General features: G+C 53.7%; 6 protein-coding genes and 1 long non-coding RNA gene across 16 annotated transcripts; 6 read left to right on the top strand and 1 right to left on the bottom strand.

Annotated features, from left to right (window-relative positions):
• The first annotated feature begins 14,794 nt into the window (after window positions 1-14,794).
• Window positions 14,795-36,431, top strand: GRK2 (G protein-coupled receptor kinase 2). Its single transcript, XM_045012877.1, has 21 exons — window positions 14,795-15,713; window positions 21,570-21,646; window positions 23,262-23,335; window positions 23,512-23,613; window positions 24,039-24,113; window positions 24,734-24,795; window positions 25,159-25,210; window positions 26,910-27,001; window positions 27,806-27,905; window positions 28,497-28,575; window positions 28,942-29,072; window positions 30,720-30,814; window positions 31,116-31,223; window positions 31,337-31,403; window positions 31,866-31,966; window positions 32,360-32,426; window positions 32,538-32,633; window positions 33,270-33,432; window positions 33,815-33,951; window positions 34,042-34,155; window positions 34,518-36,431. The coding sequence occupies exons 1-21, from the start codon at window positions 15,601-15,603 to the stop codon at window positions 34,680-34,682; spliced, it is 2,070 nt and encodes a 689-aa protein (XP_044868812.1). The 5' UTR covers window positions 14,795-15,600; the 3' UTR covers window positions 34,683-36,431.
• A 3,433-nt stretch (window positions 36,432-39,864) lies between these two features.
• Window positions 39,865-53,773, top strand: ANKRD13D (ankyrin repeat domain 13D). The gene is made up of 15 exons (XM_045012876.1): window positions 39,865-40,060; window positions 42,538-42,673; window positions 43,083-43,207; window positions 44,402-44,447; window positions 44,826-44,969; window positions 45,369-45,558; window positions 47,671-47,737; window positions 48,085-48,166; window positions 49,251-49,312; window positions 49,549-49,679; window positions 50,069-50,226; window positions 51,123-51,287; window positions 51,511-51,674; window positions 52,107-52,186; window positions 52,591-53,773. The coding sequence occupies exons 1-15, from the start codon at window positions 39,971-39,973 to the stop codon at window positions 52,880-52,882; spliced, it is 1,932 nt and encodes a 643-aa protein (XP_044868811.1). The 5' UTR covers window positions 39,865-39,970; the 3' UTR covers window positions 52,883-53,773.
• Window positions 53,774-56,626: 2,853 nt separating this feature from the next.
• Window positions 56,627-91,111, top strand: SSH3 (slingshot protein phosphatase 3). Its single transcript, XM_045015513.1, has 14 exons — window positions 56,627-56,769; window positions 59,616-59,653; window positions 60,605-60,770; window positions 62,554-62,672; window positions 63,042-63,113; window positions 64,563-64,628; window positions 67,956-68,150; window positions 68,483-68,576; window positions 68,796-68,924; window positions 69,280-69,326; window positions 69,774-69,920; window positions 84,737-84,937; window positions 85,161-85,614; window positions 86,665-91,111. Exons 1-14 carry the CDS (start codon window positions 56,704-56,706, stop codon window positions 87,217-87,219), a joined length of 2,349 nt encoding a protein of 782 aa, XP_044871448.1. The 5' UTR covers window positions 56,627-56,703; the 3' UTR covers window positions 87,220-91,111.
• Window positions 91,112-120,374: 29,263 nt separating this feature from the next.
• Window positions 120,375-147,967, top strand: LOC123369955 (MLX-interacting protein-like). 5 transcript variants are annotated; one of them, XM_045016062.1, is made up of 17 exons: window positions 120,375-120,908; window positions 135,316-135,422; window positions 135,870-135,952; window positions 136,820-136,933; window positions 137,749-137,865; window positions 139,040-139,202; window positions 139,563-139,658; window positions 141,470-141,507; window positions 141,792-142,254; window positions 142,796-142,839; window positions 143,247-143,334; window positions 144,669-144,745; window positions 145,093-145,209; window positions 145,596-145,723; window positions 146,083-146,206; window positions 146,507-146,636; window positions 147,339-147,967. In XM_045016062.1, exons 1-17 carry the CDS (start codon window positions 120,592-120,594, stop codon window positions 147,458-147,460), a joined length of 2,328 nt encoding a protein of 775 aa, XP_044871997.1. In that variant the 5' UTR covers window positions 120,375-120,591; the 3' UTR covers window positions 147,461-147,967. The 5 variants fall into 5 exon arrangements, with proteins under 5 accessions (XP_044871997.1, XP_044871998.1, XP_044872000.1 ...); XM_045016063.1 differs by having other exon boundaries at window positions 120,376-120,908; window positions 136,844-136,933; XM_045016064.1 differs by lacking the exon at window positions 137,749-137,865 and adding an exon at window positions 137,679-137,720 and having other exon boundaries at window positions 120,377-120,908.
• A 2,167-nt stretch (window positions 147,968-150,134) lies between these two features.
• POLD4 (DNA polymerase delta 4, accessory subunit) lies at window positions 150,135-164,267 on the bottom strand. Of its 4 annotated transcripts, none has more exons than XM_045016072.1 (5): window positions 164,013-164,267; window positions 154,770-154,869; window positions 153,158-153,265; window positions 151,447-151,558; window positions 150,135-150,426 (listed from the first exon to the last, which is right to left on the bottom strand). In XM_045016072.1, exons 1-5 carry the CDS (start codon window positions 164,049-164,051, stop codon window positions 150,402-150,404), a joined length of 384 nt encoding a protein of 127 aa, XP_044872007.1. In that variant the 5' UTR covers window positions 164,052-164,267; the 3' UTR covers window positions 150,135-150,401. The 4 variants fall into 4 exon arrangements, with proteins under 4 accessions (XP_044872007.1, XP_044872009.1, XP_044872006.1 ...); XM_045016074.1 differs by lacking the exon at window positions 164,013-164,267 and adding an exon at window positions 158,205-158,520; XM_045016071.1 differs by lacking the exon at window positions 164,013-164,267 and adding an exon at window positions 155,238-155,390.
• LOC123369958 lies at window positions 154,218-176,508 on the top strand. Its single transcript, XR_006579216.1, has 4 exons — window positions 154,218-154,291; window positions 157,594-157,675; window positions 175,062-175,164; window positions 176,225-176,508. It is a non-coding gene; the product is annotated as an uncharacterized LOC123369958 (long non-coding RNA).
• Window positions 176,509-186,054: 9,546 nt separating this feature from the next.
• LOC123369956 (glycine-N-acyltransferase-like protein 3) lies at window positions 186,055-229,439 on the top strand. 3 transcript variants are annotated; one of them, XM_045016069.1, is made up of 7 exons: window positions 186,055-186,150; window positions 222,557-222,707; window positions 224,212-224,344; window positions 225,344-225,451; window positions 225,772-225,898; window positions 226,272-226,392; window positions 227,982-229,439. In XM_045016069.1, the coding sequence occupies exons 3-7, from the start codon at window positions 224,267-224,269 to the stop codon at window positions 228,436-228,438; spliced, it is 891 nt and encodes a 296-aa protein (XP_044872004.1). In that variant the 5' UTR covers window positions 186,055-186,150; window positions 222,557-222,707; window positions 224,212-224,266; the 3' UTR covers window positions 228,439-229,439. The 3 variants fall into 3 exon arrangements, with proteins under 3 accessions (XP_044872004.1, XP_044872005.1, XP_044872002.1); XM_045016070.1 differs by having other exon boundaries at window positions 186,061-186,150; window positions 222,673-222,707; XM_045016067.1 differs by lacking the exon at window positions 186,055-186,150 and adding an exon at window positions 216,762-217,223 and having other exon boundaries at window positions 222,673-222,707.
• Window positions 229,440-231,345: the final 1,906 nt, after the last annotated feature.

Below are 231,345 nucleotides of genomic sequence, written 5' to 3'. Positions count from 1 at the left end.
GGGGCTGGAGCATTCTCGTGGGGGCCCCTGCGGGACCCGGGACCTGGGGAAAATTGCTCCACTTGCCCACCTCCCGGCGGGCCCTGGGCCCAGCGATGGCAAGTGACAAAGGAATGCTTTTTAAAGTCAATGGTATTTAGAGTATGAGGTGTCTAAATCACCTTGGGAAAGGAGATAGGGTCCTCAGTCACTTGCCACTTCTGAAAACATTGCCTTTGGTCAGTGTCATCCATTAGGGCAGTATCCAGTGCCAATCCACGGGGTCATCTGCTCTCTCAGTAACTTGAACTCAGCGTCTTGTTCCTTATTCTTTTGCAGGGGAAGTTGTCGTCTGTGCCTCGATCATGGTGACTCTTCGTATTCCCCTGCCACTTGGTGTGGGCTCCAGATCACCTCCCTTAGAATCAAGTGTGCTAAATGCAAACTCTCATTGACTATCCGACTGCTGATTGCAACCTGGGAATAGAAGCTGGGGAGTAAAAGGCCTATTGGGATTTCTGAGAAGCTATCTGAATGACAGAAATGGAGCTGTCCTTCCTGGCCCTGTGCAAACCAGTGGGGAAATAAGATTCTCAGCATGTCAGGAGTATAGAGACATCTTGCTAGAAACACAGATAAGATGTGCATCAATTTGAAGAGAGGAGACAGCTGTAAACAATTCAGTGGGCACTAGTCACCTCTCCACTGAAAGTGGATCCACTTGATGAAACTGCCATCACTCAGACCTTTCCCTGCAGAGACATTTGCTCTATCAATGGGGGTAGCCCTTTTTCCACCCCATAGGTAAGGTATAGGTATAAGAAAATTGATCAGAGTGAAATTGACAGGGTTCCTGCATGGGTGCTGCTCTTTCAAAAAAAATGGCCAGGTGATGGCAGTGTAACCCTGGCAATGAGAAAAGGGGCTGGGTGCATAGATCCCTTTTGAGAACTGTCGCAACTCCACTCACTGGTGAATGGGGGAAACTTCTTCCACCTAGCTAACAGCAGATGAAGGAGTTAAACCCAGGGGCAGCCAGACAGGAACAGGCCACCCCTGCTGGGCTTCCGGCTTCTGCTAGTGGCCTGATTGCACACGGTGCAGCACAATTTCAGGCCATTGGAGATTCACCTATGGGGTTGCCAGTTTCCTCTTGGATGCCATCTCCCCACCCCTCCCACGTGGTCCCTTTGGAGGAGCGCGGGCTCTTCCCTGTCCCACGGCAGCTCTGCCACAGCCCCTCATGCTTCTGCTTTTCCCTGCTCAAAGTGACTGTCTCAGAAACCCAGGCCATGTTCCTCCTCCCTGCTCCCTGCCATGTCTTGCTGCCCGCACCCTTTCATGTGGCCTATGCTCTGCAGGAGCTGCTCCCCTGGTATTCTTCACTCATGCAACCTCCTCAGCTTCACATTCTGCCAGGCTCTTGCCCTGGTTCCTCCTTTTGATCCCTCCCACTGCAGAGCGGGGAAGGGCGGGGAGGGAAAGTTTTTCCTTTCACTTTCTCTGCCCTGTAAAGTCAAGGCTGCCTTTAATTTCTCCTCCACCTTCCCTAGTTTGCCCCACAACCCAGTTCCTGACATGTTCCTTTCTCCTGCCCCCATTCCTGGGGTCTCTGTCTGCCATAGGATTCTCCTATCACCTACCTTCTGGCTGAGATTTCCCCTAGTGACTCTTCTGGGTGCCCTTTTAAAGAAGCCTGATTTGTGGGTGTTCAGCTGAGGGGCTTGGAATTAATTCTGGTCCCTATAAAGTGTGTCAAGTAGATCACCCCAAGCCACCTTCAAACCTTTGGCTATCAACCCAACTCTAGCAATGGGGTCTTGGCAGGCCTAGCAGGAGATGTCACGACCTGCCGTTCTATCTACAGCATGCACTGCTCTTTCCTTTGCTCCTTGCTTTGCCTTTAATGGAGCTGAGCCATTTAAGCCCAGATCTTTGAAGGAATTTAGGCTGCTAACTTCTGCTGCAATGAACAGGAGTTAAGTTCCTAAATATCTTTAAGAAGCTGGGCCCTGGAGACCTCACCAACTTCTGGAGACCCTTTGAAATGTGCACTGACCTCAGAACAAAGAGCGAAGGACTCCAAAGGCAGATGAGGTCATTCAATGTGCTGCCCAGCTGTCCCCTGCCACTCAGGAGTCGTGCCTCAAAAAGTGGCGCAGGTGAGTTGGCCATATCAGACAGGTGATTATGAAGAGCGAAAGCCCCATCCTAGAAGTGACCTAAAGAACCAAAATCTCTGGATGCCAGACAGCAACATGTCTGGTACCAAGGGTTCCCAGCGGGACTGGACTGCCCAAATTCCCAGGTGACTGAGCAATGCTGCAGCTTAAAAAGCAACCTGGAGATGACTGCAACAACAATCATGATGGTGAAATTGCACTGGAGTCAAACCTAAGTTATTGGGGTCATTACAGGAGTAACTGGGTGACTGTCTCTGACCTGTGCTTTGCAGGGTGTCACACTGAAAGATCTAATGGTCCCTTCTGGCCTTGGAATCTGAGACTAGGAGAGGAAATGTTAGAAGGGTGACAGGATTCCTTGAAGGCACTGAGTCCTCTGCATAGAGGTAATCTGGACCTGGTGGAAGCCTTAAAACTGAACAGGCTTTTAGCGCCTTGGGAATCCCTCTCCCCTGAGAGTTAGAACTTGGTTTCAGGAGAAAATTGCAGACTTTTAACATATGGTGTCAATTTAAACCAGGGCTAATCCCTGCAAGGAGAGGCTTTCCCTTTGTCTTAACCAGGCTCCAATCAGCTTAGTTTAAGTCAATAAGGAACCAGTTTAAACTAATCTCCAATAAGCCACTCTTAGGGGGGGTCGACCTAAGATACCCAACTTCAGCTACAAGAGTAGCTGAAGTTGGCATATCTTAGGTCGATTTGCCCTGGCAGTGAGGACAGCAGCAAGTCAACAGCTGCCGCTCCCCCATCGACTCTGCTTCCGCCTCTCACCACGGTGGAGTTCTGGAGTCGACGGCAGAGTGATCAGGGATCAATTTTATCCCGTCTACACTAGACACGATAAATCGATCCCTGATAGATCGATCACTACCCGCCAGATTGGTGGGTAGCGTAGATGTATACTTACACTGAAAAGAACTGCTTTCCCCGAAAAGCTCCTGATGACATCCGGCACGGCCTGAGCATAGGCCTTCCTTCAGCTCCAGTGGCAGGCATAGCCCCTCCAGCTGACTCATGCCCAGTTTGTGTCTGGTTGGATACATAGTCTGTCCTTCTCAATGGAAACATCCTCATGTAGAGTTTTGTTTCCTCGGCACTGGATAAAACGCTACGATTGGGGGTGAGGTTGGCAAAAATAATTCCACATTGATGAGCCACGTCGTCACACGTATTTGTGTTTATCATTCTGATCTACACCATGCAAAGGCACAGGCACCTGCCAATGGGTCTTTGTGGGAATCTTTACTTTTCCTTTCCAAACAACACCATTCCTCCAGCCTGCCAAGAGTTGAAGCATACAAACGAGTTGTGTGCATGTGTGTGGGTTTGTGCAGCACCTAGCATAGTGGGATCCTGCTCCATTACTGGGTCTCCTAGGTGCTACCACAATGCAGATAACATGCTTAACTTTAAAGCAATGGTGTTCCAATGTCCTTAAAGTTAAGCATGTGCTTAAATGACTTGTTAGATTGGGGTCATAAGGGTTGAGGTGGTTTAATTCAGGGGAAAATCACCCACCGTTGCTTCTAAGGAAAGCCAGAGACCTCTGGCTGTGCTGGGCATACAACAAACACAGTTGCCCTTAGATGGAGGATTGGACTCCAGCCATCAGGCTTTGAGATCCTGCCCCAGGTCATCAGCCTGGTTCATGCATCGTCCTAGCAAATGCTCAGCACCCATCAGACTCTTGAGGGTGCAACCTTATTGCCTTTGAGGGAATTGCACCATCTCTAAAACAGATCATCTGCCCGGGGGTGTTATCCACCACCCCAAGGGCTGTGGACGGGTGCACGTTTGCCCACCAAGTTCTGGATCTTGCAGCAGACACACGATGCAGAGATGTGGTGTCTGGCATTATGCTGCACCACTCGAAGCCTTCTGCTGTACCCGGGGAGTGGGCCAGTTGGCCTATGTCCCTTCGGTGAAGGTTTGCATGGGGGCAGAGCTGATGATGTTCTGAAGAAGGTAGAAGAGGGTGGGGCCTGGGGTCTTGGCCCCATTGAAGTCCAAGGCAAAACTCCCATTGATTTCAGTAAGAGTTACCCAGGTCCACTGCCTGCTCTCCAGCCAGAGGAGAAGGAACCCATCCTGGCAATCTTCTTGGTTCCAGAAATAAAACCCTAATTCTGGCTCCTTTGCACCTTGAGCCAGCCCCCTCCAGCCTTGTTTGCTGCACCAACTGTAGAGGAGACAGGGAAGATGCTCTGGCCTCCTGGGTCTCCTGCTGGCCCATCCTTAGATCTGACAGGTTGTCCAGGACATGGCATCTCCTCTCCAGCACTGACCCTGAATCAGTCCCAGTCTGCAATCCCTGACCTTCCTCTCCCTTTTGGAAGCTTTCTGGTCTGTTTCCTTGACGGGTGGGGCCTCCACAGACCATCGAGTTCAGTCTGGAGACGTGATCCAGATGTGTCCCATGCCCTCTTGCCTGCCACTTCTTGGGGAACCCTCCCCTCACCCTGCTCAGAACAGAACTGGGTTCCTCATTCAGGGTCAGTGCTGGAGAGGAGATGCCAGCAGCATGGAGGGGAAAGCTGCTCCTGAGAGAGATGCCTTCCCCTCAGCAGGTGCCATTTGCACCTCCCCAGATTTTCAAGCCAGGCCAGACACCATCTTGCAGGGATCCTGTCCCCAGAGCAGTAACTTCCAGTGGAGCCAGAGTATGTCCTTGAGCAAACCCCTGAACTTGCAAGGTTCCACATTCTGATTCTGGATTCCTCACCTTAAAAGACACAGATTTTTGCTTGCACTCACTCACTCATCCAAAGCACCCTTCTTTCCGTCCGCCAGTGATCCCAGCCCATGGTGGCATCTCTGCAGTACCATGTGTGTTCCACAGGTGCCTAGTAGTGGTGACAGCATCCTACTGCTGCCAGGAAACGCATGGGTGCCATACATAGATAAACTTTTTCAGCGCCATCCTCCAGAAATGGGCTCCATCTGCACCAGCTCCCTCATCTGCCATTGCAAACCCCAGGACTTGTATGGGGGAGGTGAGGCTGTGTATGCAAAGGGCGAAGGAGGATCATGGTCTTCAGGAGGGTCCTTGTCTGGTAGCATTGGGAGGTCAGCAGGGGGTGGAGGGGAATAACTCTGCTGCCCCCATCTGCCGAAATGCCTTAGATTCAGCCTCAAAGGGACATTGGCCAATGCACCGGCATCACTTAGCAGCCTGACTTTGACCAGGACTTAAGCTTCTAGGTCACTTAAGCCAAGATCCTCAAAGGTGTTTAGACACCTAACTCCCATTGATGGGAAATCAGCCAGAGATGGGCACCTAAACACCTTTTGAGGCTCTGGGCCTTATGTGCTTTGGTCAGTGCTCCCCAGAGCCCTGTTCTGCTTTCACCCCAATGTCAGGACCTTCCTGGGGTTCCTGCTGTCTCTGGATCTCCAGCATTCAGCAGAAAGAACCAAGGTGGTTGGGGAACCTCTTAACACCCCAGCACTTACAGCTCGGAGGCAGGCGGGGGCCTTCAAAAAGTATCTGACGCTCATTGGGGCTGCAATCTCACATGTGTCTGTGCAGAAAGGCCACTGTCTGAAAGAAGAAACGCAGCATAATTGGTGGCAAAGGACCTCTTTCCCTGAAACACCTGGGGCCTGAACTCTAAAATTGGTCAGCATTTTCCACCCCCCACGACCACCACCATTAGCAGGGGTAGGATCATGGCCGGGGCTGTGCCTGGTGCCACCGTAACCGCTGCCTGGGCTTTGGCCACAAGCACAGTGGCCCATCTGTCTCCATATAGGCACCTGGCCTGCCACTCCACTGCACACCCTGCTGGCCGGGCAGTCCCCTGCCCTGGCCACCACTACATCAATTACCCATGCAGCCAAGGATCCCGGCAGCGAGAGTTCATCCAGGGGCAGGATGCCAGGCAGGGGGTGTGGGCTCAGAGTGTGAGTGGGGGGAGCCAGGTGTGAGCTGAAAGTGTAAAGCATGCGGGGGGTAGGTGGGGGAGGGCAGGCTGGGATGAACTGGGAGTGCAACATATGGGAGACCGGGTGCGGGGATGGGCTAGGTGGGTGGGGGCTAAAGGTGTGGGGTGGTTAGACTAGGGAAATGGAGTGGGGGGGTCAGGAAGGGGGCTTGGGTATTCACAGTGCAGGGGGATGGGATGGTGGTGTCGAGGGCTGAGTGGGAGTTGCATGGGGCTGGGCTGGGAGGTGCAGTGTGTGTGTGGGGTCTGGGCTAGGGATGCAGAGTGTGGGGGCTAGGCTGGACTGGGGGCACAGAATGCAGGGGCTGGGATGAAGGTGCGAGGGGAACTGGGATTGGGGCTGGGCAGGGGGTACTGAATGCAGCGGGGCTGGGCTGGGTGTGCAGGGTGCAGGGGCGGGGGCAGGCTAGGCCAGGAGACCCATGGGTGGGGGCTGGGCTCAGGGAGTGGGGGGATGAGATGCCCAGACCCCGCCATCCAGTGGGTAGTAGCCCATTGCCCCCATGTGAGGGGGATCAGCACCCCCAGCCCAGGTGGTTTTGTGGTGGGGGAGCCATGCTGCCTGTTAACCAGGACCCTGTGGTCTGGGAGCTACCCCTGCCAGTGCCTGGGTGTTCCCATCCTGTAGGGTCCATCTCTGGGCCCTGTGGCCCCCTGCAGCCCCAGGCTGGGGCCTGCCACATCGCCTCCAACCCAGTTGCATAGAGTTCCAGGGTGGAGGTGGCAGCAGGGGGAGGCGCTAGGTGTCTGCCAACAATGCCAAAGGGGGCAGCAGGCTGAAGATTTACCAAGAGTAGCAGATTGTTTTGAGCAGCCCGGGTGGCCTGGATCTATAGACTGTTGTGGAGGGGGAGAGCTGGAATTTGGGTGTCTGGACGGGAGCATGAGGGGACTGCCAGATTTAGATAGGTGGATTTTGGCTCCTGCCCCTCAATTCTTTCATTTCCCCAAGGCCATGCTCAGACAGAAGCTCAAGCTCAAGCAGGGTGGCAGGCTGTGCTGCAGTGCCCCCTGTGGCACACAACTGCCCCAGCGCATAAAATCCCTGAGGGCAATTGTTGGTAAAGTCACAGCTGTGGGCTGGCACAAGACCTCTCCTGGCATTTCTCATTTGCCTTCAAGATCTGTCTCCCTAGCCTAGTTCCCAGGCCTGTCCCACTTCACTGCCAGTGGCAACATCCTTTAAGGAAGATCATATCACCTGTTAGCCAGCCAGGCAGCTGCTAGAGTTCCTTTTCTTATGTCTAGCCAGCAGGTATCACCCAGGATCTGAGCTCACAGCGCTCTAGGAGTTTTTATCAACCCTTCTCCTATGGGCTTCGGATTCTCCATTCATGGAACCAACAGCCAGGGGCTGTTGATGAAAAGATCCTTTAAACAAAGCCATCACTTCTCCTCCCAGTCCCATTTACAATGAATAAAACTTGCAGCATCTGCAGACGTCCAGTTGAGCATTTCATCTCACCTGTGATATATGTTTCCTTTTTTATTTTTCTCTCAGCTGGGGCTGGAGCCTAGAAATCTGTCTTAGTCAACATTGATCCCACAATCTTGGTGCAGCAGTGGCTGGATTGAAACGCAGCAGGAGAAAGTCTGAGCTAGTTGTTTTAAGAGAACAATTTTCACTGGAAGCTTTTAGCAGCCATTTTCACTTTTACAAGCTTCTGCAAATTGTTTGACTGCTGGGGGGTGGGGCTAATGCAGAGTTGGTTGCAAACCTTTAAAATAGACCATCCTAATTAGTCCCATGTAGTTCAAACTTTTGCAATGAGCCTTTGGAGGGCGAGGGATAAAAGTGGTAGATTCTTCTTTTGCACTGCCGACAGCAGTAGATTTGAGGAGTTTTCATTGGTTCCTAATGCTCCATTTTGATTCAATGAGATTCAGCCTGCATGGCATCTTGCCTAGATGCCCCACTATGCTTAGGGCTCTGAGGGCTGCACCAAAGAGCTCTCTTACCAGCATTTTCACTGTAAGGTTTCTAACTTCATCTCTTCCAGCTGAAGGGCTAATGGCTTAAGAAACCTGCAGCACCCCAGGGCCGCCCAGAGGATTCAGGGGGACTGGGGCAAAGCAATTTCGGGGGCCCCTTCCATAAAAAAAAATTGCAATACTATATTCTCATGGGGGCCGCTGCGGGGCCCAGGGCAAATTTCCCCACTTGCTTTCCCCACAGGCGGCCCTGGGAAAAATAAACCTTCCGCATCTCAGCACAAACTTCTTTGCAAGGTATCACTGGTTCTCAGCATCAGCTAGTGCTAGAAGGCACTAAAGCTCATTAAAAGGGTTGGACAAATATTTTCCATCAAAACTTTTTTTGGATTGAAAACTAGGGGGTTTTAAAAAGCAGAAAAAAATCATGAACAATGTCTGCTTTCCTTCCAAATTTGTTGTTGTTTTTTTTCAATTGAAAAGCTGAAATTAGTCTGCCAAAACCTGAACATGATTTGGGGTTTCAGAAGTGTGTGGCCAAATATTTGCTGTTTGCTGTGTTTGATTGTTTAAAGAAACAATAAAAAAATTCTGCTTAAAAAAAATCCAAAACTTTTGAACCACCTCAGCTTGTGACCAAACGCCTGAGCCCATCCGATCAGAGATTTTTCCAGGTTTCTGATACTCTGCTGGCTTCCTTGACTCATATCTGTCTCCATAACTTTGGGTTCATTTAGGTTAGAACATAAGAACAGCCATACTGGGTCAAACCAAAGGTCCATCCAGCCCAGTAATCCTGTCTACCGACAATGGCCAGTGCCAAGTGTCCCAGAGGGAGTGAACCTAACAGGTAATGATCAAGTGATCTCTCTCCTGCCATCCATCTCCACCCTTTGACAAACAGAGGCTAGGGACACCATTCCTTACCCATCCTGGCTAACAGCCATTAATGGACTTAACCTCCATGAATTTAGCTGTTTCCTAGAGACTGGCTCCATGGGGTCCCTCACAAACTGAAGACGGTTACTGGGGGGTTGTCTTTAGTATAGCTTATGTACATACTCCACGAACTGAGCATTTGAGTTTGTTCCAGAATCTGGGATGAGCCTATGTTGTGAAAACTGAAATGCTCAAAATAGCACATGCATGTGAATGGACACAGGGTGCTAAAATTAAATTAACCCAGGGGTTCTCAAACTGGGGGTCACGAGGTTATTACTGGAAGTTGCAAGCTGTTAGCCTCCACCTCAAACCCTGCTTTGCCTCCAGCATTTATAATAGTGTTAAATATATAAAAAAGTGTTTTCAATTTATAAGGGGTGGGGGGGGTCGCACTCAGAGGTTTGCTATGTGAAAGGGGTCACCAGTACAAAAGTTTGAGAACCACTGAATTAACCCCTCTGAAGCCTCAGAGAATGCAGGGGAGAGGGGTGTCCCTTGGTAGGGTTGGGCAGGATATTGCTCTTCTCATGTGATCCTTCCCCCCAGTGGCTAATTTTAAATGAAGCTACCGTCCCCTGACATGAATCTCCCTATGGCACTGAAATTAAATATAGACTATAACTTGGCATTTGAGAAGTGAAAGGGATGGTAGCCCTAATGGAAAAGCTAACAGCTTGGCTCTTCTGCAAGCCTCAAACTGCTGAATGAGCTTTAGGGTAGGGAAGGCTGTGCCTCCCAAACAGCCTGGCCCTGCCCCCTATCTGACCCCCACCCACTTCCTGCCCCCCGACTGCTCGCCCCCCTCAGAATTCCCAACCCATCCTGCTCCTTGTCCCCTCACCGTCCCCCAGAGACCCCCCCAACCACCACCCCGGGACCCCACCCCTGTTCCCTGTGCCCTGACTGCCCTGACCTCTATCCACCCCCCCCACCCCGCTGAGTCCTGACAGACCCCCCGGAATGCCCACAATCCAACCTCCCCCATTCCCTGTCCCCTGACCACCACCCCCCACCTCTGCCCCCTCTCTGTGCCCTGACTGTCCCCGGGACTCCCTGCCCCTTAGCCAATCCCCCAGGCCCCGGCCTCGGACTCTTACCCCCGGCTTCCCCCGTCATCCGGAGCCTCAGCGCGTCGCTGACCAGCTGCAGAGTGTCTCCGGTGGGGCCCCTGAGCTCCGCCCTGCTCAGAGCCGCGTGGTGAGGGGGTGGGGCTGCGAGCTCCAGCAGGGGCCTGAGTTCCCTCCGCTCAGTCCGGAGCTCGCAGCCCCGGCCCCTGACTACGCGGCTCTGAGCGGGGAGGGGCTCAGGGCCCCCCTCCGGAGTCAGGCTGCAGCTGTTGAGGGACGCCCCTGGATGCGCTGAGGCTCCGGATGAGGGGCGGAGGCGGGGTTGGGCTGGGGCCGGGGAGGGAGCCTCAGCTGTTCTCTTGGGGGCCCCTCTGGAGCCCGGGGCCCAGGGCAAATTGCCCCACTTGCCCCCCCCCCCTCTGGGCGGCCCTGCAGCACCCTCCACATCTGATCTGGGAGTAGAATACACAGCTGGTGCTTGGAGGTGGCTCCTGGGAGACTGCAGAAGAGGCAGCAGAAATGAAGGTGCTTCTGTTCCTGAGGTGGCAGTCACGGGTGGCATAAACTCTCAGGACCCAGTTGATCATTGCTCCCATCCTTGTGGCATTGCAGACACCAGGGCAAATGCTACTGAAGGAGAGCAGGCAAAGCTGATCCAGCCTTTTAAAGCTTCAGTAAATATGCAGTCTATGGGGAAAATGCACCGATCCCGTCTTGGCCGCCAGTCTGATTCCAGCTCAGCCCACGGGTGATCAGGGTAGCTGCCCAACACATCCAAGCTTCCAGCACCAGCAGCAACTTGCCAAAGCCAAGAAGGAACCCTCTGTTTTTGCCAGGAGAGTGTGTGGCACCTGTACAAGTGGAGACTCAGTTTGAAAATAAAAGCCCTCACAGTCTGAGCTGGTCAAAAAATGTGGGTGTCACAGGCAGCTGGATTCCGCTGGGTAGCTGGATCAACTACTCCCACCAGTCATGAGCTGGTCCTGACTTTTACAAGGGCTGAGCCATGTGACACTCCAGGAGAGACAGAAAACACCATGGAAGAGGAAACTGAGGGAGGCAGCCCCACACTTGGCAGGCAGGGGGCACTACAAGGCAGGCACACACCCTGTTTTGGGTTTTGATTTTTATTTTTTTACTTTGGATAATTTTGACAAACTAAAAAATAAAAATCAATTAGGAAATACTGCCCCTGAGCCTTATGGGAGATATAGTTTGAGTGCCTTGTGCTCCATTTTTCTGAGCCAGACTGTGTGGTTGGACTACATCTCCCATGATGCACCACGGTCCTGCCTGCTTGGAGAGGGGACTGTGGTGCATCATTGGAGTCCTTAGCCATGGTTTGCCCAGGGATCCCTGCCCAGGGATCCCATACCATAGAGGAACATGAGGACATGAGAAAACCGAACTACACCTCCCATGAGGCATCACAGTGGCCTTTCAAAATCAAAATATTTCCTTTTTCAGGGACTGGGTTTTTGGATGAAAATGCTGCTTTCCACAGAAAATTTAGATGACATGTTTAACTAAAAGCTTCATTTACTGGAAAATTCAATTTGCCACTGAAAAACATTTTTGATGGAAAACTTTCAACCAGCGCCAGTGAAATCCTCCGATTTGACACAAACCTTTATGCTCAGCAGCGTGAGATTTTTGTTCAAGTTGCAAAATGGAGGATGACACAGCATTGCCAATTCTTGCAGTATCTGGTGTTTTCCCTACAACTCCAGCTCTGGGAGTCATGGGATTTACCTGACAACCCCAACTTTGTTCAAATGGAAGTTTCTGGAGTGGGGTGGAAACTCCCTGTGACTGGAGGTGCTAAGGGGTAGCAGGGAGAATGAGGGGGGCTACAGAGACTGGAGAGTAGGTTGTGGAGGGGCAGCTGGCTCCAGGCTGGGAAGGGGCATCCAGTAGTTCCTGCTGCAGTTCCCATGGCAATTCTTCGGCGGCTAGCACCCAGTGGGTCAATGTTCCCTGCCCCCCACTCAGTTACTAAAGCCTTGTCCTGTCCTGCACCCAGGCAACTGGTGCACATGTTTCCTGCACCTCCCCCAGGCCAGATGCCTCCACCTGATCTTATGCACTGGGGGGGGGGCAGCAGCTGCTCCAGCAGCCCCTCCTCCAGATCCCACTCTCATCTCTGCCCCCTTGTGAGTGTGTGGAACATAGATGGGTCCTGCTTTGCTCTCGCCCCAGTGAGATGTTGTGGGGGTGGAAACATAGATTTCCCCTGCCCAATATTTTCATCATGGGGGCACTAACCCTGACACACACACCCTGCACCCCTATCCCTGGTTCTGCCACCCCTGAAAGTTTCTGACCCAGCTGGCTGTGTAGAAAAGCTGGAAAATGTGACCCAAGTGCAGCCTAGCTAGCAGGCAAATTAGAACCCAGGTTTTGTTATTTTTAACGATCATGGTTTTACAAAGCCTGACTCATGAGTTTTGAACACTTGTGGTTAACATCATGGATGATGTTAAAACGCTTATCTTTACAAAGCAGAGCTACTAAGGGCTTGTCTACACCTAAAATGTTGCAACTGCATCACTGCAGTGCTTCAGTGACGATGCTACCTACATTGATGGGAGGGGTCCTCTGGTCAGCAGGGCCGGCTCCAGACCCCAGCGCGCCAAAGTGCGCGCGTGGGGCGGCATTTTAACAGGAGGGCGGCAGGCGGGTCCGGCGGACCTTCCGCAGTCATGCCTGCAGGAGGTCCAACGGAGCCGCGGGACGACCGGACCTCCTGCAGGCATGACTGCGGCGGGTGCGCTGGTCCCGCGGCTCGTGTGGACCTCCCGCAGGCATGCCCGCGGATGCTCCACCGGAGCCACGGGACCAGCGGCACGTCTGCGGGAGGTCCCGCTGAGGCGTGGGACCGGCGCCCGGCAGCGCGAGCGGCGCAGCGCGCCGCCCTGCTTGGGGCGGCGGAATTCGTAGAGCCGCCCCTGCTGGTCAGCATCGGTACTCCACACCCACCAGAGACGGGAGCTAGGTCACCAGGACAATTCTCCTGTCAACCTAGTGCTGTCTACACCAGGGGCTAGGTCAGTTTAACTGTGTCACGCAGGGGTGTGGATTTTGCACACCCCTGAGTGACATAGTTACACCGATCTAACTTCCTAATGCTGACCAGGCCCGATGTCAGAAAGGGACATGGTGATCACCTAGTCTGACCTCTTGCATAACATAGGCCAGAGAACTTTCTGGAAGTAATTCCTGTTTGAAAGCAAAGAAAAACATTCCATCTTGATTTAAAAAATGCTGGTGATGGACAATCCACCACAGCCCTCCGTACGTTTTTCCAATGGTTCATTACCCTCACTGTTAAACATTTACACCTTACTTTCCAGTCTGAATTTGTCTAGCTCCAACTCCTAGATAGTGTAGGCAAAGGCACCAGGGTCTCCTTGGACACTTTTTAGCCCAGTGTTTAGTACACCCTCTCCAGGATATGGGAGATACAGGTTCAATTCCTGCTTCTTCCCGATGTGGAGAAGGGCTCTGCACTTCGGTTGCCCACCTGGCAGCAGCATGCCCTAACCAGTGGGCTGTGCGCTAGTCTGACTGATGTCTTTGGAGAGACGTGTCACCATTCTGCCAAGTGATGGGATGCTTTTCATCATGCACCCTGTTTGTTCTTTGCAGCTTAGCCTGTGCAACTAGGCTGGTCAATTTCATTATTTCCCTAGTCAATTTCACTTCGGGCTGCTCCTGCTCTTAAACACATGCTGTCATGGAGAGGTGAAATCAAAGCCAGGAATTTTAATTAATTTTTTTGTTAAAGGACAAAACTTAGTATTAACAAACACAGTCCAAATCTTTTGTCTCACTTACCTGAGAGCCTCTGTTTGAACTGAGATCAGCTTATATAATTTTAATTCAATAGCCAGACACATTTTGTATGAAAGAAGAAAATGTATATGGTTTAAAAGCTTGATCTTTCCAAATAGAAGGTTGACCAGATGTGCCTTTATCCTTAGATTGTAGCAATTTGAGGGGTAGATTCCAGCTTTCCATTTCATATGTGTACAATGCCTAGAACTATTTACGTTTTATAGCATAGTGGTGGCAGCTGTATATATTACAGATTCATAGATTTTTAAAGCCAGAAAAGACCACTGAGATCATCTAGTTTCACGTCCTGCATAACCCAGGCCAGAGCACTCCCCCTACTGCTTCCTGCATCAATACCAGAACTGGTGCTTGAGCTAGATCTTTTGGAAAGACGCCCAATCTCGGTTTAAAGACCCCAAGCGATGGAGGAATCTACCGTGTCCCTGGGTGAGTTGCTCTGGCCTCTCAAACAGAGCAGTGATTCTGGGCACTGTACATTCACACAATGACTCTCACTCCCTGCCCCAATGTGCTTACAATCTCAGGGTATGAGCTGAGCTAACAAGGGCAGGTGCGCAAGAAAGGGGGCTCATGGGCTGACAGACTTGATTAGCGTAGTAAGCCGCCCAGCTGCTCCCTCCCCGATTTGTTTGTTGCAGGCATCACGGCCAAGGGGGACTCAAAGGAGAACAAAGTATATGGGCTTTGCAGGTTTTTATGGGGCACTCCTCCCCAAAAGGGACGGGTCCCTGTTCCTTTCTTGGGGGCCTTTAGATGCTACTGTAAGCTCCCTCCTACTATCCCGCAGGTGTGCAGGCCGATTGGCTGTCAGGTGCATGCAGGGGGCCAGAGAGGCACTTCGGTTGTTCATGGGTGACACCTGACACACAGGCATGCTGGGACCTTGCTCCTGCCAGCCTGCCCCCATTGCACGCACTGCGATCACCCGAGCCCAAAATGCAGTGTGGGTGGGCGAAGGGCTAACGCAAAACCTCCAGAGGGCAGCGTTCAATCTTTTGCCTCCCTTTGCTTCCCTTTTTCAGGGCACTGTTGCTTTAAGCTGCAGCCGGAGAGAGACCTAAGCTAGCCTGTGCTGTAGCCAGTGTGGCGACCAGGCAGGGCAGGAGGAAGCGTTGCGGAACCCGTCGATCCTGCCTCTCTTTCTTTTAATGACCTAGTGACCTGACATTTTATCGGATTGTTATTTTTGCGGTGGCTTTGGCACAGGTTTTTTTTCTTCCCCTCCAACGCTCGTGCCCCTCTCCTGGCACTCCCCTCGGCTGGCCCTGCCCGCTGCTTGCACCAGCAGATCCACACACAGACACACAACTCAAAACCCGAAGCAGTTGTCAAGGGGGTGGGAGACAAGCAAACCCTTAGCCGCATCCACTGCAAGGCAGGCCCGCCTCTCCTGCAAACACGCACCGCGCCTCAGAGAGGAAGGGGGAGCCGCTAGCAGAGGAGGTGAAGCCGATCAGAAATAAGGAAGAAGTGGAAGGGGCTGTCGCTGCAAGGCATCATGTGGATCTGTTGGTGAAAGGGGTGGGGGAACAACACCCCCCTCTTTTTTCCCACCCCAACCCCCCCCGGCATCTAGAGGGGCAGAGAGGGGGCTCGGTCGGCCGCTGAGGCCGGAGACTCAAAAAATTAATAATCTCTTAAGGTATTTAAAAAACAAGGGGGGGGGGAGGAGAAGAGAGAAGATTGCCTGGCAAGATGGCCGACTTGGAAGCGGTGCTAGCGGATGTGAGCTACTTGATGGCTATGGAGAAAAGCAAATCCACCCCTGCAGCCCGGGCCAGCAAGAAGATCCTGTTACCTGAGCCCAGGTGAGCTGGGGGCAGTGTGGGGCAGCCGGCTGGGCCTTGCTGGCCCTTTGGTTGGAAATGGACCCCCTCCCACACACACACACAGCTCCCTGCAAGGTGTCTTGACCTGAGCAGAGTGGGCGCCCCAGGTTGGGCATGGGGGCAGCGAAGCGGCATAGTTCTGTGAGTGTGTGTTGCGGGGAGCTGTGTGTTACTGGGGGAGACTGGCACTCTCTGCCCTGTCCAGGTTGTGTCTTCCTGATTGTTTCCCCCCTGTAGCCTGGATAGTTTTCCATTATTCTGTTTTCTTCCAGGCTCCTGTGTCTTGCTCTCCAACACCAGGGAGATGGGAGAGGAGGGTCTGAGTTGACCCTCCCCACCCCCTTTAAAATCCAGAGACCCTTCCCCACACCACCCCCTCCTCCTTTGTATCTGTCAGTTCCCAGCACCAGAGTTGTGATCTCCCTGTGCTTGGGAGGTTCTGAAGAACAGCCCCTGCATGCCCAACATGATCCTGGCGGATCAGATGCACTGTACCTGCCATGGGCTGATCTGCACAGCTGACTACATGTGGGCATGCATTAGACACAACGGTGCAGCAGGGCTGCACTAGCGCCTGTCTAATGGTTGTGAGACACACGCGGCAGGGTTCGAGATGCAATCTGTGCTAAGGATCATCTGTGCGCAGCACCCTACTTCCAACCCCATGCACAATATCCATGCTATTTAACGAGCTAGTGGCACTTAACAAGTGCTTGGGGATCAGGGTAGCCAGTGGCGCAACAGACATGTACGATAGCATGCGTGGCACCTTTTTTGGCCTTTGCCAATGCCGGGCATCAACCTGGCTTCAGGGAGAATGGGGCAGAGAAAGTCATCGAAATGCAGCTGGCTCTGAGGTGGGAGGGGAGAGCTGCAGAGTGAAGAGCCCAGGGCCGACCCCCTCTTCTATTGGGCTGATTTCCTGTTCTCATGGGCTGTAGATAGCACAGCCCCCTGCCCCAGCACAAAGCTGGACCCATGGAGGCCCCCATCCCCACCAGTCCCTACTCTTCAACCCCATCCCTTCCAGCAAAGACCCTGGCCTTGCTCTGCCCTGTTGGGGCTGCAGGGCGAGGGAGAGGGGAGCTCAGAGTCAGGGCTCCTCGCTGAGCACAGAGCAATGACAGTCAAGGCTCAGGCTGGGCGGGGGGTTGACTTAGCCAGAAGTGACACCTGGGAGCAGAGGGGAAGCCGGGGCAGCATGGGGCCTGGTCTATGTGGCGGGCAGGGGCCTGGTACTGCCTGGCAGCCACACAGGCCTAGGCTACTGGTGTGGAGCTGTGGATAGCTCAGTGGTTTGAGCATTGGCCTGCTAAACCCAGGGTTGTGAGTTCAATCCTTGAGGGGGCCACTTAGGGATCTGGGGCAAAAATTGGTCCTGCTAGTGAAGACAGGGGGCTGGACTTGATGACCTTCCAAGGTCCCTTCCAGTTCTAGGAGATTGGTATATCTCCAATTATTATTACCCTCATGAGCACATGTGTGAGAGCATCCATCCCCTGCCTGCTGAGCTCCCTCTGCTCCCATGGCCTGTGGGGAGCAGGCCCTAAGGCCAGCCAAGCTCCAGTCCCCTGTCTCCAGCTTCTCCAAAAGGGGCAAGTGCCCATGGGGATGGTAGGGAGACCCTTTTTAGCTAGGAGTCCCTAGAAGCACCAGAGGCTGCCTGGACTCCAGATTTCTCTGTGCTGGGCCCATGGAGGGGCCGCGGCTGGATGGGGCCCCCTGCCCTGCTCCCTAGTCTGACCCCAGACCCTTACTTAACTGCAGATTCCCCCACCCCAACTACGCTGCCCCACGTCACTGTGTGAGAGCAGGGTAGGCCTTGTGGGGACTGGGCCTGTGTCCCGGGGTGCAGTGGGGGGAGGGAGGGGCCAGGCCTGTGTGCTGGGGGGTGTGGGGAGCAGAGGCGTTTTCCATAGCTGTGATAAGATGTCTGGGATGGTAGCCTAGGGCCCCCCTGTTCTGGAGAGGAGTTACAGCTGGGCTTTACCCAGATGCCCCCTCTGGGGAGGGCTGTGGGCAGAGACTGCTGCTGAGTCTTGGCACTGCAGGGAGCTGGCTCCCTGCCCTGCCCTACCCCTACATGGGACGGCCGTCCCAGTGATGCGTAGTGCCCTTACTGGGGAATGGACCTGGGGAGGTGTTGGGGGCTGACCATCTTTGTGCACTGGGGAGCTTTAAGGGGTGGGGTGTGGAATGGATCTCTGGGGGAGATGTGGAGGGGGGGTGATGGCTCCTATGTGGAGGTGACTTTGGGTTTGTAAAGTGGATGGGGGGCTGGGTGGATTAGGGGCTAGGGGCCCCCTCCCTTTGATCCCCACAGCGCCCTCCTCTGTGTTTTCCCTGGGAGCCTCTGGTGGCTCACACCTGGGCCGGGCCAGCCCAGCCCAGCCCTCCTTCCCCTGCATCCCACCAGCCAGGCCTGTGGGAAAGTCACTGCCAGCTGCTGCCTCGGGCCTGGACCCTGAGGGGATGGCACAGGGGGCCAGGGACTAGCAGGGATGTGAGGGGCAGGGCCTGCTGAGGGGGAGGAGCATGATGGGGCCCCACCATGCCGAACCAGCTGTGACCCCATGGGGCCAGGAATTTGGTTGAGAGGGATGTGCTGCTTCAGGTCCAATCTGGCTGTGGGGTGGAGAAGGGGGTGCAGGGGCTTCTGTGTGACATCCCCCCCCACACATCTACACATGCCCGGTCACCCTACCCTGCTCCCCCCACCCCCTTTGGGTTTGAGCTCACACTGGCCACAGAGGTGCTGGGTGGGGCGGGGGGAGGGTCGAGCCTTCTGCCCCCCAGGCATTCCTCCCTCGCCATAGGGCCCAGCCAGAGGGGTTCCTCTTTTTTGCCCGCCCCTCCAGATTGATTTGGAGAGGCTAGAGACGAAAATCCTGGAGCCAGAGCCAATCAGGGAAACAGAACCCTGCACCGTGCTGGCATTGCTCACAGCAGCCATGGGCATGCAGCAGGGCACTGCCTGGTGCGTCTGGGTGGGGAGCCCAGGGCGAGGGTAGCAGAGGGCCGTAGGATGGGATTGAGGGACATTGATGGAGCTCAGGGAGGAGCCCAGAGCTGGGATGGAAGGGCAGCGGCAGAGCTATGGGGGAAGGCCAGGGCTGAGCTAGCCCAGGTTTCTGGGTTGGGATTGAGGGGAGATCTGCTGGGAGATTGGCAATAACTGTGAATGACAGATCAAGCCCAGAGCTCCTGCTGCAGGTGGGTATTGAAATGTCTTGACAGAGCCAGTCTTTTCAGTTCTGGCCCCAGTCTGATCCTTAATGTGGCTCCCAGGGACCCACCACCCTGTTGTGCCAAGGCTGAGGTCCTCCTCTATCATCGAGGGAACCTCTGCCCCCTGGCCCAGCCTTGGGGAAGGTTCCTCCCATCTTCCCATTGGCCTGCAGGACAGGGGAGAGTTTTCAGTTCCAGGTTTTGGTGAATTCTCCCAAGACCCTGAGACCTGGGAGGCTGGAAAGATGAGGGGCCGAGTCCCCCTGGATGTCCAGTAAGGGGGCGAGGCCAGGGGGCAGCAGTGCAGTTGATTGGGTCTGATCAGTGTTGGGGCCAGGTTTCCATTCTCTTTGGTGTCATCAAGAGCAGCCTCAGGGCTGCTCCCGTACCCCACAGGGCCTTGACACCAGCTCTGGCCACACCCTCAAAAACCCAGCAGAGATACACACCACCCCACCCCACCTGCCACCCCAGGCCAAAGGAGCCCTTGGCTGCCCCAGCACGAAAGACCTGGCCAGTGCAAGCACCTGGCCTTAGTTCTTTGGCCCATGGTCTGTTAAAAGGTCAGAGTGCTGCTGCCCTTGGCAGGGCCAGGGAAGGATGGCACCTTCACGGGCAGGGCTTCACGGGTCAGCAGGGACCTTCAGAAAGGCCTGTAGCCATACGGGCATGTCCAGAGCAGGGGCCCATCTAGCCCAGTATCCTGTCTCAAACAATGCTCACGTCTGGCTGCTTCTTGGGGAGGTGCAAGGAGCCTCCTAGTGGGCAGTTCTGGACCAGAGCTTTCACTTTTATCCCCCTTCCAGTAGCCATTAGGAGGCCCCAACTGCAGCCAGGGCCATGCTGTGCCAGGCGCTGCATGGATATTTGGTGAGAGAGCCCCTGCTCCAGAGAGCTCAGTCTGCATAGACCTGGCAGACCATGCCACAGTAGTCATCCCTGCTGTACCAATGGGGAATTCAGGCACCAAGAGACGACATGCCACAGAGCCAGGAATAGAATCCCAGCCCACTCTACTCTAACCACTAGACCCCACTCCCCTCCCAAAGCTTGGAGAGAATGAAGTAGTCCTGGCTCTGAGCCCCCCCAGCTCTAATGACTGGACCCCACACCCCTCCCAGAGAACCCAGGAGTCCTGCACAGCTCAAGTTCTTCTCTTTGCCCTGAGCACTGTCAGGCCCTATTTCTGCAGATCCCGGAGGAGGATGTTGCAAACCCCCACCCCTCCCTGTGGGTGGGAATGGAGGCAGCAGCCTCCCTCCATCTCCAAGACACCAGACTTGACTTTCCTTGTGGTCTGAGATGTTCCTTGTGCCACAAGGCCTGGTGTCTTCCTGCTCAGGTCTGCCGGGTGCCAGCTGCTGTCTTGCAATGGCGTTCATGCCACTTGGGGAGCTGCCCATGGATATGCTGGGCAGGTGGGATGTTCCCTAAGGTGAGATTTTGGCGGCCTGGTCAAGCATCATAGAAGCACCAGCTGGATCCTGGTGGGCTTTAAGACTTCAGGGCAGAGCTGCTGAGCCCCACAGGACTCCGACCACTCTGACCCAGCCATGGCAGAGGTCTCTGGCCCAAGCCCTGCAGGGACCAGCTGGATTGAAGGACATTACACAGCCTGCAGGTCTAGCTTGGCTGGGCTGGGCCTCATGTTGAACTCAAGGAACCTGGCCTGACTCAGTGGCCATGCTGCTAAAAGAGGGAGTGGCTCAGGTGTTAAGCTGGGAGGCAGGAGACCTTCTTTCAATTCCTTCCTCCTCCCTGTGTGATCTTGGGCACATCACTCAGCTGCTCTCTGCTTCAGTGTCCCCATCTGGAACATGAGGCTACCAGCACTTCCCTCCCTCTCAGGGACATTGGGACACTAAATCCATTAAAGATCACGAGGCTCTCACCTGGAGCAGTGATGGGGGCCAGATGAGCCCGAGACAGATGGAAAACGATGGAGTTATGCTGGAGACCCGGACCCAGTTCTGGCACTGCTCAAAAACAAACCATGATGCAGCTAGTTCACGTGTCAGCATCAAGAGGCAGTGGGGGCTAGTGGGTGGGGCTGGGTGACCTTGGGCCAGTCCCTTCCTGTTTCTGTGACTCAGTTTCTGTTCCTGGCCTTTGTCCTGTGTAGCTGAATTGGGAGATCCTAAGGGTAGAGGGCATTTCTTTCAAGAGTGTACTGTGCCTGGCACGATGGGGCTCTGATCTCAGCTGGGGCCTTTGGATGACTACTTAATGGATGTGCTAGTGAGTGACTGATGGTGCCATGTGGCTGTTGTTTAAACAAACAAACAAGGAAATTTTCACCCAAAAAACTTAGTGAAACTGTAGCTGGAGGCAGCTACTGAAGGGAGGGAAAAGTCTTAAAGGGAGCTGGAATTTAACAAACTAATAAATATTGGAACGTCAAAGAAGGTTCAGTTCAGGGGGAAAAGCATATATTAAGATCCCCAACATGGGAAAGCCTGAGGCTGCGGTGGGGAGATGCCTGTTCTGACACTCCCAGGCATGTAGATCCAGAATCCAAATGGGCTCAGGTGGTTTCTACTGGGGGAGGGAACAGGAGTGAGGAGTGGGTATCCAAATTAATCTCCTGTGTGCTCCGTGTCTTGCCAGCATCCGCAGCGTCATGCAGAAATACCTGGAGGACCGGGGCGAAGTGACCTTTGACAAGATCTTTTCTCAGAAGATCGGTGAGTGGAGGTGGGGTGGGGGTGAAGTGCTGCAGGGGATGCACAGACACACATACAGATACACCCATGCACATCCCCCTCTCCCCAGGTCCTTGGTGTAACTGTGTGTCTGGGAGGGTTAGGATTGAGGGACAACAGGAGAGCTGTCGGAGAGAGCCCAGCACTGGACTAATGAGGGCTGCGGGTTGGGATTGAAGGGCGCCACTAGAGCTGTGGAGGCTCTGTGCTCACACCTATCCCCAGGGCTGGCTGTGCTCCTTGCTCCACAGCTCCAGCTCGGGGGAAGGCAAGAGGCCAGCTGTGAACACGGGTGGAGAGTGCTGAAGCGCAAGAGGAAATTCTCCTTCCTCTTTGTGTGGCTTGGGCAGTTCCCATCCCCCAGGCCTAGGCCCAGATCCCTCTCCTGGGTCTCTGGCTGGGGCAGGGGGCATGGACTGGAAAAGGGGGGGCGGGCACTTGGTGAGATTTTCCAGTTGGGGAGGAGAATTCCAGGGTGAGGGTTGGAGGGAAGGGTCAGGTGGTGACCCCAATCAGGTGGTGAGCTGGGAGAAGGGTGGGTTTGGGATCGGGGGGTGGGTTTGTTGGGTGGGTAGAGCTGTGTGGCGGGGTGGGGGTTGGGGGTGTTATGTTTTGGCGGGGGCTGAGAGGAGGCTGGGGTTCCCCAGTGGGTTTGGGTTTGGAGTTGGTGTTGGGGGCTGGAGTGGGGTTGAATGGGGGTTTGGAATCCAGAGTCCTAGTCAGTTGGGGCTTCCTGGGAGTGGAGGGTACCTGGTGGGTTGGGATCTCTCGAGTGGTGGCGTTAGGACTGGGAGGGGGGAGGAGTCCCCGGTGGGCTGGGTTTGTGAGGGGGATTGGGTCTCTGGTGGGTGGGGATCCATGGGGGAAGGTCAGAAATGGGGATTGCCAGGGGGCTTGGAGATAGGGGCCAGGATCCACTAGTCAGGCAGAGGCTTCTAAGTGGCTGGAGGTCCCCAGTGGTTTTTTTCCCCAGGCCCCCTGGCTGGCGTGGTGGGACACTTCCCCTTTCTGCCATTGGTAGCTAACGGCCTCCAGCAGGAAGCCCCTGTCACTTCCTTCCCCGCCCACGCTGGTGTTTGTGGTTTCCGCGCCAATACGCCCCACGCTCCCCTGCCTCCTCCCCTGCGCTCCCCTGCCTGCTCCACACTGCCTGGCCTCTTGCCCAACTAACCCTGTGAACTGCAGCCTACCCAGCGGGGTGGGAGCTGGCAGCTGGCAGCACCTGGAGCCGTTTAACCGCAGGGCCCCAAGGGCTAGGATGGAGCCACCTGGAGAGCCTCGTGGCCCAGCCTGGCTCTGGGGAGAGGCCTGCTGCTACTGTCCCATTGTGGGGAATCAGCCCTCTCTGGTGGTGACCAGACTAGGGGTGCTGGGCAGAAAATAGCCCACTATTGCTACCACTGGTATAGACGGGAGCTGGATCTGAGGGAGTCAGGAGGGATTACGTGACTCAGGGGTGCAGGGAATGGGACATGGGGCCTTTGCCTTCTAGAGGGCGCTGGCTACTATCCAGCCCCAGGATAGGGGGCTGGCTGGCTCTGGAGGTTAGGGGCCGGGTTCAGGGCTCTGGGGCCCTGACTCTCTCCCTGTTTCCCAGGGTACCTGCTGTTCCGGGATTTCTGCCTGAATCAGGTGGAGGAGGCCAAGCCACTCGTGGAGTTCTATGAAGAGGTGAGGCCTTGGGGTTTCCCTATCTCCACCTAGTAGGGAGGGGAAGGGGTAAATTCCCACCCTGTGGGGTGTTAGGGTGGCTGCTGGAAGGCTCCCCTGCCCTCTGGGGTGTTGGGGGCTCCCAGCCATGACTTTGCAGCCTGCCCCACGGTGACACTGCGCCCCCTGCCTCCCAGATTAAGAAATATGAGAAGCTGGACTCGGAGGAGGATCGAGCCGCCAAGAGCCGCCAGATTTTTGACCAGTACATCATGAAGGAGCTGCTGTCCTGCTCCCATGTGAGTGCGCCACCCCAGGGGGGACCCAGAAACTGCCATAGACTTTGCCTGGGGGGGACACCCCAAAAACCACCACAGACCTTGCCTGAGGGGGAACGCAGACCCTGCCCAGGGGGACCCCAGAAATCTCCAGAAGGGACCCCCAAGACCTTCAGGAACTCTGCCTCACAGGTCATCCTGAAGCAGTCACAGACCCTGCCCTGGATGGGGACCCTATGTTGCTCCCCCAGCCTTCCCATCCTGGCCTGAGAGTTGGATTTCTCCTTGTTTATACAGTCCAGGGTCTCCCCTGGTGCCCCAGCCCTGCCCTGTGGGCTACCGTGGGGTGGGGGTGGGAGTAATCCAGCCCCCGGACCTGCCCTGACCACCCAAGAGGGGTTGTGAGGGCCACACAGGCTTTCATTTCTCCACTGCTTTCCCCACAGCCCTTCTCCAAGAGTGCCACAGAGCATGTGCAGAGCCGGCTCAGCAAGAAGCAGGTGCCACCAGACCTATTCCAGGTGTGTGTCCCCACCCCCCATCTCCCTACCAACCCCACAGGGACAGCCCCACAGGCCCCTGAGGTGCCAGGCCAGCCCCTCTAGCCCCAGGGTCCCTTTGGTGCCGAGCCAGCCCCACGGGCCCCTCTATCCCCAGATCCCCCCTGCGGTGCTGGAGCAGGCCCACAGGCCGCTCTGGCACTGGATTCCCCACTTCGGTGCCGAGTCAGCCCTATGGGCCCCTCTAGGGTAGCGCTGCACCAATCAGTCCCATGGGTCCACCTAGCTCAATATTTCCTCCCCAACTGCACCAGATCAAAGCAGTGAGCCCCTCTAGCCCGGTCTCCTGCCCCTTCCTGATGCTGTGTGGGAGGGGGTTGCTGTTGGGGATGGGTAAGGGGGGTGGGGCTGCCCTGGCGGCCGGAGGAGGGAGGGATACTAAGAAGCTCTGATGCAGGGGAGAGCAGGGGGGTTGACAGTCCCCAAGAGAAGGGTGGCCCATCCCATTTCCCTTGGGGGAGGAGGCCCCAGTACGGGTAGGACGGGGGAAAGGAATTTCTTGGCATGGCCCATCCCACTGGGGGTGGGTGGTGTTCCCTGCTGATTCCTCTCTTCCCCGCCTGACCCCCATGTCTCCCCAGCCGTACATTGAGGAGATCTGCCAGAACCTGCATGGGGCCATCTTCCAGAAATTCATCGAGAGGTGAGAGGAGCCACCTGCTGTGGGGGCTGGCTGGGGGCATCTCTGTTGGGGGCTGGAGGTTCTCTTTCTGCAGGGACCATGGCAGGCAGGGAATGGGAAGGTTTCTGCACAGGGCTGAGGGAGTCTGTCTGGTTGGGGGGATGAACAACCTCTCTCTGCAGGGGTCTCTCTGGGAGGAGGTATGGGGTGTCTTGCTGTAGGACTATGGGGGTGTCTCTGGGTGAGAGGGATGGGTGGTCTTGCTGCAGGGCTATGGTGGGGCGGTCTCTGCGTGGCTGGGGTGATGGGGTCTCTGCAGGCCCATGGGTGGGTCTCTCTGTGGGGGCCTCTGTAGTTTTTTCACCTCTTTCTGTTTTGTTGTAGCGACAAATTCACCCGCTTCTGCCAGTGGAAGAACGTGGAGCTGAACATCCATGTGAGTGTCTCCCAGGGCATAAGAACGGCCACACTGGGTCAGACCAGTGGTCTATCTAGCCCATTATTATGTCTGCAGACAGTGGCCAGTGCCAGGTACTTCAGAGAGAATGAACAGAACAGGGCAATTATCCAGTGAGCCATCCTCTGTCATCCAGTCCCAGCTTCTGGCAAACAGAGCTTCAGGGACACCCAGAGCAGGGGATCTTGGCTAATAACCACTGATGGATCTATATTATTGGCTGTCACAACATCCCCTGGCAGAGAGTTCCACAGGCTGTGCGTTGTGTGAAGCACTTCCTTATGTTTTTTTAAACCTGCTGCCTAGTAATTTCACTGGGTGACCACTGGTTCTTGTGTTATATGAAGGGGTAAATAACACTTCCTTATTTGCTTTCTCCACACCAGTCATGATTTAATAGGCCACCAGCATATCCCTCCTTAGTCGTATCTTTTCTAAGCTGAACAGTCCCAGTCATTTTAATTTCTCCTCATATGGAAGCTCTTCCAGACCTCTCATCATTTTTGTTGCCCTTCTTTGAACTTTTTCCAGTTCTAACTTACAATTTTTGGGTTGGGGTGACCAGAACTGCACTCAGTATTCAAAGTGTGGGCACACCATGTATTTATAGAGTGGCAGGTTCTATCTGGGGGAGCCTGGCCTGAGCAAGGGAGGGGGCTGTAGTCCATCTTGGGGGGCTTGGCCTGGGAGGGTTGGCGGTTTGTATTTGGAAGGTAGACTTGTCTGGAACTGCATCCCATTTCCATGTGCCCCTTGCCCGGCACAGCGACCCCCACTGCCCCTACCCCACTGCCCAGCTCCCTATGGAGCCCTCGGGTCCCAACCGAACCCCACTGCTATCGAATCATCCCACCCCCTGGGGCTATGCTCTTTGTGGGGGAGACTGGGGCGGGGCAGTAGCTGTGGGGCAGGGGCCTTAAACACATAGGAGAGGGAGGTGTCCCAGGGTGAAAGGATGAGTTTGGGGGGTGCCACCTTTAAGACTATCCCCAGTGCCCTCCTTTAACATCACCCCACCCTGGGATCTGTCCCACACCCTCCTATTCTCTGCCTGGCCCTGGGGGCAAGGGGTCTCCTCAGCCCTGCCACACTGCGAGCTGGGGTTCCCTGGCTCGTCTTGTGCGAGCCCCAAAATTCAGATGCAGGTTGAAATCCAAGGCGCCCCGCCCCCTCCTCTAGGGCTTAGGGGGAGCACGGCGTGGAGGGAAGGTTTCCCCTCAATTCTACAATGAAAGTGCTTGCATTGGTGGGAATGGCCAGGGAACAGGTGCTATTGTTCTGATGAATAGTTATCATTGTGCTGGGTGCTCTGCATACATGCACACACAGAGAAAAGCTGGGCCTGCCTCCCGCTCCTCCCCCCCACAAATATACAATCCAGACATAGGACGGATTATTCTCCCTGCTTTGTATCTGGGGAAACTGAGGCACAAATGGGTTGAGAGTGACTTGCTCCACATCACCCAGGGAGTCAGTGGCAGAAATGGGAACTGAATCCAGGAGTTCTAAGTCTGAGACCTTAACGCCAAGCCCAATCTCTTGCTCCTTGCCTAGGCATGGGATGCTCTGAGAGCCCATGCTGCACTGTGCGATGTGCCATGAGTTTGCGACAGTACAATACAATTAATGTCTGGATTCCTCCCCACCCTCACCCACTCTCCCCTTGCCGTGGGCCCAGCTGACCATGAACGACTTCAGCGTGCACCGGATCATCGGCCGCGGCGGCTTCGGAGAGGTGTACGGTTGCCGGAAAGCGGACACGGGCAAAATGTAATTAGCCAACACCGGGGGTGAGGTCCCCGGGGAGATGAACTGCGCAGGATATCTGCTGGGATTCCCCTAGGGGTGGGGTATTATAGCTGGGAGGTGGAGGGATATCTGCTAGGAATCGGGGGGGGGGGCGGGGCGGGAGTGATATTATACTTGGGAGGTGGAAGGATATCTGCTGGGATTGTCTAGGCATTGGGGTTGGGGATATTATAGCCAGGAGGCTGGGAATCTGGGGAGTGTGTGTGTATTATAGCCAGGAGAGACAGGGGTATCTGGTGGGGAGGGGTATTATAGTCAGGAGCTGAAGGGATATCGGTTGGGTTTCAGGGGGGGTAATATCTGCTGGGATGGGCGGGGCTGGAGCTGAGGGGGCTGGAGCTGTGAGAGCGAGGGAGAGTTGTGGTGCTTCCGGGGGCAACGGAGGATACCAGTGGTGCTGGTGTTGCCCTGGCCATGACAGGCGGAGGGATACCTTCAATGAGAAGGGGGGTACTGTGGAAGTAGGAGAGATGAAAGAATACTTGTCATTACTGAGGTTGTCATGACCATGGGAGACGCAGGGTTTTTTGTGGGGGCGGGATTGCCTGGCCACAGGAGGTGGAGGGATACCAGGGTGAAGGATGTGGGGATTTGCTGTGGGAGGTGGAGGGATATCAGGGGCAACAGGCATGGAGATTTGCCATGGGAGGCGGAAGGATACTGGGGTGAGGAAATTTGCTGTGGGAGGCAGGGGCGGAGGGATGAGGAGTGTGGAGATTTGCTTTGGGGATAGCAGCAGGGATTATTTTCTCTCTCTTGGGGCAGGTATGCCATGAAATGTCTGGACAAGAAGCGCATTAAGATGAAGCAGGGGGAGACGCTGGCCCTAAATGAGCGCATCATGCTGTCTCTCGTCAGCACCGGGGTGAGAACAGCTCTCCACATGCCAGGCACTGCAGCCATGGGGCCTGCCTGACCAGGCCAGCCTTGCCACAGGGCATACATGGGGTGGGGGGTGCGTCAGAACAGGACAAGCCTGATCTAAGGTAAAGGGGGGGCCTGGGTCTGGGGACAGCAGTGGAGGCGGTTAGCACAGGGGAGGGCAGGAGTGGAGAGTGTGCTCAGAGCAAGGGAGGTGCAGGTGAGTGGTCGGAAGCACATGGCGGGGGACAGAGAGTTTGAGGGGGCAACACGTAAGGGGTGGGAGCACACACAGAGAGGATTGAAGAGGGGTGGGGGCAGCACATGGGGTAATGTGGAGGTTGGTGGGGGGGCAGCATGCAGGGGAGCATGCAGTGGGGTGGGGACAGCATATGTGGGGCAGTGTGGAGGGAGGGGGAATCTATGGGAGGGCAGTGCAAGGGGGAATGTAGGGGGCAGCATGTAGAGAGAAGTGTGGAGGAGGGATGGAGCATGTGGGGGGGTGGATCATGTTGTGGGGGAGGGGAGCCTGTGGTGGTGCAGATTCTGGGGTTCCCTCTTTTGGTGGGTGACCCATCTCCCCCTTTCACACCAGGACTGCCCCTTCATCGTGTGTATGTCCTACGCCTTCCATACCCCTGACAAACTCAGCTTCATCCTGGACCTGATGAATGGTGAGAACCCTCTGCTATTCTTGGGGAACCCCCCAGCCCCCACACTGCCCCCCCTTACAATTAATAATACACCCGGTCTCAAGCTAGGCGCCACTCTCTGGTGCTGCACACGCTTAGTGAGATAGTGCATGCTCAAAGAGCTTGCTGATCACACAGGCAAAGAGCAGGAGGGGAACTGGGGCACGGAGCGGGGATGTGATTTGCCCAAGGAGCCTGTGGTAGGGCTGGGGATTGAACCCAGGAGTTATAGCTCGCAGCCTGGTGTTCTAGCCACTAGGCAACACTGCCACCCCTGCATGGCCCACACTGTCTTTCCTGTGGGGCAGGGCCTTGTGTTGACCAGGATGTTGGCTGTCTCTCATGCAGGGGGCGACTTGCATTACCACCTGTCTCAGCACGGGGTCTTTTCCGAGGCCGAGATGCGCTTCTACGCTGCCGAGATCATCCTGGGCCTGGAGCACATGCACAACCGCTTTGTGGTGTACCGGGACCTCAAGGTAGCCCCCCCCCTCCCACCACGGAGGGGTGTCTCCCACCCTCCCACACCAGGACCTCAAGGTAATCCCATCCCCTCCTGGAGCCCTGCCCCATCCCACCATGGGTGTCCCCTCTTCCCACACTGGGATCTCAAGGTAACCCCTCCTCCTCCCACCTTGGTTGTCCATCCTCCCACACCAGGACCTCAGTGTCACACTGACTGGAGTGGTTCACGATCTCAGGGCAGAGACCCATGGGGGTGGGGATGTTCTATAATTACGTTTCACCAACCTCGTAAACAACTGTGAACTCCTAAAGCACTATACCAGTCTTACCATAGAGTCACAGCCAGTCCCCTTGGGCATGCCAGTCTGTGTTGCCTCCATGCCAGCTGGACTTAGTGATGGTTCATTGCTATACACCAAAACTCACAAAATATTCAGGTTGCTTCTAGTCCCGAGAGATGAGACACTTCCCCCAAGTCAATCTGTACCTTAGATCTCACACCAAAGACAACACCTGTAGCCAGTCCTATAGTAAACGAACTAAGGATTTATTAACTAGGAAAAAGAAATGAGCGAGTTACTTACAGATTAAAGCAGGCAAACATGTATACATCAATGAGTTGCAGTCTATGGTTCCAAAAGCTGACAGAGATGTAGTAATCTGTGAGCTCTGAATGTCTTTTAAGGCTAACCCAGGTTGACCCTGGGGATCTCTGCTTCTGTTTCCTGGCTCCAGTCCTGTGAGAGGCCAAACAGCAAAGAGATAAAAAATGTTCATGTCTGCTGTCTTTATTTTCTTCTTCCAGAATTCAGGCTGATGGGATGAGCCTTTTGCACATAGCTTGTGCAGGGGCAAGTAGCAGTCTTTGTATTGTGATGTCCCAGAGTGAGCCATTTAGTTTTGATAGCCCTTCCTGATGGGCCTTTCATAGTGATTTAACATTTTGCACTACACAAAGTTTTGTTCTTGTCTGGTGAGTTACATAGTTCAGAGCAAAAATTTTATAGCTCTACAGCAAACACTTAAGTTTCACCTGACAACATGGGATACAGACATTATAAGCAGGATTAATACATGTAGCAACGTACAAGCATTTCATGAAGTCTAAATACATTTTTATAAGCCCGACACCTGTCTGACCCATACTGACACACAGATGAGCTGGACAGGTTTCCAGCGATGAATATGTCTGTGCTCGGCTGAGGCCTAAAGCCTTGGCAAGAGCCGGCACCTGATTTGCCAGCATCACACCCTCCTCCTCCCACCACTGGTACCTCCCATCCTCCCACACCTGGACCTTAAGGTAAACCCGCCCCGTCCCGGAGTCCCACCCCTTCCACCACGGGGGTTCCCCCATGCTAGGGCCTCAGGGTAACCTTGCCTGCTCCCTCCTGGGGTTCCCACCTGCTCAGCCCCCATGGGGGGTGGTGCTTGGAGATCTCAGGGTGAGAGCAGAGCCCCAATTCCAGGACCCCACCTCCATGGTTGGTGAAGTTAAGGGGAGAATGGCAGGAGTGAGGGACTGGCTTTGCCCAGCTCCCACCCGCTGGCTTCCCTTCCATTCGCAGAGCATTTCAGATGCTGCATTTCCCCTCCATCCCCAACCTGGGTCTCCCCGTCCCATCACCCCAGCTCATGGGGCTGCTCTCCTCTCTCTGCAGCCAGCAAACATCCTGCTGGACGAGTTCGGTCACGTCAGGATCTCGGACCTGGGACTGGCCTGTGATTTCTCCAAGAAGAAGCCTCATGCCAGTGTGTGAGTGTCCAGGAGCTCTCTTCACAGTCAGTGCCCCCTGCCCGCTCCCTACAGTGCCCCAAGCTGGGAGAGGCTGGGGCTGGAGTAGCTGGGAGCTCCCTTCACAGCCAGTGCTCCTGCCCTGCCCCCTGCAGCGCCCCCTGCTGGGAGAGGCTGGGTTTGTAGTGGTTCTGTGATGGCTCTTTGGCGCCTCCTGCAGGGAGAGAATGGCACTGCAGTTCCTGGGCTGGCCATGGCTCTGTTGTACTCTGACCCCCTTCTCTGTCTGTCTGTCTCTCTCTCCCCCCACATGCCCCCACAGTGGCACGCATGGGTACATGGCACCGGAGGTGCTGCAGAAGGGTGTGGCGTATGACAGCAGTGCTGACTGGTTCTCCCTGGGCTGCATGCTCTTCAAGCTGCTGAGGGGGTGAGTGAGTAAGCGATCTTGGGGGAAGGAGGGGGTGCATGTGGGACAGAGGCACCCGTGAGGCAGGGGTATGGCTGGGCAGCGTCTGACCACCCTCTTCCCTCCCATCGCAGGCACAGCCCTTTCCGGCAGCACAAGACCAAGGACAAGCATGAGATCGACCGCATGACCCTGACCATGGTGAGTGGGGGAGCTCTGACGGGGGGATAAGGTGCAGATAGGATCTCTGCCCTCCTCAGGGCTGCGTGGAGAGGGGCCCCGACCCATCTGCACAAGCCAGTGCCCTGTCGCTCCGGGCCAGGAACAGCCCTGCTCTTCAGCTCTGAGCCCATTGTACCTGCCACTCGTCCCTCTGGTCCTCAGCCAGGGCCCTGCCTAGCCCAACCATACACACCCCACTCCAGGGACCCGAGCCTGGCCCCGCCCTTCAGCCCCTGAGCAGAGTGGAGCTCCAGTGTGGCTGTGTGGATGAGACTGCCCCCTGCTGGCTGGGATTTTGTGTGTGTGTATGCGCCCATACATGCGCACAGCTGCCCCCTGCTGGCTGGTTTTGGAACCGCGGTGTCCCTCCAGCCTCAGGAAGGGTCTGTCCCCATAAGATTGGCCCCACCCTATAAGATAATACTCTCCCCTCCCCCACAGCCTGTAGAGTTGCCTGACTCCTTCTCACCTCAGCTGCGCTCCCTGCTGGAAGGGCTGCTTCAGAGAGACGTCAACCGGAGGCTGGGCTGCATGGGACATGGGTGAGTCCATGACTGGGGAGCAGGGGGGCTTTGCCACATCCTGGGGACCCAGCAAGCATGTGGCAGGAGCCAGCCCAGGAAGGATGGGTGCATTGGGCTACCGTCCCCCAACTGGAAGAGACCCATCCCTCAGCCTGAGTGGCGCTGTTTGCATAGGACCTACAGAAATACAGTCACTGTGTTATTAGAACAGGTAGCTCCAGAGCTCCCCCTGCTGGCATGGCAGCCCCATCTCTCCCTGCCTCTACCCCCATGCTCCAGTCCTTCCCCTGCTAGAATTGGACCCCTTGGCTCCAGCATAGGTTGCAGTATCCTTTGCCCCTCATGTGGGGGGCCAGAGGGACCCTCAGGCCAGCTCTGCTGACCCACCTCGCCCCTGGTCTTCCTCCCCAGGGCACAAGAGGTGAAGGAAGATCCCTTCTTCCAGAGCCTGGACTGGCAGATGGTTTTCCTGCAGAAGGTAAGTGGGATGGGTAGGGAGAGTGGCTGGGGAAGGAGAGGGACAAGGGCATATGGTGGGTGCTGCTCTCCTGTCCCCCCAGATTCTCTAATGCCTCTCCTGACCCCGCAGTACCCACCACCCCTGATCCCGCCACGTGGGGAGGTGAACGCAGCCGACGCCTTCGACATCGGATCTTTCGATGAAGAGGACACAAAAGGGATTAAGGTACCAGAGGGACCTCATGCGGATTATCACAGCTCCCCCGGCTGGAAAGGGCAGGGCCAGGCCATGCGGGCTCCCATCCCCTCTCCCAGCACGAGCCCAGACCTGCTGCGGCTGGGGGAGAGGCGCCTCTCCCCACACAGCCCAGATGCTGCTGCAGGAAGAGAGAGCTGAGGGGAGTCATCTCTCCCTGCTGTAGCCACCGCGCAACCTGCATCCCAAACCTCTCATCCCTGGCCCCACCCTAGAGCGTGGACCCCCAGCTGGAGCCTTTCTGCACCCCAACCCTCTGCCCCAGCCCTGGCCCCTCATCCCCAGCCCTCTCCTCCCCTCCCTCGCACCCCAATCCTCTGCCCCAGCCCCACCACATGAATTTTGTTATGTGCACCAATATTCATTCTGCACATGCGTGGGAAAAATTAGAGGGGGAACATTGCCTCCCACCTGGCCCTTTACTCTCTCTCTGAGCCCCAGTTACCTATTGTGGAGGGAGAGAAGGCCCCTTCACCTTCCCACCAACCACTCAGCCCTTCCCCCAGAGAGCTTGATGCCAGGAGAGGGTGTGGGGGATACCCAGCCACCCAGGTTTGGGGAGCCCCCAGCTTCCTGCCCACCTACCGTCTTTCTGTCTGTGCCCAGCTGTTGGACAGCGACCAAGAGCTGTACCGCAACTTTCCGCTCACCATCTCGGAGCGCTGGCAGCAGGAGGTGACGGAGACTGTCTTCGACGCTGTCAATGCGGAGACCGACAAGCTGGAGACCCGCAAGAAGGCCAAGAACAAGCAGCTGGGCCACGAGGAGGGTGAGTGGGGGAGCTCCCTCCCCACGGTGCCCCCTGCTGGGAGATGCCTACTATGGCCAGCTCCTGTTCCCCACAGTGCCCCTGCTGGGAGATCCATCCTCCACCAGGGCCTACCCTACTCCCTACAGTGTCCCCTGGCTGCTGGGAGCTTTCCCACATGGCCAGCCACACTCACTATCGCTCCCCACCTTCCCTACAGCCAACCCCCCCTCCCTATAGTGTGCCCCACTGAGGGAGGCTGAGGCTGGAGTGGCTGGAAGTGCCCCCACAGCCAGCATTCCTGCCCCGCTTCCCACAGCGCCCCCTGCAGGCACTTCCCTGTGTGTTGACGGCTGGCTGGTGCTGATATCTGACTCTCTCTCTCTCTCTCTCTCTGACACAGACTACGCCCTGGGCAAGGACTGCATCATGCACGGCTACATGTCCAAGATGGGCAACCCCTTCCTGACGCCATGGCAGCGGCGATACTTCTACCTGTTCCCCAACCGGCTGGAGTGGCGAGGGGAGGGCGAGTCCCCGGTAGGGTCCTGGGGAGGGGGGTTCTTGGTGGGGGCGGGCGGGGGATGCCATGATCTCTCTCTGACGCCCCTGGCACTCTGTCCCCTGCAGCAGTCCCTGCTCACCATGGAGGAGATCCAGTCCGTGGAGGACACGCAGATTAAGGAGCGCAAATGCATCCTCCTCAAGACCCGGGAGCACAGGCAGCTCATCCTGCAGTGTGATGTGAGTGTGCCCCCTCCCCTGCCACTGGCATCCTCTACTGGGCCAGGGCTACACCATGTCTCTGCTCCCCCGCTTCCCCCCCCCCCCCCCAATCCTGGTTGTCCACTCCCTGGGGCTGCTCCTTTCTTGTCCCCATGGTTGTTAATGCAGCCTGTCTGTGAGCCCAGACCCCTCTGTGGTGCTCCTGTGGCTGACCCTGCCCCCTGGCCGTGACCCCTGACCCCTCTGTGGTGCTCCTGTGGCTAACCCCGCCCCCCCCGAGCTGTGATCTCTGACCCCTATGTGGTGCTCCTGTGGCTGACCCCTGACCTCTCCATGGTGCTCCCGTGGCTAACCCCACCCCCCGCCCTGTCACCCGGCAGAGTGACCCTGAGCTGGTGCAGTGGAAGAAGGAGCTGCGCGATGCCTACCATGAGGCCCAGCAGCTGCTGCAGCGGGTGCCCAAGATGAAGAACAAGCCGCGCTCACCCATAGTGGAGCTCAGCAAGGTGCCACTGCTGCAGCGCTCCAGTGCCAACGGCCTCTGACCCCCGCGCCCCCCCTTCTCCCCCGGCTTTAATTTATTGGGTTGGGTTTTACTCGCACCCCCAGCGGAACCGTAACTGTTAATTTGCTGATCCTTGTGACTCCCGCCCCACCCCCTTCTGGAGGGGGAGGGGCATCTGGAGGGGTGGGGCAGACTCCCCCCTCCCCTGATTTGGGGATGGATCCTGCCTTCTGGATCCATTTCTCCCCTCCTTCCCATTTCAGCTCATGGGGCAGGGGCCACGTTGGCCCTGCCCCCAGCAAGATGGGGAATGCGAGGATCACAGGGAGGAACTTCCTCTTTGGCACTTAACTTCCTGCTTTCTCTCTCTATTATCAAATCGCTGCTGGTGGTGGAGAGCTCTGCCTGGGGTGGGAGGCAGCACATGGCCCAGATCCCTGGCACATTAGAGGGCTCTGCCAGCGGTGGGGTTATGGCCCAGGGCATGCCCTTTCCAGCCTGTAGAATGCAGTGAGCATTGGGGAATGGGGGACAGGCCTTGCCTCCAGTCCCTTCTCCATGGGTTCCCAGCTCTTACTGGAAGGGATTCCAGCCCCAGCAATGCTGTCCCATGGCTGAGGACCGTATGGTGCCATGCGAGAGCCTTGGGGCTCAGGATTGTCCAAGGGCTCAAAGGGTTGGGGGTTGGGTGTGGGAGGAGCTTCACTGCCTGGCAGGATCAGGCTGGAGGGCCACCGACTCCAAGAGGAAGAGTCCCATTAGGAATGAACAATGAATTATCTGATGGAGGCAAACACCCGCGTCTCCACCGCCCAGCAGCCTCTGCCCACGCCAACAGCCCCCAGCCCTGGGCTTCTGCCCCCACTGTGCCATTGCCCCTCAGTCCTGACCCCACAGCCCCACCCTCCCCGCTATTGCATTGCTGGGATGCCTGTCCCCAGAGTATTTATAATAAATTGTGCCAAATAGCAAGGTGCCAGTCCCTGACCTGGCAGACCTGGGCAACTCGCTTTACCCATGAGCAATGCCAAACCCAAACCCAAGTCTGTGCAGGTGGAAGTGCCACCATTGGGCCACATCTCTGCCCTCCCAGGGAGACAGGCACTTTGCTGGTCCCTAGCTTTGGGGCACCTGGGCCTTGTGCCAAAGGAGAAGGAAGAGTTGCCTGATGCCTGTGCTGTCAGGCTGGCTGGGCTGGGGGCCGAGCTTTGCACGCGGGGGTTGTTGCTCAGCTAGCCGGAGGGCCAGTGCCAACACCAAGTGCTGTGTGTCTGAGTGTTGGCCCTGCTGCCCCCTTCCATCCATAGCCCCCTGTATTATCACTCCAGCCAGACACCCCACTCCTCTCCCCTCCCCCATTCAGTGTTATAACCCAACCCCCCCCCCATTCCCCCCTGGGGCAGGAGGCTCTTGGGGTGACTTAACCCTGGGTTCCTTTCCACCCCCTCCATGGTGGGGTAGGAGACAGGGCAGGGTATGGGGGGAGCATTTGGCAAGGGGAGTGGGGAAAGGGTCTCCCTTCCCCTGTTCCCCTACATCTCCATGGTCTCCCAGCCCCAAACCGCATGCGAACCTGGCTGTGTGCTGCATGCGCCCCCCTCCCCAACCCCGTGTGATGAGTTCTGCCCATTCTGCCAATGGCTCTTTTTTTCCCCCTTGGGGGGCGATTTTCTTTGGGGGGGTGCCCCTCCCCCCTTGCAGTGTCTGTAAATATTGGTTTCTGGTCCGTCTCTTCTCGGGGTTATTAATTTTTTGGCCGATTTTTGAATGTGATTTTAACGAGTGGAGAGGAAAAAAAGATAACTGAGTTTTTATAATAAAAAAGTGAAAAAATGGGGCTCTGCCTGTGGCGGCTGGCCTGCGGGATGGGCTGGGATGGGGCAACTCGGAGCAGGGGACCCTACCCCTTCTGGCAGCCTCCTAGACAGGGGTCACTGGGAATTCTGCTCCATGGGAGTGGTACACAATGGAGGGCTCAGCTGGGAGATCCTGGGCCTTGGGGCAGGAAGGGTTGTGGAGGGCTCAGTTGGGGGATCCTGGGCCATGGGGTTGTATGTGGAGGAGGGTACATGCTAGGGGATTCAGGGCTGAGCCACAGCTCCCCCAGCCCTGCCCCCCAGATCTGCCAATGTATCCCTTCCCCCTATCAGTTTCGGTTCCTCTCTGCTGGGCCTTGTGGTTGTATCAAAGCCACCCCCCCAAGGCAGCTGTTTCTGGGCTACAGGAGCAACCCCCTGCCCACCCAATCTGGGCCCTGCTCCTGGTCTGAGAAAAGGGTCCCTGGTCCCAGAAAAGAGCCCTGTGTTTCTGCTGGGTAGGCTCAAAGCCAGTGGGTCCCAGGGGCAGCCCCTCTGTGCCCACCTCCCCCAGCAAACCAGAGCCAGCTCCACCCTGGTTTGCAAACCACCCAGGGGCTAGTGAGCTGGCAGCGAATTGTTGCAATGGCCCACGCCTGGCTGGAATGGGAACTGCAGGGCTGTGTGTCTCCCTGTTCTCCCCATGCTCCAGGCCTGTGTTTGCTTCAGAAACTGCTGGGCCCTTGTCCTGCCACCATTCCCTCCCCAGGGATTTGCTTCAAGGCAAACAATGGTTCCAAGATGCTGAATGGGGGAACGAGGCTCCACCTGAGAGGTGGATTTAACCAGCTGTAATAGAACAAGGCAACAGCCAGGCAGTGTTAGCCCCTTCTCCAGCTCAGGCAGCTGGCAGCACCTGCCCCAGGGCAAAGCAGACAGGCAGGGATGGCTCCAAATGCTCAGGGCGGGGGTGCAGTGGAGATGTGCTCCAATGCCATGGCCTGGCACTAGGAGGTGCTGTGCTGACAGGAGCAGGGTGGGGACTCAGTAGAGGACATTGTGTCTGTCCCCTTGCAGTCAGTGCTGACCCCAATGTACCTGTAGGGTGCTGTGCTGTGGGGGTGGGGGGTGGGGTCTTTCTCATGCCTAGCCAATCTGTGCCTTGTGCCCCTTGTGGTGGGTAAAGATCCCTGGCATGTTTGGGGAGAAGCAAGTTCATCATCCTGGCTTCCCGGCCAGCTTGACTGACTCCAGCCTGCCTCCCTGCATTCCTTCGTTGGCATTCCCCGTGATTCACCATCACTGCCTTTCCTAACCTCTCATTATCCCTGCAGAAGGTGGTGCCCTGTACCCTGCGGGGGAGCACCTCCCCAGATCCAGACGCCCTCGTGCCAAACCAGCTCTGCTTGCAAACAGGAAGCACAGATGGCAGCAGTGCTTGCATCACAGCAGCCAACCCAGCCTCCTTGAGATTCTCCAAGCTGGCCTGAAGCAGCCAGGGTGCCCAGGGTAGCCAAGACTTGGGCCTGCAGCAAACATAGGACCCTGAATGGGAAGATGCCTCAGCAAGCCCCCAGGCTAAGGTGGTGTATGGGTGGGAAGCAAACAGAGCAAAATGTGACCATTCCTGCTAGCCAGACTCTTGTGATGGGTGTTGCTCTGGTCTTTTAAACAGCCACTATGGCACACCCCAGAGGTGACTGTATCTCATTGTTTAGTAATGCTTATATATATATATATATGGCTGCTACATCCCATCTCAGTGCTTGATAATATTTACATCTGCTGCTGCATCTCACCCCAGAGGTAGCTGCATCTCAGTGTTGGGTATTATTTATATATGTGGCTGCATCTTAGTGCCTGGTTTTAGTTATATATACAGCCACTGCATCCCACCCCAGAGATGGATACATTGCAGAGCTTGGTGTTACTTATATAGAGAGCTGCTGCATCCCACCCCAGTGGTTGCAGCATCTCAGCACCAGGTGAGGGATCCCAGTGTAAACAGCTGCTGTGCCATGCCCCAGAAGAAGCTGCATCTTAGTGCTGCTGGATTAAGCAATTCCACCCTCATGCTATGTAGCTGGTTAAAGTACTTTTTGGTCAGCCAGGATGAACAGTGCTGCAAAAAGGGGATGAGCCAATTTGAGGCTGATTTCACTGGAAACTATATTCCACCTCTAGCCTCCTGCCCTCCCAAAATACCCTTTGGCCTAGGGGAAGATGCACTAGACTGGGATCCAGGAGCTCAAATCTTGCCTCTTCCACTAACCTGTGTTAACCAGTCCCATAACCCTAAGCAAATCCCTGCCCCAGGGAGGCAGGTCTTAGCTCTCCCCCCACCCGGGGTTCCTGTGAGTTTTCACAAGTGACCATGTAATTAGAGCCTGTAGCAAAATGTTCCCATGCAAAGGGGCAGCAGTAAGGCTCAAGGTATTTATTTGCATGGTAGTAGCACAGGAGCCCAGCAGTGGACCAGGATCCCTGTTGTGCTAGGTGCTGTACACATAGAACACAGTCCCTGCCTCAAAGAGCTGACAGTCACAGGGTACAGTGTCACAGCCAGGGGAGGTGGCAGACCTGTGCTAGCCCTAACCTAGCCGGGGGAGGGAAGAAAAGCCATGAGGATATGATGGCAGGGGCTAGCCACCCCAATACCAGCCTGTTCAGGAGCCTGACTACAGGCTGCAGCTGCCAAGAGTCCTGGCATGACCAAGCCTCCATGCATCTGAAGAAGTGGGTTTTTACCCATGAAAACTTGTGCCCAAATCAATCTGTTAGTCTTTAAGCTGCTTGTTTTTGTGGATACAGACTAACACAGCTACCCCTCTCATGAGTCCTGGCATTGCTAGTTGTGCCCACATGGCAATTGCACCTTCACTTTGGAATGTAGAGGCACACAGTGTGCTTCCACACGACAATAAGGCCCTATTATCACGGTCTTATCACAGGGGGGCAGAAGAGCTCAGGTGACCTGGGGGGCAGGCAGGGCTAAAATGCCACAAGGTGGACAGTTAAGATGCAGGGGAGACAGGTGGCCCATGGAGGGAAGCAGTTAAAATGCAGGAGGTGGGCAGAGCTACGGTGGCCTCAGGGGAAGGGAACAGGGCGCAGATGCCCCAAAGGAGGGCAGTTAAGATGCAGGGGGCTGGGCTAAAATGCCCCAAGGAGGGCAGTTAATATTTGGCTGGGCAGGGCTGAGAGGCCCCAAGGGGAAGTAGGGTGCAGCGGGGCGGGGCTGAGATGTCCTGTGGGCTAGTTAGGGTGCAGCGGGCAGGGCTGAGACGCCGCTGGGGGGCAGGCACGGGGCAGCGCCCCAGGCCGGTGCATGGCTCGGGCGGAGCTGGGGGGGCGCCAGGGCCCAGCGAGGCCGCCCGGCGCGCTCCGCCCAGCGCCGCGCCGCGCTCCGCCCCGCCTCACCGCCCCCGGCCGCTGCAGCGATTCCGGGCCAGGCCCCGCGCCCGCCGCCCGGAGCCGCCAGCGCCGCGCAGGGCAGCCGCAGCCTCGGCCGGGCCGAGGATATGGTGACGGGATGGCCCGGGCCGGAGACGCCTTCCCGCTGCACCTGCTGGCCTGGCACAACCGGCACCAGGCGCTGGAGAGCGAGCTGCGCACGGGGCAGGTGCGGGACCCGCCGCGATTTTCCCCACTTCGCCGAGCATCCCCGGGACCTCCCCCACCCCTGCGGGCTCCCGCGAGACCCTCTCCGCGACCCCCCACCCCACCTCGCCGGTCACCTCCGGCACCCTCCCTTGGACACCCCACCCCCCCGCGCTTACATCCCTGGCACCTTCCGGGACCCCAGCGGCACCCCGGACCCTCCCGGGGAACCCCCTACTCCGCTGAGCATCCAGACCCCCCGGTATCCCCCCCACCGGGCACCCCCAGAATCCCCCTTGCTATGCTAGTCCCCCAGCCTCCCCCTGGGATACTCCCCACCCCATTGGGTGCCTCTGGGGCCCCCCGCCCCCCGGGTTCGCCTGGCAGCCCCAGAACCCTCCCTGGGATTTACCGCACCCCACTGGGCACGCTTGGGACTCTGGGACCCTTCACCCCTCTGGGCACTCCTGGAACCCTTCAAGGCATCCCAGACCTTCCACCCTACTGGGCACCCCAGGACCTCCTGGGATACCCCCCCACAACATCCTACTTGTCTTTCCCAGGACCCCCCACACACCCTGCCAAACACCATGGAAATCCCCTAAACTCCCAGAACCCCCCATCCCATTGTGGCACCCCCAGAACCCCAAACCCCAGCTCTCGCTACCCTGCCAGCCACCCCTGGGCAACACACTGGGCACCCCCACCCTGCTGGGTGACTCCTTAACTCTCCAGCAAACCCCCCCCAAACCCTGGGACCCCTTAACATTCTCCACCCCACCAGGCACCAGCCATGCCTTAACCTCCTAACATTCTCCACCCCGCTAGGCACTCCCCACTCCACTGACCCCCATCCCAGCAGACACCCTGCCAATCTGCTGGGTACTGGTCACCTGGCAACCCCTAGACCCATGGGACCCCCCAGAATTGCCCACTCCACTGGGCATCCCTACTCTGCTGCAGCCACCCCGGGACCCCCTGGGGAACCCCACCCATCAGGCACTTCTGGGACCCCCTAACACCACCAGGCACCCCTCAGGACCTCAGCCCACCAGGCACACTTAGGACTCTACACTGTGGGGACCCTCCTAACCTCCACCCTGGGGCCGCACAGGGCACCCCACCCCCCATGGGTAGCCCCACCACAGGGACCCACCAACCCCTCCCAGGACCCCCACTCCACTGGGCACACCCCCCCCGGGACCTCCTCCACCCCATCAGGAACCCCTTCTATAGGTACCCCGTAACCCACCTGGGATATCCCACTCTGGCACACACACCCCCAACTCCTATTCCTACACCAGGTATTCCCCACTCCTGAACCTCAATCCAGCATCTCACTAACCCTGCATCACCACTCTCCAGGTGTCCCCTACCCCCACATCCCCCCACTGGATACCCCCTAAACCCAGGTACCCCCCAATCCCCATTCCTCTACCCCAGATCCCCATTCTCCATTTCAATACTCTGGTACCCCCACCCCACCCTGATACCCTCTCTACTCACCCCTCTGAGTAGCCTCCATCCCTTCACTTGGTACCCCACACCAGGACCCCTATCCTCCATCCTTTCCACTCTGGTACCCTCACTAGGTACCCTCTAACCCCCTCCTTCTGGTACCCCCCAGTACCTGCACCAGGTACCCTCCTAATCCCACTCCTCCATCCAGTATCCCCTACGCCCAGCATCACCCCACTATGTACCCTGACCCTGGTACCCCCATCCTCCATTCCTCCACCTGACACCTCTAGCCAGCACCCTCCCCACCAGGTCCCCCCCACCCCAGGTCCCCCTGGTTCCTCTTCCCCTCCACCTGCCCCCCCGCCCCACCTCACCCCAGCATCGCTCCAAATGGCACCAGGTGCTGGAGAGCAAACTGCACCCAGGCAGCCCCAGCCCTTATTTCCTAATCAGCTCCCACCTGCCCCGATCCCTCTCACCAGGTTCTCACCAGGTCCCCACGTTCCCCAGCCAGTACCAGGCACTGGAGTGGGATCTGCTCACAGGGCAGGTGTGGGATCAACCCCATTCCATAGCCCTCCCAGCCCCTTCTCTCTTCTCTCCAACCAGCACTAGGGTCTGGAGAGCGATCTCGGCATAAACCCACATCCCTGCCCTCAGCACCCCCCATGATCCCGTCTCTGCCCACAGCCCACTACAGCCAGTCAGGAGTTTGACAAGCTGGGAGGGGCCATAGGGGAAGGGGGCAGGACAAGGCACCCCCATGTCCCCTCACTGCCATGGGAGGGGCACCTTTGCATGAGTGAGGCTGAGGAGCTGGGCAGGAGAGTCCCCTTGGGGGGGAAGGGGGCAGGTAGAATGGGACCCAGGATGGCAGGCATAGAGGCCCAACAGCTTCCAGCCCCGGCAGAGAGGCCAGAGCCCAGGATGGGGAATGGGACCCAGGCCTCCAGGACGGCAGTGGTACAGCTGGGGCCCTAGTTTAGCCCACTGGGGCATGGGGGGTGTACAGCTGTTAACCCCGCAGTTCCCGTTCAGCACGATATCGAGTTGATCGACCCACGGGGCCGCACACCTCTGGAGCTGGCTGTGTCACTGGGCAACCTCGAGTCGGCCCGGGTGCTGCTGCGGCACAACGCCAACGTGGGCAGGGAGAATGCCAATGGCTGGACAGGTACTGGCGGGGGGAGTACACGGAGCTGGGGGAGGGCAGGTATGGGGGGTTGGGGGGCAGTTATGGGGAGTTGGGCAGCTCTGGTGCCAGCCCCTCTGCTGCACGGCTCCTCCCCTATGGCACGGAATTTCTCCCCCACTAGCTCCTGGAGGTCTCAGCCTCCCCTCTGCCATGCTCCAGGGGGCTGGTGTCCATGGACCCAGGATTCAGACCTGGACTTTGCTAGCAGAGGGCCCTGTGTTGTGCCATTGGGTACCTGGCTTTGCATGCCCAGGGCAATGGGTTGGTGCTGGCCTTGCCCGGGGTGTGTGCAGGGGAGGGTGCTGGCTTGGGTGCCAGTGTGCAGAGGGGACAGGCAGTGCCCTATCCCTGATGACTCCGTGTTGCTCCCTCTCTGCCCCTCCCCCAGTCCTGCAGGAGGCCGTCAGCACCGGGGACCCTGAGATGGTGCAACTGGTGCTCCAATACCGCGACTACCAGCGTGCCACCAACCGCCTGGCTGGCATCCCCGAGCTGCTCAACAAACTGCGCAAGGTTAGTGTGTGCGCGTGTGCCCCCAACCAGCCTTGCCCTCGGGTACAGACCCCCCCCTTTCCCCCCGGATCCCAGCCCCCTCGCATCCCCACCCTGGGATACAGACACACACACACACAGGACCCCAGCCCCATGGCACCTTCGCCCTGGGGTACAGACCCCTGGGACCTCAGCCCCCTGCCAGCCTTGCCCTGGGGTACAGAACCCCCCAGAACCCCAACTCCCCTGGCATCCCCTCCCTGGGGTGCAGACCCCCCTGGAACCCTAGCCCCCTGGCACTCTTGCTCTGGGGTACAGACCCCCCCAGGACCCACACCCTGGGGTACAGACCCCTTGGGACCCCAGCCCCCTGCCAGCTTTGCCCTGGGGTTCAGACCCACATCCCTGGGACCCCATCCCCCTGCCCCCCCCTGCCCTGGGGTACAGACACACACCCCTGTGACCCCAGCCCTCTGGCACCCCTGCCCTAGGATGCAGACACCCCCCAGCCCTCTGGTACCCCCGCCCTGTGGTTCAGCCCCCCCAGGGACCTGAGCCCCCTGCCAGCCTTGCCCTGGAGTACAAACCCGCCCCAGGACCACAGCCCCCTGGTACCCTTGCCCTGGGGTACAGACTCCCCCCTGGGGCCCCAGCCCCCTGGCATTCCTACCCTGAGTTACAGACACACCCCTGGGACCCCAGCCCTCTGGGATCCCACCCTGGGATACGGATGACCCCCCCAGCCCCCTGGCACCCCTGCCCTGCTGGCCCCTAGGTGCCTCCTGAGAGCTAAGCCCTGGGCGCTCACAGTGGGGGATACATTGGGATCCCCCAGGATCTTGGACAGGAGCACACTTAGGATCTCACCCAGCCCTGGGGATTTCCCAGCTTGAGATTTGTCCCCCAGGATCTCTGCAGGGATCCCCTCACTTCCCCCCGGGATCCTGTTCTTACCCGCTACCCCTAATCAGGGAGGGACCTCCCCTCCTCCCCAAGTCCGGATCTCTCTTTCCCTGCTCCTCCCCAATCTGATCACTTCAGGGAATTCCCTCCCTTCTGATCTCCCCCCCCCCAATCCCTCCAGGGAATCCCCCATGATCTCTCAGACCTCAATCTCTTCAGGGATTCCCCCCGTCCTGCAGACCCTGATCTCCCCCACCCCGATCTCTGCTGGGAATGCCTGATCTCATCCCTTTGCTGTCTCCTCTCTTCCAGGCCCCTGATTTCTACGTGGAGATGAAGTGGGAGTTCACCAGCTGGGGTGAGTCCGTCCCTGGGGGCTCCCGAAGGGGGGTTTGCAGGAGGACACCCCCAATCTCCTTCCCCAGTGCCAGAGACCAGGGATATCCGGCTATATGGAGGGGGGAGACTAGATCCCCCTGGTCATTGTCCCCACCCAGCCACTACCCTGCCCCTGATCTGCCAGCAGCTAGTGCCTCCCTTTCTCGGAGCTGGGCCCTGGCATGGGAGTTTGGGGGGATGGGAGCGCTGCCTGGCCATGTTAAGCCCAGCACCATAATGGAGCCCCCGCTGGCTGGGAGGAGGAACTGCAGGCATCTGGACACACCCTCCCCGGTGGGGTGCAGCTGCCCACACTGCCGTGCCCCTCCCCCGCTCACTCTCTGTCCCTCCCCCACAGTGCCCCTGGTCTCCAAGGTGTGCCCGAGCGATGTATACCGGGTGTGGAAGCGTGGCGAGAGCCTGCGGGTCGACACCACCCTGCTGGGCTTCGAGCACATGACCTGGCAGCGTGGGCGGCGCAGCTATATCTTCAAGGGGGAAGGTCAGAGATGCCCCCAGCCTCTCCGGGCCCCACCCCATTCCTCTGCCCCCGGGGGAATTGGGCTCTATTTCCTCTCAATGCCCTGTGCAGGATGCACCTCCCCGATCTGACTGAGTAGTAGAGCTGGGCCCCTTTCCACTCCCCAACACGAGGGACTCCCAGAGATGGGGCTGAGACCCCAGCTGGCCCAGCCCTGGGGAGGGGAATGGGGTCACTGCCAATGGGAGTTGGCGCTCCATTGGGATATGGCTGCTGGAAAAGGCCAGGGAAGCAGTCCGCCTACACATAGTCTCAGGGGATCCTGGAGGGAGGCTGAGTCGACATCACCATGGTACCTCCAACCTGGCCTGGGGTAGGGTGGGATTGTGGCACTGATGTGTCCCCTCTCCCCCTGGCCAGAGGAGGGTGCCGTGGTGATGGAGGTGGATCACGACAAGCAGGTGGTCTACACGGAGACGCTGTCGCTGGCCCTGCATGAGCCAGAGCTGATGCTGGCTGCCATGCAGCCCACCGAGGAGCACGTGGCTAGCCGGCTGACCTCGCCCATCGTCTCCACCCACCTCGACACCAAGAACATCGCCTTCGAGCGGTGAGCTGGGGTGGGAGGGGGAGGACGTGTGGGGGGCATTCATGCAGGCTGACCACGTGGGGGCAGGCCTCTGAGAGGGGCGGGTGTGAGACGCAGGGTGCACGAGGACAGACATGAGGGAGGCAGGGGAGTATGTGACTGGCGAGGGAGGGCAGGGAAGGAGGAGCATGCTGGCTGGTGAGTCTTGCCTACATGCTCAGGGTTTAATTGATTGCCATATTTGGGGTCGGGAAGGAATTTTCTCCAGGGAAGATTGGCAGAGGCCCTGGAGGTTTTTCGCCTTCCTCTGCAGCGTGGGGTACGTGTCACTTGCTGGAGAATTCTCTGCACCTTGAGGTCTTTAAACCATGATTTGAGGACTTCAATAACTCAGACATAGGTTAGGGGTTTGTTACAGGAGTGAATGGGTGAGATTCTGTGGCCTGCATTGTGCAGGAGGTTAGACTAGATGATCATAATGGTCCCTTCTGACCTTAAAGTCTATGAGTCTATGAGAAACGCACAAGTGGCGGGTGAGGTGGCTGTGCACGAGATGCCCTTGTGCTAGAGGCTGTGGACAGTGGGGAGGGGGGATGGGCACGACTGACATTTTTGTGGTCGCAACTGATGAGCGGGGTGGGGGATCCATGTGTGTGACGGGCCCTTGTACGACCGTGTGTGCTAGTGAGCGGGGCAGGGGATTCACATGTGTGATTGGCCCTTGTACGACCGTGTGTGCTAGTGAGCATGGAGTGGAGTGGTGGTCTGCGTGTGCAATGGGCCCTTAAATGACCATGCATACTAGTGAGATAGGCTGGGGATCCTCATACAACTGCACATGCTAGTGAGATGGACAGAGGAATCTGCATGTGCAACAGGGATTCATGTGACCACATGTGCTAGTGAGCGGGGTGGGTGATGTGTGTGTGACGGGCACAACCGTGTGCACTAGTGAGTTGGGAGGGTCAGGGGGCCACATGTGCGATGGGCCCTCGTATGGCTGCCTGTCTTAATGAGGGGGCAGGGGGTTTGTATATGCCATAGTCTTTCATATGATGGTGTGTGTGCTAGTGAGCGGGGCAGGGGATCTGCATGTGTGACGGACACAATTGTGTGTGCTAGTCAGTGGGGCGGGGGGGTCTTCATGTACGACGGGCCCTTGTATGACCGTGTGTGCTAGTGAGAGGGGCAGGAGGTCCATGTGTACGATGGGACTTCATATGACCACATGTGCTAGTGAGCAGGGTGGGTGATCTGCGTGTGTGATGGGCACAACCGTGTGCACTAATGAGTGGGGTGGGACCGGGGTCCATGTGTGTGATGGGCTCTCGTATGGCTGCGTGTCTTAATGAGGGGGCAGGGGGTTTGTATATGCAATAGTCCTTCATATGATGGTGTGTGTGCTAGTGAGCGGGACAGGGGGGTCCGCACGTATGACTGGCCCTCATATGCAATGGGTCCTCATATGGCTGCATGTGCGAATGAGAAGTGTAGGGGGTCCGTATATGCAACAGGCCTTCATGTGACCACATGTGTTAGTGAGTGGGGCCGGGGATCTTTGTGTGTGACAGGCACAACTGTGTGTGTTAGTGAGTGGGTCCATGGGTCCTCGTATGGCTGTGTGTCTTAATGAGTGGGCAGGGGATCCATATAGGCAATAAGTCTTCATATGATTGTGTGTGTGCTAGTGAGTGGGGCAGGGGATCTGCATGTGTGACGGGCCCTCGTACAACCGTGTGTACTAGTGAGCAGCGTGGGGGAGAGGCGCATGTGACAGGCCCTCATATGACCGCTCATGCTAGTGAGCAGGGTTGGGAGGTGACCAGGCCTTTCCTTGGGCATCTTGTTCTTCAGCTCCATGCCTGCCCTTGGGGTTGGTGAGCAGAGCCAGGGCTGGGGGGTGCACGTGCCTGCAGCTCTTGTGCAACAGCTCTATTCACAGCTGGGCACTGAAAGGAGGATCCAGGGAGGAACAGAGCTGGGCTTGAGTAGCTCTTGACTGGAGGGAGCCTGGGGGAGCCACAGCCAGGCATTGGGGCATATGGGGGAGGGGAGGGGAGGGGTCTGTCTAGGGTGGGCTGGGGCAGAAGTGGGGGAACGCAGTATCTGACCCGACCATTCCCATCTTGGCAGGAATAAGTCTGGGATCTGGGGCTGGCGCTCGGAGAAGATGGAAGTGATCAGTGGCTATGAAGCCAAGGTAATGCCCTGTTCCCCATCCTGGGGGTGCATGGGATGGGAACCTTAACTGGGAGGGAAAGACTGGGACGGGATGGGACCCAGACCTGTGGTATGGCAGTGTGAAGTCCTTGCCTGTAGGGGCATCACAGTTTCCCAAGGGAGGAGAGATCAGGAAGGGGAATGGGACCCAGGCATCTAGGAGCAGGAGGAGGTGCTCACCTCTATGGGCCTCGCGTGTACTAGAGATACCAAGCCAGCAAATGGGACCAGATGTCTGGGAAGGCAGCGCAAGGTGCTCACCCCTCGGGGGTGTAGCTCATGGGGGAGGGGGCTGGGAAAGCTGATTCACACCCCATGTCCTGGCAGGTTTACAGTGCCAGCAACGTGGAGCTCATCACTAAAACAAGAACCGAGCACCTATCGGACCAGGACAAGTCCCGCACCAAAGGTAACACGCTGGCCCTAGCCAACCAATCAGAACATGCAGTCTGCAATGGCCCATCCCTTCCCCTCTGACACATCCACCCTGGATATCCAATCACAGTGCCAGCCCCACACATATACACAGCATAGGGTTGCCAACTTGGTAATATTAAAAAACTGGACACTCCAGCAGGAGTGCCGGAACCTCCCCTGCCCCGCCTCTTCCCCTGAGGCCCCACCCCCATCCACTCCTCTCCCCCTCCCTTCCCTGTTGCCTGCTGCTTTTCCCCTCCCACCCTGCAACCCTCTCGGTCAGAAGGGACTTGCCTGCGGAGCCAGGGCTGGGAGCTGCAGCTGCCCGATGAAGGCAGGAGGCAGACCTGCCTGAGTAGGGGCTGGAGCAGATGATGACCGAGCTCCTCCCCACCTCCCACACCTGAAGTAACCGGACATTGGGTGTCCGGTCAGTAGATCTGACTGGACACTGTCAGGTCCCCTCATCGATCGGACTTTCCAGTCGAAAATCGGACACTTTGCCACCCTAGTACATCGCCCCTTCCCCTGCGACTGTCCATCCTGGCGCCAGGCCCGGCCCCAGCCCTCTCTTCAGACTGCCCCTCCCCCTCTGATATACCCACTCTGAGCATCCAATCACAGCACCCCAACCCTCCTGCTCTGACATGCCCACCCATAGTGCCCCCTACTTCCCCTTGTGACAGACCTGCCCCAGCCTTCCAATCACAGCACCCGCCTACAAGGGCCTGGCCCCACCCCCTGGCCTTTCAGTCACAGCACCACACCCATCCCTCCCCTCCAGTCACAACCCACTGACAACAGCCCGCCTCTCCACGTGTCCATCATGTCTCAAGCCCTGCCCCCCGAGCACTCGTTTAAGCTGCCCCCTGATGCTGAGCGTTCTGTATCCACACCCACATCAGACCTGATTGCTGGGGGTGGGGGAACTGGCCCTACCAGAGTAGGTTCCCCAGGGCACAGAATGAGAGTGGTAGCTGTTTCCTCGGGGGGAGGTGGTGGTGGTGGGGATTCATACACTCCAGTGGGTCTTTGAGTCTAACCTACTTCCCCTCCCCCCCCACTGCCCCCCACAGGCTCCAAGACGCCCTTCCAGTCCTTCCTGGGGATCGCCCAGCAGCATGCCTCCCACAACGGGGTGAGTGACGGGCTCTCCTCCTGCTCTGAGGACTCGAGACGCGCGCCTGGTGTGGTGGGGGTCAGGGCAGAAGTGTCAAGTTCCCAGCCATGATGGTAGAATCTGGAGATGGGGCTGTTTGAGGGTGAGGGGTGGGGGGAATACAGCAAGTGAGGGGGAATTCGGCACAAGGGGCACAGCCAGAGAGCATGTGAATGGGGGATCTGACTCCCCTTCCCCATGCCTGCCCCCTCCAGGCCCCTGTGCTGCAGTCCGCCACCCTCACCAACCCCACGGCCATCACCCCCGAGGAGTACTTCGACCCCAGCTTCAACCTGGAGGCCCGCAACATTGGCCGCCCTATTGAGATGTCCAACAAGGTGCAGAGGTGAGGTGGGGAGTGGGGGTGGGGGTCTGGGATGGCAGCAGAGAGGGAGAATGTGCTAGAGGAGCATGAAGAGTCGCTCTGCACTCTCAGCCAGCGATACTGCATGGCGTGGAAAATCCACCCTAATTCTAGCTCCCCTCTGCCAGAGAATGGGACCCAGGTGTCTGGGATGGCAGGGCAGTGTGTTCAACCTTAGAAGTTCCTGCAGCTCCCAGCCCCCAGAGTGAGGGAGAGACCAGGACAGGGAATGGGACCCAGGCGTCCGGGACAACAGTGTAGAGTGCTCGCCCCTAAAGGGCACCAGGCCTGGTCCCTTGCTTTGCATAGCCAGTGCCGTGCAGGAATTGGGGCTGGGGCAGCTGGCTGTGATGCTCTCCCGGCCATGACAGGTTCAAGGCCACGCTGTGGCTGTGCGAGGATCACCCCCTGTCGCTGGTGGAGCAGGTTACGCCCATCATTGACCTCATGGCCATCAGCAACGCCCACTTCGCCAAGCTGCGTGATTTCATCACCCTCAAGCTGCCACCCGGCTTCCCTGTCAAAATCGGTGAGTGGGGCAGATCTGAGGGGGGGCGGCCTGGCTGGATTTGGTGGGCAGGGGACGGGTGGAGGGGAAGGAATGGCTGGGATCTGGGGAGTCTGAGGGGCACAGAGGTGGCTGGAGATGTGGTGGGGGTTGGGGGAGTTGGGAGAAATGAGGGCCAGTTGTGGGGGTATGCAGGTTGGCAGGGGTCCCCCAAAGTGGGGTGGCAGGGACTGGGGGAAGGGGAGTTGGGAGGTGTGGCAAGGATCATGGAGAAGGGTGGCTGGGATGATGGGCAAGGAGTGGCAAGGATCATGACAGGGAGGGGTGGCTGAAGACCGTGGGGATCTGGGCTGGGGTGGTTGGGGGCCGGGGAGGATGGGGGAGCTGGGGGGAGTGGCGGTTATGGGGCAGGGGAGGGGCAGCAGGGATCATGAGGAGGAGGGAGTCTGGGGGCCAGCAAGGATGGGGGAGCTGGGTCTGAGGGGCGGAGGAGGTGTGGCTGGGATCATGAGGGGGAGAGGTGGCTGGGGGTTGTGAGGAGCTGGGCCGGGGTGGGTGGCAGGGATCATGAAGGGGGTGGAGGCTGGGGGCCAGGGAGGATGGAAGAACTGGAAAGGGGGGGTCTGAGGGGTGGGGAGGGGTGGCAGGGAGCATGAGGGGGAGGGGTGGCTGGGGAGGATGGGGGAGCTGGGGAGGGGCAGCAGGGATCATAAGGGGGATGGGTGGCTGGGGGCTGGGGGGAGCTGGGCTGGAGTGCCTGGGGGCCGGGCAGGATTGGGGAGCTCAGGAGGTGTGGCTTGGGGCCAGGGGGAGCTGGGCCAGGGTGGCTGATGCGTGAGGGGCATGCCTGGGGGCTGAACCATCCGTTGCTCCCAGTGTCTCATGCTCTCGTGTTCACACACACACACACACACCAGAGATCCCCCTCTTCCATGTGCTCAATGCACGAATCACCTTCAGCAACCTGTGTGGGTGCGATGAGTCGCTGAGCTCCGTGCGGGTCTGCGGCCCTGCCCCCAGCTCCTCCCCAGGGGATGCCAGAGAACCAGCTGCAGGGGCAGAGGCGCCCCCCAACCCGAAAGGTAGGGGAGCCTGCAAGGGGTGGGGGGGCTGTGCACACCAGGCATCCCACTGCAAAACCCACAGTGACCTCTATTGACCCCAATCTCCACAGGGTCGAGGGCCAAGGCAGTATGTGTGGGGGGTGGGTGTCTCTCTGGGAGGGGCAGACTCCTACAGGTGGAGCAGTGTGTCTGTGATCCCAGTGGGGTATGGGCCACTCTCACCCCGTCCCCCTCTCCCCAGTGTTCCCGTTCCCCTGCGAGGTGGACCCGGTAGTGTTCGAGGTGCCCCAGGGCTACGCTATGCTGGGTGCTGGCCGCAATGAGCCCATGCGGGACGAGGATGATGACCTGCTGCAGTTTGCCATCCAGCAGAGCCTGCTCGACGCTGGCACCGAGACCGACCAGGTGAGATCCAGGCAGGGCCTTTCTCCTCTCAGGGCACCAGCTCCGATCCGGCCCCAGGGTGGGGGGGACTGGTGGGCTCAGGGGGGCAGGGAATGGGACATGGGGCCTTTCCTCTCTTGGGGCACTGGCTCTGATCTGGCCCCAGGGTGAGGGGACTGGTGGGCTTGGGGGCATGGAATGGGACATGGAGCCTTTCCCCTCTCGGGGCACCAGCTCCGATCCAGCCCCAGGGTGCTGGGACTAGTGGGCTCAGGGGGGCAGGGAATGGGACATGGGGCCTTCCCCCTTTAGGGCATGCCAGCTCCCTACTTCCGTTCCTGTCCAGTTGAGGTGGGGAGCTATCTGGCTGGTTCAGGGGTGTGGGATTTGGGGTCTCTGATTCAGCAAGGGAGGGGAATATTCCCATGTGCTCATTGGTGCCCTGGACTGCAGGTCACTATCTGGGAGGCGCTAACCAACACGCGCCCAGGCTCCAACCCCCCTTCCTATGACGAGGAGTTGCAGCTGGAGCGGTGAGTTCTGGGGTGGGATGAGCTTTGTGCCAGGACCTCCATGGGCAGCAGACCCCTCCCTTCCTTCCTTGGCCTCTCACATAGCCATTCTCTGGGCTGGCAGGATGAGGCAGGGGCTGGTCAGTGGGGGCGGGCCTGTGAGGTGGTGAGAGGCAGGTGGTGGGGTGGGGCTGTGAGAGGCAGGTGCTGGTCGGTGAGGGGATGGGCCTGTGAGAGGAAGGTGCTGGTCAGTGGGGGGCAGGGCTGTGAGGGAGGGGCTGGTTGGTGGAGGTTGGGGCTGTGAGAGACAGGTGCTGATTGGTGAGGGGTGGGGCTGTGAAGAAGGGGCACAGCTGTGAGAGAGAGGCAGGTCTTGGGGGGCGGGACTGTGAGGGCAGTTGCTGACCCGCATCTCTCTCCCGCAGCGCCATCCAGGAGAGCATGTTCCTGCAGTCGGGGCAAGGCCTGGCTGCGACTGAGTCTGGTGACGGAGGCAACAGCGACAACAGCATCGTCCCTCCTGAGGACAGCCCGGCCCCCAGCACCAATGGTTCCTCCTCCTCGGCCCTGCCTCCCCCAGCCTACCCCAGCTTCGACGAGCAGCTGCGTCTGGCCATGGAGCTGTCGTCGCGGGAGCAGGAGGAGCAGGAGCGCCGGCGGCGTGAGGAGGATGAGGAGCTGCAGCGCATCCTCCAGCTCTCCCTGACGGAGAAGTAATGCCCAGCATACCAGCAGGGGGCCCTGAACCCAGCCTCCCCCAAGACTCCCAGGGGCTCCCCAGTGCCCTGGCTTTGCTGTTGTATTTTTAACCTTGAGGGGGGTACCCGTCCCATTCCCCACCCCCTGTCTTGCAGGGGGCAGGACTGGACTTGATGAGACACCCTCTGCCTTTCCCAGGGCTCTCAGTCCTGCTGCCTCTTGGGTCTTATTTAATTTAACTCTTCTGTTTTGTTTTTTTTTTAAATGGTTATTCTGTTCCCCCTGCCTGGTGGAGGAAAGTTTTGTAGGGCTAGGAGGAAAGAGAAGAATTGAGGGAACGGAGGAGAGGAGCAGCAACAGAGTGGCAGAGGCTAAGAAGAACTCTCTGTTGTAGAGAAAGCAGTTTCCAACTGGACTCTTAATTCATGTTGGTGGAAGTAGTGGGATTCTGAAACTGGGCATAACACACACACTCTCTCTCACTCTCACTCTGACTGTGTCCTGTCAGCCCACATGGGCAATAGGGGTGAGGGCAATGAAGGGGGTGGGGCTAGAGGTGATGAGGCAGGGCCGGAAACCTGATGACTAGGACGGGGATGCTACATTGGTGGGAGAGGTGGAATGTGACACTCAAACAGAAGCAGGGCCAATAATTTTCAGTCCTGTGTTTCGCCTCCTGAACCCCCTGTGCGTAGCTGCCATGTCCTCTCCTGCCTGATTAATTTATTTTATTTATATCTCTGCAGCTCTAGAATGGGGAGGGCGAAAGGTGGGTTTTGTTTTTTTAACTCAACTCCAAAGGTTGGAAAGGGAACAGCTGCGTGGAGCGGCTCCTCCTGGCACCCGCAGGGGCCAGGTGAGGGCCTCTGTGCAGCAGGAACCATGAAATAAAAAGGAGAAACCAACCAGCCCCCTGGCTCTCTGGCTCCCTTCATTGTGCATGTCACTCTTTGGCCTGGGCCTTTACTGGTGCATCAGCTGCCTGAGGGAGGGAATGGAGCCAGTATCCTGCTCAGAGCATCCCCTCTGCTCTGGGGTCCCTCTCTGGCCAGCTTCTCCCAATGCAGACAGAGTCGCCAAGGGGTCACAGAGTCCTGCTGGTACTGGGAGGCCTTGCCACTTATCAGGGGGGCTTGGTTGCATCTTGCTTCTTTACAGGACAGAAACACCTGGGTGTGCCAGGCGTGGCTATGTGCCCACTGCTGCTCTGGATGGGTTCTCGTGAGTGCTGCTAGAGGGCTCACATGCTATTTAAAGGAATATCACCCTATTCCTATCCACTACAGACTTGGACATACTCAACAGCCAGGCAAGACCCATCTACGCCTGTGCCCAGTGGGCAAGGGGGCCATGCCTGAGCCTGAGAGTCTAGAGCAGAGAAGGGGCCAAGTGGTTGCACTGGCTTTCATTAGCTCCATGAATCCCTGAGTTGCAATCCCCATGTCCACCCCCTAGCTTACCCCTTTCTTGCCACTCCCCTCGCATTAGTAATGTCTTAAAAAGAAGAATTTCTGCTCTAAATTGGGTGCTCATCAGTTGGAAAGAACCTGCCCATACGAGCTGATCACAGGATGACAGTGAGCCACCAAGGTTATATGGCCGTGCAAAAGGCAAATGGAATCCAAGGATGTGTCAGGTGAGGTATTTCCTGTACAGGTAGGGAAGGGTTCGTGCTGTTTGTACAAGGTACTGGTACTCATCTGGAATCGTGCGCAGTTCTGGGCACCTGTGTTCAAGAATTCAGAACTGGTGCAGAGAAAAGGGCTTCTAGGATGTATGACACGGGAGGTAACTGTCCCACTCTACTTAGCTCTGGTGAGTCCACAGCTAGAGTCCTGTGTCCAGTTCTGGGTGCATGCAGGGCTGGTGCAACCATTTAGGCGACCTAGGCGGTCGCCTAGGGTGCTAGGATTTGGGGGGCGCCATTTTCTTCGGCAGCGACTGCGGTGGCCGGATCTTCGGCTGCCTAGGTCGCCGCCGGCATTTAGGCGGAGGGAGCTGGGGCAGGGGAGCGTGGGGAAGGGTGCCTGCAGCAAGGGGGGGGGGGCGGTGGCACGCAGGGGAACTCCCTGCCCCAGCTCAACCCTGCCCCGCCTCCTCCCCGAGCACACTGTGGCTGCTTCACTTCTCCCACCTCCCAGGCTTGTGGCGCCTAAGCTGATTGGTGCTCATGCGCAGAGCAGGGGTGAGCTGGGGTGGGGGGGTGCTGTAGGGGGGGGCGCCTCAGGGTGGTGGTGGGGAGAGTGCAAGGTGGAAGTTTCGCCTAGGGCGTGAAACATCCTTGCACCGACCCTGGGTGCATGCTTTGGGAGGGATGTGGGCAAACTGGAGAAAGGCCAGCAGGGAGCAACAAAAATGATCAGAGATTTAAAAAAACTGACCTATGAGGAAAGGTTAAAAACAGGGCACGTTTAGTCTTGAGAAAAGATGGCTGAGGAGGGGACCTGATAAGGTCTTCATATATGTTAAGGGCTGTTATAATGAGACCATGGGTCAATTGTTTTGTGTGTCCACTGAAGGCAGGGTGAGAAGTAATGGGTTTAATATGAAGCAAGGGATATCTAGGTTAGATAGTAGGAAAAACTTTCTAACTCTAAGGGTAGTTCAGCTCTGGAACCAAGAGGTTGTGGAATCCCCATCATGGAGGTTTTTAGGAACAGGTGGGACAACCCCCTGCCTGGGAATGGTCTATGTTTACTTGGTCCTGCCCCAGCATGGGGGGGCTGGACCTGATGACCTCTCATGGCCCTTTCCAGCCCTACACTTTGATGGCTCTATGAACAGGGGCCTGTTAGACAAGAAAAGACTGGGAGAGTTTGGTTTGTTTAGCCCAGCAAAATGAAGCTGGAGCAGAGCTGTCTCTATCAGTACAACAGGGAGGGAGACAAGCGATTTAAAATAAAGGACAACATTGTCACAAGAACAAAGGGGGAGAAAGTGGCCAGGCATAAACAGGTTGGGAACTAGAAGGTTTCTACCCACCAGCGAAGTGAGGAGCTGACCCACCTCCCACTAGGAGTAGTGGGGCAAACAACTGGCCTGGTTTTAGAGTGGAGATTGGTAAATATATGACCAGGATTATATGCTGGGGTTACAGGGGAGAGCAGGAGACTGGATGTGATCACCTGGATGGTCCCTACTAGTTCTGTCCCCCCATGGCAAAGTTTATCATCTTCCCATCAATTTCCCCTCATTAGATCCCAAGAGTTGCTGCCAACATGGCCTTGAACTGGAGCAATCAAAGCACCCCCACAGCTGGGCGGCTGCTGCCTGGATGGGCACAGGGTGTTATGCTACTGGGACAAAGAGCTGCTGCCCCTGCCCATCCAGCTTCAAATTCCAAAGCACTGCGCTCCCAGGCAATGGGATTGGTGGGGCTCCTGGGACATGCAGGCCTGGACAGGAATAGCCGGTTCAGCGGCTACTAGGGATTGAGGTGTATTAACAGAGCGTGGGGCTGGGATAGCAGGGGGCTCTGGGGTAGGACAGAGGTGCACTGGCAGAGCTGTGGGGGGCAGCCCAGGACCGGGAGAGCAGGGCTCTGTGCGACAGGCGCACTGGCAGAGCTGTGGGGGCAGCCCAGGACTGGGAGATCAGCGGCTGCGGTGGGGATTGAGGGGCACCACCGTGGAGAGCGCTAGCAGGGGCTCAGCTCACCCTACGTCCCCTTCTTGGCAGCCAATGTCTCCCGTGGAAGCTCTGGGGCCGGGCTGCCCCTTTAAGGGCCGCCCTCAGGGGAGGCGCCTGGCGCTGCAGCCTCCCGGCTCTTCCTGGTCCAGGCGGCGGCGGCGGACGGCCGGGGGCGCCCGAAGTTTGTGGCAGGTGGGGCCGGGGGGCGCATGGCGCTGGTCACCGTCCGCAGGTCCCCAGTCGGTAGCGGCCACGGCTCCCCCACCGGCCGCAAGGTGAGTCCCTGCCCCGCCCCAGCCGGGACCCCTGCCCGGCCCCAGCTGGACTCCCCGAGCCGGGCTCCCCTTTCTCTGACCCACACCCGGGCCAGCCCCTGTCCCAGCTGGGCTCCCCCTCCTCCCTTCCCATCCTCTCCGTGCCTCGGCGCTAGTTATTGCGTCGGCTTTGGGGCTGTCTCTGCTCCCTGCCGAGCTCCATGGCTGGGGGGACGAAGCTTGTAGAGTGGTTAGTGCCCTGCAGCGCTGGCGGTGGGGGTGTGCCCAGCTGCTCCAGCCCCAGCCTCTCCCAGCAGGGGGCGCTGCAGGGAGCGGGGTGGGGGCTCTGGCTGTGGGGGAGCTCCCAGCTACTCCAGCCCCAGCCTCTCCCAGCAGGGGGCGCTGCAGGGAGCGGGGTGGGAGCACTGGCTGTGGGGGAGCTCCCAGCTATTCAAGCCCCAGCCTCTCCCAGCAGGGGGCGCTGCAGGGAGCAGGGTGGGAGCACTGGCTGTGGGGGAGCTCCCAGCTATTCAAGCCCCAGCCTCTCCCAGCAGGGGGCGCTGCAAGGAGCAGGGTGGGGGGCTGGCTGTGGGGGAGCTCCCAGCTATTCAAGCCCCAGCCTCTCCCAGCAGGGGGCGCTGCAGGGAGCGGGGTGGGAGCACTGGCTCTGGGGGTGTGCCCGGCTGCCCCAGCCCCAGCCTCTCCCAGCAGGGGGCGCTATGGTGAGCGGGGTGGGAGGCTGGCTCTGGGGGGAGCTCCCAGCTATTCCAGTCCCAGCCTCTCCCAGCAGGGGGTGCTGCAGTGCACATCAAGAGGGCTGCCATTACACATGGGTGCCCAGTGTCTGTGGCTGGCTCTAATTCCCCTTGCGCAGCCTGCGCTGCCCTGTGGTTTATCGGGCACCGGTACTGACTTGTCATTAAGTTTCACAAACGGACACTTCCTTAGGAGGCTGCTTCCCCTTCAGTTATCGTCTTGCAGTCTGCAAAGTCACGCTGAGTGCAGTGGGATATGGGGCCCCAGCGCCTGGGTTCACCCCCCAGTGTCCCTCCAGCAGGATCCACACCCCAGGCACTAGTGCTAGGATTCACCTTCCAGATCCCTCCCCCCAGCAGGATCCATGCCACGGGCATTAGCACTAGGAGTCACCATCCAGTGGGATACACACCCCAGGCACTAGCGCTAGGATTCATACTCCCAGCCCCCCCGGGTGACCAGACAGCAAATGTGAAAAATCTGGACAGGGGGTGGGGGGTAATAGGAGCCTATATAAGAAAAAGACCCAAAAATCGGGACTGTGCCTATAAAATCGGGATATCTGGTCACCCTACCCCCACCCCCACCCCAAAGCAGGATCCATGCCCAGGGGCACTAGCGCCAGGATTCACACTCCCAGTTTCCCCGTGTACAGCAGTCTCCTGGCTGCGTGGGCTTGTGAGCGTCGTATCTGGTTGCATGCGCTCTAATGGGAGCTGCCGCTCAGGAAGGGCCGGGATGCTGTTAATATTATTTTCCACACTAAAAAATGTCAGAGGAAATTGTCACTGGGCTGCGAGCCCCGTTCCGGCTCCCAGGAGGGAACAAAAAGGTCCTGATACCTAGCCTGAGGCCATGGATGGTGCCCAAAAGGGCTCATGGCCCAGTCGATGCTCTAAATAGGTGGGAGGCGTTGGGGTGACGCCTGCCCCAAATGCGGCCATTTCCCCATTGCAGCCTGACAGTGGGTGGCAAACCCCAGCCAACATCATGAAACTCCAGCTTCCTGTGCTAGCAACTGTGACCTCGAGCGAGTACCTTGCAGGCTGCAGGGATCCACAGTAGCTTCAGGCACCATTGGAGTAGAGGGCCTAGGGTGCAAGAGTCCCTGACCCTGCTACCAAGCCTGGCTCCTCTGTCACATCAGCCACACTCTCCTGCTGTCCCTTCAGCTCTCTGTGCGTGCTCCTGGGAGGGGCAGGAGTCAGGTGACCCCTGCAGGCTGCCAGAGCTGAGCAGGAATCCTCCTGCAGGATACTTCTTGGACACAAGGGGGCGCTTCACTGAGGGCAGGGTTCTCCTCTCTCCTCTGCTCTCCCCTGCTAAGGCTGCTATCTCTGTTTTGTCCGCAGTTCCTCCCCCCGGCTGACCCTTTCCCACCTACGTGCTCCCAGGAGCCCTTCCTCATTGGCTTTCCAGGCATCCCTGGTCCCCCTTGCTCTGTTGCTCTCATGGGGGGGCTTGAAACACCCCCCCCCCCGGGAGAAATGGCCAGTAAGGGTGGGTGAACCAGGCCACTGTTCCAGACTCCCAGCGCACGTGGGTGCCTGGCAATGCTGCTGTTCTGTTTACATCCTTAACAAAGTTTTCTTGCTGGGGAATTTCTCTGGTTGTTTAAAGGAAAGTATTCAAGAATGAGACATGGGGTCTGTGATCCTCCCCTGACTCCAGCTTCTTGGTTTTAGGTCTGGGTCACTAAGGGTGACACAATACAAGGCCACCATCTCTGAACTAAGAGCTCTGCTAGCAGAATGTGAGACCCCGTCAGCACCACTGGGCCCCTGGCAGCGTGATCAGTGGGCCAGCTCCTATTCAGACATCTGCAGGCACTAGTTGCTGCCCAGCACTGCCTCTCAGGAATTTCCCCAGAGCCCTGCAGTGCCAACTTGTTCCCGGAGCCCCTCACATCCCACAGGGCCAGAGGAGCTGCCCTATCCTCGTTCCTTGCTCTGGACCTGCCCTGCCTGTGCTGGAGCTTGGGGGATGGTACATCCTCATCTCTGGCCCCAGCTGGGTGCCATGGGGTCATGGCCTACATGCCCACCCCCTGCAGGGGAGCAAGTTCTGCGCCCAGCCTGGGGCTGATCTATCTATCTGTGGTTCTTTTGCAGGATGAAGAGGTTTCCAGGAGGAGCCAGCTGCAGCGACGGTGAGGTGCCACCCCCATAACCTCCGCCCCACCAGCCAAAGGGGAGCTGGTTCCCAACCCCAGACCCCCTCTACCTGCTACGTAGTCACTGGCGGGCGATGGGAGGCAGGCAAGGTGGTCCCACCAGGGAGGAGCAATGACCGTGCACACTGCTGTTTGGAAGGAGGAAGCGGTGCTGAGATTCCCATGCTGGGCCCTCCCTGTTGCATTTGAAGGTCCTGCCCTATAGCTGCTGGATAGGAGAAGGGACTCTGCCCCATATTGGCCCCCCAAGCAGGGCTGGCTCCAGACCCCAGCGCGCCAAGCGCGCGCTTGGGGCGGCATTTTGCCGGGAGGGCGGCAGGTGGCTATGGCGGACCTTCCGCAGTCATGCCTGCGGGAGGTCCACCGGAGCCACGGGACCAGCGGACCCTCCGCAGGCACGTCTGCAAGAGGTCCCCCGGAGCCGCGGGACCGGCGTGCTTGGGGCATTCGAATTCCTAGAGCCGCCCCTGCCCCCAAGCATCCAGGCTGCTGAGGGGGAGGGTGCTCCTATCAATCCCTCTCCACCCTGCTGACTTTTGAATCCTGCCCCCATGAATCACCCAAGCCTTTGCATCTGCTCAGAGCCCCAGGGTGAAACTAACCTGCCCCTGGAGAGTTTTACCTCTGCCCCCTGCGGGCATCTAATCACCTGCTCTGAAATTGTCCAGGGGCTTGTTAGTGGCAAAGCTCTGAGCAGCTGCTGAGGCGCAGGAGCCACCTGCCCACAGACTCAGGCAGATGCCTCACGTGTGGGAGGTTGCCTTCACAACCCTAAGGGTTAGCGACTCAGTTCTTTTTCTCAGTGGAAGCTGGCGTGCTCAAATTTGACAGAGTGGGTCCCTCCCCTCCCCCAGGGCCAGCTTCCCTTGTAGGTGCAGGATGTTCCTCTGTCTCATATCTATGTCCCCTCCCCCTCTCTACCCCCAGCCACAGCTTCGTCATGGTCAAAGGGGCTGCCCTACTCTTGCCGGAAGAGGAGAAGCTGGAGACGGTGCAAGAAGCCCCGCCCTCTCCGGACCAAATGCAAAGCCAGCAGGAGCAGCACCTGCAGCTGATGATGGGGCTACTGCGGCAAGAGGATGCCATCCGCCTGGTGAGACAGGGCAGAGCTGGCCCGAGGTAGCTCCCAGGAGAGAACAGACCAGGGGGCTGAAACAATGGGACGGGAGCGGAGATGAGTGATGCGGACAGTCGCCACATCAGATCATCAAACCACTGGGTTCATCCAGCTCAGGATCAACCCTTCCCTTCACCTCCCTCCCTGCCAGCCTGCCCCATATCAGCCTCATGGGTCCATCCAGTCCAGCATCCTCCTACCCAGATCAGCCCCATGGGTCCATCTAGTCCATCATCTCCCCCTCCCATCCCCACCCCAGATCAGCTCTATGGGACCATCTAGTCCAGCATCTCCCCACTATCACCCCCTACCCCAGATTAGCCCAATAGGCTGATCCAGCCCCCCAGGCTCCAGTGCTGCTGGAGCAGCTATCTCGGTGTACCCACAATGCATTGCTCCCACCTCACCTCATCCTGGCGCCTCCATTCACGGGGCCTAGGTCCCCAGCCAGTGCCCTGGGTGGGGTGGGTGAGCACAGCTTGGAATAGCCTAGCAGGTTTGATCTTGGTGCTCAAGGGGGAAGCAACAACAGGATATATACACTGTAGGTGAGGAGGGGAAGGGGCAGACTGCACCCCCCATGCCTGTGTCTCCCTGCACTCTTACTGCCCCTCTCCTGAGCCCTGTTACTCACTGCCCCATCCCTTCCCAGCTCCCAGCTGCCCCTCCCCATCCTGATTGCACCTGCCCAGTTCCTGCAGCGCCCCCTCCCCCCGATCCCACTCCCCACAGCCTTGCACGCACAGACACCCTCCCGGGCAGACTGGCTCAGGGTTGCAGTCCATCCATTGCATGAGCATTATTCATTGTTTGTGATCCCAGGCCTGGTCCCTCCCCCCATCCCTGGCACTGGCCCAGCCTGATTGGAGAATTGTTAACCACTCCAGCACGTGGGCTGCTCCACCCACTGGCAGGGTACAGGATGTCATGCCAGGTTGGAGAGGGCGGGGCTGGCCAGTGCAGGCTCCTCCCCCCCGGTGTCTCAGTGCCCCTTGCTGGAGAGGGTGGGGCTGGGCAGGGGCAGATGAGGTGCTGTCTGTGTGCAGCATGGAGGTTGTTGGGGGAGGGGATCCCTGCCCGTGGAATCTCATTTCTGAGCAGCCAGTTCCCCATTTATGGCTGCAGGGCTCTTGCTCTCGCCTCCTGGGCTGGCAGCCAGAGCCAGCTGCACAGTCCAGCCCAGGGGACTCTGCAGGGAGCTTCCCAGGGTTGCTCAGAGCTTCCCTTGCTTGCAAGGCTAAGTCATGCTGCCTGTGCCCCCAGGGGTCCCCCATCCCTGAGAGCTGTGTGTGGATCGCTGAGCCCCAGTCGCGCACTGACCACCCCAGAGCAGAACAGAGACCAAGGGTTCATCTCTTAACATCTCCCTGACAGAGCCCTGACACCGAGTTGGGAAACCACTGTCCAACCCCTCCCTCTCCAGCAGGGGATGCTGGGAAATTGGGGAGGAGCCTGCACTGCCCAGCCCTGCCCTCCCCAGCAGGGGGTGCTGGGAAATTGGGGAGCAGGAGGAGCCTGCACTGTCCACGCTGCCCTCCCCAGTGAGGGCGCTGGGAAATTGGGAAGGGGGAGAAGCACTGCCCAGCCCTGTCCTCCCCAGCAGGGGGCAATGGGACACCAAGGAGGGGGTGGAGCCTACATGGCCTAGCCCCGCCTTCCCCAGCAGAGGGCGCTGTGATACAGAGGCAGGGGCATATCAGGGGCACTGGGAAGTCACATGGAGAGGCAGGTCTCAGTTTGCCTCTGGCTTTGTTTCCAGGCCGTGCGGCTGGAGTCAGCCCGGCCTCACCGGATCCGGTACCTGCTGCTCGTGTCGACGGAGGAGCTGGAGGGCAAGAGCGAGACAGTGCTTCTGGGCGTGGACTTCCCTGAAGAGGGGTGAGGAGATTGGGGGGGGGGGCAGTGAGGAGCAGGGAGGGATGGGGGATGCAAGGGTTGTGTTGGCGAGTGAGGCAGGGGAGGGGGAGCACAGAGGAGGGGGGAATTAAGGTGGTGGGGAGCAGGACTGAGGAGTGGGGGGTTCATGCCCCACAATCCATGGGAGGAGCTACCTGAACCCTGAGTCTCAGCACCAGGGTGGCCAAACTCTTTGCTCTGCCCTTAGGCTGCCCCCCAGCATCAGAGCAGAACCCTGAAGTCTGTGGGGTCCTTGTTCCAAGTCTGGAACCTCTCCCACACCCCAGTGGGGACCCCTACACTCACCCCCCCCCCAATGCTGTGCGCTCTGACCTCTCTCTCTGCCCCTAGGTCGACCAGATGCACCCTGGGGATGGTGCTGCCCCTCTGGAGCGACACCCAGGTCTTCCTCGACGGGGATGGGTAAGAGACCTCAGTTGTCTGTGCTGCCCCCATGGGGAGATCTCCTGTGCGGGGATGGGATGGGGTGGGGGGGAGAGGGAAATTCTGCCTTGCGTCCAATCCGGACTGCCTTTCACCCCCCACATGCCACACACAGTGCCCCCAGCAACAGCCTGTCCTGCCCTCTGCTGGGCAGAGATGGTAGTACAGGCTCTAGATTCATTGCCTGAACTGCTGCCAGGCACACAGCTCCCCTCCTCTCTCCGAACAGAGTCATGGGGCTCCGAGAGACATGCCAGCTTCCACAGCAACACCACCAGCCATGTCCCCCAGCAAGGTGCTCAGGGTCCCATGTGTACTGCAGAGGCAGCTGCATCTTAACCAGCCATTGCCAGCCCAGTCAGTAATGAGAAATTTTACCAAAATGTTTCCTAATGTAGGAAACTTTAATGGACTATCCTTAGGTTTCAGAGTCAACATGACAAATTGATACACATTTGTACCTCTCCCAGCTGTTGCTCTGAGTGGCCTGCATACTCAGACAGATGTCTCTGTGGTGATCTGAGGAATAACAACAACATTTGGCTCCTATCTAGGGCTTTTCATCAGTAAATCTCAAAGCACTATACAAAGAAAGTCAGGATCATTAGCACCATTTTACAGATGAGGAAACTGAGGCACAGAGTGGGGAAGTGACTTGTCCAAGATCACCCAGCAGGCCAATAGCCAAGCCGGAAGTAGAAACCCAGGTGTTTTGAGTCCTAGGCTAGTGCTCTATCCACTAGCCTCACAGACCTCCTTGAACAGGAGGCATTTATTAAAGGAAAAAGCTACAGCCTTCTGTCCTCCAGCTTTGACTCCTTTGTTTACCAGGGTCCTCACACAATTTGGAGCTCTTTAGTGCACATTGCGACCTCTGGTGGCTGTATGAAGCACTGCAAGGCTCAGACATCAGTTTTTCTAATGGAAGCTGAGAGTCTGTGTTGGGAGGGGCTTCTTAAATGGGCAGGGCTTGGTTTGTGGCTGGAGGTTGGGAGAATACCAGGACACTCTCCTCCCCCTGCAAATGGCTCATGTGGATCAAGGATGCAGTGCTGCTGTATGGAGCAGAGAAAGCCCAGCTTGACTCTCAGATCCCAGATGCTGAAACCCACCCCACCTCTGCTCATGCATGTGATCTGACTTGCAGGGAGCTGTTGGGCTGGCACTAGGGTGACCAGATGTCCCGATTTTATAGGGACAGTCCCAATTTTTGGGTCTTTTTCTTATATAGGCTCCTATTATTCCCCACCCCCATCCCGATTTTTCACATTTGCTGTCTGGTCACCCTAGCTGGCACTGAGCATTCACAGAGCTTCTCAGTCCAGCTCTGTGTGTTAAGGGTGAATGTCTTCCTCCCCTCCTGCATCCAGCCCCTTCTCCCTGCCCAACCCCCCTGTGAAATCCCTGCCTTCCTCTCTGTGTCTCTAGGGGCTTCAGTGTGATGTCCTGGGGGCAGACACGCATCTTCAAACCTATCTCTGTGCAGACCATGTGGTGAGTGACCCGCATACTGCCTGTCAAGTGCAGCTGGTGGGAGCTGTGGGATTATGCGGGGGATGGACTATCACTATGGCTGGGACCCACTAGAACAAGGGTTTAGAGACAGAGTTGGAGAGATGAGATTTGGGCTGGACTGTGAGCTTTCCATTTGTTCCCCCCCATCGGACTTGGAAAGCAGGGGATATCTGTGGAGATAGCCCCAGGTAGGAGGTGTCATGGCTGCAGAAAATAGAGGGATACCTCTGGGGTTTCCTTTGAGGGAGCTGTCATGGCCGCTGGGGTGGAGGGATATCTACGGGGATTGCCCTGGGGGGGAGGTATGGTGGCCACGGGAGGAGGAGGGATATCTGAGGGGATTGCCCTGAGGTGGAGGTATGGTGGCCATGGGAGGAGGAGGGATATCTGAGGGGATTGCCCTGGGGTGGAGGTATGGTGGCCACGGGAGGAGGAGGGATATCTGAGGGGATTGCCCTGAGGTGGAGGTATGGTGGCCATGGGAGGAGGAGGGATATCTGAGGGAATTGCCCTGGGGTGGAGGTATGGTGGCCATGGGAGGAGGAGGGATATCTGAGGGAATTGCCCTGGGGTGGAGGTATGGTGGCCATGGGAGGAGGAGGGATATCTGAGGGAATTGCCCTGGGGTGGAGGTATGGTGGCCATGGGAGGAGGAGGGATATCTGAGGGAATTGCCCTGGGGTGGAGGAATGGTGGCCACGGGAGGAGGAGGGATATCTGAAGGGATTGCCCTGGGGTGGAGGTATGGTGGCTGTGACGGGTTGGATCACAGAACCCACCTGGGAGCTGCCACCTGATGTGCCCAGACTACTTCTACCCCTGCTTTCCCTGCCAGCTCAGGACTCCAGCACCCCTGTCTTGCTGAGCCAGACACTCCTGTCTGCTCTAACAAAGACCTAGGGTCTGAATCACTTGCCCCAAAGCTGCAGGTTTACCTGAAAGCAGCTAACAGAAGTGTTCCTGTCTTTAAACACTCAGATGCCCAACTCCCAATGGGGTCTAAACCCAAATAAATCCGTTTTACCCTGTATAAAGCTTATACAGGGTAAACTCATAAATTGTTCGCCCTCTATAACACTGATAGAGAGAGATGCTCAGTTGTTTGCTCCCCCAGGTATTAATACATACTCTGAGTTAACTAATAAGTAAAAAGTGATTTTATTAAATATAAAAAGTAGGATTTAAGTGGTTCCAAGTAGTAACAGACAGAACAAAGTAAGTCACCAAGCAAAATAAAATGAAATGTGCAAATCTGTGTCTAATCAAACTGAATACAGATAATCTCACCCTCAGAGATGCTTCAGTAAGTTTTTTTTTCAGACTGGACACCTTCCAGGCCTGGGCACAATTCTTTCCCCTGGTACAGCTCTTGTCCCAGCTCAGGTGGTAGCTAGGGGATTCTTCATGATGGCTCCTTCCCTTGTTCTGTTCCACCCATTTATATATCTTTTGCATAAGGCGGGAATCCTTTGTCCCTCTCTGGGTTCCCACCCCCTCCTTCTCAATGGAAAGACACCAGGTTAAAGATGGATTCCAGTTCAGGTGACACGATCACATGTCACTGCAAGACTTCATTACCCACTTGCCAGCACACACGTATACAGGAAGACTTACAGGTAAAACAGTCATCAGATACAAGAGTGGTACATTTATACAAATAGGATGATCACACTCAGTAGATTATAAGCTTTGTAATGATACCTTACAAGAGACCTTTTGCATGAAGCATATTCCAGTTGCATTATATTCACTCATTAGCATATTTTTACAAAACCATATAGACTGCAACGTCACAGTGGCCATGGGAGATGGAGGGATATTTGTGGGGATTGCCCTGAGGGGAGGTGCAGTGGCCATGGGAGGCAGTGGGACAGCTGTGGGGATCTCTCCTCCCTTCCTCCCCCCTCCCCCCGTGTGTATCCCTGCTCCAAAGCCCTGCAGTCTATGGAATAGGTTGTCAAGGCTGATTCCCCACTCTGGCACTTCAAGTACAGAAGGTGGGAGCCCGCAAGGATTCTAAAAAATAATACTGGCCACTCCAGGCTGGTATTAAACTCCCAAACAGTTAAACAGTTTCACTCTGACCTTGGATGAGTAGATGCTGTAACCACCCAACTGCAAAAAAACCCTTGGGACTCAGGAAGGCTCACTTGGGAATTCCTTCCTGTGGGATACCCTCAAGCTCTCTCTCACACCCACCCACCCCCCAGGGAAGAGCTGAGAAAGAAAACAAAGGAGATCAGCTGTTGCTACCAGCTAATTAAACAACACGCACAAACCTCTTAGGGACACAAAAACCCAGTCCTGTTCTTAAAAAAGGTCAATTTTATTAAACCCAAAAAGAAAGGAAATACATTTGGAATTTAGGCTTTTTGCTAAACCTTGAAAGAAACTGTTACAAAAATTAAGCATCAGGATAGCTGTCTTGAGGTTCAACTTAAAGGTTACAAGCAAACAAAAGCATCTGGGGTTAGCACAGAGGAGTCCACAAGCCAAGAAGAAATAAAAGAAATAACCCTAATCGCGTCTTCCTAGACATTCCCTGATTACTTACATATTTGGGGTTTCAGATAAGTAGGGTTGAGGCATAGGGGCTGACTTCTAATGGTGCCAGTGGGTGCTCGACCCCCCACCTGGCACCATTCCAACCCCTTCCCCAAAGTCCCTGCCCCTTCCCCAAATCCCCACCCCAGCCCCACCTCTTCCCTGCCTCCTCCCCTCTCCCTCCCAGAGCTTGCTCAGGGGAGGAGGCAAGGTGGGGCAGGGCAGGGAGCTTGGCTGCTGGTGTGTGCAGAACACCCACTAATTTTTCCCCGTGCCAGGTATGTGTTGAGATATGATTTTATCCTTTTTCATACCTGGTATTAAATCTGCGTACAGCAGTGCTGCTCTGTGTCTCTGCTCTTTCCCAGAGAACCACAACAGACAGACAAAGGGAAGATTTTTTCCAATTTTAAAAAGTTCTAGCCCTCCCATTGGCCCTTTTGGTCAGGTGCCCACTCCCTTCCTTTTACCTGTGGGCTTATTAACCCTTTACAGGTAAAGCAAGTAGAGAATAACTACTAACAGGGATTTTGTAGCTAACTGGTTGGCTGGGTGTCCACAAAAGGGAGCTCCCTCCACGCTCATTTATCACACAGGGGCTGTTACAGTAAAGTAGTTGTAGTGCAGATGCCCTGCTCCCAGGCACTAGCCAAGCAGCAGGGGAGCGGGTGGGGTCCCATATGGGAAGACACCTTCCCCCGCCAGTCCCTGTGGGCAGAGGTCTGTGCCTTATGCTTGTTGTCTCTCCAATCTGACGTCCAGGTCGGTGCTGCAGGTGCTGCACAAGGCATGCAATGAAGCCGTCCAAAACAACCACTTCCCTGGGGGCAGCGCGCTGGGCTGGGCTGAGTGGTACCAGCGTGCCATAGCCTCAGAGCAGAGCTGCATCAACGAGTGGCTGGCCATGTCTGACCTGGAGTCCGTGCGACCCGACTCCCCTGCCCTCTTCTCTGACCGGTCAGTACCAGGCCGGGATGGGGGGAGGGGGAGGATCGGCACAGTGTGGGGGGCCAGGGGGCTCCCCCACCAGCTTCATTCAGCAAGCCACACATGTACCTCTCCCCTTGGGGCAGCCCCCACCTCAGCAGCAAGTGGGGATCTGGATGGGGCAGGGCTCCATGTAAAAGCCTCAAATGCTAGATGCTGACTGGCTGAGCACCAGGTTTGAATCCTCCCTAGAGCCTACAAATTGGTTGGATCTAAGCCAAACCCTAACAGTGGGGCAGGGTCTGAGGGCAGAATCTGGGAGCCCTGTGGGCTTTGACACCCCACCTTTCTCTGTGCCCCAGGCCAACGGAGCGTGAACTTATGGAGCGGAAGATCCGGGCCAAACTGCGTGAGCTGATGGCCACGGCTGATCTGGAGAGCATCACCTCCAAGGAGGTGGGGTGCATGGGGAGGAGGCAGGTCGGGGTGGAAGATGGGAATGGGCATGCATTTGTGGGTAAAGGCGGCCTGGGAAGCGATTGGCTGGGGGGGGCGGGAGGGAAAAAGGGGCAGGATGTATGCATTAGGGGGAAGTGGGAGTAACCAGCCAACCTCGCCTCCTCCCCCCCGGGGCCAGAGTGGGATCTTCCCTCTGATGGTCTGTTCCCCTTGCAGATCCGTACAGAGCTGGAGCACCGCACTAGCTGCAGCCTGAAGGAGTACAAGGAGTTCATTGATAACGAGATGCTACTCATCATGGCTCAAATGGACCGTCCCTCCAAGATCTTTGACCACCTGTACCTAGTGAGGAGCTGCCAGGGGCTGGGGAAAGCTCTGTCCTGGCCTCTTCCAGCAGGGGCCACTGCAGGGAGTGGAGCAGAAGTGCAGGCTGTGGGGAGAGCTACTCCAGTTCTGGTCTCTTCCAGCAGGGGGTACTGTGGGAAGTGGGGCAGAAGCACTGGTTGTTGGGGGAGCTCCTAGCTACTCCAGTCCCATCCTCTCTCAGCAGGGGGCGCTCTTGCAGTTACTCAGGGCTGGACGTAACTCCCTGGGGGTAGGACTTTCCTTGAGACGGCGCTAAGGGAGCGGCTGCAGTCGCTGCCCTGGATTTCCCCATTCGTCCATTCACCCTGCTGTCCCCCTCTCTGCCTGTCTCTAGGGCTCCGAGTGGAACGCAGCCAACCTGGAGGAGCTGCAGCGCAACAGGTGTGTGCTCCGGCCCTGGGGGAGGGACAGGGGAAGATTCCCCACCTGGCCTGTGTTGACCCAGGGCAACTTTCCATCGCCCTGCAGTGGCCAGATGGTGTAGAGAGATTAGTGAGTCTGCTGCTGCTTCTAGGGCAGGGTCTGTCCCTGCAGCCATCCTGACCAGGGTGCATACTGAAACATGGGAGCCCAAGTGCTGGGGGATGGGCGTCTTGGAGCGACCCTGTCCCTGCCTACCTATTGTTCTCCAGGCTGCAAGGGGCTGCCTGAGCTGAGTTTGAATCCTGCCTTCTGCACTGCCTCACCACCCTGTTTGGTGCTCCTAGTGGGGGCAGGGCAGCTTGTCTCCAAGGCTACCTGCTGGGATGGGCATTGGAAGTAGGGTGTTTCGGGGTGTGGTAGTACTGGGGAGCCCCCAGCACCTCCCTGACTCCTCCTCTGTATCAGAATCAGCCACATCCTCAACGTGACCCGGGAAATAGACAATTTCTTCCCAGCGCATTTCACCTACCTGAATGTGCGGCTCTATGACGAAGAGGCCTCCCAGCTGCTGCCCTACTGGAAGGAGACATATCACTTCATCTCGGCTGTCCGGTAAGCGGGAGGCTTGGGGCGAAGGAATCACACATGTGCTGATAACCGAGCGAATCACCCCTCCTGTCCCCCATCAGCTCCACACACCCCAGCCTCTGTCACTGAAGCTAAATGAGATCCCGAGGTGGCAATTGGTCCTTTGTCCTCTCTGTGGCTGCACTGTGGGCTGCAGCCTCTAGGTGGCGACATAAGCTGCCTCTTGCAGAGTGTATTACAAAAGGAGTGAGTGTGGGGAAGACATGTCCAAAGACATGCATGGGAAGGATCACATGTAACCTGCGTCACTTGTGGGCACTGGAAAAGGGAGCGTGGAGGGCATCTCTGAGATAATCATCATAGCTTATCACTCCAAAACCACAGCCATGACCGGGGGGTGTCTTTTATCTCAAATAGTTTCTCAGGAGGACTGATGTTGATGGGGGCAGCACTGAGGTGTTTGCCTAGGCTCTCCACATTCACATCTGGGCCATTCCTCAGCTTCCACTTGATCGTATTGTCACCTGTCTCTGCCACCCCGGCTCTCACTTGATTTAGAGTACATCTGTGTGTAACAGAGCGGGAATTTTCTGTAGTATTTTTACGAGCCTATGCATGCCTCAGTTTCCCCTATACCTTGCATGGCAACCTGGTGGGGGGGAGAAGGACTAAGTTTGCTCTCAGGGAAGGCTGAGACATAGGGTGTGTGTGTGTGTGTGTGTTTTCGTTGGTATGGCCTAGCTGTCAGAGCGGACCGAATGAGTTGTTAAAAAGGACTGGCAGAACATCTGAGAAGACAATGGAAAGCGCACTCACCAGGACAAGGAGGGAAGCTGAGCAGAGCCCATCTCCAGAACAAAGGACTGGGAGGTGGGGGAGAGGTGTGGGTGGCTGCTGGAAGAAGCTTGGAGCTCTCACCTGGGAACTGACTAAGGAAAGAAGTCAGAGAGAGACAGCGAGCCTGAAAGTGAAGTTCGCGAGACGCCACAGCTTGGCTGGGATCTGGGCTGACCACAGTAGATCAGCTTTCAGCCTTCTTTTCTCTGTGCCAACCTCAGGCCTTCCTCGGCTGGGTTGCAGCTAACTAAGGGTATGTCTTCACTACCCGCCGTATCGGCGGGTAGCAATCAATTTCTCGGGGATTGATATATCGCGTCTCATCTAGACGCGATATATCGATCCCCAAACGCGCTCCTGTCGAATCCGGAACTCCACCAACCCGAACGGCGGTAGCGGAGTCGACATGGGGAGCCGCAGACATCGATCCCGCGCTGTGAGGATGGTAGGTAATTCGATATAAGATACTTCGACTTCAGCTACGTTATTCACGTAGCTGAAGTTGCGTATCTTAGATCGATTTTCCTCCGTAGTGTAGACCAGCCCTAAGAAACCTGACTGTTCTGCCCACGCTGTTTGGTGTCACTGCAAATGCTGGGTGAGGTGCATTAATCCCTGAAGAGGGGACAAGTCTCTACCAGGAGTCTCTCTCAGCTGGCCTCACTGAACAGAGCTCCCGGTGTAAACAAGAGGGCTGGAGCCCCAGAGGTACAGGCCCAGGAGGCCACGTGGCCTGCCCTGTGCAGGAAGAAGGAGACCACTTGGGCGCCTGGCACCACAAAGGGGGTTCCCCAAGAGACTGTTCAGATTTGGAGGTGTTGCACTGCCCCTGGGGAGCCACAATGCAGAGTTTTCATTCAAGGTCGTGCCTGGAGGGAGTGGCTCTGAAGGAATCAGGTTCTCCAAGTTCTCCTGCTTCTTTGTTACTCTGGAGCTTGCCACAGAGGTATTTGGGGTAAGGGATTTTCAGAGACAAAGCTCTTTTGGGACTTTAGCCTCCTGGATGGTGGAATGTGTCCATGCAGTGGGTATCTGGGATCCTGCACCTGTTTTGGTCTCTCCTTTCTACCTCACTGACAATGGCACAGTCCCTGCAAGGCAGTATAGCTACAGTTTAAAAGTGCCTGTGATGATCCTGCGGGATTGATTGAGTTCAGTAACAATTTTGTGTGCATAACTCATGCTGGACCATACAGGGCACAGTACTCTGGAGCTAGGGCAAGATGGGTTAGTTGGTGTGTTTTGGGGTCAGCTCCCCTTTTATGTAGCCCAGTTTTTGAAGTACGCAATTCCTGCAGTTCACTTTCTTTTTCAGCTTCTTGATGTGCTCTTTGAGTGCCAATGTTCTGTCTAATGTGACCCTTAGGTACACTGGATATTCATAGAGCTCAAGGATTATACCAGCCCACAATAGTTTTGCTTAGAAGGAGACCAAAGGTAAGTAGGGAAATGGGATACCAGGAGGAAGCACAAGCAGGAGAGCACAAGAGGTGAGGACTCCTGTCTCAGACCGAGAAAGCGGGACAATCAGCGAGTTATCTTAAGTGCCTCTACACAAATGCAAGAAGCCTGGGAAACAAGCAGAGAGAACGGGAAGTCCTGGCACAGTCAAGGAACTATGATGTGATTGGAATAAGAGATTTGGTGGGATAACTCACATGACTGGAGTACTGTCCTGGATGGATATAAACTGTTCAGGAAGGACAGGCAGGGCAGAAAAGGTGAGGGAGTTGCATTGTATGTAAGAGAGCAGTATGACTGCTCAGAGCTCCGGTATGAAACTGCAGAAAAACCTGAGAGTCTCTGCATTAAGTTTAGAAGTGTGAGCAACAAGGGTGATGTCATGGTGGGAGTCTGCTATAGACCACCAGACCAGGGGGATGAGGTGGACGAGGCTTTCTTCCGGCAACTAGCAGAAGTTACTAGATTGCAGGGCCTGGTTCTCATAGGAGACTTTAATCACCCTCATATCTGCTGGGAGAGCAATACAGCGGTGCACAGACAATCCAGGAAGTTTTTGGAAAGTGTAGGGGACAATTTCCTGGTCCAACTAGGGGCAGAGCTCTTCTTGACCTGCTGCTCACAAACAAAGAAGAGTTAGTAGAGGAAGCAAAAGTGGATGGGAACCTGGGAGGCAGTGACCATGAGATGGTCGAGTTCAGGATCCTGACACAAGGAAGAAAGGAGAGCAGCAGAATACAGACCCTGGACTTCAGAAAAGCAGACTTTGACTCCCTCGGGGAGCTGATGGGCAGGATCCCCTGGGAAAATAACATGAGGGGGAAAGGAGTCCAGGAGAGCTGGCTATATTTTAAAGAATCCTTATTGAGGTTGCAGGAAAAAACCATCCCGATGTGTAGGAAGAATAGTAAATATGACAGGCGACCAGCTTGGCTTAACAGTGAAATCCTTGCTGATCTTAAACACAAAAAAAAGCTTACAAGAAGTGGAAGATTGGACAAATGACCAGGGAGGAGTATAAAAATATTGCTCAGGCATGCAGGAGTGAAATTAGGAAGGCCAAATCACACTTGGAGTTGCAGCTAGCAAGAGATGTTAAGAGTAACAAGAAGGGTTTCTTCAGATATGTTAGTAACAAGAAGAAAGTCAAGGAAAGTGTGGGCCCCTTACTGAACGAGGGAGGCAACCTAGTGACAGAGGATGTGGAAAAAGCTAATGTACTCAATGATTTTTTTGCCTCTGTCTTCACAAACAAGGTCAGCTTCCAGTCTGCTGCACTGGCCAGTACAGTATGGGGAGAAGGTGACCAGCCCTCTGTGGAGAAAGAAGTGGTTCGGGACTATTTAGAAAAACTGGACGAGCACAAGTCCATGGGGCCGGATGCGCTGCATCTGAGGGTGCTCAAGGAGTTGGAGGATGTGATTGCAGAGCCATTGGCCATTATCTTTGAAAACTCGTGGCGAACGGGGGAGGTCCCGGATGACTGGAAAAAGGATACTGTAGTGCCCATTTTTAAAAAAGGGAAGGAGGAGGATCCAGGGAACTACAGGCCAGTCAGCCTCACCACAGTCCCTGGAAAGATCATGGAGCAGGTCCTCAAGGAATCAATTCTGAAGCACGTAGAGGAGAGGAAAGTGATCAGGAACAGTCAGCATGGATTCACCAAGGGCAAGTCATGCCTGACTAACCTAATTGCCTTCTATGAGGAGATAACTGGGTCTGTGGATGAGGGGAAAGCTGTGGATGAGGGGAAAGCAGTGGATGTGTTATTCCTTGACTTTAGCAAAGCTTTTGATACGGTCTCCCACAGTATTCTTGCCAGCAAGTTAAAGAAGTATGGGCTGGATGAATGGACTATAAGGTGGATAGAAAGCTGGCTAGATCGTCGGGCTCAACGGGTAGTGATCAACGGCTCCATGTCTAGTTGGCAGCCGGTTTCAAGCGGAGTGCCCCAAGGGTCAGTCCTGGGGCCGGTTTTGTTCAATATCTTCATTAATGATCTGGAGGATGGCGTGGACTGCACTCTCAGCAAGTTTGCAGATGACACTAAACTGCAAAGAGTGGTAGATATGCTGGAGGGTAGGGATAGAATACAGAGGGACCTAGATAAATTAGAGGACTGGGCCAAAAGAAACCTGATGAGGTTCAACAAGGACAAGTGCAGAGTCCTACACTTAGGACGGAAGAATCCCATTCACTGTTACAGACTAGGGACCAAATGGCTAGGAAGCAGTTCTTCTTCGAGTGATTGCTCCTATGCATTCCAGTTAGGTGTGCGCGCCGCGCGTGCACGGCTCTTCGGAAGACTTTTACCCTAGCAACACTCGGTGGGTCGGCTGGGCGCCCCCTGGAGTGGCGCCGCTATAGCACAGGCTATATACCCCTGCCGACCCATCCGCTCCTCAGTTCCTTCTTTCCGCCTGTGACGGCCGTTAGAACAGTGGAGCGCAGCTTAGCTGACCTCCACCTCCCTAGCTACTCGTAGTTTCTCTCGTTTAGTGTATAGTTTATAGTTGTAGTTAACTTTATTTGTTTGTAGTATAGGATTTATTTTCAGGGGTTCGGGGTTTATCCCATTCCCCTCACCCGGTGCCGGGTCCGATGCCCGGTCCACAGGGTTTTACACTGCTCGGCCGGCCACAAGCCATTGCCGACAAGAGATCCTCTCCTAAGTGCCTCGAGGATTCTCAACTGACAGATAAGTGCCGCATTCGCGGGGCCTTTGATCCTAGAACAAAGGGGAGCGGGACTTTCGTCTCAAACAGCTCCTGAGGGAGGCAGCTCTTGCTCCTCCGCTCTCGGCGCCGAGCGCTGGTTAGTCTTCAAGGAGCGCTCCCTCGGCACCGGTTCCCCGGTGCCGCCAAGGCCTCCCGGCACTGGCCCTCGCTGACTCCGATGTCCACTCGGCATGGTTCCCTCTCCTGGAGGATGAAGAGGCACAATATACTTGCTGCGTCCGAGCCGCCTGCTCCGCAGCCGAGCGCTATGCTCAGTCGGATCGCCTGGCACCGATGTCTGCCGCAGCACCGACAATATCCGCACCATTAACTCCGGCCAGGCAAGAGCCGTCGAGTCCAGTGCCGGAAAGCTCCCCGGTACGGACCGTGGTCGAGCTCGCTATGACGCTGCGTCCGAGCCGCCTGCTCCGCAGCCGAGCGCTATGCACAGTCGGATCGCCCGGCACCGAGGTCGGCCGCGGCACCGACAATATCTGCACCATTAACTCCGGCCAGGCAAGAGCCGTCGAGTCCGGTTCTGGAAAGCTCCCCGGCACGGACCGTGGTCGAGCTCACTTTGACGCTGTGTCTGAGCCGTCTGCTCCGCAGCCGAGCGCTATGCACAGTCGGATCGCCCGGCACCGAGGTCGGCCGCGGCACCGACAATATCCGCACCATTAACTCCGGCCAGGCAAGAGCCGTCGAGTCCGGTGCTGGAAAGCTCCCCGGTACGGACCGTGGTCGAGCTCGCTAAGACGCTGCGTCCGAGCTGCCTGCTCCGCAGCCGAGCGCTACGCTCAGTCGGTTCGCCGGCACCGATGTCTGCCGCGGCACCGACAATATCCGCGCCATTAACTCTGGCCAGGCAAGAGCCGTCGAGTCCGGTACTGGAGAGCTCCCCGGTACGGACCGTGGTCGAGCTCGTTATGAAGCTGCGTCCGAGCCGCCTGCTCCACAGCCGAGCGCTATGCTCAGTCGGATCGCCCGGCACCGATGTCTGCCGCGGCACCGACAGTATCCACACCGTTAACTCCGGCCAGGCAAGAGCTGTTGAGTCCGGTGCTGGAAAGCTCCCCGGTACGAACCGTGGTCGAGCTCGCTTTTCAGCGGCGTCCGAGCGGCCCGCTCCGCAGCCCGAGTGCTCTACTACGTCGGGCTGCCCGGCACCGGTGACTGCTACGGCACCGACAGTATCAGCACCGTAGACTACGGCCTCGCAAGAGCCGTCGAGTCCAACACCTGAATGCTCCCCGGCGCGAGCTGTGTTCGAGCTCACTATTCCCTCCACGCTGGGAACATTTCCACAGCGAGGGAGTTGATGGCAAGGGCAGAGCCTGCGCTGCTTAACCCCCGACATCGCCGGTGCGGGTTATATGGTCTTTTGGCGAGCCTGTCTTGCTCACGCCACCCTGCGTCGGCACTGCAGAGCGGCACCGTCCCCGATCGCGGTCCCGCAGACGTTCTCGGTCCCGTCACCGATCGAGGTCCCGACGCCGCTCGTGGTCTCGGCACCGTTCTCCATTGCGGTACCTTTAGTACTCGCGGCACCGGCCAGCGTCACGTTCGCTGGCCCGGTACATTCGGCACCGATCCCGCTCCCGGCACCGCCCCAGGCACCGAGACTCCCGTACCCACTCCTGAACGTCAAGCCTCGCGCTCTCGGTCGACCGCCCAGCACAGCTCCGGTGGCAGGTCTCGTTCTCGGTACCGGTATGTCTCCCGGTACCGATCCCCGGTGCCGAGTCGAGCGACGTCAGTTAGAGAAGGAGCCTCTACCAAAGGCTCTTCAGCTCCTTCAGGGCCACCCAGTCACGCATCAGTGTTGCCACGTGCGGACACTTCATATGCGCAGTACTCTCTTTTCCGATGTGCCCTCCAGAGTCTTCCAGGAGGCCTATCAGAGGTCCTTCTAGTCACCATGGGCATACTGCCACGCCAGAGGCATACCGGTGCTCCCATCTCGCTCCGTTCCGTCGGAGCTCTGGGTGCCAGAGGCGGCAATTAGCCGTCCCCCTGCGACCAGTACGGAGCAAGCCCCGGTTCAGCCACCGGGCTCCCAGATCCCACCGGATCAGGAGGTCGTCCAGGAGTGCGAGCCCACACAGGACCCGCTTGTCCCTGGCCTTTCTTCTTCCTCCTCCCCAGCTGAGGCGGGGGCAGGAACATACTCCTCGGGCCCTCCTCTGATCGGAACGCAAGTGCATGGTATCATCCAGGGGGTACGAGTACCTATAGGTACATCTACCCCCCCCCCCCCGCTCCCTTGTCGTCCAGTCCCGCAAGGGGATGGAACACCATGGCCAGCAGGCACCAGCTCCTAAATCCTAGGGGGCTAGGCGACTGGTCTTACGGGGCCGTACGATGTACTCGGCGGGGGCCCTGCCACTTTGTGTAGCAAACTAGCAAGCCCTGCTTAGCCGCTACTACGGGTGGCGGTGGGCGACTTTACAGAGTCGGTTATTCAGAACTCACGTCAAGAGTTCGATGCCCTCCTGGATCGAAGGAAGAAGCTGGATAGAGCTTCCCTCCAGGCCTAGTTGGATGCAGCTGACTTCGCTGCCACGACCCTGGCCTCGGGTGTGGCCACGAGGCGCATTTCCTGGCTCCGGTTATCGAGCCTTCCCTCGCAGCTGCTGTCCACTATACAGGACTTGCCCTGCACTGGCAAAGGCCTGTTCTCTGAGAAAGCTGGCCCTAGGCTGCAAAGCCTGAAGGGCAGCAGGGTCACTTTCCGCTCTCTATTAGCATGCACACGCCGGTGCTTAGCGCCGACCTTTCCATCCCCAGCCTCACCGCTCTTACCCTGCGCCTAGACAAAGACAAGACTTTGCCAGCAGGCGTCACTTATGCGGTCGTGGGCGTCAATCAGGCCCTCAAGGTTAAGGTCCTTCTAACCATCCTCGTCCCTCTTAGGGACCCCTCTCATGAGCGATTCCTCTTGCAACAGGTGCGGACGCTCCTCTTCATCGGAGCTATACAGGAGGTGCCTAGGGACGAAACCTAATCCCCTAGGCGAAGGGAGGTCTCAGACATATCCTAGACCTGCGGGTCCTCAACAAGTTCACGCTGCGGATAGGTTCCGCATGGTTCCCAGGGGGACCGTCATCCCACCCTTGGATCCCGGAGACTGTATGCCGCCCTCGATATGACGGGCGCGTATTTTCATGTCCCCATTTCTCTTCCACATTGGCTCGTTCGAGGGACCTCCGAGCCCAAGTACCAGTCCTGTGGGCATCGACACGGACCTATTCCGGTGTCTAGGCCTGATCATCAATGGTAAAATCCACTCTGGTTCCCACACAGGGAATAGAATTCATTGGAGCCACCCTGGACTCCAATCTCACCAGAGCCTGCTTACCTCAGCCTTGGTTTCATGCGGTGGTAACAATTGTACAAGGTCTACGGATCTTCCCGACAACTTTGGCTCGCCCAGGCCTAGGTTTCCTGAGTCACATGGCTGTCTGCGCGTTTGTTTCCAAACATGCCAGGCTTCGCCTCTGTCCACTCCAATCGTGGCTCATCTTGGTGTACCACCCGGGCAGAGATACCACCCTGGTCGTCTCGTTCCCCCTGAGCATCCTAGGCTCCCTCGACCGAGAGTCAGTGCCCTCCCTGGTGTATCCAGGGATGCTGTTCCATTCACCCCTCGGGGTCCCTCATGACGGACACCCCATCTCTCGGCTGCGTGCTCACCTGGGTCAGCTTCGCACTCACGGCCTTTGGTCGGCCCAAGAGCTGGCCTTACGCATCAGTGTCCGAGAGCTGGGAGCAGTCTGCCTTGTATGCCAGGCTTTTCAGCTGGCGGATCGCCTCAGCCGATCCTTCCAGTCTCACAAGTGGTCGTTCCCTCCGAACGGTATCCATTCCGTTTTTCGGAAGTGGGTCTTTCCCCGCATAGCCCTCTTCGCTCCCGCGAGAGCGAAAACAGAGAGAAGTCCTCCTCATTCCAAGACCTCTCCCCGGGCTCAGTCTTGGAGAGGTTTCTGATGCCGTGGATGAGCCATCGGCTGTCCAATTTCCACCGTTCCCGCTGGCTTGCAGGGCCCTGCTAAAACTCTGCAGGGGCAGAGCGCACCTGATCATGATCGCTCCAGCGTATCCCAGGCAGCACTGGTACACCAGGTCGCTACCCCTGTCGGTAGCCAACCCTATTTCCCTACCTCTTGGCCCAGACCCCATTTCGCGGGATCGCAGCAAGCTTCACCACCCAGACTGGTAATCCCTGCACCTCACAGCAGGGCTGCTGTGTGGCTAAACCGATCCGAATTACATTGTTCTGCCTCGGCTCTACAGGATTCTCCTGGGTGATAGGAGATCCTCCACTCAGTTAACGTATCTGGCAGAGTGGAAGCGTTTCTCCTGCTGCTACGAAACGCACAATGTTTCTCCCGCCGAGGTCCCGATCCAGTCCGTCTTGGACTACCTCTGGTCTCAAACAGCAGCACATGGCGCGGCCCTCATTAAGGGCACTCTTGGCAGCCATCTCTCCCTTCCACCCAGCGGGGAGTGGCCGCTCCGTATTCTTATGCCTTGTGGTTTCTAGATTCCTCAAGGACTTGGAGCATTATACCCCCCCCCCGGTTGGCCCCCGCCACAACCTGGGTCTTCAACCTGGTTCTCGCCAGTTTTATGATTGCCCATTCAGGACACTGACGACATGCTCGCTGGCATACCTGTCCTGGAAGACAGTCTTCTTTGTAGCCTTTTCATCGGCCAGACGAGTCTCCGAGCTTCAGGCGCTCGCGATGGACCCACGGTATACTGTGTCTCTCAAGGACAAGTGCAGTTGTGACCGTGTCCGGCCTTCCTCCCTAAAGGTGGTGTCAGCCTCTCATATCATCAAGGATAGCTTCCTTCCGGTCTTCTTTCCGAAGCCACACTCATCGCAAGGAGAGCAACAATTGCCCTCCCTAGACGTCCGTAGGGCGTCCGCAATCTATATCGAGCGGACAAAGCCCTTGCGTAACGCCCCCGAATCTTCATCGTACTGGCATACCGGACGAGGGACATACCTGTCTCCTCCTAGAGGATTTCATCTTCGATGACTGGTGCATCTGCGCCTCCTGTGTTTAGCCCATGTTCCATGGAGCCACCTTACTGCACATTCCACCAGGGCTCAGGCTTCCCTGCTGCCTTCTTGGCCCACATACCCTTTCAGGGGATGTGTCGTGCAGCTAGTACACACCTTTGCCTCATTGGCCCAAGTGTCCAGAGATGATGCAGCCTTTGGCACAGAAGTTTGCATTCTGCAGCATCTAACTCCGACCCCACCGCCTACATAAGGCTTGGGAATCACCTAACTGGAATGCATAGGAGCAATCACTCGAAGAAGAAAAGACGGTTACTCACCGTAGTAACTGTTGTTCTTCGAGATGTGTTGCTCCTATCCATTCCAGACCCGCCCTCCTTCCCCACTGTCGGAGTAGCCGGCAAGAAGGAACTGAGGAGCGGATGGGTCGGCAGGGGTATATAGCCTGTGCTATAGCGGCGCCACTCCAGGGGGCGCCCAGCCGACCCACCGAGTGTTGCTAGGGTAAAAGTCTTCCGAAGAGCCGTGCACGCGCGGCGCGCACACCTAACTGGAATGGATAGGAGCAACACATCTCGAAGAACAACAGTTACTACGGTGAGTAACCGTCTTTTCTGCAGAAAAGGACCTAGGGATTACAGTGGACGAGAAGCTGGATATGAGTCAACAGTGTGCCCTTGTTGCCAAGAAGGCTAACGGCATTTTGGGCTGTATAAGTAGGGGCATTGCCAGCAGATCGAGGGACGTGATCATTCCCCTCTATTCGACATTGGTGAGGCCTCATCTGGAGTACTATGTCCAGTTTTGGGCCCCACACTACAAGAAGGATGTGGAAAAATTGGAAAAAGTCCAGCGGAGGGCAACAAAAATGATTAGGGGGCTGGAGCACATGACTTATGAGGAGAGGCTGAGGGAACTGGGATTGTTTAGTCTGCAGAAGAGAAGAATGAGGGGGGATTTGATAGCTGCTTTGAACTACCTGAAAGGGGGTTCCAAAGAGGATGGATCTAGACTGTTCTCAGTGGTACCTGATGACAGAACAAGGAGTAATGGTCTCAAGTTGCAGTGGGGGAGGTTTAGGTTGGATATTAGGAAAACCTTTTTCACTCAAAGAGTGGTGAAGCACTGGAATGGGTTACCTAGGGAGGTGGTGGAATCTCCTTCCTTAGAGGTTTTTAAGGTCAGGCTTGACAAAGCCCTGACTGGGATGATTTAGTTGGGAATTGGTCCTGCCTTGAGCAGGGGGTTGGACTAGATGACCTCCTGAGGTCCCTTCCAACCCTGATAGTCTATGATTCTATGAGTCTATGATTCTATGCTTGGCCTGACAGTGTTTCAGGTGGAAGGCGTAAGCTGGTGTCTTGCTAGGGCTGGCATTCAGGATCCATGCGTGATAGTATTCTCCAAGTACACTCAAAGAGCCAGTTAGAATGTCCTCCAATCTTTCCAATTGGGTAGTGACGCAAAGATCATCTGCCTAAATGAAACTTCACACATCAGGAATTCAAGTTGGTCATTTGTGTAGACATAAACCAGAAAGGGTGATGCCACGAAACCTTGGGGCAAGCCGTTCCATTTAGTACGACATCGACTTTTCTGACCATCCATCACGACAAAAAAGGTCATTTTTTGAGCAGGGAGATGACTTGGGCCGCCTTGCAACTTCAGTAGAAGCACATGATAGTTCACAGGGTTATAAGCAACGGACAGGTCAACAGCACAACTTCTGTAATTTTACAGGCTTCAAAGCCATCTTCGATGTATTGAGTTAGGTTTACAACTTGGCCACAGGCAGGGAGGTCCTGGGCATTGTCATTAGTCAACTGGCCTTCTACTGCTGTCGCTATTCCATCTGCTAGCCTCTGTTCATATAGCTTGTAGGGCGGGAGTGGGCAAATTTTTTGGCCTGAAGGCCACATCTGGGAATAGAAATTGTATGGCGAGCCATGAATGCTCACAAAATTGGGGTTGGGGTGTGGGAGGATGTGAGGGCTCTGGTTGGGGGTGTGGGCATAGGGGTGGGGCCAGAAATGAGGAGTTCAGGGTGCAGGGGAGTGGGGTGCTGGGGGGGTGAGGACTCTGGCTGGGGGTGCGGGCTCTGGGGATGAAAGGTTTGGGGTGCAGGAGGGTGCTCTGGGCTGGGACCCAGGGGATCGGAGGGTGGGAGAGGGATCCGGGCAGGGGATTGGGGCGTGGGGAAAGGCAGGAGTGCAGGCTCCGGGCAGTGCTTACCTCAAGTGGCTCCCGGAAGCAGCGGCATGTCCTATCTCTGGCTCCTACACAGAGGTGCGGCCAGGCAGTTCTGCATGTTGCCCCATCCGCAGGAATCACTCCTGCAGCTCCCATTGGAGCACTGGAGGGGGCCCATGCCGCTGCTTCCAGGATCCGCATGGAGCAGCCCCCAACCCTGCTCCTCAGCCAGAACGGGGCAAGCCCCAGACCCCGCTCCCCAGCAGGAGCTCGAGGGCTGGCTTAAAACGGCTGGCGGGCTGGATTCAGTCCGTGGGCCATAGTTTGCCCACCCCTGTTGTAGGGTAAGCAGAATAAGGCTATTGAATGGTAATGTTACAGAGTTTAAGGTCTTTATGTGGTTTGAGTAGTGCAACCACTTGGGCCTGTCTCCACAGCCTGGGTACGTCCATGCAGGAATTAAAGAAGTCAAGCAGGCACTTATGTGCTCCCTCCCTGAAGCAGGTGTGCTGGAAAACAGGGGGCAAGGGAGCCATGGCCCCATCAGTTTTTACCAGCTATAAGGGTGAACGATAGGGGATGGGGTCTTGGGGGGAAGAGGTAGTGCAAGAACGGAGGCTCAGGAAGAAGGGGTGGCGCAGCGAGACAGGGCTAAGAGTTCATTCGATCTCCCAGAATCCAGCGTTTTTGTGGCCGTGTCAGCTCCTGGTGTCAGAGCTGCTCATTGCAGACTTTGCTGTCTCCTGCTTGACTTGTTCTGTTCGGCACGTGGCTGCGTGGGCGGGTTTATGGGTTGCAATGTGTCGCCGTGTGACTGCGGCAGTGCACTTTGGTTGTAGTCCATGGGGGTCAGCTCGCGAATGGTGGCCCGTGCTTTTTTGCTGTCAGGGCAAAGTTTGTTGCCATAGGGATCCAGGTCAAACAGGTCTGAATATCTCCTATATTGCTGGTTTGTCTGTTCTGAAGCCCCGGTACAGATAGTGTCCGATGTCCCCGGGACGCTTCCCGGCGGTACCCAGGATTGTGCAGCACCTAACTACTGCCTGTCCTTAGCATGAAAGAGCCTTGTCTGTGCCTGCCAGAGATCAGCTTCCTGACTCCACCGGCAACACAATCGCCCCCCTCTCAGCCTGCGCCGACACCACTATCCCTCTGCAAATGAGCGACAGGCACGCTCCAACCCCCGAGTGTCCCCCTGGAGCATCCAGCCCCTGCTCCACTGGACACTCGCAGTATGTACCACTCCATTGTTCGTTTGGGACCATGCCCCTCAGCTTCCCACTTACATCTCAGCTCACTGCATTGTGATACATTTATAGGGAAAACAAGGATAAGGTTATTTATCAAAGAAAAGAGACTGAAATAACAGCAAGTACTTAGAAGCTCTGGAAGCAGCTGGTTACCTCTAAACAAAATTATAACCCGCCTTCTAGAACTTACACTGTCCTGTCTCAAAGAGGCTTAGCTCACCCAGAGTCATTCTCTCAGCTATTAACCAGGCCAGCTGTCGCCCTCCATAAGACAAGCTGTCTCACAGCTTGTCCCCTAGGTGAAGGAATATAGATGTCTCTCTGCATTCTCCCCATATACTAGACTAATTCGTTGATCTTAGTCAGAACCTGGCCGCCCTCCTGCCGGGTGTTCCTTCCTGTAGACATTGTGAGCTCTTGTCGCCCTCATGGTCTTGAGTGGCTGGTGGCTCTGTATGCAGATTGATTTATATTGGAAGCCACACACGACACAATGGTCAGCCAGGGAGAGAGAAGCATTTGCTGTTCCTGCCTGAACAGAACCTGTTCCTTCCCTTCATAACTTACATACCTGACAGAACAAGAAGCAATGGTCTCGAGTTGCAGTGGGGGAGGTCTAGGTTGGATATTAGAAAACACTATTTCACTAGGAGGGTGGTGAAGCACTGAAATGGGTTACCTAGGGAGGTGGTGGAATCTCCATCCTTAGAGATTTTTAGGGCCCGGCTTGACAAAGCCCTGGCTGGGATGATTTAGCTGGTGTTGGTCCTGCTTTGTGCAGGTGATTGGACCTCCTGAGGTCTCTTCCAGCCCTAATATTCTATGATTCTGCCTTAAGAATGCAGTGTTCAGTAGATACATCCACACATCTCACCGTGATTAGGGCAACCAGCACATTACTGGCTGTTGGTAGAAGCCTCACGTGCTTCCGTTCGGTGCACTATTATGTAGATGTTAAACCCAGGGGATACCTGTAAAACCCTGTGCCCATTATGCCCTCTGCCAGTTGGCACCAAAGGGTCTCCAGGTCGCAGTCCCCCAGGGATGTGCTTTTGGGCAGTCTTCCACACCAGGAGACAAATTCTCCCCAGCACTCACACGTCCGAGTGATACTACTAATGGATTTATCCACTTCCAAGGTAAAGCAGCTGCTCTGTAGGTGAATCTTGGCCGGTACTTAGCTTTCCTGGATTATACCACAGCCTCTGTTGTCGCTTGCGCTAGCCTGTGCTGTGATCTTGGGCTCGCTGCTGTGAGCGCCCTTCTGGAGTTGTCTGCAGACAGCTGGGGAAGGGGAGGTGAAGAAGGTGCATTGAGCCCCTTGTGCCTGCCTCACCAGCCCGTATCCCCCAGCAGGGCCCAGAACTCGCGGGTGCTGGTGCACTGCAAGATGGGCGTAAGCCGCTCGGCCTCCACGGTGATTGCCTATGCCATGAAGGAGTACGGCTGGGAGCTGGAGCGGGCCTATCGGCACGTGCAGGAGCGGCGCCCCATCGTGCACCCCAACCCCAGCTTCATGAGGCAGCTGGAGTTCTACCAGGGCATCTTGGACGCCAGGTAACTGCAAGGAGGGGGAGAAGCTTTCACTGCCTAGCTTTGCCCCCCAGCAGGGGTTTTGTGACATCAGGGAGGGGGAGGAGACTGCCCAGCCTTTCCCAGCACAGGGCACTGTGACATCCAGGTGGGGGAGGAGCCTGCATTGCCCAGCCCCACCTTCCCCAGCAGGGGTTGTTGTGACAACCCCAGTGCCTCATGTTCAGCTCAGTGTGTCTCTGCACAGCCGGCACAGCAGCCTGTGGGAGCAGAAGGCAGGAGACAGCCAATGGGAGGACACGGTGAACGGGAGCGACACTGGCAGTGACCAATCGGAAAGTGAGGGGGGCCTGTGCCAGGAGATACTGAGTTCAGAGGAGGAGCCAGGGCGGCAGGAGGAGGAGCCAGTCACGACGCCCCAGTATTGTTTCCGGCCCCTGCGGGAGCCCCCCGAGGAGCCAGCCCAGGACCCAGCAAGGGGCAAAGGGCCCCAGATCTGGGTGCAGGAGGCAGAGGAGCCGGGGGGCTCAGACGACTCAGGGGCTGAGGAGGTCCGGGGGCACCTGGCCGTGCTGCAGGTGCCAGAGACACCCAGGACACCGCGCGACCGGCGCATCAACCTCTATGCCGTGATGAGGAGCATCAGCGAGATGGACAGCCCTGATGCCACTACCCCGCTGGGGGGTGCTGCCGAGGGGGAGGTAAGTGGCACAGCCAGGGGGCATCATGGGGGAGGGAGGAAGCCCCAGCTGGTGGGATACAGGGGTGTGGGAAGGTGTTATGCAGCCAGGGCCGTTCCAAGCTATTTTGGTGCTCTATGTGGGGGTGCTGTGTGAGGCCCCGCCCCAGTCCCATGAGGGAGGGAGCTGGCCACTTCCTGCAGGAAGTGGAGTGACCCAGCCCAGCCTGCTCTGCTCCCCTGGTTCCCAGGATAAGGAGTCAGGGGCATAGGTGTCAACTTTCTTGGCGCTGGTAGGTGCCCGTGCCCCCCCCCCCGCCCCTTTCCCTGCCCCAACTCCAACCCATCCCTGCCCCATCCCAACCACATCCCCAAAGTCCCTGCCCTAACTCCGCCCCCTCCCTGTCCCTATTGGATCCCTTCCCCAAATCCCCGCCCCAACTCCGCCTCTTCCTCCAGCGCACTGTGATCCCCCTCCTCCTCCTTCCCTCCCTGCCCCGTGAATCAGCTGTGTCGTGGAGCAAGCACTGGGAGGGAGGAGAAGCAGGAAGCGGTGGCAGGCTCGCGGAGGTGAGTTGGAGCAGAGGGGCAGGGCCACAGGGAGCTGCCGGTGGGTGCTGAGCACCCACCAATTTTTTTCCATGGGCACTCCAGCCCCGGAGCACCCACGGAATCAGTGCCTATGGTCAGGGGGAACCACCCCCCAGCACTCCCCAGTGGTGTGGCTGGGGCTGGATCGCTCTACTTACCGGTGAGTGCAGGGAGCCCGACTGCTTCTGCAGTCCTGAGGGGAGGGGGCAGGGCTGAGGTGGAGCAGGGTTGAGAAGAGGTGGGGCTGGGGCAGCAGGCAGCTGCGCAGGGCACCAGGAAATTTTATGCCCCAAATTTCCTGGTGCCCTACGCAGCTGCGTACTTTGCGTATGGGTAAGGACAGCCCTGTATGCAGCTGGAGGTGGGGCCCACATGCGGTGCAGGAGGGGAGGGATTGGGTCCCCAGCAGAGAGAGAGCCTGAGTCTATCATTGCCCTGAGCAAGCCTGTTCTCTGATCACCTCCTCTTCTCTTTCCTGCAGGTGTTTGCTGCCTCAGGGCGCGAGTCACCTGTGGAGTGCCCCCCCCCGGAACCTGCAGCCTCACCATCACCCCCACAGGACCAGGAGGAGCCGGGGGCAGCAGTGCCAGACTCCAAGGCCGAGCAGCACCCACTGCGGGTCCCAACAGACAAGACAGGCAAACGACGGGGCCAGCAGCGCAGCCGCCAGGTCCCCCGAAGCCATGCCCAGCCGTGCAAGCAAATCTCCTACCACCCGGCGCCGGGCAAGGTGCACAAGGCTGTGAAGCACGTGGAGGGCCCCAGCCCCAGGGCCCCGTCTCAACGCCGGGCTCGTGCCATGGAGCACCGCTACTCCGTGGCCCAGCTCATGGATGCTGCCCTGGTGCTCAGCCGCACCAGAGAGTTCGAGGAGCGGCTGGAGGCAGCTGGCCAGGAAAGACCCCCCAGGGAGGAGCCTGCTAGCCCCCCACCCCCACCACAGGAGCCCCAGCCTGGAGGATGCACCCTCCCCCCATCACGACCCAGGAGGATGGTGCGGCAGGCCAGCGTGGACCTAGAGCCAGGCTCGGGGTGAGACTCCACCCCCGTAGCCCCGCCTCTGACTGTGGCTCTGCCCCCATAGCTCAGGATACTGCAATGGATGGTGCTGGGGCCCAGCAGCTGCCCTGTGCCAATGTCTGGGGGCAGGGCATTTGATACTGGGGGCATCAGTGCAGATCACCTTTGGGGGGCGGGGCCTGAGTGCTGCTGGGGGTGGGGCCAATGGAAGGGATGGACTCTATGGTGGGAAAAGTCCCTTCCCCAAGTATGCATCTCCCCCTCTCCCCCTGCAGATCTGGAGGAAGGCTGGAACATGCTCCCGTGGGGATTGCTCTGTCTGCCCCTCACTGCACAGCCCGATGCTGCCTTGAGGCTCCTGCCCTGCAGCTGAGCAGGTGTTACTCGGGGAGGATAGGGGGGCATGATGCCATCTGTTGTCCCTCCCCACTAGCCCTTTGCTTTTGTGCCATTGAGCACTGCTTTAGTCAGTTGCATCAAAGGATGCCAACCCCATCACTGTGACTGAGGAGAGAGGGGGTGAACCCCTCCTCCCCTTCCCCAGCACTGCACACATAGACACCATGCCATATCTCTCTGTGCCAGCCTCACTCTGCCTGTAAATAAAGAGTTAATTCACTTTGCAGTTGGCTCTGGGCTCCCTTCCCTGGGGTCCCCCTGCCCATGGGGGACACGGGCTCCTGTGCCCCCTACTGCCTAAGGATGGGACAGGAAGCAAGGAGCAGTCACCCAGGCTAAAGCCCTGTGAGGTGGGGTCCCCAGCCACCCAGGGGAGAACTAGGGAAAGGTGCTGGCTCAACAGCTCTGTGTTCCATGATCCCTGATGCCCCACAGATCAGGGGCACTGGTGGTTCCCCTGTCCCTGCCAGTTGATTCCCACCCTACCTCCGGGGGACAGGGGCTCTTGGACTCCTCCTCAGATTGAACTTAAAGCAATTTACACACATGGGTGCTGGCTCCAAAGAGGGAAACTGAGGGCTGGAAAGCCTTGCCCACCTGACGTGGCTGGGGTGAGAACAAAGGCTCCTGACTCATGTGCTCTGACCATTAGCCCTATCCTGCTCCAGACTGAATCGGCTCAAACCCAGGAAATGCAGCATGAAGGGGACACTTCCCAGTGCAGCCCCACATCCTTCCCTCTGCCCCACAATGGAAGCACAATGGCTAACGCCTCCTTGGTCTTTGTCAGGGAGATCTCTGCCAGCTTGCGGCAAGTTTCCACCCGCATCAGTGGGCCCGGGGTATGAACACAGCCCAGATCTTGCTTCGGGGCGAGGAAAGAGCAGTTTGGCCCAGGGAGGTTCTGTCTGTTGAGGTCTCTGTGGGGCAGCACTATTGCTGGGTGAGCAATGCCATGGTGGGAGCTGGGTGCATTAATGAATTATGCTTGCCCCACTGAGAACTGGCCCTCCCTGGTTGGAATCAGTGTCTGCTTAGCCCCACAGCCCAGGGGGTGTGGCCAGAGTGCACAGCACCTCAGCTGAGCTCTGCTTCCTACAGGGAGCAGAGCGTAACTTAGAGCAGCCCCAAGGCCACCTGGCCACCGACAGAGGGAGCACAAAGGTGGCTTAAAGCCCTGTCCCAGGCACAGGAATGGATGAGCTGAGTCATGGCCTGAGGAGGTTTGAACATCCCCTGTCTATCAGTCCAGTCTCAATCCCCTGATGCCTCTCCCATCCACCACCAGGCTCCGTGTCCATCACTGGAGCGTCTGGCCCTAATAGCTCACCCCTCTGCCATTCAGGCCAGTCTCATTATCAGAAATGGGAGCACGAGGTGATTTGTGTCCCTGCCCCTGCCCCCGCAAACCCTCTGGTGTCTCCCAGGCTATGACTCAGCACAGAAACGTTCCACAGGGCAATGAATTGGGCTGAAATCAGAGTCACTGGGCAGGAGTGGATCTATAAGTTCTGTACTATACCCCAGCTTTTAAACTGTCCCAGAGGACCCCCTTCAGTGTGCCAGTCCCCTGAGGGGGCTCACTGTTCCTCCAGGGCTGGCCACACGGCCTCAATGCCCCCGAGACGGAGCCGCTGGACTCCAGCCCTCCTGCTTTGAGCCTGAGCTGTGCCCCGCGAGTCCAACTGAGCCAGACGTCTGGTCAGAGATATTCACCCTCTCCAGGGCCCTAGGCACCATAGCCAGTGTCTGCAGGGATACCAGGCTGCCTTTTCCAACCAGAGCAGGGTTCATTAGCCTGCTGGCACATGGTGCAGGGAGTCCTGAGGAGAGAAACAGAGGGCCAAAGGTTAAGACATCATCCATCCTGGCCAAGCTGGTGCTCCACCCAGCCTGCCTGCTGTGGAATCCATGGTTAGCTCTCTCCCTCTGTGTGTTTGTGAGGCCCACATGAGAGCTGCTGAGTCTCCAACAGGTCAGCGGGTCCCAGTGCCGTTGCCCTGCAGAGCCATGCTGAGTTCACGTCTTCTCCATTGCTAGATGGCAGTCGTGCAGCCCTGGGGGTCCCCGTTGTCTTTCTAGACCCTCCGTGGATAGGGGTCACTTTCAGCCAGGCCTTAACGACCCTGCATTCTAGCCTGGCCTGGTTACGTGACATGAACCCCTCGTGGCTCCTGCTCCACCCCAGTCACTGTCAGGCAACCCATTCATAAAGTCACTGCAGGAAATCCTCACTCTGTCCCAGCAGGAAGCCGGGCACCATTGGCTTTCCCCTTGGCCTGGGCAGGCTGGCTGATGCAGGCAGCTGCCTCCCTCAGGGACACCAGCTGTCTGGCTTGGGTTTCTGCAGCTGGCTGGGAGTTTTCTGCCAAGCCTGGTTTTCAACAGAAAATTGAATTTTCCCAGTTGGGAGTGAGGAGGCACCTAAATACCTTTGGGGAAGTAGAGTCAGGCACGGATCGCTGCCCCTGCCTTGTGCCTCCTGCATTCAGGGAAGCTGCCTCAGCTGCTTCTGTCTCGGCACCGGAGCGTAGCAGCTGGAAAAGCCAGGCTGGCCAGCTGACTGCGCCTTTCCAGAGTGCAGCCCCACCGACAGATGGGAACAGGCCCATCACGTGCAAGGCATTACTAGCAGCCATGTTTGCCAGCTGGGATAATCAAGGCACAGAGAGGCAGGGGGTAGGCGCTCTAGCTTTGGGTTGCATACTGCTGCCCCTCACCGGGGTATCTGCGCCTTCTTTGAGAACAGATCATCAGACGGGCTGAAAAGACCTGGGTTTTTATTCCTGCCTCTGCCTTGGTAAGTGAGCTTGGGCAAATCACTTCCCTCCTCTATGCCTCCATGTCTTGTCTACTTAGTGTGTAAGCTCTGTGTGGCAGGGGCCATCTCTATGTGTGCATACAGCACTGTGGGGTCTTGGGCCATGCCTGGAGCAACTAGGCTCTGTAGTAATACAACAGTGAATATTTTTAGCATGTCAGACACATACAATGTCGCAGGGCTTATTATAAGAAATGCCAGCACTGCTCACTTCTTTGTTTTAATAATCTAGTGACTCACCCTTTCCATTGATTTCATTTTAAAAAAAATGTGTCTTATTTACCAACACAAAAGATGTTTTTCAAAAAAACTCCACCCCCCACACATACCTGGGAAATGCCCAAAACAAAACACTTGGTTTCAAAAACCAGTTATGATTCTTGCTAAGTGTCACCAATCTACTTCCTTCTCTTTTCATTTGCCAATATTTAAAAGCAATGCAATTAATGGTTAAAGCCACACCTCACTCTGATGCTACCCATGCACTCAACATCATCAGTCTCAGTAAGCATGAAGTAGTGCATTTTTCAGCACAATCTTAATATCTAGTGCATCAGGTATTATTAAATATAGATAGGCTTGGCCAGCCTTCGGTTTGTATTATTTTATAATTTTGATGGATAATTACAATGTTGATTTTAAGCATTTTTTCTATTTTTAATTCATTTAAATTTTCACAGTTGTATAAAATTAGGGGTTTTAAGCATTTTTTAATTATTTATATCTATTTAAATTTTTTTAGTGGTGGGAAATAATTGGGGGGGTCAGACAATAATGGGGGGGGTCAGGTCAAACATGTTAAAGTTTTATATACAAGGAAGATTTAGGTTAGATAGTAGGGAAAAGTTTTTGACTACATGTTGTTTGCTGTGTTGTTGTAGTTGGGTTGGTCCCAGGAGCTTAAATTCACAACTTTGCTAGATGCTAAAAATAATGGATTTAATAAAGACTCTGGATTTATGGTTTAGTCCAAAAATCTGCAATCCACTACCCTTACCTCCCCCCGCTTTTTCTCCTGTGACTGGAGGGGTGTTAACAGGCCACTTCATCGAGAATGGTCTCTTATAATATGTGGTAAGTACTTATGCTAAACAATCTGTCTCACCTTGTATTTAGCTGTGACCCTCTGAGTAGCACGAAAGTTTGTCTTTTTCACCAACAGGAGTTGGTCCAATAAAAGATATTACCTCACCCACCTTGTCTTTCTAACTACAAAGGTAATTCAGCTCTGGACTAGGCTTCCAAGTGAGGTTGTGGAATTCCCATCATTGGAGGTGTTTAAGAACAGGTTGGACAAACACCTGTCAGGGATGGTCTAGGTACACTTGGTCCTGCCTCAACGCTGGGGGCTGGACTTGATGACCTCTTGAGGTCCCTTCCAGCCCTACATTTCTATGATTCTATGAAAACAAAAATTGTCAACATCACATGTCAAAATATATACACTAAATATCCTTAGATCAAACTCTAAGGATAGCAACATTAAAAGCAACATTTTTCTTACGTGGCCTGTCTCTGAATTTTCATGATTATCAATGGAAATAGTTTTTGTCTTTTTTTGTGTGCATGGTGAAATTGACATTTACTGATAAAAATTTAACCCATCTAAGCCTAAATATATGTTAGTTTCATTAATAACCTCAAAATATAAATCACAGGTCACCTGCAAATGAAATATAGGTGAATGATAGATGCTAAAGCCAGAAGGGAACCTTGTGATTATATAGTCTGACCTGCATTACACAGGTTCATAGGGACTTCTCTGAATTAATGAATGAATCAGTTATAACAGAGGGACAGATTAATTACACTGATTGGCCATTCTCAGATATGCACCCACTTATGTACAATATTTTTACCATAAATTGATAGAAATCAGATTTTCTTATAAAACTATATAAAGCAACAAAGAGTCCTGTGGCACCTTATAGACTAGCAGACGTATTGGAGCATGAGCTTTCGTGGGTGAATACCCACTTCGTCGGATGCATGTAGTGGAAATTTCCAGAGGCAGGTATAAATATGCAGGCAAGAATCAGCCTAGAAATGTATACCTGCCTCTGGAAATTTCCACTACATGCATCTGACGAAGTGGGTATTCACCCACGAAAGCTTATGCTCCAATACGTCTGCTAGTCTATAAGGTGCCACAGGACTCTTTGTCACTTTTTACAGATCCAGACTAACACGGCTGCCCCTCTGATACTTATAAAACTATATGTAAAACATGATTCTTGGGACACAGCAAATGAGCGTATTGTACCAACAATTAATAAGCCTAATGACTGATCGTCTACCCCCATTGAGCAATATCATTTGCAGCGCCATTGGCCATCATCTTTGAAAACTTGTGGTGATCAGGGGAGGTCCTGAACTGTTGGAAAAAGGCAAATATAGTGCCCATCTTTAAAAAAGAGAAGAAGGAGAATCTGGGGAACTACAGACGGGTCAGCCTCACCTCAATCCCTGAAAAAATCGTGGAGCAGGTCCTCAAGGAAGCCATTTTGAAGCACTTGGAGGAGAGGAAGGTGATCAGGAACAGTCAACATGGATTCATCAAGAGCAAGTCATGCCTGACTAATCTGATTGCCTTCTATGATGAAATAACTGGCTCTGTGATTATGGGAAAAGCGGTGGATGTGATATGTCTTGACTTTAGCAAAGCTTTTGATACAGTCTCCGACAGTATGCTTGCCAGCAAGTTAAAGAAGTATGGATTGGATGAATGTACTATAAGGTGGATAGAAAGTTGGCTTTATCATCAGGATCAACAGGTAGTGATCAATGGCTCGATATCTAGTTGGCATCCGGTATCAAATGGCGGTTTTGTTCAACATCTTTATTAATGATCTGGATGATGGGATGGATTGCACCCTCAGCAAGTTCGCAAATGAAACGAAGATGGGGGGAGAGGTAGATATGCTACAGGGTAGGGATAGGGTCCAGAGTGACCCAGACAAATTGGAGGATTTGACCAAAAGAAATCTGATGAGGTTCAACAAGACATGCAGAGTCCTGCACTTAGGATGGAAGAATTCCATGCACTGCTACAGGCTGGGGACCAACTGGCTAAGCAGCAGTTCTGCAGAAAAGGACCTGGGGATTAGAGTGGACTGGATGCTGGATATGAGTCAACAGTGTGCCCTTGTTGCCAAGAAGGCTAACGGCATATTGGGCTTCATTAGTAGGAGCGTTGCCAGCAGATCGAGGGAAGTGATTATTCCCTTCTATTTGGCACTGGTGAGGCCATATCTGGAGTATTGTGTCCAGTTTTGGGGGGCCCTAAAGGATGTGGCCAAATTGGAGAGAGTCCACAGCAGAGGGCAATGAAAATGATTAGGGGGCTGGGGCACATGACTTATGAGGAGAGGCTGAGGGAATTGGGCTTATTTAGTCTGCAGAAGAGAAGAGTGAGGGGGGATTTGATAGCAGCCTTCAACTATCTGAAGGGAGGTTCCAAAGAGGATGGAGCTAGGCTGTTCTCAGTGGTGGCAGATGACAGAACAAGAAGCAATGCGGGAGGTCTAGGTTGGAGGTCACTAGGAGGGTGGTAAAGCACTGGAATGGGTTACCTAGGGAAGTGATGGAATCTCCATCCTTATAGGTTTTTAAGGTCCAGCTTGACAAAGCCCTGGCTGGGATGATTTAGCTGGTGTTGGTCCTGCTTTGAGCAGGGAGTTGGACTAGATGACCTCCTGAGGTCTCTTCCAACTCTAATCTTCTATGATTCTATGATTTAGATACCAAAACTGAGATAATTATGTGTTTGTGCAACAGGGTCCTGGTCCTTGACTGGCAGGACTCCTAGCTGCTATGTTAGTACAAGTAATAAATAGCAATGCTGCATAGCAACTGTCAGTACTATGAAAAAAGAATGGGAGTACTAGTGGCACCTTAGAGACTAACAAATTTATTTCAGCATGAGCTTTTGCTCACTTCTTCGGATGCATAGAATGGAACACACAGACAGGTGATATTTATACATACAGAGAACATGAAAAGGTGGAAGTATGCATACCAACAGGAAGAGTCTAATCAATTGAGATGAGCTATCATCAGCAAGAGAAAAAAAACTTTTGAAGTGATAATTAAGATGACCCATAGAAGGTGTGAGGAGAACTTAATATAGGGAAATAGATTCAATTAGTGTAATGACCCAACCATTCCCAGTCTCTGATTAGGCCTGAGTTAATTGTGTCTAATTTGCATATTAATTCAAGTTCAGCAGTCTCTCTTTGGAGTCTGTTTTTGAAGTTTTTTTGTTGCAAAATTGCCACCTTCAAGTCTGTCACTGAGTGGTTAGAGAGGTTGAAGTGTTCGCCCACTGGTTTTTGAATGTTATGATTCCTCATGTCAGATTTGTGTGTAGAGACTGTCCGGTTTGGACAATGTACATGGCAGAGGGGCATTGCTGGCTCACAAAAGCTCATGCTTAAATAAATTTGTTAGTCTCTAAGATGCCACTAGTACTCCTGTTCTTTTTGCGGATACAGACTAACACGGCTGCTACTCTGAAACCTGTCAGTACTATGTGGGTCAGAGTTGAGGCTATCATGATGAAATATGCATTTCGATGCACTTAGTAAGAATTCTGTCTCTCAGAAAGTGCCTGTAGGATTTAACAGGTGCTTGATAGTTTCCTAGTTTTGAAGCTCTTGTGCTTTCTAAATGAAGGGGTTGCTGTTTGTACTGTGGCCACATCGCAACACTAGCTGCTTTTGGAGATGAAGCACTCTGTGACTGGAACAGCCATTAGAAGAATACACAGACCTTGTAGGGTTGCCAGTTTTGGGTGGCTGTATTTCTGGAGGTTTCATCACAGAACATCTTTAATTAATGATTAATTTTTAACTCCTGGAGACTCCAAGACAATCCTGGAGGGTTGTCAACCTGAACAGGCCTGGTGAATGTGATCATGGTTCTGGTTCAATAGACTATACAACTGCTGGGCACAGTTACTAATAGCAGAGTAACTCTTTAACTCAAAAACAACAAGGAGTCAGGTGGCACCTCAAAGACTAACAGATTTATTTGGGCATAAGCTTTCATGGGCAAAAAATCCACTGCTTCAGATGCATAGAGTGAAAATTACAAATGTAGGTATTATTATACTGACACATGAAGAACTCAAAGGGATAAAGCCCAAGATTTTGATGCTGAAAGCCACATGTTCGACCCCCACCCCACTGAGTTCCTTAGCAAACCAAGGTTTAAATAATAGAGCTAGGCCACATTGGAAATTTCCCATCATAATTGTTCTTTGGTGGAAAATTGGGATTTTTAATGATTTTTTGTGAAAAGTATCTGCAGGAACTGTGGATTTTTCAGGGCAAATCTGAGCACCTAAGCCCCAAAATATTTCAATTCTGAAATGCCACCGTGATGCCTCATGGGAGTTGTAGGTCGGATGCCTCATGTCTCTGTACAGGCGGGATTCCCTAGCTGGACTACATTTCCCATGGTGCACTGTGGCTTTCATGTTGAGCCACCTCCCTTATCATGTATCAGAGGGGTAGCCGTGTTAGTCTGGATCTGTAAAAAGCGACAAAGAGGCCTGTGGCACCTTATAGACTAACAGACGTATTGGAGGATAAGCTTTCATGGGTCTGACGAAGTGGGTATTCACCCACGAAAGCTTATGCTCCAATACGTCTGTTAGTCTATAAGGTGCTACAGGATTCTTTGTCACACCCTTATCATGAGGTGCATCATGGGAGATGTAGTCCAACAAGGAAGCCCAGCCTACAACTCCCATGAGGCATCGGGGTGGCATGTCTAAACCAAAATATTGGACATCTAACAAAGCTTTCTCCACCTGCACATTCCCCCTTGCTCTTGTATGCCCAGCCCAGCACCAGCAGAGGGTGTCATGGTGAGACCTCACGTCCCAGTCTTCCTTGGCCACGGGGAGGTTTGCCCTATGTGGGCCAAAAGAAATCTGCACTTAGGAAGGAAGTATCCCATGCACTGCTACAGGCTAGGGACCAACTGGCTAAGCAGCAGTTCTGCAGAAAAGGATCTAGAGATTACAGTGGACGAGAAGCTGGATATGACTCAGCAGTGTGCCCTCATTGCCAAGAAGGCCAATGGCATATTGGGTTGTATTAGTAGGAGCATTGCCAGCAGATGGAGGGAAGTGATTATTCCCCTCTATTCAGCACTGGTGAGGCCACACCTGGAGTATTGCATCCAGTTCTGGTCCCCCCACTACAGAAGGAATGTGGACAAATTGGAGAGAGTCCAGCGGAAGGCAACAAAAATGATTAGTGGGCTGGGGTTATTTAGTCTGCAGAAGAGAAGAGTGAGGGTGGATTTGATAGCAGCCTTCAACTACCTGAAGGGAGGTTCCAAAGAGGATGGTGCTTGGCTGTTCTCAGTGGTGGCAGATGACAGAACAAGAAGCAATGGTCAGTAAGGGAGATCTAGGTTGGATAGTAGGGAACACTATTTCACTAGGAGGGTGGTGAAGCACTGGAATGAGTTACCTAGGGAGGTGGTGGAATCTCCATCCTTATAGGTTTTTAAGGTCCAGCTTGACAAAACCCTGGCTGGGATGATTTAGTTGGTGTTGGTCCTGCTTTGAGCAGGGGATTGGACTAGATCGGAGTGGCCAACCTCTGAAGAGAAATTAATATACCGTGCTCACTGCTCAACCCCTGGATCTGTCACAGGCCCTGCCCCCACTCTATCCCTTCCCCTCAGCCTGCAGTGCCCTCGCTTCTCCTCCTTCCCCCAGTCTCTTGCACACCACAAAACAGCTGATCGAGAAGTGCGAGGAGGGAAGGGGAGGTGCTGATCGGCAGGGCTGCTGGTGGCTGGAGGCGCTGGGAGCAGGGGAGCCAATGCGGGGGCTGCTGACGTATTACTGTGGCTCTTTGGCAATGTACATTGGTAAATTGTGGCTCCTTCTCAGGCCTAGGTTGGCCACCCCTGGACTAGATGACCACCTGAGGTCTCTTCCAACCCTATTATTCTATGAATCTGCGATTCTATGATGCATGGCTGAGCAGTTCTCACTTTACACAGCAGGGGGTGGTTGTGATGTGCCTCAGTGTTATCTGCACCCCCTGTTCCAGCCCATGGCATTGTCCACTCTTGCAATTTTGTCATGATTCTGGCAATTTGGGGTGTTTTCTTACCTCTCTTGAAAGGGGGCTAAGGCATAAGTTTTCCCTAATTTAAAATGGCTGCTGTCTCCTATTACTGTCAATAGGGGGTGAAGCCAGCAAGATGGCCACAATTTCCCCTACAGTCTATTGCATGTGCAAGGGAGGTGGCTCTTAATAAAGACAGCTGCCACCTTGCACTAGTGTCAATGAGATTGAAGCCATGCCCACAGGCAAAATGGCTGCCATTCTTTGGTGGGGGAGTGGGGCTAGAAAAGACACAGGGACCATTAGGAGCTGCAAAGATGCTGTCAAAGGGGGATGAGGAGCAGGAGGCAGCTTTAGGGAGTGTGAGGGGGCAGGAGGGAAGCTGAGGGGGTGCACAGTACTGTGGGGGCAGGAAGGAGGCTGAAGGGAGTGCAGGGTGGTGTGGGGGGGCAGGAGGGAGGCTGAGGGGGGTGCAGAGGATAGCAATAGGGGTGGGAAATGGAGGTGATAGAATGGCAGCTCCACCAGCCGCAGGGTAGCGGGTCTCTGCTCCAACTAAGGTTGCCTACTTTCTAATCGCACAAACCTGAACACCCTTGCCCTGCCCCCTACCTCGTCCCTGGCCCGCACTTTCTCCAAGGTCCTGTCTGCCACTCACTCCATCCCCCACCCCGTCGCTCAGTCTCCCTCACCCTCACTCGCTCATTTTCACTGGGCTGGGGCAAGGGGTTGGGGGTGTATAAGGGGCTAAGGGCTCTGGCTGGGGGTGCAGCTTCCAGGATGGGGCCAGAAATGAGGGGTGAGTGTGGGAGGGGGCTCCAGGCTGGGGCAGGGGGTTGAGGTGGGGGGGGAGGAGGAGAAGGGGGTGCAGGCTCCATGAAGAGCTGACCTCAGGTGGTTCCCAGGAACCAGCAACATGGCCTGCCAGCTCCTAGGCAGAGGCACAGACAGAAGTCTCTGCGTGATGCCCCTGCCTGCAGGTGCCACCCCCGCAGCTCCTATTGGCCATGGTTCCTGGCCAATTGGAGCTGCAGAGCTAGTGCTCAGAGCGGGGACAGCAGAGTCTAGGAGACAGAGGGACATGTTGGCCGCTTCTCAGGAGCCATGCGGAATCAGGCAGGGAGCCTGCCTGCCCCACTGTGCCTCCAGCCGGACTTTTAACGGCCCAGTCAGCAGTGCTGACCAGAGCCGCCAGGGTCCCTTTTCGACTGGATGGTCCAGTCGAAAACTGGACACCTGGCAACACTAGCACTGACCAGCCAGGGAAGGCTGTGTTTGCAGTGTGGCTAACTCTTGCAAGCTGTCCACGGGTGACATGATTTTGGTGCCTGAATGACATGCTGTCATGATGACACAAGAAGCTCCTCCAATCCCATGGTTTTCACAGCTGGGCATTTGGGCAGAGCGCTGTGCAAGAGCCTCAGGGCCGAGAATGCAGCACAGCCTCTGAGCTCTGTCTGCATGGATGGCCCTAGAGTGGAGAACGGGTCCTGGGGCAATGGGAGGCAGAGGATGAGGGAATCAGGGAAGAGGGCCTGCTGGGTCCCAGGTAAAGGAGATGCCATGGGGCCAGAGATCAGTGGGGAATCGAGGAAGTGGTACCGCTGGTATCATAGAATATCAGGGTTGGAAGGGACCTCAGGAGGTCATCTAGTCCAACCCTCTGCTCAAAGCAGGACCGATCCCCAGACAATTTTGCCCCAGATCCCTAAATGGCCCCCACAAGGATTGAACTCACAACCCTTGGTTTAGCAGGTCAATGCTCAAACCACTGAGCTTTCCCTCCCCCCAGGACAGCAGGAGGCAGGGAGGTGTTGTTGCTGGGTCAAGACGGTAACAGGAAATGGCTGGCTGGCTCCCTTCGCGGCGGGGTCAGGAAAGGGTTAGTGGAGTTGCCATCTAAGCAGCCAGGGAAAGGTGTGTATTAAAGGTTGACTTTTCAACCTGAAATTATCACACACACCTTGGGAGAGGAGTAAAAGGAAGTTAAAAAGACAAAAGAGAGACTAAAAAAAATATATATTTCAGAGTAGCAGCCATGTTAGGCCTGGTCTACACCATGAGTTTAGGTCGAATTTAGCAGCGCTAAATCAAATTAACCCTGCACATGAAGTAAAGCCATTTACTTCGACATAAAGGGCTCTTAAAATCGATTTCTGTACTCCTCCCCAATGAGGGGAGTAGCGCTGAAATCGACATTGCCGATTCAAATTAGGGTTAGTGTGGATGCAATTTGACGGTATTGGCCTCCAGGAGCTAGCCCACGGGGCACCACTGTGACCGTTCTGGACAGCAATCTGAACTCGGATGCACTGGCCAGGTAGACAGGAAAAGCCTGAATTTCATTTCCTTTCCTTTTTGCCCAGCCTGGAGAGCTGATCAGCACAGGTGACCATGCAGTCCGAGAATCGAAAAAGAGCTCCAGCATGGCCTGTACGGGAGATACTTGATCTGATCGCTGTATAGGGAGAGGATTCCGTGCTAGCAGAACTACGTTCCAAAAAACGGAATGCCAAAACATGTGAAAAAGTCTCCAAGGGCATGATGGAGAGAGGCCACAATAGGGACTCACTACAGTGCTGCGTGAAAGTTAAGGAGCTCAGACAAGCCTACCAGAAAACCAAAGAAGCAAACAGACGGTCCGGTGCAGAGCCGCAGACATGCTGCTTCTACGCTGAGCTGCATGCAATTCTAGGGGGCACCGCCACCACTACCCCACCCCTGACCGTGGATTCCGAGGAAGGGGGTACTCTCCAGCCATGCCTGAGGATTTTGCGGACAGGGAAGATGAGGATGAGGAGGAGGATGAGCTTGCGGAGAGTACACAGCACACCAACAGACAGGATCTTTTTCTCAGCCTGACTGAAGTAGCCTTCCAACCCTCCCAAGGCAGTATCCCGTACCATGAAGCTATAGAAGGAACCTCTAGTGAGTGTACCTTTGTAAATATAAAACATGGTTTAAAAGCAAATGTTTTTTAATGATTAATTTGCCCTGAGGACTTGGGATGCATTCGCAGCCAGTACAGCTACTGGAAAAGTCTGTTAACATGTCTGGGGATGGAACGGAAATCCTCCAGGGACATCTCCATGAAGCTCTCCTGGAGGTACTCCAAAAGCCTTTGCAGAAGGTTTCTGGGCAGGGCAGCCTTATTCCATCCTCCATGGTAGGACACTTGACCACGCCATGCTATTAGCAAGTAATCTGGTATCATTCAAGCAACATCATTCTTTATCTCACTGTGTTATCCTCAGGACAGTGATATCATTCATGGTAACCTGGTTGAAATTTGGGAATTTAATTAAGGGGACAGAGGTGGCTGTTCCTACGGGGCTGTTTGCCTGTGGCTGAAAAGAAATCCTTCCCTGCAGTTAGCCAAGTGGGGCGGGGGGGGGCATTGGGGCTGAGCTGTTCGCGTTTGGCTAGCAGGGATCTTCCCTGATACCAGCCACACAGTGGGGGGAGGGGTAAAGTGATCATCCTAAAGAATTGGATGGGACAGGGGGGTTAGTTTGGTTTCTGCTGCTGCACATTAACACAAAAACCACAGCACTCAAGGGGCTTTGCTTGGTATGGGAAAGGAAGGCGCTGCTTTTATGAAGGTTGCAGAAGCTGAAAGACAATGGCGTACCATGGCCGCATGCAAGCCGAATTCTATTGCCCGGCCCTGCGTCTGTGATCTCTAACACCAAAGCCGCAGGCACTCAACATTAAGATGCAAAATGTGACCTTGTACCAAAATCACATGTACTATGTAATGTGAATAGTGTTGTTCACCGTGAAAGAGTACACGCATTGTTCTGTAAAATGTATCTTTTTAAACACTTCTTTCCCTTTTTTCCCCTCCCGCAGCTGCAAATTTTTCATGCCTCCCTCCTCCGTCCCGAAGGCTATCTCAGATAAGGCGGCGAAAAAAACGCATGCAAGATGAAATGTTCTCTGAGATCATGCAGTTGACCCGCAGTGAAAGAGCTCATTTGAATGAGTGGAAGGACACAGTATCACAGTACAGGAAAGCGGCCAACAAACATGAGGACAGGAGGGATGAACGTGAGGACAGGAGGGAAGCTTGAGATGAGAGGTGGCAGCAGGAAGATCAGAGGAGGCAGGATGCAATGCTGCAGCTACTGCAGGATCAAACGGACAATGCTCCGGCGTCTGGTGGAGCTTCAGGAACAGCAGCAGGATCACAGAGTGCTGCTGCAGCCCCTGTATAACCGCCCTCCCCATGTTCCATAGCCTCCTTACCCAGACACCCAAGAACGCGGGTGGGGAGGCTCCGTGCACCCTGCCACTCCACCCCAGTGGACAACCCAAGCAAAAGTCTGTCATTCAACAAGTTTTGAAGTAATCTTTTCCTTCCTTCTCTCCTCCCCCCACCCGGGCTACCTTGTCAGTTCTCTCCCTATTTTTATAATCAATTAATAAAGAATACATGGTTTTTAAACAAAAGTGAGGGGGGAATAGCTCAATGGTTTGAGCATTGGCCTGCTAAACCCAAGGTTGTGAGTTCAATCCTTGAGGGGGCCATTTGGGGATTGGTCCTGCTTTGAGCAGGGGGTTGGACTAGATGATCTCTTGAGGTCCCTTCCAACCCTAATAATCTATTATTCTATTTCCTTTGCAAGCACACTGTGATCGAATGGGGGAGGATGAGTGGCTTACAGGGAATCAATCAATCAAGGGGGCAGGTTTTCATCAAGGAGAAACAAACAGAACTCTCACATGGTAGACTGGCCAGTCATTAAACTGGTTTTCAAAGCTTCTCTGATGTGCAGCGCTTCCTGGTGTGCTCTTCTAATCGCCCTGGTGTCTGGCTGTGCGTAATCAGCAGCCAGGCGATTTGCCTCGACCTCTCACCCCACCATAAATGTCTCCCCCTTACTCTCACAGAGATTGTGGAGCACACAGCAAGCAGCAATAACAATGGGAATATTGGTTTGGCTGAGGTCTGAGCGAGTCAGTAACGTGTGCCAGCGACCCTTTAAACGTCCAAATACACATTCTACCACCATTCTGCACTTGCTCAGCCTATAGCTGAACAGCTCCTGACTACTGTCCAGGCTGCCTGCATATGGCTTCATGAGCCATGGCATTAAGGGGTAGGCTGGGTCCTCAAGAATAATGATAGGCATTTCAACATCCCCAACTGTTATTTTGTGATCTGGGAAGTAAATCCCTTGCTGCAGCCGTTTAAACAGAGTAGTGTTCCTGAAGACGCGAGTGTCATGAACCCTTCCCGGCCATCCCACATTGATGTTGGTGAAACGTCCCTTGTGATCCACCAGTGCTTGCAGCACCATTGAAAAGTACCCCTTGCGGTTTATGTACTGGCTGCCCTGGTGCTCCAGTGCCAAGATAAGGATATGGGTTCCACCTATCGCTCCACCACAGTTAGGGAATCCCATTGCAGCAAAGCCATCCAGTATGATCTGCACATGTCCCAGAGTCACTACCTTTGGTAGCAGCAGTTCAGTGATTGCTTTGGCTACTTGCATCACAGAAGCCCCCACAGTAGCTTTGCCCACTCCAAATTGATTCCCGACTGACCGGTAGCTGTCTGGCGTTGCAAGCTTCCATAGGGCTATCGCCACTCGCTTCTCAACTGTGAGAGCTGCTCTTATCTTGGTATTCTGGCGCTTCAGGGCAGGGGAAAGCAAGTCACAAAGTTCCATGAAAGTGGTCCTATGCATACGAACGTTTTGCAACCACTGGGAATCGTCCCACACCTGCAACACTATGTGGTCCACCAGTCTGTGCTTGTTTCCCGGGCCCAGAATCGGCATTCCACGGCATGAACCTGCCCCATTAACACCATGATCTCCAAAGCGCTGGGGCCCACGGTTTGAGCGAATTCTGTGTGCATGTCCTCATCACTCTTATCGCCGCGCTGCCGCCTCCTCCTCGCCTGGTTTTGCAGGTTCTGGTTCAGCATAAACTCCACAATAATGCGTGAGGTGTTTACAATGTTCATGACTGCTGCGTTGAGCTGAGCGGGCTCCATGCTTGCTGTGGGATGGCATCTGCACAGGTAACCCAGGAAAAAAGGCGCAAAATGGTTGTTTGCCATTGCTTTCACAGAGGGAGGGAGAGGGGAGACTGACGACATGTACCCAGAACCACCCGCGACAATGTTTTTTGCCCCATCAAGCATTGGGATCTCAACCCAGAATTCCAGTGGGTGGGGGAGACTGTGGCAACTATGGGATAGCTACCCACAGTGCAACGCTCCAGAAGTCGATGCTAGCCTCGGTACATGGACGCACACCGCCGAATTAATGTGCTTAGTGTGGCTGCATGCACTCGATGTTTCCAAAATACAATACAATCTGTTTCCAAAAATCGAATTCTGTAAAATCGTAGTAATCCTGTAGTGTAGACATATCCTAAGTCTGTATCCGCAAAAAGAACAAGGCGTACTTATGGCACCTGAGAGCCTAACAAATTTATTTGAGCATAAGCTTTCAGTGAACGAAAGCTTATGCTCAAATAAATTTGTTAGGCTCTAAGGTGCCACAAGTACACCTCGTTCTTTTTATAAATATATTTGTAACCCTTCTGCCAGTCAGAGTTGGGTTCAGTATCTAGTGGTTCCTTTTCAACACTACAACACACAACCGGCTCGAGCCTTCATCCAGTGACCTGGGACAATTACACACAACCTCCTGGGTGCCTCTAAGAGGCAATATTTCCCCTCTCACAAGCACAGAGTCTGAGTGTAGCAAAAAACTTTTAATAAAAGGAAGAAAATAATGTGGCATTAATTTGGGGAACACCACAAACAGGATTTGTAAACATAAACCATGATCAAAAGACCCACCACCAAGTAAGTTGTGCAGTTTCCCCCTCAGGTTCTTAAGTCCAGCAACCCAAAAGTCCCTTTAACATGCCCATCCTTTCTCTGCACCCCACACTTAGTTGCTGTCTTTGGACAGTGCAGACCCAGAGTTCAGAGGTTACATTTACCTCCCATCCTGGGGACCGGGGAGGCAAGGAGGCACCTTACTCACTCTGCTGTTTGGGCACTCACTCGCCACCCCTCTCTGCAGGGCTCTGCTGTGGCAATATCTCAAGCTGCCCTGCTGGCCACTCACCGCACTAAGATGTCTTCAGGACCCCTCACTTAACACATCTCTGTGATTTCAGTTGTTAGTAGTAGAGCCTCATCAGAGGTACACACTGTCCCAGAACAGAGCTAATACTTAAACCTAGATATTAGTGATTTCAGCATTGAAGCATATAACAAAATTCTCAACTGAGTCTTAATTGACTCTATTATTACACAGTGGAGAGAAAAAAAAAAGGTCAAACAACATTTAAAAACCCTTAAACACCCCCAAGTACAAGTATCTGTTTCCCCCTAGGCTTTGGAACCTATGTCCCCTGCCTAGCGAGTGTCATTTCGTTGAGGGTGCGTCCTTCAATCGGGCAATGCGAAGTAGAGGTCTGCAGCCCTTGGTTCACACAAGGATAACAACCCTTTCTTACTCCTGTCCCAAAAACAAGGAGACTGGGGGATCCCACACCAGCCAAAAGTGACAATTTGGGCAAGCAATCCCATCATGCTGAGCTCCTAGGCCAGGTGGGTGTGCCCATGCAAACACGATCGGCGCCTGAAGTCCTTTTCCATGGCTCAACACTAGATGTCAGAGGAGAGCTCATTCAGATGCTGCTTACATATTTTTTAAATCTCATGATTTTGGGGGCAATCTCATGATTTCTGAGCTCTTGAGGGGGTCTGACTCCTGGGTTTTGATCTCTGAAGGTTGGCAATACTGAGCCTGCGTCTCTTCTTTGGTCCATAAAGGTTCCTGAGACTGCAGCTCCACAGACAACCCACCTCCAAAGGTGCTACATTCTTCTGATCCAAACCGCTGACCCTCCTCCACTGCCTCTTCTTGGAGGAACAGTCTAACACTTGGCTAGTCTCAGAAAACAAGATTGGCTGGAAGGGAGATGGTAGCCATACAGGAGAATGGATTTGCATAACAGAGCTAAATGTAAAGGTCTCGTCACCTACCACAGATAAATAAGCAAGAGAAGAAAAATTGTTTGCCTGTCTGTGCAGCCTCTGTGCTTTTGGCGGTGAGATGGAAAAATGGCATGAGAAACAGTAGGTTGTGGGATGGAACAGAAGGCAAACTCCCACAATCCATTGAGAGGAGTGCTGATATTCAACGGTATGCTGCAAAAATTTCCCACAAAGCAGTGTACCAGATGGGAGTGTTGGGGACACTGGGATGTCTCCCAGTGCTATGTCTTTTGTCATAACAGCCTACCCTGGCAAAGGCAGTCAAATGTGAATGCCCTCTGCCCAAATAGCTGTGTTAGTAGTTGTAAACCATCCCAACTTTTGCCAGTAAAGCTTTCTAGTGTGGACAAGGCCTTAGTCATGCAATAATCTTTAGGGCCCAGCTCCAATGGGAGGTAAGTGCCTAAACACCACTGAGGATCTGGGCCTAGGTGCCTTCTGTATGACCCTTTCTTAGGGCCGCCCAGAGGGGGGAGCAAGAGGGGTAATTTGCCCCAGGCCCTGCAGAGGCCCCCACGAGAATATAGTATTCTATAGTATTGCAACTTCTTTTTAATGGAAGGGGCCCCCGAAATTGCTTTGCCCCAGGCCCCCTGAATCCTCTGGGCAGCCCTGTCCTTTCTTGCCAAAGACCTGCACTCAGCTGCCTACCTCCCTTTTGTCTCCTCCAGGGCCTCTGCTCAATCTCCCAGGACGCATTTTGCAAGATCAACAACTAGCCCATCTCCAGATCACAGGTGTTTCCAGAAATCATTATAGATTCACAGATTCCGAGGCCTGGTCTACACTACATGGTTAGGTCGATGTAATCTGCCTTGCATCAACCTAGCCGAGGGAGTGTCTTCACTTAAATTTGGTTCCTGCCAATGTAAGTCCCTCTCTGTATGCCGATTTAGTAACACCACCTCCCCGAGCGGTGTAGAGTTATGATTGATGTAATTAGGTTGATACAGTATCAGCGTAGACACTATGTCAGCTGTTACTGGCCTTCACAAGCTGCCCCACACGGACAATACAAATTGATACAAGTGCTCCACTACCGACACAAGGAGCCATGTGTGCACATACACAAATGATTTAATAACTCCGGTGGCTGTATGCCATCGTAAGCTAGGTTGACATAATTTTGTAGTGTACACATGGGGAACCAGAGGGGAACCACTGAGCTCCTGTATAACGCAGGCCAGAGAACTTCCCCAAAACCATTCCTAGAGTAGATCTTTTAGAAAAACATCAAATCTTGATTTAAAACTTGCCAGTGATGGAGAATCCACCTCAACTTTTGGTAAATTGTTCCAGTGGTTAATTACTCTCACCACTAAAAATTGACATCTTATTTCCACTCTGAATGTATCTAGCTTCAGTTTCTGTCATTGGATCGCATTATACCCCTCTCTGCTAGATTGAAGAGCCCATTATTAAATATTTGATCCCCATGTAGGTACTTACAGACAGTAATCAAGTCACCCCTTAAACTTCTCTATCTTAAGTTAAATAGATTGAGCTCCTAGAGTCTGTCACTACAAGGCATGTTTTCTAAGCCTTTGATTATTCTTGTGGCTCTTCTCTGATCAACATACTTCTTGAACTGTGGACACCAGAACGAGTCACAGTAATTGAGCAGTGGATACACCCAGTGATGAGCTGCCAAAATATTAACAACCAGTTCCCTCCTCCTCACCCCAGGAGGGGGTCGTGACCCGCGCCGCCCCCCGGGACTCCTGCCCCACCCCCCAGGACCCCTGCCCTAGCCACCCCCCTTTCCTGTCCCTTAACTGCCCCCTGTCACCCCATCCAACCCCTCCTCTTATTCCTGATGGCCCCCCGGCACCCCTGCCCCATCCTACCACCCCTTCTCTCTGTCCCGACTGCCCCTGGAACCCCTGCCCCTGACTGCCTCCCACTGCCCCATCCAACCCCTGGTCCTTCCTGACTGCCTCACCAGGACCCTTGCCCCCATTCAATTCCCCTGTTCCCTGCCCTCTGACTGCCCCCAGTCTCGACCCTAATCCACCCCCCGCCCTCTATCCAACACCCTCTCCCTGCCCCCCTTACCGCACTGCCTGAAGATGGGGGTCGTGCCACCCAGAGTCGGGGCTGGGAGCAACGGGTGCTGGGCTGCAGTCGGGGTCCGGGTCAGAGTCGGGGTCCGGGTCAGAGCCACGCCGCCCGGCTGGAGCCGGGGTCCGGGTCCGGGTCAGAGCCGGGGGCTGGCCCAGAGCCGCGCTGCCCGGACAGAGCCGGGGTCCGTGTCCGAGTCAGAGCCGGGGGCCGGCCCAGAGCTGCGCCACCCAGAGTCGGGGCCGGGGGCCGGCCGGAGCCACGCCGCCCGGCCGGAGTCGGGGTTGGGGGCCTGCCCGGAGGGGGCCGGGGATGCACGGCGCCTAGAGCCCTCCTTGTGCCTCCCCTCTCCAGCTCACCTGCAGGAAGCTGCTGCTTCCTTCTCAGCCCTCCCAGGCTTCCCGCGCTAACAGCTGATTGGCCCGAGGAGGCAGAGCTGGAGCCAGGTGAGCTGGGGCCGGGGGCAGGGCAGGGCAGGGCAGGAAGCTGCTGCAGGCGGAGCCTTTGTTAAATTTAAAAGCCCTTTACAACGAGTTCTAAAAGGGTTTCTAAATTTAACAACCGGTTTGCCGTGAATCGGTGCGAACCGGCTGCAGCTCACCATTGGATACACCAGTGCCAAATACAGAGGTAAAATAACCTCTCTATTCCTACTCAAGATTCCCTTTTTATACATTTCAGGATCACATTAGCTATTTTGGCCACAGCACCATGCTGGGAGCTCATGATCTGCTGATTATCCACCACTACCCTTAAATCACTTAGTATCACTATAGAGTCTAATAGTTCCTATTATGACCAAACACGCACTGTTGTTGTTATTTATTTGTATTAGTATAGCGCTTAGGAGAGCTAGTGTGACTGGGGTCCCAGGAAAGCCAGCTGCGGTTACTCAATTAGGGTGAACTGCAAAGAATGGGGCAGACAATCCCCAAAGCTGGTGGTTATTCCAATACTTAGATTTACCAAACCAGCACAAAACAGCTTCTAATATATCTCACTGATTACCCAGAAGTCAACAACACAGTTCTCTTAAAGTAACCGAGCCTCAGGCCTCCACCTAGTTACCCAAGTCAGACATGATGAGGATTAATGAAAATCTTATTTGCCATATAAAAAAAAAGGTTATACCAATCCCAAAGGATCAGACACATTACATCCCAGGTTAATGAATATTCCAGATACACACTTACAGCCAATTTTTATTAACTAAACTAAAATTTATTTAAAAAGAAAAGAGAGAGAGTATGGTTAAACGATCAGTATACATACAGACATGAGTACAATACTTGATGTTCAGATTCATAGCAGAGATGGTGAGCTTTGTAGTTGCAAAGAGTTCTTTTAGAATTTAGTCCATAGGTTATAGTCCAATGTCTAAAATCATATTCAGGGTGTTCCAGCTTAACTGAGACCTCAATTTTGCGACTCAAACTTCCCCTGATGAAGCTTAAATGATGACAGGATCAGGACCCAAGGGTCTTTTATACAATGTTCTAGCATCCACTTGACTATACAGTCCTAGGTAAACAATGGGCAATCAGAGCAACTTTGAAGTAGGTCTACTTCCTAAGCATCCCTGGTAATTATTCACACAGATTAACATAAGGCAATTGCCTGTTTTTCCACCATTCGCAGATGATCAGCTATACATTTCAAAGAGAGATGAATACAGCGATATCCCATGTTTACAGTTCATTTAAATGTGGATGTTCTTTTGCTCTCTGAATTAACAGAATACAGCGTAGACAGGGACTGTTGATTACATTGTTGATCACTACCAATATATATGTAAATACAGAAAAAAACATAAATATTATCTCCCCATATGTCTTTAAGGGTTGAATTTGAGTCATTCATCCTGCAGGACACTTAACCCTTTCTGGTTGACTGTCACAGCTAGTCATGGAGCAGATGCCTACTGAGCTTGGAGCTGGACAAACACAGAACAAAAAGAAGGGCCCTGTTCCCAAAAGTTCACAATATAAATTTAAACAAGAGACAACAGGAAGAGACAGACAAACCGATGGGGGAGCACAAGGAGACGACAGTGGTCAGCTCAGCACACCAGTAGGCTAACTGTTGTCAATTGTTTTGCAGCCATTGTGGCTAAGGACAGTTTGAGGGAGACTAATGAAATAGGGCACTCCTCCAACATGGGAGGGGCAACACGGGAGAAATTGCTTGTTGGAAAATTGGGCTAAACAGTTTCTGCCCCAAAGAACCTACAAACAAAGGGAAACTGAAGCACAGAGCAGGGGAAGTGACTTGCCCAAGGTAACCCACAAGGTCAGTAGCAGAGAGGGGAATGAAACCCAGGTTTTCTGGCTCCCAAGTCAGTGCTCTAGGTACTAGGCCCAACTGCCTTCCATGCCATCATCTCCAGCCTCACTTACACAAGGTGTTTGCTCTGTTGTTCTCCCTCACCTGTCTAGTCTTTTGTGGGTTACAGACACCAGTGGTAGATTTTCCTAGCCTCAATGTGGGAGGGGCATAGTTGAAGGAGAAGGTAGGATGCTAATAAGCCTCCTTTGAAATGGTTCTGATCCTGACACCAAGCCAAGTGAGTCTAGCCAGCCATTCCACTTGGCCATTCCATCCATTAGGGATGTAGCTCATGGACTCTTATCACTCACTCTGAGGCCTTGTCTACACTACAAAGTTAGGTCGACATAAGTTGCCTTGTGTCAGCCTGTTTGTGCATGTGTCTATGCTCAAATTTGTCCCTGGCCGATGTAAGCACCTGGTTATGATGACGTGATAAAACCACCTCCCTGAATGGTGGTCAACCTACTAAGCTTGACACAGTGCGAGTGTAGACGCTACCCAACCTGTGTCAACCCTAACAGTCCTCCAGCAACTGTCCAGCATCGCCCCATTTCCTGTGACACCTGTGTCAACCCTAACAGTCCTCCAGCAACTGTCCAGCATCGCCCCATTTCCTGTGACAGTGACCGTTCTGGTCACAGTTGTGAACTCCACTGCCCAGAGGTCATGGAGACCAAAGGCCACACCCCAACCCTTGAAACACCCCAGATATTTTTGAAATGCCTTTTCCTGATTGCCCTGCCTGGCAAGCACACCTAGCAGCTCTCCCTTCTTGTGTGCAACTGCCCAACCAACCATGCTGGTTCCACGCACTGGTCGCACTCCTGCCTGGAGTAGACTGAAGGTATTGGATCTCCTGGGCCTGTGGGGAGAAGAGGCTCTGCAAGCAATCAGCCTTAGAAATGTGGACATCTACGAAAACAGTGAAGTGGGGACACAGGCAAAGGAGTGCGAAGGATCAGCAACAGTGCTATGTGAAAGCAAAAGAACAGCACCACAAGGCCAGGGAGTAAATCTGCTGAGCTGCAGCTTACAACAAGCTTGCATGCCATACTTGGCGAAGACCTCACCAGCACCTTGCAGACCACTGTGGTTAATGTGGAGGAGCCAAAGACAGAGACCCCTGCCATGAACATCGATGAGGAGAGGGTAAATACAGCAGGGGGCTCCAGTCATCCCACAGGCTGGGACCTGTGTGAAACTCCACCACAGTCTAACCAGTTGAGGCAGCCAAGCACAGACGAGCCCAACAGAGGGGAAGGAAACTCAGATAAGTGTGTGCATGCATTTCCCCTTGCAATGGTTAAATTTAAAGATGGATCCCCGGCCCATCCCCAAGCCAACAAGACACAAGTATTGACTTTTCATTGTTTTACTTGTACAAGAAGAGGTAGCGTTACTAGAGAAGTAAAGTTGATATCTGCTTTTCATTCCCTTGTAGGGTTAGGTGGGGGCATTTGGAGTAGTTTGTTTATGAACAAAGGAATGTCTCCTGACAGATCCTGATGAAATTTCATGGAGATACTCTGCAATCCTCTCCCGAAGATTTCTAAGGACGGTGGTAGGTCACTTTTCCATGCCACTCCATAATGAGTTTGGCTGGCACTATTGCAGAAAACAGGCTAGTGGCATACAGGCCTGGATAGCTTTGGTATGCCAGCAGCACCTGTGCTCTCTGCAGCCTTGTTACCCTCTCGAATAAGATATCAGCTAAAATCACCACCGCCTGAAGAAAACAGTGCCAATATTCAGTGCCATTGTCCTATACTTGTATCCATGGACTAGGGACTGCAATTTTATTGTTTAATGCAAGGGAAATTCCTTCCCCCCACCTTGCCCCTTGATGGGCCATACTCACCAGGGCTAGGGCTGGAGAGGTGCTGTGCAGAGGCACTCCAAAACTGAAGTGTCAAAAAGCATGTCTTATCAAAAGTTTTTATGGGAATAAGGGAAGGGAGTTTTGAAACTTATCTTCCACTTTCTATTGTGACTGTAAATCCAATGATGGATCTATCTGTTTTTATCAGCAGCTGCTGCCATGGCAGCCTTGAGAAGTGTCCCCTCCATAGCTGCAGAATGCCAGACCCTGAGGAAGAGAAGAAAGCAGACTGCTAGGGAGGACATGTTCAGTGAGATCCTGCAAGCCAGTGCTGCACCAGACTGCAGACAAAAGGCCTGGAGGGCTAACTTGGCAGACGGCATGAAAAAGGAAAGAGCAAACAGGGGAAAGTCCCAGGAATCCCAGCAGCAAAAGGAGAGGGAGATACACCAGGATGTGTTGTATCTTCTCAGGCCCCAAACCCAAGTGTTGCAGACTCTGGTTGACCTGCAAGTTCAAAAATCCCAGGTTGCCCACCCTTTGCAGTCCTTGGAGAACTCCCTGGTAGCAGCTTCCTACACCAGTGGTTTTCAAACTGAGGCTCATGACACAGTACTGCGATTGGCCGGACCTGCAGACAGGGCAAGTATACACACCGGCCCGGCCCACCAGGGGCTTTCCCTACACAAGTGGCAACCCCTGTTTGAGAAACCCTGCAGTCCTGGGTTGCAGAATGGAAGGTAGTGGGTTACAGCGGCTCTGCTCAGCACCACCGACCGGGCCGTTAAAGGTCCTGTTGGCAGTGCTGCCTGGATAAGGCACGCTAGTCCCTACCTGTTCTGACACCACACTGCACGGCTGCAGCCAGCAGCAAGTCCAGCCCCAAGGCAGGAGGGCCACAGGGCTCGCACGCTGCCCCTGCCCCGAGCACCAGCTCCCCACTCCCATTGGCCGGGAAAAGGCCAATGCGAGCTGGGGGGGAGCCTCTTGCACACCTCTGCCTAGGAGCTGAACCTGCTGCTGGCTGCTTCCAGGGCGCAGCTCGGTCCGCAGCGCAAGGACAGGCAGGAAGGCTGCCTCTGCACTCCCAGCTGCACCACTGACCAGGAGATGCCTAAGGTTAGCCCATGTACCAACCCCACGCCCCAATCTCCTGCCCCACCCCTGAGCCCCTCCCAAACCCGGAACCCCTTCCTGCACCCCAATCCCTCATCCCCGGCTCCACCCCAGAGCCTGCACCTCCCAGCCCAGAGCCCTGACCCCCTCCCACACCCTGAACCCCTCATTCCCGGCCCCAGACCTGAGCCCCTCCCACACCCCAAACCCCTCATCCCCAGTTCCGTTCGGTCGCAGGCATCAACAATTTTCTTCAACTGGGTCGCCAGAAAAAAAGTTTGAAAAGCATTGCCCCACGCCCTCCAACATACCACATAGCATCATGGGCCGCATCCCTACCCCTACCACTCCATGCCAGGGGACAGCAAGGAAAACCACAGCTTCACATATGCCAACCATGGTTCTCACAGGTCAGTGTATGTGTAGCCACAATGGACTACATTTGTGCACTAAATGTACAGAAATGTTTGCTGCCTTTCCAATTTCAAAGTCCCATTCCATTAATTTATATTTAAAGTTTGTATGGCATTGCCTGTTGTTTTTTGCACATTGTTTTTCTGCACTATTTTTGCACTCAGTACATTTCTATTTATGGAGCATAAAATTATCTTTTTTTTAGTTCACCACACATACTGCCGAATGCATAGTGGTACTCAAAGCACATAGTTGTTGTAAATATACAGCAAGCACCACACAACTCTTAGGGTTTGGAAAAGTCATATTTATAAATGTACAGCGAGCGCTAGGCAGTTCCTAATGCTCCAGGGCCAGAGACCAGCCCAGCACAGAACACTACTTTGGCTGACAGTTAAAGGGCTCTTTCAAAGCCTCCCTCACCTGCATGACTCCATGTTGAATTCTTCTAATGGCCCTTGTGTCTGGCTGTTTGAAGTCAGCAGACAGCCGCTCCACCACCACCCTCGATTCTGGCAGCAGCTTTTCCCCCTTTGCCTCACAGATATTGTGCAGGACACAACAGGCAGCTATAACCATTGGACTATTTTTCTCATTGGTATCCAATCTAGTGAGCAAACACACCAGCATCTTTTCAATCTGCCAAAAGCACATTCAGCTGTCGTTCTGCACCTACTGAGCCAATTGTTGAATTTTCCTTGGTGTTGTCGAGGTGGTCAGTGTACAGCTTCTTGAACCACGGGTAGGCTGGATCCCCCAGGATCACTATTGGCATTTCAACATCGCCAAAGTAATCCACCAGTTGGGAAAGAAAGTCCCTGCTTACATCTTTCTGAACAGTCCTGTGTTCTTAAAGATGCGGCTGTCATGCACCTTCCCTGAGCAGCCAACACTGAATGTCAGTGAAGTGTCCCTGGTAATCCATACTTGCAAAACCACAGAAAAGTTAATATACTCTGTTGATATACTCTGTGGTGAGGTGGTCTGGTGCCAAAATAGGGATATGCATGCTGTCTATTTCCTCACTGCAGTCTAGGAACCCCATTGCTGCAAATCCATCCACTGTGTCCTCATTGGTGAGAGGTACAGTCAGGGTCAGATTTAGTTGCAGGTGACCCAGGCGACTGCCCGGGGTGCTGGGCTTAGGGGGTGCCAGGCTTGGGGTGCTGTTTTGTTGTTAGTGACTGTGATGGGGTTCACTCACCACTGTGGTACCTTCAGCTGGATATCCTGGAATTAGCTCTGTTCACCAATGCACCCTCCTCTGACGGTGCCTTGGTGCCATCACTTTTGTTTCAGGACCAGTGCCACTCCCAGGACTATGGTATCCTCTTCAATGACTCTGTGCTCTCCCCTTCTGGGGGACAGTATCACAGTCCCTCAGTCCAGCCACTTCCTCAGTGGTGAGTTGGGGTTGGGGGGATCCAGGCCCACCCTCTTCTCCAGGTCCAAGCCCAGGGACCCTGTAGATGGCCCCACTTGCTGCATCCCTTCCAACTCCTCTGTAGATCTCCCTGGGCTACTTCCCTGCAGCCCTCCAGCAGCCTCTTTGCCCTTGCCTCAGGGCCTCAGCCTGCAGATTCCTGCAGCCTGCCAGGAGCTGCCTTTATCTCCCTGGGTCTCTGCCTGCAGCACTGCTATATCCAGGGTGCTTGCTGCCTTCCACCTGCAAGGCAGGCTGTCCTCCTCCCTCCTCAAACTCCAGGGAGTGACTGAGGCTGCTCTGTACTGTAGGTCTTCCTATATGGGCCTGCCTGGCCCTGATTGGCTGCTCCTATAAGCCCTTCTCTAATTGGCTTCCTCCTGTGCAGCCTCCCTAGGGCTCTATTAAGCCCATATGCGCCAGTGTAGGGCAGAGGCCCCCATCACAGTGACAAAAGGGAAAATAGAATGTTTGAAGTAAAATGTTTCAGGTATTCTGTATGTGGATTAATTTTTCACTAACCTCCTAAAATGTTCTGCACCTTTGTTGAATCTTGTTCAACTTTCCAGACTTTCTGAAAACTACATGTTCCTTGAACTTCCCTCAATGTTGTCAGCTATGCCCTTGCGGGTATATAAGGGGCAGAGCGTTGCCTGTCAGTCAGTGAGATATAAGAATGAAGTGAAGTGAAAGCCCAGCTGCAAGATTGTGAACCTTGTTTTATTGTGAAAGTGTACTTGTGTTTTGACTTGAAGAGTGTAAGTAGCGACTTATAAAGGACATATTTAATGAGATGCCAGAAAACCCCTACAACTTTTATGAGAAGCTGCCTTGATTTAATTGTGGCCAACAGAGATGATAGATTTCAAGATGCCATCTCTGATGCCAAAGAAATTATGGAAAACTTAGCAATTGAGCCTGTCTTCAAGGAAACTCGTATTCATCAGAAGAAGAAACAGTTTGGTTACGAGGACAGAAATGGGGTGATAGGAAGCTCAGAAGAAAAATTCAAGAAGGAGTTTTTTGTTCGCTCACTGACACTGCTTGAGTGTTAATTGAAGAAAGGTTTGGACAAATGAAGCACCATAAAAAGACCTGGGGTGGAGGGGGCGGGTGTGCAGTTGTATGACCTTAGGAAACTGCCCGTGGACAGGAAAACACTCTTGAACAATTGACACATTGGGAATGTTCGGATGTCAGTGATAAAGACCTCTATGTCGTATTGGACAACATCCGTCACATTTTGCAACTCAGGAAGCACTCTCCACTCCAGGTTCTCCAATTCATTCAAGATGCAGAGTTGAAGGACATTTTTCCTAATGTGTGGATAGCTTTGAGGATTCTTCTCACGCTGCTGGTCTCAGTCGTGAGTGGTGAGAACAGCTTTTCGAAGCTCAAGCTCATTAAAACATATTTTCGATCAATGACGGCCGATGAGAGACTGACATTGCTTGCTATTTTATCGCCTGAAAATACCATTGGCCAGTCTTTGGATCTTTCTGATGCTGTGCTTCTGTTCACAAGGGCAAAGGTGAGAAAAGTGTCTTTTGAACTAAAGGACACTAGGGTTAACATTCTAAGGTTGTCACCTACTGTAACACTATTTAATACTGGTCCACAGTTCAATTTCTTGATATTAGTACATATTAGTTATTCTTAAAATTAAAAAGTTTCGACAAGCATAGAGGAATCAACATTTTAATTTGCTTATATATGGCATGAATAAATACAAATTTACATATCCTAACATGCAAATTTATAATTTTATATGACGGGGATAAATCATTCATATGTAACGCTGACAGACCCCGGTCATTGGCGGGTGGGATCGGACCTGGGACCTCTGGAGCTTAGTGCATGAACCTCTACCACATGAGCTAAAAGCCAACTGGCTCTTAGCTAAGGCTGTGGAGCAGGCTCATTTAACTCTCCCTAAGTGGTCTCGGTGCCACTAGATGGGACAGAACACCACACCCAGGAGGTGTGTGGGTTACACATGCAAATCGTGCATCTAAGTCATGAAATAGACTACAAATGCATAGACAGAGGGGTGAAGGTGCAGGCTGGAAAGGGCTGTGAAAGGGGGATACTCCATGGTTACAGCACCCCTGAATCTGGCCATTAACTCCACTGGAGCTATGGCCAATTGACACCAACTGGGGGTCTGGCCCAATGTCCCTCTGTGATGTTTGGCTGGGTTCTGTCTCTGCATGTGGCCCCTCACACAGCAGGCAGCCTTTGCTGGCCCTTGGTGGCCTCCAGCTGAGCTGAGCCTGTCAAGTTCAGTTCTTGAGGTTTCCCTTTCATTCACCATTCTCTGGGGAGGACGGTGCTTGAGAGCTGGCGACTGACCTTCCAGATATCACGGTCAACCTACCCTGCCTACCGCAGTGTATCATTCTAAGGAGTTCTGCCCCCAAACCCTTTCATTCCAGCTCTCCCCCACTCACCAGACTGCTCTTCTCGGAAGCAACTCTGGGACCCAATCCTACAATGTGTCAGGCACCCTCAGTGATCTCAAGGTGAGGAGAGGGGCCCGCAGCACGATGAGAATTTGATCCCAGGAAGTGTGCACCCAAGGAGCACTGGATTGGTCTGGTCTGGGCAAACAGGGCTATTAAAGGGGACGGGCTCTCTCCCTGACCCTTTGGGTGCCAATCAGTGCTTGCAGGGGTGTGTGAGATGGGTAGGAGTCTACCAAATTAATGGTCAATTTCAGGTCATAGGATTTTAAAAATCGTAAATTTAATGATTTCAGCTATTCCAAGCTGAAATTTCAGCTGTGTTGTAATTGTAGGGATCCTGACCCAAAACGGAGTTGTGGAGGGGTCACAAGGTTATTGGGGAGGGAGGGGTTGCGATACTGCTACCCTTACTTCTACATTGCTGCTGGCAGAGGCGCTGACTTCAAAGCTGGGCATCTGGCAAACAGTCACCACTCTCTGGCCACCCAGCTCTGAAGGCAATGCAGAAATAAGGATGGTAATACTGAGACCTCCCCTTGCAAGTCCCTTTTGGGTCAGGACCCTCAATTTGAGAAACGCTGGTCTCCACCATGAAATTTGGTCTTGTGTGCTTTTACCCTATAGTATACAGATTTCACAGGGGTAGGGTTGCCAGCCTTCCTGGTTTTGCCAGGAGTCTCCCGGAATCGGGCTTGATCTCCTGAAGGCTACTGAAGCCAAACCGGGAGATTTTAGGCCACTGGCTCCACAGACCTACCAGAAGTGCCTGGCATGCTCCTGTGGCCCCTGATGGGGGTGGGAAGAGGGGGCAGGGGGTCTCAGCATGTCCCGAGCGCTGACTCCGCAGCTCCCATTGGCCGGGAACTGTGGCCAATGGGAGCTGAAGGGTGGTACCTGCGGGCACGGGCAGTGCGTGGAGCCCCCTGCCCACCCCCAAGGAGCTGCAGGGACGTGCTGGTCACTTCCGGGAGCGCCGTGGAGCCAGGGCAAGCAGGGACCCTACCTTAGCCCCACTGCGCCGCCACAGTCAGACCTCACGCCGCTCACCCCCACCCTGTGCCCAGGTCAGAACCCCTCCCGCACCCTAACTCCCTCCCAGAGCCCGTACCCACACCTCAACCCCCTGCCCCAGTCCCGAGCCTCCTCCCAGAGCCAGCACTCCACACCCAATCCCACACCCTGAACTCCTCCTCACACCCCAACCCCTGCCCCAGCCCTGAGCCCCATCCAGCACCCAAACTCCCTCCCAGATCCCACACTCCTCACCCTTTCCTGCACCCCAATGTCCTGACCCAACCCTCAGCCCACTCCCAGAGTCCACACCCCTTCATGCATCCCAACCCCCTGCCCCAGGCTCAGCTCAGAACCCCCTCCCACACTCCAAACCCCTCGGCCTCAGCCCAGATCCCACACCCCCTCCCGCACCCCAACCCTCTGCCCCAGCTAGGTGAAAATGAGTGAGGGTGGGGGAGAGTGAGCGACAGAGGGAGAGTGGATGGAGTGAGCAGGGAGGGGCCTCGGAGAAGGGACGGGGTAAGGGTGTTTAGGTTTGTGTGATTAGACAGTTGGCAACCCTACAGGGCGGGGGGCAGGAGACTAGATTTTACAGTCTGTGACGTGTTTTTCATAGCCATGAATTTGGTAGGGCCCTAGAGATGGGGCATGAACTGAGCATGCTAGGGCTCAGCCAGTACACCGATGTGATTATAATGCAGACATGAATAGAGTAAACCCCAAGGACCACTTTTGGGTGAGGAGAGGGGAGGGGCAGGTGCCATCATGGGGGGCCAGTAATAGTCAGGGCTGGCTTTAGGAACTGTGGGACCCGATTCGAATAGCTGGCGGCAGTCCAGGTCTTTGGTGGCACTTCAGCAGTGGGGGATCCTTCCCTTGCTCCGGGTCTTCCGCGGACCCCCCACCACTGAAATGCCGCCAAAGACCCAGAGCGAGTGAAGGACTCCCCCGCCGCCAAAGTGCCGCCGAAGACCCGGACTGCTGCCGGGTGATTAAAAATTTTTTTTAAATTAAAAAGGCGCCTAAGGCGCGGGGCCCTCTTAGACACGTGGCCCGAATCGGGGGAATTGGCCTAAAGCCGGCCCTGGTAATAGTACATGCCTGGCAATGAAGAACTGGAGAGAGGTCACTAATTCGTATCATGGAGAGGCCACCAAAGTGCAATTTGTGGTCACTACCAATGAGGGAGGGAGCGGGGAAGGGATTAGAGTGTGCTGGAACTGGTGAGAGATTGGCATAGACAAAGGGGTGAAGGTGCAGGCTGGAAAAGGCTGTGAAAGAGGGAGACCGAGAGAGGGGGGACATTTAAAAAGGAAATTTAAAAAAAAATAATTTTGTTCTAAGCAGGGAAGGAGGCATTAATCTGCCCCTTATAAGAGGTGAATCTAGGTGTGGCTGGGACTCAGGCCTGCTCCCTGTCCAGCCATGCAGGGTCTGCACCCCTGCAGCCCCTCCTGGCTAGTCAAAGCTGTGGCTCCACTGAAAGCACTCAGGTTTTGGGAGGTGGCCCCGAGTCCCTTAAGCCCATCAGCAGGCATGTGCAGATGAGCAGAATGTGGGTGGGGAGAAGCCGCTAGTCCAAGTGCTCTTGGCCTGGGATTTTGGGAGAGTTGAGTCATCCCCTATTTGGAAGCTAGGGGTCAGATTGGAGCGAGGGGCAGTGTGTGTGTGGGGGGTCTATTCAAGCTCCACACAGAACTCCAACCTCCACCCAGTATCCCAGTGTAGCTAGGTGCTCAGCAGTGAAATAATTGACACTGTTGCTGTCGTTAGGTTCCATGAACTCTGCCCCTCTGAACTCCCTGCACAAAGGGGCCTGACTCAGGGTTTCTGGGTTGGGACTTGGTGTTGAGTGGCACCTACACCAGGGCCCCTTTCACGGGGCTGTGGGGCGTGGAAAGGGGCTGTGGGCATACAGGCCCCTCTCCGCAGTCCCACACCCTGCAGGGCTCAGGCACACCGACCCCCTTCCCTCCGCCTGCGGCCACAAAACTACAGTCCCCAGCAGCCCATGCACACCGCCAGCCTGCGCCTCCCGCCGGCCGCGGGGCAGATCGGGAAATGTAGTTCTATGCAGCGGCGTCTGGGCTCGGGCGCCATCTTGTGTCTGCCAGGCGAGCGATCAGTGTGGGAGAGTGCGAGGGGACTATAATTCCCATCGTGCCCTGCGCAGAGGGGGAGGTGCTGCTCATGCCCGCGAGGTTTCTTCCTTGTTGCTATGGGAGCCTGGAGCAGGGGCCTGGCACAGTTATAGCCTGCGCTCCACTTCCTGCCAGTGACCAATTTTTTGGGAGCGATTAAGCCTCCACCAACATTCTGGTTGCCTTGGCGACAGGGGTGTGTTGGCTTGGTGATTGTGGCACTGCCAGGCAGTTGCTAGGGACGCGCCCTGGTTGCCCAGGATGTCGCGACCCCAGATCATCCACAGCGGCCACTTCATGGTGTCGGAGCCGCATGCTGACCCCGAGCTGGACCCGGGGGGCAGGGCTGTGGTTGGGAGCATGGCAGAGCAGGTGGGGGCTGTGGAGCTGAGGGCTGGCGACTGGCGGGAGGGGGCTGGGGCGGGTGAGCAAGACGCAGTGCCCGGGGACGCCTACGACTTCGACACAGTCAACGCCTGCACGTGCCGGACCTACCGCTTTGGCCCTTGTAGCAGCGGCGCCCTCAGCATCGACGCATCCCTCACCAAGCTCTTTGAGTGCATGACACTCGCCTACAGGTGAGAGGGTGGAAAAACGATCCTGTGGGGGGGTTGGGGTTGGGAATGTGCATCCTGGCGTTAGGGCCCCAGGGCACGGATCCTGAGAGCAGGGGAGTGTGAATCCTGGCGCTAGTGCCCCGCAGCATGGATCCTGTTGGGGGGGGGGCGGGGCTGGGACTGTGGATCCTGGCACGGGTGCCCTGGGGCACGGATCCTGTGGTGAGGTGGGGGCGGGAATATGAATCCTGGTGTTAGTGCCCCGGGGCATGGATCCTGCTGGGCATGGCTGAGGGTGTGAATGCTGGTGCCTTGGGTGTGGATCCTCCTGGGGAGACCTGGGGGTGTGAATCATGATATTAGTGCCCCAGGGCACAGATTCCACCATGGGCATGAGCTGAGAGGGTGAGTTCTCACTGTAGTGCCTCATAGTGTGGATCTCAGTGGGGAGGGGGAGCTGGGAGTGTGACTCTCCAGTAGGAGTAGCAAGGTTATTTTACCTCTGTATTTGACACGGGTGTGACCGCTGCTGGAATCCTGTGTCCAGGTCTGGGGTCCACAATTCAAGAAGGATGTTGATAAATTGGAGAGTGTTCAGAGAAGAGCCACAAGAATTATTAAAATATTAGAAAACATGCCCGTATAGTGAGAGACTCAAGGAGTGCAGTCTATTTAGCTTAACAAAGAGAAGGCTAAGGGGTGACTTGATTACAGTCTGTAAGTACCTACATGGGGAACAAATATTTAATAATGGGCTCTTCAATCTAGCAGAGAAAGGTAGAACATGAGCCAATGGCTAGATGTTGAAGCTAGACAAATTCAGACTGGAGATAAGGTGTGAATTTTTGGCTGTGAGAGTAATTAACCACTGGAACAATTTAGCAATGCTTGTGGTGGATTCTCTATCACTGGCAATTTGTAAATCAAGATTGGATGTTTTTCTAAAAGCTCTGCTCTAGGAATGATTTTGGGGTATTAAACAGGAGGTCAGACTAGAATGACCACAATGGCCCCTTCAGGCCTTGGAATCTATGAATCTATACAGAGGAAGCCATTTGTAAGTAGGACACTTCCTCACTGCTCTAACCTTTGCTCTCTTCATCATGCTAGTGCTGTAATTTCCTGCTCCAGGCCTGTGAGGTTTGTATACACCCAATACATCACTGACTTGTGTATGTGGCAGCACATGGCATTGTACTGAAGAAGGGCTGCCTTTGCTCTTCCATTGTCAGATCACGGCGTGGGAAAGAGCATCTCTTTTGCGGGGCTGCATAGGAGGTTGCACGATGCCTGGACAAGTCAGACAGCATTTGTAGGCCCTCCTGAGAAGGAAGGAAATCTTTGGTGTGCAGATGTACACAGTTGTGTCTGCGAGATTTCCTCAAGGCATCCCGTGCTGAGCCTGACTGTACATTTCCACCCTTTCAAAGCTTTCGCTTTAAGTTTAAGATTAACTCTGAATTTCGTGCAATTGCTATGCTTGGCTTGTGTTTTTTTTATACTACAATATTCCTTATAGAGTGTTTGTTAAGTTACCACTGGAAACCCTCAACCGTAACAGAGATTTTGGTCAGGAAATTTCCATAATTTTATAAATAAGCCTAAGATACTCAAGGAGAAGCCAGGGGTGTTACTTTTGAAATTAGTTGTAATGTACAGTTAATTAACAGCCCTGAATCCCTCCTCCATCCTCCTGAGCACAAAGTATTTTGTTTTGTGTATGGTGTCAGTGCAAATTTAGATTACTGTTTAGCCGGATTATCTCAGTTTGCACTGGGAGCATGGGCATGATTTGGGCACTGAGAGGCAGGGAATGACTTTGGGGGTGTTAATTGACTGTGAATTACAGCTAATTGGCCAGTTAGCACCCCTTGTTTCTCCCTTCCACCCCCCAGAACATCTAAAATAGGGGTCCCCAACGTGGTGCCCATGGGTGCCATGGCGCCCGCGAGGGCATCTAAATGCGCCCGCGTCCTGGCCGGTGGTCGAGCATCTGCCAAAATGGCAGATGCTCGACCGCTGCCCAGACAAAAAAGGTTGGGGACCACTGATCTAAAGTATTTGATCAGATAGATATGCCCTAAAATCCTCTGGATGGGAGGGCTGAAATATCTCTCTGGTCCACTAGAATCATAGAATCTCAGGGTTGGAAGGGACCTCAGGAGGTCATCTAGTCCAACCCCCTGCTCAAAGCAGGGCCAATCCCCAGATTTTTGCCACAGATCCCTAAGTGGCCCCCTCAAGGATTGAGCTCACAACCCTGGGTTTAGCAGGCCAATGCTCAAACCACTGAGCTATTTTCAATACTATCTAGTAAACAGGTATACAAAGTCTGAATGACAGATAATAGAAGTTTCAGAGTAGCCGCCATGTTAGTCTGTATCCGCAAAAAGAACAGGAGTACTTGTGGCACCTTTGTTAGTCTCTGAAAGGTGCCACAAGTACTCCTGTATCAGAGGGGTAGCCGTGTTAGTCTGGATCTGTAAAAGCAGCAAAGAGTCCTGTGGCACCTTATAGACTAACAGACATATTGGAGCATGAGCTTTCGTGGGTGATGCATCCGACAAAGTGGGTATTCACCCACGAAAGCTCATGCTCCAATATGTCTGTCTATAAGGTGCCACAGGACTCTTTGCTGCTTTTACAAGTACTCCTGTTCTTTTTGTAGATAACAGAGGAAAAGTGTTAACTTGCATTTTGAGAGAAACATGATTTTAACATACTATATTTCTAAATAAAGGCACTACATAATTTACAAAAATCTTAGTAATGACAGAATACACTCTCTCTCTCTCTCTCTCTCTGTGTGTATAATAGGCATTTGTAGAGAAAAATATTTTATAATCAGTTAGTCAATTTTAAATAACGCCTTAAGGTTAAGGGAATAAAGGAAAAGCATTATATAGAATAATGCATTTTTAGATAAAAATATAGGTTTATGCATTTTTTTTGTATATTTATTTTTAAAAGTCATTAAATAATTTACAAAATCTTAGTAACAACAGAATAAAGAAGTGTATGTGTGTGTGTATATATATAAAAAACATGAATTTTTAGAGGAAAATATTCTTTTTATCTTGTTAGTGCATTTCTAAATAAAGTCATTAAATAATTGTACAAAGAGGAATAAAGGAGATATATCAATACACATAAGTATACATATTTAGAAAAAAATAATTGTTTGCAGTTAGTACAATTCTAAATAAAGTTCATTAAACAATTGTACAGAAGTCACAAAATATTAGCGATAGAGAAAGAAACTATAACCAGAGAGCTTGTTACATATTACAGATGACAGACACAAGATAACCATGAAAGTTTTGAAACAGAAAGGAAGGAAAGAAGACAGAGAAAAGCATCTTACCTCACAGATTGTTACTGGCCAGATGGCACAAAACTTCTTTGGCTGAGCCAGTCAAAAGATATTCTTTAATGACGGGGTGTCTTAAGGAATCATATGGCATAGAATATTAAAATGCATCCCATTTTCCAGACTCACGCTGAGCACAGTACTTCGTGGATTTATCCATTAATATTTTCCTGTCATGATGAACACAGTACTTTACTGGTTGTAACATATTAAAATGTAAATTAGAGATAAAATACCAGTCAAAAAGAGCATGTGTGTAGATTTCTTTAGCAATTAGCCATAAATTTAGCAATTAGCATTATTTGGTTTTAACCTGTACCAGGAATCAATTTTCCTCTTTCTCGGTAATGCCTTTAGCATTTGTCTTTAAAAAATGGAAGACCAAGCCTGTTGGCTTAAGTTGCATTAGAGGCCTCTTAAATTTTGTAAACTTTTTGAATGACTTACAAATAAATAAATAAGGGCAAACAGCACACAAATACACAGCACCACTAACCCCTCCCTGCCACCCTGCTTCCCAAAAACAATTAAACATACGTTGAAGCCAACTTGTATACTATTTTATAGATAAACTTCTGTAAGCATAGTCAAACCAGTTTTATATTATTTTATAGATAAGTCACCTTCCCAAACACATTTTCATACTTGTTTTTTCAGCATTATTTTATACAAAATACACACAGCCTAACTTAAAAGAAATTGAACAGTGTAAAATTGGTTAATACACCCCGTGTTGACAAAATGCACTAGTTTAAACTATTTTACATTAAAAAAAAAGTCAATTACACTTTTTTTTATCAAAGATAAGAATGTTATTTCTCCCTGCCCCTTCAGCACAGAGCACTTACATCCACCCTTCCCTCCTCTTTCTCAAAACAATTAAGCACACAATCATAGATTCAAACCAAATTGGATACTGTTTTATAGATAAACTACCTTAAGCATAATTCCAATTATGTTTGTTTTATAGATAAGTCACACACGTGCATACTAGTTTTTCAGCATCATTTTAGACAACACAGACACAGAGCTAACTTACAAGAAATCTTATGGTGCTGACAAAATGAAGAGCTAGTTTAAACTATTTTATGTAAAAGAGTTGATAACACTTTTTACTGCTTTTTCCACAACCTATGCCCTTTTTGTTGTAACACTTTCAGAATGTATGGTATGGAATGTCGATTAAATAAATTGATTAAACTTGTGTTTAAGTAAAATAAAAGCAGGAATTGGGTATTAGGGAAAACTATTTTTGTATTTGAGAGGCAGTGGAAACAAACAAAATGTTCTTAAAATACATGGAATGCCTTAGCAGTAAATATTTTGCATTATTAACTCATATGACACATTTAGCAAAATAAAAAAAATTAAAAGTCACAAAACCAACTCACAGAGTAACCCATGCTAATGGTAACATGACAAAACAGAGCATTAGGATTTTGAGGGACATTTTAACAAATGTTTGAAATCTTTAGTGAAGCAGTTTTGTGTCTGTTCATTGTTAGTTGTTGTGTTTTAGCAAGGGTAAACACATACAGAAACTCTTCCCAACCTCATCATTGTGTTACCCCTTTTTAATTTTTTTCTAATTACTTTTCACAGGTGGTCAGAAAGAGTAAGTAAATAACACAAAAGCATCAGGAGGAATGAGTATCCATACTAGGGCAAAACTGCAAGATTGGTTTTTTCTGGCAGAGATGGGAAAACATTGTAACATAATTAATATTCTTGTCTTTACAGCCTTAGTGATATTTTATAGAATTACCTCAAAAGCAGCAAAAACTTTTGTTTGTTAGTACCCCAAGCCACACATTGAGGCTCTAAAAGAATTGCAGTGCCTAAACATGAAGCATAGAAAGAATGATGGTGGGAGGGAAGCCAATAGCTACACTGTGCAGCCACAGAGGTGCAAAACTTCAAGCGCAAACTTTTTTTTTGATTGATAAAAAAGTGCATTGATATAATGAAAATGCATCAGTGTCTACATTTTTGTAGCAATTTTTACAGAACTTTCTGCAAAACAAATACTTTTTCCCCATTTTATTTATCAGATTGAAGCAGCTCCAAAGAATTAATTTTCATGCCCTTATACAAAACTCTGCATTGTATATAAACCTGGAGATATTCTGTGCCAAAAAATTAAAAAGTCTGTGCACAATCACATGTATGTTCTTATGCACAATATTTTAAAATTCAGCATATTTTATTTGTCAAAATAACACAATCTAGTTTCAGTTATTTTGGTAATTTATTTCAAAATACCTGTCAGTAAGTAAGATTCAAGAAATGGTTTTTTTTGACAAATAGATTCTTTATTAGGCATATTAATACAGAACTCTGAGTAATAATTCATTTAAACGACAATACAGAAATGTATTTCCTGCACCCTTCAGAAGCACTGCAAAGGCTTGGAGGAGACAGGGGTAACGGAGGAGTTGAGGGAGAGGGAAGTAATTGCTGGGAAGGAGCCTGGGAGTGAACCTGGAGGGTTGTTGGGTGTGGGTGGGAGAAGTATGGAACAGGGTTTTTTTGAGGGGAAAGGATTGTTAGGGAACCTCCCCAGGCAGACCCTGGCTGACCCTGGCTGACCCCTAGCCTCCCCCATTCAGTCAGGCACATCTTCCCCTGTCCCTATGTGGCCCCGCATCCCCACCCTTTGCCCAGGTATCCCTGCACCTTCACTCAGCTAGGCATAGCTGCCCCCGTCTTCATTTGTCCCTGCACCCCCGCTCCCCATTCAGCCAGGCGTAGCTGCCCCGTCCCCATGTATCCCTGCCTCCCCCCGCCACCATCTCCATGTGGTCCTGCACATCCATTCCCATTCAGCTCCTGGCTCAATGTTGTCACCCCACTAGCTTCTGTGCCTCCACCCCAGTCTATTCCCCCACTAGCCCTTCTGCATCCTAATCTGTGTGATCCCCAGCAGCCCTGTGTGCCCCGCTCGGTCTGTCCCCCCATATCCCATGCCTCCTCACCTGGCCCTGCGGGCAGGGTGCTGTGAGGAAGGCAGCCTCTGCCCTGTCCCTCTCTGCGGCTGGCGGCTCCAGCCTGTGAATCAGCTGACCTCTCTTCTGGCACCATATCAGCCCCTGGTGGGTGAAGGGTGTAATTTCAGCTTTCCTTCGCCTCCCCATCAGAATCAATGATTTTGCGGGGAGAAGTAATCTGTGGGGGACATTAATTCTGCGCTTGCGGTTTCCCTTAGGAATATGCATAGTGCCTTTAAAACTGTAGCCTCTATCAATCCCACTCCTGTCTCCATCCCACCTCTCAAAAACATTTTGGTTTTATCTTAATCACAGAGGAAGAGATCTAGTGCAGGGGTAGGCAACCTATGGCACGCGTGCCGAAGGCAGCACACGAGCAGATTTTCAGTGGCACTCACACTGCCCAGGTCCTGGTCACCGGTCTGAGGGGCTCTGCATTTTAATTTAATTTTAAATGAAGCTTCTTAAACATTTTAAAAACCTTATTTACTTTACATACAACAATAGTTTAGTTATATATTATAGACTTATAGAAAGAGACCTTCTAAAAACATTAAAATGTATTACTGGCACGCGAAACCTTAAATTAGAGTGAATAAACGAAGACTCAGCACATCACTTCTGAAAGGTTGCCGACCCCTGATCTAGTGCAATAGAAATTACAGTGTTTAAAAGCTACACTATTGTTGCCGGCACAGAATGCCCGAGGCAGCAACAGCGGTTCATTGCCCGGTGTGCTTTGCTCCAATAAACACACCAAGGTGGAGAAGCAGACAAAGTTTATTTGAGATCTCAAAGCGGGATGCTCGGAGACAGACACATCTCAAATCAAGCACACAGTTACAAGCCCCTTTTCTCTTTTTATACATAACTTTAGCTAAGCCTCTTCTATTTCTCCCTCTCCCCCCACCTTTCATTCCCATGTAGCAAATACACTTTGCAATAGCAATTACATTAAGCAGTTAAGTCATACTTGGCAAAAACCAGCCTAGCTCGTTAGTAACTCTTCTTTGAACTGTTATCTTGTTTTATTTCTTTTGATCTGTTATTTTGCCCCTTAGCCAGAAGCAAGCAGGCCTCATTATAACAGGCCTCATTATTACCTTCTGGTACAGGTGTTGTAACTGATAACCATTCTCTGTTGCTGGCCTGTTAGGTCGATTAAAGTTCAAACATAAACATGGAAGCGCTTTGGTCAGACATGGAGTGACTTTAGTTCATTCAGGCCTACTACAGAAAGGCTTCATTGACACTGTGGCTTTCCACCCTCCTGAGTTACCTAGAGTCATGCCTAATGACACCAACACTATCCCAACCTTTAAAAAATAATATTAGCTTGGTTGTAAAGTTTTGCCTAAATGAAATGCCCAATATATAAAAAGCCCCAACAGAACAAAAACTTCTCTAAAGACAGTTTAAAAAGATGGGACATAGGCCTGTTAATAGGCTCATCACTTGTAAATTGTAAAGAAAGCTCCAGATTCCAGTGTACATATAAAACCATTTTTAGGTTTGGTTGGTGCCAAAAATTTAGGTTGACCTAGCTTTATTGCTCAGGGATGTGAAAAATTCACAGTCTTGAGGGCTTCTCCACGCTTAAAACACTGCAGTGGCAAAGCTGTTGCGCGTCAATGAAGATGCTACCTACACCAACAGGGAGAGGTTCTCCCTGTTGATGTAGGTACTCTGCCTTTTCAACAGGCAGTAGCTAGGAATTCTCCGATTGACCTAGCACTGTCTACACCAGGGATTAGATCAGGTTAACTTCATTACTCAGGGATGTGGATTTTTCACACATAGTTGTACCAATAATATTTATTATTATCACAGGTTCTTCCCTTCAGGCAGCTACACAGCTGATTGTTTTTGAGTATGGGATTCATGAGACACAACAGATACAGATAAATGCTTTATTTAACATCCAAATAAGTCCATTCATTAATATAACCAAACAACATGAAGCTCCAGAGAGATAGCTTTTAGCATTATGAACAAACTCATATTTTCCTAAAATGGAGGAAAACAAAGGTCGAAGGAATCATGGAGCACATCAGAGAACAGGTCCTGTTCTAGTTGACACCATTTTGGGAAGCCAATGAACCCAAGGGCTTAGGGACAGGGTAGTCAATAGGCAGACTGTGGGCCAAATCTGGGCTGCCAGACATTTTATGAATGGACCCCAAAATATTTTTATTTACTTATTATCATCATTATAGTTATTATTTTTTTATTATTTTTTCTGGAGTCTGGATCCTGACTATGCTTTGACCAAGAAATTTGGACCTTGACAAAAAATAATTGACCACTGCTGGCTTAGGGTAAATCTTTAGAGCTTTATACCCTTACGTTATATAACCCACACGGATTCATGGCCATATGTGACCATTTCCATGACTATAATAAACTTAAACCTGCCTTTGGTCTGGGTGTGGTGTTCCAGGTGACCATAATTAGGCTTCTGATAGACCCATTATGCCGCTTAACATCATTATAATATAACTTTTAAGCAATATAGCAAACATTCAGGGCAGGGTTGTAGGTCAACAATCTGTATATGCGTTTTGCCATGATATTGTTAACCACTGTGACACCAGCCTTTACTTGAGACCTCACATGACATTCTTTGGTGAATCGGAACGTACATATCAGACACAGGAGATTCTTGTAACACCTGTGTACTCCCTTTGTGCCCCATGCCAGTTGGCATGAAGAGGTTCATGGATCACACCTCTCTTAAATTGATGCAGTAGGGTCAGCCACTGTTGGTTCAGAAGCCTCTTGCCTGGACAATGAGTTTGCCACTATATTATCACTATTTATTACCCCACATCTATATTAAGACTGGACTTGTCTTTTAGACTGGGGTATAGGCCAGTTCCAAGGGATCTGGTGGAATTTAACCCTCCTACTCAATGCCCAAAACGAGGGACTTCGACTGTTCGTATTTTGCATTTTGATACTTTTACAGTGAGAGGTGCATTTCTGAGTTTTGTTAGCACGATTCACAAGTGGTTTTTATTATCTGACACCCTCTCAGACTGCTCCCTGTGCTCCTCTCTCTTTTTCTTCTGCAGTGTGAATCTTTCCCTCCACTCTTCTTGCCTTCTGCTGGGATCTAGCAAATGTGTCTTTCTTGGAGGTTTGCCAGGTGTTCAGCACTGATAACCGCTCTCTCTGCAAGGGCCATGCAGTGCCAAGTGCTTGGAGAACAAAGAGAAACAATTCAAGACCAGGGCACTGATCACACTGGAATCCTAAATACAGTTTCTATTGCTTTCTCCTGTTCTGCTGCTGCAGTAAAAATGCCTGCCACGCAGTGTGTTTGCGTTTATCGCACTGTGCAGCTACCTTGAACCACATGACACTGGAGAGGAGATGGGGGTTGCCCCAGTCCACCAGGAAGGAGCATCAAGCAGCACCGGAAAGGGAGTAGGGACTGGCATGTTTGGGCCATGGATGTGGGATTCAATATTTCAGGACATAAACCCTTGTTAGCTTCAACTTTGTGGTGCTCATGCCATTTTGAGCATGTCAGGAATAAAAGCCAAGCAGGCAGAGAACTAAGGACAATGGCCAGGGATGGACACATCTGTCCTTCCGCAGAGCGTTGTCTGCCCAACATGACAGTACCCAGCCAGTACCTGGATCAGAGTTGTTTACATCCCCCTATAGTGCCGGAACCTAGACAGATAATTGTAACACAGCACACAACCCTTAATGGCTGGATCTCAGGGGCTATCTCCAACACTGGCTCTCCCTGTGTCTTTGGTTCAGTGTTTGGTGTGCCAAAGAGATCTTGGCTGTCTGGGGGAATCTCCTAGGGGTCTGTGATAGACTGGGTGCCTCTTGATGGTATGGGCAAACAATCCAGCATACAGGGGTTCCGCAGTGGGCACCCTGGCAAAAATCCAGTTCAGCCCCTCACAATAAGCGCATGTCCAGAGAGGTCTTGGTTTTGCAATTCTGCCAGAGCTCTTTGTGCTGGTGTCTCATCCCAAGAATGCCTCTTCTCCTTCATTTGCTGCCATAGCCACTTCTAGATCTGCGTTATGGTGATTCTTGGGTAGATGGAAGTGGACATGCTCTCCATCCCATAGAAGTCCCAGACCTCTGGATGGCACCTCACAGATCTATGGGGTGGTGTATGGGGTGAGCGGAGGTGTATGGTGGGGGATACTAACCTGCTCTGTACGGGATGTATGGAAGTACAGGGCATGGCTTGCTATAAGGGATTGGGGGATGTGAGCTTGCCACGAGCTGTGATCACAAAGGTGCATATTCGAGTGTATGCTGGTATTTAACCCTGAGTGTGCATGTGTGACATATGGTCAAGATGTTCCTGGAGCAGTGGAGGGCATACAAATCATAGAGTTTAAAGCCAGAAGGGACCATTAGATCATGTGAAGTATAGCATTATGGGAAGGCTATCTGAAGCAGTGTAGATAATCCAAAATTGGGATGCATTCACACAAACCTTACAGCTCATTCCGGAATAGAGTTATGTCACTTCCAAAGCAGGGCTCTCCAGGATCAGTCCAGGAAACGTGTGGCAGTGAAATGTGGGCGCTGAGGAAGGCTGAAGAGCAGCAGAAGGACGTTTTTTATTCTTGTCGTCTTCATCAGCTGCTCCATATCAAGTGGCAGGGCAAGATTAGCAATAAGGAGATTATTGCTGAACCGTTGCCATCAGCACAGGTTCAGGCTCAGTGGCTTTCTTGGTTAAGGGTATGTCTACACTACGAAATTAGGTTGAATTTATAGAAGTCAATTTTTTAGAAATCGATTTTATACAGTCGATTGTGTGTGTCCCCACTTAAGGCTATTAAGACCATTAACTTGACAGAGTGTGTCCACAGTACCGAGGCTAGTGTCGACTTTCAGAGCATTGCACTGTGGGTAGCTATCCCACAGTTCCTGCAGGCTCCACCGCCCATTGGAATTCTGGGTTGAGCTCCCAATGCCTGATGGGGCAAAAGCTTTGTCATGGGTGGTTCTGGGTACATGTCATCAGGCCACCCCCACCCCCGTGAAAGCGACGGCAGACAATTGTTTCACACCTTTATTCTGGGGTCCAGTCCACCGGACCCGCTAAGCCTGCTGCCTGCCTGGATGATCGGAACCCCAGGCAGGCAAGAGGCTGAGCGGGTTGGCGGATGGAGCCCCAGACCGGCAGCGGGGTGAGCGGCTCAGCTCGCTGCCGGTCTGGGGCTCCGTCTGCTGGTTCCTGCCAGCCAGGGTGCTGCTCAGCTGGCAGACCTTGGTGAAGTCGATCAGGGGTGCCTGGACAGCCATGGCTGTCCTCCTCTTAGAGCACCAAATGGGAGTGACTCCAGGTCATTCTCTTCTTTAGGTTTCGTCTCATGGAGATTTAGTCCTGCCTAGAATATCATGCGAGCTGGAGGCTTCTGCCTCAGGCTACTCTCCTAGCCAGCAGCACAGTGCGGTCGCATCTACCCCAGCCTGCCCCTTGCTCCCATGGCTCATGAAGCCTGAACAGTAGTAAGGAGCAGTTCAACTTGTGGAATGACAAATCCAGAACGAAGGATTGCACTCTATGGGCCACGTTAAGATTATTTCAGAGTCCTAGATAGCATTAGTCCCTATAAAAGGCTTCATGAAAATTTTCCCCCACCCCTAACCAGAGCAGCTGAAAGGATAAGGAACCCGGGACTATAACTTAGAGAGAGCTTCCATATTATTTAACTCATAATTGATATAATTCGAAGTAAAATTTCACAGCATGGTCTGTTCTAAGACTAAAAATGCAGGAGGGGAGTCAGAAAAAGGAAAGTGACCTGTTTCCACCTGGTTTTGAACCAGGGATGGTTCGTGTGTTAGGTGAACATGATAACCACTACACTACAGGGCTTCTCTTTTTTTGCTATATACTGCCAAATGCACAGGAATGTTTTCTCTAGCTACAGAAGCTACCTAATGCAATGTCTATATCTAAGGCCTTCCTGCTCACAAAGTGGTCCTGCCCTGACCCAAGTCTGACACAGCGACCTGGCTAGGGCAGGATCGCTAGCAAGGCATGATACTTTTGCTGTTAAGCAAACACAGCAATTCTTTCCTGGCCTCTGCCACTGAATGCCTCCATGCATTACACTGTGCCCTATCAGTGTGAGAGGACTGGACGAGCTCGGAAAACATGTAATCCCGAGTGCGTTTTTTTCACTTTCTAATCTACAATAACCTTAGGGATGGAGATGATAGGGGGAACGTAGAAACATTCTGGGGGGACTGCATGGTCACCGGTGTTGCTGAGGACTGCTGAGTTTGCCACGCTGGCCAAACAGGAAATTAAATTCAAAAGTTCCCGGGGCTTTTCCTGTGTACCTGGCTAGTGCATCTGAGTTCAAAGTGCTGTCCAGCGCAGTCACAATGGAGCACTCTGGGATAGCTCCTGAAGGCCAATACCGTCGAATTGCGTCCAAACTACCCCAAATTCGACCCGGTGATGTCGATTTCAGCGCTAATCCCCTTGTCGGGTGAGGAGTACAGAAATCGATTTTAAGAACACTCTGAGTAAAAAAAACCAGCTTCGTCGTGTGGACGGGTGCAGGGTTAAATTGATGTAATGCTGCTAAATTCAACCTAAACTCGTAGTGTAGACCAGGCCACAGACATATTACTAGGATGGAAGACCAACAAATTACTAAGTGTGTTTACCCAGGAATGTCACTACTTGGCCAGCCATCACATGGACACCAAAAGGTTTGGTGGCACAGGAAGACTTCTGATGATGGACAGAGACTGAACATCCAGCCAGACTGTCTTATGGACCTAGCTAGAGACTGAACCAGGTGGCATGCCATTTGCCTTTGTGGCTTAGCCTGATGATGTGGATGATGATAACTTCCAGCACAGGATAAGACATCAGATAACGTTGAAAAAAGAACTTGTGTGTTTGGATGCAAGGAAGTCTGTGCCAAAAAAACTAGATCCACCAAAGAAACGTCCCCATGTGGAGAAGCCCGGAGAGTCTTTTCATTTCTTAATGTCCTGCATCTCTTAGATCAGAGGTTCTCAACCCTCGGGGTTGTGAGGTCATTACCAAGGGGGTTGCGAGCTGTCAACCTCCACCCCAAACTCCACTTGCCTCCAGCATTTATAATGGTGTTAAATATATTTAAAAGGTTGTTTAATTTATTAGGGGGGTCGCACTCAGAGGCTTGCAATGTGAAAGGGATCACCAGTAAAAAAGTTTGAGACCCACTGTCCTAGGGCATGTCTTCACTGCACAGTTAGCCCTGGGTGATTGGCACCCAGGTTGGCCTAGGTGTCAACGTCCTCACTGCAAAGCCCAACCATGTCCTCACTGTTTCTACACTTTCCTGTGTATGTCAGATTGATTATCCCCTGGTTCTTTGTGCTGAGACACTCGGATTCTTTCCAAATCAGTTGTGTTAATTGCAGCAGAATTTGTCTGTCCTTGTGGGGAATTGTGGGAAGGCATTGGAGGACTATCAGCACTCAAATGATTTAGCCTGCATCCTCACTGCAAAGTGGGTGGGTTCCAGCCCAAGTTAAACCAGAGCCTGGGTTCTAACCTATTCACATAGTTGGACCAGCTAGCCTGAGCGTGAAATATCTCCAAACACAGGTCAGAGGTTTTCCTGTGTGTGGATGGGGTGGAAATTGGGCTCTGTGCGGGATCCATGGGGTGGTGTATGGGGTGAACGGGAGTGTCTGGTGAGGCAGGATACTGACCTCCTCTGTATTGGATCCATGGGGTGGCATATGCGGTGAGTGCGAGTGTCTGGTTGGGAAGGAGATTGACCTGCTCTGTACAGGATCCATGGGGTGATGTATGGGGTGAGTGGGGGTGTCTGGTGGGGGATACTGACCTGCTCTGTACGGGATCCATGGGGTGGTGTATGGGGTGAGTGCGGGTGCCTGGTGGGGTGCGATACTGACTTGTTCTGTACAGGATTCCTGTCCCTTCTCCATCTCTGTTCTCTTCTGTCATTGGCTTGCTCTTCCCATTAAGCTCTGTCCTTCCCTGCCCGCGTCCCCTTCCCTCTGGACCTGAATCATTAAAGGATTTTGTTCCTTATGTTTTTCATAGTGGGAAAATTGTGTCCCCCAAATGGAAAACGTTCAAAGGCCTGAAGCTGCTGCCGCGTGACAAAATCCGGCTCAATAATGCCATCTGGAGGGCATGGTACCTGCAGTGTGAGTGGGGTCTGGGGTTGCCCAAGGGCACATGGGGCTCTGGAGTCTCCCCAGAGTGGGCACAGCGCAGGCAGTGGCAGGGTGAGCTGACCAAGCAGAGTAGCCATCATGCCAGAGGGGCTGCTCAGTTACCAGGGCTCTATGCTGAGTGGGCGAGGCAAGAGTCACTTTCAGGGCAGCAAGAACCTGCTTCACTTGACAGAGCACCATGTAAGGAGCTTTCAGTCACTGCCCCACCCTAGAGGGGAAGACCTCATGTCCCATTCCCCCAACCCCACCCCCCTGCCCTGAGACAGCCAGTCTCCCTACCATGGGGCCAGATCAGAGCCGGTGACCCCTCGAGGGGAAAGGCCTTATGCCCCATTGCATAATCCCCATGGGAGTGCTCCCTAGTCAGTGGCGGAGGAGGCTATAGCAAAGGCAGCTGTTGTTTCTTGTCCCCTGCAGATGTGGAGAGGAGAAAGAACCCTGTGTGCAATTTTGTGACGCCGCTGGAGTGCAGTGTCGGGGACGACCATCGCAAACCGGAGGTGAGCACATGGGGGTGAAGGGCACTGCAAGGGGCTCCTCTCCTACAAGAGATTTTATTGCACCAGTGACACAGATTACTTCATAGCTCCTCCTTGCCTCCTCTCCCCTGAGGGTTGCCCCTCACTTACCCCGCCCCTCCCCTCCCAAGAGGACTCTGACCCACTAGTCCTAGGGTCACCTCTCCACTCCTCTTCCCCATATGGGGTCCTCAAAAGGGCTCTCTGATATTTTTCCATTCAAACTGCCTTTGGCAGAAGATGGGTTTTCCACAAAACAGAATTTCCACAAAAAGTGTCTGCTTTGCAGGGAAATTCTGATTTTTCATTGGAAAACGGAATGCCCAAAAATTGAAATGTTGTGATTTAGCAGTGCTGCTGTAGTGCCTTTAGGAATTGGCCCTCAGTCTCCTCCACTGACAGGACTCCCCAGCTGGATTACATCTTCCATGATGTACCATGGGCCAGGGAATTCCATGATGCACAGCCTCCTGTCTCCGAGAGATCAGATTGTGATGCATCATGGGAGTTGTGATTCAGTTTCCTGATGTCCCCAGTCTCTTCCCCAGTGGGACTACATCTCCCATGATGCATCATGGTCAGGGATGCCCATAGTGCACAGCCTCCCTTTGCCAAGAGGGGAGTTTTTGGTGCTCATGGGAAATGTAGTCCAACCGGGAAGGCCACCTTATAGGGGAGAATGGGAGCACGAGGCACTCAAACTACAGCTCTCATGGGGCACAGCTGTAGCATTTATTAATTGAAATATTTCATTTTTTAGCTGAGATTTTTTGGTTTTTGAATTTCTGCTGAAAAATCTGAATTTTCTGTAGAAACTCCCCCTCACCCCCATTTTTCGATTGGCTCTAGCCCCACCCTGCCCTTGCCTTGCAGGCCGTGAGCATGGAAGAGAAGTACTGGAAGCACCAGATCGGAGTGGTCATTCGAGAGTATCACAAGTGGCGGACATACTTCTGCACACAGGTAAGACCCCACCACCACCACCCCCCCTGCATCTATGGACCCCTCTCCCTGCTCTGAACAGTGCCCTGGTCTGCTAGCAGGCCCAGAGGCCACTGTCCTGTATACCAGAGGAGGTACAGCCCAGGCAGCAGTAGATGCTGTGGCCTCCAGACCGGCTTTGTATTCAGCCTCTCTGCTGCCACTGCCATCTAGGGGCAAGTTGGCAGCAGTGGGGGATGGGTTCTGTGATGTGCCCATCAGGAGTAAAACTAAGCGCCCCTCCCCTCCCTCCCGGGGTGTAAAACTTTGAGATCTCTATGCCAAGTAAGGAGCAGTTTCCAGGTAGAGAGAAACTGCCATTACTGCTCTGCAGTCTAGTGGTGACTCAATGCCCAACTGTGGGTTTCCTTGGAATCCATACTCCATCCATCCATCAGTCCCTTTCCCCCTCCCTCCATCACTGGAGAGCTGGCTGTCATCTCTGCCAGCAGCCACCCTTGCCTGCCCACAGCCCTCTGTAGATCTCCCCAGCTGCTATAATGCTAAGCTGGTGGGACATGCCTCCCTCACGATTCCCCCACTTCCTTCTCAGATCACCCAAATTTACCTCAGTGATTGAGAAAGCAAAGGCTGGGTCAGTGAAATCCCAGCCTGCTGAGGATGGGGATTGAATGGGCAACAGCCCCATGCCAGAGGACACGATGCCCTGGACTCGTGGGCAAGGACCATGTGTTGGTTTTAAAGCTCCTGTTTGTTTAATGTTTAGGTCCAGAAGAAGAAAGATAAACCTGAGTCTTTATCCACCCAGGTACAGATTCCTTGCTCTGTCCCTACAGCTTGCAGCACCTTCTGCTGGAAGAGGCTGGAACTGGAGTAGCCCAGAGTTCTCCCCATTCCCAGCACTCCTGCCCCATTCCCTACAGCGTCCCCTGCTGGGAGAAGCTGAGACTGAGGTAGCTGGGAGCTCCCCCTCCCAGCCAGAGTTCCTGACCCTGTCTTGGTACATGGCATCGGCTGCAGAGCTAGGAAGACTACCTGGGCCGTGGCCTAGCCATGAGTGGCACTGCAACCTGGTGCATCAAACTCAGATTTGGAGGTGGTGGATGGATGGGTTCATAGGCCAGGAGGTCAGGCTGGTGGAGCGGGGGGAGCACGTGAGAAGGGAAGAGGAGGGGCGGGTGGCAGGGGGGCCAAATCTATGCTGCTGCCCCCTTCCACTTTAAATGGCACTCCAGAGCCCCTGCGTAAGATGCATCTGCACCTCTGTTCCCCCTCTGTGGTCCTGCAAGGGCACTCCCTCTTAGCTGCACGCTTCTCAGACACCACTTTTCTTGGGGTGGAGACACACATCTTTCTCGCCCTGCCTGGGGCATTTTCAGGCTGCACAGTCCCCTGACTGTGCTGTGAAATCCCACAGCAAAGCAGATTGTCTAAACAGGCCAGCATCTGTGCTGGGCGTTCTCATCAGAGACTAATAACAATGACATTGCTAGCAGTTACAAGTGATCACGTGGCTTTTCTGAGCAGGCACTTTTATTCTTAAGGTAAAAGCATTACAGAGAAAACATAGAAACAATAACACGAGCTACACACTGGTAATAAGCTTATCAGAGGTCAAGGGCTCTGTCCGGTGATCAATCCTTCCGACCTCACCCAGGGATATTTCTGTGGTCACCAGTTCATAGCAGCTGTCACTCAGAACTAGCTCCCCCAAGAGTTAGGGAGTCCCTCCTTTAGCCCCTTTGAAGAGTGTGAATAGGTATCAGCCAGGCAATGGGTTTCTCCCCAAGGCACTGCTTCAAAACGGTAACTCCACTAACTTGCATCCCCTCCGTTCCCAAGTATTTCCTAGGAAACTTAACTAAAAAATCAGTCTAGTCTAGCCCATCGCTTTAAAGAGTCCTTTGAAGCACGAGCCACTTCCCAGGGTTTGCATTAGTCCTGTCTCCCCCTTAGAGTTACATCCTTCCACAGTAATCCGGACACAGCTTTAATATACAGCGACCTCCCAAGACACTTCACCTTAACTCAGCAGGGTTTGTTCAGGGTGCTGCCAATTATTGTCCCGTCTGTCACAGGCTCTGGGTCACCAATTATCTCTCTCTGTCCCCCTCCTCATTTGGGCAGGAAGCGGCTCATGCCATCCAGGGCGAGGGGCTGAGCAGTGAGGCCAAGGGCAGTTGCCCCATGGAGCTCGACCTGGACACCCTGGACAGCCTCATCTCTGACCTGGCCGACACCATCTTCTACAGCCGCAACCCGTATGGGGGGCCCAACCCCCGCAGCCTTGGTGAGCTCTGGTCAGCGTCCCTAACACAGGGGATTCCCCTCTCCGTGCCCTATAGGCATTCCCCTCTCCAGGTCTCAGCCCCTTTTTCCCATTTCTCCCCTTCTCTCATTTGCATCTCCTGCCCCCCAAGTGCTAAAAGGGGGCAGTCCTGAGCTCTGACCCCCTTGTATCCCCCAAGGATTCCTGTCTCCGGATCTTTGCCCCTCTCTATCTAGGGGTGTGAATGGGCCCCCCTAGAAACCTCGTTCCCTGCCTGGCAGTTTGGTACCTGAGGGGAGCGAGGTGGGTGGGGCAGGGCTCTGCTTTGGGCGGAATGGGAGCGGCTGGTGCTGTGTCTGATTCCCATCCCCATATCCCCAGCTCACCAATTCAACGCGGACATGATTCAGCCCACCCTGACCCAGCTGCACCCTAACTTCGGAGAGGATTTCATGGACACCCTGGATCCCATTCATGGTAACTTTCACTGGCCACTGTGCACAGATCCCATCTGGGGTGAGCTGGGCAATCCTGGTGCACAGGGGCGGTGAGAAGGTTTCCAAACACCATGCTGCCTGGCAATAGAGGGAATCAGCCAGGTGTCCCCTCCTGGCTGCCCTGGGTCAGACCAGTGGTGTCTTCTCCCCACCATGCTGGAGCACCCTGTTAATCTGTTGCTGGGGGGAATTGGAAATCCCCATGGGCATATTGTGTAGCTGAGTGCTGCTCATGGCCTGGCCTGTGGCCGACCCACTGCTAGCTCAGCTGGCTGCAGAGACTGCTCTTCCTCACAGATCCAGGCCTCTGCTAGATGCTTGCTGAGCCGCCTGCTACCTCACACGCTACAGGCCAGGCGGAGATACCATGGTGGGGAGAGCCGCCCAGTATCTCACCTGAACCCCGCCCCTGGCGGGGCGGGGCGCTGTGCTCTCTACAGACTGGCCCCTACAGAGGAAGCTTAAACACTGTTTACTGCCCTGAAAGAGATGCCCCCTGCTCTCTGTGCCCCAGGGCAGCTATCCTAGCATGGGGACTCTCCCCTCTAGGAGACACCGGCTCCAATCCAGCCCCAGGGCAGAGGACTGGCAAGCTCAGGGGGCATGGAATGGGGTTTGGCCCTGCAGGCCTGGCATTGTCTGACTGGCTCATCAAAGGGAAGTGGCAGAGAGATTGTGAAGTGATTGTGGACAGAGAGCTGCCCCCGCAGCATGGGACACACCAGCAGAACTTCCTGCTGCAGGGCCTTGGCAGAACACCAGGGCTATATGCCAAGGAGCCTTATTTCAGTCTCTCTCTGTCTCTCTCTTCCCGCTCCTCACTTGGACCCAACAGACAGCCCGGCCAGCTCTCCCTTTGGGGCCGCCAGCCCCAGCCTCCAGCGGCTCAGCTGTGCCTCCTCTGTCGCCTCTAGCTCCTCTGACTCCCTGAAACTCCTCTTGTCTGTCGCTCAAGTAGCCGCTGCCAAGAAAGGTACAGAGTGGGCCCCCACGTCTGTTCGTCCTGCTGCTGCACGTAGGGCTGGGCCCAGATGCTGCCCAGGCTAGCTGGATGGCCACGCCCCGACTGCCAACATCCCTGATGCCAAGGGGCAGCTGGCTGAGACTACGGGTCCCAGCATGGACCCAGTGAAGTGTCTCAGGTCAAATTGGAGCAGTGCATCTGGGATATGTAGTGTCTCCAGGCCACCTCCCCATATTCAAGATGAGGTAATTGGAACAGTGGACCACCATTTCATCAAGGGGTTTGCCCATATGCCCAGAATTACCATGCACACACCAGACCAACCCATAGCTGTCACCCTAGCCACTGCTGCTATGGCTCCAGCCACTGCGCACCAGGGAATCCTGCATACCCTTCAGCCACACAGCTCTGCCAGCACCCCTCAATCCCAACCCACAGCCCCCTGCTAGCCCAGACCTGAGCTCCCCCCCATAGTTCTGCCAGTGCCCCATAATCCTGACCCACAGCCCCCCCTACTTCTGCCAGTGCCCCTCAATCCTGACCTGCAGTCCCCCTTTGAGATCTGAGACCTGGGACCCTCCCACCCTCCAGCTCTGCCGATGCCCCTCAATCCTTACCCACAGCCCCCTGCAATCCCAGCTCTGGGGTCTCCTAGGTCTGAGCTCTGACGCTGCCATTTGTACCGAGTGTTGTGATGTAATCATGATCATTCCTGTTATGGTTATTCTGCTCTGATTTATCCAGGTCCTTCGCATTTTCTTTCTCTCTCTTCCCCCTGTCCTCATCTCTCCACCTCCCTTTCAGCCTTTCTCTCTTTCCCTTCACAGATTTCTTTGCTGCCTGTCGCCCCCAGCCTGTGACCCAGGTGAGTAGCAAATAGCAGCTGCCATCTGACTGCTCAGCAATGCCCCTGCCCTGTGTCTGCAGAGATCAGCTGGCATCACATTGCAGCCCATGCTTCGCCTTCACTGCAAGGTCTATGACCTCCTCCTTGTTGCAGGGCTGGGTGGTGCAGGCCCCTCCCTTGTGTCACAGCCCCCCCGCTGCTGGGAGGGCAAGGCTGGGTGGTACAGGCCTCTCCCCCTGGCCTAGTGCCGCAGGCCCCCTGCTGGGGAGGGCAAGGCTGATTTTCTCTCCCCTCTCCCCCAGGCCTCCACGCTGCTGCCAGCTGCTGCCCCACAGGGCTCTCTGTCCAGCGCATGTGACCCGGATGTGACCACCAGCACTAAGGAGCTGCCTCTCCACAGGGGCTCCCTCACCCCCCTTTCCTTCCCCCTGGACCTGGAGCCCCTGACACCCCTGAACGGACACCAGACCTTCCTGCCGCTCTTCCCCACCTCCCCGCTGCGGGTCAGCCCCCCCCCGCCAGGCCCTCCCACGCAGCACCCCCAAGCCACCCTCGTGTTCTCCGACATCACCCACACAGCTGCCGAAAAGCTCCCTTCACCCACCCGGCACCCTCCTTCCCCCGGAGGCACCTTTGCCATGCCTGTGTCTGGCCCCCTGCCCAACAGGGCCAAATCCCGGCAGCTACAGCACATTGCCCCAGCGCCCACCTCCAGCCACCCCCCGGCAGCCCCCAGTGCCTTCCTTACCCGCCTGCTCGTAGCAGGTATGTGCTTCTGGGGGCAGCGCAGCCTGCCTGCCTGGCACTGGGGGGAGATGCTGTTGTGGTGGGATGAGGGGGAGTAGGTGTGGGGTGGGGAGAGTGGGCACAGGGGGCATTGCTTTTACAGGCAGGCAGGTGGTGACGGGTGCGTGGGGCTGGGGAACTGGGCATGCCTGGGGGTGTTGCTGGCAGAGGGGTCAGTGTGGGGGGGGAGTTGCTCGCGGGGGACTGGGCACAGAGGGTTGCTGTCGGGGCGGGGGACCAGATACTGGGGGGGAGTTGGCAGGAGGCTGAACATAAGGGGTATTGCTGGTGTGGGTGTGCAGGGGAGGGCTCTTGGGGGGGGGGGAAGAACAATGGAGTTGCTGGTGGGAGGAGCGGGTGGGGGTGTCCACGGTGCAGGAGAACCTCTCCCCCTCCTCCTCAGATGTGGGCCATCTCAAGACCCAGGGCTGGAGAGACACTGCTCTAGGTGACTACCTAGGAGCTGTGACCTCTGTGGGAGAGCCTCACTCCTCCTCTACCCACTTTCCTTTTCCCCCAGGCCCATTGACACAGCCTCTCGCTCCAGCCAGGGACTCTTCCCAGGTGAGAGCACCCCCTGCTGGAGAGGGCGGGGCTGGGCAGTACAGGCTCCTCCCCCTCCCTGGTGTCACAGTGCCCCCTGCTGGGGAGGGTGGTGCTGGGTGGTGCAGGCTCCTCCCCCCTCCCTGATGTCACAGTGCCCCCTGCTCGGGAGGGTGGGACTGGGCAGTGCAGGCTCCTCCCCCTCCCTGGTGCCCCCTGCTGGAGAGGGCAGCACTGGGCATCTATCGGCTGTCCTCCTCCCTGATGTCACAGCACCCCCTGCTGATGAGCTATACAATTTAAATCCACCCAGGAATCACTCAGCTAACGCTACTGGGTTTAGGGGTGCCCTGCTCTCCCCCAGTGCTTGTGACTGGGGCAGATTTCTGTCCTCCCCTGCTGACTCCCTCCTCGTCTCTCCCCTCTAGGTCTGCACCCCCCTAGAGCTTCCTGCAGGCGTCCTGCTGATGGAGAAGCCCATCCACCCTTGCTCTGTCACTGCCTCCTCCAGCACTGGTAAGATGCGGGGTGCTACTGTCAAGCCCCTCATTACATGGGCTTTCGCTGTGGGTGCTTGGCTCTTGGGGGTGATGGGACAGGGGAGATGGGTGATGGAGCTGGGGAAGAGCATCAGGCTAGGGGGCAGGAAGGTGGTTGGCTCATAAGAATCATCTGGGGAGTGGGAACTTGGTGGGTTCATAGGTGGCTGGAGAGAGGGCGTGTTGAGGGGATGGCAAGGTGGGGGGTGGGCTGGGGGGACTGGGGAAGTGTAAAGGGGGCCAGCTTGGGGGGACTGAGGGATGACAAGGTCAGGGGCTGGCTGGGGAATCGGGTGATGGTAAGGTGGGGGGCTGGCTGGAGGACCTGGGGGGATAGCAAGGTGGGGGATGGCTGGGGGGACCTGGGATGATGGCAAAGTGGGGGCTGGCTTCATAATCTGAGGGGATGGGAAGGTGGGGGCTGACTGGGGGATCTGTGGGGATGGCAAGGTTGGCGGGCTGGCTGGGGGGACCAGAGGGGATGGCAAGATGGGGGGCTGGTTCGGGGGACCTGGGAGAATGGTAAGGTGGGAATTGGCTGGAGGATCTGAGGTAATGGCAATGTGGGGGCTGGCTGGGGGATCTGAGGTGTTGGCAAGGTGAGGCTGGCTGGGGGATCTGAGGGGATGGCAAGGTGGGGGCTGGCTGGGGGATCTGAGGGGATGGCAAGGTGGGGGCTGGCTGGGGGATCTGAGGTAATGGCAATGTGGGGGCTGGCTGGGGGATCTGAAGAGATGGCAAGATGGGGGCTGGCTGGAGGATCTGAGGTGATGGCAAGATGGGGTTGGCTGGGGCACCTGTGTGTGTGTGGAGGGGGTTGGCTCAGGGGAATGGAGTGACTAGGGGGTGGCTCACCCTGCATTGCCTGCTGGTTGGGGGCCTGGCTGCTCAGATTCGGGGATGGCACCAAGGAGTGATCACACCCAGGACAGCCAGGTCTGTGGGTCAGAGGCTGGTTTGGCCCCAGGCTGGCGCTGCCTGGGGCTGATCTGGAATGCGCCATTCTGGGGAGGACATGGGGAGGCTGCAGTTTTAGGCTCCTCCCCATGGTGAGGGTGGAGCTGGGGAGGGTTCACTCCCAGCACCAGATCAGCGATGCTGTGGATCCTGAGAGTGTGGGATCTGGAGCCCTCTCTCCTCCACATGAACAGACCTCTGCTTCTAGAAGTGGGCTGGGTCTGACATGTTCTCTCACCAGCCCGTGCGCCCAGAAGTGCTGTGGTGGGATGGCTCACTCACCATGCCCTATTGGGCCCTGGGGAGCAGCACGTGAGCGACCCACGTTTCCCTGTCTCCTTTGGATTCCCCCAGATGCCAAGTCCGAAGATAGAGCTGAGCGCAGGGGACCCCATGCTTCCCACCAGCCCTGCAGCCTCCCCAGCACCAAGGTAACATGGGCCCCTACCAACCCACTCATACCCGGGCCCCTCCCCGCTGAGTGGGGTGGCACGGAGACTTCCCAGGGAAAGCCCAGGTGCTGCAGGGAGCAGCAGTGTTGACCCCAGTGCTGTGCTGCCTGAAGTGGGGTAGGGGCTTGGTAGGGGGGCACTCTCCCCTCATACTCAGTGCTGAGCCCAGTGCCCCAGCCAGGGGGTGCTGTGTTGCAGCGGGTGCCATGCGTGAGCTGGATGGGCATAACTGCCCCTTGTGTTAGCTCCTGGCTCTGTGCTGTCAGAGAGGAGTCAGTCCTGATCCCTGAGGCGGGGCTCAGCCTGGTTTTGATTGGATCCTGCAGGGCAGCCGAAGAGCCGGCTTTACCTCTGCTGACCACACCCGGCGCATGAACATCAGCTGCGCCTTCGACACCCTCGCGAGCCTCGTGCTGCCGGGCTTGGCCCAGCCCAGCGTCAAGGTACATGCCACATGGGACCCCTGCTGTCCAGCCCTCCAGTTAGCTCTTCCCTCCACTGCGTGGCCCTGTTCTCCCCAGCAGGGGGTGCTGGAACACCTGGCCCCACTTCGCTGGGCTGGCCCAGTCCCTCATCCATCCGTCTCTCTGTTGGTCCCTCACCCTTGTCTTCCCCCCCGCCCATCTCCCTCTCTGCCCATCCCTAGTCCTCATCCCTCCCTCCCCATCTCCTTCTCTGCTCACTCTGGGTCCTCGTCCCTTCCTCCCTGCCTTTTGTACATCCCTCCCCATCCCCCCTCTCTGCCCGTCCCAGTCCGTCGTCTGTCCCACCCCATCTCTCCCTCTGCCCGGCTGGCCGCTGTGTCTCATGCTCAGCCCGTCTCCCCCAGCTCAGCAAGGCCACGCTGCTGCAGAGAAGTGTGGTGTACGTGGGGCGGCTGCAGCAGGAGCGCCGGCAGGTGCAGGAGACAGCCCGGCGCCTGCGGGGCGAGATTGAGGAGCTGAGTGCTGCCATTGGGTGAGTGTGGGATGAGGGCGTGGCCTGATTGTTGTCATTGGGCAAGTGCAGGAAGGGGGTGGGGCCTATGGGGTGTGATCGAAGAGCTGAGTACCACCATTGGGTAAGAGAGCAGAGAGCAGGCGAGGCCTGTGGGATGAGAGTGAGGTGCTGAACTCTGCCATTGGGTGAATGCAGGGAAGGGGCAGGGTCTGTGGGGTGAGATCGAGGGGCTGAGAAGTGCCTTTGGGTGAGTACAGAGAGGGGGTGGGGCCTGCAGGGTGAGATCGAGTGGCTGAGCACTGCCATTGGGTGAGTGCAGGGAAGGGGCAGGGCTGTGCCCTAGACTGGTTTTACCTTCTGGCCCCCTCTCATCCCAGGGAGTTCCAGCGCCAGCTGCCCCCCAGTGGGGCCCCGGTGACCCCTCCACGCTTAGACCACATGGCCCAGCTGTATGATGACTACGTGCGCCAGCGCACCCTGCAGAACTGGCGCTTCTGGCTTGTATCCGCTGGCATGATTGCATTCAGGGCATCCTGGGGGGCAGGGACACCACAGGGCCCTGGCTGGGAGGGGGCAGGGATGGCTCTTCCCAGGGCAGAGTGGAAGGGTCTCTGGGGGTGGGGCGGGGCAGGGCAGGACAAGGGGCTCTGGGGGCAATGGCAATCCCTGCAGAATTGGGGTGGCCCCGGAGGTGGTGGGTGGAGGTGGGGGACTAAGCTGGCCCTTCCTGGTCTCCTTAGGTAGCTCCAAGGCAGGGGGCAGGCAGGAGGCGGATGCTCCTTAACCCTGCTCTGCCCACAGTTCAGCATGCTCATCAAGCCGCTGTTTGAGAGCTACAGGGGAGCAGTGAGCACCCACAGTGCCAAGGAGTTCTGCCAGTCGGTGCTGGGCTGGCTGGAGCAGCACTGCGCCCTGCCCATGCTGCGCCCTGGTACGTCCCACCCCCCACACCAGGCCCAAACATCCCCACACTCCCAGCAGCTGGGGGGAAGGGCCCCACTCTGGTGAAGAGGGATTCCAGCTTCTTAAGGAGCTTCTGTAATCCCCCTCGGCCTACAGGAAAACCCTGTTTCCTGAGGTAGGGCCCCCTGAGCTCCCAGAGATGGGCACTTATTCATCCTGCCTGCCTGACGGGGGTATCCTTATCCACAGGGCACACAGGATGTAGTAACCCCCATCAAAGCCCATCAGTGGTGGAAATGGAGATAGAACCCAGGAGTCCTGGCTCCTAGACACCCCCTAGTCTAACCACTAGACTCCACTCCTCTTCCAGAGCTGGGACTAAAACCCAGGAGTCCTGGCTCCCAGCTTCCCTTCCCACTCTATCCATTAGGCATCACTCCCCTAGCCAAGTATTTCCAAATCAGACCCCTACAGTTAGGCTCCAAACTCCAAAGCAGGTTGGCTCCAGAATCACTGGTTGCTTTGGAATGTGCCTGCCCTGGATTCAATGTCACCCCCACTCCCCAGTCATTCCCCCACAATCTGATCAGTAGGCAGGGCTTTCTGAGCCCCCTTCTCTACCCATCCTGCCAAGCCCAGCTCAGGGCTCTTCCGGCTGATAGACTTGGGGTAAGGATGTGGGTGGACAGCTTCCAGCTGGAGCTGGTGCTAATTTCTCCTTCCCCTGCAGCTATCTCCAGCTCCCTCCTGCAGCTCAGCAAGCTCACGGCCATCCTGACCCAGCCCTCGCGCCTCCCTGAGCAGGCCCTGCAGGCCGTCTGCCGCCCCCCGCACACCAAGGGCCATAGCTAGTGGGCCCTATGGTGCTGCATGAGGACGTCCCGACGCTGCCCACTTGGCGGAGAAGAGAGGACACAGACATCTTCGACTCCTGGGTGGCGCCCCACCCCACCATGGGCCCAGAAGCGTCTGGATGGACATGCGGGGGCTACAGCGGGACCTCTGTAATAGAACTAGCAGGGGGAGGCTGCTTGATCCACAGAGAAGGTGGAATTGGGGGGGCTCATAGCTGGGCATCCCTAGAGAGCAAAATGGGGTGGGGGCTCAGAGCTGGGGATCACTTTAGCCCCCACTGACATGGCAATGGGGTGGCTCTGAACTGGATTCCCCTGTAGCACTCAGAGAGGGGCATCTCTCAGAGCTGGGGATTCCCCTATACACCTCTAGTGAAGGGGAGCTGGAGGATCAGTAGAGGGTCCCCTTTAGCATCCCCCCTATGGGGGCAGGGGGATGCTGGCAGGTCGTGGCTCTCTTTGAACAGTGACAGCAGGAGCTGTATTAAACCCCCAGCATATGGGACTGGCCAGTGCTTCAGATCTCTCCTTGCAGGGGGAAATGGGAGGGCGGAGGGATGAGCCAGCAGGGAGCAGCCAGAGACACCTGCCCTCCCCTGCTTGCCCACCAGAAGGCACTAAAGTGCTCCTAAGGCAGTGGGCCAGCCAGGGGTCTGTCAGCGATTAACTTGGGCTCTCCCCTTAGTCTCCGCCAGCCCCTGTCCTAGGAACTGTCAATGCCTATGGGGTGGGGGCCCAGCTACTGCATCCTACCTGTTCTCCCCACCCCCAGTCTCTCAACCCTGCTCCTGGGCCCCCAGGCAGCAAGAGAGTCACCTGCCAGAGCAAAGCCCCATCCCTGCCCCCTTGCGAACTGTTAGCCCCAGGTGGAGGTTTGATAGGCCCCCAGGCCCAGGGGGGGCAGGGGCTCACAATGAACTCATCTCAGTGCTTGACTCATGATAGCTGCCCTGCCTCATGGGAATGTGGCTCCCTGCAGGAGGCACTGCAGGGAGTGGGACAGGAGCACTGGCTGGGGGGGGGGGGGGGAGCTCCCAGCTACACCTGTCCCAGCAAAGGGCGCTGCAGGGAGCAGGCTGTGGCTGGTGACTGGGTTGCTCTGGTTTCCTTACATGTCTGTCTGGGGTTGCCCCTGCCCTTTGATAACACAACCACTTTGGTCAGAGATTTAGCCTAACTGAGGTGCCACAGCTGCTGGCCACCCACATGGGCCCATGGCAAGCAGCCACCCAGCTCTGACTCCTGGGCACTAGGGAGACAGCTCGCTGCTGGGGTTGGCCTCCAGGGCTCCACTGCCCCTGCACTGGCTGAGCCCCCCTACCCCACACTGTGGTGCTGGGTCCTTCTACTCCCCTTCCCCCTCACCGAGCTCTGAAGCTCCTTCCTCCCTTACCCCCCCACACCCACTAGCTCACCGTAGGGTGCTCGCTTGATGGCAGTGCCTAGGGGACTGGCAGGCCTGGAGAGGCAGCCCCCTCCCTGCTTGGTGTTTCTGTTTCCCTGTGGCAGAGACGGCAGAGATTGAGAGAGAGGGTACATGATGAATGTTTAACCCCAAACAGGCCAGCCTGCTCTAGCCCATGGAGCTGCACTGGGCAAGGCCAAGAACCAGCAGCCATCCCCCAGGCCTGCTGACCAGGGCTGGCACAGGGGTCCTCCATGCACAATCTGGGCCCCCAGCGGAGAAAGGCTCTGTCTCCCATTCCCCAGAGCCAGCCAGCCCCCCACGCTGGGACCAGAGCCAAGGGAGAAGCCAAGGCTGATGAGCATGTCTTCCCTGGGGATACCTGCTGACCTGTGATTGGAGCAGGGGTTCATGCACTGAGGCTGGGGTTCATTTGCCTCTGCGTTGGAGAAGTCACACAATTACACCTGCAGCTGCTGGCTGTGCTGTCACTCCTGTAGGACCAGATGCCCCAGGCCATGACTTGTTCATGCTCAGGGCCCGCAAAGGCTCTCATGACACCACAGTGTGATTCTAGACTCACAGGCAGTAGAGCTGAACAGCTGTGTGCTGGAGCTGACCCACACAGGAAAATGTTCTAGACCAGACAGGTGCACTGATGTTCTGGAGCTGGTGCCTTGGATAGTGAAAAATCTGCTTCTGAATGCAGGTGAGCCTGGTGCCAAATGGATTTAGAATATGTGCATTAGCAAGATGGTGTTACAGAGCAGATGGCATAGCTGGATGGTTCTAAACCACATACCTTATTTGGTCACACCATCGCTCTAGAACATGCTCTGTGGGTCTAAATTGCACATGCCCTAACTGTCTGCAATTGGCCATGCCGTGGTTCTAGACTACTTGTGCTATCTGGACAACACAAGGTGAGTGAACATTAGGAGACACCATGGTTCCAGCATGGCAGCACTACTTGGATACTAGGGGGTTCTAGAGCACAAGGCTAACTGGACATAAGGGTCCAGACCAGCTGCAAGCCTCAGTGTTTTGAAGCAGAGATAACTAGAGGGCATGAGGGCCCCAAAGGTGGCTGCTTGTCCCACCTGTCTCTAGAGGGACTGTGTCTGCACTGAAGTTGGAGAGCTGTTTCCCCATGGCACCTAGGCTTTTCAGAAGAGACACGGCCCATATGCTGCCCACTCATGCTGTGGCACTTGGCCCTCCTGCACCTGCCTTGCCCCATGGGCTAGAATTCACCAAGCCTCAGAAGTTCTCAAACAGGCCCTTTAATCTGGAATATGGACCTCAGCAGCTGATGGGACAGAGCACAGCTTGGTCTAGGGTTGCCAGGACCTGGGCTTGCCCATCCAGTGTGGGCCCTGGGCACCCCATACCCCAATTGCCAGGGGAGCCCCCCCTTCTTAATACAAGCACAGAGCTATTTTCCAATCAGGAACCAGAGTAAAATGCTGTGGGGTCTGGGCAGCAGCATGATTCCCCCTTCCGCACTGTATGGTGGGGCCAGCCATGCCTCATCTCAGAGTGGGTAGTCACGCCAGAGGCTGCAGAAGAAGGCAGAGAGAATGTGGTTACTTCCCAGAGTCCCTGGCTCTGCATCCTGCCCCTCCCACCCTCTCCACTGGGCCCAGCCAGGGCTGGAAGGCCTGGAATGCAGCTGGTTCCTCACAGCGCCACTGTGGTGGGTCTGCAGGAGACAATTTTACGGTTGATTTAGGGAAATGACGCAGCTGGGTCTCAACTATTGGCTTTCAGGGATGGCCAGCCTGCAGCAGGGGGGAGGAAGCCCAGATCTCTTGCTCTCCCCTCAAACACCTTCATTTCTTCCTTCTCTTTGCCCAGCCCTCAGAGCCAAGGGCTGTGCCCCAAGGCAGGACTGGAAACCACAAGGGCTGCATGGTACAGGGCACAGCTGGTGGCACTCTCCCCTCAGTCACTGCTTGCACCAATGCACCACTAAGGGGCGCTGTGCTGCAGGGTGAGGGGCTCAGTAGGGGGCGCTCTCTCCTCACAGTCAGTGCGGGCACCAACTGTACTAACCTTTGAATCACCCTCAATAGGTTTCAGGATTAATGCCCCACTGAGTTGCTGGGGCAGCTCTCCTGTGTGGGAGCTGTGGGTCTAGGCTCTCTGCAAACTCCAGCAGGTGTCACTGCAGGGGGAGCATTGCTTCACAACTGCAAGGGCAGAGGGTTTGTTTCTCTGCTGGGAGTTGGGGCAGGGGAGCAGATCCTGAAGCGTGAGCCTGCAAAGGGTTATGGAGATGCCCTAGATCTGCAGTGATCATTTGTGGAGCCCCCTTGTCCCTCAGATCTATGCACAAAACTCCTTCCAAGCAAGGCTGCTTGGAGCAAAGGGGGTGGGGGCTGAGTTCCAGCTGATGCACCCAGGAGACTGATCACATTCTTCTCCCCGCCCCCCCCCACCACACACAAAGCAGGACTTGTTTCAGGGAGATTTACTATCCCAGGGTGATGACGCTGCTGAGCAGCAGCTGGGAAAGCACCACACACATCTGCAGATGCCCTGCAGCCCCCTGGAAAGGGGCTGAGCCCCAAACCAACCAGTGCATGAAGCTGGGGTCTCCCTCATGCTCCAGCAGTGTCTCCCGCACCATGAGAGGTGGGCTCAGCCCCAGGGACTCGGCCCGTTCCCAGCGCTGCAGCCGGGTGATACCTGCCGGCAAGAGAGTAAAAGGTTAATGGGGGTGGGGTGGCAGGAGGGTGCAGCTAGCTGAATGCCCAGGTGCATCCCCATTGTGCCAGCGTTGCACAGATGATGACCAAGATCAGGGCTCCACATTGTGCCAGGTGCTGCACAGATCCTTCCCTAAAGAGCTTCATTTTAAAATGGCAGAACAGGCTCAGCCCTGGGCAGGGTGGATGGGAGTGCTGCCCTCTCCCCATTTTTGATCAGGGGGCCAGCCCTGAGAAAATGGGGGTCATTGGGGGGGAATCTGTAGCTCCTCCCCTCCCCCCAGGGATCCCCAGACAAGTGAACCAAAGAGGAAACATGGTGTTTGGGTGCCGCCATGAAAAGCCTGGCCCATGTCCACGGAGGGTCTGGAAAGACAACGGGCACTCCAAGGACTGAGCACCTGACACCTGCTTCTCAGCAGGCAGAGCCCAGGAACTCAGCATGGCTCTGGTATCAGACCGACGAGCCAGGCAGCTGGGCTAAAAGCCAGGCTTTGGGGAGCCAGAGCCAAATGGGATTCCACCCCAGCTTGACTGGGCACTGAGCTCTGTGACCTCTGCTTCTCTGCACTGCCCTGAGGTCTCCCTGTGCCAGCGGGCTAACAAACCCTGCTCCGGTTGGAAAAGCTGCCTGGTGTCACTGGCTGGGGTGTCCGGGGCCCTGGAGAGGGGGACAGTCTTTGACCAGGCATCTGGCTCTGTTGGACTCACTGGGCAGAGCTCATGACACAAAGCAGAAACCCAGTGTCTCAGAGATGCTAAGGCCGTATGGCAGGTCCTTGAGGAAACGTAGGACGCCCTGAGGGTCAGGCACATTGACGGGGGTTCTCCAAGAGACTGTTTCAAAGCTGGGGTGTAGTGCCCACTCTGTGGATCTGTGACAGAAGGGATGTGGGGCCTTCCCCTATAGGGGGCACTGGCTCTGATCAGGCCAGGGGGGCTGGTTGGCTCAGGAGGGCGGAGAATAGAACACAGGGCCTTTCTCCTCTAGGGGACACCAGCTCTGATCCAGCCCTACCCCAGAGTTCAGGCCCCCAGAGCTGTTTAGCAGCAGTGGGCCAGATGGCGTGGCATTCATTTCCCACTGGCCAGGCTCCCATCACCACGTCCCCCAGTGTATGGCCCTATTGGCCACCGGGGGATGGGGAAGGGAGCAGCCCTAGTGGGCAAGGTCCTATGGGACAGGGTGACTAGGATGATCCAGGGGCTTCCCCTGCCCCCAAAGGGGCCCAGTGGTGAGCTGGCCTGGCAACCCCTTAGCAGGACTGGCTGGAGCGCTCTCAGTGCAGGGTTGGGGGCGGAGCTCTCGTGAGTATCAGGAGGCGGGGAGGGAAGGAGGCAGGGCTATCACCGGGGTGTGGGGGGGGAAGGGTAGGGACAGACATCAGTTCAGGATGGAGGGGGGTGGGGCTCTCACCAGTTCAGGACAGAGGGGCAGGGCTGTCACTGGTGTGGAGGGAGAAGGGGGCAAGGCTCTCACCTGTGGGTCACAGGGAGCTCTCATCAGTGGGGGGCTCTCACTTGTGGGGGGAAGGGTGGGGCTCTCACTGGTTCAGGATGGAGGGGGCAGGGCTCTCACCAGTGCAGGGTCCATACTCCCAGCTGAGGTCGAACTGTTTAAGCATCTCCAGCTGGGCCGGATGCAGGGAGCTGTCTGTGGGGGATTCAGCTGGGACCGGCACCGCCTCTGAGCAGCAGATGGGGACAGACAGATTAGCATTGCTGTGGAAATAGGCCCAGGCCCCCCAGCAGCCCCCCCCCAACCCAGTGCAAGTCAGGAACTTCTGGCCCCAGTTGCTCCCCCCAGGGCTGAGACTGAACGGGCACGGCTTGAGAAGACATGGCCCAGCTCTCAATGGCCAGGGGCAGATCAAGTGACAATGGTTATTATGGGTCTGTCCATGGCTCCAGATCTATCCATCTCCCCCGCCCCAACGGCCCTGACCCTTGGCTCTCCCCTAACCCAGAGGGTGGGGTATGTTGCAGGGACAATGTCGCCCCCCAGGACTGAACCCAGCTCTGAGAACGCAGCCCACTCTGTCTGAGCCACTGAGCCGCCCCAAGCTGCGAGGCTGAAACAGGCTCCAGTTTGCACCCCTGGCTTGACCACCTGGGGGTGGGGAGACGACAATGAGCAGTACAGCATACTCATGCCCCCAGCCCTGAGACAGTTCTGCCCTTTCATCCCCCACCCCGAGACCGCTCTGCCCCTGTACCCCGCCCATGGACCCTGAGACAGCTCCGCCCCCTGCACTTCTCCAGCCTCTGACAGCTCCACTCCCTTGCACCTCCCAAAACAGCTCCACCCCCCATACCCTGCAGCTATTGAATCGGTTCTGCCTAGGAAACCAGGTGTCCGGTTTTCAACTGGAACACCCAGTTGAAAAGGGGTCCTGGTGACTCCAGTCAGCATCACTGACTGGGCTGTTATCTGTCCGGTTGGCAGTGCCACACAGCAGGGCTGGCAGGCTCTCCGCTACTCTCTGCGCCGTGTGGCTCCTGGAAGCAGTGGCATGATCCCCCTCCAGCTTCTGTGCATAGGGGCGGCCAGCTCTCCCCCGGCACACTGCCCCCACGCCAAGCGCCACCTCCACAGCTCCCATTGGCTGGGAACAGCAGCCAATGGGAGCTGTGGGGTGGTGCCTGTGGATGCAGCACACACCTGTGTAGGAGCCAGGGAGGGCCACGCCGCTGCTTCCAGGAGCTGCTTGAGGTAAGCACTGCCCAGAGCCTGCACTCCTGACCCCACCCAGACCCCAGCCCCAACCCCCTACCCCAGCCCTGATCCCCTTCCCACCCTCTGAACCCCTCGGTCCCAACCCAGAGCACCCTCTTGCATCCCAAATCCCTCATCCCCGCCCAACCCTCTGCCCCAGCCCAAAGTCCCCTCATGCACACTGAACCCCCAGCCGAGAGCCCCTTCCTGTACCCCAAATCCCTCATCCGAGCCTGCACCCCCAGTCAGAGCCCTCACCCCCCAGCACTGTGGGTAGACAGTTGGCAACCCTAGTTCTGCCCCCTCTGCATCCCCTAGCTTCTGAGATGGCTCCACACTCACTCCCATGCCACCCCCAATCCCTGCTCTACCCGCATCCCAAGATCCGGCTGTGCCATCCAGGGCCCCAGCTGTGCCAGGCTACGGTATGAGCCCATCTTCTGAGGCCCTGCCCCTTCATGGACCAGGCATTCACCTGGCTGTAGGCTCCCCTCCTTGGTGTCAGGGTCCCGCCGCTGCCTCTTCACCACCTGGAAGGAGTCGGTGATAAGCCGCTTCCTGCCCATGGCTCCTAGCTGCAGTGGGGAGCAGGAAAGTGTGTTAGCGGGGAAAGGAGATCTGGGCCCTGGGGCAGCTCCCAAGAAGAGCCTGAGGGAGATGCCCCAAGGTGGCAAAACTAATGACCATTACACATAACTACCCCTAGCTACATTCTGCTCCCCTCCCAGAGCCAGGATAGAACCCGGGAGTCCTGGCTTCTAGCCCCCCCCGCCCCTGTAACTCCTAGACCCCACTCCCCTCTCAGGACCAGGATAGAACCCGGGAGTCCTGGCTGCCAGCCCCAAACCACAGTCCCTCCCCCTCCGTCCGCAGGGCAGGGGGTTCCCCTTCCTGCGCTCCCAGCTCTGGGGAGGGGGAGACGGTCACAGGGACGGGACGGTACCGGAGACGGCTGCGATCGGCGCCAGGACCCTCTAACCGAGACCGAGAGCCCTGTGGGGGTCCTGGGCCCCCGCCTTCCGGGCCGGCAGCCAATGGGAGCGCTGCTTTCGCTTCGCCTTAAAAGGGCAAGCACTGCTGGGGCGGTGCAGAGAGTGAGTCGGGGAAATGGCGGAGCAGGGGTGGCCGGGCTGGAACAACAGCCCAGAGCACGGGTGGGGGGACCTGAGGGGGGCGCACACAGCAGGGATGGGAGCACGGGGGGAAGGGATGAGGGACACGATGCACAGAGCAGGGATGGTGGGAGGTGGAGGACGCACATAGCAGGGATGGTGAGACAGGGGAAAGGATGGGGGCACACAGGACCGATGGGAACACAGAGGGAAAGGGATGGGGACACGGGGACAAACAGCAGGGATGGGAGCACCGGAGGGGGGGAGGAAGGGATGAGGGACATGGGAGTGCACACAGCAGGGATGGGAGCAAGGGGGGAAGGGAGGGGTGGACACAGGTGGTGCACACACCAGGGATGGAGACATGGGGGCAAATATAGCAGGGATGGGGGAACATGGGGGTGCACACACTGCAGTGATGGAAGCACGGGCACAGGGGGATGTGGAGGGTGCACACAGCAGGGATGGGGACATGGGGGAAAGGATGGTGGACATGGGGTGTGCACACAGCAGGGATGGGGGACATAGGGGTGTACACAGCAGGGATGGGGACAGGGGGGAGGAGGTGGGGGGTGCACACAGGAGAGATAGGGTTAAGGGGGGGGAAGGTCATGCCCATCCTGCCCTATCTCAAGGCAGGGATTGGACCCCAAGCAATCCCTCTCCCCTCCTATCCCGAGGGGACTCATGTAGGCCAGTGAATTGGGGCTGGGATAATCCTCCCACCTCCCCATCCCACTGCCCTGCTTTTAGCCAGGCTGAGCATTCCCAGGGTGAATGGGTCAGCAGGGACCCTCTCCCTCCCTGTGAACAGTTTAGGGGGATAGGGTGGACACATGGGGCTGGCTTATTGGTGGGTGCTCACAAGGGGGCAAGGCCAGGACCAGACTCCTCCCTCAGTTTGATCTCTAAAATTGAGGGGAATAAATGGGGGTCCTGAGTAGGAAGAGGAGGGGAGCATAGCAGGGTCTCACTCTGGGGTGTAGGGGATGCTGGGTATGGGGGGGAGGAGTACAATGGCATCTCCCTCAGATGCAGGAGGTATAGGGGAGGGAAAATTGGGTCTCTGGCAGTTGGGGGCATTGGGGGAGGGGAAGCACACTACAGTCTCAGAGGCAGGGAGTACAGGGGGAGCATGGCAGGGTCTCATTCTGGGGCTGTTGGACTGAGCAGGTGCCTGTGTAGTGCAGGAGGGGGACTAGAGAGGTCCTTGGGACCCAGGAGGAGGGCAAGAGAGACTCATCACTGACTGGGCTGGGGACAGGTGCCTGATATAAGCAGGTGCAACAGTGATGGGCATGCTGTGGGAGGGAGGATGGAGACAGTTTAGCTTCCTTGTTCATGGTGCTGTGCTGCTGATCCCTCTCCAGGGACAGGGCAGGGGGAATGGACACAGCAGGGCTCTGGTTTTGCTGGAGAATCACCCTGGAGTCCAGTCAGGGGTAGGGGGCCTCACTGCACCAGGTGCCGCACAGGCAGATGGTGCCTGCCTTTGGCAGCCAGGCCTGTGGGGAGCACTAGAGAGCGCAGAGTGGAACCATGTCCATGGGGAACCCCTGCCCTGCCTGCCAGCCTCCCTCAGCTCTGTTCCTGGCCTTGCCCCACAGGACCCTGTTCCTGCCATGGGCTGGGGAGATGGGAGCCTTGGCCAGCCATGGGGCAGAGTGAAGTTTGTTTAGGGGAGTGTGATGATCTCTACCTATGTTCACTCCTATTACAAGACTATGATACATTTTGTACAAAGCACACTGTAAGGTATCATTTGAAAACTCATGATTTGCTGATCATTACTGTCCTGATAAATGTGTGGCAATACTGTACATAAGATGGTAAGATCATACAGTGCAAAGACATAATCCAACATGTTCTGGAGGGCAGTCACAAACAAGTTCCCCAAGACAAAAGGCTAGCCAATGCCTCAGCCAGGTGTCAACTAGATCAAATGAATCACCCCCTAATTCAGTGGCCACTCTTCAGCAGGAGAGTGCATGTGAGCAAAATAAAATATAAATAAATAAAATCTACATTTGACAAAGAAGCAGCTTCAGGTTCCTGGCCACACAGACTCTGCCTCCAGAACATCAGCTAGAGATAATTACTGTGCAAGGGAAAGGGCTATAAGAGGAAAGGGCAGGTGCCCTAAATCATCTCTCCCTTGCTCTCTACCCATGACCTCATCAACACCAGAAGAGCAAAAGAAGCAGCAGTGGACTCGGGGGGGAGATCCTGATTGAAAGAGGTTTCTCCAGTAAGACCACTGGAACCTGATGTGAGAGACACCTTTGCTTTATATTCACTTAGTTTGTTAAATTAGGTGTTGTTTTACCTTTTACTTTATTGTAACAAATTCGGACTTTTACACCTCATCACTTTTAGTCACTTAAATTACATCTTTCTGTAGTTTAGATAAAAAACAAAACATCTTAACCAGTGTGTTTGGATTGCAGTGTTTAGGAAATGCATTTGGGATAACGAGATTTGTGCACATCATTTTCTATTAATAAATGGGCTTTATATGAGCTTGTATCATCCAGGAGGCTGCTGGGCAGTACAAGATGCACATGTCTGGGACTGGGAGTTTGATGATGTTGCCCTGTTGAGTGCTATAGCTAGTCATTTACAAATTACACATGTAATATAGTTGAGTGATTTACATGTGGGAGGCTGTGTGAGAGTAGTCCAGGAGTTGGTGCTCTTACAGCAAAGCAGTGTAAAAGGCACCCCAGGCTAGAGAATTCAGGGAACACAGTTGTCCTATCAGTACTCTGCATAATGTCAGTAACAGAGCACAGACTCACCACTGCAGCGCCTCCTGCAGGCTGTGCTGGGAATTAGCTCTGTCCAGCTGTGGAGCACCCTCTGCAGGTAGTGTCTCACCCATTGTCTGCTCTGCTGTCGGGGACCCACGTTGCTCCCTGGCTTGCAGCATCCTCTTCTGGACACAGCCCTCCGTCTGTGCCCCACTAGGTTCTCTCCCCTTCTGGGGAGATCAGCAGTCCTCAGTCTGCACCTGCCCTCATGACGAAGTGCAGCCCCGAAGTCTAGCCCTTTGCCTCAGGGGCCAGCCACAGTCTGTATTAGGCTACACTCCTCCACAACCAGGTGCAGTGTAAGGGGGGGGGGCAGGGAGCCAGGCCTACCCAGTACTCTGGGTCCCAGCCCAGGAACCCTCTGGCAGCAGCCATGTCCTGCCCTCCTTCTCTCCCCTCTACTGCTCACACTCCCTGGTCCACTTCCCTTTGGCCCTTGCACCTGCTCAGCCCTGTCTTTCAAGGGTCTCAGCCTGACAGGTATCAGGTTGGAGCTTTTCCTCTGTTCCCCTGAGCCTGCCCAACACTGTACTATCTAAGATCCCATTCCTGGGAGCCAGTCCTCCTCCCTTGCTTATCCAGGGAAGACTGCTGTCTCCTTTGCTTTGTAGCCTTTATATAGGACCCAGCCTGGCCCTGATTGGCTGGGTTCTGCACAGCATCTCTCCAGCTTGCTTTATCCCCTCCTCTGCCAAAGTGGGGCAACTGCCCCACTACAATGTCATAGTGGTATAGTTGGCAGGATATATGCACAGATGGTTATTTTAAATGAAGTGTATATGTTAAGCACTGGTATAATGATTTAAAGAGTCTCAAGTACAGTGGCTGGAAATGGTCAAACAGGTTGTTGTTTGTTGTTTTCTATTTGCTTGTTTTGGGTGAGGGAAATAGAAACAGAAAAGTGTAAAAATGAACCCCAGTGAAACAACTGCAAAGTTTGAACTGGCCAGATTGGAGGTAGAAGAGAGACAGAACACAAATTCCAAAAGTGGGAGGTAGAAAGGAGACCAAAAGAGCAGTCAGAAAGAAGATGAAGGAGACAGAAGCAGCTGCTGCATGGGAAGCTGAAGAAGCCTCCCATAAGAGAGCCATGGAGCCAAAGCACCAAGAAACTGAAGCCCAGAAGTGAGCTGAAGAGGGAGAGGAAATACACTCTAGAACTGTTGGAAAAGCACGGAAAGATCCTAGAGTCACCAACATCTCCCTCCACTTAAGGAACTCTCAACTGGGACAAGTTGTGTTGTTACAAGAGTGTGGACTTCAAGTAACCTGTACTTGGCACAACCGCAGCCATTTTGTATACTCAGCTACAATTAGTTAAAAATGAGAACGCTACATAGTTAGAAATAATTTGGCTATTGCCTAAATAAAGCAGACAAACAGCGGCACAGCTGCAGCTTTGTACAAATTAATTAATTTATTTTTAAAAAGAGTGTAAATAACTGGCCTTGGATCTGTGCATCTTACTGTTATGACTAGGAGTGACTTTGCTGATAAGTAGCATTATGAAGTGTGGAGGGTTTTTTGTTTTTTTTTTGCTGTTGCTAGGAAAATGTTAGCTTAGTAGAGGTTACTATAAGTTATTAAATATATACTTTGTTTTGAGTAACTTAAACATTAATTGAAAAGTGTGCAATTTGGAGCAATTCAAGGAGGATTTCTAAGAGTTAACAGACTGACATCTTACTCCCCAGCAGCTGGAAGCATGGCTGATCACCGGAAACCTGCTCTGCCACTGGCCCTGCCCCCACTCACTCCTCCCCTCCCACCCCAGCCTCCTGCATGCTGGGGAACAGCTGATCGGAGAGGGAAGGGGAGGTACTGATCAGCAAGGCTGCCGGTGGGTGGGAGGTGCTAGGAGCAGGGGAGGAGCTTATAGGGGGCTGCTGACGTATTACTGTGGCTCTTTGGCAATGTTCATTGGTAAATTCTGGCTCCTTCTCAGGCTCAGGTTGGCCTCCCCTGCTCTAGACTATTGCTATTGCCTATGTGTGTGTGCTTGAGACTTAAAAAGGAGCTTTATGTGAAAGTGCTTGTTTGTACCAATCATTTATCAGAGGGAGGAGTTGTGTCCCCATTGATTTAATTCCTGAAACTGTTTGGAAGACAAAAGTTAATTACCAGAGTATCATATTCAAATAATTCCCACTAACAAATTTGGTGAGCCAGCCAGGAGTGGTGGAGAGGAAGGGGATTATTGGTACTAAGTTTGTTGCAATAGGGACTAGAGCAGCATTTCCCAAACTTGGGACGCCGCTTGTGTAGGGAAAAGCCCCTAGCGGGCCAGCCCGGTTTGTTTACCTGCCGCGTCTGCAGGTCCGGCCAATCGCGGCTCCCACTGGCCACGGTTCGCTGCTCCAGGCCAATGGGAGCTGCTGGAAGCAGTGCAGGACGTGAGATGGATGGTGAGACAGGGACGCAACCTGTAATTCCCCTGTTGTATCTGTAAATTGACTCTCAAACTACAATCCATTACTGGGACACAGGCTGGTAGCCTGGCAGAGTAAAAAAATATTTCAGAAGAAAAGGGAACATCTGAAAAAATGGAAAGGTTGGATATAGTTTTGGGTAACAGCTTGACAAATTTTGTCTAGGAATATGGTAATTGTCTTTGGAAGCCTGGAGCCTTCTCCAGCCCTGGGGCATTCCTGCAGCTCTGTAAGCAAATGGTAGCAATAATAGTAAATAAAAAAATAGATCCGTTAAAGGCAAAAGTAAAGGAGTTAGAAAAGAAAGCAGATAGCCTAAAGGTAGATTCAGACACCCTTAGGGCTATGACTCTGACTCAGGCAGCACAGCGAGTGGCAATGCAGAGGCAAATGTGTAGTAGTTTTAAAAAAAAAAAGTGAGTGAAAGGCTGGAGCAGGAAGTATATGAATTGAAAAGGCAGAAAGTGAAAAGGGAAAGTGTGGGGGGGAAATGAGGAGTCCTTGTAGCACCTTAGAGACTAACAAATTTATTTCGGCATAAGTTTTTGTGGACTAGAACCCACTTCATCAGCTGTATGAAGTAAAAGATACAGGAGCAAATATAAATACATGAAAGGATGGGGGTGCTTTACCAAGTGTGAGGTCAGTCTAACGAGATAAAAATCAATCAACAGCAGGATACCAAGGGAGGAGAAATAACTTTTGAAGTGGTAAGAGAGTGGCCCATTACAGACAGTTGACAAGAAGGTGTGAGTAACAGTAGGGAGAAATAGGTATTGGGGAAATTAAGTTTAGGTTTTGTAATGACCCAACCACTCCCAGTCTTTATTCAGGCCTAATCTGATGGTATCTAGTTTGCAAATTAATTCTACTTCTGCAGCTTCACATTGGAGTCTGCTTTTGAAGTTTTTTTGTTGAAGAATTGCCACTTTGAGGTCTGTTATCGAGTGACCAGAGAGGTCAAAGTGCTCTCCTACTGGTTTTTGAATGTTATGATTCCTGATGTCAGATTTGTGTCCATTTATTCTTTTGCATAGAGACTGTCTGGTTTGGCCAATGTACATGGCAGAGGGGCATTGCTGGTGTAAGCGGAGGAATGGTCCCGCTATTGTGGGGAACTTTCCTGGCTTCTGCGCTACCCCGGTGAAGTGGGCTAGCGAAAGGATCTGAGTCCTCGCTCCCACTTCCTTTACCCAGAGGCCTCCCTGCCCTTGAGGACTCCCCTTCCACTTTCCTGTCTGGCAGAGTTCTCGTAACCCCAACAAGACTGGGCCCAGGATTCTTGGGGGGCTTGACCCCCAGCCCTGCTATGGTCACCTAGGACAGGGGCTAGGGTGTCCCCACTTGGAGTACCCTCTCTGCACTGGGCACCTCCCTGACCCACTGATTATTCCATACAATTTAAAGCAAATACAACTTGTTTAATTAACAATTAATTAAAAAAAAGAATAAGGAAAAATGGGAAAGGTTACAGGAAAACACATCACCCTGCTCTGGGCAGGGAACATTACAAAGAGTGTCTCTGGACATCAAGGCAGTTCACAGTCTGTTCCTTGTAGGTCCCAGGCCTCCATCTCAGGCCCTGGCTGTGCTGCAGGGATCCTGCGGGTTGGACACTTGCAATGGTGGTGGCCACTCACATCCGGGCTTTGGGTGGTGGGACCCTTCTTCCCAGCGTCAGCCCCCCAGTCAGGTTAAGATCCCCCTCCCAGCCTGGCCTGCAAGGACCCTTGGCTGGGGGTGTCTTTCTGCGCTGGGCCCTTTGCCCAAGGTCCCCCCTTGGCTGGCCCTGGTTGATCACCACACCTGGCTCTGTGGCTGCAGCTCTGCTCCCAGCACAGGGTCTGCTTTCCCTGGGCTGCACCTCTGGCTCTGCGGCCAGGGCCGGCTCTAGAGTTTTTGCCGCCCCAAGCAGCGCACTGAATTGCCGCCCTGGGCTGGGGGGGGGCAGTCCGTGCGCCCTTAGGGCGGCAGGCGTGAGCCTTTTAACTCCCAGCCGCGGCCGGGAATCAGAAGGCTCCGGGCTGCCCGCGGCGGCGGGGAGCCCAGAGCCTTTTAACTCCCAGCCGCGGCCGGGAATCAGAAGGCTCCGGGCTGCCCGCGGCGGCGGGGAGCCCAGAGCCTTTTAACTCCCAGCCGCGGCCGGGAATCAGAGGGCTCCGGGCTCCCCGCCGCGACGGGGAGCCCAGAGCCTTTTAACTCCCAGCCGCGGCTGGGAATCAGAAGGCTCCGGGCTGCCCGCGGCGGCGGGGAGCCCAGAGCCTTTTAACTCCCAGCCGCGGCCGGGAATCAGAGGGCTCCGGGCTCCCCGCCGCGGCGGGCAGCCCAGAGCCTTTTAACTCCCAGCCGCGGCTAGGATTTGCTGGGGCGGGGCGGCGCTCTGGCGGTTGCGGGTCAGCGGCTCCGGTGGACCTCCCGCAGGCATGCCTGCGGGAGGTCCACCGGGGCCCTCTGCCGCCCTCCCCAGGATGCCGCCCCAAGCGGGTGCTTGGCCCGCTGGTGCCTAGAGCCGGCCCTGTCTGCGGCTGCAGCTCTAGCCCCTCTGGATCTGGCATGGCTCTGCTCTCCAGCTCAGCTTGGGCTCCTGCTTTCTGCGTAGCTTGGCCCGACTCTGTCTGACCCAGGCAATTCCAGCTCACATGGAGGACGGGACCCACCCTGGCCTTCTGACTCCTTGATTAGCCTGCCCGTCCTGTCAGGCTGACCTGGAGCATTGGCCTCTCGCCATTGTTCCTGGGGACTGTCAGTCTCAGGGTCCTGATTTCCCATCAACCCCTCCCCTTTTAGTGCTGGGAGCTAGCAACCAAAACACCCCCAGTGAATGTTAGTAAGGGGGCAACAGTCCCCTTACACTGGCACAAAGTGAGGCAGCTGTGGGCTGTGGGCTGTTCGGCCAGGGCTCATCCCCCTCCAGGGCAGCAGGGAGCCAGACCGCCTTGCTACCTTGATCAGGTGTGTCGGGGAATTAGCTTGGCTGTGCGGCAAACAGTCAGCAGCTCCGGCCCTCTGGCAGGGGCTGAGCAAACAGTTCAATATTAGCAAGCCCCGGCCCTGGGTCAGGGCGGGGCAACAAACAGTCACTAGCTCAGGCCAGGGCTGAGCAAACAGTTGAACAGCAAACCCCAGGTTCCTGGCTCTGAGCAGCCTGGGAGAGGAGGAGACTGACACCCACGAGGTGGGTGGCAGGGGGGACACAGGCCCACCCACTCTACTGCATCCCAGCCCGGGGCCCTAGCAGCAGCAGAAACCCACTGCTGTGTCAGTGGGGATCCTGGCTGCAACACACTGACATTGGCTCTGGCAGTGTAGCAGGCTGACTAGGGTCAGCTGCCCCCGGGCTACTTCCTACCTCCCCCTCTAGAGGTACCTGGGTCCAGACGGCATCCTCCACGGGGTCACACACCATGGGCTCCTCAGGGTAGCTTGCGAGCAGTAGGCTTGGCAGCTCCTCGGGGTAACTGGCAAACGGTAGGTCTGGCAGTTCCTTGGAGTAACGGGAGAGCGGTAGGCTTGGCAGCGTCTCTGGGCTTGGGCTACCATCAGGTGTTGGCTGGTCTGGCCATCCTCAGGTCCGCCGCCGATCGCTGTGGTCTCCCCACCGGGAGCTACACCACAGGCGTCTGGTCTCTCCAGTGGCTGAGTTCCAAGTGAGCACTGGGGTCGGACTTTTATACTTCCTGTCCTGCACCTTGACCTCTGAGGGGCGGGTGCAGAGTTTTCTGGCTCCACCCACTTTTATGTCCAGAGAGGCTTGTCCCCCTCCAGGGTGGCGGGGAGCCAGACCACTTAGCTACACAGCCTTATTAAAGGACTCCCAAGATAAGACTCAGGCAGACCATGGGGAATGTAAGACACATTTGTGCCCTTAAAGCAGAGTTGGGAGGCAAAAGAGAATAGTGGCTGTGATAAAAGGGGCTCATAATCTGGAGAGAAATAGGGCAGAGGGGGACCCTAATTTGTATCTTCTTTGTTATAACTATGAAGGGGGAGATTAATGATTTTCCCCTGGGCCCTTTTGGGCAGTACCCATATGGCCCTTTCCTCCAGATACTAGAAGGGCTGCAGAAGTCCCTGCCCATAACCCCAATAGTAAACACCACAGTCAGGAAAATTGGTCACCAGGAGTGTAACCAGGGATGAAAGGAATGGGTAAAGATCAGGCACTTCTCCATGATCAGGTTAGGGCCACAGGGAGAATTGGTAGGTCTGCGAAACCGGAGTACAGCCTTGGGATAGCTGACGAGGATAGCTAATACCCTCGGTCTCACTCTGGCAGATGTGGTGGCCTTGGCCAGAAAATGTATGACCCCCAAGGACTTTGCAGGGCTCCCTTTATGCTATCCAAGTAGGGATCCTAAAAATTAATGCTTTGAATGTGCTGATTGACTTCACTAACAAGTTTATATGGAAGATGCCCCCTGGCAAACCCTGAGAACTGGTGAAGATTTTGGCTCACAGCTCTTAAGGCACCTGAAGAACTGAAGTGGCCCAAATAGAACCCTGGTAGTTCTAGTAATTGCAGAAAAACACTAGATGGCATGAGCTAACAAAATAAAGAAATGGGTTGCCTACCCAAACTTCCTGTGAAAGTTGACGGGGTACGAAGGAAAGACCCCAAGTCTGAATGTGCCACCCATTGTCTCCCTATAGGGAGGACAGGAACCTCTCATTTCTCCAATAGTGGCACATTTAGACACCGATGGGTGGGGGAGGTTCAGGGTTTATATAAAATTTAAAGAAGGGGTGTTAAAATAAAATTTATTGGTAGAGTCAGGTGCCCCTTATGTCCCACCCCAGAAGCAGTATTCAAAAAAGGCAAAAAAGTCAGCCTCTCCCCTCCAAAAAAACAAACAAACCACACCATAATGGGCTCTTAAGCCAGCCAAGGGGTCCTAGTAAAATAATCAAACCCCAAGCAATCCAAAATTAATAAATTTGCTAAACACCAAATGGGTGCTTGAAGCACAGTTAAAAGCCCCAAAGCCCCCAGCTTGGTAAAAATTTACTTAAAATTTACTTAAATAAGTGATGTTGTTTAAATGTATATTAGTACCTCCCACTGTATAGGAAGGGGAAAAGTTTTGTTGTGCTTTGTATTTCAAATTATTAATAGTGCAAATATTAAAAATAATGCACGCCTGTGTGCTGTTGCACTGGCATTCAGGTCACAGGCCTATTCCTCTGGTAATATAAGTCAGGAACACATTATGTCTTCAGCACGGGGAAACCATGAATAACTGTCAAATGTAAAATAAACAATGCAAACAAAAAATGTCAATTGCAAAAACCCAGGAAGCAGGAAACAATGCTGCCAATGTTTTCTCAGCGTGTTTCATCGTCAATAGGACAAAATGATTGCCTCCACCTCCCTCACTCCTCCAGACTTTCCAAGACCGGATTCCATGTTGTTAATAAAAAATACTAGGGCTGTCAAATGATTAAAAGAATTAATTGCGATTAGTCACACAATTAAAAAATTAATCATGATTAACCGTGCAATCAATTGCATTGTTAAACAATACTAGGATATCATTTATTTAAATATTTTTGGATGTGTTCTACATTTTCAAATATATTGTTTTCAATTACAACACAGAATACAAAGTGTACAGTGCTCACTTTATATTTTTATTACAATATTTGCACTATAAAAAAACAAAAGAAATTGTATATTTCAATTCACCTAATACAAGTACTGTAGTGCAATCTCTTTATCATGAAAGTTGAATTTACAAATGTAGAATTACATACAAAAAATAACTGCACTCAAAAACAAAACAATGTAAAACTTTACAGTGGGATGGGCAAACTTTGTGGGACAAGGGCCACATCTGGGTGGGGAAATTGTATGCAGGGCGAGCAGGGCCGGCTCCAGACCCCAGCGCGCCAAGCGTGCGCGTGGGGCGGCATTTTAACAGGAGGGCGGCAGGCAGGTCCGGCGGACCTTCCGCAGTCATGCCTACGGGAGGTCCAACGGAGCCGCGGGACGACCGGACCTCCCACAGGCATGACTGCAGCGGGTGCGCTGGTCCCGCGGCTCGTGTGGACCTCCCGCAGGCATGCCTGCGGATGCTCCACCGGAGCCGCGGGACCAGTGGCACATCTGCGGGAGGTCCCGCTGAGGCGCAGGACCGGCGCCCGGCAGCGTGAGTGGCGCAGCGCGCCGCCCTGCTTGGGGCGGCGGAATTCGTAGAGCCGCCCCTGAGGGCAAGGGCAGGGGGTTGGGGTGCAGGAAGGAGCTCAGGGCAAGGGATTGGGGCAGAGGAGGGGTGCGGGGTGTATGAGGGGGCTCAGGGCAGGGCGCTGTGGTGCAGGAGGGATGTGGGGTGTGGCAGGGGGTTCAGGGAAGGGGGTTGGGGTGCAGGAGGTGTGCGGGGTGTACAAGGGGGCTTAGGGCAGGGAGTTGTGGTGCAGGAGGGGTGTGAGGTGCAGGCAGGGGCTTAGGGCAGGGAGTTGGGGGGCAGGAGGGGTGTGAGGTGCGGCAGGGGGCTCAGGGCATGGGGTTAGGGTGCTGGAGGGGTGTGGAGTGTACAAGGGGGCTCAGGGCAGGGAGTTGGGGGGTGAGGTGCAGGAGGGGTTCAGGCTCTGGCCCGGCCCCGCTTACCTCAAGCAGCTCCGGGGTGGCAGCGGCGTGCACCGGGGCCAGGGCAGGCTCCCTGCACACCTGCCTTGTCTCCAGCCCCACTAGGGTGACCAGATGTCCCGATATATGGGGCTTTTTCTTATATAGGCTCCTATTACCCCCCACTCCCTGTCCCGATTTTTCACGCTTGCTATCTGGTCACTCTAGGCCCCACGCCGCTCCTGGAAGCACTGTGGTCCCTGGGGGAGGGGAGTCGGAGGGCTCCGAGTGTGCTGCCCTTGCTGCACCTCCAGGTACCTCCCCCAAAGCTCAGTCCTACTTCAGCCATTCACTCAGACAAACAAGTTTGGTTACAATTTGCAGGAGATAATGCTGCCGGCTTCTTGCTTCTTGTTTACAATGTCACGTGAAAGCCTCCCATAAGAAAGTGAGAACTGATGTTGGCATGGCACTGTTGTAGCCAGCATTGCAAGATATTTACGTGCCAGATGTGCTAAAGATTCATACGTCCCTTCATGCTTAAATCACCATTCCTGAGGATATGTGTCCAGTAGTTTCCCCAGGAATTGAAATTGGGGTGGGGGGGGTGTTCGAATTTACAGGGGGTGGGTGTCAGGACCGATGAGATATATAAAAGAGATATGAATAAAGTAAATGTTTTATTAGGATAATGCAAATTTAACATAAGGATAATGCAAGTTACGCCAAAACACATAACATTTCTAGATTTCTAAAAATATATATATATATTTAAAAAAATGTATTTGATTTAAATTGACTTTTGAAAAGTAAGCCATCATGGGATAAGAGGGAAGTCCTCTCATGGATCAGTAACTGGTTAAAAGATAGGAAACAACGGGTAGGAATAAATTATCAGTTTTCAGAATGGAGAGAGATAAATAATGGTGTCCCTGAGGGGTCGGTACTGGGACCGTTACTGTTCAACGTACTCATAAATGATCTGGAAATACGGGTAAACAGTGAGGTGGCAAAATTTGCAGATGATACAAAACTATTCAGGATAGTTAAGTCCCAGGCAGACTGCGAAGTGTTACAAAAGGATCTCACAAAACTGGGTGACTGGGCAACAAAAATGGCAGATGAAATTCAATGCTGATAAATGCAAAGTAATGCACATTGGAAAACAATCTCAACTATACATACAAAATGAAGGAGTCTGAATTAGCTGTTAACACTCAAGAAAGATCTTGGAGTCATTGTGGATAGTTCTCTGAAAACATCCAGCCCACTTCATTGGATGTAGCCCACGAAAGCTTATGCTCAAATAAATTTGTTCGTCTTGAAGGTGCCACAAGTATTCCTGTTCTTTTTGAAAAAGGAAACAGAATGTTGGGAATCATTGACTGACGCTGCACACTGAGTGGATGTTTTCAGAGAACTATCCACAATGTATTCTTTTTGCCGATACAGACTAACACGTCTGCTACTCTGAAACCTTTGCTTTTTAAAGAAAGGGATAGATAATAAGACAGAAAATATCACATTGCCTCTATATAAATCCATGGTACATGTACACCTTGAATACTGTGTGCAGATGTGGTCACCCCATCCCCAAAAAGATACATCGGAAATGGAAAAGGTACAGAGATGGGCAACTAAAATGATTAGGGGTATGAAACAGGAGGAGAAATTAAAATGACTGGGAATTTTCAGCTTAGAAAAGAGACGACTAAGGGGGGATATGATAGAAGTCTATAAAATCTTGACTGGTGTGAAGAAAGTGAATAAGGAAATGTTATTTAATCCTTCACATAACACAAGAACTAGCAGTCACCCAATGAAATTAAAAAAACAAAAGGAAGTACTTCTTCACACAAAATAAAATCAACCCGTGGAACTCTTTGCTAGGGGATGCTGTGAAGACCAAAACTATAACAGGATTAAAAGAACTAGCTAAATTCCTGGAGAACAGGTCCATCAGTGGCTATTAGTCAGGATGGGGAGGGATGCAACACCAGGCTCTGAGTGTCCCTAGCCTGTTTGCCAGAAGCTGGGAATGAACAACAGGGGATGGATCATTTGATCATTACCTGTTCTGTTCATTCCCTCTGAAGCACCTGGCCTTGACCACTGTTGGAAGACAGGATACTGGACTATATGGACCATTGGTCTGACCCAGTATGACCATTCTTATGGAAAAATTAATTATAATAATAAAAATGTTTAGTACAGAAACTCCCCAACATAATGACCCCTCAAGATAGCAACAATGTGAGATAACAACCTTGGCAAATAATGCATTTTAAAAATCTTTGCCTACTAGGAAACATATTTATATAAGTTTCCATTCCCAGTCTCAAATCTAGCATTCTGGAGCAAAGTCACTAAAATATAGTCCAACAAACAAATGGTTATTTAACGTGCCCCACACTTTTCCCTCCATCACACCCCACTCACCAGTGTTGTCCTTGGTCAGTGGAGACTCAGAGTTCAGAGGTGCTTTCACATGAGTACACCTTCCAGGTGGGGGACAAGAAGGCACCTTGCTTGTTCCTCCAGCTGCTCACTGTTCGCTCTGGCCATGGCTGTTGTGCCACCGTTCACTCCACCACTCTGTTGCCAATGGCCCTGCTGCCACCTGCGAGTTGGTCTCTTGAGGTTCCACCCAGCTCTCAGTGATTTCAGCTGAGCTCTCAGTGGGGGAACCTTGCTACTAGTGCAGTCTGGGTGTCTTTTACACAAAAACACTGTCCCCACAGGAACACTGTCACTAGAGGAGAGGGATAGCTCAGTGGTTTGAGCATTGGCCTGCTAAACCCAGGGTTATGAGCTCAATCCTTGAAGAGGCCACTTAGGAATCTGGGGCAAAAATTGGTCCTGCTAGTGAAGGCAGGGGGCTGGACTCAATGACCTTTCAAGGTCCCTTCCAGTTCTAGGAGATTGGTATATCTCCAATTATTACCTTTATTACTGTCCCCACAGCAGGACTAAGCACTTAGACCTGATTATCAGTGATTTCAGCTGCAGTGGTCACTTAACAGAACAAAAGACTATCTATGGAGCCTAATCAGCTCTGTCTTTAAACAGTGGAGAGGGACAGGTCCCCACCCTCTCTCTTGATGCCCTCAATCAGCACAGGCTAAGTATAGTTCTACTGCCCTTTACTCATACAATAAGAAAAACAACATTTCATTCCCCCCCCCCCCCCCACGCATTCAAGTGACTTGTAACCCAACCCCAGCCAAAATCTATCACTTGGGCAACACAGCTCTGTTTGCTGGATACCTAGGTAGATTAGGTGTGACTGTAAATACAGTCTGTCCTGAAGCCTTTCCCCCCAGCCCCCAGCTCAACATTAGCTGTCAGGGAGAGCTCATTTAGACTTTGCTTACAAATCATCTTTTGAAATTATTAGGTTGGCCAACATCACCAAAATGAATGCACTGACATTGTCATAAAAAACAACAGCTGTATAAGGAAGCTAGTCTATGTTCATACTTTTCAAATCTATTATACTTTCAGATACAGGTATTTTATCATACACTGTATACGCTTTTAAAGTGTGTATTAATATTTCAATTTCAATTCAAATTTCCAAACAGTCAGTAAATTGGCATGTTTCAGAGTAGCAGCCGTGTTAGTCTGTATCCGCAAAAAGAACAGGAGTACTTGTGGCACCTTAGAGACTAACAAATGTATTTGAGCATAAGCTTTCGTGGGTCCACTTCATCGGATGCATAGAATGGAACTTATAATGAGGAGATATATATACATACAGAGAACATGAAAACGTGGGAGTTGCCCAACCAACTCTAAGAGGCTAATTAATTAAGATGCGCTAATGTCAGCAGGAGAAAAAAAACTTTTGTAGTGATAATCAAGATAGCCCATTTAAGACAGTTTGACAAGAAGGTGTGAGGATACTTAACATGGGGAAATAGCTTCAATGTATGTAATGGCTCAGCCATTCCCAGTCTCTATTTAAACTTAAGTTGATTGTATCTAGTTTAAGCAGCAAAGAGTCCTGTGGCACCTTATAGACTAACATTTTTTTGCAGCATGAGCTTTCGTTGCAGCATGCAACGTTTTGCAGCATGAGCTTTCGTGGGTGAATACCCACTTTGTCGGATGCAAGACATCTAGTATTTAGATGAATCTAGTTTGCATATTAATTCAAGTTCAGCAGTTTCTAGTTGGAGTCTGTTTTTGAAGCTTTTCTGTTGCAAAATTGCCACCTTTAAATCTGTTATCGAATGGCCAGAGATGTTGAAGCGTTCTCCTATTGGTTTTTGAATGTTATGATTTCTGATGTCAGATTTGTGTCCATTTATTCTTTTGCATAGAGACTGTCCGGTTTGGCCAATGTACATGGCAGAGGGGCATTGCTGGCACATGATGGCATATATCACATTGGTAGATGTGCAGGTGAATGAGCCCCTGATGGTGTGGCTGATGTGATTAGGTCCTATTATGGTGTCACTTGAATAGATATGTGGACAGAGTTGGCATCAGGCTTTGTTGCAAGGATAGGTTCCTGGGTTAGTGTTTTTGTTCAGTGGTGTGTGGTTGCTGCTGAGTATTTGCTTCAGGTTGGGGGGCTGTCATCTTTCAGAATAGGTTGTAGATCTTTGAGGATGCATTGGAGAGGTTTTAGTTGGGGGATGAAGGTGATGGCTAGTGGAGTTCTGTTATTTTCTATGTTGGGCCTGTCTTGTAGTAGGTGACTTCTGGGTACCCTTCTGGCTCTGTCAATCTGTTTTTTCACTTCAGCAGGTGGGTATTGTAGTTTTAAGAATGCTTGATTGAGATCTTGTAGGTGTTTGTCTCTGTCTGAGGGATTGGAGCAAATGTGGTTGTATCTTAGAGCTTGGCTGTAGACAATGGATTGTGTGGTGTGTCCTGGATGGAAGCTGGAGGCATGTAGGTAAGTATAGCAGTCAGTAGGTTTCCGGTATAGGGTGGTGTTTATGTGACCATCGCTTATTAGCACAGTAGTGTCAAGGAAATGGAGCGCTTGTGTGGATTGGTCTAGACTGAGGTTGATGGTGGGATGGAAATTGTTGAAATCATGGTGGAATTCCTCAGGAGCTTCTTTTCCATTGGTCCAGATGATGAAGATGTCATCAATGTAGCACAAATAGAGTTTGGGGATAAATAGAGTTGGGGGATGAGAGCTAAGGAAGCGTTGTTCTAAGTCAGCCATAAAAATGTTGGCATACTGTGGGGCCATGCAGGTACCCATAGCAGTGCCACTGACTTGAAGGTATATATTGTCCCCAAATGTGAAATAGTTGTGGGTGAGGACAAAGTGGCAAAGTTCAGCCACCATGTAACTAGTTCACAAAACTGGGGAGGGGGGGGTGTTGGGGAAATTCAGGGGTGGGTGTAGGGAAATCATTGTATGCGTCCATGCTGATGACAGGTTCTGCTCAATAATGATCCAAAGCAGTGCTGACTGATGCACGTTAGTTTTCATCATCTGAGTCAGATGCCACCAGCAGAAGGTTGATTCTTTTTTGGTGGTTTGGGTTCTGTAGTTTCCACATCTGAGTATTGCTCTTTTAAGACATCTGAAAACATGAGCCACAACTCATCCCTCTCAGATTTTGGAAGGCACTTCAGATTCTTAAACCTAGGGTTGAGTGCTGTATCTGTCTTTAGAAATCTCGCATTGGTATCTTCTTTGTGTTTTGTTAAATCTGCAGCAAAAGTGTTCTTAAAATGAAGAACATGTGCTGAGTCATCAACCGAGACTGCTATAACATGTAATATATGGCAGAATGTGGGTAAAACAGAACACGAGACATACAATTCTCCCCCAGGGAGTTCAGTCACAAATTTAATTAACGCATTATTTTTTTAATGAGTGACATCAGTATGGAAGCATGTCCTCTGGAATGGTGGCCGAAGCATGAAAGGGCATACAAATGTTTAGCATATCTGGCAAGTAAATACCTTGCAGTGCCGGTTACAAAAGTACCATGCAGACACCTGTTCTCACTTTCTAGTGACATTGTAAATAAGAAGTGGGCAGCATTATTTCCTGTAAATGTAAACAAACTCGATTGTCTTAGTGGTTGGATGAACAAGAAATAGGACTGAGTGGACTTGTAGGCTCTAAAGTTTTACACTATTTTGTTTTTGAGTAACAAAACAAAAATAAATCTACATTTGTAAGTTGCACTTTCACAATAAAGAGACTTATATTTGTATGAGGTGAACTGAAAAATACTATTTCTTTTGTTTGTCATTTTTACCATGCAAATATTTATAATAAAAATAGTAATATAAAGTGAGCACTATACACTTTGTATTCTGTGTTGTAATTGAAATCAATATATTTGAAAATGTAGCAAAACATCCAAACATATTTAATAAATTTCAGTTGTTTAACAGTGAGATTAAAACTGCAATTAATTGTGATTAATTTTTTTTCATGATTAATTTTTGAGTTAATCGCATGAGTTAACTGTGATTAATCGACAGCCCTACTAAATATATATTTTTAAAAAGCAAGGCTGCAGGTAGTAACACCAGGAGGAGAGTGGGAAGTTACTTTGCCCTGCACTTCAAAAGCCCCAAGTTCCTAAAAAATCTACAATAAAAATAAAAAATAAAAATTTAAAAATAATGAGAGTCATTTTTCTACAAATCTATTTGCAAATAAATTTATAGTTATGTAGGTAATAATTGTGCATATTTTAAAAAATAGTGCCTGGTGCTTATAATTAAGCCAGTGTTAGTATCCCATTATTGGGGGAAGGGGGTATATTGGAGCCCCTGTATGTTGCTATTTAATAAACAACTAACAAACCTCCCAGAGCCTAGTTTGATCCCTGGGAAATCTTGGATTTTTAGTTTTAAAAGGTATAATGAGGCTACTCTCTCAGTATTTTCTCACTGTCACTTCCACTGTTTACCATCGGGAACTTGGCCTGTATTTGTCCTTGCAGGTAAGGCGCCCTGAAGATAATTTGAGGGTGCGGGAAATGTCCCCTTTGCCCTCTTGGTAGCGCCAAGCCTGCCCCTATCTAAATTGTACCATCCAAATTCCACCCCCAACACACCATACAAGATCCAAGGGTCCTACACATGCCTACCCCAGCATGTGGTGCACCTTGTGCAGTGCATCAAATGCCCCAATGGCCACTGTGTGGCTGAAACCAGACAATCACAACTCTCTCAAATGAACTCCCCCAGGAATGTGATACAAGACCCTCTCATCCGTCGGTGAACTCTTTTCACAAAGTGATCACTCCATATCTGGCCTCTCAATCCTCATCCTCAAAGGAAACCTGCACAATGCCTTCCCAAGGTAAGCCTGGGAGCTTAGAGTCATAATGCTGCTAGACACATGGACTGAACAGAGATGCTGGATTTATGGCTCATTACAACAATCCAGAACCTACCAATCCTCCTGTGTCCTGCAGACCAGTTAAATGCCAACTTCACCATGACCAGACTCTTGCAATGTGTTCACTCCACCGTGTATGTACCTGGGATGCTCTTGGGACCTTTCTCAGACTGGAAGAGCTCCATGGAGCTTGCAAGCTGGTCTGAACAACAGAAGTTGTTCAATCAAAGATACTAGCTCACTCACCTTGTATACCCTTGATTTATCCATCTCAGTGCAAAGGTCCCAGTTCTCCCCCTCCAGGGAGAAGGGACACCCCACCCTAAAACAGTCACATTGGAGATATACAAGCTAGACAAAGGGTGTGTGGGGAAACTGAGGCACAAGGAGACCAGAGACATGCCCAGGGTCACATGGTAGGTTAGAAGAAGAGCTGGGACTAGAATATTCTTCTGTGTTCGGGGCATGAGTTCCCTAGCTGCCTGTGCTAGAGCTGAGCTGGTGTTTATTCTTTGCAGGCTCAGTCCTGTCTGCAGGATGCTGGGAGTCCACAACTACTTTCACCACAGAGGGATGTTCTACGGGTCTCTGCTTGGAAGCAGCTTCATGTCATCCTGTGTGGTGAGAGAATGCTTCAGTAGCTGAAACAGGAATGGAGGGCTCCTGCCCTGTTCCCTACTGCGCCCCCTGCAGGGAGAGGCTGGGACTGGAGTAACCAGGAGCTCCCTACACAGCCAATGCCCTCGCCCCGCTCCCTGCAGCGCTCCATGGCGAGAGAGGCATTACCCTGTGTGTGTTAGTCTCACTCCGCTTACCCCGATGCTCTCGCCCCTCCCCGCCCACAGAAGGCGCTCGATCATGCCTTCCAACTGCAGGGATGTGGCTGTCCCAGCTCCGGGTCAGGCACAGACTCTGTTAATTGTTCATTCGCTCACGGATAAGAAGCTGGAGCTGCTTGCAAGGGAGAGACCCAACGGGGACAGGACCAGCTGCTACCAAGCATGGACCTCACTGCCCCAAGGGCACCCTGTCCCTCCAACTTCTCTGGGGATGCCCATTATCCCAGCACAGAGACTGCCCAGGTATGTGGGAGCTACTGGGACCACCTTCGCCTTGTACATGCCAGCCCTGGCATGGCTGGGACCACAAACAGGGATTGTTATTGTAGGGTCTTTAGTGATAACAGAGGCTGCACCCTGACTGGTTTGTTATCATAGGGTCTTGACTCACAAACACAACTTAGCAAATTGTGGGGAAAAAATGTTGTGAAGATTTGTTGCCCCTTACAAGAGAAATTAGACTTAGTTGAGATCCTGCCACTCCTTGGGCTCTGGGAACATCTAAGCAACATTTGTGCAAATTCTCATCAAAAGTGATTTTTAGATTGAAAAGCTCAAACATTAATTGTAAGGAAGTGCTGATACTTAGGGGGAGAGGAAAATCCACAGGAAATGCTGCGCTGAAAATATAACCATTGGTGCCATAGCATGAACACCTATACACATTGGGTTTATTATGGTAGGGTCTCTGGTGGGTACAGGTATTATAACCAGATTGATTTATCTACCCATAGCATTTGTTATTTTGGCAGGGCTGGAAGGTTGTAGACACTCCACGTGTCACCAAGGAAGTAGGGTGCGGGGGGGAAGGTACAGGGAACTGATGGGTCTCTCCCCAACAGGGCATCCCCTGTGCCATCCCTGCTGGAATCTGCAAAGGGCCCATCACCACCAGAGATGCTGATCCTCAGCTGTTCCTCCAAGCTGTGGCTGCTGGAGGGGGCACTATGGAGGGGCCTGCCTGATACATTGCCGGTGACATGCCTCTTCCTGGGACGGGAACGGGAGCAGGGCACAAAGTGGAAGTTAGCTAATGTAACGTCAATATTTTAAAAGGGCTCTAGAGGTGATCCCGGCAATTACGTCGATACCAGGCAAATTAGTCGAAACAATAGTTAAGAATAAAATTGTCAGACACATAGAAAAACAAACTGTTGAGCAATAGTCAACATAGTTTCTGTAAAGGGAAATCGTGTCTTACTAATCTATTAGAGTTCTTTGAAGGGGTCAACAAACATGTGGACAAGGGGGATCCAGCGGACAGAGTGTACTTAGATTTCCAGAAAGCCTTTGACAAGATCCCTCAGCAAAGGCTCTTATGTAAATTAAGCTGTCATGGGATAAAAGGGAAGGTTCTTTCATGGATTGAGAACTGGTTAAAAGACAGGAAACAAAGGGTAGGAATTAATGGTAAATTCTCAGAATGGAGAGAGGTAACTAGTGGTGTTCCCCAAGGGTCAGTCGTCAGACCAATCCCATTCAACCTATTCATAAATGATCTGGAGAAAGGGGTAAACAGTGAGGTGCAAAGTTTGCAGATGATACTAAACTGCTCAAGATAGTTAAGACCAAAGCAGACTGTGAAGAACTTCAAAAAGATCTCACAAAACTAAGTGATTGGGCAACAAAATGGCAAATGAAATTTAATGTGGATAAATGTAAAGTAATGCACATTGGAAAAAATAACCCCAACTATACATACAATATGATGGGGGCTAATTTAGCTACAACAAGTCAGGAAAAAGATCTTGGAGTAATCGTGGCTAGTTCTCTGAAGATGTCCACGCAGAGTGCAGAGGAGGTCAAAAAAGCAAACAGGATGTAAGGAATCATTAAAAAGGGGATAGAGAATAAGACTGAGAATATATTATTGCCTTTATATAAATCAATGGTACTCCCACATCTCGAATACTGTGTACAGATGTGGTCTCCTCATCTCAAAAAAGATATACTGGCACTAGAAAAGGTTCAGAAAAGGGCAACTAAAATGATTAGGGATTTGGAATGGGTCCCATATGAGGAGAGATTAAAGAGGCTAGGACTCTTCAGCTTGGAAAAGAGGAGACTAACGGGGGATATGATAGAGGTATATAAAATCATGAGTGATGTGGAGAAAGTGGATAAGGAAAAGTTATTTACTTACTCCCATAATACAAGAACTAGGGGTCACCAGATGAAATTAATAGGCATCGGGTTTAAAACAAATACAAGGAAGTTCTTCTTCACGTAGCGCACAGTCTACTTGTGAAACTCCTTAACTGAGGAGGTTGTGAAGGCTAGGACTATAACAGCGTTTAAAAGAGAACTGGATAAATTCATGGTGGTTAAGTCCATAAATGGCTATTAGCCAGGATGGGTAAGGAATGGTGTCCCTAGCCTCTGTTTGTCAGAGGATGGAGATGGATGGCAGGAGAGAGATCACTTGATCATTGCCTGTTAGGTCCACTCCCTCTGGGGCACCTGGCATTGGCCACTGTCAGTAGACAGGATACTGGGCTAGATGGACCTTTGGTCTGACCTGGTACGGCCGTTCTTACGTTATGTTCTCTCTCCCCAGGGTGATGGGGTGGAGATTGGGCTGGCTGGGGGCAAGACCCAACCCCTGGGTCCATGGGTAGTGGAGGGACAGGTTCATCCCTCCCAGGTACTGGCTGCTCTCCTGGCCACTCCGTTCTCATTCAACCCTCGTGTCTCCCAAAATCCAAACCCAGCACCAATTCCTGCTGCTCACTCAGTGTAGCCAGTGGGCTCCAAGCCAGCCAGTCAGAGAGCTGGGTAGCTCTGCCTCCCTTCATGGCTCCAGGCCTCAAGTGTACTGTGGGGGGGGGGGGGGGAGGTGGCATCACCAGCCCCTTCTTCCCTCCACCACACTGAAGGTCACCTGTCCCAGAGGCCACCAATCAGTAGAATAAACCCCAGGGGCAGGCAGGTGGGTGGGGGATGAGATGGGAAATTAATTCCCACCCCCCACATTTTGAGACCATGCTGGGTGCAATGAACCCAGGCGTAATCACTTAGGCACCTGCCAGCCTTTTGCTGTCCCTCAGATGGCCGGGCCAAGCTGCCACCCCCTCTTACCAAGAAGGAACTGAGGCTCACACAAACACAGTGATGCTCCACACACAGGCTGGGGCAGAGCTGGGGTCTGAGGTCTTGGTGCCTAGACCGCTGCCTTGATCACTGTGCCATGCTTCCCCAGCACACAGGGTCGGCTCCAGGCACCAGCAAAGGAAGCAGGTGCTTGGGGCAGCCAATGGAAAGGGGTGGCACGTCCGGGTCTTTGGTGGCAATTCGGTGGCGGGTCCCTCAGTCCCTCTCAGAGGGAAGGACCTGCCACCAAATTGCCACTGAAGAATGAAGCGGCGCAGAACAGCTGCTACTGAAGTGCCGCCGATTGCGGCTTTATCTTTTTTTTTCTGCTTCGCCGCTTGGGGCAGCAAAAAAGCTGGAGCTGGCCCTGTCTGCACAGCCGCCCACTGGTGCACACAATCGCCCTAGCCTGTGCATGGGGAACAGCGATTGCACCACTCTGCACTCCCATCATTCCCGTCTCCATGGGCCATTGCTCCCCTTCATACTCCCATCACCGCCCTCCCTCCCTCGGCCATTGCACCCCTTCATACCCCCCATCACTGCTCTTCCTCCCTCAACCATTGTGCCCATTCATGCCCCCAATCACCGTCCTGCTTCCCTCGGCCATTGGACCCCTTCACATCCGCCATCAGTGCCCTGCCTCCCTCGGCTATCGTGCCCCTTCATACTCCCATCTCTGCCCTGCGTCCCTTGGCCATTGGACCCCATAACATCCCCCATCACTGTCCTCCCTCCCTCGGCCATTGCGCCCCTTCATACAGCCCATCACCACCCTGCCTCCTTCGGCCATTGGACCCCTTCATACCCTCCAACACCGTCATGCCTACGTCAGCCATTGCGCCCCTTCCTACCCCCATCATCATCCTGCCTCCCTTGGCCATTCCCCACCCCCTGAGCCAGCCTGTCCATCCCGCCCCTTGGCTCTACCTTGCCCCTCTATGTTCCCCAGGCTGCAGGCTGCTGTGAGTGAGGCTCTCATCCCTAGATGTTTCGCAGAGCGACCTGCTGAACGAGACGTGACCCTATGTGGGGACTGAGCAGAACCGGCGGCACCTGGCCAACCTGATTCGCCGCTTCTCCAGCTTCTGCCTCCTGGATGCCATTGACCACTCTGTCAGCTGGAGCTTGTTGCACCCCTTTGGTGCCATGGCTCATGGCTACACCCTGCCCCAGCACTGTAGGCGCAGCTAGTTGCAGGTGCTCAGCACCACGGCAGCCAAGCTGACGCATGCGTACAGAGACTGCAGGAGAGCCAGGGCTTCCATTGTCAGACCAGCCTGTGCCATCCAGGGCCGGATTAACCTTTTGTGGGCCCAGTGCCAACATATTTGTGGGCCCCCATTGGGGAAATAAGACATGTGATGGGGGGCAGTCCGCAGAGCTAGGGCCTGGTTGGGGGCAATGAGACGCAGCGCAGCAGGAGTGGCCCCACTCAGCCCAGCACAAGGGCGCTGTTTACAAACCCCAAACTGCTAGATGCACATGGGCCCACCCAGCCCTGCGCTGCCAGCGTGCCCCTTCCACACTGCCCCCTGCCCAGTGCCCTGCCCTTATGCCAGTGCCCCCTCATCCAGAGACTTCCCCCACAGATCCCTATGCCCAGCACCCCCTGCCTAGAGACCTCTCCCGCTGACATCCCACCACAACTACACAGCACCCTGCCCACCATACCCCCTGCCCAGCTCCCCCACCCACAGATCCCCTACTGTCCAGCACCCACTTCACAGTGCCACCATCACAGCTGCACAGCGCCCCATATTCCTGAGGGAATTCTGCATCAAATTCTGTGCATAATATTTTAAAATTCTGATTTTTTTAAATAAATAAATGTGGAAGCTCCACCATGGCAGTGGGGAGCACAGGCCACTGGCTGCATGGAGGTGGGAGAATACCCTGCAGCCTCCTCCACCCCCCTGGGACAGGGACTTGGCAGTGAGACTGAACCTGACACAGCACAAGGGCCAGGCCTGCCACAGAAACACCCTGGGGCCCTGCCCCTTTTGCGCCAAGCACACCAGATATGGACAGGGAGGCTCAGCCCAGCAGCAGGATCCAAGTGCAGAGGGACTTCTGTGGGGGTATCCAGATGGGGGTAAGAGGGTCCTGTGGGGGGAGTCTGGGTGCAGGCAGCTCAGTGGGGGATCTGGAGGCACGGGGAGGTGCCAGGTGCAGGGGCAATGTGAGTCTGCAGGGGGGACCAAGTGAAAGGGGTTGGAGCTCAGCGGGGGTGGGGGGAATCTGGGTGCAGGGGAGGTGGGGTTGTTGTACTTAAAGTACTGCACAGGATCTTTTCAGGGGGAATAAGGGAAATGACACATTCATTGGTAATACATGCATCAATCAACACTGTATCTTATGCATATGATCTATATTACACTCATGCACTCACATACACACACACAAACACACTCCGTCTTGTTGTTATCAACTAGTTGCTCCCCTTAACTTCACTGGCCAGATGAGTTAGATAGGGGAGGGGTGGAGCCGGGCTTCTGCCGATCTGGATCAATGCTCCGATGTTGACAAGACCCAGGGTCTTCTGCAAGACATCTCACATTTACAGCAGCTTCCCGCTCATGCAAATCTGTGCCAGATTCAAAATCTGAGTCCGCTGGTCCTTTGTGCTGCTTCCTTCTGGGTGTTGTCCCAATATTGTTCAAAGAGGGTGTTTCCAAAAGAAGATGCTTGATTCTAAACCCCCGCCGCCAAGGCCGTCAATATGTCTGCTCTTCTTTAGTGAGCTCACTTGACAAGTTTGATTGTCCTTGGGTCTGGCTTCCATCCCCTCTCCAGCTAGCTGTCTGGAGGTGCCTGCCTTCCAGCCTTACTCATTCACACCTTATTCATTCAACAGGGCAATTGATTAAGGGAGTGTGGGGAGGGGGAATCTTATTCTACTCCTAGCAAAAAGACATTTTTCTTCTACTTTAACTATCCTTAGGGGCTATAACATTATACCAAGGCTTAATACAAAGTTTTCTATAAGTTTTTCTACATAGGGATGTGATACAAAGTTCCTATATCAAAGGACTTGATACAAAGTTGTATGAAAATAGCTTAATACAGGGTTATATGAAGAGGCATAATACAAAGTCATATGAAAGTTAGAGGTTATATATGGATAGGCTTAATACAAGATTATATAGAGGGGCATAATACAAAATCATATTAAAGTTATGTGAAGATGCTTAATAGAGAGATTTATCTAGAGGGTTCATTTGGGTGGGAGTCTAGGTGTAGGTGGTTGGGGCTCAGTGGGGAGGGTGTCTGTGGGGGGCTCATCAGGGTGGTACAGATGCAGGGGAGGTGGGGCTTATCAGGGTGAGGATTTGATGGGCCTGCTTAACAGGGCAATCCCAGCTGCTGCCAAGGGGATCTGCATGCTGGCCCCCCGTTTCCCCTATCCCAGGGATCGGTAACCTTCGGCACATGGCCCACCAGGGTACGCCCCCCTGGTGGGCCGGGCCAGTTTGTTTACTCGCCGCGTCCGCAGGTCCGGCCGATTGTGGCTCCCACAGAAGCCGCAGCCCCCCATTTGCCTGGAGCCGTGATCAGCCGAACCTGTGGATGCAGCAGGTAAACAAACTGGCCCTGGAGGGCTTACCCTGGAGGGCCGTGGGCCAAAGGCTGTCGATCCCTGCCCTATCCCCTTCTCTTCCCCATCCCATGCCCCTTCCCCACCACTCCATCTCCTCCCCATCTCACCCCCTTCCTTCCCCACTGCCTCTGTCCCCCTGCCCTGCCTGCCCCACCACAGGCACTCACTGTTGTACAAGATGAAGGATGGCTCCCAGCATACAGAAGGGAGCTCAACCAGCACTAGGACTCAGAAGGTGGTGTCCAGCTGCAAAGTCCAGGGAGCTGAGCAGCACCTTCTTTTTTCAGCCTGGTTGTGCAGCTCTGCAGTCAGAGTAGGTCCGCTCGTCCCACCCACATCCCCAAGGCCCCGCCCCACCTCTTCTCTGTCTCCTCTCCCCAGGTGAGCATGCTGCGGCTGTGCTCCTTTCCCACCCTCCTGCTGGCAAACAGCTGATCAGCAGCAGGGAGCAGGAGGGTGAGAAGGGAGCAAGCTGTGAGAAGAGGCAGGGGAGGGGGAGCTTGGCTGCCCTACTGCAGCAGGAGCCTCAGTGCCAGGAGCACCAAGCTTCTGCCCCCCGCAGGAGAGAGCAGGGGGTGGAGAAGAGTGGGCCGGTCAAGGCCCCCTTGGAGTGTGGGCCTGGCTCCATGGCACCAGTAGCTCCATGGTAAATCTGCTACTGCTTGGAGGGGAGTGGGGTCTAGTGGTCAGAGCAGGGGAGGGGCTGGCTTGGGGCCAGGACTCCAGGGTTCTGTCCCTGGCTCTGGGAGGAGAGTGGGGTCTAGTGGGGAGAGCAGGGAGAGTGCATGCCAGGACTCCTCGGTTCTCTGCACGGTACCACCACTGACTTGTAGGGGACAGTGCAAGTCTCTACTATACACTGAGGTTTATAACCTTCAGCTCTGCCAATCACCCTGTAACTGATGTGTTGCCTGGGAAAGCCCCCACCCTTTTCTGCAGCTCCCCCTGGGGGCAGGGTCCCTCTCCCTCAGCCCTGAATCTGCAGCAGATGCTGCTCTCTTGGGCTGGGAACCCTCAGTGACTCCATCCCCACTCGGGTGTCCCCTGGCCTCATGGACACTCATGCCCCAACACCCTGCTCCGCCCAGCCAGCCAGTAGTCTGGAAAGGAGACAGGTTGTTAGGGACCAGATCCCAGAGTGACTGGATCCTACACTATGGTCACAGATCCGTCATGCCCCCCCTCCTCCATGGGCACGCCCCCTGGTTTCAGATCCCCCCCATGGGCACCACGCCCCCAGTCTCAGATTCCCACCCATGGGCACAGCCCCTGGCTGTCTGATACTCTCCCAGGAGGAGAACGGGGCAGGGGGAGACCTCTCAGTGCTGCCACCAACACCTCAGTGCTGAGCTCCAACCAGTCTGAGGCCCGAGTGCGAGTGGAATGAAGAACTGCACAGGGGGCGGCAGCCCATGATGTGCTCGACCCCTTTCTTCCCCTTCTTCAGATGATTTCTCTGCAACCTCTAGGCCAAATCTACTTCAGTCAGAGGAAAGCCAGATCCCTGCAACATCCAGCAAACCACATCCCCTCCTGCAGCTGCCCGGACCCACTCCACCACCCATCACCTCCCAGCCTCATATGGGAGCAGGGCCAGTGCAAGGATGTTTCACACTCTAGGCGAAACTTCCACCTTGCACCCTCCTCCCCCTACCCTAAGGCCCCCCTGCGGCAGCTCCCCACCCTCTGCCCTGAGGCACCCCCCCACCCCAGTTCGCCCCTGCTCTGCGCACGAGCACCAATCAGCTTAGGCGCCGCAAGCCTGGGAGGTGGGAGAAGTGAAGCGGCCACAGCGCGCTCGGGGAGGAGGTGGGGCAGGGGTGAGCTGGAACAGGGAGTTCCCCTGCGTGCTGCCCCCCCCCTTACTTGCTGCAGGCGGCCCTCCCCGCGCTCCCCTGCCCCAGCTCCCTCTGCCTAAATGCCGGCGGTGACCAGGGCGGCCGAAGATCCGGCCGCCGCGGTCGCTGCCGAAGAAAATGGCGCCCCCCAAATCCTAGCACCCTAGGCGATTGCCTAGGTCGCCTAAATGGTTGCACCAGCTCTGCATGGGAGTTGTCCAGTCCAGGGATCAGCTGGGAAAAGGACAATCTCAGGAGGTGTAAAGGGCTGCCCAGGCTGCCTTGACCTTTTCCAACATGCCTGTCTAGCCTCCCTGGAGCCTCTGCTCAGAACAGAGGAGGGATCCCCTGCCACATACACAATGCCCCCCCATGGAGCGACCCTTTCCCATGGAGTGGGGCAGAAATTACTTCCTGATCCGGCTGGGCCCAGCACCTGCCCTAGAGCATGAGAGTTGTTGCCAGATTTGCCCATTACTTTGGGGTATGCTGATTTATTAGGGTTACTTTTCTGGAGGGGGGGGTGTTCTGTAATTCAATCGATGTACTGCCTGTGTTACATGCGTTTTCATCCAGAGCTCTGCTTCTCCCTGCTGCACGTTCCCTCCCACTGGAGTTATCCTGCAGGACCTCAGCTGCCCTGGGCTGGGTTCTTCCAGCCCCAGAATCAGAATCAGACACACACTAACAGATCCACACCCCACACGTCTGAGTGGACCGGGTTAATCAGCACTCCCAAGCTGACCCCTTATATGCCCCTGGACTCAGCAGATTGGGTCAACCAGCACCTCAAAGCTGCCACCCTCATATGTCCCTGGTTCAGCACTTCCCTAGCCCCACTTTCCTGCCCCAGTTGCTCTGGGTCACCCACGTGATGAGCAAACCCCTCAGGATTTTGGGGCACTGCTGGGATCTGTAGCCCAGGTGGGAGGAGCGTGGCTGCGGGGCGAGTGGGGAACCCCACCCCCAAACCCACCAGGCTGGGGGCCGGGGCCATGCTTAGACACACGCAGCTGCAGCTGCACAGGACACCGGTGTGTTTGGGGCCCCGCTCTGCCAGGCCGGGAGCAGGGCTGGGTCCTAGAGGGAGCCGAATGCAGCACGAGCAGCACATTCTGAGAGTGGGAACTGGCTGCTGGGGGCTCTGGGGAGGGGGAGGGGGAGAGGACTTACTCGGGTGTGAACACTCCCCGGCATGAGGCCAGGCAGGCTGGGGGGCTGTGGCAGTATCCTTTGTTGCTCCCCATAAGGTGCATTCTCCCCCCGCCACTGCAGAGCACCCCCCTCCCCTCCGGCAGTATCCTTTGTTGCTCCTCATAGGGTGCATTCTCCCCCCCCCACCACGGAGCACCCCCCTCTCTCCACGGAGCACCCCCCTCCCCAGGGGCAGCTCTAGGTATTTTGCCGCCCCAAGCACAGCAGGCAGGCTGCCTTCGGTGGCTTGCCTGCGGGAGGTCCCCGGTCCTGCGAATTCGGCAGCAGCCTGCGGTAGGTCCGCCAAAGCCATGGGGCCAGCGGACCCTCCGCAAGCAAGCCGCCGAAGGCAACCTGCCTGCCGCCCTCGCGGCGATTGGCAGAGCGCGCTCTGTGGTTTACCCCCAGGCATGCGCTTGGCGTGCTGGTGCCTGGAGCCGCCCCTGCCCCTCCCCTCCGGCAATATCCTTTGTTGCTCCCCATAAGTTGCATTCTCCCTCCCCCCGCAGAGCCCCCCCCTTCCCTCCGGCAGGGCTGCCATCATTATCCACACGCCAGAGCCAGTGACAGCTCCTGCCTGAGCCCCCTGACCCAGCAACCTCCATGGGGCAGGGCTGAGGGCCAACAGGGTGGTCAGAAAAATCCAGGGCTCTGCATTGGGCCCAATGGAACTAGAATAGGAGTGGGCAAACTACGGTCCGCAGCCCGGATCCGGATCCGGCCCCTCATGCATTTGGATCCGGCGCCGCTCCCCGGCACCACGTCCGTCCCTTGGGCAGAGGGTTCCCTGCGTTGCCTCCGCTCCAGGCACCGGCCCCCGCAGCTCCCATTGGCTGGGAACGGGGAACTGCGGCCAATGGGAGCTTCGGGGGAGATACCTGGAGTCCCGGCAAGAGCAGCACACGTGGAGCCCTCCGGCCCCCCTCCCCCAGAGACCGCAGCTCTTATAGGAGCCCTGCACGGTTGGATAGGGCAGGCTTGCAGGGAGCTTGCTTTGACCTCAATAGGTGCTCCTGCTGTTGTCGCCGCCCCGGAGCTGCTTGAGGTAAGTGGGGCCAGGCTGGAGCTTGAACCCCTCCTGCCATGAGCCCTCTCCTGCAGTTTGCAACCCAACTCTCTGCCCTGAGCCCCCTTGTACATGCTGCACCCCAATCCCCTTCCCTCTGACACCCTGCACTCCCGCCTGCACCTCAACCCTGTGCCCTGCATACAATTTCCCCACCCAGATGTGGCCCTTGTCCCAAAAAGTTTGCCCACCTCTGCCTTAGTGTTCAGGGTAATGGTAGGGAGTCCCTGTTCAATACAGTGCAATGACAGAGTGTGAGTAGGTGTGTTATGGGTGTATCGGGGCATTGCTTTCCTCCCTTCACCACGCACACTTGGTAACAGTGGAATGGGGATAATGCTTGTGCTTTGTAATGTTTGGAGCATGTAGTTGGTCTATGACCCAAAAACTTGGTGGCTATTTATTACATGTGTAAAAAGACTGGTGTCTCTCTCTCCACCTCTCCACCGCACCATCTCCTGCAACATACAGCCCCTCCCCCCCCGTCCTCCCACCAGAATTTCCACCTCACCCTCTCCTTCCCATTCCATTAAGTAATCAGCATTTCTGAAGGCAGGTGTGCACAAAAACCATTGGTAAAAGCTGTGAACTTGAAGAAAAGCTGTTTTTTCAGATGGCAGGTGGATGTATTTCAGGAACCTGTTACCCAAATGATCTCAAATATGGGTTGCTAACCCTATGTCAGACCCCCAGGAGGCACCCCAAATTTCAAGACTATCCAAGTAAGCATGGGGATTTCAGAGTACTTAGAAAAATTGGTTTTAAACAGAAGCCTTCTTTATTTTACCCGTAGCCGACCTGGCACTCAGCTGTAAAATTGTATGAAATTAATCATCAGCAGCTGCTTTGCTATCTCCAGATCCCCAGCCTGGGACAATCCTGCAAGTACAGGGGTCTCTGAGCAGTGTGACAGGGCCCATGGATCTTGGTGTGATGGTATCTGCTTAAGGCGAGCACCCAGTGAGACAATACAGCCTGGGACAATAGCTCCATTCATCTCAGTGGGTGTTCTCAGCCCCTCTCCCCTGGTCAGTGCTTGAGAGTTTGTTTGTTATGCACCAAGCTTTCTTGTTCTTAGTTCCTCATTCTGATCTAGTGGTGTGGTTTTGGTGCATGCTCCTGGGATGGCTGAACTCAGCTCTCCACCAGAGGGACAGGACTTCCCTAGATGCTGGCTCACAGAGGAGTGGGGGCAGGGAAAGGATGTCAGATACCCCCTAGTGAGGCAGGGTCCCCAGATCCGAGCACACATGAGGGGAGGGGAGGCCAGGAGAGGGGCCAGACACCATATAAAGGTGCATGGACCCAGGGTCGGCCAGAGGATTCAGGGGGCCTGGGGCAAAGCAATTTTGGGGGCCCCTTCCATAAAAAAACAGTTGCAATATTATAGAATACTGTATTCTCATGAAAAGAGAACAGGAGTACTTGTGGCACCTTAGAGAATAACAAATTTATTTCAGCATGAGCTTTCATGGGCTACAGCTCACTTCTTCGGATGCATAGACTGGAACACACAGACAGAAGATATTTATACATACAGAAAACATGAAAAGGTGGATTCTCATCTGGGGCCTGGGGCAAATTGCCCCACTTGCCCCTCCCCCACCCTCTGGGCGGCCCTGCGTGGACCCCCAGATCTTGGCACACACCAAGGGGCAGGGAGATGGGGTCAGACACCCTCAGATAGACCTTCCTCCCAGATCCCAGCACATACACAGGGGCAGGGAGAGGGGCTCAGAGCCCCCTAAAGGGGCTATAGATATGAAAATATGCTTATGAATGAAGCCTTATGGGAGGCACCGTCACACCCTCCTTCTGAACTTACTGCCAGAGACTTGGACACTGTCCATGACGGAGGCAGTACATGTAAAACCCCTGTTTGTCTTTGGTTGCACTCCCATTTAGTACCTTTTAAACCATATGATGTCATTCATAAGTGTTCTAACAAGTCTTGGGGTTCCTGGTCCCCGGGTGCCTGAAAACAGGTTGGGGTGTAATATTGCTAACAGAATGCAGACGGTAATATCTGTTAGAGTAGTTGTCTTGGCATTTAGCCATCAATGCCATGAGGCGGTGTGCCTCAGTTTCCCCTTCTATACAGCAGCATGGGCCTGTTAAGCTTTTCGCCAAGCTTTTGTGCCAAGCTTTCAGTCTGTTTACAGGTATAGGCTGAAAAGTAACATGCTTGTGGGGTTGTCTTATGACCATCTCTAGTCTGTACAACAGTTTCTTCCACAAATCAGGTATGTCCCACATCTTTAAAGGGTTTACCACTAGTATTAACTTCTTTATTTTATCCTATAGATTAATTAGCAAAAGACACAAGGTGAACAGCAAATCTACAGTGAACAGGCTTTGTTTACTTAATTTGGCTTGTTTAGTGTTTACTGCATTTTCCCAGTTCTTTGTGCCCCCTGGTAGGCACTCTGATTCTTCTGCCTCTTTGGAGAAGGCTTTCAATCAGGGGCAGCTCTAGGCACGAGCAAAGCAAGCATGTGCTTGGGGCAGCCCATTTGCAGGGGCAGCAGGGATCCAGCATGGGAGCTGAGAACCAACAGGGGGCCCTGGGAGCTGTAGTTCCTTGGTTAGCTCCTTGCCTATAGAGACAGCCCTGGAGCAGGGAAAGACTACATTTCCCAGCATTCCCTTGGCCACTACCAACAGGAAAGGAATGGGGAGGGAGTGAGGTAGCTGAGACCTCATGCTGCAGCTTGCTGTGAATGGAGAACTGCCCTGTGAAGGGTAGGGATACCATATTTTAACATTCAAAAATTAGGACACTCCACGGGGAGGGAGAGTAGCCCCATCCTGCCACCATCCACTCCCTCCAACTGCCCCCCACAGAAACCCCAACCCATCCAACCCCTCGGCTCCCTGTCCTCTGATCACCCCCTCCTGGGACCCCTGCCCTTAACTGCCCCCCCCAGGACCCCACCCCCTATCTAATCGCCACTGGTACTTGTCCCCTGATTGCCCCCTCCTGGGACCCCTGCCCCTTGGGACCCCACTCCCTATCTAAGGCTCCCTTCTCCTTGTCCCCAACTGCCCCCTCCTGAAACCTCTCCAACTTCCCCCTTAGGACTCCACCCCTTACCTGTCCCCTGACAAACCCCTGGGACTCCCATGCCTATCCAACCGCTGCCTGTCCCCTGACTGCCCCCCCGAACCTCTGCCCCATCCAACCCCCCCTGATCCCTGTCCCTTTTACTGCCCCCCGGAACCCTCTACCCCTTCTCCAACCCCCCAGCCCCCTTACTGTGTCACTCAGACCAGCATGTCTGGCTTCGTGCAGCGCCAGACATGCTGCTGCATACATGCTGCTATGCTCCCCTGTGGAGCCACAGCACCCCCACCCCCGGCACCTGCCTTCCAGATTTGAACACCTCAAAATTCAGGAGTGCTCAAGCTCAGTTTGGGCAGCTGTTACTTCATTTCTCCCAAATCAAATATACTAGTCCACTGTAACTTGCTGTAGAAAAAGTAGGATAAAATTGAGCAAGAAATGCTTCCCAGTGGTTTTTACGACTGCAATTGCTATTTTCAACAGCCATTGCCTTTTTGTTTGTTTGTTTAAAAGGAAAACAGTGATATTGCATTGGCAAATTCCCCATAGAAAGAAAGAGAGGAACAAAAGAATAATAAAGGCACCTCAACTTTTCCTCATTTATGGAGGACAGTCTTATAATATGCATCCAGAGATCCTCCAATTACACAAGCTGAAAACTGTTCCACTTTACTGCAGCTCTGTAACCATATGGGAACCAACCCTGTATGTGTTCTGTGCACATCTAAAATTACCAGTGACCCAGGGCTGCGGCGAAAGGAGGGTGCAGATGGGGGACGTGGGTGGGGGGGAAGAGAGTCCAGGGCTGGGGAGGCAGGAGGTGGGGGGGGCGGGGGGGCAGGGGGGAGCCCAGAGCTGGGGCGGCAGGGTGTGTGAGTGGGGGGGAGAGCCCAGGGCTGGGGCAGCAGGGGGAGTGCAGTGAAGAGCCCAGGGCTGGGACAGGTGTCAGCCAACATTTTTTTTTTTTTGCTTGGGGTGGCAAAAAACCTAGAGCTGGCCCTGCTTTCAATTCAGGCATGTGTTTGAGTCTTTTCCCCAGGAAGGGGTGTACTGCAACCATGCCTGCCCACTGCCCCTCCCTCTGGAACTTCTCTGGGCTGGACCCCACACACTTGTGCAATAAGGCAAAGTTGTTGTTTTTTTCTCCTGCCTTGAAGAGACAGTTTTATCTCTTACAAGCATAGCAGGAACATCTTTCAATGGAGTGCTCTGGACCCTTTGGACACCCCAATTTTTGTTCCCCACAGGTCAGCTGGATGGACCCCCCCTTCCAGGAAATCTGAACCCCAGGTTTCCCTTAAAACCTGATCCACAGGAGGGGTGGGGATGTCTGGCATTTTAAAGTTCCTCCCTACAACAGGTGGGCAGACTCTCTGCCCCCCCCCCACCTTCTGTCTGGGCTCCCCCCTGGGCCAGACACTCCTGGGTCCCCCAAAAGGGGGTGTGGTAGGGAAGGAGGCAGCCTAAGAGGTGGGGGCATTGGCCAGCATGGCACTGGGATTAGGGTGACCAGACAGCAAGCATGAAAAATTGGGACAGTGGGTGTGGGGTAATAGGCACCTATATAAGACAAAGTCCCAAATATCAGGACTGTCCCTATAAAATCGGGACATCTGGTCACCCTAACCCTAACCTTGGGGTGCACAAGGTCTGGCCGACTATTCCTTATGCAGGACCTAGGGCACTGGGGTCCTGTTGCCACCAGCAGAATCTCAGTGGGATTGGCACTGAGCCCAACCTCCTTCAGGGACCCTGCAGGGACTGGGGAGCATAGCCAGATTCAGGTGGGGCCTGCCATGGGGAGGGGGATCCCTCTTCAGCTCCTGCACAGGGCCCCCAGCCTGTGCCAGGAAACCCTGATGCAAATGGCCCCTGGGGACCAGGCACTCCTTCAGCCAGCCAGCCCTGGCAGGGCTTGGGCAGCAAGAGACCGTGCTCCCACCCATCCCTGCACCACATCTCACCTTGCCCAGGATGGAGAGGAGCCTTCCCTGTCCACAGCCTGTTCAGACCTCAGCTTCTCACCCAGGGAGGGGCAGATTCCCCGGGGGCACTTTAGGGATGGGGGTTCTCTATCAGCAGGGCCGGCTTTAGGCCTATCCCACCAATTCCCCCGAATCGGGCCCCGCGCCCAGTGAGAATCCCTTCCCTGGCTAGAGGCGCCTTTTTAATTTTTACTCACCTGGCGGTGCTTCGGGTCTTCAGCGGCACTTCGGCGGCAGGTCCTTCGCTCGCTCCGGGTCTTTGGCAGCACTTCAGCGGCGGGTCCTTCAGTGCTGCCAAAGACCTGGAGCAAGTGAAGGACCCGCCGCTGAAGTGCTGCTGAAGACTCGGCGCACCGCTTGGTGAGTACAAGCCCCACGTGTTTTTTTACACGTGTGTCTGTGTGTGTGTGTGTGTGTGGTTTTTTGTTTTTTAGTCATCCCTGCCAGGGCCCTGTTGAAACTGTTCGAATTGGGCTCCGCACTTCCTAAAGCTGGCCCTGTCTATCAGGAAGGGGAATGAAACACTCAGTTCTAATGAGATGAGATATTAGGCAGCCTTGCCACCGTATGGGTAAGGGGAAAAGGCCCCGTGTCCCATTTCCCATCCCCCAAGCAAGGCAGCTTCCTTCCCCTCTCTTCTTGGCTCTGTTATTCCCCTCTCCTGAGTCCCGCAAGTTTGGCCAGATCTGGAGCCCATCTTACAATGATCTTCATGGGAATCCCACCCTGCCGGGGTGGGGGAGGGGGGAGCCCAGTCTGACTGACTGCCTAACCCTAAGCAGAATTTGCTCAGCATCTCAGAGTGGTTCCAATCCCCTCCCCATGGCTGGCCCTACCCTATGGCTATGCTCCCTAGTCCCTGCAGGGATCCTGGGGTTGACCCAGACAGGACATATATGTTCAGTTGCTGTGGAGCTCTCCCAGATGCTTTGGGGCACAAGTTACCAAGGATGCGGAAGGTCTGTCCCCAGTTGACAGCACCCGCACTGGCCAGCAGGGCCTGGCAGGCACCTAGGTCCCGGTAGTACACTGTGTATGTGTTGGTGTACAAATCAGAGTCATCCAAGGCCACCTGTTGGGGGGAGACATACAGCCAAGATGGGAGAATTCCCAATGGAATGACTGATTGGCCTGCCCCATCTCCCCTGAGCCAGCCTGGTCCCTGCCCTGGTCCCCCCTAGAGGGGAAGGGCTGCGTGTCCCATTCCCAGCCAGCTTGGCTCAACCCTGTGGCTCCTTGAAGAGGAAGGGCCCCAAATCCCAGTCCCTGTCTCCTCCCCAAGCCAATCTGGCCCCCAGTCCTGGGGTCCCCTAGAGAGGAAAGGCATTGAGTCCCATTCTACATCCTCCCGAGTCATCCAGTCCCCAGGTGCAGCATGGTGGCTGAGGGGCTTCACCTCTCTGCACGGCCGGGTGAGGACGACTTTGAACTCAGGCCATGAATCCACCAGCACCTCCTGTGCAGCCGGGTTCCCTAGTTTATGGTCATTACAGTGCCATAGACCTGTCAGACACATGGAGGTGGTGAGGGTCAGAGCTGGGGGAGAGGGAGCAATTCCCACTCCCACAACTCTGTTTGGAGCCACCCAGTATTTATTGGGGGCGGGGTTTCCGCATCTTGTAATCTTCTGTATATTAGGTGAAGTTTTTGCCCTTCTCCAACATGGCCTCCCTCTCCCATCCCTGCCAATGGGGCTGACACCACAGGCTGCCCTTAGTCAAGATGGCCACCACCTCACAATGATTTCAGGGGGCTGAGGCCTGGGAAGACGGGTGCCCCAGGCTATGGGTACCAGAGATGGGGGGCAGGGGAATGTGAGGAGCAGCAAGGAGAGGCGAATGGGGAGCGAGTGGGGGATGTGGGCAATGCTAGGGGTTGGGGTGAGGGGCAGAGAGGGGGTAGGGATGTGGAGGGGAGAGAGATGGGGAAGGGAGTATGAGGGATGAGGCAGGACCTGTCTCTGACCACCTCCCTGGGTTTACTCTCCTGATTTAAGGGTCTGACTCCTTATTTGTGGGTCCTGGCCTGGGATCGCAGGGGAGACCCTGAGCGCAGAGGAGGGGCGACAAAGGGGCTGGTGACCCCCACACACACTTGAGCCCTGTGATGACATGGAATCATGGAGGGAGCCAGAGCTACCCAGGTCTTTGCTCGGCTGGCACGGAGCCTGCCCATGCAGTGACTGGCTGGCACAGAGCCTGCCTGTGCTGTAACTGTTTGATATGGAGCCAATCTGCCCTGTGACTGCCTGGGGAGGTCCCGCCGGCTACACTGGGTGAGCAGGAGGAATTTGCTGGATTTGGAGTTTGGGAGACAGACGTGAGTGGGGCGGGGGCTGCTTGGAGAGCAGCCAGCACCTGTGGGGAGGGGCCTGACCCCCAACTAGCCCTTGACCCAGGGGTTGGGTCTTGCCCCCAGCCAGCCCAATCTCATCACCCTATCACTCTGGGGAGAGAGAACTTTCTACCCTGCTCCCATCCCTGGGGAAAAAAGATTAGTCCTTGTCACCAGCAATGTATCAGGCAAGCGCCTCTGTAGTGTCCCCTCCAGCAGCCGCAGCTTGGAGGAGCAGCTCAGGAGCAGCATCTCTGGTGTGGATGGGCCCTCGGCAGATTCCAGCAGAGGTGGCACAGGGGATGCCCTGTGTGGGAGAGACCCATCAGTTCCCTGTGACCTTCCCCCAGCCGCCCCCCCCCCACCGCCCCCGGGGACACGAGGGGTGTCTTGCAACCTTCCAGCCCTGCCAAAATAACAAATGCTGTTGGTAGACCTACAATAATAAACCTCTCTGGTTACAACACCTGTACCCACCAGAAACCCTACAATAATCACCCCAATGGTTATATTCACAGTCAGGGGCGGCTCCAGGCCCCAGGACGCCAAGCGTGTGCTTGGGGCAGCATGCTGCAGGGGGTGCTCTGCAGGTCTCCGGGAGGGCGGCAGGCGGCTCCGGTGGACTTCCCGCAGGTGTGCCTGTGGAGGGTCCCCTGGTCCCGCGGCTTCGGTGGAGCATCCGCAGGCATGCCTGCGGGAGGTCCACCAGAGCTGCGGGACCGGCAGAGCGCCCCCCGCGCGGCATGCCACCGTGCTTGGGGCGGCAAAATGGCTAGAGCCGCCCCTGTTCACAGTGCAGCATTTCCTGTGGATTTTCCTCTCCTCTTAAGTATCAACACTTCCTTGCTGTTAATGTTTCAGCTTTTCAATCTAAAAATTACTTCTGATGAGAATTTGCACAAGTGGTGCTTGGATGTTCCCAGAGCTCAAGGAGTGGCAGGTCAGTACCTCAACTGAGTCTAATTTCTTTTGTAAGGGGCAACAAATCTTCACAACATTTCCTCCACAATTTGCTAAGCTGTGTTTGTGAGAGTCAAGACCCTACAAAAACCAGTCTGGGTGCTTCTTCCTTGCTCATCATAGACCCTACAATACAATCATAGAATATCAGGGTTGGAAAGGACCTCAGGAGGTCATCTAGTCCAACCCCCTGCTCAAAGCAGGACCAATCTCCAACTAAATCATCCCAGCCAGGACTTTGTCAAGACTGACCTTAAAAACTTCCCAGGAAGGAGATTCCACCACCTCCCTAGGTAACCCATTCCAGTGCTTCACCATCCTCCTAGTGGAAAAGGTTTTCCTAATATGCAACCTAAACCTCCCACACTGCAACTTGAGACCATTACTCCTTGTTCTGTCATCTGGTACCACTGAGAACAGTCTAGATTCATCCTCTCTGGAATCCCCCTTTCAGGTAGTTGAAAGCAGCTGTCAAATCCCCCCCATCATTCTTCTCTTCTGCAGACTAATAATCCCAGTTCCCTCAGCCTAGCCTCATAAGTCATGTGCTCCAACCTCCTAATAATTTTTGTTGACCTTCGCTGGACTCTTTCCAATTTTTCCACATCCTTCTTGTAGGGTGGGGCCCAAAATTGAACACAGTACTGCAGATGAGGCCTCACCAATGCCGAATAGAGGGGAATGATCACGTCCCTTGATCTGCTGGCAATGTTCCTACGTATACAGCCCAAAATGCTGTTAGCCTTCTTGGCAACAAGGGCACACTGTTGACTCATATCCAGCTTCTCGTCTACTGAAACCCCTAGGTCCTTTTCTGCAGAACTGCTGCCTAGCCACTCAGTCCCTAGTCTGTAGCATTGTATGGGATTCTTCTGTCCTAAGTGCAGGACTCTGCACTTGTCCTTGTTGAACCTCATCAGATTTCTTTTGGCCCAATCCTCTAATTTGACTAGATCCCTCTGTATCCTATCCCTACCCTCCAGCATATCTACCACTCCTCCCAGTTTGTCCTGTCTATGTGTCTGTGGCCCCAGCCATGCCAAGGCTGGTCTGTGCAGGACTCAGGAGGCCCCACTAGCTCCCACTTACCTGGACAGTCTCCCTGCCAGGGTTAGGGGCAGCCCCTGTGAGGATAGAGAGACAAGGTGTCCGTGAGGCAGTGAGGTCCCTGCCTGGCAAACCATGGAGTTAACATTGCCCAGAGGTTCCATGTACCCTTCCACAATGTCGAGCCCAGCAAAACTCTCACATCTGAAAACCAAGCAATGAGGAGTTAAGGTACCTGCCCATGGTCCTACATCCTGCCCCTGGAGCTGCCAAGAGCCCCTGGGCTCCAGCTGTCCTCAGTGTGTATGTGTCGTTCTACTGAAGCGGGGAGGGGTTAGCTGGAGCAGCTTGGCAGAGCTGTTACTGAGACAAGGTGGTTTCAGGGGGCTGTTCCACTTGGCAGAGGTGAGCCCCTCTTCCTGCCCCCAGGTGTGTGATCAAAGGAAAGGTGCCTGGGTACCCTGAAAGATCCATTTCACCTCATTATAGAACTGAGTTGTGCACATTGTCACTAATGGGGCACAGGGTCTTCCTGCCTGGGGGACTGTCATCAGTGAGGTGGGCATGAATGAAAGGTAAATGACAGGGTAGTGTTAGATGGCATCATGTACCTGAGGGAGACGAGGTTAAAGGGATTGTAAAATTGAGCAGATGTGATGTGGAGCAGGATCAATCCGTGTCTACACTGAAAACGCTGCAGCGACAGTTCTTACACCCTCCTAGCGCTGTCTGCACGGGGACTTAGGGCGGTGTAATTTCATCATTCCAGAGTGGGGATTTTTCACTGGCTCTATCTACCTCTGTAGTGTAGACCAGCCCTTAGTGTTTGTGTTCAAGGTAAGGGTAGGGAGTCAGTGCAAAGACAGAGTGTGAGTAGGTGTGTTATGGGTGTATCGGGGCATTGCTTTCCTCCCTTCACCACGCACACTTGGTAACAGTGGAATGGGAATAATGCTCATGCTTTGTGATGTTTGGAGCGTGTAGTTGGTCTATAACCCAAAAACTTGGTGGCTATTTATTACATGTGTAATTATATCTCCCCTCCTCCACCATCTCCTGCAACTTACAGCCCCCATCCCCTGTCCTCCCGCCAGAATTTCCACCTCACCCTCTCCTTCCCATCCCATTAAGGAATCAGCATTTCTGAAGGCAAGTGTGCACAAAAACCATTGGTAAAAGCTGTGAACTTGAAGAAAAGCTGTTTTTTCAGATGGCGGGTGGCTGTAGTTCAGGAATCTGTTGTTCAAATGATCTCAAATGTGGGTCGCTAACCCTACGTCAGACCTGCAGGAGGCAACCCAAATTTCAAGACTATCCAAGTAAGCATGGGGATTTCAGAGCACTTAGAAAAATTGGTTTTAAACAGAAGCCTTCTCTATTTTACCCATAGCCGACCTGGCACTCAGCTGTAAAATTGTATGAAATTAATCATCAGCCGCTGCTTTGCTATCTCCAGATCCCCAGCCTGGGACAATCCTGCAAGTACAGGGGGTTCTGAGCAGTGTGGCGGGGCCCATGGATCTCGGTGTGATGGTATCCGCTGAAGGAGAGCACCCAGTGAGATGATGCAGCCTGGGATAATAGCTCCATTCATCTCAGTGGGTGTTGTCAGCCCCCCTCCCCTGGTCAGTGCTTGGGAGCTTGTGTTATGCACCAAGCTTTCTTGTTCTTACTTCCTCATCCCGATCTAGTGGTGTGGTTTTGGTGCATGCTCCTGGGATGGCTGCACTCAGCTCCCCACCAGAGGGACAGGGCTTCCCTAGATGCCGGCTCCCACGAGGGGCAGGAAAGGACATCAGATACCCCCTAGTGGGGCAGCGATCCCAGCACACATGAGGGGAGGCCAGGAGAGGGGCCAGACACCATATAGAGGTGTGTGGACCCCCAGATCTTGGCACACACCAAGGGACAGGGAGTTGGGCTCGGACACCATCAGAGAGACATTCCCCCCAGATCCCAGCACATGCACAGGGGCAGGGAGAGGAACTCAGAGCTCCCTAAAGGGGGAGAACCCCATATTCTGGCTTACATGATGCCTCCAGACACCCTCAGAGGGACAGTACTGCCCGATCCCAGGGCAGATATGGGAGGGAAGAATGTGGGCGTGATTGACACCTGCTCAGCCTCCCTCCCACCATCACATCACCTGAACCCAATATCCCTTACCTGAATCCCCTAACCCCTCTGATCTCCTCATAATCCCCCTCCCTTTGCTGCAGCCCTAATTCCCTCTCCCAGCAAACATTCACATATGGCATTTCTTTATTTGTTCTTCTGAGTCTTCTGCCATCCTGCAATTACATTTCCCCCAGTCCCCCAAATAATAAGATTAAAAACCCTTTTGGCAGAGTCAGGTTGTAGCAGCAAGAATGGTTTGTTCTCAGACTTATCCCGAGGGTTGGATGTGAACTTACATTCAACCACATTGATAGCGGCCTGTGAGCTGTGGCTGGCATATAGCTTTATTGATTGGGAGATTGGTATAATTGCTAGGATGTCTACAAGCTAAGGAAGGGGGCAGCAAAGGGGAGGTGCGCTGCAGGGTGCTATGTTTATAGGACTTAGAGTAAGTTCCACCCTGGGAGGCTGTGAAAAACACATTAGAGACTGTGAAATCTGCTCTACTCCAGGAAATCTGGCTATTGTAGGGGAGTTGTAGAATTTCCACACTTGGTTTTATGCAGCTGCTGGCGGCAGTGCTGCTTTATGAGCTGGGCGGCTGGAGAGTGGTGGCTGCTGGCCAGGAGCCCATCTCTTAAGGCAGCGCAGCTGCCAGCAGCAGCCCAGAAGTGAGGGTTCATGGTATGGTATTTCCACCCTCACTTCGCACTGCCACCACCAGCAGCTTCCTTCAGCCAGGAGAGGTTCTGGAGGTTGGAGTGTAGAGCCCAGTGCACAGGAGGAGCCCTCGGCTGGGGTGTCCTAGATGTGCCCCTTACCTGCTCCAGACCTAGTGCTCGGTGGTTAAAGGGGCCTTAGGCTGGCTGTGTGTGTGCCACATAAGGCTGGACCTGTACCATCCCCCCAAAAGTGACAACCCTCCCCTTACTATGCCACCCTTACTTCTGTGCTGCTGGTGGTGGCAGCACTGCCTACACAGCTAGGCTTCCAGCCAGCAGCCACTGCTCTTGGGCCTTCCAGCTCGGAAGGCATCACCACTGCTGGCAGCAGTAAGGGTGGCATGGTATGGTATTGCCAGTCTTTCTTTTGTGCTGGTGGTGGTGGTAGCACAAATGTAAGGGTGGCCATGCTCACTTGAGTGCTGCTGCTGGCGGTGGTGCTCCCTTCAGAGCTGGGCACCCAGCAATCAGCCACAGAGCTTCCCAGAGATAGGTCTGACCTGGCCCATGCAGTGGAAGAGGAAGACCCATCCTTCCCCAGCCTGACTGGGATTAGCAGCTGGAGCTCAGTATGTGGTAGGAGCCCCCAGCCCTGCCCCTCAGTGGCTCCGGTCCCAGCACTCAGAGGTTTAAGGAACTTTGGGATGGCTAACTGTAGGGGGAGTGTCACAGGGTTCTTTGCTGACTCTCCCACTTTTGTTCCTGCACCCTGTGTTTAGGCTGGTATAATAAAGAGCCTTCTTTTGCTGGATCACCCAAGTGTCTTTATTTACAACATTTATGCAGTTCCCCAGTCTCCCAACAGCTAGTGCTCCTCCCAGACCCTCCCCAGGGTCTCCTGTCCCAGAGGTTTCTCTCTTTGGTAAGACAACAGCAATACTACCCTCCTGTCTCCTCCCAGTTTAGTCTCCTCTGAGGTTTGTTCAGGGTTTACATAGCCCTCCCGTGGGTCAGCTCAGCTGTCAGCTCAGTATGTTCCTCTGAGCCAGCCCTGATTAGAGCTTGCAGCTGGGCTCCCTGCTGAATACCTGTGTCTGTACCCTGGCCTCCTGACCAGAGAGCAGACTGCAGCTAGCATTTTGGCAGGGCTTTAAATAGGGTGACAATACAGCAAATGTGAAAAATCAGAACAAGGGATGGAGGGGTAATAGGAGCCTATATAAGAAAAAGACCCAAAAATCAGGACTGTCCCTATAAAATCAGGACATCTGGTCACCTTAGCTTTAAAGGGGTTTTTACTCCTGCTGTGGAAGCAGGGAAATAATTAACAAGGATTTGAAGGGGATTTTAATGCATGTCAGTCAGTTAGCAAGAGTCAGGCCATACTGTAACCCTAATGACGTGAGACTTGTAGAAGCAAGGATAGTGCGAGGCGAGAGGACAAGAACTGTGTACAAAGTTATTACGACCTTGTAACTGATAACCAAATATGCAGGCTTGCTTTTCTTAGGAGTGAGACAAATAAGATAGCAGAATGGCTTATGTATAAACAAAATGTAGTGTTGCTCTTTATTGTCTGTATTATTGTTAGTTATTGTCTGTAACAAAGGTATAAAGCTTGCTGTAATTGTTTACCAGTTGAGAGACCTGTCCAGGACTGGGGTGACCCTGTGTCCTATGGCACTCTCTCCCTCCATTGTAATTACTGGAGAAATAATAAAGTATTTGATTTTGCTGCACCCAAAGAAAAAGCGAGAACTGAGTTTTTCTCCGACAATTTGGGGGCTCGTCCGGGATGGCAACGCCCACGGACCCACAGACGGCTACTACGGATCATTCCCCTTCGAACCCCATGGCGCCACATGAGAGGTATGAGACCTTTTGAAATCTCTATTGGGGTATCGGAGGAGGACTGTCCGTGGGGACGTCTGTCTCTGTTGGGCTCACGCCATCTGAACTTATTGACTGTGCAGCAAGATCAGATGCAGAGTGGTATTGGGGAAAGGCCCCAACAAGGTTAGTTTATAGCAGTATTGGGAACTGCTGAGTTGGCCAACAAGGTAATGCATAGGTAAATGCATAAGGTAATGCATAGGTAAATGCATTAGAATGCACCGGTGCTGAGGGGTTTTTACCGCCTCAAGAGGGGTTGTCATACCGCCTCATGGTATTGGTCCGGACCAGGTAAAGATGCATCGTGGTTTAAAAAAAAAAAAAAATTAAAAAGAGATAAAAAGGTTAAAAAGGAAAAAAAAAAAAAGAGGCCTTGGGGGGTGTGTGTGTGTGTGTGTGTGTGTGTGTGTGTGTGTACACCAGTGTGAGTGGCTGTTACCGGAAGACGCCCAGAATACCCTGTGAAGCGAATGCTCATGATCAGGACTACTCTAACGCAAGCCCGGTAACTAGTGGATCTTTAGGAGATCCGACCCATGGTGGGCTGACTCGGCCTGGCATAGTCCGGCAAGGAAGCTACCTGGGTCTAGGAGTGTGTGAACCCATCTTCCCTCCCCTTCCTTTCCGTGTGGGCTACTGACAGTCTGATCATCTCACTGGATGCAATCAGAGTAAGCGGCGCCGTCTCCCAGAGACTAGCCGACGCTCTTTGCTGAAGGGAGGTGTAGGAGAGTCGTGGTCATTTTTGTGAGTCTCTCCTGTGTGAATACCCTGTAGGGAGAGATCCTTAGATTCTGATCCGCTAGCGCGGACAGGGCACCCCCCTCAGTTTGTGTGATTGGAAAATGGGGGAGGGACAGTCTAAACATTCCACCTTACCCCCTAAGGGTCCCCAGCATATTACATGTACGTACATTATGGTCCTAAAACCTGCAGGTATTTAAATGATTGGAATCTGTACACGCGTGAAAATTCATTTAAACAATGCCCATTAGAAGGTACCTTCAATCTAGATAAGATCATATATCTCAGAGGAGCCTTTAATCACCAAAGAAAAGCCTCTGACACAGTGTGAGCAATTTGTCTAGGAACGGGTTAATTTGAAATTCAGCTTAGCCCAGAGATAAAGGAGAAGTTGTTTTGTGTTCAAGGTCAAGAATCAGCGCGGACTATGCTAAGTGCAAAGAAAAACTGCTTTCAGCCCCAGCTGCTTGTGGAAAATAGAGACAGAGGCAAACCAAAGGCAATACAAGTTACAGAATTGAAATTACATTTGCAAAGCTTAACTTTCCAGTGAGACATGTGTGAGTATTAAAGTGGCTTAAGGCTTGGAGCATTCATATTTTTCCTGAGTGAGGTGGGAGCATTCCCAACACTCTCCATTGTTGTTTTATTATTTTAATGAAGCTTTAAAATTTGGTTATATGGTGTTTTCTCTTTCCTCCCCCACCGTCCTGCAGTGTGTCTGATCACCTGACATGAGGGATAAATTGGTAACAGAAATTTGTCACAGTTTGGTGAGCAATTATGTATGGGGGAGCCCTGCAGAATTTACACCATCTATCTGTTTTACCCTTGTTATTTTATGTTTGGTTTGGTGCTGTTGGTGTTATATGTTAAGAATAGCATGATTAAAGGTAAGCCCTAATAGAATAAGGAAACACTATCTGGTTTTGTTCTGTTTTGTTTAACCGGTTACTGTTGTTTTTCTGCTCTGTTCATTTGGGCGTTAGGTGTGTGGGCGGAACTGAACTTCTCGTTCGTAATTCCTCAGGGTGGAAGCCATGTGTGCAATGAAGCTCTGAGGTAGTATTGAGATCCTTCTGTCCCGCCCCCTGTAACGGACAATGTAATAGAAGTAGAAAAATCTGGCTTAGACTGTAATTTTCTCTGCTTTCTGTGTAATTTTCTTTTCTGTTTAAGTGTCAGCAGACAAATGGGTGGGTCTCTGGGGGGGTTTGGATTGTGTGTTAAGTAAATGGCCTTTACGCAATGGCCATGTATTTTTGCCCAGGTGGCAAGCCTTACTAGGGAGGACTCGGGTAGCCTTGTAAGTAAAAATGTTTTAGGGAAAAGACCAGAAGGGTGGGGGTTAGTTGAGAAGCCCACCCTCCTAGCTAAACTGGTTGTGGAACAAGCTAGTGTCCATGGACGGGACGATTCAGCGAGAAAAACAGGATCGGGCCCAGGCGGGCAGGCAACAGACAGAGAGATTGGAGAACAGGTTGGAAACTTTTGAGGGTGTAGTGGAAGGAAGGAGTAAGTGAATATAAGCATGAGGATTTCAAATACTCAGGAGGATATTTGGTATGGTGATTTGAGTTGATAACAGTGACTGTTGGGAGATAAGCAAGTGATTTTTAAGGAACATGAAAAGTTGACTCTGTAGTTGCTGGAGGGAACAGCAGTTGAACTTTGTAAAAATGCTAAAGAGAAGAGTTCTTGGTGCCTTTTTAAAATGTTTGTAAATAAATTCAGGCAAAGATATTATTAGATTGCAATCATTTGGCTATGAACAATTTTGTTAGATTAGTTGAAGCATGTATACAGTGTTATGTAATGAAAATTGTATTAGGCTCTAAGGGCACTGTAAGTGGTGGTGTTTTCTTTCAGTGTTTAAAAGTTAAAAGTAAAAAAAGCAAGCCAGAAAGCATCTGTGTTAATGCACATTATCTAATTGATAAGGTAGAAGGGGTCCGCTGAAACCTGGGCTGTCTATGAAACACATATGAGAAAATATGGGGTAATTCCTCTGTTTTGCCTAGAATCAACAAGAGTATTTGTATATTTTAAGTATTTAACTATCCAGAAGGGGTGGACCTCTGTTTTTGTCTTTCAGATAATCAAAGAAAACTAATGCCAGCTGCACAGCATTCAACGTACCATGATTTACTGGCACAGTCAAAATTATGTTGTGTGTTCTATGTTCTGTCTTGTGGTGTTTGTCTCATGGCCAGAATTGTTGTGTTTAATATTTTCATGAGATGGTCTGATTTGAAATCAAGCGGAAGTGTTGGATTGAAATGCAGATACTTGTTTTGTTCAACTTAGAATACAAAGTGTTTGGTTACATCAGAAAAATGTGATATACTAAAGTCTAATACATTTTCTTAAGTAAGAGAAAGAAACTACATTGGCCAAATCTTTTAATTGAGAATTGTTGTTAAAATTTGCATACTGACAGTCTTTGGAAGCAAGGACATGAAAAGTTAACCCACTCCCCATATTGTACAAGGGATCCTTCTGGCTACCTCAGACTTTTAGCCAGAGGGCTGGGGATGGTGGAAAGCTATTGGACTAGAGGTTATATTAAGTGAACTTCTCAAAGTGGGTGTGCTTGTCCTGGCTTCTTGTTCCAAAGTTCTGTAATAAGGTTATTTTAATGAAAGGGTATATGTGGCATACATTGAATAATAAGACTAATGTACTGTATAACAGTAATGTTTATGTGTTCATGGTATAAAAGAAGGTGTATAAGTAAAGAGTAAAAGTTTCCTTTGTAGGTTAAAACAAGCCATGAAGGGAGAAAAAAGAATAGCTAACATGCTCAGTCTAAGGATAAGGCGCTGGCCCCAGTCAAGGACACCGCTCACGGCTAAGACTTGGCTGACTACCAAGCCATATACATAAACCATTCTGCTATCTTATTTGTCTCACTCCTAAGAAAAGCAAGCCTGCATATTTGGTTATCAGTTACAAGGTCGTAATAACTTTGTACACAGTTCTTGTCCTCTCGCCTCGCACTATCCTTGCTTCTACAAGTCTCACGTCATTAGGGTTACAGTATGGCCTGACTCTTGCTAACTGACTGACATGCATTAAAATCCCCTTCAAATCCTTGTTAATTATTTCCCTGCTTCCACACTGCCCTGCCACAGGGAGCATAGCACCTCCCTGACAAGACACCATGGACTGTTGCCCACCTCTAAGACCATCCCTTTCTCTCCCAAAAAAATGATGGCCACTTTCATACTATGCCACCCTCACTTCTGTACTGCTGGTGGTGGCAATGCTGCCTTCAGAGCTCGGCTCCCAGCCAGCAGCCGCTGCTCTCCAGCCTCCCAGCTCTAAAGGCAGTACCGCTGCCAGCAGTGCTCAGAACTAAGGGTGGCAATGCTGCAACCCCCTCTAGAATGGCCTTGCAACCTGGCCCCACAGCTGCATTTTAGGTCGGGAACCCCCACGATTTCAACACTGTGAAATTTCAGATTCAAATATCTGGAACCATGAAGTTTACAATTTTTAAAATCCCCTGATATTGACCCAAATGGAGCTTGAATTTGGTAGCCCCCCCCCCCCCCAAAAAAATGAAGCTGGTATGCGCAATGTTACAGAGCGGTGCTGGAGAGATGGGAGATGTTTCTAGTTCCATGGGGCCCAATGCAGAGCCCTGGATTTTCCTGGCCACCCTGTTGGGCCTCAGCCCTGCCCCATGGAGGTTGCTGGGGAGGGGAAGGTGGTGGCTGGTGCTGGGTCAGGGGGCTCAGGCAGGAGTTGTCCCTGTCTCTGGGGTGTGGATAATGATGGCACAGGCTGAGCTGGCACTGGAAGCCCTGGCTCTCCTGCAGCCTCTGTATAGGGAAGCTGTCTAGGGCCACGTGGCCAAAGATGGGGCAGCCTCGTGCTTGCGTCCACTTGGCTGTCGTGGTGCTGAAGGGATTGGAGCTGAAGAGGGATCCTCCTCCCCATGGCTCAACCCCATGGCTCTTCAGCTCCTGCACAGGGCCCCCAGCCTGTGCCAGGAAACCCTGAGGCAAATGGCTTCTGTGCTATCAATGAGGCCCTATCCGTGGCCCCTGGGGACCAGGCACTCCTTCAGTCAGCCAGCTCTGGCAGGGCTTGGGCAGCGAGAGACTGTGCTCCTCTGGTCCCTGCACTACATCTCACCTTGCCCAGGATGGAGAGGAACCTTCCCTGCCCACAGCCCTTTCAGGCCTCGGCTTCCCACCCAGGCAGGGGCAGATACCCTGGTGGCACTTTAGGGATGGAGGGGTTTCTTATCAGGAAGGGGAATGAGACACTCGGTTCTAATGAGAAGAGATATTAGACAGCTTTGCCATCGTATCGGTGTAACCCTTCTGCCAGGCCGAATTGATAGCAGCAAGGGCCGGGTTCAATACATAGGGGTCCCTTCCCTACAACGTAATGCAAAACCAGCTCGAGCCCCCACCCAGTGACCTGGGAAAATCTTACACACACCCCTGGGCACCTCAAAGAGGCAATACTTCCCCTCTCACAAGCACAAAGTCTTGGTGTAGCAGAAAAGGTTTAATTACATGAGATAAACAACAAGCATTAAATTGGGAAAACACCTCAACTAGAGTTCATAGACCAAACCGTGAGCAAAGACCCACCCCCGGAAATTGGGCCATGTCCTTTTCCCTGGGCTCTTGAGTCCAGCAACCCCCAAATCACCCCAAGACTCCAAAGTCCAATACCCCAAATGTCCCTAGAGTCCAGCAACCCAAAGATCACCCACAGTCCCAAAAGTCCCACAATCCAAAAGTCTCTGGCCCGGGTCAGTGCAGCCCCAGAGTTTGAGAGTCTATCTGCAGAGGTCCCCCTCTCCCAGCCTGGGTAGAAAGAGGCACCTTACATGGTCCAGGGCCAACTGCCCTGCCTCTCCGTGGGGTTCTGCTTCCGCCTGTTCCACGAACTGCTCCACTCTACCAGCCACTCCACTCTGCTCCTCCAGCCCTCCTCACAAACTGCTCCACTCCACTCCGCCAGCTGCTCTGCTCCACCAGCCATCCTGTGATCTGCTCCAGCCATCCCCACAAACTGCTCAGCTCTACTCACTCCATGGCTCCACAAACTGCTCCACTCCGCTCTGCTGTATAGCTTCAGGCTCCCCCACTAGTTAGCACAATACTCAGTACTCTCAGCTCAGCAATTCCAGCTCTTTAGTGATTTCAGCTCACAGTATGGGAGCCCCAGTGCTAGTGCACCATTAGCCCATAGTGAGTTCAGCTCAGTAACTTGTATCTAGATTCTCAAGAGAATCAAAAATCAACTCTGATATTCCACAGTGGCAAGAGGAGTAGGTGGAACTGGTGCTTCTGGCTCACACAAGGCACCTACACCACCAGGTACACATACCTGTCCCCAGCCTCTCTCAATTCACTGGGTTTTGGAACCCATGTCCCTTGTCTAGCAAGTGCTATTTAGTTGATAGTGAACCCCCTTATCATAAAAGCAGCAAAGAATCCTGTGGCACCTTATAGACTAACAGACGTTTTGCAGCATGAGCTTTCGTGGGTGAAAATTCGGATCCGACGAAGTGGGTATTCACCCACGAAAGCTCATGCTGCAAAACGTCTGTTAGTCTGGTGCCACAGGATTCTTTGCTGCTTTTACAGATCCAGACTAACACGGCTACCCCTCTGATACTTGACCCCTTATCATAAAACAGTTTTGTAGTTCCTCATTTACTTAATCAGGGTGACAACACTTTTTTCCTCCTGCCCCAATAACAAAGAAATTGGGGATCCCACAGCTGTGAAAGTAACCATTTTAGGCTGCCGTGGGCTATGCTAGGCGGAGTGGGTGTGCCTATGCAAACACGATCAGCCTCTGAAATTCTTTTCCACACTCGCCATAATTCACCACCAGATGTCAGGATAGAGCTCATCCTGACTCTGCTTACATCGGTAAGAGAGAAAAGGCCCCGTGTTTCAGGGTACGTCTACACTACGGGATTATTCCGATTTTACATAAACCGGTTTAGTAAAACAGATTGTATGAAGTCGAGTGCACGTGGCCACACTAAGCACATTAATTCGGTGGTGTGTGTCCATGGTCTGAGGCTAGCATCGATTTCTGGAGCGTTGCACTGTGGGTAGCTATTCCATAGCCATCCCATAGTTCCCGCAGTCTCCCCCACCCCTTGGAATTCTGGGTTGAGATCCCAGTGCCTGATGGGGCAAAAATCATTGTCGCGGGTGGTTCTGGGTAAATGTCGTCAGTCACTCCTTCCTCTGGGAAAGCAACGGCAGACAATCATTTCACGCCCTTTTCCCCTGGATTGCCCTGGCAGACGCCATAGCAATGCTACTATGGAGCCTGTTTTGCCTCGTCACTGTCGCGGTATGTGTACTAGATGCCGCTGACAGAGGCGATTCAGCAGCGCTACACAGCAGTATTCATTTGCTTTTGCATGATAGCAGAGATGGTTATTAGCCATTCTGTACCGTCTGCTGCCATTGTAAATTGGCAATGAGATGACGGTTACCAGTCCTTCTGTACTGTACTGTCTGCTGCTGTCATGGGTGCCCCTGGCTGAGGTTGGCCGGGGGCGCAAAAGACAAAAATGGGAATGACTCCCCAAGTCAATCTCTCCTTTATGGTATCTAAAAATAGAATCAGTCCTGCCTAGAGTATGGGGCAAGTGTACTAGAGACCCAGTGTATCAGAGAACCAGAGAGCACAGCTGCTCCATGTCAGATCCCGCAGAAATGATGAGCTGCATGCTATTCACAGGGGGTGCTCCTCCAACAACCCCACCTGTTGCTTCCCTCCTCCCCCAGCCTTCCTGGGCTACTGTTGCAGTGTCCCCCATTTGTGTGATGAAGTAATAAAGAATGCAGGAATAAGAAACAATGACTTGTTAGTGAGAGAAAATGAGGGGAAGGCAGCCTCCAGCTGCTATGATCGTCCAGACAGGACATTAAGCAGTGTGGGGGAGAGGAGCCCAGCATCCTGCTGCTATGATAGTCCAGGCAGAACAGAATCTTTTCTTTACACATGAAGGGCGGGGGCTGATGGAGCTCAGCCCCCTGTTGCTATGATGAAGACGGTTACCAGCCGTTCTGTACCATCTACTGGGAAGCAGTAGCACTCGGGCTGATGATGAGGATGGATACCAGTCCTTCTGTACTGTACCATCTGCCACAAGGCTGATGATGATAATGGATATCAGTCATATTGTACCATCAGCCACCAAGGAGGGGGGGTGAGGATGCTGCAGTTCACTGCCGCAGCATCGTGTCTACCAGCAGCATTCAGTACACATAGGGTGACATTTAAAAGAGTCAAGAGATGATGTTTTTCCCTTTTCCTTCTGGGGTGTGGAGGGGTAAATTGACGAGCTATACTCTGAACCACCCCGGACAATGTGTTTGACCCTACAGGCATTGCAGGGTTTGAGGTGGAGGCTGACAGCTCACAACCCCCAGTAATAACCTCATGACCCCCTGAGTGGTCCTGACCCCCAGTTTGAGAACCCCTGGGTTAATTTAATTTTAGCACCCTGTGTCCATTCACATGCATGTGCTATTTTGAGCATTTCAGTTTTCACAACATAGGCTCATCCTCAATTCTGGAACAAGCTCAAATGCTCAGTTCATGGAGTATGTACATAAGCTATACTAAAGACAAACCCACAGTAACCATCTCCAGTTTGTGAGGGACCCCATGGAGCCAGTCTCTAGGAAACAGATACATTCATGGAGGTTAAGTCCATTAATGGTTATTAGCCAAGATGGGTAAGGAATGCTGTCCCAAGCCTCTGTTTGTCAGAGGGTGGAGATGGATGGCAGGAGAGAGATCACTTGATCATTACCTGTTAGGTTCACTCCCTCTGGGGCACTTGGCATTGGCCACTGTTGGTAGACAGGATACTGGGCTGGATGGATCTTTGGTCTGACCCAGTATGGCCATTCTTATGTTCTAAGCTAAATGAACCCAAAGTTATGGAGACAGATACGAGACAAGGAAGCCAGCAGAGTATCAGAAACTTGGAAAAATCTCTGACTGGCTGGGCTCAGGCGTTTGGTCACAAGCTGAGGTGGTTCAAAAGTTTTGGATTTTTTTTAAGCAGAATTTTTTTCTTGTTTCTTTAAACAAACACAGCAAGCAGCAAATATTTGGCCACACACTTCTGAAACCCCAAACCATGTTCAGGTTTTGGGAGATGAATTTCAGCTTTTCAATTAAAAAAACACAACAAATTTTGAAGGAAAGCAGACATTGTCTGTGATTTTTTTCTGCTTTTTAAAAACCCCTAGTTTTCGATCCAAAAAACGTTTTGACAGAAAATATTTGTCCAACCCTTTTAATGAGCTTTAGTGCCTTTTAGCACTAGGTGATGCTGAGAACCAGTGATACCTTGTAAAGGTGACTTGAAAAGAAGTTCTTAAAACTGGGTTTGTGCAGAGATGCGGAAGTTTTTAAATGTTTATTTTTCCCCAAGGCTGCCCGGGGAGGACAGGGGTGAAGTGGGGTAATTGCCTCAGGCCCCACACAGGCCCCCACAAGAATATAGTATTCTATAATATTGCAACTTTTTTTATGGAAGGGGCCCCTGAAATTGCTTTGCCCCAGGCCCCCTGAATCCTCTGGGCGGCCCTGTGGATGCCACCAGCCACTCTGTTAGCTGGAGCCTCATGGACCCCTTTGGTGCCACGGCTCATGGCTACACCCTGCCCCAGCACCACAGGTGCGGCTACACGTGGGTTCTCAGCACCACGGTAGCCATCTTTGGCCACGTGGCCCTGGACAACTTCCCCATACAGGAGAGCCAGGGCTTCCAGCACCAGCCCAGCCTGTGCCATCATTATCCACACCCCAGAGCCAGTGACAGCTCCTGCCTGAGCCCCCTGACCCAGCACCAGCCACCACCTCCTACCTAAGTCCCCTTCTCCAGCAACATCCATGGGGCAGGGCTGAGGACCAACAGGGTGGGCGCTCCATTGGGCCCCATAGAACTAGAAACATACATCTCCCATCTCGCCAGCACCTCTCTGTAACATATGGCAGAGCTTTGACCTTGCTCCAGTGGGTCCTGCGCTTCTAGGCAGTTTATGCTAGCCTCAGTGGCTCACTGTGACCCTCCACATAGCCCTTCTCTCTCTAGGGCCAGGGTTACAGTCTACTGAGCCCTTTTCATCATAGGCCTGCAAGGAGGTTGGTGAGAGAACTCCCACAGTCTCTGTTGTCCCTGGGAGCTTATTTCAGAACAGTTTAGCCTCCTGTTCTGACAGGGGCCTCACTTCCCCTCCCAGGAGCTGTTCCTGTAGTGGTGGGTTGGGGGGCAACCCGGGCCCGCCCTCTACTCTGGGTTCCGGCCCAGGGACCCTAATGGTAGCAGCTGTTGGCAGCCAACCTTTCACTGCCAGAGTTGCTACATTTCCCTGGGCCACTTCCCCACAGCTCTCCTGCTTCTCCCTTCTTCACCCATACCTTATGTTTCCCTTAACGATGGTTTGAGGGTGTCTCCATTAACCAGCCCTTCAGCCGCACTTCCTCTCCTCTGGCTCTCTCCTGCCTGACTGGAGTGAGCCCTTTTTATAGTATCAGCAGGGCCTTAATTAGAGTCAGGTGGTCACATTAACTTAATGGCCTCACCTGACTCTTTACAGGCTAATTAGAGTCAGGTGTTCTCATTAGCCTGGAGCAGCCCCTGCTCTGGTCAGTCAGGGAACAGAAAACTGTTAATTTATATCTGCCTTCCGCTATTCTGCTGTACCCAACTGGCCTGGGTCTATCACACATAGTACATACCAGCCTCATGGTGGGGGGGGGAGGGGCTACCAAATTCACGCTCCATCTGGGTCAATATCAGGGGATTTAAAAAATCGTAAACTTCACGGTTCAAGATATTTAAATCTGACATTTCATGGTGTTGAAATTGTGGGGATTCCCGACGCAAAATGCAGCTGTGGGGCCAGGTTGCAAGGCCATTGTAGAGGGGGTCACAGCATTGCCACCCTTAGTTCTGAGCACCGCTGGCAGCAGCGCTGCCTTCAGAGCTGGGTGGCCGGAGAAAAGTGGCTGCTGGCCAGGAGCCCAGCTCTGAAGGCAGCGATGCAACCACCAGCAGCAGAGGGTGGCATAGTATGAGAGGGGCCATCACTTTTTTGGGAGAGGAAGGGCTGGTCTTAGGGGTGGGCAACAGCCTTCATGGTCAGAGGTCAGCCATCCCAAAGCCCCTTAAGCCTCTGAGTGCTGGGACCAGAGCAGGGAGGGGCAGGGCTGGGGCTTCCTACCATGTACTGAGCTCCAGCTGCTAATCCCATCCATGCTGGGGTGAGATGGGTCTTCCTCTTCCCCTGCATGGGCCGCTCCCTGGGGCGGGTTAGACCCACCTCCGGGATCCTCCCCTGGTTTCAGGAAGCACCACGGCTGATGGCTGGGAACCCAGCTCTGAAGGGAGCACGACCGCCAGCAGCAGCACTCAAGTGAGGGTGGCCACCCTTACATTTGTGCTACCACCACCTGCAGCACAGAAGTAAGACTGGCAATACCATACCATGCCACCCTTGCTTCTGCAGTGCTGCCAGCAGTGGCGATGCCTTCAGAGCTGGAAGGCCCAAGAGCAGTGGCTGCTGGCTGGGAGCCCAGCACTGAAGGCAGTGCTGCCACCACCAGCAGCACAGAGGTAAGGCTGGCATAGTATTGGGGGGGCTGTCACTTTGGGGGAGGGGGCGGGACAGGTCCAGCCTTATGGATGGACAATCCCCAGGGTGCTGTGGCACATACACAGCCAGCCCAAAGCCTCTTTAACCACTGAGCACTAGGTCTGGAGCCGGGTAGGGGCAGGTTTAGGGCACCCCAGCCGAGGGCTCCTGTGCGCCGGTCTCTACACTCCAACCTCCAGCACCTCGCCTGGCTGCAGGAAGCTGCTGCTGATGGCAGTGCAGTAGTGAGGATGGAAATACCATACCATGAACCCTCACTTCTGGGCTGCTGCTGGTGGCAGTGCTGCCTTCCGAGCTGGGCTCCTGGCCTGCAGCCGCCACTCTCCAGCCACCCTGCTTGTGAGGCACCACAGCAGCCCAGAATTGCAAATCCTGCAACCCTGTACAATAGCCAGATTTCCTGGGGTAGACCGGATTTCATGATCTGTAATGCATTTTTCACAGCTGTGAATTTGGTAGGGCTCAGTAGCCTCCCTGGGTGGAACTTACCCTGAGTACTATAAACATAGCACCCTGCAATCCAGCTTCCCTTCGCTGCCCCCTTCCTTGGATTGTAGACATCCTAGCAACTGTAACAATTTCCCAATCAATAAAGCTATATGCCAGCCACAGCACACAGGCCAGTATCAATGTGGTTGAATGGCTTTAAGTTCATATCCAACTCCCGAGAGCAGTCTGAGAACAAACCATTCTTGCTGCTACAACCTGACTCTGCCAAAGGGGTTTTTAATCTTATTATTTGGAGCTGTGGGGGAAATGTAATTGCAGGATGGCAGAAGATTCAGAAGGTGCTTAAACTAGTAACAAATAAATAAATGCCATTTGTGAAAGTTTGCTGTGACGGGGAATTAGGAGGCAGGGCGAAATAGGAGTAGAGGGGACTGGGGCTGCAGCAAAGGGAGGGGGACTATGGAGAGTGGGATATTGGGACAGGATATAAGGTGGTGGGAGGGAGGCTGAACGGGTGAGAGTCACGCCGCTATTCTTCCCTCCCATATGTGCCCAGAGGTCTGGGAGTGGGGGGGGGGGTGTCTGTTGCTCTGGGGGAGTCTGAGCCCATCTCCTTGCCCCTGTATCTGCCAGGATAGGGAGTCCCTGCCCCTTTACAGGGGTGTCTAACTGCTTTACTTGCCTCCACTCAGGTGTGCTGGGATCTAGGGGACTCTTCCTCTCTAGGGGGTATCTGACCTCCTTTCCTTGCCCTTTGTGTGAGGCGGCATCCAGGGAAGCCCTGTCTCTCTGGCGGGGAGCTGAGTGCAGCCATCCCAGGAGCATGCACCAAAACCACACCACTAGATTGGGGTGAGGAACTAAGAACGAGAAGGCTTGGTGCCTAGCACAAGCTCCCCAGCACTGACCGGGGAGAGGGGCTGAGAACACCCACTGAGAGGAATGGAGCTATTGTCCCAGGCTGTATCCTCTCACTGGGTGCTCTCCTTCAGCGGATATCATCACACCAAGATCCATGGGCCCCATCGCATTGCTCAGAACCACCTGTACTTTCAGGATTGTCCCATGCTGGTGTCACAGATTTATGTTACCAATCTGCCAGGTGATCAGGCTGAAGTCGTAGGATCTTTAGGGGAGGAGATGAAGGAGCACACCAAGTGACTAAGTTTAAAGCTTTATTAACCAAATAACAGCAGTGAGTGCTGGGCGTGCCCCACATCACTCAGAGGGAGGAAGAAAGCATTAGTGCCCGAGCCCTAACCCACTTTCATACTTACACACGCACAACCCAAGGCTAACCAAGCCTGGGTGTAATGTAAGAAGAAGGGGGTGAGGGGAAGGGTAGATGAGAGTTCTGCCCTGTGCACAGGCCGTCAAGGGTCCGCTGTAAATCTTCGACTTGCTTCAGCTCTCAGAAGGGTTTTAATCCCTGGGTTTTTCCGGGGGCGTTTTCGTCCAGGGACCCTCATCCCCAGTGCTCTTGGTATCGGTCCGAACCGGCCTTCTGCGGCTCCCTTAGTTTCCCCAAAACACACTAGTTTCAGGGTCGTAAGACTGTTGTTTTTCAACTCACTGACCTTTGCAATCTTACTAGTTTTGCAACCCCTTCAGTTCTGTTTGGCTCAGTTCTCCTTTCTCATGGCTGGCCGGGATTAAGCTACAGGCTTCTGGCTGTTTGGCAACAGAGAGCTTGTTTTTGTGCACTGGCCTTGGGCTTCAATTTCGTTCCTTATCTTTGGGCCTAGTTGGATCATCAAGTTAACCCATTCCTTTCTCCCTTCCTCCCCCTTCGGCCTCTTGTAACCTGCAAAGGAATCTTCCACACCACACTCACACCTTCAACCCTTCCCAAGATACTTTCCAATGCATAAAAAGGCGTTAACAATATACAACGCTGGTGCTGACCCCAGGGGGCGGGGGGGCATTTTATTGTGACACTGGGGATCTGGAGATAGCAAAGCAGCTGCTGCTGATGAATTTCATACAATTTTACAGCTGAGTGCCAGGTTGGCTACAGTTAAAATTGAGTAGGCTTCTGTTTAAAACCAATTCTTCTAAGTGCTCTGAAATCCCCATGCTTACTTGGATTGTCTTGAAATTTGGGCTGCCTTCTGGGGGTATGGAGTCGGGGGAACGATAGAGTGACCACACATCACATTTTGGCCTAAGTCAAGTCACCGTGCAGACAGTGCTACAGGTAGAAGAACTGTCGCTGCAGCATTTTCAGTGTAGACACAGCTTGATCCTGTTCCACATCACATCTGTTCAATTTTACAACCCCTTCAACCTCCTACCCTTCAGGTACATGATGCCATCTAACACTACACTGTCATTTACCTTTCATGCATACCCACCTCACTGATAACCGTCCCCCAGGCAGGAAGACTCTGTGCCTCATTAGTGACACAACGTGCACAACTCAGCACTGGAATGAGGCAAAATACATCTCTCAGGGTACCTGTGAACCTTTCCTCTGATCACACACTGCAGGGGAGGAACAGGAAGAGGGGCTCACCTCTGTTGAAGGGAACAGCCCCCCCAAACCACCTCGTCTCAGTCACAGCTCTGCTCAGCTGCTCCAGCTGACCTCTCCCTCATTCAATACAGCAACATGTAACGCGCTGAGGACAGCTGGAGCCCAGGGGCTCTGGGCAGCTCCAGGGGCAGAGCTAAGGACCATGGGCAGGCACCTTAACTCCTCATTGCATGGTTTTCAGATGTGAGAGTTTTGCTGGGCTTGACATTCTGGAAGGGCGCATGGAACTTCTGGGCAACATTAACTCTGTGGTTTGCCAGTGACTTAGCATGGAAGGGAGCAGGAGACATGGACACAGCTCTGCTGCAGCTTGGAACAAAGACACGGGGTGCGAGGAAGGCAACTGTGTTTGTGAGAACCCCAGAGACTCAGCATCCCAGGAACTCACACAGGGATGCAGAGACAAAAGGAGGGCGAATCAAGATCAATCCCACAGAGTTGCTGCGGCCAACATGGCCTCTGCCTTCAGCTCGGGTTCTCTGATGCTGGATTCCAGCTAAGTAATAAATATGACGTTAGGTCATGGCAGATACTGATTGCATTGCTCCTGGCAGGTAATGAACCATGACAGCCGCATCCCAGAGCGCTTCCATCTTGTTGTAGGTGAAACCTGCCCAGACTGGATCCCATGACCCCTCCCCAATGCTGATAGGGAAACATGTGAAATCCCAGCCTCTGCATGAGCAAAACAAGCACAGAGTGTAGGGCACACACTCCTTGGGGGACAGGGCTGGGAGAGACACAGGCCAGGGGGAAGGATGCATCCAAGGAGAGAGGCCCAGAATGGAGGCTCCCATCCCAGCAGAACCCTCTATCAAAGCAAGAGACAGAGTTAGCAGAGCTGCTATGCAGGATCCCAGAGCTGGGTCAGCAGGGACTGTGGGTCAGGATAGAGGGGCGCCAGCAGAGCTGGTTTGCCCATGCCCCACTCCTGGCTGTGCTCGTGTTTCCTCAGAATTGTACTCCACTGACCCCAGGAAATCATTTCACCCCTGGCTGCCCATGGAAGGAGCCTGATCGTGCCTTGTGACTTCAGGGAGGTGCCCCTGGCTCAGGGCCAGACACAGAATGGTTCATTCGCTCCCATTCGCTCAGGATTAAGAGGCTGGAGCAGTACTCAAGGGAGAGATCCAGCAGAGACGGGACCAGGTGCTGCCAGGCAGGGACCGCACTGTTTTCTCTGGGACTGCTCCTTACCTTAGCGCAGAGACTGCCCAGATGAGGCAGGTCTTGGGATGCATCAGGTGAGGTATTTCCAGTAGCGATAAGGAGGTGTTAGTACCTTTATACAAGGCTCTGGTGAGACCTCATCTGGAATACTGTGTGCAGTTCTGGTCTCCCATGTTTAAGAAGGATGAATTCAAACTGGAACAGGTACAGAGAAGGGCTACTAGGATGATCCGAGGAATGGAAAACCTGTCATATGAAAGGAGACTCAAAGAGCTTGGCTTGTTTAGCCTAACCAAAAGAAGGCTGAGGGGAGATATGATTGCTCTCTATAAATATATCAGAGGAATAAATACCAGGGAGGGAGACAAATTATTTAAGCTCAGTACCAATATGGACACAAGAACAAATGGATATAGACTGGCCATCAGGAAGTTTAGACTTGAAATTAGACAAAGGTTTCTAACCATCAGAGGAGTGAAGTTCTGGAACAGCCTTCCAAGGGGAGCAGTGGGGGTGAAAGACTAAGCTTGATAAGTTTATGGCAGGGACTATATGATGGGATAGCCTAATTTTGGCAATTAATTGATCTTTGACTATTAGCGGTAAATATGCCCAATGGCCTGTGATGGGATGTTAAATGGGATGGGATCTGAGTTACTACAGAGAATTCTTTCCTGGGTGCTGGCTGGTGAATCTTGCCCACATGCTCGTGGTTTAACTGATTATCATATTTGGGGTCGGGAAGGAATTTTCCTCCAGGGCAGATTGGCAGAAACCCTGTTTTTTTTTTTGCCTTCCTCTGCAGCATGGGGCACGGTGCCAGAGGAGGCAGGGAGCCTGCCTTAGCCCCACTATGCCACCGACTGGACTTTTACTGACCTGTCAGCGGTGCTGACTGGAGCCACCAGGGTCTGTGAAAATGATGCCTGGCAACCCTAACCCAGCCACGGTCAGGGTCACGGTCAGGGTTTCCCCTGTGATACCATCCCAGGGGTCAGACACCAAAAATCAGGAGAGTAACGCCGGAGTGGGGGGCAGGAGACCACCATCTTCCCTGGCCTCGGCCCACTGAAATCACTGTGTGGTGGTAGCCATCTTGACTAAGGGCAGCCTGTGGTGTCAGCCCCATTGGCAGGGATGGGAGAGGGTGGCTATTTTGAAGAAGGGCAAAAAACTGCAAAGGTGCAGAAGATCACAAGATGCTGAAACCCCCCGATAAACATTGGGAGGCTCCTGACAGAGTCAGGAGAGCTGGAATTGCTGCCCCGCTCCCAGCTCTAACCCCCACCACATCCATGTCACTGGCAGGTCCATGATGCCGTGATGACCATAAATTGTGGAAACCCGGCAGCGCAGGAGATGCTGGTGGACTCGTGGCTTGAGTTCAAAGCTGTCCTCACATGGCCATGCAAAGAGGTGCCGCCCTCAGACACCATGCTGCACCTGGGTGTCCTGGCTCTCTCAGGTGCTGGGGAGTGGGACCTGGGGCCTTTCCCCTCTGGGTGGGCCATGGTGTGAGGGCCAGGCTAGCTCAGGGGGCAGGGATTGGGATTCAGCTCCTTTCCCATCTAGGTGGCCCCAGGGCAGGGATCAAACTGGTTCAGAGGGGCAGGGATTGGTATTAAGGACCTTTCCACTCTACAGCAGTAGTTCTCAACTTTTTGGGGCTTAGGACCCATTTGTAACTGTTGTGACCCAGTAAATAGTCTAGGGGTGGAGGCCCTGGGGTAGTTTCTGTCGGATTCTGTCCCCTGTGCGGGGTTGGGTCCTGCCTAGCACTCACCTCAAAATGGCAGCACCTGTGGTGTGGGGCTGGCTGAGCTTGGCTCTTTGCTCTGGCCATTGCCACCTCCAGGGTTTCAGTGCCACTCAGGTTTGGTCCCACCCCCCTGACTGGACCAAATTTGTGAGTGTAGTTGTGCCCTGGCTCATGGGGCTGCAGTGCCACTCACTCAAATTTGGCCTCCCATCATCATAGCGGTTGAGCCAAACCTGAATGCCACCGGGACCCCAGAGGTTGCAGTGCCTGTAGCAGGGAAATGAGTTCAGCCAGTGCCATGGGACAGTAGCCACAGGAGCAGCCATGTGACTGTTTCAAATATTCTGGCAACACATTTTTGGGTCCTGACCCAGAGGTTGAGAAACCCAATCACCTATCTGTACTTATGAATAATAAGTAAACACCCAGTTCTTCCCCTTAGTGTTTCCAGCTGTGTCCTATGATTCAGTTCCCCACCTTCAACCACTGAACAGATGCCCCTTCAGCAGTGGTTTCCTCCTCTGCTACGCTCCACTCACGGTTTGCTGTCAGCTGTTGGCCTCGTCCCAGAGCCTGGCATCAGACAGGCCTGTGCCCTATCCTTTGCAAAATGCCAGATGGGCGCCACCACATGCCACAGCTCTGACAGCCACAAGGGTCCCCCAGGCAGTAGTGCAAGGTGGTGGAGCCTGGGGGCTGGCCCAGCTGGTATAAGTACAGATAGGTGATTTCAGCCTCATTTGCATGGGGTAAGGGAGGGCTGCCCAGGGCTCCCTCAGGCCTGCTGTCACCCTCTGCCACTTTGGCAAAGGGCCACTTTGGTGCAGCCTCTCAATGAAGAGTTTTCTGACTTTGCAAAATCTGACACTCCTCCCTCCATGCCTCTGGCAGATCACGGCACCGTGACGGACATAAACTGCAGGAACCTGGCCAGGCATGAGTCATGGCCCAGTTTAAAGCCATCCTCACCCAGCCATGCAGGCAGGACCCGGACACCTGGACCTCGCTGTGCAGGGCTGGGCAGCTAGGACTCGGACCCTGGACCCAATTGAACTCAGCGGGAACTAGATTTTTTTAGCACATAACTGCACTGTAGCTGTGTGCTAATTGGGCCACATGAGGCCCACAGGTTGAGAACCACTGCGTTAGGGTGAGACACTGCTTGATTCAAATCTTGATTTGTCTGTTTAAGTTAGAATTTAGACTGTGAATTTATTTTGTTTCAACTGTGATCTCTATGCCTGCTACTTATAATCACTTAAAATCTATCATTCTGTAGTTAATAAATCTCTTTTCTCTCTTACCTAAAGCAGTATGTTTTTGGTTGAAGTGCTGGGGGAATCTCAGCTCAGATTACAATGGCTGGTGCATGTCCATTTTCCTATGAAGGCATGTCAAACTTAATGAACTTGCACTGCCCATGGGAGCCTTGAGCAAAGTAAGAGAGTGCAGGTCTGGGGTGCAAGGCTGGGGAGCTGGGGGGAAATGGCTGTAGCCTCTGTATTGATGGTTCATGAGTGGCTGGGAGATTGTTCATGTAACTCATCTGGGTGTGTCCCTACCTGTGGATGGCTGTGTAACCGCAGTGTCTATCAGAGGTTTGTAGCTTGACATCAGCATCACAGTGTGAGGCACAGCCCAAGCTGGTGGGTTTGGAGTACTCAGTGGTTCCATAGTCCAGATTGCACACTGGGGACCCCATTAAAGGGGACTCCCTGCTTCAGCCCCCACACAGGGACACCAACACCAGAGGTGTTGTTTCAGAAAAACTCAGGGGACAGTGGGTTGAACATTACAGGTGATAATATCGTGCAACACAAAGTGGGGCAAAAAGTGGAAAAGTCGGGGGGCGGGGGGGATACCAAGGCCCAGGGCGGAAAATGCCCCCTTACTCCATAGCACCGCTGGAGATCTGTACCCTGGCAAGCAGCCCAGGCAAAGCACAGACAGCCACTGACCACGCTTTCTCCACTAGCCACCTGCCCCATGCCACAGCTCTGCCAGCCACAAGGGTCCCCCAGGCAGTAGTGCAAGTAGGGTGGTACTCTCCAGTATGCAGTACTGGCAAAAGATTTTTAGGGGGTATGTGATACTGGAAAGACTTGGGGCTAGCTCCCCTGCTCGGGGAAGTGGGGGGTGGGTGGGAAGGGGCTGCACTCTGCTCCTTAAAGGAGCAGAACACAACTAGGGAGGGCATTCATTCTTTATTTGTCTTTAGCAGCACAATGCATATGCTAACAAACTTAAACAAAGGCTTGAGTCTCTGCTTGAGCCAAAACCGAGAGAAAAGGCTTGCAGAGAGCTGTGAAGGGAGTTGGGAGACACACCTAGACCCCTCCTGACAAGGGTAACAAGATTAAGATATCTCTATTAGCATACAGAATGGAAAACAGAGACAATGCCCCTAGCTTCATCTGCATGAAAGATGGGACAGGGATTCATCTCATTTGCACACAGAATGGAGAACAGAGAACCACACTGAACTCTGGGACTAAAAAAGCAGGGAAGTACTGCATCATGGGGGATCTCTGCTCCAGATGTTAATGAACCTACACCTGCACACACCCAGCTCAGCAGTTATCAGACCAGTCCTAGTAATGAATCCTTGATTGATATCCAAAATACTGAAGCAGTCTAGTTGCATTGTGAGCTCCCTGGAAGAAAACACCACCCATAGCTAAGAGTGATCAGCTCCTATTGTCTAGCCTAAAGAAAACCCTTGAGTCATCAGTTTACCCATAAACAAATCTAGTGTTCTCCCTTGAACCATTGTTGTTTCTCTACAAAACCCCCTACCTATGTTCAAATAAGAGTTCTGAGGCATGGACCCAATCTCTGCATCTGTTCCACTGGGACTCCATCTCCTGATTGATTATGCTGGGGGCTCTGCCTGTCTCCAGCACTCAGGACCCTGAGCTACCACCATCACCTGGGAACCCCGACCAGTTCAAGCTCCATGGAGTGGGTGAAATCCCTCTCTCTCTTCCCTCTCTCAGTTTTCTTTTCTACTTCAGGTAGTAACCTGTAACTGTTATTTTGGTTTAGGCTCTCCCTGTGTAGTTATCACTATTATTCAATAAATAACTTTTATGGTTAAGCTAGTTGCTTCTCTCTCTCTCTCTCTCTCTGAACTTTACTCTTTTGTGGTTTTAGCTTCCCCCATTTACTCCGCAGCAATGCTTCTTTTACCTAAGCTAAAGATCCCTGCAGCACCCAAAATACTGAGGGGTTTTCTCATCAAATGGGTTACTACCAGAACAATTGTGACGTGAAAGTGGGCACAGGGACGTATTAAACCTGTGGCATATAAGGGTGGCAGCTGAAAGTGCTGCTTGATCCAGCTCATTGAGTCCAGGGACATATAAGGGGGTCAGCTTGGGAGTACTGATTGACCCAGTCTTCTCAGACTTGCTCTGTTAGTGAGTGGGTGGGTGGGTCTGTGTTCATCTGGTTCTAGGGCTGGAGGAACCCAGCCCTGGGGAACCTAGGTCCTGCAGGATAGCTCCATTGGGAGGGGCCTTGCAGAAGGAAGGAGCAGAGCTCCGTGTGAACACACATGTGACACAAGCAGTACATTAATAGAATTACAGAACCACCCTCCTCTCCCCAGAGGAGTAACCCTAATAAATGAGCATACCCCAAAGTAATGGGCACATCTGGTAACAGTGCTCTCCTTCAGCAGATACCATCACACTGAGATCCATGGGCCCCGTCACACTGCTCAGAGCCCCCTGTACTTTCAAGATTGTCCCAGGCTGGGGATCTGGAGATAGCAAAGCAGCTGCTGATGATTAATTTCATACAATTTTACAGCTGAGTGCCAGGTCGGCTACGGTTAAAATAGAGAAGGCTTCTGTTTAAAACCAATTTTTCTAAGTGCTCTGAAATCCCCATGCTTACTTGGATAGTCTTGAAATTTGGGGTGCCTCCCGCGGGTCTGACGTAGGGTTAGCGACCCATATTTGAGATCATTTGAACAACAGGTTCCTGAACTACAGCCATCCGCCATCTGAAAAAACAGCTTTTCTTCAAGTTCGCAGCTTTTTTATGCACACCTGCCTTCAGAAATGCTGATGCCTTAATGGGATGGGAAGGAGAGGGTGAGGTGGAAATACTGGTGGGAGGACAGGGGAGGAGGGCTGTATGTTGCAGGAGATGGTGGGGTGGAGAGGTGGAGAGAGAGACAGCAGTCTTTTTACACACACAATAAATAGCCACCAAGTTTTTGGGTCATAGACCAACTACACACTCCAAACATTACAAAAGGAGGGAGAGCTAAGATGGATCCCACAGAGCTGGGGGTATTGAGGCAGTTGTTGCTGCCAACACAACCTCTGCCTTCAGCTCAGCTTTGCCAAGCCAACCTGAGGATTCTCTGATACCAGATTCCAGCTGAATAATAAATGTGATGCCAAGTTGCTGCAGATACAGATTGCATTGCTCCCGGCAGGTAAAGAACCGTGACAGTCCCATGCCAAGGGGTTTCCATCTTGTCATAGGTAGAAACCTGCCCAGCCCAAAACCCATGGCTGCTCCCCAATGCTGATAGGGACCATGCGAGATCCAGGCCATGGCATGGGTGTAACGAGGAAAGAGTGTCCCAGGGCACACACCCCTTGGCATGGAAGAGACACAGAGCTGAGGCAAAGACGAAGCCAAGGAGAGGGGCCCAGACTGGGGGCTCACAACACAACCCTCAATCAAAGCAATAGACAGAAACTGCAAGCTAGGAAGGAGCTGCAGTGGGGGAGCCCAGGGCTAGGACAGCAGGCGCTGTGGGTCGGACTCAGGATTGAGGGGCACCAGCAGAACTGGTTTGCCCATGTCCCACGCCTGGCTGTGCTCACGTTTCCTCAGAATTCTACTCCACTGGCCCCAGGAAATCATCTCATCTCTCCCTGCCAATGGAAGGAGAGCCCGTGACTGCAGGGATGTGGCTGCCCCCAGCTCTGGGCCAGGCACAGACTCTGTTAATGGTTCATTCACTCAGGGATAAGAGGCTGGAGGAGCCCCTGAGGGAGAGTGAGACCCAGTGGAGCCAGGACCAGCTGCTGCCAGGCAGGGACCTCACTGCCTCACGGACACCTTGTCTCTCTATCTTCACAGGGGCTGCCCCTTACTCTGGCAGAGAAACTGTCCAGGTAAGTAGGAGCTAGTGGGGCCACCTGAGTCCTGCACAGACCAGCCCTGGCATGGCTGGGGCCACAGACACATAGACAGGACAAACTGGGAGGAGTGGTAGATATGCTGGAGGGTAGGGATAGGATACAGAGGGAACTAGTCAAATTAGAGGATTGGGCCAAAAGAAATCTGATGAGGTTCAGCAAAGACAAGTGCAGAGTCCTGCACTTAGGACAGAAGAAGCCCATACAATGCTACAGACTAGGGACTGAGTGGCTAGGCAGCAGTTCTGCAGAAAAGGACCTAGGGGTTTCAGTGGATGAGAAGCTGGATATGAGTCAACAGTGTGCCCTTGTTGCCAAGAAGGCTAACAGCATTTTGGGCTGTATATGTAGGAACATTGCCAGCAGATCAAGGGACGTGATCATTCCCCTCTATTCGGCATTGGTGAGGCCTCATCTACAGTACTGTGTCCAGTTTTGGGCCCCACCCTACAAGAAGGATGTGGAAAAATTGGAAAGAGTCCAGTGAAGGTCAACAAAAATTATTAGGAGGCTGGAGCACATGACTTATGAAGATAGGCTGAGGGAACTGGGATTATTAGTCTGCAGAAGAGAAGAATGAGGAGGGGGATTTGATAGCTGCTTTCAACTACCTGAAAGGGGGATTCCAGAGAGGATGAATCTAGACTGTTCTCAGTGGTACCAGATGACAGAACAAGGAGTAATGGTCTCAAGTTGCAGTGTGGGAGGTTTAGGTTGCATATTAGGAAAACCTTTTTCACTAGGAGGATGGTGAAGAACTGGAATGGGTTACCTAGGGAGGTGGTGGAATCTCCTTCCTTGGAGATTTTTAAGGTCAGGCTTGACAAAGCCCTGGCTGGGATGATTTAGTTGGGGACTGGTCCTGCTTTGAGCAGGGGGTTGGACTAGATGACCTCCTGAGGTCCCTTCCAACCCTGAGATTCTATGATTCTATGATTGTATTGTAGGGTCTATGATGAGCAAGGGAGAAGCACCCAGACTGGTATGTTTTTGTAGGGTCTTGACTATCACAAACACAGTTTAGCAAATTGTGGGGGAAATGTTGTGAAGATTTTTTGCCCCTTACAAGAGAAATTAAACTCAGTTGAGGTACTGACCTGCCGCTGCTTGAGCTCTGGGAACGTCCAAGCACCACTTGTGCAAATTCTCATCAGAAGTAATTTTTAGATTGAAAATCTGAAACATTAACAGCAAGGAAGTGCTGATACTTAGGAGGAGAGGAAAATCCACAAGAAATGCTGCACTGAGAATAAAACCATTGGGGTGGTTATTGTAGGGTCTCTGGTGGATAAAGGTGTTGTAACCAGAGTGGTTTGTTATTGTAGGTCTACCCACAGCATTTGTTATTTTGGCAGGGCTGGAAGACACCCCTCCTGTCCCCAGGGTGGTGGGCGGGGGTTGCAGACACCCCTCCTGTCCCCAGGGAGGTGGGGGCGGCTGGGGGAAGGTCACAGGGAACTGATGGGTCTCTCCCACACAGGGCATCCCCTGTGCCACCCCTGCTGGAATCTGCCGAGGGCCCATTCACACCAGAGATGCTGATCCTGAGCTGCTCCTCCAAGCTGCGGCTGATGGAGGGGACATTACGGAGGCACTTGCCCGATACATTGCTGGTGACAAGGACCGATCTTTTTTCTGGGGATGGGAGCAGGGCAGAAAGTTCTCTCTCCCCAGGGTGATGGGGTGATGAGATAGGGCTGGTTGGGGGCAAGACCCAAGCCCCGGGTCAAGGGCTAGCTCGGGGTCAGGCCCCTCCCCACAGGTGCTGGCTGCTCTCCAAGCCGCCCCCTCCCCACTCACATCTCCTTTCTCCCAAACTCCAAATCCAGCAAATTCCTGCTGCTCACCCAGTGTAGCTGGTGGGACCTCCCCAGCCAGTCACAGGGCAGATTGGCTCCATATCAAACAGTTACAGCACAGGCAGGCTCTGTGCCAGCCAGTCACTGCATGGGCAGGCTCCGTGCCAGCCGAGCAAAGACCTGGGTAGCTCTGGCTCCCTCCATGATTCCATGTCATCACAGGGCTCAAGTGTGTGTGGGGGTCACCAGCCCCTTTGTCTCCCCTCCTCTGCTCTCTGGGTCTCTCCTGCGATCCCAGGCCAGGACCCACAAATAAGGAGTCAGACCCTTAAATCAGGAGAGTAAACCCAGGGAGTGGTCAGAGACAGGTCCTGCCTCATCCCTCATACTCCCTTCCCCATCTCTCTCCCCTCCACATCCCTACCCCCTCCCTGCTCCTCACCCCAACCCCTAGCTTCCCCCACATCCCCCACTCGCTCCCCATTCACCTCTCCTTGCTGCTCCTCACATTCCCCTGCCCCCCATCTCTGGTACCCAGAGCCTGGGGCACTCGTCTTCCCAGGCCTCAGCCCCCTGAACTCATTGTGATGTGTTGGCCATTTTAACTAAGGGCAGCCTGTGGTGTCAGCCCCATTGGAAGGGATGGGAGAGGGAGACCATGTTGGAGAAGGGCAAAAACCCACCTAATGTGCAGAAGATCACGAGATAATGAAACCCCCCAATAAATACTGGGTGGCTCCAAACAGAGTTGTGGGAGTGGGAATTGCTGCCTCCCCTCCAGCTCTGACCCCAACACCTCCATGTCTCTGGCAGGTCTATGGCACCGTGATGACCATAAACCGGGGGAACCCAGCTGCGCAGGAGGTGCTGGTGGATTCATGGCCTGAGTTCAAAGTCGTCCTCACCCGGCCACAGAGAGAGGTGAAGCTCCTCAGTCACTGCGCTGCACCTGGGGACCTGGATGGCTCGGGAGGATGTAGAATGGAACCCGAGGCCTTTCCTCTCTAGGGGACTCCAGGACAGGGGGCCAGATTGGCTCAGGGAGGAGACAGGGACTGGGATTCGGGGCCCTTCCTCTTCAAGGAGCCACAGGGTTGAGCCAAGCTGGCTTGGCGGCTGGGAATGGGACACGCAGACCTTCCCCTCTAGGGGGGACCAAGCTGGCTCAGGGGAGATGGGGCAGGCAGATCAGTCATTCCACTGGGAATTCTCCCGTCTTGGCTGTATGTCTCCCCCAACAGGTGGCATCGGATGACTCTGATTTGTACACCAACACATACACAGTGTACTACCGGGACGTAGGTGCCTACCAGGCCCTGCTGGCCAGTGCGGGTGCTGTCAACTGGGGACAGACCTTCCGCATCCTTGGTAACTTGTGCCCCAAAGCATCTGGGAGAGCCCCACAGCAACTGAACATATATGTCCTGTCTGGGTCAACCCCAGGATCCCACCCTACAATGCCAGCCCCAGAGCCCTCTGCTCCCCCCAGGCTGCAAGGCTGCTCCCAGAAGCCCTGTGCAGGGCAGGAACATATGGGGTAGCCCCTTGCCAGTGCTGGGCTGGTGTCAGCTCACCTGACCACACCCTCTTCCCCAAGAGCTGGGGATGGGGATTTGGAAGCTCAGACTCCTGCCCCTCCCGACCCGTGTGCCAGGCTGGGCTCCCCACACATATGGGCCCTTTTGTCACCATCATTCAGTCCCTTTCCGCACTGCTCATGGCCCGTCGCTGCCCCCTGCAGGAATCCGGGATGGAATGTATGAAGTCTCCAAGGACGTCGCCGAAGCTAAGGGGATCAAGCTGGAGGTGTTGCGCTACTTCACCTATTTTCACCCAGATCCCAACTCCATGCCTGAGATCCGGTCAGTGTCTGCCTGTGTCACAGGGCCCCACAGGGGATGTGGTAGGGAGGAGGCAGCCTAAGAAGTGGGGGCATTGGCCAGCATGGCACTGGGATTAAGGTGACCAGACAGCAAGCATGAAAAATTGGGATGAGGGTGAGGGGTAATAGGCACCTATATAAGACAAAGCCCGAAATATGAGGGCTGTCCCTATAAAATTGGGACATCTGGTCACCCTAACTGGGATGCCAAAGATCTGGCTGACTATTCCTTATGCAGGGCCTAGGGCACTGGGGTCCTGTTGCCACCAGCAGAATCTCAGTGGGATTGGCACTGAGCCCAACCTCCTTCAGGGACCCTGCAGGGACTGGGGAGCGTAGCCAGATTCAGGTGGGGCCAGCCATGGGGAGGGAGATCTCTCTTCAGCTCCTGCACAGGGCCCCCAGCCTGTGCCAGGAAACCCTGATGCAAATGGCCCCTGGGGACCAGGCACTCCTTCAGCCAGCCAGCCCTGGCAGGGCTTGGGCAGCAAGAGACCGTGCTCCCACCCATCCCTGCACCACATCTCACCTTGCCCAGGATGGAGAGGAGCCTTCCCTGTCCACAGTCTGTGCAGACCTCAGCTTCTCACCCAGGAAGGGGCAGATACCCCAGGGGCACTTTAGGGATGGGGGGTCTCTATCAGGAAGGGGAATGAGACACTCAGTTCTAATGAGACGAGATATTAGGCAGCCTTGCCACCGTATGGGTAAGGGGAAAAGGCACCATGTCCCATTTCCAATCCCCCAAGCAAGGCAGCTTCCTCACCTCTCTACTTGGCTCTGTTATCCCCCTCTCCTGAGTCCCACAAGTTTGGCCAGGCCTGGAGCCCATTTTACAATGATCTTTATGGGAATCCCACCCTGCCGGGGAGGGGGTTGGGGGAGCCCAGTCTGACTGACTGCCTCTCCCACATGCCCCACTGGGGGAAGAGCAGCCAATCAGAGCTGCTGCAGTAAGAGGTCCCTGCCCTTCCCTCTCCCTGAGGTAACTGACACCTTCTCATGGGATGGGTTGGGGGAAGAGGAAGCAGAATTTGCTCAGCATCTCAAGGTGGTTCCACTCCCTCCTCCCCCACCCCTCTTGTGAGCAATGGAACAGTGTGGTGTCCCTGTTCACCACTTCCCTGGGACACCCATCCTGGAAAGGGCAGAGGGGAGCCTGCTGCAGCCCCCACAGGGCTGGGAGGCATGGAAGAACACCAGAGGGTGTAGAGGGGAAGCTGGGAGGGGGCTGGGGCGGGCAGGGCTGGAGACAGAGTTGATCGGTGCCTGTGTAGGGGCAGAACTGATGGGGCAGAATGATTTGTTGGGCAACAGATGGGCAGATATGGGGATAGGAGATTCTGCAGTGAGGCCCACATCACCATAATAAATCTGGGAGTGTTGACAGTACTGATCATGTCACATCCAGGGGTTGGGGGCAGGGGAGTTCAGCTGTCAAGGGAGACCAGCAACCACAGTGTCATAGTTTTAACAAACCTCATGATCTTAGGGCCATCTCATGTTTCTGAGGTGTCACTCTGATCGGTGACCTTTGGGGCTTTGCTCTGCTGCTTTCTGCTCCCCTAGGCTGGACCCAGCCATGAGGCTCTCGTCCCTGGATGTCTCCCACGCTGACCTGCTGAATGATACATGGAGCTTTGGGGGGAACGAGAAAAGCAGGAAGTACCTGGCCAGCCTGATCCGCCACTTCCCCAGTATCTGCCTGCTGGATGCTGCTGGCCACCCGGTCAGCTGGGTCGCTTCATACCCGTTTGGTGCCATGGGGCCTGGCTACACTCTGCCCCAGCACCGGCGGTGCGGCTACATGGGGATGCTGACTAATTTGTTAGCCAAGCGGTTGCACGCACTAGGCTATCCCAGCTACGGCTATGTGGCCATGGAGAACTACCCCATGCAGAGGTTGCAGGAGAGTCAGGGCTTCCAGCGCCAGCCCAACCTGTGGTACTTCATTCTTCACAACCCAGCACTGGTGAAAGACCCCACGTTAACCCCCAGGCCAGCACCAGGCACAGCCCTGGCGTGAGTCCCCAGCCCAACCGCCCAGGGGACCTGACAAGGGAGGAGGTGTAGGGGAGTCTGGGGATCATTGTTGGCCAAGTGGAATCAGTAACATCTCCCAACTCCAGCCTCACATGGGCCCTGCTACCCCCAGCCCCACAGGCCTTGCTCTCCCCCACAGCCCTATACCCACCTTTAGAGGTTCGGTCCTAATCTCCAGGGCCCATAACCTGCCCTTTTTGATGGACCCTACCACCCTAGACCCATACACACAGCACTCCCATCCCACTTCCCTGCACTGCCCCATCCCAGTTCCTCTTCCAGACACTCCAGCAACGGCTCAATGATCTTCCACCCAATCTAACTGCATGCTCATCTGCCTCCTGCATCTGCTCTGCTCCTCCTCCCTTGCTTTCCCTGGGACATCCTGCTCAGCGTATTGCATCTCTAACTCTTCCACAGTCACTGTGTCACCTTCCCCATCCCCTGCCAGAGACATCTTCCCCAGATCTCTTTCTCCCCCACTTCCTTGGGGCTTGTCATGTCTCTTGCTGTTCCACCCTGCTCTCATCAGCTCTTTTCCCCATCTCATGGACAATACAAGTTGGAGCAGCTTTAAGTGGGGTGGGAGGGGCTGGGAAATAGGTCCCCATTCAGCAACATCTTGAGCACAGCGTGCTCTAACCCATGATGCTTCTAACCCATGATGGATCTGCCTGTTCCGCATTGATACTAACCAGCCCGAGAGTGTTCCCATGCAAAGGACTCCCTCAAGGGCCAGTCTGTCTCAGTAACTCAAGAGTTAAATACCTCCCCGCGATGTTGATTATCCTCAAACCAAACTTCACTATCCCCAAGGACTCCAGGCCTGAGGTCACACTCAAAAGCAATCCAGACATGTTAAATTCAGTACCACACAGCCAAGACACCCAAATCCCTTTAACTCTGCCCACTGACATTGACCGATATTAGGAAGCGTTTTGGGCTTTGTGATCCCAGCTGTGATTAAACTGATTGTTGAAGACACCTTTGAGTATTTCCCCTTTGGGGTGGCACTCCCTGGCACAGCTGGGACCACGCGGGCGAGGGGGAAGGTAGAATTACAGCTAGGGCCATGCAACAGTTTCCCATTTTTCAACCCACTTTTCAAATGAAATTTTCCCAAAAAAGGTTCTGCTTGTTCCCAGAAAATGTTGGCTTTGTGTCAAAATACTGAGGGTCAGAAGACCAAAGTGCTCTGGGTGCGTAACCTGGTCTGCGGGGTCGTGTCCGCAGCAACAAATGTCAGGTCAAATATCTAGGGCTTCCTTTGGAAAGCTAACCAATAGCACCAGTTGGAGCCATCCTATCAAATTTCTAGGATCACTAAATATCTTTCCTGGGGGGACGTTAAGAGACAAACTGAGAGTGCATGAAACAAGAAGAGCTTTGTTAGAGGGGACGGGGAAACCAGCACCCAACTGGGGAGAGCTCAGCAATAACGTACCTCTCTGCACTTATGAATAATAAGTAAACACCCAGTCCTGCCCCTTAGTGTCCCCAGCTGTGTCCTCTAATTCAGTTCCCCACCCACAACCACTGAACAGATGCCCCTTCAGCAGTGGTTTCCTCCTCCGCTACGCTCCACTCACGGTTTGCTGTCAGCTGTTGGCCTCGTCCCAGAGCCCGGCATCAGACAGGCCTGTGCCCTATCCTTTGAGAAATGCCAGCTGGGCTAGCCCCCAGGCTCCACCACCCCACCTAGATCTGGTGATTTCAGCCTCGTTTGCGTGGGGTAAGGGAGGGCTGCCCAGGGCTCCCTCATTTCTGCTGCCACCCTCTGCTGCTTTGGCAAAGGGCCACCTCAGTGCTGCCTCCCAACGAAGAGCTTTCTAACTGCAAATCTGACTCCCTCCCCCCCGCCACCATATCTCCAGCAGATCCACGGCACCACAATGAACATACACTGCGGGAACCCACTGGGCATAAAGTGTTGGTGGATTCACAACCCTAGTTCAAAGCCATTCTCACTCAGCCACAGACTGAAGTGTCCCCCTTCAGCCACCATGCTGCACCCAGGTGGCCAGGCTAGTTCAAGGAGTGGGACACGGGGCCATTTTTCCCTCTAGGGGGCCTCTGGACAGAGGCCCAGCTGACTTGGAGGAGGTGGGGAGGAGGAGCGGGCAAATCAATCTGTCCGTTGGGAGATCTCCTTTAGCCTTTTGGCTCTGTGTCTCCCATAGCAGGTGGCATCAGACAACTCTGACTTCTACACCAACATGTACGCAGAGTTCTACCATGCCCTTCTGGGCAGCGTGGGCGTGATCAACTGAGGTTAGGCCTTCTGCATCCACGGCAATGTCTGGGGTTGCCTCCTCCTGAGCCCCACAGTCACTGCATGCTCCCCCCACCATCTGGGGCCAAACTCCAGCCAGCCCCGACACTACCAGACCCTGAGTCTCCAGGTCCACACATTTCCCACCAGGCTGCTCCCATGTGCCCCATGGTCTCAGGACAGGATTGCCTCACTTGGTGCAGGCTCCCTTTCATGAGACCGGCATGCCGCTTGGTCCCCTCTCCTCCCCACATTCCAAGCTGGGCCTCCAACAGCCACGTTCCCCATCACGGCTGTCACTGCTCAGGGCCTGTCGCCACCTCCTGCAGGGCTCCAGGATGGGGTGTATGAGGCCTTGAGGGACATCACCAGGGCCAAGGGGGTACAGCTGGAGGCATCCAACTACTTCACCTACCTCAACTGGATCCCAGCACCATGCCTGAGATCTGGTCAGTGTCTGCCTGGGGGTGGGAACAGTGGGGTGGACAGAGTCACTGGAAGTCCCACAGACTGGCCAGTTGGTCCTGTTCCTCACCCCATCTAGGCCCCAGGCACAGGGGCTCGTGATGCCAATGGCAGTATCCCACTGGGATTGGCACTGCCCACACAGCCTGCTCT

This window comes from Mauremys mutica, chromosome 4, assembly GCF_020497125.1.
Source record: "Mauremys mutica isolate MM-2020 ecotype Southern chromosome 4, ASM2049712v1, whole genome shotgun sequence".
Lineage (NCBI taxonomy): Eukaryota > Metazoa > Chordata > Testudines > Geoemydidae > Mauremys > Mauremys mutica.
The sequence above is the reverse complement of the archived record's forward strand: the minus strand, read 5'-3'. Positions and strand labels throughout refer to the sequence as shown.

What these genes read in the sequence shown, in the direction of transcription:
- GRK2 (XM_045012877.1), top strand. Translation starts at nt 15,601, where the DNA reads ATGGCCGACTTGGAAGCGGTGCTAGCGGATGTGAGCTACTTGATGGCT. An exon ending in CTCTTCAAGCTGCTGAGGGG is followed by an intron (nt 31,224 to 31,336) that starts GTGAGTGAGTAA and finishes CTCCCATCGCAG; the next exon opens with GCACAGCCCTTTCCGGCAGC. An exon ending in GAGGGGAGGGCGAGTCCCCG is followed by an intron (nt 33,952 to 34,041) that starts GTAGGGTCCTGG and finishes TGTCCCCTGCAG; the next exon opens with CAGTCCCTGCTCACCATGGA.
- ANKRD13D (XM_045012876.1), top strand. Translation starts at nt 39,971, where the DNA reads ATGGCCCGGGCCGGAGACGCCTTCCCGCTGCACCTGCTGGCCTGGCAC. An exon ending in AAGAACATCGCCTTCGAGCG is followed by an intron (nt 45,559 to 47,670) that starts GTGAGCTGGGGT and finishes CCATCTTGGCAG; the next exon opens with GAATAAGTCTGGGATCTGGG. An exon ending in GGACAAGTCCCGCACCAAAG is followed by an intron (nt 48,167 to 49,250) that starts GTAACACGCTGG and finishes TGCCCCCCACAG; the next exon opens with GCTCCAAGACGCCCTTCCAG.
- SSH3 (XM_045015513.1), top strand. Translation starts at nt 56,704, where the DNA reads ATGGCGCTGGTCACCGTCCGCAGGTCCCCAGTCGGTAGCGGCCACGGC. An exon ending in GAGGAGCTGCAGCGCAACAG is followed by an intron (nt 69,327 to 69,773) that starts GTGTGTGCTCCG and finishes CCTCTGTATCAG; the next exon opens with AATCAGCCACATCCTCAACG. An exon ending in GGGGTGCTGCCGAGGGGGAG is followed by an intron (nt 85,615 to 86,664) that starts GTAAGTGGCACA and finishes TCTTTCCTGCAG; the next exon opens with GTGTTTGCTGCCTCAGGGCG.
- LOC123369955 (XM_045016062.1), top strand. Translation starts at nt 120,592, where the DNA reads ATGTCGCGACCCCAGATCATCCACAGCGGCCACTTCATGGTGTCGGAG. An exon ending in TACCCGCCTGCTCGTAGCAG is followed by an intron (nt 142,255 to 142,795) that starts GTATGTGCTTCT and finishes CTTTTCCCCCAG; the next exon opens with GCCCATTGACACAGCCTCTC. An exon ending in GAGCTGAGTGCTGCCATTGG is followed by an intron (nt 145,724 to 146,082) that starts GTGAGTGTGGGA and finishes CTCTCATCCCAG; the next exon opens with GGAGTTCCAGCGCCAGCTGC.
- POLD4 (XM_045016072.1), bottom strand. Translation starts at nt 164,051, where the DNA reads ATGGTGTGTGACCCCGTGGAGGATGCCGTCTGGACCCAG. An exon ending in AGGATGCCGTCTGGACCCAG is followed by an intron (nt 154,870 to 164,012) that starts GTACCTCTAGAG and finishes TCCCCACTGCAG; the next exon opens with CTAGGAGCCATGGGCAGGAA. An exon ending in GACCCCAGCTTCATGCACTG is followed by an intron (nt 150,427 to 151,446) that starts GTTGGTTTGGGG and finishes CTTCTTCTGCAG; the next exon opens with CCTCTGGCGTGACTACCCAC.
- LOC123369956 (XM_045016067.1), top strand. Translation starts at nt 217,131, where the DNA reads ATGACCATAAATTGTGGAAACCCGGCAGCGCAGGAGATGCTGGTGGAC. An exon ending in CTGGCAGAGAAACTGTCCAG is followed by an intron (nt 222,708 to 224,211) that starts GTAAGTAGGAGC and finishes TCTCCCACACAG; the next exon opens with GGCATCCCCTGTGCCACCCC. An exon ending in AACTCCATGCCTGAGATCCG is followed by an intron (nt 226,393 to 227,981) that starts GTCAGTGTCTGC and finishes CTGCTCCCCTAG; the next exon opens with GCTGGACCCAGCCATGAGGC.